Source organism: Odocoileus virginianus, chromosome 4, assembly GCF_023699985.2.
Source record: "Odocoileus virginianus isolate 20LAN1187 ecotype Illinois chromosome 4, Ovbor_1.2, whole genome shotgun sequence".
NCBI classification, from domain to species: Eukaryota; Metazoa; Chordata; class Mammalia; order Artiodactyla; family Cervidae; genus Odocoileus; species Odocoileus virginianus.
Window position 1 is genome coordinate 89,885,782 of NC_069677.1, and position 288,358 is coordinate 90,174,139.

At 49.2% G+C, this 288,358-nt stretch overlaps 1 protein-coding gene across 8 annotated transcripts; it reads right to left on the bottom strand.

The window, feature by feature from the left end:
- Positions 1-9,374: 9,374 nt before the first annotated feature.
- Positions 9,375-218,659, bottom strand: RFTN1 (raftlin, lipid raft linker 1). 8 transcript variants are annotated; one of them, XR_011487442.1, is made up of 11 exons: positions 218,419-218,503; positions 199,718-199,870; positions 135,347-135,533; positions 104,076-104,184; positions 73,340-73,664; positions 64,527-64,730; positions 52,918-53,033; positions 42,407-42,563; positions 40,661-40,844; positions 20,824-20,927; positions 19,789-19,870 (listed from the first exon to the last, which is right to left on the bottom strand). XR_011487442.1 is itself a non-coding variant. In XM_070467017.1 (10 exons), the coding sequence occupies exons 2-10, from the start codon at positions 199,860-199,862 to the stop codon at positions 10,283-10,285; spliced, it is 1,692 nt and encodes a 563-aa protein (XP_070323118.1). In that variant the 5' UTR covers positions 199,863-199,870; positions 218,419-218,659; the 3' UTR covers positions 9,375-10,282. The 8 variants fall into 8 exon arrangements, 7 of the variants coding, with proteins under 7 accessions (XP_070323118.1, XP_070323116.1, XP_070323114.1 ...); XM_070467017.1 differs by lacking the exons at positions 40,661-40,844; positions 42,407-42,563 and adding an exon at positions 9,375-10,702 and having other exon boundaries at positions 218,419-218,659; XM_070467015.1 differs by lacking the exons at positions 40,661-40,844; positions 42,407-42,563; positions 218,419-218,503 and adding exons at positions 9,375-10,702; positions 218,067-218,088.
- Positions 218,660-288,358: the final 69,699 nt, after the last annotated feature.

Sequence of the window (288,358 nt, forward strand, 5' to 3'; positions counted from 1 at the left end):
TGCTTCTGGCCCGCTGCTCAAGGATATCCGTTTGCCCTTGCCGGCCAGGGCAGTCAGGATCCCTCTGGGAGCTCCTAGCTCCGTCTCGGGGAAGTCCAGCCCGCGTGGCTTGGAACTGATGGCGTGGTGGCTGAGAACGGCGGCTGGGGAGAGCCCTGAGCCAGACTGCTGGGGTTCGCATCTCAGCTCCGCCCTGCGCCGGGTGGGTGACCCAGAGCTCGTTGCTGACCTGTGTGATGCCCCGGGTTGTGATTACACAGGTGCGGGCACGGAATTGTGCCGCCTCCCTCGCGGGGCCTTCACGGGACTGAAGATGATGGTCCACAGGGAGGGCTCGGCCGGGCAGCGCGTGAACCCAGCCCGCTGTATCCTCGTGTGGCGTGACTCTGCGTTTCCTTTTCCTGTTCAGGATGTGAGATGTGAGAGGCTGGACAGCTCGGGGATCGTCCGCTGGCCTGGAGCCTGCCTGTGAGGAGGGCTCTGCCTTGCTCAGAGCTCTCCTGAGCGTGAGATAGGCACTTAGTAGATACTTCTTACATGGGTGAGACGGCCTTCCCAGAGCTGGTGAACTGGGCCCTGTTTTGTCTTGTTTTAATTATTTATTGGCTACACCCAGAGAAGGCAGTGGCCACCCGCCTCAGTGTTCCTGCCTGGAGAGTCCCACGGGCAGCAGAACCTGGCGAGCTACCATCCCTGGGGTCGCACGGAGTCGGCCACGACCCAGCCACTACCCCCCCCACACACACATTGGCGCCACCAGGTCTTATCTGGGCTCCCCTGGAGCCTCAGCGGTAAAGAATCCGCCCCCCTCAGTGCAGGAGACGTGAGCTTGATCCCTGGGTTGGAAAGATCCCCTGGAGAAGGAAATGGCAGAGACAGCAAAGTAGAGAAGGCAGTAGAATTAACTCAGATCCATCACCCACGTCCTTGATACCAGCATGCTCTGGTCTGTTTTTGTCTGTCCTCAATTTCTTGGGTTTTGATGTTTCAGGAGTACCTTGAAGCAAACCCTAGAAATCATAGCTGTAAATTCTTGAGCAGGTAACAGCCGTATCACCTCAGCACGACCATAGAGCTGTCGTCATACCAGCACAAATAACAAGGACCGCTTACTGTCGCCTGAGACGTCACTGTTTTCCCTACATTGTCCTCCCCACATTGCCTCGAAGTCCACATCTCGCAATTCGGTTGGTGTCTCTTGTGAACATCTTTCAATCCAGTCCCCTCTCCCCTCCCCACACTCATGTCCAGACACTTTGCTGAAGAAGCCGGGTCATCTGTCCTGCGGACTTGCCCACGTTGTGAACCCAGCCCGCGGTGTCCTTAGGTGCGGTTGAACATGGCCCTCTCTGCTGTATATCACATAAACTGGGAAGTAGATCTGGAGCTTATTTACATTCAGACTCAAGATTTTTTTTCTCTTTTGCAAGGCCACATCATGAGTGGTGTTATTTCTGTTGCATCCTGAGGTGGTACCTAATGTCTGTCCTGCTTTCAGTGTTAAGATTGGTCGGTGGGTTCAGCTTTTGTCAGCCTGATTCCCCCCATAAAGTTCCCTATCAGCCTTTCACCCAAGTTATCTTAGTAGCCGTTGGTCTTTGTGTGCTATTTCATTAAGAACTAGCTGCCCATTTCTATCATCTGGCCTGCATTTACTGCCCGTGATTCTTCTACAAAGAACTTGCCCTCATCGACTGCCCTGAAATGAGTCTGAATTGGAAAGGCGGGATCAGCGCTCCATTCTTTCTCTTCGTTTACCAACTAACCTGTTATGAGTTGGTGTCCAAGCAACCTCCAAAGTGACTGATGAGGTTTTTTTAAGTCTCCCTGTGAACTCTTGGCTTTTTGTACATTGGATTGTTTGCATCCACTGTGCTCAAATTTTCAATGTTCAGCTTGCTTGGGGCTGCCTGGGCTGAGTTAGTGGCCCTCAGTAAGCTGTGGAGGGTTGATGAGGTTTGGTGCTTCTAGAGTTGCAGAAAGTGCTCCATAGACAAGAAGAGAATGGTGTCAACCCCATGTGAGCAAAGTGTTTCCAGCAGGACGGACCGGTCGGCTATACCATGCTTGACGTAACAGGAGAGAGGTTCTAATGAGCAGCCACTGACGCAGCAACTGGAAGGTCACCAGTGGTCGTGATAAGAGGGCCGTTACAAGGGAAACACTGGAGTGGGTTTGGGGAGGAAATTACAGCGAGTGAGTATTGATTATAATTGTGAAGAATTTCACTGTTAAGGGAAGGAAAGAGATAGGATGGCAGCTGGAAAGGGAAATAGGGTCAAAGAGCTCCTTTTTACAAAGTTTACTCATCACAAACACTTTTTTGCAGTATAGTGATTGTCCATGGGGCTGCAAAGAGTGGGACCCAACTGAGTGATGGAACTGAACTGATAGTTGATTTACAATGTATTTATTTTTGCTGTACAGCAAAGTGACTTGGTTATACATCTGCATGTTCTTTTTCATATTCTTTTCCATGATGGGCTATGACGGGATGTTGAGTACAGTTCCCTGTGCTGTCCAGTAGGACCCTGTTGTTTATCCTTCCTATACGAGTTTGTATCTGCTCAGCCCGGACTCCCAATCCATCCCCCCACCCACCTGGCAACCGCAAGCTGTGAGTCCGTCTCGTTCATAGTGTTCGCGCCTGTAGTATTTTATATTCCACACGTGACTGCACGGTGATATATGGTATTTGTCTTTCTCTCTCTGACTTACTCTTTTTCATGAATGAGTAACGCGCCATTCTGTCTGTGTGCACAGCACCTCCTTCATCCACTCATCTGCTGATGGACATTCAGGTCGTTTTCATGTCTTGGCTATTGTAAATAGTGCTGCAGTGGACACTAGGATGCACGGATCTTTCTGAATTATGGTTTTCTCTGGATACATGCCCAGCAGTGGGGCTGCTGGGTCACATGGTAGTTCTAGTTTTAGTTTTTTGAGAAACCTCCACACTGTTCTCCACAGTGGCTGCACCAGCTTACATTCCCACCAACAGTGCAGGAGGGTTCCGTTTTCTCCAAACCTCCAGCATTTATTATTTGCAGACTTGAGCCATTTTGACCAGTGTGATGGCATCCCGCTGGGTGAGGTTTTTAAATCCCACTGGCTTCTCTGTTGTCAGGCGCCTAGAGAGGAGTGTAGAGTGAGTGTGTGGTCTGATGGCAAGGGCGTGGTGCCAGGCATCCAGAGACCTGCCCGGCTTACCCGGCTCTCTGACCTGCTGTCATCTGTCAAGCAGGTAGGACTGTCAACTGAAATCCCTTTCCGCTTTACCGTCCTACGGTTTCATGATGGAAAGCGGGCCTTAGGGGCCACGGGGAGTTGCGATTGGCCATTCTGATGAGCGATGACCAAAGACTGTCTTAACTGTCTTCAGGTGCTTGATTAATTGTCACAGTGACTGTAGTTTGCATCTCCAGCATAAGACAAAATTGCCTTGGACTGAAGCAAGGGAAAAGTTTGGTTTGATGAAGAGGACTCTTGCACTCTGCCACTGATTAAATTCTGGAGTTGGGGCTCAAGAGAAATGTGGGATCACCATTAATAAGAGAGAAGGCTGACAAACATTTGCCTACTGGGGCTTTAGGTGGGCTGGACTGAGACAGGGCTGAATTGATAGTTCCCCAGCTTCAAGAAAGGGAGGCTGTAGACTGCAACTTCGGCATTTCTTGGACCCAGAAACCAGCAAGCTTGCTGGTTGTCCTTTCTTCCAGGATGACTTCCTTGTTGTTTTTGTTGAAGAATTCATAAGACAGGCCTGAACAGTCTCAGACACAGGGGTCCATTACACGGAGCGTTTTAATACTCACTCTGATAAGTGAAGGCTGTTCCTTATCATAACTGAGACTTTTATATTGTTTAGAGGCAGCAGAAAAATCCAAAGGCATATTGGGTTTAATGACTAGTGAGCAACATGTTTAACTACGGATGTGTAGGTTTTACTGCATTAGTTATAGGGTGAAAAACCTCTTTCACCAGTCAGCCAACATGGGGTCTGCGTTTTAAACCGTCTCTGGATTGAACGAATCCCTTTGCCCCGTTTCTGAGATACCGTGGCCAGCGTGGCTGTGATTGCCAGCATCCCTGTTGAATCATTTGGGAGAAAGAAGTTAGGCTCTGCCCCCAGACACAGGGTAAACAAGTCATACAAACACGTGCCTCACCTGGAGTCTCCCCGCCAACTGCCTCCCTGACGCCCCGAAATGTCCTGACTCCCTCCCCGCAAGTTAAAAAGACATATTCCCTGGGTCTTAAGGAAAGGCTCGAGACTTGCATTTTAGTGACTTTGTGGAATAATGCTGGATGAGTGGTTCAAATCCTGCACATGAACCCTCGAGAGAGGTTCTAGGGAAGTCCTCGACAACAGTATTGGTTCCTCTGAGGAAATGTCTGATGAGGACAGTGTTCCTGGGGCTTCCTGGTCCACTGGTTAAAACTCTGCCTCCCAGCGCAGGGGGTGCAGGTTTCATCCTTGGGTGGGGATCCGGGCTCCCACACAGCCAAAAGAGTCAGAACAGAAAACAGAAGTAACTTGTAACAAATTCAATAAAGACTTTAAAAATGGTCCACAATGGAAAAAAAAAATCTGGAAAAAAGACGGTATTCTTGTTTCTGGTGTGACAGGCAGTTTCAGCGCCTCTTCATTCTCCGGTCAGTTGCAGAATCTTCAGAGCCCGCTCTCAGATTCCTCCTCCTCACGGACATTTATGCAGCACCTGCTGTGTGCCAGCCGTTCTCCAAAAGTTCCACATGTATTCACTTAACTCTCACACTGTCGTACCCACATTACCCAGACCCCGCGCCTGGGAAGTGGCCGTCAGGCGTCTATCCAGCAACACAGCCCCAGCATCCACACCCCTCGTCTGGACCACCAGGCACACGGCCTCCCCGCAGACCACTCACCCGACCTCAGGGCTCACCTTCTCCACAGCCTGTCCAGCGCTCGCCTTCACGCCCTGCCGAGCTCCGCAGCCCACGATAGCACAGTCCCCGCCTCTGTGCAGCAGTTCGGGGTGTGCCGTGGGGCCCAGGGAAGCGGGTTGGCTCCGTCTCCCCAGCACCCAGTGCAGGGGGTAGGCGTTAAAGCTGTAAGTCTGGAAGAGAGAGTGGTCTGAGCCCGTGCCCGGGTGAATGCGCAGGGGCTGGTCTTGCAGGGCTGGGGGCAGCCAGCACCCGCCAGGCGCGGGGCCGCAGCTTGGGGACCGTTCGCTGTGGTCTGGCCGCAGAAGTGACGTTTGGCAACAGAAACCTGTGGGGAACACCATTTTCGGAAAGCCAGTCTATGGCTTGGTGGGTCCTGTTGTTGATCTGACGGGATGCCATCACTCTGGGGGCAGGTACAGGAAACCCAGACTCCCCTTGTGGTGCCAGCCTCTCCGCAGCCTCTTCCAGGCCACCTATGTCCCCAGCCCCCTCCTCGCCCCCACACAGCCCCCCACAACGTCATCTTTAACCCTGACTGCGGCTCTCGGCCTGCTCTGGTGAGCCCAGCAGGACGGCCCCCAGGGCTGGCGTGACCCTGCCCTGGATGTGGGTGGTGAGCTTCACGACAACATTCCTGCCAGTGATGTCCCACTCTTCCCTTTGAGAGCTCATCCTCAACTAGGATGATCTGTGGTTTAGCGGGGCTGTGATTAACACGTTTAGCTTACTGATCAAACATGCTTCCTAAGAAGTGAATTAGAACGTCTCCTGCTGATGTCCTCTTGAAGCCGGTCCTCTCAAGCGTGACTCTGAAGTGTAATCCATTTAGAGGTTTGAAAAACCTCGACCACAACTGAGCTGATGTTCACTGTCTGGTTACTTACAGACCAGTAACAAACACACGGGAGGAGGAAATGGCAGCCCACTCCAGTGTTCTTCCCTGGGAATCCCACGGACCAAGGAACCTGATGGGCTACGTTCGCATGGACACGACTAATGAACAACAAATACATTAGGACTGTGAGCGCTGTCACAGAGCTTCTGTTGGGATGAGCTGGCTGAGCGTCAGGAACAACCCGCGAGGCTGCACAGTGCTGACATCAGGACCCACGCTGGTTACTTGGGGCCCCCCTCTTCGCCACTTGATCACCTCAAACACCCCGCTCCTTCCAGGCCTGCTGTGACAGCTGCAGCCCTGGAGACTGATCTCCACGCACACAAGCCTCTCACCAAATCCCCCAAGTTTCACTGGTATCCTGGGGCCTTGGCAATGCCAAAGATGGCCTTGTCCCCCACTGGCAACCTTGGCAACGTAAAATTCCCTTCAGAAATCCCCATATTTACCAGGCGCATGCAGGAGGAAGGGAGTGGGATTTAGGGGTTTATTCACCTTTCATCAGAAATGGCTCGTTCCACAAGGAACAAGCTGGGAGTCAGCTCATGGCCATCCTGTGACCACACGTCTCACCCTCAGCTGCACCAGAGAATTTGCAGGGGTGGGGGGGAGGTGGTTTGCAAATCCTAAGGCCTGGCCACTCCCCAGGTGCAACCCCCCAGTCTCTGGGGAGGGCCCCAGGTGTCAGAGATCTTTTATTTTTTTTTGCTATACCACTTGTGGGATCTCAGTTCCCCAATCAGGGAATGAACCCGTGCCCCCTGCATCAGAATCACAGCGTCAACCACCAGGCCTCCAGGAAGTCCTGAGATTTTTAAGCTCGCCCATTGACTAAGGTGCTGCCAATCTGGGCCCTGCCCGAGGTAGACCAAATGGCAGCAGGAATGTGGCGCAGCCTGCTGAAACAAGACCTCCTTGTTCCCTGTGCTGGGGCCACATTCCCCGAGGAGTTCCAATTAGCTACATTCACCTGTGACTATTTTTCCACAACAAATTCTGCCTGCAGAGATGTCATTTAATTATCAAAAAACACACCCTGATGTGTGATCTAAGGCATCCATCTGAGGATGCAGCCAGCATCCTGTGCTTTTTCAGAGCTGTAAGAATCGGTGTGGCTTTTGTCCCCGCCTGCTACTTTGGGAGTTTATTTTTCAAGCGTTGCAATCCTCTAAGATATGAGCTAAGAGGTGATATTCTTACTAAATCAAAATACTGTGTAGGTATTTGTGAGTATAAATGTGGAAAATGTCATTAAAAAATAATTTTTAAAAAACATCTTCTTTAAAACTGTCTTTTGTTTTAAAAACAATCTTAATAAAATACCTAGAAATAAACCTACATAAGGAGGCAAAAGATCTGTACTTGGAAACCTATAAGATACTGATGAAAGAAATTGAAGACGACACAGATGAAAAATGTGTTCTTGGATTGGAAGAATGAATATTGTCAAAATGACCATACGACCCAAGATAATCTACAGATTGAATGCAATTCCAGCAAATTACCAATGGCATTTTTCACAAAACTAGAAAAAAAGATTTTAAATTTGTATGGAAGCTTGTACACATATTCTTTTACTCTGTAGAGTCAAAGCAGCCTTGAGAAAGAAAAGCAGAGCTGGACAAACCAGGCTCTCTGACTTCAGACTATACTACAAAGCCACAGTCACCAAAACAGTGTGGTACTGGCACAAAAGCAATTATCAGTGGGATGGGAAGGAAATAAACCCATACACCTGTGGTCAATTAATCTATGTGAAAGGAGGCAAGAATATACAATGTAGAAAAGACAAGCTCGTCAATAAGTAGTGCTGGGAAAACTGGACAGCTTCGTTTAAAAGAATGAAATTAGAACCTTCTCTAACACCATACACAGAAGTAAACTCAAAATGGATTAAAGACCTAAACATATAACTAGATACTACTAATATAAAACTAGAGGAAAATATAGGCTGGACACTCTGACATAAATCACAGCAAGACCTTTTTGGATCCATCTCCTAGTCAGAGATAGATGAAAATAAGAAATGGGACCTAATGTGATGAAAACGCTTTGCACAGCACAGGAAACCGTAGGTAAAACAAAGAGACAGCCTACAGAATGGGCGAAGGTACTTGCAAATGATGCTGCCAACAAGGGATTAATTTCCAAAACACACACACAGCTCAATTAAAAAAACAAACAAACAGACCAGCTTAAAAAACAAACAAAAAAATGGGTTCAAGACCTAAATAGACAATTCTCCAACAAAGACATAAAGATGGTTAAGAGGCACACGAAAAGATGCTCAACACTGCTAATTATTAGAGAAATGCAAATCAAAACTACAATGAGGTATCACCTCACACCTGTCAGAATGGCCATCATCAAAGTCAAGAAATAATAAATGCCAGAGAGGGTGTGGGACATCCTACACCGTCGGTGGGAATGTAAATTGGTGAAGCCACGACAGAGAACAGCAGGGAGGGCCCTTAAGAAACTAAGAACAGAGCTACCGTTCAATTCTGGAGTTCCATTCCTCGGCTCATATCCAGAGAAAACCAAACTCAAAATGATACATGTACCCGTGTTCACTGCAGCACTATTCACAACAGGCAAGACAGGAAGCAACCCAAATGTCCACTGGCAGATAAACGGACAAAGAAGATGTGGTACATATACACGATGGAATATCACTCAGCATAAGAAAGGATGAAATAATGCCATTCACAGCAACGTGGATGGACCTAGAGATTATCATACTGAGTGAAGTAAGTCAGAGAAAAACAAGCATCATGTGGTACTGCTCATATGTGGAATCTTAAACAAAAATGATACAAATGATCTTACGTATGAGACAGTACAAATTAGGAGTTTGGGATTAACATATACACACCACTGTACATAAAAGAGATAACCAACAAGGATCTACTGTTTAGCACAAGGAGCTCTACTCAGTACTTTGTAATCACCTATAAAAGAAAAGAATCTGATTGTGTGTGTGGGGGGGGGTGTATAACTGAAATACAGACTATCTTCTCTTTGAACAGTCTTCATCCTTTATCGTAAGCTCTGGGGCTTAGGCTCGGAAGTTTGCTCATAAAAGGAAAATGTGCAATGTGACTGTGTTAGGATTTTCCGTTCTGCCCTATTAAATTATATTTAAAATGTGTTTTATTTTAGCAAATTTGCACACAGATAAAAAGATAAATAAAAATAAATAAAAATGTATCTGCACACAGATCAATTATTTGCACACTGAATAATTTACTTAAAAAGCTTGGAGGCATGCTGAGTAATCGATGTGGGGCTTTTTGCTTGAAAAAGGTACTGTCTCCCCCACCCTGGGGCGACGGGGGTGCCCTGACTGACCTGGTGGCCCTTGAATCCCGCTTTCATCTTCTTTGTACAAATGACACGAAAGCAGAGCGAGCTCAGCTGGCTCCTCCTGCTGCTGCCAGGAGTTAAGGGACTCAGGAAACAGGACCAGGGGACCAGGGGTCGGGGTGTCCGGGCACCAGGCTAGGACTCTTCAGCGTGACGTCAAGAAAGACTGGTACTCACAATGCACTGAACTCATAGGTGATTTATTGCTTTAAGTAACTAAACAAGAAAGAGGAGAGACAGGCTGCTGGGCACGTCAGTCGGCACTCTCTCTCCAGGCTTTGCAGCTGCACCTACTTAGAGCCTCCGCAGTATTTTCTACGACATAAACACATCATAACACGCGTGGGAAGCGACCTGGCCAAGGACACGCTGATTACAGTGACACGCAACAGAGGCTCCCCGCCAGTCAGCTGGCCCTGAAACAACAGAACGAAGGTGTGTTCCTAGGGTGTGCTGAAGACAAAACCTTCAATGTTTTTTTGGCATTAATACGAACACAGAATACTTTCATGGACATTCTGCCGAAGTGGGTACACGCGCAGAATTCCCTCTGCGTTTCCAGATCACCAGTATCTATGGGAACACTTAGAGAAAAGCGAGGAGGCGAGGCACCTCCCCTCCCAATGTCGCGTTCTTTGCCAAAGCAGCAGGGTCCGGGGGTGAGACAGAGGAAAGCAGTGGCCGGGCTCCAGGGCGTGTTACAAGCACCCAGCAGCTGCAGCGCCAGTAGGGGCTGGACCCCCATCTCTGGGCGGGGGCTGGGGCGGCGACCACGTCCGCCTTGACTGGCAGCCAGGCAGGCCCCGGGGTTTGGCCTGAGGCTCCCTGGAGACCGTGGGTGGTGCAGCCCCTCCAGGAGCGCTAAGAGTCAGGGCTGGACTCCCAGCCCCGAGGTCTAGAAGCGACCTGCCCTCCTGGGTTCTAGCACTGGAGCCCAGGACACATTTCAAAAGGATGTGCAGAAACCAACGCTGCCGGGGACCCGGCCCTCCTCGGAGGGCTCATTAAGCTCACCACGAGGGGTCACACCAAGCCAAAGGTAACGCGCCATGCCAGGGCGCACGAGCCCCCAGCCCGCCGGCCCAGCAAGACTCAGGGTCGCTCGGCTGCCGCGGACCCCGAAGCCACCCCCGCGGAAACTCCCGCGCCGGCATCCTCTCCAGGCTCAGCATCCTCTCCAGGCTCGGAGCTGGGGCGCCCCGCGCTGCCCCCCACCGGGGCCGGGCTGGGGCCCGCGGGCCCGTTCTGCACAGCCTCGCCCTCTACACGCGGCCGTCCGTCGGGACACGGCTTCTCCGCGGGGCCCTCCGCCCAGCCGGGGGCCGCCCCTTCAGCGGAGGCCCAGTCCTCCCGCCCGGGCGCGCGGCTCCCCAGGTCTCCCGCTCTGGGAAGCTGCTCTTCTGGGTTCTTCTCGCTTTCTTCAGCTTGCCGCTTGCCCCTGGCACGGAGTTTCCCTCTGGATTTCCTCGTCTGCCTGTTACGCATCTCGTCTCGGGAGAATCGCCACTGAAACTAGAGATCGGGGGAGAAGGGAGATAAATACATGCAGCTTCCGTGACCCCGGAGCATCCCTGGACATGAACTCTGCATTCACACCCACGTCTGGCAGCCAGACACACAAGGCCTGCTATTCCCCAACCACGGCCCAAACCTCGCACCCACTGGGAGCTGGCAGTTCCTGCCACAGCATGGACTCTAGGGGTGAATTTCCGGGGAGAGGGCCCCATACCAAAGGCCTGGGAAGGGAGGTGCTGAAACCCTGTCATCTGGAGAAGCAGGAGGGTGCAGGCACACGGGCCTGCTCTTCCTGGGTATCACCCAGCTCAGAACCTGGGCACTCAGGTCCCCCTGCAGGACTGGCAGGCAGTGCCAGCCTCCAGCCGCACCCCGCTCTGCTAGAGAGCCCCCCCAAAGCCTTCACTCCCTTCCGGGCCAAGCAACGCCCAATGACCAGGCCACGTGGGGCAACGGCCCATCCTCCTGGTCCCCCCAGCACTGGTCAGGTCAGTGCGGTCGCCGTGAGGGAGCCCAGCCCGCCCTCAGCCACGCCCCCTTCCCCACGGGCGTTCCCACAGCACTCCCCCTGAAACCCCAGCCAAACCCACCCCAGCTGCCGCTTCCCAGGGAGCCCCACGCTGCGCTCGCTGTGGGCAGGGGCGTCCGCGGAGCGGAGAGGCCCCAGGGCACAGCGCCAGGGCTGGACAAGGACGGGGTCACAGGGACGCCGCGGAGGGGGACTGCCCAGGGCGGAGCCCACGCAGCTCGGCCGCGTGCTCATCTATACGACGGGGGAGCTCCTCTAACTAAATCGGGGCGGGGCCTCTATCTGCACCCAGTCAGACAGTAAGGACTTCAGGTTTTTCAGGCCACGTGTCCCCTGTTGCAGCCTCTCCGCTCTGCTATTGTAGCGCAAAAGCAGTCACAGGTAATAATACATGAACGGACGTCACCGTGTTCCAATAAAACTTTATCGACAACATCAGGCATGGGCCAGCCCCTTTGGACCGAGAGCCGCAGTGAGCCAAGCTCTGCCGTAGAAGGTGTTCACGTCCATTAGATGATGCGACAATCCACGTGTCAGGCTTAGCGCTCCATCCAGCACATGATGCACCAGGTGTGTTCACCGCAACTGACGCTGCATGTCAGTTCAGAGCGCCAGGGACGCCACCTGTCTTCGGCACCGGCATCCCAGGGATACAGCAGGGAGCCTGACGCGGAGAAGATGCTCAGAGCCCTTTGTGAGACACATGACGGGGAGGACGCAGCGCCGGCTAAGCTGGCTGCCCTGCGCATCAGGGGAAGCCGGTCCTGTAATTTTAAGTCAAAACACAGCCTGGGCTTTAGCAAGGAGGCGCGGGTGCATCCCCACATCAGGTCTGGCGGAGCTCCAGAAAAAGAGATTAATCTGGGAAGAAAACAGGAGTAAAACGTCCAAGTCCTGCTGAGCCTGCTGACAAGAGGAGCCGCTCTGGAGGGAGGCGGTTTGGGAGCCTGTGCACTAGGGAGAAATCCGGCGCAGAGCTGGGGCAGACACAGAGGCGTGAGGGGCGTGAAGGAAGGCAGAGACATGGGTCCCTGTGTTCACAAGAGAGGCGCTGTGCAAACAGCTCAGCGGGGACCGTGGCCTGCCCCTGCGCCCCGGAGCTCCGCCGGCGGGGTGGGGAGCTGTGTCCCCTCCGGAGACTCAGCTTTACAGGGAAGGGAACCGGGGGGCCTCGACCCCAGGGGAGGGCATCGGCCTCCCCACCCCTGGACATGTGGCTCCACTTGAAGTTGCACGTCTTTCTTTTGCTTCATTTCTCTCCACGTGAGTCGAAGCACACTGGTGTCACCAAACACGGACTTGGAGCTAAGCCCTTCTGCGACTTAAAGAGAAGCGAAAGGAGCCTTCCGTCTGAATGACTTCTGGTGAGGCTCCACGCGGGCAGCTGTACCATCCAGGGAAAACCATTTCCTAAGGCTCTACCACGTTGCAGATAAACCTGTGTGCTTTCCCAGGAAGAAGCAAAAATGTACCGCATAAATTCTTTAAAAATCTGCCACCTCCATGGCATTCTCAGCGGGAGAGGTCTACTTCCCCAAATAAGACATCTGCCTGGACACACTCAGGGCTCCAAGATGGAACACATCCTGGGGTGAGTGCGCTGACCCCTTTAGAACAAGACCGGCAAATCTGGATATTCCATCAACCAACAGGAAAAGCAGCGAAGTGTGTATGCTGAGGTTGTGTGTGTTAGGCGCTCAGTCATGTCCAACTCTTTGCAACTCCATGGACTGTAGCCTGCCAGGCTCCTCGGTCCATGGGATTCTCCAGGCAAGAAGATTCTTCAGCCAAGACTGCAGCAGGCATCTTGGGGCCCCACGATCACCAGTGGGGGACTAGGATCTCAGCACGGACACAGCGGCCTCCAGGGCCAGCCCTGCATGGCTCTTGGGTACCATGCGGTCATCCTTCATTACCGCTGCCTTCTCGTGTGCTGCTGCTGCGTTTTAATTCCAGCCCACATGAAGTTTTTTTTTTAAATGGGTGTCTCCAAATAGTCAAACTCTCTTCATCTGCATGGTTTTACAAAAAGGCCAGTTAAGCTGGTCAATATACAGCGAGCTGAGAGCCAGCCAGCTCTCAGAGAAGTTGGAGGAAGTTGTACTTTTGTTAAAAAAAAACCTGGTGAGACTGCTTCGGCTGAAAGGCCCAAAGTAAGACAACACAGTGCTACAGGTAGTGTGGTGGCTAAGACCCCGGTTCAAACCCCGGTTCTGGCATTTGGGAGCTGTCTGTCGGCAAAGTAATAGAGGAAAACAACAGAATGGGAAAGACTAGAGACCTCTTCGAGAAAATTAAGAGATACCAAGGGAACATTTCATGCAGAGATGGGCTCAATAAAGGACAGAAATGGGATGGACCTAACAGAAGCAGAAGATATTAAGAATAGGTGGCAAGAATACACAGAAGAACTGTACAAAAAAGATCTTCACGACCCAGATAATCACAATGGTGTGATCACGCACCTAGAGCCAGACATCCTGGAATGCGAAGTCAAGTGGGCCTTAGGAAGCATCGCTATGAACAAAGCTAGTGGAGGTGATAGAATTTCAGTTGAGCTATTTCAAATCCTGAAAGATGACGCTGTGAAAGTGCTGAACTCAATATGCCAGCAAATTTGGAAAACTCAGCAGTGGTCACAGGACTGGAAAAGGTCAGTTTTCATTCCAATTCCAAAGAAAGGCAATGCAAAGAATGCTCAAACTACCACACAATTGCACTCATCTCACATGCTAGTAATGCAGAAAAGTCTCCAAGCCAGGCTTCAGCAATACGTGAACCGTGAACTTCCAGATGTTCAAGCTGGTTTTAGAAAAGGCAGAGGAAAAAAAGAAAAGGCAGAGGAACCAGAGATCAAATTGCCAACATCCGATGGATCATCGAAAAAGAGAGCTCCAGAAAAAACATTTATTTCTGCTTTACTGACAATGCCAAAGCCTTTGACTGTGTGGATCACAATAGACTGTGGAAATTTCTGAAAGAGATGGGAATAACCAGACCACCTGACCTGCCTCTTGAGAAAGCTGTATGCAGGTCAGGAAGCAACAGTTAGAACTGGACATGGAACAACAGACTGGTTCCAAATAGGAAAAGGAGTACGTCAAGGCTGTATATTGTCACCCTGCTTATTTAACTTATACGCAGAGTACATCATGAGAAACGTTGGGCTGGAGGAAGCACAAGCTGGAATCAAGATTGCTGGGAGAAATATCAATAACCTCAGATATGCAGATGACACCACCCTTATGGCAGAAAGTGAAGAGGAACTAAAAAGCCTCTTGATGAAAGTGAAAGAGGAGAATGAAAAAGTTGGCTTAAAGCTCAACATTCAGAAAACTAAGATCATGGCATCTGGTCCCATCACTTCATGGCAGATAGATGGGGAAACAGTGGAAACAGTGACTGACTTTATTTTTCTGGGTTCCACAGTCACTGCAAATGGTGATTGCGACAATGAACTTACAAGACGCTTACTCCTTGGAAGGAAGGTTATGACCAACCTAGACAGCATATTAAAAAGCAGAGATATTACTTTGCCAACAAAGGTCCATCTAGTCAAGGTTATGGTTTTTCCAGTGGTCATGTATGCATGTGAGAGTTGTACTGTGAAGAAACCTGAGCACTGAAGAATTGATGCTTTTGAACTGTGGTGTTGGAGAAGACTTGAGAGTCCCTTGGACTGCAAGGAGATCCACCCAGTCCATCCTAAAGATCAGTCCTGGGTGTTCATTGGAAGGACTGATGTTGAAACTGGAACTCCGATACTTTGGCCACCTGATGTGAAGAGCTGACGCATTTGAAAAGACCCTTGTGCTGGGAAAGATTGAGGGCAGGAACAGAAGGGGACGACAGAGGATGAGATGGCTGGATGGCATCACTGACTCAATGGACATGGGTTTGGGTGGACTCTGGCAGTTGGTGATGGACAGGGAGGCTTGGCGTGTTGCCGTTCATGGGGTTGCAAAAGAGTCGGACACGACTGAGCAACTGAACTGAACTGACTGTCCTTAGGCAAGAGAGTAATCTCCAGAAGAGCTGCCCTCGCCCCCGGTGCTGGGTGAACACCCCTGGGGACCCACTCACCCGCAGTGGATGTGAGTCACTCCCGGGGATCCCCCTCACCCCGCGGTGGGGTGCAGGGGGCCCGCTGGCCCACTCACAGCGCCCCCTGCAGGCGGCTGGTGCACACGACCGTGCCCATCCCCCCGGGCCCAGAGTCCACCCGGACTCTGGCTTTTTCTTTCCTTTTTAAAATATTTATGCATTTATCTGGCTGTGCCGGGTCTCAGCCGTGGCACGCAGGATCTCTTAGCTGTGGCAGACCCTGGCGAGTCTCCAATGCGAACCCGATGTCCTCGCAGAGGCTGCTCTTGCTAAGTGAACAGCAGACGCGTGGTTCCCCATGCGCCCGGCTGCGTCCGGATTCCCGCAGAGGATCACGCTGCACAGCCCTCCTGATGCACCACCACGGAGGACACGGCCGGGCCGGGCCTGCGGGGGGCGCTCTGCTCACTCCTTCCAGGCCCCCACCCGGGCTGCCGGGCGGATGAGGATTTGGGGCTGCCCACGCCGAGCTGGATGGGACTACTCCTACCCGTGTTTTTCTGTCCTTCGGGAAACTCTGCCAAGCCAAACGCCTTCAAGGACGGCACCATTCTGTCTGTCCTTAGATGGAGGGTGGTGATGTCACCGACTCCCCGAGCTCCTGGGGGACCCCAGCCACCGCAGCTCTTCCGGGGCGCAGCCGGATCACCCGGAGGCTGCGGCTGGAGTCCTCCCCTCCCCCCTCTCCTTTGCAGGGCGCACTCTCACAAGGCAGGGAAGTAGACCTGGCTGAACCTCAGGCTCTCTAGAATCTAAAAGCTAAATGTTCTGAGTGTCCCACGCTGTGACAAGGTTTCCCGTCTCCCTGAATCCCCGAAGCAGTGCTCTCACTAGGAACTGTTGGCACCATTTTATGATGAGTCTGTAGTGGTTCAGAGAGGTGAAGTAACTCTACCAAAGGTCACACAGCTAGAAAACAGCAGAGCTGAAACTGAAACACAGCTTTCTGTGACCCCACACTAATCTTCCATCTGCTCCTTCTTGGTGGGTAAAAGGTTTCAGACTCACATTCTGGAAGGAAGGGAGGACACGAAGACAGGGGAGACGCCACATGCCTTTGGAATAGCTCAGCCCACCCCTAAGTGCCTCAGCTTTCAGACTTCACGGCATCAGGACAGAATCTGCTAGGTCAAGGCCTGATGCATGAAATCAAGTGGTCAGCTAATGGAAGGACAGATTTAACTGCCATGAAAGATGCTTCGGTTTGTCTGATTAAAAATATATATATATATATCTACATTAAACATACCCTGACAGGCCTATTTTTAAAAAATCAATAATGATAAATTTTGAATGGAGATCCACATGGTGAGCCTGGAAAGGGGCCCTAAACTATTCAGCTGAGACACTGGCTCTCAGACTTGCACGGGCGTTCAGGATCACCTGGGGGATGCCTTCAGACACAGGGCCCCCACCTTATCCCGGGGTTTCTGATTGGGGGGCCTGGGGAGGGCACAGAGACTGGCACTTCACACAAGCTCCTTGGTGATGCCGATTCTGCAGGTTCATGGGCCACAGTGTGAGAAGCGCACAGAGAAGACCACCACCAGTTCACTGCGGGAAACGGCCTCCCCCCACCCCCCCCCCCACCAGCCCCAGCCCGGAATCCGTGGGAGGGCCTCCTCCACCAGCCTCACCCGCAGGCTCCCCTCACTGCTGTGCTCGGGACAGTCACAGTCTTGAAGGAACAACAAAAGGACACTTGACCCTGGGACCACATGGGTCCCCTTAACGCAGGTGGCTTTCAGCAGTAAAAATTACAGAGCTACGAGGTCAGTGGTTGCTTGCATCCTTGGATTCAGGTAACTTCAGATATGGGAGGCTCACTCTGAATTACACTCAGATTAACCTCCACACTGTCCAAGGGTGGGTGGTCTGTATCTCAGACCCCGAGGCGGGAGAGCTTGCCGTGGGGCGGCTCTGAGCAGAGGTCATTGGCATCACACGCAGAGGCAGGCCGCCAGGCTGGAGTACGCGTAGCGTCCTGAGCGGTTCCAAGGCGAGTCTCTGAACACGACCAGCTGCTGCAGACGGAGCGGGGTGGACAGGCCTTCCCAGGCCAGGGCATGAGTGGGGTGAGGGTGTGCGGCCAGGACGGAAACCGAGAAAACCCCGACTAGCCGTCTGTGCCCGAAATAAGTGCAGGAAAGGGAACGTTCTCTTTACAGCAGTGCGTGCGTGTCCAGAGTTCCACGTCAGCAGGGCTGGTGGATTTAATTCACACGTTTTAAAACCTGTCTGTATCTGCCTCCACTTCGGTAGTTTAGCTGAAGACAGATGTCTCCTGGGTTGCAGAAAGCATGTCTTACCTTCAAAGGAAGTTAATATTTGCTTTTAAAGCCACACTCACAGGTGAACAAAGAAGTTTCTTTCAAATACTGGAGAGTCCTGTTTGGAGAATTTTATCCACTTGGTTGATTAAAAGAGGACTAAATATGCCACATCCTTGACGTCTGAACTTTGCACTCTTTTTCCTCAAACGTCAGTGCTACACACACCACGCACGTCCTGGGTCCAGCAGTTTGTTCATTTGCTGGTTCAACAGGTGTTTGCTGAGTACGAACTAAAAGCCAGGGGCCGGGCATACAGCAGTGCGGACAGAAAGGGTGTGATCTCACAGAGGGAATGTCCGATTCTCCTGGCAGAGGATAAGCTATTGATCACAAATAACTAGGAACAGAGAGGAGAGGAACATGGCTCTTCCCAGGGAATCGCAGAAGAGCCTGTCTTGGTCTAAAGGGAGAGGATGCTGTTCTGAGACGATGCAAAGGAAGAGAGCATCCCAGGGGCAGGGACCCAAAGGCCCTGTGGCAGCGAGGAGCCCAAGAGAGCCTGCAGGCCGGCGCGCTGGGATGCAGAAGACGGGCGGGATGCAGAAGACGGGCGGGATGCAGAAGACGGGCGGGATGCAGAAGACGGGTGGGATGCAGAAGACGGGCGGGATGCAGAAGACGGGTGGGATGGGGGGGCAGGGTGCGGGGAGACCCCACAGGGCCATGTGGACCCCAGCAAAAGCTCCCACCTTCATCCTGAAAAACACGAAGCTTTAGAAGAATTATAAGTAGCTGGGCGACACGACTCTGCTTTTTTAGAAGATCACTTTGGTTCTGAGTGGAGAACACACTTGAAAGGGAGGCCTGTCCTCAGGAGATGAGGGTAGTCCAGGCAGGTGATGATGGGAGAGGGGGTTCCAGAGGGTCAAGGGCCTAAAACTAGACATGCCTTCAGGACAGACTGGTGGTGGGGGAGGAGACGGAGGGCCCACGTGAGCTCAGGGGGGCGGGAGCCTGGGGCATCGGAAGGGCCGGCGCTCTCGGTGGGGAAGGCTCAGGGGTAGGCACGGGGCACCTAAGTCTGGGGGTGCAGGAGATTCTCTAAGGAGGAGAAAGTGGGGAGATGCAGAGCTCCCAAAGAGGCAGTGGGTGGGGCAGAGAGAGAACAAGGAGCCTCCCGGGCTGGAAGGCGAGGCCGGTGTGAGGGCGCCCGGCGTCTCCCGGGAGCTGAACAGCGAACCCTGGGCTTAGGAGCGGGCCTGGGGGCCGGGGCCGGTACAGGCCGCCCTCCGGGGGCCGACCCGCGTCACAGCGAGGGCAGTGCCCACTGCCTGCCACCCCCGCGAGGCGCAGGGCTGAGCGAGCCTCCTTGAGGACGCGGGCCTTGAGGCGCGGGGCGCGGTGGACGCTTCTCCCGACCCGGCAGAGCCGGCGCCGCCCTCCGGACCCTCCCTGCCGAACGTTCACAGCGGCCCGGCGCCCCGTCCTGAACCCCGCCGCCCAGGTTCCACCCGCCCTTCCCTCGGTGACGGTCCAGCGCGCACCAGAACTGGCCCCAGGCCGCCCTCAGGGTCCCTCCCACCACGCGCACCGCCCCCGACGCGCTGCCTGCGGAGGGGCGGCCCCAACCTGTTCACGGCCTGGCGCGCCTGCCCGGGACCCCGGGCCCCAGCACGCGAGGAGGCCCGGTGGCGGTGCCCGGGGAAGGGTGGGGGCGTCCAGCCGGCTCTGCCCCATGGCGCGGCCGTGCCCATCACAGGGACAGACTCGCTCCCGAGGGGCGCCGCCCTGCACCCACACCAGCCACGGCCACTCAGCCCTACGGCGCAAGCCCTTTGGGGAAGGCGTTCTGGCACGTTCTCTCTGCCAGGATCTCCAAACTTCCGACGGCTGGAGGGATGGGGGCCAGGCCCGAGCTCTGGCCAGCTCGCATGGTGACGAAGACAGAGGAGCCAGGCATGGGCCCCCCGCCCAGGCTGCAGCCGCCTCCCCGCGCCCCCCACTTAAGCCTCGGGAAGGCGAATCCTGCCCGCCCAAGCATCCTCGCAGGACGCGGCCGACCACGCGGACCCCAGCGCCCCCACCTGCAGGTGACGTGGCTCATTTTTGCCGAGGGGGTCTCAGGGGTCCGCCCGGGTTCCGCGGAGCTAGGCCCAGGGGGCGGCAAGGTCGCTCACCTTCGATTCCTTCTTCTTGACCTTCTGAGGTAGACACGGCCTCTGGAGAAAGACGACCTGCTTGGTGGACACGGTCCCCTCCCTGCAACACACACACGGGAGGCGAGGATGAGTCTGCTACACCCGGGGGCCCGGACCTCACACGGAGGCCGCCACCTCCAACTTCATCCACGCCAGCCGCCCAGGGAGGGAAGGGGGCTGCCCCGAGGGACAGGTCAGAGGTCATGAAGCCCCCCAACAGCATGCACCTTTGCTTCTGGGGGGCTGTCTCGTGGGCCCAACAGAAGCGGGCACCCCCTGAAAGACAGTTCTGTGTCTGAAAACCACCCTTCCCATGGTGTGAAATGACAGCTGGCATCTTGGCCAAATGACGACTAAGTGGCCTCGTGAACACCAGACCAGGGTTGGGAGGGGCAGGGGGGTGGGGGACTCTTCCAAGTCTGTCTTTGGGGATGAGGCTGGGGGAGGGGTGGCCTGGTTGGCCCGGAATGGGTGGCCAGTGAGGACCTGGGCGCAGGCTGAGGCTCCTGCTGGCTGTGTGTCCTCGGGTTTGTGATGGAGCCTCCCTAAGCCTCAGTTTCTTCATCTATAAAATGGGCACGATATCTGTGCTTACCAAACTACAGGTAGTTAGGAGGACTAGTTTGACAGCAAGCCTAGAAGACGGAGAGAAGGCCTTTGAGGGTTGGTAAGACTGGGATAAATCCCCAAAACAACGAACAATCCCCCCTCCTGAGATGCTCTGAGGACTCAATGAGACTGTACATCTAGATAAGACTGTGCCCGGCCCAGAGCACACACTAGGTGCTAAGTTCCTCTTGCAAATGAGAGGCCTGGGCCTCCTCCGCCCCGCGACAGGCTGGGCTGCCCACGTGGGGAGGGGGTGCTCGGGGCAGGGGTGGTTAAGAATCTGAGATGCTGGGCCTGCCTTTCCTCAGGTGGAGAGCTGATGCCATAGGATTCCACGAGTCACGCACACGAAGAGCTAGTCGGAATGGTGCAAGCGTTCGGTAAGGTAATGCTGGTTATCGGTACCTGGTCGTCCTGACAACGGGAGTCGGCAGCACACAGGTGAGCTGCCAGCCGTAGGCGGCCAGTGAGTTCAGCAGGGGCACGTAGTCCGTCTGTACCTCCACACCCTGGGGAGAAAGGCCAGGTCAGGGCTGGGGCCGCCTCCGCTGACCACGGCTCAGGGACGGGAGGGACCACCCAGCCACCAACCCAACAGAGCGGAAGGGGGCCTGCGCTCCGGAACAAAGATGCTGCAAGAGCCTGGGCCCAACAGCCAGCATGGGTTCTCCCCTGGCCCGGGTCTGTGCCATCGGGGGTCTCCCCCCGCCCCGTCTCCCCCCACCCACCCAACCCCCGTCCAGGTCTGCGCCATCGAGGGTCTCCCTCCGCCCCCCCCCAACCCGTCCAGGTCTGCGCCGTCGTGGGGTCTCCCTCCGCCCAGGTCTGCGCCGTCGTGGGGTCTCCCTCTCGCCCGGGTCTGTGCTGTCTGAGCCGAGGAGTTAACGCGTTTGTTTTCCTCTCATTTGGACAAATCGCCTCCTCCGTGAGTCACTGGAGAAGCACAGTCACTTCGCCGCCAGGACAGACCCAGGGCCCGTGACCACGCGCTGCTCAGGCGGGTTCAGAGGTCTTGTGGGGGTTAAAGTACATCTGAGCGAACATCGAGTCACTGCATCCAGCCAGCGCGGTCACACACACACACACACACACGTGGGCACACAGGCGGGGACCTTCACCGCGTCACACATCCTGCCCCAAAGGTGTAGACGAAACCTGCTTCACTTCCAGTCAGGGAGGGGGGAGAGGAGGGGACTGACGCTTGTCTTTCAATTTAAAACCCAGTCCTGCTCCCACGGGGAGAGGACCCCACCGTGACGCCCCCGCCTGGGACCCCCCACCCCTGACCCTGTACCCTGCTTTCTCAAGAGGCAGGCGGACTTCCGGGGGCAGCCCCACCCGGCCCTGCACCCTGACAGGCGTCCAGAGTCCCTGCGGCCGGGACAACCGCAGGACCCGCTCAGGAGGACCGCAGGCTGGCGGAGGGGCGGACGGGAGGGGTCAGCCCTGCCGCTGGGTTCCCGTCCCGCAGACTCCAGGGTGCGTGCCCGGAGAAAGAAGCCGGGGGGGGGGGGGGGGGGCAGCCCTGCTTCCCCAGGGGCCTCTAGAGCTGCCGTCGCAGGCACCTGTCCCAGCGCGGCCACTGCAGCCAGCGTCCCCGGGAGCCCCCACTGCACACCGGGCGTCGTGGCTCATGCCAGCGGCTCTCCCAGTGCGGTCCATGAGCAGCCTCCCCCTGGAACCTGTTGCAGACAGAGTCTCGGGACCCACCCAGACCTGCACATCGGAAACTCTGGGGGTGGGCCCAGGGGGCTGCTTTTTCCTTCTTTTCTCAATGAAAGTGCTGCATGGGACCAGGACATGCCCAGCAGTCTAGTGGTTCAGACCCCGCACGTATCCCTGGTCAGGGAGCCAAAATCTCACATGCCGCGTGCTGCTGTGGCCAAAGGAAATTACAGAAGTGCTGCCGACTCACAGTATTCTGTTGTTTTCAGGTGTACACCACAGTGATCCCGTACTTTTACAGATTTTATTCCACATAAGCCGTGCCCGGCACACGCGTGCTCAGTTGTGTCTGACTCTTCGCCACCCCACTGGCTGCAGCCCGCCAGGCTCCTCTGTTCATGGGATTTCCCAGCAAGAATACTGGACTGGGGTGCCATTTCCTCCTCCAGAGGATCTTCCCGACCCAGGGATTGAACCTGTGCCTCTGGCATTGGCAGCTGGATTCGTTATAGCTGAGTCATTGGGGAAACTCCGTATAAAGTGATCCTAAAACGCATATTCCGTGTGCTGCACATTATACCCCTGCATCTTGCTTATTTTATACATAGTGCGTTGTACCTCTTGATCCCCTCTACCTGCCTTGCCCCCCGCTTCATTCTCTCCACTGGTAAGCACTAGCATGTCCTCGATGTCTGTGAGGCTGTTTCTGCTTTGCTACATTCATTCATTTTATTTCTTAGACTTCACATGTAACTGGAATCATAAAGCATCTCTTTCTCTGCCTTGCTTCACTGATAAGCGTAATACTTCCTAGGTCCATCCGTGTTGCTGCAAATGATATTATTTCATCCTTTTCTATGGCTGAGTAATATTCCACTGTGTGTATAGACATATAGTGCATATGTGTGTGTACACAAATACACCACTCTTTTTAATCCATTTATCTATTGACTTGCGTTTCTTCTGTATTTTAGCAATTGTAAATATTGCTGCTATGAACACTGAGGTACATGCATCTTTTCTAATTAGCGTTTTCATTTCCTTTGGAAACACACCCAGGAGTGAATCATATGGCAGCTCTATTTTTTTTTTTAAGAACACTTCTAATAGTTGAGATGCAACTTAGTCTGAAGAAGACTGCCTAGAGAATCAATTAGGTTTCTTCTGATGACAGAAAAGAGTCTGCAGTTTTGTGGACAGAATCTGTCTGCTGTTAGCTGGAAGCTAAGCCCTCCCCTCATTCTCCACGAGGGGAGGAGAGGTCAGGGGCTCTGAAAGGCTCAGCCCTGCACTGACGCGGTGCGGGGGCAGCTGGACGGGGGAGGGAGGGCGGGCCGTGTAAACACCAACCGCGGAGGGGACGGGAGGGGACGGGAAGGTCCGTTCTGGCCCCGACCCTGAAGCCCCCACGCAGGCCCCACCCCGTTTCTGCCCCACCCCCGGGCACACGGGGGCCCTCCCTGCCAGGCCCGCCTGGCCAGTACATCCCCAGCGCTGGGCAGGGCCCTCCCCGCCTGCTGGGGCCGCTTTACCCTGAGAAGCCGGGCCCCCGTCCCTGCATCCCGGATTGAAGCAGAAGGAAGAAAACGTGAAATCCCCACACTCGGACTTTGAGAGGTTGTGATTACTCGGGTCTATCAAGAATAGCCTTCCCACTTTATCAAGGGCCGTGACAGGCCCGCCACAATCAAGACAGTCGCCATGGCAACCAGGACCAGGACCAGCGGTGCTCACAAAGCCCGAGCGGCAGGATGGAGCCCTTGCATCGGCGCTGGGCTGGGTTCTCTCCTCCGCGCCCAGCGCGGCCGGACAACGGGCACCCCGGGGGCAGCCTGGCCCGCCTGCCCAGATGGGGTTCCCGAGCTGCTCGGCTTTGCTCTGTGCTCTTCTCCTCCTTCATCATCTTCAAGAGGAAGACGGCAGGATTCCTCCCCAGCAGCTTTCCCCCTCAAGGTGGGGGATGCCAGCCAGAGGGCCTAGAACCATGAAGACAGAAAGGAAAACAAAAAACACAGCAAAACATGGCCCTGCTGAGGCAGCCGAGGGTTCCGTCCCGGGTGCTGCCAGCCGGCGGTCACAGGACGGGTGGAAAAGGGAAATACGAACGGTCCGGGGGTGAGGGGGCTCATCCTGCCAGTCTCTGCCACGCCCAGCCCTCTGGGCTGGCATTGATTTAATTAACAGTTCATGCGGTTTTCCACAGGCACCTGTATCAAAGTCGGTTTGCATATTATCAATAGTCAGAAGATGACATTTCTAAAAACACGACACGGGCCCCATGCAGTCAGTGGAAGCGGCTTTCAAGTCCGTGCGCTAGGAAAGGGGGTCGGGCAGGCGTCGGATGGAAGGCTCTCTCTGATCTGCTTTTCCGTGACACTCCAGTGAGGAGGGACGCACACGCAGCACTCCAAAGCCAGCCCGCTGATCAAACGGAAAGACATTTCTGGGAACAGGAGCAAAAACTTTAATTAACTCCCCACTCTCCTGTGTGGATTCGGCATCTCCGATCACACCTGGAGTGTTAAAAAAAAACGGGGCATGTCCTGTGGTTCTTCAACTTGCACAAAAGGGATTCATTTGTATTTATGGCTCTTTTTCCTTTGTTCCCAAGGATGCCTCCGGTGGCCGCGAATCCACTAAAGAAAGGGACATCCAATGCAACCTTCCTTTGCCCTCTAAAACCAGGACAACATGCGCAGGGTTTACTAACAAACATTTGTGTCTTCTGATCCTTCCCAAGATCCCCTGCAGCAGGGAATATTAGGAGGGAACGCCTTGGCCCAGTGAGAAAGTTTCTATACTGGTATCATCACCACACACCTCTCTTTTTCTTCTTGTGTCCGTTCTAGAAGGATCTGGGACAAAAGCAGCTTAAAAGACGACACTTTGCTCCTGACTGGACTGGAGATGAAGAATGGAATTCAGTTTCCATGTCTGAAAAGTACGCAGGGCCTCTGGGCTGGTCTCCTAGCAGCCTTGGGGGGTCCTTCCCCTCCACTCCCCGAGAGGACACGTGAAGTAACAGTCTGGGTGAGGCTTTTGTAAACGGCTGCCAAAGCACTAATGCCCAACACTAATTGGCAATGCACATTTATATACGATTTCCGTATGTATCAACTTTAGGCATCTTGATTTCCTACCATGGGACATGAAGGCTTAGTGTTCCCGTTCACATTTCTTACTTTCTCTTTCTTGGTGCCCCCAATGGTGATAATGTAATTAAATCAAAAGTCTATGTCACTACAGCATTGCAAATATTGCTCGGTCAAGTAATGAACTGTGACACCTTTTTAAAAAATATAGTCCTTTATTTTTTCTGCGGCCTCAATTCTTTTCACCTGTCTGGTCATATAGGAACTCACCGCTAAAATTCACTCCACATGTTCCAACACCTCTTCTTCGTACCCATCAGTAAACATCCCGTGTGCCTAAATATTAATATATTAGCTCAGGGAGGCCTGGCGTGCTGCAGTCCATGGGGTTGCAAAGAGTCGGACACGACTGAGCGACTGAACTGAACTGAACTGAGAGAATCACTTCCTAAGCAGGTTGATAAGAAGTCCAGGATCCCCAAGGAGAGAGGGGTCTGGGGCTTCTGAGGAGGAGAAAGGGGTCTGGAATTCTCAAGGAGGAGGAAAGGACAAACATATGTTTTTTTTTTTTTCTCTGCATTCTTTAGTCACATAAAATGCTTTCTTTAAGCCCGGAACTGATGATTACACAACAAACAGCTCAGTGTAAACTCTGTACCAAGGATTATGTAACAACATGTCTAGTCTTGAGGGCAGTTTCTCCTTCCTGAGCCCTTCTGACTAATCCTGGGGTCTTAAAATGTGTATTATGGGAGTGGGTCTGGTAGGATCTTTCTATTGTTGAGTTCCAATCCTGTTATCCTAAAATGTAAACTGTGGGAGTGGGTCTGGTAACATTTTCACAAACTTGAGACACTCTTTTGATTTACTGTAATAACTAGTTAAAAAAGTATACAGCTCCCTTGCTAACACTAGCGAGGGGGCACTCTCCGCCCCCTTCTGATGTCTGTGTCAGAAGCTTCCTCTGTCCCTTTCTTACTTTAATAAAACTGCTACACAAAAGCTCTTGAGTGATCACGCCTGGTCCCTGGTCCCGAAGCTAAATCTTCTTTGGAGGTCACGAATCCGACATCGCTCACCATAAGCTATCAGTTCTATTTTTCCCCATTTGGAGGCCTCATTTCTAGAACGTTCTGTGCCCTTGCTCCAACAGGCGCGGACGCTTCTCTGGCCCGGGTTCTCCCTCTGCTCTGTCTGGGCCGATGTCTTCTCCTGGGTTTCCCCCTCGTTTTGCTGGAGCACACCCTCCGGTGGCTCCCTAGGGAGCAGTGACCTGGAAGTTATTTGCGTTCCTGCATTCCTACAAGTGTCTTTCTCGTCACCTTTAACTAACCGTTTGGGTCCAGCAGTCTAGGCTGTGATCACTTTCCATCAATAACTTTCCAAACATCGCTCCACTAGCTTCTCTGTGTCAGCACTGCTATTGTGATACCTATGTGATTACTCAGGCTTGGAGTGTACCCTGCTGTGCTGCGTTGCAAAAGATCTTAGGATGTTTTTCCCCATGAAGTTCCGGAATTCACAATATGCCTTCATGTGGGTGTTTTTTTTTTTTTTACTCAAAGGGCTGTACACTCAGTAGCTTTGCCCTCAAACGATTCCTGCCCTTCAGCTCTGAAAAGTATTCTTTTTTTCTTCTCTTTGATAATTTTGTTCTCTTCCATTTCTGTCTTTTTTTCTTTTCGGACTTCCTGTTAGTCAAAATGTAGGACTGATGTTGTAATTTTATGACCTTCCCCCGTTGTTTTCTTACTCGCTTCCCGGCTCAGATGGTAAAGAATCCGCCTGCAATACGGGAGACCCTGGGTTCAATCCCTGGGTTGGGAAGATCCCCTGGAGAAGGAAATGGCAACCCACTCCAGTATTCTGGCCTGGATAATTTCATGGATAGAGGAGCCTGGTGGGCTGCAGTCCGTGGGGTCACAAAGAGTCGGACTCGACTGAGCGACTTCACTTTCACTTTCTCTTTAATTTTACCTTCTTAAAGATGTCCTTTATTTCATTTTCCAGGCCTTCTGTTATGTTTTAAAGTGTCCTGCTGTCCAGTTTTCAGGCCCTGAAGCTCCTTCCTTTCTTTTGAGCATTTCTTTTTTTATAGCATCTTGGTTTTCTTTCACGGATATGCATACTCTGTCTCTTGAAGTGGTTTCGTCCGACCCTTGGATTGTGTCTATGAGGCAGAGGTGGGAGCCAGGAATTTCACCACACCGTGTGCGGACTTCACACCGATGCCCACCTCCAGCTCACCAGCTCATCCCACCATCCTGCAGGGACTTAAGCTTCCAAGGCCAGAGATGTCCTCACACTCCCTTCCTCTTCCAGGTGCCGCTCCCACCACTGTGCTGAATCAGTCAGCTTTTCTCCATGCACCTGCCATCTTCTAAAAATCTGTTCAAACCACACAGATTCCTCTTTCTCTTCTTCAGTATTTTTGTTCTTATGGGCATCCATCCATCCATCCATCCATCCATCCATCCACCCACCTACCTATGTATCTATGTCTCTGTTTATCCATCTCTCTATGTATCTATCCATCCACCTGTCTACATCTCTATGTATGTATGTATCTATCCATCCATCCATCCACTCACCCACCTACCTACATATCGGTTTATCCGTCTATGTATCTGTCCATCCACCTGTCTGCATCTCTATGTATGTATGTACCTATCTATCTATCTATCCATCCATCCACCTACCTACATATCTGTGTTTCTGTTTATCTGTCTCTCTGTGTATCTGTCCATCCACCTGTCTGCATCTCTATGTGTATGTACCTATCTATCCGTCCATCCACCTGTCTGCATCTCTATGTATGTATGTACCTATCTATCTATCTATCCATCCATCCACCTACCTACCTGCCTGTGTCTCTATCCATCTAGCTACTTACCCTCTATAGTCAGTTTTCATTATTTGTGGGAACTATGTACAATGGTGTCACAAACACCAAACTAGCAGATACTGAATCAGTGTACCTGGGGAAACACAGGGTTGGCATCCTGTGAGTCTTTGGTCAGATTTTTTCTACCTGATCAGTACATAACTTTGTGTAATGAGAGTTTCTGTTTAAAGACACCTTGGCATTAGTATATATCGTGGATTCATTACTATTGAACCTCCCGCCAGCAGCACCGTAACTCACTCATGAGCAGAGCTCCTAACACGTGCATCCGCTCTGTGGGGCCCCCGTCAGCTTTCCTGCGCTTGGGAACGCAGGCGGCACCGCAGCAGGCCGAAGCAGTGAGGTCACCAACGAAGAGCAGGAGCCTGCGAGAGACGCGGTCCTAAGTGGGCTGCGAGCAGGACACTAGTGTGCAGCGTGAAAGCTGCTCAGCTGGGAACACGCTCGTCTGCAACATGGTTGTGGTGCTGCAGGAGACTCGTGAGAGTCCCTCAGGCTGCAAGGAGATCCAGCCAGGCCATCCTAAAGGAGGTCAACCCTGAATAGTCACTGGAAGGACTGATGCTGAAGCTGGAGCTCCAGTGCCTCTGCTACCTGCTGCGAAGAGCTGACTCATTGGAAAAGACCCTGATGCTGGGAACGATTGAAGGCAGGACGAGAAGGGGACGACAGAGGATGAGAGGGTTGGATCGCATCACTGACTCAATGGACATGAGTTTGGGTAAACTTGGTGAAGGACAGGGAGGCCTGGCGTGCTGCGGTTCATGGGATCGCAAAGAGTCGGACCCGACTGAGCGACTGATCAACAACACAGCGGACATCTGCAAGTGGGAGCAGCGAGGGTGCTGGTCAGGGGTCACGAGTAAGGGCTGGCAGACAGGGTTTGCAGAAACGGAATCCACGAACAAGCAGGAGTGGCTCTCACACACGTCCATCTCTCCAACACTCTCTTAGCATCAGTTCACGGGGACTTTTCAGAAGAGACAGATGCTGGTGGCCAATCCCCCACATTCAACACAATTTTATTATTTAAAATTTTAAAGGTCTACTGGAAGCCATTTCTAAGTAGGTTAGAATCCAGAAACCATAAAGTAAAAATAATAAATCCGGTGACATAAAAACTCCTTCACCATGACAAAAGGTAAGCTATGCAAAGTCAAAAGACAAATGACAAGATGGGATAAGACTTGTAGCTCAAATTACAGTCAAAATAGAGCTCCTAAAACTGATGAGAAAAAAAATCCAGTCATCCAAATTTTAAGATGGGATGAAGGTGCAAAAAGAGTCAGAGAAAAGGAAATTCAAATGGTCGTGAAGCAAAGGAAACTGCCAAATTCACAGTAAGACAAGTCCAAACCAAAACTGCCCTGAGATATCACAGTTCCACCTCTCATGTTGGAAAAATCCAGAAGTTTAACAACTATTTAGCTGGCAAGGCTTGGGGGAGGCAGGTATCCTCACATAGGCTGGCAGGAGGGTGAATTCAACCTCAGGGAGAACAATCTGATGGCATCTCTCTAAATTACGAATAACATTTGCCCTTTGACCTATCAATCTCACCTCTGGTAATGGATCCTATATATAAAAAATCACAGACGGACAAAGGTGTTCGCTGGAGAACTGTTTGCAACAGCAGAACCCTGAGTTACACCTGTGTCTATGCATGTTGGGCTTGTTAAATAAATTATACTGTATCACGTGATGGCTTGGGGGGTGCGGTAATGGTTGCTTGTGTGTTGAACCAATGCAAGGACCACAGCGAGAGGGGATGATTCCCGTGGCAGAAAGACTAACACCCACACACTCCCTCCCCGCATCTCCACATCCTAAACCCTGGGGCCTGGGAAGAGGCTACGTTCTATGGCGCAGTCAAAGGGATCTGGCAGAGTGATGAAGTTGTGAATCACCTGATCGGGAGATTTACAAGCGGGGTTCAGGGTAATCAAACGGGGCCTCAGGGACTTCCCTCGTGGTCTGGGGTTAAGACTTTGCGCTTCCACTTCAGGGGTTGCTAGTTCAATCCCTGGTTGGAGAACTAAGATCCCACATGATGCCAAAAAATCAAAAAAGGAGGCAGGAGGCGGGTCAGAGTCAGGGAAAGAGAGGTGGGCAGGGAGCAGAGCGCTTGGCCATGAGTAAGTTGGCCTCTAGAAGTCGAAAGTGAGGAACAGACGGTCCCAGAAAGCTGCTCTGCCCACCCCTCGATTATAATCCCTTACAATCCGCTTTGGATTTCTGGCCTCCAGAACTGTTAAGAGACTAAATCTGTGTTGTCTTAAGTCTGCAGTCACTTGTCACAGAAGCACCGATACACAGTCTAAAGCCAGGGAGAGGTCAGGGTGAAAATGAAGACTTGCAGGCTTTGGCCAACACCAGGCAGATGGCAACTCAGGAGGGATGAGGGTGACTGAGGACTGGGTCTCCTGGGGCGGGCAGAGCAGAAGCTGATAAAAAAGCACTGAACTGGGAGGAACCGGGCCAGATGGCCGTCCAGGGTGGAAAATGCGTAATCCAGGAAGTCCTCCGGCAGTTGCGTGGTGGAGACTCCGCGCTTGCACCGCAGCGGGGACGGGTTTCACCCCTGGTCGGGAACTAAGATCTCATGCCATGCCGTGCAGGCAGAGGAAGAGAAGGGAGATCCCCAGCCTCTACTGCCTTGAGAAAGGAAGCACCGTGGAGGCTGAAAAACCAGCTCGGGATAGACAGTGAGGTCTCGGGGGCCCGCGGCCAGGGTGCTTCAGGGGGCAGGAGGCAGCGGCCAGTGTGTGAACACGTTCTTGGGAAATCTGGGCGTCCCTGTGATGTGGCCTGGGCTGAGCAGAGACCCTGGCCTCGAAGGCAGGTGGGGAAGGAAAAATCATGCCCTCAGGCGATGGAAAGCAGAGCTCCAAGGACGGGGCAGGAGGGAAAGCCAAAGAGGCAACATTGCACCTCTCTTTATCAAATAGATGCATGCATGCATGCTAAGTCACTTCAGTTGTGTCTGACTGTGCAACCCCATGGACAGCAGCCCACCATGCTCCTCTGTCCATGGGATTCTCCAGGCAAGAATACTGGAGTGGGCTGCCATTTCCTTCTCCCTATCAAATAGAAAGCGGGCACTAGTTAACCCTGGGGCGGTCCTGCGGGAAACTCCTCGTGTCCTTTAGCATCCCCAGGGGCAAGGCTCTCCTGGGTACCACTGTTCCCCGAGGAAGCTCTGCATCCAGTCCATCTGGCTCTGTGCCAGGCATCAGGGAAGCGAAGCTGCATCAGCCTCTTCCGCTGCTGCAGGCAATCTTGGTCCAGGGGGTGGGGAGGCCAGACACACGGCCCCTCCCCAGAGGCGAGCCGACGGGGCGTGCTGAGGAAGGAGGGCGGGAGGCCCCCCTCTCTGGGGAAGGCCTGACCCCTCTGAGCCAGCGGCAGCTGCAGCGGGCCTGCCTCCCTGGCCCCCGTCCCTCCCGAGGCCTCTCCTGGGACCACGGCTGGCAAGGACCACTGCTTCTGCCAGCCGATGCTGGGGCTGGCTGGAGACGCTGTTTCCCTCTTTGTTTTACACACAATGCCCCAGAAACAACATTTTGCTGATATGTAATTAGGCCAACATAATAGAGTCTAAGAAAGCCGTCGGTCTCATTTTCAACAACTTTGGCTTTCATAATGTTCAAAGAGAATACGTTAAGAAAAAAAAAAGAAAGAAAGCCTAGTTCTCAGATGCGGAAAAGGGGGCAGATGAAATAAATGCATGCGATGTGCGGAAGGCTTCCTTCCTGGGACTCCTTACCCACCCCTGCCTGTTCGCTCACATCTTACCCTGATTTTCTCTACCATGCAAGAAAAACCGCAAACTCTGTAGCCCTCTCAGAGCCCAACAGAATAGCAATGATGACTGTCATTATTATTTGAGACACATTGTTTGCAAAGAATGGCCTCAATGATTACTTGCCCGCCTCGAGGCCTCTTGACAAGGTAAGTGAGCAGCAACTCCCATAGAGTCCACTTCACCCCTTGAATCCAGGCCGGGCTTGGGACGTGCTCTGACCAACAGCAGATGGTAGGCGTGACCGCACGCTGCTCTCGGCCTGGGCTGCGAGGGAGCTTGCTGCTCCTACCTGCTCTCAGGGGACCGGGGACAAGCCCAGGCTGGCCTGTGGGAGGACAGGAGCCCCGCGGCCCAGGCGACCGGCGGACGGGAGGGATGCCACCCTGAGCCAGCGGAGCCGCCGGTGGACCCTCCAGCGACGCAGAAGCAGACTGAGGTTAGAGAAGCTCAGGGCAGGTGAGCAGAAACCCCCGGCGGACCTGCGCGCTCATGGCAACAGCAAATGCTGCTCATCTCAGTTCGCCAAGCTTTGGGACGCCTCATCCCACGGCAGAAGCCAACACAGATCAAGATCATTTGAGAAAAGGCCAATTGCCCGGGGCAGATCTCTGGGAGGAACATCAGAGGGAAAGTCACCTCATCGAACAACGTGCACGAGAGGAGAGACGGTGACTGCTACCGCTGAGCGGAGCCGGGCTGGCTAACATCTCACCTCCCTCAGAGCCGGCAGCACCTCGCCCTCATCTCCTCCGTGGCAGACGCAGGGGGACCCGGCCTGGCACGGCGGCCCCCCAGTCTCACTGGTGACAAGTGACCGTGAGGCTGGGCACCGCCGCCAGTGAGCTCTGGGAGGGAGAGATAAACACATACGTAGGCAGGCGCGCCAGCTCGAGATGTTGTCGGCCGCCTCCCAAAGCACCACGCGCGCCAGGCTGGCAGGCAGCCTAAACCTGCCCAGCAAGATAGTCCTCTCCTGGATTCCGGGCCGGACAGGCGATGTGGTCCTGGGGCGGGCGGCATGGGGAGAGGGGCTGGGGGCTGCACACGCCCACCAGAGCTGCCTGCCAGGCAGAGTGAGAACCAGGTCAGGTGTGTGACGACCAGGCCTCCCCGATTACACTGGAGATCCACCCAGTCCATCCTGAAGGGAATCAGTCCTGAATATCCATTGCAAGGACTGATGCTGAATCTACAATACTTTGGCCACCGGATGCGAAGAGCTAACTCATTGGAAAAGACCCTGATGCTGGGAAAGATTGAAGGCAGGAGGAGAAGGGGACGACAGAGGATGAGATGGTTGGATGGCATCACTGACTCAATGGACATGGGTCTGGGTGGACTCCGGGAGTTGGTGATGGACAGGGAGGCCTGGCATGCTGCGGATCACGGGGTCACAAAGAGTCGGACACGACTGAATGACCAAACTGAACTGAATGAACCTGGACGGGTCAAGGCTGAGGGGGCACGGCTGGGGCAGACCCTGACCGTCAGTGGGCAGGTGCTCCTGGCTGTCCGAGGGCAAACACGCAGCTCAAAGCCATCACACCCTGCGGGCAGCTCTGCAGGGCCCGCGTCCTCCAGGACTGGACATATTACACACACAAACACACACACAGAATGCATCAGGGGTGAGTGCGTCCTCTCCGGCAGGCAGACTTGTAAACAGCTTTGTTTGATAACAATGACACAAGAAATGTTTTCTCCACACGGGGACTCGCAAAGTCCCTTCCACTTGCTGGGAGGAGCTAGAGGAAACTGGGCTTTCTGGCAGTAACTGGGATTTATCACTTTGTCTTTAGACAAGACGTGAACAGGGGATCGCGTTTTAAATCCTGCTTATTTTTCCACCGTATCTACAACCCAGAAAAGAGAGGATTTGAAAACAGCTTTCCCAAAGTATACAATGAAAAAGGATTTACTTTGGAGCTGGCGGGGGTGGGGGTGGGGGGGAAGTGTGTCAGCTAAAATGCTCAAAAACTACATCCAAGTTATCACCAGTTCTCATTCCTGACTGCTTCCCAATAATCACAAAATGCCGGCCCAGAGGATGTCCCTGAGCAAAGGCTGGTTCAAAACCCGAGCAGAGGAGGAGATGGAAGTTAAGGGCTACACAACTGTCGCCGGGCGGCCAGCAGCATCAGAGCTGAAAAGCACAGAGAGTCACTCCGAAAAGAAGTCTCACCGTGCAACATTCAACACAATACATTTCTCTCCCTGACTTTCTCCATCTGGGAAATTCAAGGGCCCACTTCGACATTCAGTCAATGGCCTCCCTGGTCAATAGTTTCTCGGTGGTGACCCAACTGTCAGTCTTGTTGCCATGGTTACCAGGATGCTAACTGGACCCTGTCTTCTTATCGTCCCTTCTCCCTTACGCCTAATTGTGTTGCACAGATCCTCAGCGTGTCCTCTGAGGACCCCGCTCCTGCTAGGAGGGCATCTTCTAGGGCTTCCAAGGGGTTGGGAGACGCTGGTGGGAATATCCAGCCTTCAGGACATGTCGGAGCCCTGACTGGCAGCTCCCCGGTCTCCGGAGTTCTTCAGTTCCCTCTGGTTTCCTGCTCCACTGCAGCCTGCAGACACGTGCAGCGGAGGCTGTCACAGGTGCCCCGCTGGGTTTCCACCAGCATCTGGGCTGTGACCCATCGGGGAGGAGCTGACTGAGAGAACCAAGGTCAAGAAAATAAACATGGTGTCAGAGAGACTGGCCAACTCTGCCTGGGGTCCTGGAGGAAATCCCCCACTATCCTCTGTCTCCTAACACTTCATCATGTTGACCAGTACTTAACACCAATGAGTTTATCGACATATCACTATCTCCTTTCCTGGAACGCATTCTCTACAAAGGCAAGGGGTTTATCTTATTCCTGATGGATCCCAAGCAACTAGGGAATTGTCTGTCACAGAATGGGTGAGTGAATGAACGAATGCACCTTTCCTAGCATTTCTGAGGTAGATTCTGCCACCACTGTCCTATATGCTCAAAATCTTGTCAAAATTGCTGTAAATCACATCCAACACTAACGAGACAGGAATTTGCCTTTAAAAATGGGAGTTAATCTGCCAGGGTGTTGTGATACCAACCTTCTGACCTTTTTGTACACGGAAGCTGGAAGTATATTCATGCATGAAAATTAAATGCAAAATCACGCTGGTCACCAACCACTAAGGCCACTGGATGCTTTAGCAAAGACTGGTAAATTATTAAACTGACCACACACAGATCCACCCTGCCCAGCCTCTGTACCACTCACTGCACTGTTGCAGATGGTCCTACCAGGAGATAAGAGTCTAAGGGTCTATGACTCTGTCTCTTGAATCTGAGTTGAGTTTTGAGACTTTCTTTGGAAATGAATAGGATATTAACAAATGAAAGAAGTAAGCTAGCACCCTGGGGCTCTTGGGGACCCTGTGACTGCCCTCTTGGGAAGAAGCCCAGGCTAGCCTACTAGACGTTAAGACCCACAGGGCCCCGCTGCCCCAGCCAACAGCCAGCCAACTGTCAGACACAGGAGTGAGGCCACCTGGATCCTCCCATCACCTGATTCAGAGCCCAGGACAGGTTCGCTAAGCTGCTCCAGAGCAGAGGAACTGCTCAGAGGACCCAGAGAGTCTTGAGTTGAATAAAAGGTTATCTGAAGAACACTCCATGGCACACATTTTACTTATTTGTTAATTGATGGGCATTTGGAGTGTCTATACTTTTTGGATATTGTGAATAATGCTGCCATGAAGATTCATGTATAGGGTTTTATGCAGACCTACATTTTCAATTTCTCTTGAATATACGTCTTGGAGTAAAATCACAGGTCGGTCATATGGTAACGATGCTGAACATTTTAAGGAACTCTCCATGCATCACTTTTGCAATAAGAAAAAAGCTATAAAACGTGGCCTCATTAGACTAGCTTCTGAGCCTTCTTGTCTAATTTACCAAATGAGCCAAATGATCCCCCTTTCCACTGAGTTGAAGAGGATATTTAAGAATTTTTCCTCAAAGAGGCCACTGACTTAAAAGCAGTAGTTGACACATGCATCCTAGTTTATTAAAGCTGGAAGGGACCAGGGTGGTTCTCTGTCCAGTGGTTCCTGGTTGGATTTTTAACATGCAGACCCCTAATCTCCACCCCCAGACCTCCCGACTCTGAGCTTCCAGGGCTGGCTCTTGGGAATGTGCATTTGTATCAAGTCCCCAGGTGATTCAGGAAGGCCACCTCCATCACCCCTAAGAGTTGGTACCTGGGTCGGCAGCGGCATGCCCCAGCCACCTCCTCTGGCAGGTGGCTCCACCAGAGTTCCCCAAGGAGACCCAGCTTTCCCCTTGCAGGCAAGGAAAACAGCCTGACCCCTTATCAGAGGTTTGCCCTTCAAAGACGTGGAATCAGCTTCCTGACTCCCTGTGTTTCTTCCTCCTCCAACATAAACACGCCCACATGTTTTCAACCATTTCCAGGCATGTCCCCCATCTCTACCCACACCACTCCCCCTCCCCCGGTCTGTCTGTGGTTCTTGTCAAACACAGCAGTGTGGTGGGCATAACCCTCCCAGTCAGCCAAGATCACAATGCAGACCAGAGGATAAGAACCTCCCGTGTGCATTTCACAACATGGTCAGTTATCCTTTAAACACAGCAGTAACCTCAGGTTGTTCCGTATCCATCCAACCAGTGTTGGATGAGAGGCTGTAACACAAAAGGAGTTAATTTGGATCCAGGGAACATGAACATTAGAAACAGCTAGTTCCTGACTCGAGGAGTTTGCAGAGCAATTAAAAAATAACTCTATGCCATACGATCCATCAATCCCACTCCTGGGCATACATCCGGACAAAACTATAATTTGAAAAGATACACGCATCCCAGTGTTCACACATAACTATTTACAATAACCAAGACATGCAAGCAACTTAAATGTCCACCCACAGATGAATGGAAAAGGAAGATATGGCATCTATGCATATACATATATGCCACATCTTCATATATATAGATAGATAGATACAGTGGAATACTACTCAGTCATAAAAAAGAATGAAATAATGCCATTTTCAGCTCACAATTTATCTGGGAAACTTAGGCAAAGCAAATGAAAAATTAGAAAATGGATGGATCTAGAAATTACCATACCAAGGGAAGTAAGGCTTCTGAGAAAGAAACATGTATGGTATCACTTATATGTGGAATCTAAGATAAGACAGAAATGAACTTATCTATGAAGCAGAAACAGACTCACAGACACAGAGACCAGATTTGTGGTTCCAATCCAGGGCAAGATGGAGGTGGGATCAGGGGCGGAATGGATGAGGAGCTGGAATTAGCAGATGCAAACTATTACATACAGAGAACAGATACACAACAAGGTCCCACTGTATGCCACAGAGAACTATGATAAACATCCTGTGATAAAACATAATGGGAGAGAGTAATTTAAATGAATGCATATATACACGTAACTGAATCACTCTGCTGCACATGTGAAACCAATGCAATATTATAAATCAGCTACACTTCAAAGAAACACAGATTTTAAAAAAATTACATAACTCTAAAGGAAGGTGGAACACGGTAAGTGCCAAAAGGAAGGGAACGCAAATCCAGCCCAGGACATCACAGGTGACATCACAAAGAGGAGCAGCTGGAAGGGCGAAGATCACAGAGGCGGAGACTGGGGTGCAGACGGGACTCGGCAGAGGGCAGGAGATGATACAGATGGAGGGACAGGTAAGCAGGTGTGATCTGGAGAGCCCCGCTGGGTCCCAGTTCAGAGCCCTGGAGTACTGGCGGGGAGCGGCGGGCAGACTCTTCACCTGCTTTAACTTAGTCACTAGGACTGCTTTCAAATCAGGTATTCTCCATTCTGTATTATTGATTTTTTTTTTGCTCTTAAATACAATTGATTTTTTTCATACTTAAATGTATCCTATTGCGTTTTATTGAACTGGTTTTGACCTAACATTGATAAACTAGTAGATGATGAGACTGGAAGGTGTTTAAGAAGTCAGGAAACCCTACTCAAAAAAAGAAGCTGGACTAGAGAAGTAGTTCTCAAGGTTTTTGCTTTTGTTTGTTTTTCTTTTTTTTTAAGAAGTAGTGAAAGAGTTTCCACAAAGACCAATGAAATCTAATTAGGAAGCCCAATATGGAGAAGCAGATAAATGCAGAAAAAGCAGCTCTGGGTCCCACTGCTATGGGTAGGTTACCCAGAATCATGCCTACCCCTCACTCTCAACGATTCCCTCAATTCTTCCCCCCAACTCCATACGCAACTGAAATTTTTTTTGTGGAGTCCAAGAGCATCTCATTTGAAAAGACCCTGATGTGGGAAAGATTGAGGGCAGGAGGAGAAGGGGATGACAGCGGATGAGATGGTTGGATGGCATCACTGACTCAATGGACATGAGTTTGAGTGAACTCCGGGAGTTGGTGATGGACAGGGAGGCCTGGCATGCTGTGGTTCATGGGGTCGCAGAGTCCGACACGACTGAGTGACTGAACTGAAGAACACCTCAGTTCTTTGGATGCTGACGGCCACCCTGTATGCCCCACGGCCTCCCAGAGGTCCCCACCTTCTACACAAGACCCGGACCAAGATGTGGAACAGGGCAGGAGGCACAGGAGGGCAACACAGGGCCCAGGAAGGAAACCCTCCACCCAGTTACAGGTGTTCTTACAGAGGGCAGCCCCTCACCCAGTTCGCTCCCCTCATAGACCCTTCCTTTTTATTTGGGTTTCCTAAAATTCTCGGCCAACTGGACTTAAAAAGAACAAATTTCGAGGAGTAGCAATTAATGGTCACTTGGAAGAATACTTGCCTACCTTCTATTCTCATTAACTTCATGTACTAAATTCTTAGAGAAGCATTTGTCCTGTCCTCACCTGTGGCTCTCAGGCTGTCTGTGCATTTAAAACGTTCTCAGAGGGGCCACGTGGAGTGTGTGAGAAAGACTGCAGGCAGTCCTCAGAGCAAAGACCAACCCTCAGCTGGCAGCCGGCAAGGAAGCAAGGCCCCCAGTCCTATAACCACCAGGAGCTGGATTTGGCCAACAACCTGGATGAGCCTGGGAGCAGATCCTGCCACCAGATCCTCCGGTAAGAACCACAGCAAGGATCACAGCCCTGCCACCCCGATTTCAAACTTACGAGACCCGAAGGAGCAGACCAGTTGAGTTCACCTGGACTTCTGACCTCCAGAAGCTATACGACAATAAAGTGCGTGTGCGTGTGTGTGTTTAAAGATCTTCTAGAATCATCTCCCACCCTTCTAATTGCAAACACATCAAGAAAGCCTGAAGATAAAGCCTTTCTTTATTTTCACATTAAGGGTCTCCTCCTTTTTGTCATTCTGTGGAACGCATGGATGGTTTAAAGCATACCACTTTCAAACAATGCGCTTGTCCTATGATTCTGAAAATGGGGATAATTTCTTTCCCTCTCCTTTCCGCTGCACCCAGGTTCTAAATTTGCTGTGTCCTGGGATCCTCACCAGACCACACACTTGCCCCTCCACTCTCATCAGCCTTCAAAGGTTTCTGGTGATTTAGGGCCTCTCACCACCCCTCAGGAAGCTTGACAAGGAAGAGAAGTTATTTACGGGCATGGAAAGGGGGTGGCATTCATTTTTAATGACTGCACTTCTTTCCCTCGGTTAAAGAAATCAATCCTTCTGCTTGGATTTCCTCCATTCATCACATTTTGCAGTGGCTGACACACAGTAGGAACTCAATATTTATTTGTTGAATACATTTTTTAAAAAGTCTAACTGAGTGTATAACTAAATTTTGAGCAGGAAGTGAAGTATGGGAATCGGAGAGTCAGGGCCATCTAGTTTATGGAAGAAAAAAGTGCAGACAGAGAGTAAAAATCAAATTCTTCCTTTCATCTCCCCGGTCTGCGAGCCGTCACCAAGTCCAAGATTAACTGTCTTCTTTAAAATACTCCTGGGGCGTCCCTGCCTTCTGCTCCCATTCAGCGGAAACTACTGGCTTCCAAACCCAATAGCCCAGGTCCCCAGCCCCTCCCAGCCCCAGCTCATCACGGTCTTGAGAGCGACATGCATCTGGGCCCCAACCCTGGCCGACAAGACCCAAGGGAAACTCTGCTTGGGAGTTCCTGGGAAAGGTCCTGCTTGCTAATAAAAAAGGGCGCATGGCAGGAAACGCCCTGTTCTTCCCCGTCGTCGTCATGTTCCCATGAGACGCCGGGATCTGCTGCAGCTGCCTGGGGGTCGGGGTCGTGAGAGGAGACTTGGCAGACACGTCAAGGACCAGGACGCAGGAGGTGACGGTACCCGTGTCCCTGGTCATGTCCCCAAGCTGCCGAAAAAGCTGACTCTGCAGCCAGCGCCTTGCTCCAGACTTCCTGCCCAGGCAAACGCGCTGACAGACCCCGACAGTCCCGGCCACGGCCAGGCGGACATTCGGCGCAGACCGTGGGAAGCATCCTGAGTGATGCTTGCAAACAACACCCCTGCTCTCTCACCTGGGGACCTCTCCCCCAGGCTCCTGTCTGCCTTCCCCTTTCCAGTCCGTTTCTCCAAACACGCATCACTTCGAGGCCAGCAGGCTGGATGCGGGGCTCTCTGATGAGAGATTCCCTCCTTGTCCCCTTCAGCCCACAAGCCCAGCACTTGCCTGGACCACAAGCCGCCGGCAGACTCCCTTCCCACACAGACCCGCCGTCAAGCACACATCCCAGGGCTCCTTTGGAGGTATGTCTGTGGATGCTGTACCCGTTTCCCAGGGCTGTGCTAACAAGTGCCCACAGCCTCGGTGGCTTACAGCAACAGATACGGATCGTCTCCCAGTTTTGGAGGCCAGACGTTCACGGTCAGCATCAGCGCTCCGACGCAAGGGGTCAGCGGGGCAACGCCCCCTCTGGAGGCTCCACCTGGGAACTGTTTTCTGTTTCTCCTCTCTGCCGGTGGCCGGCTCCTTCCTGGGCCTGCGGCTGCGTTCCTGCGAGCTTCAAGGCCAGCATTTTCACATCCCCTGACCCTCCTTCCCAATAAGAACCGTGAGATTGCTCTTACAACCCAGCATATAATCTGGAATCACCCCCCACCCCAAGATCCTTAACTCTGATCACATCGGCAAAGACGCTTTTTCCAAATGAGGTTAATTCCTCCCCCTTGCGGATGGACCACCCCGGGTTTCATACCCCTCCCCCTTGGGGATGGACCACCCCGGGTTTCAGACCCCTCCCCCTTGGGGATGGACCACTCCGGGTTTCAGACCCCTCCCCCTTGGGGATGGACCACCTCGGGTTTCAGACCCCTCCCCCTTGGGGATGGACCACCCCGGGTTTCAGACCCCTCCCCCTTGGGGATGGACCACCCCGGGTTTCAGACCCCTCCCCCTTGGGGATGGACCACCCCGGGTTTCAGACCCCTCCCCCTTGGGGATGGACCACCCCGGGTTTCAGACCCCTCCCCTTGGGGATGGACCACCCCGGGTTTCAGACCCCTCCCCCTTGGGGATGGACCACCCCGGGTTTCAGACTCCTCCCCCTTGGGGATGGACCACCCCGGGTTTCAGACTCCTCCCCCTTGGGGATGGACCACCCCGGGTTTCAGACCCCTCCCCCTTGGGGATGGACCACCCCGGGTTTCAGACCCCTCCCCCTTGGGGATGGACCACCCCGGGTTTCAGACCCCTCCCCCTTGGGGATGGACCACCCCGGGTTTCAGACCCCTCCCCCTTGGGGATGGACCACCCCGGGTTTCAGACCCCTCCCCCTTGGGGATGGACCACCCCGGGTTTCAGACCCCTCCCCCTTGGGGATGGACCACCCCGGGTTTCAGACCCCTCCCCCTTGGGGATGGACCACCCCGGGTTTCAGACCCCTCCCCCTTGGGGATGGACCACCCCGGGTTTCAGACCCCTCCCCCTTGGGGATGGACCACCCCGGGTTTCAGACCCCTCCCCCTTGGGGATGGACCACCCCGGGTTTCAGACTCCTCCCCCGTTGGGATGGACCACCTCAGGGGCATCTGAAGCTCCAGGCACTTATAGTTCCCCCTGCCCGAGCCCCAGGCTCGGTACCCAGTGGCAGGTGGCAGCGAAGACACAGGGGAAGTGAAAGAAGCAAGCGAGAAGGGATCCAAAGGATGGGAGGCAGCGTCCGCTGCGTCTCCGAACGGTGACCAGAACGAGCAGACGCGCCTCTCCTCCGCTCCGCCCCGCGTCCCAGTGGCAGGAAGCCCCCCTAATGCCCCCGGCTCATCCACGTCCTAACCATGGCCACCTCGCCGGAGCCCACGGGGCCCAGGGGCCTTGGTCAGTCTCGGCCCTGCCTGCGAACGTCTCGTCCACAGGCCACCCACCAGCACGGATCGCCCTGCTGCGTATTGCAGGAAGTCTGCGTCCAGCCTGGAGGCTCCCCACAGGCCCGGGCCTCTGCATTCCCGTCCCAGCACAGCAAACAGCCGGCCACTCACTCTGACCCTCTGGGGCTTCCCGATTCCCTGAGGGCTCTCTGTTTTGTGCCCACGAATCCCCTTCACCCTAAAGTATTTTTACTCCTACATAATCCTCCACCGAGGGCCAGCCGCATCTCGGGGAACTGGAGGGCTGGCGTTAATCCAAGACCCCATCGTCTCTGCGTGCTGTCGCTGCTACGATCCACGTGACACTCATGACCTCCCAGCCAGGTTGCTGCTGACCAGGAGGCAGAGGAAAACATCTGTGAAAAGAAGTAAAGAGGATCACAAGGCCATGCTGGGCTCTGCCCTCCCAGCACAGGGTCAGAGTCAGGGCAGGACTCAGGACTCAGGCCTTGGGACCTGCCTGCTGGCCCAGTAGTTAGGACTCTGTGCTTGCATTGCCAAGGGCCTGGGTTTGATCCCTGGTCGGGAAGGTGAGATGTCACAAGCCTCTCGGCGCAGGCGAAAAAAAAAGTCAGGACTCAATGACCTAAGAGTGGCCTTTCTAAGTCACTGTTTTAAAATATGATCTCCATCATTTGGGAAGGAGAACAGCTAACCTAGAGAACACACACTGTTCAGACTAAGCTGTCTTCCACCAAGTCTTTTACAGCCAGAGAGCACTGTAAGCCCTTTCCAGAGACAGGAGGAGGATTTCAAAAGTCCGGGGAAGTTCAACATGGCCCCACGGCTAGAAGTGCTCCATGGGAGGCTGGCTCCAGGTGGACATGTGACTCCCGAGCAAAAGCTGGAAGCAGCTAAGAAAACGGTGAGTCTGTGGAGATGGATAATGTGATTCACAGGGGTGGAAGGGATGTACCCGGCCCCCCAGAGAGGCAGAGTGAGGCAACGCCAACATAGGAGGAAGAAGGTCAAGTCTTGAATGAGATCGGGTACATTCGACTACCTACATATATACACACTGTTCAGTCGCCGAGTCGTGTTTGCCTCTTTGCAACCCCGTGGCCCGCAGTACACCAGGCTGCCCTGTCCTTCACTAGCTCCCGGAGCTTGCTCAAACTCATGTCCATTGAGTCGGTGATGCCATGCAACCATCTCGTCCTCTGTCGTCCCCTTCTCTTCCTGCCTTCAATCTTTCCCAGCATCAGGGTCTTTTCCAATGAGTTAGCTCTTTGCATCAGGTGGCCCAAGAACTGGAGCTTCAGCTTTAGCATCATATTCAGGTATATACCCTGAATACAGCAGGATATTCAGGGTTGATTTCCTTTAGGTTTGACTGGTTTGATCTCCTTGCAGTCCAAGGGACTCTCAAAAAGTCTCCTCCAGCACCACAGTTCAAAAGCATCAATTCTTTGGCGCTCAGCTCTTTTTATGGTCCATCTCTTACATGACTACTGGAAAAACCACAGTTTTGACTACTCAGACCTTTGTTAGCAAAATGATGTCTCTGCTTTTTAATGTGCTCTCTAGGTTTGTCATAGCTAATATATACATACACATGCACACACCTTTCAAAACTATGTTCAACCCCATCGTTTACACTAGCACAATTTACACTGGGCAAGACATGGAAGCAACTTAAAGGTCCACAGACAGAAGAACGGATAAAGAAGACGTGGGACATATGTACAACGGGATACCCGCTGTTTAGTCACTAACTGTGTCAGACTCTTTTGCGACCCCATGGACTGTATCTGCCAGGCTCCTCTGTCCATGGGATTTGCCAGAGAAGGACACTGGAGTGGGTTGGCGTGTCCTTCTCCAGGAGATCTTCCCGACCTAGGGACTGAACTCGCATCTCCTGCATTGTCAGGTGTATTCTCTACCACTGAGTCATCACAGAAGCCCAATGGAATACTACTCAGCCATAAAAAAGAATGAAATCATGCTGTTTGCAGTTACATAAATGGACACAAAAATTATTATACCAAGTGAAGTCAGACAGTGACAAGTATCATATGATATCACTTATATGTGGAACCTAAAAAATGGCACAAATGAAGCCATTTACAAAACAGAAATATATTCACAGACATAGAAAACAAACTTATGGCTACCATACGGAAGAGGGAGAGAGAAAAGTTAGGAGTTTGGAATCAGCAGATGCACATTACTGTATATAAAACAGATAGGCAACAAGGTCCTACTCTATAGCACAGGGAACTATATTCAGTATCTTGTAGTGACTTACAATGGAAAAGAATCTGAAAAAGAACATAACATATATAATTGAACCACTTTGCTATATACCTGAAACCCTGTAAATTTACTTGAATAAAAAATTCTGTTCAAAACAAGAAGCTGTACAAGAAAAAATACAAGTAAGACAATGGAAAGTGGAATTACTCAATTCCTATTTTACTTTCTTTTCCACAAGGAGAAAATACACCTAATACAATAAATACACCTAAATACATCTTAGCCACTTCCCTGGTGGCTGAGACGGTAAGGAGTCTGCCTGCAATACAGGAGACCCAAGTTCAATCTCTGGGTTGGGAAGATCCCCTGGAGAAGGAAATGACAACCCACTCCAGGATTCTTGCCTGGAAAACCCCATGGACAGAGGAGCCTGGTGGGCTACAGTCCATGGGGTTGCGAAGAGTCAGACACGACTGAGAGACTTCCCTCTCTCTCTCAAAGCCTCAGAGAAGAAAGGCTACAGGGATATGGAACTAGCTATCTTCTAAAAACAAGTTTTTTGTTTCCTTAAGTGAATGAGTAATTCTATACATAAAAATGAAACCATTACGGGTAAAGCTGCCTTCTGCCCTTCCATTCCAAGTCATATGTAACCACGCTCACCAGCTTGATGGCGGTCCTTCCAGGCCTTTCTCTGCACTTGCATACTCCCACAGAATATGCATCACATTATTTTGTGAAGCTTTTTCCCCCGTTAAAGTTATCACATTGGTGAGGGTATCTCTGTACTGGTCAGGGTTCTCCTGAGAGACAGAACCGACGGAACAGGTAGAGAACACAGACAGACTTTAGGACAGACAGACAGATGAGACAGAGAGAGATAGATTGATTTAGAGGAACTGGCTTGTGCAACTGGGAGGCTGGCAAGTCCAGCTCTGCAGGGCAGGCCCGCTCCTGAGGTCCTCAACTGACTGGGTGAGGTTTACTCACAGTATGGAGGGTTCATCAGCTACTTGGAGTCTACTCCTCCAAACATTAACCGTACACCTCCACTCCAACATCTGCACTGGTGTTTGACAGAACCACTGGGTAGCCCACCCTGACCAGGGTGTCACATAAAAGTAACCATCACAGTTAACCTGCAACTTGTCTCCCCAATGAACATATCCTGGAGTTCCTTCCGTGTCAGTTTGTACAGAACGACTGCACAGGCAGCAAGGAGGCACCATCCACTATTTAACCATTCCCCTACGGATGGACACGCACCTCACTTCCTTTTTCCCATTACTAGTAAAGATGCTGAAACCGTGTCCTGGTATCAATCTGCCTTCTGCTAAACAAATGCCTGTGTTTTTCCAAAAGAGATGGACGGGATGTGTGGATGTCACAAATCATGGGTAGGGGTGGGCGCTGAAAACTTTTCAGAGAGGTTGGCAACCTGCCTTCCAAAGCAACCTCAGTTTTTTACATGATGAATTTACAATTCATCAAGCCAAGAAGAATTCCACTTTAAGGAAACAGTGCTGAGCACACTGGCAAGTCACTATCAAAGGTGGAAGTGAGGAACTTGATCAAAGGGAAAGCCTGGAGGCTAGACGTCTCATTTACCCAGCCACTGGCAGACTCCGCTGAGCTGCGGTTTGCTCTGGGTGGGACGCACTGGAACTGCCACGCAGGCCTGGTCCTTCCTCAGCAGTGATCATCCACGTGAAAATCTCCCGTATCACAGAAACAAGGCCGATATCTGCTGTTGTTGGCACTAAAGGCTATGATCTCAGAACCAAAATAATTATCTTGGAGAAACTGTGGCAGTGAAGAAAAAAAAAAAGGCCAGATGGTTTTAAAAGGACAAATATTGGCGTCTTTGTTGAAGCAGAAGGTGGTGAATTCTAGATACTGCAGACACTGCTGCTACTGCCTGGAAAATCCCAGTGGGGACCGTTAGAGGGATGGTTGGGAGCCCAGGGAATCAGGAGGTGGGCCCCCAGGAGCCCGCAGAAGTCCATGAAGAACAGGGGGACGTACGGGGAGGGGTGGGGGGTAGCCCAGAGTGGTCCCAGTTGTAGAAATGCCTCGTATAAGCCTCTCCTGGGTCCTTTAGGGACAAGATGGGGACTGCTGGGTGGAGTGACAGGGCCATCTTAAACCTCTGCAGAGGGGGCTGGGGTCGCCTGAGGGTCTGGAGAGGTTCCCGCAGCACGCCAAAGGGCTGAGGCCCCCACCCAGCCTGCCCGAGCCCAGGCAGCGGGGAGCAACCTGACACAGGAAAGGCTCAGAGAAGCCAGAGCTGGGAAGATCCCCCAGATGTAGGATGATACGATCCTGATCACAAAGGTCTCAGCAGGCTGGAAAAAAGGGCAGAAACCAAAGAGAGGAGATGCTATGGAGGCAATTCAACAGGAAATAGAACCTACAGGTAGCGGGGGAGAGACCCCTGACGACAGCACTTCCCGGAATGAAACCTATGGGGGTTCAGAGACTCTAATAGGGGAGTTCCAGTGGTCATGGACAGATGTGAGAGCTGGACCATAAAGAAAGCTAAGCACTGAAGAACTGATGCTTTTGAACTGTGGTGTTGGAGAAGACTCTTGCGAGTCCCTTGGACTGTAAGGAGATCCAAGCAGTCCATCCTAAAGGAGATCAGTCCTGAGTGTTCATTGGAAGGACTGATGCTGAAGCTGAAACTCCAATACTTTGGCCACCTCATGCGAAGAGCTGACTCATTGGAAAAGACCCTGATGCTGGGAAAGATTGAGGGCAGAAGGAGAAGGGGACGACAGAGGATGAGATGGCTGGATGGTGTCACCAACTCAATGGACATGAGTTTGAGTAAACTCCGGGAGTTGGTGATGGACAGGGAGGCCTGGCGTGCTGCAATTCATGGGGTCACAAAGAGTCGGACACGACTGAGCAACTGAACTGAACTGACCCGAACGGGGGACCCAGAAACCCATCCTGTCTCCAGCTGCACGAGAAGCCCAGGAGGCAGGCTGCTCTCCATGAGGCCCTTCAGATCCCAGGACGCTGCACAGGTGAGCACCTCCAGGTGAGTCTTCTGTGTTCCCACACCCGTTCAGGTCAGTCAGACCCGTTACCACAGATCCATGTCTTAATTTAAATTATTTAAAGTGGATAGGAAGTGCAACGGAAGTTGTTTCTAGGAAAACTAGGTAGAACGCTTTGAAGAGATCTGACAAAGGACAGTTGCTTAAAAAATAACAACTGTGGCCACTGTCCGGGGGGGGGTGGGGCGGGTAGGTGGGAAGGCAGGGGTGGAGCTGGAAAAGACCAGGAAAAAATCATGGACACAGAAGGATTCTGCAGTCAGAGCCCTTTGCTGTACTTTAAAGACCGTGTCACTGGCCCTGGGGTACAGCACGCTTTGGTTTATAAAACAAGGATGAAGCAGAATTCTAACCAGCAGACCCAAAACTCAAAAAGACTGGCACATGGATGTGTACTTACATATTTCATATTAAACTGTATAACGTGAATATGATTCTTTCTTTTTTAAAAATTGCGTTAAAGTAGAGCTGATTTACAATGTTGTGCTAATTTCTGCTGTCTGGCAAAGTGACTGAGTTATACATATATATATTCCTTTTCATATTCTTTTCCCTTGTGGTTTATCACAGGATATTGAATATAATTCCCTGTGCTATACATAGGATCTTGCTGCTTATCCATCCTACATATACTAGTTTGCGTCTGCAATCCCAAACTCCCAATCCTTCCCTCTGAATGTGATATTCTCTGGCTCCTTTGCATTGATTTTTTCAATTAACCCCCCAGCTCCCATAGCAACTGCGTCAGCTCAAGGTGTTCTCCCTACTGTGTTATATTTAGTTCTGATGGCAAGTTTCACAAGAAGCTCGAAGACACTGCAGGGGAGAGGGCCGTGCCTGGAGGAGGCGCCACGGCTCCCTAGTGCCGGATCCCGCGGCTCTGAGGGGCGGGCAGGCTGAAGGACGCGACACAGGGACGACCACCCTCGTCTCTGCCTCTCACCTGTTTGTCTGTGCACCGTCTCCCTTTCCTTTCGAACAGTTACCCTCTCTGCCCACACTCCAGACTGTAAATTAAGTAGGCTCAAAGAACATAAACAAAACACTCGTTATAAATGCCCTATGGATGGACTTTCATCCCATTCACAAGTGCCTTTAATCTTAGGCCGTAGGAGACAAACGCAATCATTATATTGGCCTTTGACTCCACGTGTTCCCTAGTCCAGCCTCCTCTGGGATATTAGGACAAGGTTAACACAACAGGCGGAGGATCTTTCTAACTGATGGTCCCAGGTGACTGAAGAAAGCAAGCCCTGTTTACTCACTACAGACATTCACCACTTTTAAATCCATTATCTCTTTTCATTCTCATCGACTTGGAGAGGTGGTTACTGGTGTCCTCATTTGCACAAGTGAAAAATGGAAAAGCAGACGGGGTGGTTTCCTTTTCACACTCAGTCGGCGGGAAGTAAGCAGGATGCCTACCCGGCGAGATTCCAGAACCACATTCTCTTTGCAACCTACTACACGGAGCTTCCCTGGTGGCTCAGACGGTAAAGTGTCTGCCTGCAATGCGGGAGACCTGGGTTCAATCCCTGGGTCGGGAAGATCTCCTGGAGAAGGAAATGGCAACCCACTCCAGTGTTCGTGCCTGGAGAATCCCATGCATGGAGGAGCCTGGTGGGCTGCAGTCCTTGGGGTCGCAAAGAGTCGGACACGACTGAGCGACTTCACTCACTCACTCACACTGTCTGCAGAGCTGTGAAGAGCCAGGTAGGTTTTCTTATGAAAGTGTGCGTGTGTGCGTGCGCGCGTGCGCGCGTGCGTGTGTGTGTGTGTGCGTGTGTGTGTGTGTGTGTGTATGTAGCAGGAGAGAGACAGGATGGCCAGGAAGACGTGGCAGAATTAGAAAGGCGTGTCTGCACCCAGAGTTTGCGGAATCAGCATGTCCAGGAGTAAAGGGCCGGATGAGGACAAGCCAGTCCCAGCTCCGAGAGGAGAAAGAGCTGCTCAGGGTGTTGTGCGGTTAGAGTCCTGGGAGGTTCCCCAGGACAGCGGCTGCCGGAGAAGCAGGGCCAGCCATGAGCCAAGAGGGCCCTGCCCAGGCTTGAATGGAAGGGTCCTCCCCAGAGGCCGAAAGGGTGGGGAGGAGAGGAAGGGGCCGGGACTGGAGGACCCGGTGCACACGTGTGCAGGGCAGGAGCCATCTGGCGGCTGCGGCGAGGGTCTGACGGAGCTCTTCTGGCTGCTGGGTCGGAGGCAAGTCCACCCGGACTGCACCCTGCTGGGCTGCGACGTGACACCTGCACACGCGTGGCTCCTGCAAGCGGGGGCTGATGCTCACAGTGGGCGGAAGCGGGGAGCTCGGGGCGAGAGTCTGGATGTCTGTCTTAAAAAGCTCTCCAGGGGATTCCGATACAAGCTGTTTTGAGAAACACTGGTCTACCCTTTGGCGCAATTCAAGAAGCAACTCCTGGGTGCCTTGGAAAACAAAGGTGAACATCCACTGACAGATGAATGGATAAAGAAGATGTGGCACGTACATACAGCAGAATGTTACCCAGCCATAAAAAACATGAAATAATGCCATTTGCAGCAACGTGGGTGGACCTACAGATCATGGTACTAACTAAAGTAAGCCGAAGACAAATGTGGTATCACTTACATGTGGAACCTTTAGAAAGCTAGGAATAAATTTATATACAAAACAAAAATAGACCCACAGACATAGAAAACAAACATGGTCACCAAAGGGGAGACGAGAGGGTTAATGAGGGGTTTCAGACTAACAAGGACCAACGGTGAGGAACATATATTCTGTACACCTATAAAGGAAAAGAATATGAAAAATATATATAAAGGATACAGAATATATACGTACATAAAACTTAATCACTTTGCTATACACCTGAAACTAACATGACATTGTAAATCAACTATACTTCAATAAAAAAAATAGTAATAATTTTAAAAATTGACAAGGGGGAAGAAAAGACAACTGTGTCCTTACTTGAGTTTATAACCATATCCCCCTCCCACAGATATTTCAGACTGTAGGCGTTCCCTCCAGTTACACGTCAAGGTCACATTTTGAAATTTCAGTACTGCAAACGCTGAAGAAGGATGAATCCTTGGAGTGCTTTTCCCATCACCCGTTGCATCAAATACCACATTACCACAGACGTCTGGAGAAAGGAGCGTCTGTACCGTTCTTTCAGACATTGATTCTTTAGAACTGAGTGAACTTCAGAATCACTTTGAGGGCTTGTTAAAACTCTAATGGCGGGACGTCCCTGATGGTCCAGTAGCTAAGACTCCATGCTCCCAAAGCAGGGGACTGCATTCAATCCCTGGTCAGGGAACTAGATCCCACATCCCACAGCTAAGACCCGGTGTGCATGCACGCTAAGTCACTTCACGTGTGCCCGATTCTGTGTGACCCCATGGACTGTAGCCCACCAGGCTCCTCTGTCCATGGCATTCTCCAGGCAAGAAGCCTGGAGTGGCTTGCCATGCTCTCCTCCAGGGGATCTCCCCAGACCTTGAACCCAGGTCTCCTGCATTGTAGGCAGATTCTTTACCATCTAAGCCACCAGGGAAGCCCAAGAATACTGGTAGCCTATCCCTTCTCCAGCGGATCTTCCCGACCTAGGAATCGAACCAGAGTGTCCTGCATTGCAGGTGGATTCTTTACCTGCTGAGCTACCAGGGAAGCCCACTCCACCCTATGCAAAAAAAGAAAAAAAAAACCACCACCAACAAAACACAATTGGGCCCACCCCCAGGGCTTCAGATTCACTGGGTCCAGGGTAGGCCCAAGCATCTGCGTTTCTAACACCTCATCAAGGGCTGCTGCCGCTGCTGACCCCGGGACCACACTCTGAGAACCACTTTCGTAGACAGTTCTGGATCACTGCCATCTAGACATCTTTCCTGAGGAAACCGCAAAGTCCGCCTTTAATAGCCACTTTAATGTGCGGAGAACAAGGGATTTGACTCGGGTCCCCATGGCCCTGGTGCCAATCGCGCACATGCAAAATCATGCACATGTTTCTGGGGTAGCCACGCCTCACTCGCTAACACAGTCCCCGTGTCCCATTGCTATAGCCCGTGGGGGTGGGTGGCCAGCTTGGGCCCGTCTGGGTGGTCCCGCTCTGTCCCACAGCCTGCACCCACCCCCGGAGGCGGGCTGGGTGAACGGACTGCCGTCTCACAGCTGAGGAAGTCTAGGTTCCCCACGGAGGGGTGGGGACATGAACTGCCCACACTGGACTCTGCAGTCTCAAGAGTCTCACTTCCTTGGCACCCCGTTTGCAGTCAGGCGCATGGAGGCACACAGGGGCCCAGGTCAGGTGGGGGTCCCTGGTGGAGCTGGGCGGCAGACCAGGTGGCCACCCACTTCCTCACCTCCCTCTCTACCTACGTCCACGGGACTCCTGGTCCCCAACCTGACTGGCCTGGTTGCTGCAATGCTGGAATTCCCGTTTCTGATCATCACAGCTTTTCCGTGGACTCTTGTTCTGCCACGCCTGCAAGCGGTTACTGCCCACCCTGGCTCAGAGGCAGGCTGCCCCCGGCAGCTCTGCTCAGAACGGCCGCAGGCCTCAAGGCTGGGCGCAGTGGTGCCCGGGGCTCGCTGCCGGCTGGCGCAGGGGTGGCAGATGCCCCTGCCTTCACTCTGCACAGAGAGCCGCTTCCTCATCCATATTACTCTGGCACAGGCCGTCCTGTCTGGTGGGGCCCCCTGACCCCACTGACCCTGCGCTCCCAAGGTGACTTGAGAGCATGCATACAGCAGTCCACTAGCTTCAATCATCCCAGATGCTGTGTGCACAAGAGACGGGTCTAAAAAGTCCACGGTTTCGCAGCTTTAAAATCCACAGCAGTAAACCTCAGAAATGTACCAACTCTTCCCAAATCCCAGCAGAACACAGCTTGGGGAATTCCTCTGCCCAAAGCCCAGATCTGGTGGCCTTTCGGGTCAATATGCCAAAGCCATCCTGCAGCACTTCATGGGCCAGGGACCTAACCGCCCGGTGCCTTGGCTTCTCATCTGTAAAGTGGAAGCATCACAGCACTCACCCATAGACTCACCGTGAAGGTTAAGAGCACAGGCGCATGTACACTTGTTCTGGTGTATAAATTTCTGCGGCCCCCTGTCCGAGCGGGGCCAGAGGGTCGTGCTCAATGCTGACGACGCTCTCATTATCACGGGGCCCACAAACCATGCGTCCACCTCACTTATGTCACTTGGACTTTTCAGATGAGTGAAGAAGAATCTGTTCTACCCAGTGGTCGGGTACACACGATGTGTGTTTTCTACCGAAGGGGAAAAGTGGGGGCCTCTCTCCCACCTTGGGGGGCACAGGAGGGTCCCCACGGACAACAGGGGTCCTAGGGGTGTCCAGAGGTCCACCTGCTGTCTAGCGGCAGCCTCGCTCAGAGGAGCAAGTGGATAAAACCACCACGGCCCAAACAAAAAAGCATCGTGGCCAAACCCCACACTTACGTCCAGAACCGTCCACTGTTCGACTACAATAGCATCGTAGCCCTGCGTGTTTCTGCTGTCTTCTGTGGAAACGGCTTCAAAGATGAAGACTCCATCTGTCAAGTCGTGCAAGGAATCTGTGGAGAAAGAAAAAGCGGGGCGGGGGTGGGTGGTGGTTGCTGTAAACCGTCTGTGGCAGAAGCCTCACAAGCAGTGAAAATGTTCACTGCATTCATTAATAATCCCAATCAGAACATCTTTTCAGCATGTTAATTAAAGAAGGCACACACAGTCGTAGAGTCTAGCCCCATCAGAATGAATGAGACTCATTTACCTTGCGGTTTTGAATAATATCCTTGATTTTATGAGCCCAAACCTCATTGTTAGCAATCACCATTTGATTTCATGCGCTCACCTTCCTTTTCACGCTCTAGCGTCAGGAAGCACTGGGGAGAATGGATTCGGGGGGAAAACGCAGGCATTCAGGGACAGTTTTTAGGAGAAAACTATACGGAGGGGAGAGAGATTGTCTGGAAGGGGGGCTGGGTGTAACACAGCAGCTCTGGGCTCGCAGGCCAGATCCACCGGTGCTGGTTCCTCGACAACTGTGTGACGTGCGTGCCGAACACAGGACGCTCATGTCAGGAGGTGAGATTTGGGGAAAGGGGGACTTTTTCCAAATGATTTGCCACGGAAAACGTTTCCTTGGGCGTATCAATGGTAAGATTCTGAGTTCTGTACAATTCATCAAACCTACGTCACGCGTGGCTCCTAGATGCCCTGGATCCACTTAGATGAAGAGCTGTGTGAATAGAGAAATGGACTCAGAAGCAGGTGGTTGGGCCCGTGCTGTGGTGGAAAAGGAAAATGACCCTTCCAGGGGCCTGTCCTCTTATCTGTGAAGGGGGAGTAGGGACACAGAGTTCCTGCCGGTCAGTACTGTACAAATCTGCTCTGTCACACCCTCCTGGACTGAACTCCGTCCCCAACCCCACTCCTAACTCAGATGCTGACGCTCTGACCTCTAAAGGGACTATATTTGGAGACAGATCTTTTCGGGGGGTAGTTAAGGTTCAGTGGTGTCATAAGGGTGGGCCCTAGTCCAACAGGACTGGAGTCCTCAGAAGACGAGGAAGAGACACCAGAGCGCCCCCCAGCCCCCCAGCCTTGTGAGAGGAAGGGCTATAGGAGGACACAGAGGTTGCTGCCTGCAAGTCAGGAAAGGAGACCTCGCCGGAAACACAACGCGCCAGCCCCCTGACCACGGGTGTGCAGCTCCTGATCCATGAGAAAATAAACGTCTATTGCTTAAGCCCCGCAGTCCATGGAGTTCAGTTACAGCAACAGACATCAAAAATGTTTAATGGTATAAAGGGCAGTTCACACAAGAATGTGATCTTGTCTTCATCCAGAAGGGAAGGGGGACAGACACAGAAAGCCCCAGGCACAGTGGAGTTCAGGAACTGCCTGCACTGTCCAGCAGTCACAAGCGGACAGACAGACGGACACACACAGGGACCTTCAGCGCCTGACTTCCAACAGATCTCTCAAGCAAAACCAAAAAAGCCATCAGGATGAGAAACATGCGTTTTATTTGCACCAACAAAATAAGGAACAAATAGATGGCTCTGCTTACCACTCTTTATTGTACAGAAAAAGCTTCCAGCACTGAAGGGAATTTTAACTGCACAACCTTTCCAGAGAACAACTTAGCAAGGTCTCAAAAGCCCAAAAAACAAAAGTCCATCCTCTTTCACTCCAGAGACCCTGCCTCCTTCAGTCTATTCTGAGCACCTACTACGTGCCAGGTGCCCTTGAGGTTATGGGTGATAAATGAAGACCCTGCCCTCATGAAGCTTTCCCCCGCCCTGGGGCAGGGAGATGATGACATAGCGTGCAAGAAGGTAAATGCTATGAGAATATAAAGTGGGTTAGGGGAGGAGGTGTGTGGAGTTGGAGGTAACTGTGCGGCTCTTTCTGACCAAAATGCTCAGAGTAGAGATGTGAGCTAACTTCAAGCAAGCCGCATGGGAACACAGGCTTTGAGAGTTCAAGGGAGAAGACACAGCTGAACAGGACTGCAGAGTGACTGAGGGGCCACCAAGGGCCAGATGAGCAGCAAAATCGTGAGAAGAAAGTCAAGATCAAGTCAGCTTAGGGCTGGGGAGGAGACCAGCCCACCAGGGGCTGACCCAGGTGACTTGCTTGGCCAGTGGGATTTCAACAGATGGGATGCAAGCGGGGGCTTGCGAAACATGGGCAGGGCTGAACGTGATCTCACGTCTCTGCCACCACTTTGAGAGGACGTGCCCCAGCCGCTTGCCCCAGTGGAGAACAGCCTAGATCCGCTGACCCTCAGACCTGAGAGTGGGCCCAGGTCTCAATGAAGCTGCTCCAGCCAACATGCAAATACGGAAGCTTTGCAGTGGTTCGTTACACAGCATTACCGTGGCAATAACTGACCGTTACAAGGCTCGATCAAAACTTAAGACATTCGAGGCCAGGAATACCTGGGGGATATTCCTGATTATTCCAGAGTGAGAGAGGGGCCCGATCAACTCAGCAAACCACGGCTCTCAGGGGAATTCCTGGAGCATGGTAGCCTCATATTATTCCTACCTGACAAAACAATACTCCATTTCCCGTAAGATCCCTGTGGGTTAATCAGTACCACTCTCTGCTTTTACTTTTATTTCCTAAACCAATAGTTTGTTATCAACTAGCCTTAGCAAAAGCACTAACCTTGTTTCTCTCATTTGCTCTGCTGAAAAGTTCCTCCCAAGTCCAATGCCCTTCTAAGACACCTTTTACTAAGGTAAGCAAGGAAGAATAGAACTACTCTTCGGCTGAACCAAACTGTAAGTCTTTTGAGGTCCAGGACAAGCATGGGAAATAGTCTAGCTCACTTTTTAAGTTTTGGGCAACACAGGTCCAGCGGAAGACCCTGCCACTGGAGGGACACCCTATGGAACCCTTGTGAATAAAGCCCTGACCTGGGGATGCTAGGACCGGAAGACACTCACTGATCCTGCAGCACCATATCAACATAGCACACACACAAGGCTTCTACAAAATATATTACACCCCATTTTCAAAGTCTCCACCTACAGATCTCCTCACCGGTAAGCCTGCAAGTCCTTTAAATGTGCCCAGCTCCCTCTGAGTATTAGAATGCCCAGCGTGACACAGCTGAGGTCCCCAGGGGGACGGGGACTTGCTCTCCTAACCCCTGCCTGGCCTCCCCTCCTCCGCCCACAGGGAGGAGGGCTGTGTGGTCCAGGCTTGGGGGCGGGAAGCAGGAACCAATCGGGTCCTTGTTCACCATCCTCCTCATTCAGTGCCACCTCCAGCCTCTCAGCCCACTGCTCTGCTCTGAATCCAGAGTGCTGATTCACCCACTTAACTACCCAGCACGTTCAGAGCGGCTGTCACAATCTGGTCATCTGTAACAGCAAAAAAGTCAATGAACCACAGAGAGCAGACAGTTGGGCTTTTAAAGAGCCCCTTGTTTTGATGGCCTCATCCACCGCCCGTCTCTCTATCACCATCTCAGCTCAGCCTCGCTGTCGTGCGCTCCGAGCTGGGATTAAAAGGTCGCTCTCAGAGCGAGGCTCCCCCTGAAAAAAGGTTAACTCACCCTCCATCGATGGAAAACATTCCATTATCACTGCATTTTTTATTAAAGTAAAGATGCTCCCCTACTGTGCACAGGAAGCTGTTTGCCCTGGCATTGTATAAATATTTGATGCTGGCCTTTGGGCAAAAGGCCGCCTCGTGGGAAAAGGAGACTCGCCCTGTTCCCCCAAGAGGTAAATGCTGTGAGAAAACTGCTCACCCTCTGCAGCCTCTGGGACATGAAGACCCTGTCAAGCAAGCGATCCTTCAGTCCACCCTGGGCGCTGGTCCTCTGCCAAGGCCAGCCTGAAATACACACGTCGTGACAACTGGCCGATATATGGTCTACTAGAAGATGTCACTGTTCTCCTTTTATTGGGTTGGCCCAAAAGTTCATTTGCTCTGTCTGAAACATCTTATGGAAAAACCTGAATGAACTTTAGAGCCAACCCAATAATACACTAAGATGGTGTAAATTACCCATACTGGCGTAGTTGGCATCCCAGATGTACTTGGCCCCCTGGCATCCCTTCTCCCTACCAGCATGGCAGTCATGGCACCACTCTGGTTCCAGGAGTGGCTTATACCAACCGCCCAGCCCTACCTGCCTGGGTTATACGGATACGCAACCCCACTGCAAATGGAATCAACCCATCTGGGCAATGGTGCGTGCCACTCCTGATTCACACCACAGGGTTTCTGCCTCTCCTGCTTCTCCAGCCCTCACTGCTGCTCTCAACCTGCCTGCCTTCCTGCCCTGCAGTCCCTGCTGGAAGCGGTGAAGAAGCCAGAGGAGGTGGAGCACCGCTTCAGTGCCGGTAAGGGTCAGACTCAAAGTTGTGTCATTTACCTAACTGGATGACCGGATGGGAAGGAAGTGCCCTGATTTGGTGCATGCCGAGTAGGAGGCCCTCTGCCAGGTGCATTCATGGCTTCTTGGTGAATCTTCTCCCCAGTTCTGCAAGGCTTATATTTCCCTCTAAGTGGTGAGAACATGGAAGGAAGCTACAGGACTGAAGTCATATGTCCACGTTCAAGTGCACACAAGGGCCAATCTTGACCTGAAAGTAGTTTGTTTGATTCCAAAGCCTTTGTTCTTTCAAGAGCTGACAGACACTTAATTTTGCTACCACGAGGATGTGCCAGGGCTGTGGTCCAGCCGGTGGTGGGCGATGGACAGCCGCAGAGCCTGGTCTCATGGAGCAGGCGTGCTCTGACCATGAGGCTGTGCTCCCGCCTTCGTATTTTGGGTGCATCCCAGGGGAGTTGCAGTGAGATGGCCTGACAACTTCTGCTGGGGACCAAATCTGTGCAGGGGCCATCCTTTCCCGCAGCGGGCAAAGAAAGACCAAGAACATGCTTGTAAATGGATAAGCTGTAACTATCAACACAAGGGATAGCACACAGCAGTGAGAAAAAATGATCCAAATGATGTGTAAAAATGGGGATGAATCTCACAAACAGGATGATGGAAAGAAGCCAAACACAAGAAGGGCAGGCTCCACCCATACAAAGTTCACGCCCATCCGCAATGCTTCCAGCCAGCACTGCCTTCACCCTTGGGGAGAGGCCTCAGAGCCTCTGATGGGTTGGGATGCTCTGTTTGTTGATCTGGGGCTGGTCACACAGGTGCACTCACCTTGGGAAAACCCGCTGAGCTCAGGATCTGTGTAGGTGTCTGTATGTGGGTTATACTGCAGGAAAACGTTTACTTAAAGACATGCCATGGATAGAGGAGAAAATGCACTCATGGCCTAAGTGAAACCTTAGTGAAACCCTACGCTTTATTAAGCAGCTCTTCTGAAATAGAAGCCACGCCTGCAAACACGGAGCCAACATGCCTGGGGCCTGTGGCCGGCCCAGGGAGTGGCCGTGAACGCGCTGCAACCTCACCCGCCCTGCTCTCCCAGCCTGCAGGGCCCTGGGGAGGCACCCAACACCGGCTCTCCTCAGCACCCAGAATCACCGAGCAGCATCTGAAAACTTTTACTGGTTGCTTTCTGCATACAGAGCACAGATTATAGACACTGGGACGCTAAGAAGCATAGGAAGCAGGCCCTGCCCAAGGACTTGCAAACACGTCTGCCTCCAGCCTGGACGGGAGAGGGGTTTGGGGGAGAATGGCTCCTGTCTATGTATGGCTGAGTCCCTTCGCTGTTCACCTGAACCTATCACAGCACTGTTCATCAGCTGTACTCCAATGCAAAATAAAAAGGTAAAAAAATACGTCTGCCTACAATATGTGTCCCCATGTATGTTTTACTTGGAATATGCACATGTTTTTTACATATGTATTTTGCAAATATAAGGCAATCTGGCTTATTCTAGGCATCAAAAATGTGGTCTAAATACCAAATGTTATTTGGATGACATGAAGTTGGGGCATGAGTCTTAAGGAAAACCTACACTCTGAAGAGGCAGGGAAGGCGGGGCGTCCAGGTACCACACGTCACCTGATGTGACACAGCTCATCAAACACGACAGCATCCAGAATGTATCCGAGTCCTAAGTGCTTAATCTACCAAGGTCTTAGAACTACATTCCAGTTTATAGGCGATAAAGGCAGGAGAAATAAGATACCACCATGAGGCACTGGCTGGACACATCCAGAATGCAGGACACTCTAAGAGGCTAGGTTAATCTGAAGCAGGCAGGGTCCTGAAGAACAACCCTTTCAGGTCAAAGAGAACTGAGGATGTGGTCACCATATGTGGTGCTTGCGGCTGGACTGGAATCTGGTTTGGACAACGTGCTGCAAAGGGCATTTTAGAAATGATGGAAGATAAAAGTACAAATAGGCTACACAGAGATGCTGCTGCCAGAGGCAGAAGTCCAGGTGGGGGTGAGGGTGGGGAGAGGAGGCCGAGGGCCAGAGAGGAGAAAGGGGAGGGCCGGGATACGGCCACGGACAAGGCCAAGGGGAGTGCAAGGCGGGCAAAGGAGGGGAAGCCAAGGAGGGATGCAGAGCAAGCCCAGGCAGCGGGGACAAAGGGAGGCGACTGCGGGGCAAGGACAGCGGTGCAGTCCCGCCCCCAGCGAGGGCGGCCCCTCCCCGTCATGGCGGCCCCGCCCCCAGCGAGGGCGGCCCCTCCCCGTCATGGCGGCCCCGCCCCCAGCGAGGGTGGCCCCGCCCCGTCATGGCGGCTCCGACCCCAGAGAGAGCGGCCCCTCCCCGTCATGGCGGCCCCGCACCCAGCGAGGGCGGCCCCGCCCCGTCATGGCGGCCCCGCCCCCAGCGAGAGCAGCCCCGCCCCCAGCGAGAGCGGCCCCTCCCCGTCATGGCGGCCCCGCCCCCAGCGAGAGCGGCCCCTCCCCGTCATGGCGGCCCCGCCCCCACTGATGGCGGCAGGGACTCCGCAGGCCTGGGAGCCCTTGGTGGGAAACAAGTTCTGAGTGGGTCTCCGTACCCCAGACTTCTGGTGTGGATCACAACAAACTGGAAAATTCTTAAAGAGATGGGAATACCAGACCACCTGACCTGCCTCTTGAGAAACCTGTATGCAGATCAGGAAGCAACAGTTGGAACTGGACATGGAACAATGGACTGGTTCCAAAGAGGAAAAGGAGTACATCAAGGCTGTATATTGTCACCCTGCTTATTTAACTTATATGCAGAGTGCATCATGAGAAACACTGGGCTGGAAGACGCACAAGCTGGAATCAAGATTGCCAGGAGAAATATCAATAACCTCAGATATGTAGACGACACCACCCTTATGGCAGAAAGTGAAGAAGAACTAAAGAGCCTCTTGATGAAAGTGAAAGAGGAGAGTGAAAAAGTTGGCTTAAAGCTCAACATTCAGAAAACTAAGATCATGGCATCTGGTCCCATCACTTCATGGCAAATAGATGGGGAAGCAGTGGAAACTGTGGCTGACTTTATTTTTGGGGGCTCCAAAATCACTGCAGATGGTGACTGCAGCCATGAAATTAAAAGATGCTTACTCCTTGGAAGAAAAGTTATGGCCAACCTAGACAGCATATTAAAAAGCAGAGACATTACTTTGCCAACAAAGGTCCGTCTAGTCAAGGCTATGGTTTTTCCAGTGGTCATGTATGGATGTGAGAGATGGACTATAAAGAAAGCTGAGCGCCGAAGAATTGATGCTTCTGAACTGTGGTGTTGGAGAAGACTCTTGAGAGTCCCTTGGACTGCAAGGAGATCCAACCAGTCCATCCTGAAGGAGATCAGTCCTGGGTGTTTTTTGGAAGGACTGATGTTGAAGCTGAAACTCCAATACTTTGGCCACCTAATGCGAAGAACTGACTCACTTGAAAAGACCCTGATGCTGGGAAAGATTGAGGGCAGGAGGAGAAGGGGACAACAGAGGAGGAGATGGTTGGATGGCATCACCGACTTCATGGACATGAGTTTGAGTAAAGTCCGGGAGTTGCTGATGGGCAGGGAGGCCTGGTGTGCTGCGGGTCCATGGGGTTGCAAAGAGTCTGACACGACTGAGTGAGTGAACTGAACTGAGCTGGGTTCTTTAAGCTGAACATTACCTAATTTATGGGACAAAGTTCTCAGGCATTTTATGACTTTGTGTAAAATATTTTGAAGCACAAATATCCAGTTCAGAAGACTGGGGCTTTTTTTCCCAGATGGCGAACAGCTTAAAGATGTGCTCCTGGCTCTGCCTTATTAGTGCCTTATTTGTAAGGACACTAATTATCCTACCAGAAACAGGTTCCTTTTATAATGATGATTAGCTTGCTTTTTTTTTCTTTTTTTTTTTTTTCAAATTCTGGGAAAAGAATGTATTTCTTCCCTGGCCAACGGAAAGCCTTGGCTTTTCCAGGGCAGAAACTCCCTCACCCAGTTAAGTTCTGCTCCCAGGTCACCCCTCACCCACCGCATCAGAAACATCAGGAAGAAAGCCTGTTGGAATGCTGAGTGGGTTTAGATTCATTTTGATGTGAGGAGTCTGCAGGCGTTCCCGGGACAAGGATACGCAGCCAGGGGAGCCGGACTTGAGGAGGGCAGTCGGACTTGAGGAGGGCAGCCCTGCTGTGGAGCGTGCCAGAGGAAATGTCATGTTCTGTCTTCAAGGTGGGAAGGCTGGATTTCATGCAGCTGAAGCCAAGGGAAGCTAAAACGGCGTTTCCAACGCTCAAGTCAGATGCGAAGAAAGACTGCATGCGTTGTCTGTGTTTCTCGGCTCAAGGTTGGAGAATGAGGGGAGGAGAGGAGTGGAGGTGAGAACGCAGCCTAGTCGGCTGAAGCGCGACAGCCAGACGGACACTGAAGGGCTGGAGAGACTTTCGTGTTCACGGTGTCTTCTCTCAGGGCTTGGCTCGGCCCTGATAGGCAAAGGGCCAAAGAGAGAACTTCCGCTCTGAAGCCCCAGTTCCCTCAAGGGTAGAGCAGGACCAGCGGTGGCCTGGGCATCTCCTGGCTCCCACGCCTCCCTGCCCATCTTTAAGATGCTAGTACAACTAACCGTCGGTTTCCCAGGCGGAGACTTAAAACCACGCGTAGCCGCAGAGCGCCTCTCTGGGCCCAGGAGGAGCTAAAAAGGAGCCGTCACTGCATGCCCAGAGAGGCGTGACGGGCTGTCCCTGAGGAAGCAGGAGGAAAAGGGTTCCCACGGGGCCCTCCAACGCCGGTGAGCTAGGTGGTAACCGTCTGCTCTGAGCACGTGGCCTGGGGTCGGGTGGTGCGTCTCCAACCAGCCAGCACGGCCCCCAGCTTGCAGGAACTCTGCCGGCGCCCAGGAAAGGGCTCCTGGCGCTCAGGCAGTTTACTGAACTTGTCGACAGGGAACGGAACTGGCTCTTCCTTAGCTGTATTAATGAAAAATACTCTAGGGCTTCCCTGGTGGCCCAGCAGTTAAGAATCCACCCTGCCAAGGCGGGGGTACAGGTTCGATCCCTGGTCTGGGGAGATTCCACATGCTGTGGGGCAACTAAGCCTGTGAAGCACGACTGAAGCCCGCGTGCCACAACGACCGAGGCCCGCGTGCCAAAACCGAGGCCCATGTGCCAAAACCGAGGCCCGTGTGCCAAAACCGAGGCCCGCGTGCCACAATGACCGAGGCCCGCGTGCCACAACGACCGAGGCCCGCGTGCCACAACGACTGAGGCCCATGTGCCACAACGACCAAGGCCCATGTGCCACAACGACCGAGGCCCGTGTGCCACAACGACCGAGGCCCGCGGCGACTGAGGCCCGCATGTCACAACGACTGAGGCCCGCATGCCACAACGACTGAGGCCTGCGTGCCACAACGATTGAGGCCCACATGTCACAACGACCGAGGCCCGCGTGTCACAACCGAGGCCCGCGTGCCACAATGACCGAGGCCCGCAGTGACTGAGGCCCGCGTGTCACAACGACCGAGGCCCGCATGTCACAACGACCGAGGCCCGCGTGTCACAACCGAGGCCCGCGTGCCACAATGACCGAGGCCCGCAGTGACTGAGGCCCACGTGCCACAATGACTGAGGCCCGCATGTCACAACGACTGAGGCCCGCATGTCACAACGACTGAGGCCCACGTGCCACAACGACTGAGGCCCGCGTGTCACAACGACTGAGGCCCACGACGACTGAGGCCCGCGCACCCTGGAGCCCATGCTCTAACAAGAGAAGCCCACACACCCAGAGAAGCCCAACTAGAGAGGAGCCCCCGCCTGTTGCAACTAGAGAAAGCCTGCATGCGGCAACGAAGACCCCGCACAGCGAAAACAAATAAATACAGTTATTTAAAAAGGAAAATACGCTTTAGGATTGCACTGTCCAATACACTAGCTGAGAGCCGCTTATGGCAACTGAAATGGAAATTAATAAAAAATTAAGTAAATTAAAAATTGAGCTTCTCAGTCTTACTTGCCACATCTCCAGTGGTCAGGGGCCACTCGTGGCTGGTGGCACAGAGCATCTTCACCCACACGGCAAGCCCCACTGGGCCATTCATCTCCTATCCTGTGTCCTGCTTCCATCCACAAGTGGGCGTGGCCCACGATGCTATGCAGTGCCTGCTGCTCCTACGTGGACTCGTTACCATTAGATATTGCCATTTAGATAGTGACAAAGGACTTGCACTGGACAAGACTGGCTTGTACTCTACAACGTTCTTAAGGTTTTGGATGACTGCACCCATGAACACTCAGAATTAAGACTGATGCCTCTTCCAAGGATGTTTGCTAGCAGCTCAAGACTGCCAGTAATACAGAATCCAATCTCTGTTCCTGACTCTGCTACTTTTTAGAGAGAAAACTGCTCAGCGTCAGTGCCCCCTGCCAGGTTTCACTGGGATCAACGGATATGTGTTACTTTACGTTTCACTTGCTCAAGAACCCTGCTGACTGGCAGCCCTCAGGATCCACATGTGCCTGTGGGTTGGCCCCACGCCCCAAATGGTCTCTGGCTTTCGATGCACGCTAGCGACGCAACCCACCTTCGCGTTAGCTTGAAAACTCCTTCTTTGCTTGACACATTTACCCATCTGGGGCAAGCTTTCTCTCCACCTCGGAGGAGCTAACACCAATAGTGCTGCCTGAGCAGCAAACCCCCAGAGAGAACCCATTACCGGCAGGGCCGCCGGGTGCTGTGAGGCCCGGGAGCAGCGCGCATCCCGACGGAGTTTAAGAAACCCAGCTGTTCCGTTCACGCCTCTGCTGCTAACTCCAAGGTGCTGCTACTGTTACTTCAAGCTGCAATGGTGTCTACAAACAATTTGCACTTTCAGAGCGGCAGGATCCTAGGGGGTAATTAACGAACCCCAGGAATAATCTCTTTAAAAGCCTTTAAAAGCAACCTCGATGGAGGCCACCATGATGAAACAAAACTGCCCTTCCCCTTCTCCGTGGTGGTAGCATAGACCTGGCTGCCTCCTGGAGGGGCTGGGCGAACGTGGGTGTGGGCTTTGCAGCGACTCCAGATGTGTGAACTGAAATCAAACCCGCGGAACTTTCTGATTGGGGGGCGGCTCTGAAGGCTGGCTGAGATAACAGGTGTGAGAAGCAGGGTTCAGGAGGGCCATTTGATGGTGGGGTGGGGGATGTGTCCTTACCATGGACCAAGCCAAGCCAGGAGACCGCGTTCACCAGGACGCCGCCCTTCCGGAAGTGGTCGCTCATGTGCTCCAGCCAGTTGGCGTCCAGACCGCTGACCGTCGGGCCGTTCTTGGAGACCCGGAGAGGAATGCTGACGGGGTAGTACTGCCGGCACTTCTGATGGCTCTTCGGTTTGTTGAAAAGGGCGAAGATCTCCATTTCTGCGGGGATTCGCAAAGAGAACGGGGAGACAGGAGGTCAAACGGTGACAAACTGCCTTATGGGGCCGGATACGATCTAACAGGAACCTGCAGACATGGCGTCAAAGGCCAGCGTTCTCCGAGGCTGCATGTTGCCCAACAAGAAAACCCAGGCAGCATGTCAGGGAGCCTCGAAAGCAACACGGGCCTCGAAGGCCGAGTCCTACGGGGACTACCAACAGAAAACCGGCACTTGTCATCCGCGCCCACGAGGATGAAGTCCTCGGCCACTGCAGCCATGGACCTTCAACACCCCCTGAGAGGCATCCAGAGCGGAGATCAGGAAAGGGGTATTCTGTGCTCTGCGAAAAACTGGCAGGTTAAGCCTTTAGAGAGATATCTTTAAGAGAACATTTTATGAGCCGAATTCTTGCATCTCCTCCAATTGAGAAAAGGACTAAAATCATTACTGGTGACATCTGCTCCTTGTGGCTAGCAGTAAGCCTCCACCAAAATGTGTGCCTGACCACACATATCCCCTTCACTGAAACCATATGTAACACTGACCTCTCCCCCTACCTCTCTGGAGCCGTTTTTCAGGGCTGCCGGAAATGTTGTCTCCCAGGCTTAGTCCCCAGTAAAACTTAACTCGCAACTCTCACGCTGTGCATTTTTTAGTCAACAGGACTTAGTCCTGAGTATGACACATGGTGAACAGCTGTTAGCTAGGATTAGTTGGTATGGTTTAGGTGTTTGAAAGGACATAGTAGACATTTCTAGAAATCCATACAAAGGTGTATTTTAGAAGAAAAAGCAGACATGTTTTGGGGTAAGAGCTGATCTTTTTTTTTTTTTTAAAAAGGAAATGCACAGAGGCACGAAAAAACAAAAATACTGCCGTAATTCCAGGAACTCTGCACCTCCCTGAATTCACTATTTATAAACTGCAGTGGTGTTTCCTGGGGCTGAGTGCATAATACTTAATCAAGTGCATCAAAAATACATGATTGAAATGTAAAAATAAATACGTTCCAGTAAGTGAGGGTTCCTGCCTGGAGTGGTAAGGCCCCTCCAACAGCCACATAGGCCCTGACAGTGAGGCGCAGCTTCCTGGGCCTTCCTTTATGGCTGGGCTCTTTACAAACTGATGCTCCCTGCCACCCGGCAGCTGACCCTTGCCTCCCGCCCTACGTGCAGCCGGCCACGAGCGAGCAGCCTCAGCTTCCGGAAGCAAATACCTGGAGTTTCAATCGAAGGCTGAAGGTCTATTTTTGTGTTACTCGTTTAGTCGGGCAATCAAGAGTTCACCCCGCTTGAGAAGCTTTGCTTACACAGGCTACTCAGGAACATGCTTTGGTTTCCAAAAATATCTACGCAGATAATAACAAAATCCCCACCCTTCTTCCAAAGAAATATTCTAAAGGTCATAAACAATGGCTGACATTAGCAGAAAAGACAAGAGACACCCACACACTCCCTGTAGGAGACACCTTGCCTGGAGCCCACATTCTGGGACACTGCACCCTCTATTTATTTCCGTTTTCCAGTCTCCAAATACATTACCTTTGAAAATGGACCCACTTTCCTTTATCTAGAAAAGTGTGCTTAAACAGGAAATGATGCTTCACAACCATAAGGGAAACCATCACCATTTGCCACAAACAGGAGCAAGTGGTGAGGCACTTTCACACCAAGAACGTTTCTCCACGTAGCATCTCAAGTTATCTCACAGGACAACTGTATTTTGGGACAAAGGGAGTCTTTCCACAGCCCCACCTGAGTGAGCGCCAGCAGGGACCCCAGGGAGCAATTCCGGGCCAAAGACTTTGCTGTCAGCAACAGTGAAGCCGTCAGGCAGGCCGTTTCGAGCAATCCAGGGGCTAGAATCAATGAGGAAGGAGGGGACCCTGTCTTCACAAACGGCTGCCCGGCTCTCCAACAACCAATGCTGGCCTGTCCCTCATCCCCACCCCAAATTATTTCCTCGGTCCACTTCCCTGACTCAGGAAGCCATGGAAAAGGCAGCCGGCATTTGCTTTCAGGGGAGAAATTAGCTCTTGGTATATGGAGCTAGCAATCCCCCGACTATTTTGTGAGTTTCAAATACAAGCGTCAGCCATGGAATCATGCCGTGAAAGGTTTGTAAAGGAAGAGAATCAAGCAAGGGGGTTAGGGCTGGGGGGTGGGAGAGGAAGTGCCCTTTCCAGTCCGAGGAGTCGGGGGTTCATGTAAGAGCTGCGGCTGCTGAAAGGGAAGAGTGGAAGGCAGGCTTTAGGGAGGGCTTGACTACGTCTCTTCAAAAGCAGACCCTGTAAGTTTCGGGGTGCAAGCTGTTTCTCTGGGGAGTCATCCCAGAAAATAAGAGTGGGGGAGCAGGGATAAGAAACAAGGGGGAGACGAAAGCCAAGGCAGGTTACTGGGGACTGGAGATGCCGCGTGTTGCCCTATGAGGGACAAAGAAGGCGGGCATCCGTCCTCAGGGATTGAGGCCATTCCTGGGGCTTTAATGCCTGGGGCACCTGCCCATTCCAGAGAACACCGCAGGCAGAGGCTAGGGAAGCTGTCCTCAGGTGACCCCCACGGTGGGGGTCACCGCACTCAGTGACGATCAAGCAAGCCCAAGGGCACGCAAACTAAGAAGAAAAAGAAACCACAGCCTCCACAAGGGGAACTGAGAAGCGGCCCAACACCTGATCACACAGAAGGACTCCCAGTCACACGGCAAGACAGAAGCATGACTTTCCCACACGCATAACGAAACAGAAAAGGGGAAGGCCGAAGGAGAAGGCGGGTGCAGGCCCGGGGCTGCGAAGACAGCCTGCAGACCCGGCCAGCGGCGGGGTGCTGCCAGCGCGCCCAGCTCTCCATCTGGGTCCTCCCCGGGGAGCGGGGTCAGAGCCAGAGACAGAAATAAAACTTTTCGGGAAGAAAGGGGGAAGGCTATTGGAATCAAGAGCCTCCAAAGCATGAGAAGAAACCTGCTTGCAGATGCCCAGCCCCGCAGTAAACTCTGTCCCGCCGGCTCCCCGGTCACGGTCTTCGCCCGGAAACCAGCCAAGAGAAACTGTCCCCAGACGACACCCTTTGATGCTTTAATGTTCTGGCTCTCCAGCACACATCCTCACGGGAGCGGCCACCAGGCATTCCACAAAGAAGACCAAGTGTGTTTACATTTTCTCAGCTGCTCCGTTGACTCTGCCCTGACCCCAGCTGGAAGATTTTTGCAGACACGGGACAGAGTCCCCAAGGAGGGGGAAGGCGTTGTTGCTGAGAATGTTCCGAGGATGGCTGCGGGCCGGGCCTGGCAGGGCACCCAAGCAGCTTCCAGACGGTTCTGTCTTGTATTTCTATTTCTGTCTCGTCTCCTCTGACCCCCGTGCACACAGGGGCAGGGAGCCTGGTCTGGTGCCACCTAGACCCTCGGTGTCCAGAAAAAGTGGCAATCTAGAAAACACGTCCGGGGCTGCATGTGCGTTCGCTGGACTGACCTCAGCCAGAAAAGCGCAAGCAGCCGGGGTGGGGGGCACGGGGTGCCTGCAGCTAGGGTCAGCCAGCCAGGCCTTGTCAGGCTCCCTGGGAACGAGCAGGAAGAAGGCAGACGCCCAGGTCCGAGGCGGGTGCTGGGCAGTAGGGACATAGGCACGGGACGGACGCCTGCAGTCTGTCTGCAGCTGGGGCCCCCGGAAGATGGTGACCCGCAGGTTGAGCTGCCGCGGTCCTAGCATCCCGGGGGACCTCCAGGCAGCAGGAGGGAGGGGGGGCTCAGAGTCAGGCTGAAAGCACGAGCTCCCCGGGCTGGACGGGGAGAAGGAGCCGGCTGGCACGTCGGCCTGGGTGGAGGGACCAGACTTGGCCTGGGAGCCAGGCTGGGCGGGGGCCCTGGTCAGCTGAGGTCACCGCAGGAGGGCTGGGGCCAAAGGTTACGCTGCGAGGACGGGGTGGTGGGCACCACAGCGCGAGAGGGAGGAGGGGCCTCGGGCCCAGCCAGGTGCTGGGGGCGGGGAGACGCCGCTTCTGGTGTGGGTGCAGCGTGGGGCACCTCCGGGCCTGGGGGAGGTCGGCTCGCCAGGCAGAGTGTGGGATCCACCGTCTGGACAGCAGTTGCGGGACGCGAGTATATCAGTGAGGGTCGTCATTGCCACCATCTCCTGCGATGCCCACCTCCACGGGGAAACTGTGTCCCTTCTACGCCCCGGAAGCCTTAAATGGATTCCTCAGAATCACAAGCCGGCAAGTGGCAAAGCCAATTCAGTTGAGTCGCTCAGTTGTGTCCGACTCTTTGTGGCCCCATGGACTGCAGCATGCCAGGTCTCCCTGTCCATCACCAACTCCCAGAGTCCACCCAAACCCATGTTCATCGAGTCGGTGATGCCATCCAACCAGTTCATCCTCTTTCGTCCCCTTCTCCTCCTGCCCTCAATCTTTCCCAGCATCAGGGTCTTCTCCAATGAGTCAGCTCTTCACATCAGGTGGCCAAAGGATTGTAGTTTCAGCTTCAACATGTCAAGACTCTTCCAAAAATCTCCCAACCCCGGGCTGTTTCCCAAACCTCACGAGAGGCCGGTTTCCTCAGCAGAAAGAGCCGGAGCTGACGCTCGTAGGCAGGCGGGGAGGTGCTCAGCGGCTGCTGTAAACAGACTGAGTGCAAACGGCCAAGCCAATGGCGGCAGGCGGGGGAGCACACGGACCCCAGGGCAGAGCTGTCCGGGGGCTCCGGGAGGGGAGGACCAGGTCCGGTGAGGGAGGGCAGACTCGGGGGCCGTCCTCCCATAAGGAGCTGCCTGCCAGGAGGCTTGCTCATAGAAGGCCCTGGAGAAGGACACGGCGATCCGGCTCAGGCTTCTGCATTCTGGACATTTCAAGTGAGCCGGTGCAGGTAAGAAGGGCAACTCGGGGACAACGCTGTGTTATTACTCGGGTGACAGAACAAGCTGAATCTGCATGAACCAGGGTGGCCCCCTCGTTTCTCCTACTGATGCCGCAGCGCCTGAGACCAGACAGGGATGCCGGAGGCCAGACGAGAAGGCCGGGGAACACCTATCCAGCGATGCCGCTCTAAGCTTCCCGAGCCCAGGCCTTGCACCCTGGCCTGCTTACGGTCAATGAAGGAAGCTGCCCCCCTCCACCCTGGCACAGAAATGGACCGAGAACCCAGCCCCAGGGTGGGCCGGCTCTTCCCGGGGGCCCTGCGTCCACCCGCAGCCGGGAATGAGGCAGGTGTGGAGGGAGGCCCGCCCGGCGGACGTCAAGCCGACAGAACGCTCCCTAGACAAGGGTAGCCCGGGTGGATGTGGGGAGCGAACCCTGGACCCAAGTGTCCCCACGGCCCGGGGGTGGGGGGCCGCCCGGACAGACGGAGGCCCCCCGGCGCTTATACAGCGGAAGAATTAAAGGCAGAGCGGCGGCGGGAGCAGGGAGACGCCCACCAGGTCTTTTTTTAATTGCTTTGCTGTGATTGCCTATTTAAACCCACCGGGCAGGAAGCGGAGTTAAAGCACTTGGCCCTCCTTAGGGGTTCCTGAGAGGAGGGGGGCTGAGAGCGGGGAGGGGGCGCTGGGGGACGCCCCGGGATGGGAAAACAACCAGGACGGAAGCTGGGCTGAGCTGAGGGGCCGGGCCAGCTGACCAGCAGGGAGAGCGTCCCTGGCCAGCCTTCGAGGGGGCGGAAACTATGCTCAACTGATGCTCAACGCAAAGTCGCTCAGTCGTGTCCAACTCTGCAACACCACGGACTATATAGTACATGAGATTCTCCAGGCCAGAATACTGGAGTGGGTAGCCTCGCCCTCCTCCAGGGAATCTTCCCGACTCAGGGACTGAACCCAGGTCTCCCGCATTGCAGCCGGATTCTTTACCAGCTGAGCCCCCGGGGAAGCACCAACGCTCAGACTACGAGATAAAGTGTAACTCTACGAGGGCGCACAGGCCACTTCCTGTATCTGCGACACAGGCGTAGTAAGAGCATCTTCTGTCAAAGCTCCTGTGACGCATGGTCACCCAGGCAAGCGGAGAACCAGCCACTGGAGGGCTGTCACCATGATGACCGTCCTCTGTCTGTCCCCTGGAGGCCAAACCTGGGCACCAGGACCCCCTGCGTGTTCACAGGCTGATGAGAAAGAGCCAAAGATTCATTTATTCCACCAGAAGAGACAGAAGGGCCACAGTGAGCCACCTAAGTCTCAGAGAGCTGTGGCCTCCTACGAGGAGAGCTGAGAGCCAGGCTCACGAGCAGACGACAGACAGACAGACAGACAGCCGCCTACCAAGCAGGACTGGGGGTCAGGGGCACCATCACCCCCCATAGCTGCAGTTTTCACACGCGCTCGGGCTGACCGCCTCCAGATGCGCCTGAACCGTGCATCCCTCAGAAGGTTCTGGTTTTCCGGTAGAGAGCAGGGGCGTGAGGAAATGAGGTGCAGGCCAAGACACTTGGGTGTTGGGGGGCATCTCTGGGGTGTCCCCCAGTGATGGGGGAAGGGCCTGAGGGAAGGAACAGTCACTTACAGCAGGGGGCCCCTGGGGGGGAAGTCCTGGGACAAGTCTCCCCAGTTACTGAACCCCAGGGGGCAGGCGGTCTGGAGGGAGTCTTGGAGGAAGGTGCACTCCGGAACAGGGAACGTCTGAAACTCCTGACGGGCCCTTCAGTATCGACAGCCTCCTTTCTCAAAGCCAGGGCTCCGTGCAGAGCTGGGGGCAGTGGTCGGGATGACGGGGCCTGCACCCCAGTGCTAAGGGCGCCTACTTCGGAGTGCTTTAAGTGGACATCTCATCTGGCATGCATGCTCTGTCGCTCAGTCATGCCCAGCTCTCTGCAACCCCATGGACTGCAGCCTGCCAGGCTCCTCAGTCCCTGGGATTCTCCTGGCAAGGGTACTGGAGTGGGTTGCCATGCCCTCCTCCAGGGGATCTTCGTGACGCAGGGATCAAGCCCGCGTCTCCTGCATTGTATGCAGATTCTTTACCCTCTGAGCCACCACTAATCAAGGCCCGGATGAAACACTAGTCCTAATCTCCCCGAGAAGTGAGGTGGCTGCCATCTCCCCTTCTAAGTCATCTTTGCAGACAAGCCCCAGGATTAACCATCCCACAATTTTCTTTTCGAGATCTACAACATAACAAGAAAAGCTATTTTACCCTCTCTTTTTTTTTGGCTGCACCATGTGGCATGTGGCATCTTAGTTCCCTGACCGAGGATTGAACCTGTGTGCCCTGCAGTGGAAGTGCAGAGTCTTAACCACTGGACCTCTAGGGAAGTCCCTCACCCTTTTCTATTCTCAAAGCATAAGCAGTTTCTCGTCATTTATAAGAAGCTAACCTCAAGAATTAGTATATAAATAATAACATTAACCAGGGGATTCCCTCATAGCTCAGTTGGTAAAGAATCTGCCTGCAATGCAGGAGACCCGGGTTCGATTTCTGGGTGGGGAAGATCCCCTGGAGCAGGGCATGGCAAGCCACAGCAGTATTCTTGCCTGGAGAATCTCATGGACGGAGGGCCAGTCCCTGGGACTGCAAGAGTCAGACACAACTTGGCAACTAAACCACCACCAGCAATAACATTAACCAGGGAGGTGATCCAGAAAGGCCTAAAGAGAAAGTCTTCCTAAGACCTGGGCCTCCTTCCATCAGTCTTGTCACTCGTCACCTTCCAAAGGGTAGACAGCTCACATAAGGGCCTGGCTTCCAGAAAACGGCGGGACGTGAGATTTCTTGGAGCAGGAAAGTGAAAGAGAATCACACGGAAACGAAGAGAAACGTCACTCTCTGCAGTCTGAGGGCCTCAGTAAACCCTGATCGGCTGTCTGAGCATCACACAGGAAGGACCAGGTGGGGACCCGGCCTGGGCTCACCCAGCAGATCTGTTTCCAGCCTGGGCGACGGATGGACTCTCTGAACCTCAGTCTGCTCAGCTGTAAAGGGGGCGATGATACAAAGCGGCCATCCACATCACAGGAAGAAGGAAGCCGTCGTTAACACTGGCTGCCAGCCTCCTTCCTGAATCGTTATTTGAAATCTCCAACCTAAAGTCCATGCCCCAGCGGCCGTTAAACACCACGACTCAGAACAGTCGCTTCCCGGCGGCCTCTCCCTGGTCACGTGTGTTCCACGGTGCTGGTCTGTCCACGAGACAGACTCCCCGAAGCCTGGCTGTTTACAGCTGCGAGGGCTGAATCACCAGCTTCCTGCACACCTCGTCCTCAGCTGGTGCTCTGGATTTCCTTCTTTAGGCAGAAATTCAAAACAAGAGGACCAGACGTGGAAGGTGCTTTCTGCACCAGTGCCCAGCCATCACCACGTTTCCTGGGGTCACACGGGGTCATGTGGGGGCAGCGCGTGGGCGTGGGGGAGAAAACACCTTGCATTCTAGAACCTGCTGCACATGTGACATTCTGGAGCCGCGACAAGTCAGAGTCACGTGGTCTGCCCACCCTCCACCCCCCAGAAGGCACAGCCTCAGGAAGGAAGAGCGTCAGGAGGCCCGGAAAACTGCCTGACAGCTTCTCCCGTTTGATGGACTGCCATCTCTACGCTCAGATTCCATTCATTTTTCCTAAAAGGCCCCTGGCGATTACTGGAAAGCTAGCAGCCGCACTCCAAGCGGCTCAGAGTCCCGGCGCTGACATACTTACTGGCCGCGGGCGGCTCTCCAGACCCTTCCGACGGCAGATCAGCATCTGGTCCCTCCCGAGTCCCTCGAGCAGGAGACTCTGCACCATCCCCCTCTCCTGGGAGCAAGCTGGGCTGCTGGGCGGCGGGCGTCTCCCCTCGGGGGTCCTGGCCAGGCTCCGGGCTTCCGTCTGTCCCCGCTGCAGCGTCTGCAGCCCCACGACCGCCAGGCTCCTGTGTCGCGTCCTGGGCACCTGTTGGGGCGCAGCCACCCGCCGGGCTCCCAGGGCAGCGGTACTGAGGCACGACCCCGACGAACTTCAGGCCACGACTCGCAGCCTCCTGGATCTGCGAGGCAAACCAAACCAAGGGAAACGGGTAAACTGGATGTTCCACCAGAGCAGGGGCACACACGGCACCTCAGGGAGGCCTCGGGGGTGTTTCTGTGTGTGTGTGTGTGTGTGTGTGTGTGTGTGTGTGTGTGTGTATGTGTGTGTGGCTGCAGCACACAGAAAACGGGATCTTAGTTCTCTGACGCTGAAGCTGAAACTCCAATTCTTTGGCCACCTGATGTGAAGAGCTGACTCATTTGAAAAGACCCTGATGCTGGGAAGGACTGAAGGCAGGAGGAGAAGGGGACGACAGATGAGATGGTTGGATGGCATCACTGACTCGACAGACATGAGTTTGAGTAAACTCCGGGAGCTGGTGTTGGGCAGGGAGGCCTGGCGTGCTGCGGTCCATGGGGTCACAGAGAGTCAGACACGACTGAGCGACTGAACTGAGTTCTCCAAGCAGGGATCGAACCCACGCCCAATTGCACTGGGTCTTAACCAGTGGAGCACCGGGGAAGTCTGGATGTTCCTGTTTGAACGTGAAATCTTTCAAGCTGGCCAAGGCTCCACCTCCTCAAGGCGGTGCCCACACCCCAATTCTGGCCTGACTGGGAACAGAGAGCATGGGACTTGTTTTCTTAAACTGTAAAAAAAATAAAGCATTTGACTGTGAAGGGCCGGGATGGCCTCTCTGTGAAACGCTATGTTAGTCCCAATTAGTAAGTTTTTTTTCCTAAGAAGCTGAAAAAAGTTTCTATAAAGGCTGAGCTGGAACAAAAAGAGGCTGAAAGAGGAAGCTCATTTTGGTAAGAGTTTATTTTTTGTGTGATTTTTTTTTTTTTTCTGATGAATCACCTACTTCCTGCTAATCAGGCTACTGTATAACTCAATACATCTATATAACCACATACTAACTACCAGATGACATTTTATGACCCAAAGAGCTTCCTCTCTGAAACAATTGCTCTGGCAGAGAAGAGCAAAGGTGGCAGGAATCACCCGTGTGCAAAAGCTGATGGCACTCCCCGAGAGAGGGGACCTCTGAGAACAGCTGCCCAGGGGGGAGCAAGGATGCCCGAAGGCCATGCCCAGCCCGTGGGCACTGCACAGGCTGACCCACGGCTCTCCACCCCCATCCAGTCCAGGTAACAGGTGGCACCTTCTCACCTCTTGAGCCTCAAGACGGGGGACACACGGCTGCAAGAGTTTTGGGCCGCGTGAACCCTCCCCTCCCTAAAAAAGCAAACCCGTCCCCGCCGCAGGCAACTGAATGTAACTGTCATAAGTGAAAGACAAACAGAAAGTCAAAGCTAAACAAAAGCAGAGCCGGCCAAAATTTGAAGACAGGCTCTAGGGGACTTGTTGGGCAAGGGTGCTCAAGTCTCTTTACAAATGCAGCAGGACGGGGAGACCTCGGAGCCCTGGGAGGCTCAGTCACCAACCCCCGAGTGGATGACCTCAGAAAGCCGGCAGGCGTCAGTCAGCAGCCACCCGCTCCTGTCTTTTGAGAAGGAGTAAGAAACACCAGCATGAGCACCTCTCCAAAGGAGTAGCGAGCATCAGCCGCCCTCTGCGGATGACCCACCCGAACTTAAGGCAGAAGGTCGTTTTAGTTCAGCCCTGGCCGTTCTGGAACATGATCTGGAGCAGTGATACAAAAGTACAGCCCAGTTCAGTTCAGTTCAGTCGCTCAGTCATGTCCGACTCTTTGTGACCCCATGGACTGCAGCACGCCAGGCTTCCCTGTCCATCACCAACTCCCGGAGTTTACTCAAACTCATGTCTGTCGAGTCAGTGATGCCATCCAACCATCTCATCCTCTGTCGTCCCCTTCTCCTCCCACCTTCAGTCTTTCCCAGCATCAGGGTCTTTTCAAATGAGTCAGTTCTTCGTATCAGGTGGCCAAAGGATTGGAGCTTCAGCTTCAGCATCAGTCCTTCCAAAGTCTAGCCTGTGCTAGATGTAATGATTACCAAGGGTCTGCTATGTGTCAGACCCTGCACCGTGCACTTTATATCAACGGTTTGGTTGGAGGATTAACTCCAACAACCCTACATGGTATCATGACCTTCACTTCAGATGAGGACACTGAAGCCCAGAGACATTAAAGTCACAAAGCGAGCTGTGGGCAGCCAGGTTCCAAGTCAGGTTTGGCTCAGGTCCAAGTTCATCCTCTTAAGTACAAGGCCAAGTGGACATATGTCAAAGCGTCAAGTTCTCGGGTATGCACGTGTCCACACAAGTGCCCGCGGCTGGCGCAATGAACACTTCAAACGTGTTTTTAAAAAAACCTTGAAGTCATCATTTCCATTCTGAAAATTCATTTTTTACCCTTTAATCTGTGATATCTACCTATTTTTTAGAAACTGTGTTAGAAAGCTTCTAAAAGAAGACACAGGCCACAAACTTTTTAAAAACAGAACAATGAGGAAGTAACTACCAAACAGCCTGAGGCTGAAGGAGGCTAAGTGCCGAAGTTCTAGCAGCACAGGCAAAAGAGACACGCGGTGGATTAACTCACGGTCAGTAAGAGAGAAGCGTAATTTGCTAGTGATCTGTCTAACATACAGTAGGTGATCGATAAGGATCTGTTGAATGAACGAGTCAATGAACACATTAAATACCGAGTGGGTCTGTGTCTCTTCTTCCAGAATGTCTCCTGGAAGGTAGGGATGGAGACTGATCTTTCAGCTCTAGAATCCAACAAACCAACAAACATTTATTAAGTTCCTACACTGGCTCAAAACAGCATCACACTTAGGTGCTGGGGCTACAAAATAGGAGTCTTAACTGTCAAAAGATTCAGCTGATTACGGTAAACATATTTTAAAAATAATTATACTACTGTGGCACAATAATGTTTATGTTATGATGATAAAAAAATAAAGGTTCTAAACTTTTAAAACAGCATTATGATAGCTATATGTGTAATTTTTCAAAATTTATCTAACAAGCATACATATTACCTTTACAACCGAAAATAAGTACACATTTCAGAAAATTTTCATAGAGAAGCTCAGCGCAGTAATGGATATAAAGGTATAGAAAGTGATTATTTCCGCCTGAAGGGGACACTGAGACCTTTCTCACAGAAGGTCAGGGCTATTACAAATGAAATCGGGTGACACAGCTGGAGGAGGCGAAGGCCACAGCAGAGCTGGAGTGTGTCAGCCGCCCCTACAACACTCAGATTCAAATTTTTCCCCAAATATCATGCTAAGCAAAACCTATTTGGGGACTCAACCTGCAGGAGGCTTTGAAGGATGAATAGGAGTTCACCAGACAGATGAAAGAAAGGGATAGGGCAGTGCAGGTAAGATGGATCATCGTGGTCAAAGGCCTGATGGCGTGCGACAGTCTGGGTATTGAAGAAATCTCTAGGAATATTTCTGGAACATGACATGAGAAGCCAGGAGCGCCCAGAAATGAGGCTGGACCAGAAATCACAAGGGCCATACCATGGGTGTCACCAAATGACAAGACAACAAAGGCTCAGACTTCACTCAGTAGCAACAGGTCCCTAACTTACCCAACACAGCAACTCTGGAGAGCAGATGGGCCCGGGGGTGTGGGTAGGGGTGGGTAGTGTCCAAGGGCAAAGCTCAGATTTCTCTGAATGCTCATCTTTTATCTAAGCATTAATGAAAGTGTTGTATCCTACACTTGGCATTGTTTAATAATCAAAACTCTTAAAAAGATGCTCAGGGTAAATGGTAAAGACACTCCCTCTCCCCGTGGCAAACCTTCCAGGGAACGTGTATCTCAAGAATATGAAACATCCTTGTGCACACATCTTTGCAGCTCTGTTTACCTCCTTGGGGTGGATTCCTGGAAGTGGAATGGATGGGCCAAGGGATATCAGCTCTTCAAAGGCTGGGTGCAGGCTGCCAAATTGTTTCCCAGAAAGGGTGAGCAGTCTTTTTTTAACCAGAAAACCCACATTTAGATTTTATAAAGATCAACATTAGGCCAGACCTTAGGGGCTGTGACACCTTTGATTTCTCTAGAGGTGTCAAACCAAACTCCATTTGTTACTCATTCACTCATTCCTTCATTTATAACCTTTGTTAAGCAAGTCTCACAAACCTCAGAAAGGCAGGCATGAGACGGTGTTCATCAGGGTTCGCTTCTGACCACCAGCTCTCCTCACCCCCATGGGACCTCCTCAGATTTAGGAGATACTCACTCAGATTTAGGGACTAGTCATGTGTTCATTACTCCCAAGTTTGGACTCCCCAGCCCTGCCTTTCCTCTGGGGCTCAGAGCTCCATGGCCAATGATCACAGCTGGTGGGTCCACCATGGGTCTCAAACTGGGGTCAAGGTGCTTCTTCTTCAGCTCCTTCCTTTTTGTAACCTGTGTATCCACTCACCAGGTCCTGCCAGACCATCCTGCGATGTTTCTGGAGTCCCACCCCCGTCCTCCAGACATCCAGGTCACTTTACTTTCAGGGACTCGCCAGCTGCTACTGGACACCACCATGATGTCAAGCTGTGGCAGGTCTTCAAGAGCATGGAATCGAATCCACACAAAAGATCAAACCCTGAACATTCAAGCCACCTTGGGGAAGGAGTTCCCCACAGACTGTCACACACAAGCCCAAGTAATTTCTCTAACAACTGCAATCAGATCATGGCAAAGTTTGATCCGACTCTGAGTATCTTAACACACATCAGTGCTGCTAAATGATGGCACTCCTTCACATTACACAACCCGAACTGTCCCAAGATGGGCACTCAATACAAGATTTAACTGAAATACACCCTCATCCACCTTCTTATCACATCGGCTGCATTTAAGAACAATCCCACCCCCAACACTTAAACTCCTGGTTTAAGCACCAAAAATTAAACAAGACGGTTTTCAACTGACCCAAGACTTCGTTCAGCTCTGATGAGTAAGAACAAATGGCGATAATTACATTCTCCTGATGTAAAACCAGACATAATAATGTGAAAAAGGTTTCTTATTTCTTTGGTTTCTTTTTTCTATTGAAAAAAATTTGTTTCTATAAAAAGTCTCAATGCATCAGAAAATGATGTCATCTTTGGTTATATATTTCAAGAATTATTTTCATTAAACGTAACACCATGATGTTGGGATAGTCCCTGAAAATCTAGGACATACTGTCTGTTATTCTACTTTCAAAATGAATGCCATGCAGCTGCCGCTGAGTGTAAATACATACTATCTTGTCTTAAACACACACTTGTTTAGAGTACATTTAGCAATGAGGGTAAAACCAGTAAGGGGGAAATGGGGTCCTGATTGGGTTTGGTAAAAATGGAAGCCATACGTAATAGAGGAAAGGCAGCAGAAAAGACTCCTGCTAACAGGTCAGCAGGACTTGAGTATCCACTGGCCACACGAGATGGCACAGGCGAAGGGCCAGAGACAGTCTAGGACCGTTCGGTCTGAATCTAATGAAGACGGTATCACGGTTGATTGTATGTGTCACCCTGCAAAAAACTACAGCGACTAACTGTCAACACTAGCCCAGATTCCGCTGCAAAGATACTTTTAGATGCAGTTGACATCTACAGTCCACTTGGCATTCAGTAAAGCAAGTCACCCTCTCTAATGGGGACAGGCCTCTGGCAATCAGGTGAAGGCCTTAAAAGTGAAGAGCAAGGTTTTCCAAAGAAGACGTGTTGGAGCCGGCGAGAGAAACCCCACCCGTGACAAGGTCTGGGTTCAACGAACTGGCACGCAAAGGCGTCCGGACCTCCGGGGGTTGCTCGGGATCACCCCACCATCTACTCCCAGGCCTTTGTCCTTTCATCTTCTGATGCTTGGCGTTCTTCTATGTTCCCTAAAAACTATTCTGACTCTTAACTAAAATCCCTCCTTGAAACCTTTGCATGGCAGCAACACAGTCCCTGGGGGCACATGGGCCCCAATAAACAGGCCCATCCATCCCATAAGCAAAAGTAGATAGAGTCCATTACGAGACTGAGAAGATTCCTTAGGGTGTGATCAGGAGGGAATTATGAGACCTCTGACCCTTAGGATCACATACCACAGCTAAGACCTTGGGGGCTGAGCTTCCCAAGATAAGGTTTGTAGATGGCTTTTCACAGTTGACTAGCTGCTACCATTGAATTGTTTAAAAGTTATGTGTAGGTATTGACTGTTCTGGAAAGTTATTTATGATGTAGCCCATGATTATGAACCTGGTACAATCTTATCATTCCTCCCTCCTTAAACCTCTTTAAAGGATTATTGGTTTTAGGGTGTATAAGCACTGATGTAAAAGAATAAGCAGTCTTGATCCTGCACTCAAACAAGACTCTTCTTCGCCAACACTGCTCATCCGAAGGGAACCCCTGGACTCCGCCGGGGCTGGACCCCGGCAAAGAAGGAATTCTGCCTCCAGACAAGCTGCCTGAGTTTTCAGCCTTCAGAGTTGAGGCTGCAACATCACTCTTACCCAAAACCTCTAGTCTACCACATGGCCCTGGAGGTTTGGGACTGCCCAGCTCCCACAATCACTTGGGCCAGTAATGAAAGTCAATCTCAATCTCAGTCTCCTACTGCAGACAGACAGACAGATAACACTATGAGCTGTTTCTCTTGGAGAAACGTCAGACAGGAGAAGGGCAGATGAAGTGAATGAGGGGAAGAGGACTGCAGCAGCAGGTGATGGATCATCTCCAAACCTGAAGCAGGCCGAGCGGGAAAGGAAGGACTTCCTAAGAGGTTCCCAAAGGCAGGGACAGAAGTGGGCCCTGAACAGAAGCAAAGAGAAGGACTCAATCTGGTGATGATCAAAGATCCCAGAGGACAGGCTGGGGTGGACAAGAAGGTGGACCGCACTTCCTGTTGCCCAGGTGAAAGAAGTCTCCCGGCCACGTTTGACGGTAAAGGAATTCAGTCTTTAACTGGCAGATTTAATGTCTATACGCAATTTCTAACTTTCAGATGAACTTAGTGGAATCCCTATAACTAACATGCTAACTGAGGCTGGGAATCAGAAACGTACTGACTTTTTGAAAATACAAAGATGCGTCATCCAATCTGACAGTAGCCACTAGCTAAGTGTGACTATTAATATTTAAATTTAAATTACTTCAAATAAAATAAAATTAAAAATTCAATTCCTCAGTCACACCAGCCACATTGCAAGCGTTTGATGGCCCCAGTGGCTGGTGACTGCCCTACTGAATGGAAATACAGAACGTCTGGTGCAAATACAGAATACTTCCGTCATCACAGAGAGTTCTACTGGCCACTACCCACACAGAACATAATAAGCCATATAAAATACCAGGCAACAGAAACAGGGTTTTCAACAGTGCCTGCACAGGCATATATATAACACAGGGTAAAGCCCAAGACTTACACATAAAGACATCCCAAATGGACCCTAAACTGGACCACTGACCACTCTGACCCCCCTCTGTAACTCAGCGGCCACCATTCTGTGGGAGCTGACATTTTTAAAGTCTCTGGGGACCCGTGACATACAAAGGGAACCTGCAGACAGAGGCATGAGCCATATGTCAAGAACAGACACAAAAATGCCGTTCTGGTTGCACAGTTACACGTGACTCTTTACGGTGAATATTTTATCACACACACACACACACACACACACACACACAGCCCTTCTCATCTTCTGTCGCCTGAGCTCTGGTACAGCTTTCCGAAAATGGAGGTTCAAAAATAACACAGGTTTTAGCTCAAGTCTGAAGCGGCCTTTAGCTCTGACGTGTTAACACGGAGCTTCAGGAACTGAAACTTTTACCAAGTGCTGCTGTGTATTCAGCTCCGTTATGAGGCCACACGGAAAGATCGCACAGCCCTTCTGGGGTTGTGGTTTTCTCCTTCAATGACTGAGAGGTCTCAGAATGAGCCTGAGACGAGGAGTCTGAGGCTTAAAGCTCTGGACTCAGCCCTGCCACTCCCTTGGCTATGTCACTGATCGACCCACTTGATTTATCTGAGCCTCAGTTTCCTAATCTGTAAAATGGGGATAATGCTAACGATTAATTCACTCACTTACACCACTGCTTACTAACTCTTAAGTCCCTGGCAGGGCTGGAGTTGGGACAAGAGGTTTGATTCTCCTCAGCTACTAGCAGTGATCTGGTGGGATGCTTCAGAAATGATGGAATAATCTAGAAAACTGTAAACTCCCTTAAAGACAAAAGGAAGAGATAGAGTCCAGCGCTGGGACAGAAGCAGAGAAAAGATTCATCCTCTGGTGGCACTGTTCAGGGCAAGTATTTCTAACAAAAGGAGTTTTATTGGCCTTCATTATCTTTATTAACTGGCTGGGTGCTTTCACTTACATTGTGCCTATAATTTCACTGTTCACTGAAAATGTCATTCCTGGGAAATCAGTAGACCCAAGAGGGAGTATGCTGTTAAACTCTCAACTCTCAAAAATCTTCAACTAGCTCTTTTATAAAAAATTATTTATTTACTTATTTGGCTGTGCTGGGTCTTGCAGCATGTGGGATATAGTTCCCTGACTGAGGATCAAACCTGGGCCCCCTGCACTGGGACTGTGGAGTCTTAGCCACTGGACCACCAGGGAAGTCTCTTTAACTAGCTCTAAATGCCCTGTGAAAACCAACCCACCAGAAGATCCCAACCTGATGTCAAAAGTCTAAATCAGAGATGGAAAGGGACCGAGGAAAGGCCTATTTCTGGGGAAGGATCTAACAGTGACCCAAGTGGCCAGCAAGGTACAGCCAGAGTAGAATCTTAGGACCAGCATGTCCACCACCATCAGGAAAACGGTTCCAGGTTTTCTCCCTGTGTCTTTTAAAAAAATTTGTTAGCATTCTTCTTCTTTCTCTGGTAGGACCAATTTTCTCCATGGGGCAGAAAATATGGCCATTCCCAACTTCTGAGTTTCTCTGCTCGTGGCTTAGCCATTGGAGATAGACTATCTAAATGTCCCGGGTCCACACAAGTGAAAGATCTCAGGGAAGGGCTCTGATTGGCTCAGCTTGGGTCAGGTGTTCATTTCGGGGCCAATCAGCTCTGGCCAGCGTTAGGGTGGCTCCTGTGGAAATCACACAGCTGGACTGTGGGAACAAAGCCGCTTTCAGAAGAAAAGGAATCTCAGGGCAGAAAAAATAGGCAATGTCTGTCATGTAGATACATCATCTCATGGGAAATAAAATTTGAAATTTATTTAGTACCCACCATTACTTCATGGCAAACAGATGGGGAAAGAGTGGAAACAGTGACAGACTTTATTTTTTGGGCTCCAAAATCACTGCAGATGGTGACTGCAACCATGAAATTAAAAGATGCTTACTCCTTGGAAGGAAAGTTATGACCAACCTAGATAGCATATTAAAAAGCAGAGGCATTACTTTGCCAACAAAGGTCCGTAGTCAAGGCTATGGTTTTTCCATTGGTCATGTATGGATGTGAGAGTTGGACTATAAAGAAAGCTGAGTGCAGAGAATTGATGCTTTTGAACTGTGGTGCTGGAGAAGACTCTTGAGAGTCCCTTGGACTGCAAGGAGACCCAACCAGTCCATTCTAAAGGAGATCAGTCCTAGGTTCTCATTGGAAGGACTGATGTTGAAGCTGAAACTCCAATCCCTTGTCCACCTGATGTGAAGGGCTGAGTCATTGGAAAAGACCCTGATGCTGGGAAAGATTGAGGGAAGGAGGAGAAGGGGATGACAGAGGATGAGGTGGCTGGATGGCATCAGTGACTCAACGGGCATGAGTTTGAGTAAACTCCGGGAGTTGGTGATGGACAGGGAGGCCTGGCATGCTGCGATTCATGGGGTCGCAAAGAGTCAGACACAACTGAGCAACTGAACTGAACTGACTGACTGACCCACATGTATGAAAGTGAAGAAGAGAGTATAAGGCAACTGATATTTAAACCAGACAAAACTGAGCAAGTTAAGACCATACCGATCACAATAATGTTGATACGTTTTGATCAAAGTGGACCCCGGGCCATTACTCTAGGTTATTTTGTCTGTGTGGACACAGCATTTGTCTCCTTGTCTTGGGCTATATTCTTCTCAGCTCTGTTCTAGATTTCTTTTCTCAGCTTTATTGCAGAATAACTGAAGATTGTTTTCTAGGAGTACTTTCTGAAGTCAGTGTCCAAACCTGAGCTCTCCCCTTCCCAGAGTAGTCTGCCACGGCAGGGGCACCCAGATCAGGAGGGCAGGGACTGGGGCGGACAGGGTCCCCTCTGGCAGAGCTGCACGGGCCCTGCAAAGCCCTGATCTCCCCCGACATCTGCTCATAAGTAGCACTTTGCATGGATGAGCTCAGACCAGGATCTCAGAGCAAAAGCAAAGATCTTGGCATCATCCAGGCAGGAACACTGAGGGACCTCCACGTCACAGGACCTCAGGAGGGTCTGCATCTCCTGCCTCGGCTACAAGACCCCCAACTCAGGCTTCCACAGGCATGGGCACGCCCACAAAGACAATGGAGCCATCAGATCCCCAGAGTCTCACATTAGCAAGCATTTAAATAGACTTTCATCAGAGTCGCATGGGAAAGTCAAAGGATGTGCACCAGACTTTGCCGCTTGCCAGTTCCGTGGCTGCCAGAGTCCACGGCTGGTAAAAACGACCTGACCCGCAGGTGGAATGTGTGCACACAGGCATGGTCTGGGGGACGGAATCCAAGAAGGAAGAAGGCCAGCAAAGTGAAGAGGTAAGAAAGGGCGCTCAGTGAGGCAGAGCAGGACAAGCATCCTGCACCAAAAAGCCGTCATCACGGTAGCTTCCGTTTATGGAGCGCTCACTCTGCGCCAAAAGCTGTTCCAAGGGCTTTACGGGGATTACCTCCTTTCATCCTTAGGTAACAATGACGCGTGCACACAGCCACGAGTAAAGCAGACGGCTAGTGGGAGGTGAGCACAGGGACTCAGCTCAGTACTCTGCGACCGCCTAAAGGGGAGGGAAGGGGGTGGGGTGGGAAGGTCCCAGAGGGAGTGGAAATGTGCGTGTGTGTGCGGTGCGTGCTGTCGCTTCCGTCGGTCCGACTCTGCATCCTATACACTGCAGCCCATCAGGCTCCTCTGTCCATGGGATTCTCCAGTCAAGAATATTGGAGCGGGTTGCCATGCCATCCTCCATCTTCCTGACCCAGGGATCGAACCTGAGTCTCCTGTATTACAGGTGGATCCTTTATCACTGAGTCCCCAGGGAAGCCCTATATATACTAACACAACATTGTAAAGCAATTGTACGCCAATAAAATTTTTTAAAAAACAGATTTAAAAAAAAATATTCTCATTTTAGAGATTAGGAAACAGACACAGACAGGCTGCTCAGCTTGCCGAAGGGCACACAGCTAGAAAATCGCAGGGAGGATGCAAACCTAGTCAACCTGGCTTCAGGCTCCATATTCCCACCTCTTACACTGCTCAGCATGTGTCTGCAACAGAACGTCCTACCCTTTAAGCCATACTGTGAAAATCAGGGCGAGATCTTCAAGAGTACTGAGTCTCTAGAGTCTGGGTTTTTATGCTGTAGGCAATGGGATGCCATCACCGTTTCTGGCCCAGGGACGTAATCAGGCCTTTCCCAAGGAGGACCGATGTTTCCGCAGGATGTGGTACGGATGGGGAGGGGGCTGGGGGGGAGAGGCAGAGAGAGGGGTGCAGCCCAGGCGTCACTGCAGAGCTCGTGGGAGAGGTCAGAAGAGGCCACACTTGCCGTGGGAAAGGACGGACAAGGGAGATGGAGACCCAGAGCAGAGACGGCAGTACTGACTACGAGGTGACATACCACGAGATGTGATGGGATGCGATGTGTCAAATCATCGGTGACCTACTGTCCAAACTTCTGAACAGTCTGACACTTTTGAAAGCAAAAGGTATGCTGTGACAAGAGGCATGAGCCAGAACTGTCCAAGCAAACCCAGACAGACACAGGGTCACCTGTGTCTCAGTAATTCTCATCTAGGTTAAAAAAAACAAAACAAAAAAATGCCTCCGAGCTGGGCGTTCCACTGGGCCTTCTTTCCCCAGGCACTGCCCGAGATTTCTGCATTTCCAGAAAAGCAAAGAAAGAACCAGCTGGAATCTAGAATCCTGGATCGGCTGACACTGATCACCCCAAGTTTATTCTTTGGTAACAGCAGTGGCCCTGGAATTATTAGCTTGGGACAAAAAACCTCAAGGCCTTATCAACCCTCCTGGGAATGTTCTGGAAAACCAGTTTGAGAGTCTTCATGGAACTCAAATCTCAGCACCACAGCTAAGCGAGTGAGGCAAAAGAACCTGAGTCTAAAGACGTTTAACCAGGAGCAGATGTTTTCCTTCACAGTACGCTGCTGTTTTAACATCCAGAATTCGTGACTTTTCCCCACCATTCCCTGATTTACACAGGCTTCCAAAGCATTAATGAAGGGCCCTTGAACAAAATATTGAGATGGTGTGGTTGGACCGATGCTGTCCCAGTTTTAACCCTTGGTTAAAAACCCTTTTTGGTCCCCATGACTCCAGACCAACAAAAATATAACTCAGTCTGAATGGCATTTGAAACTCCCATGGTTAACAGAACAGTGAAACTAAGTACTGGGGGATGGTTTTCATTACAATGCTAAAGAAATGAATGTTTTGTTGTTCTTTTCGTAAATACCCTGAAGAACCCTGGGATGGCTTTTCTAGAAGATGAAAATGATCTGAGAGTTTCAGATCTCATGAAGATATGTGATCTCTTTGAGTAACAAATAGGGTTTTTTTAGTTGTGTTTTTTTTAAGGGGCTGATTTTCCATTTACAACTGTTGAGGATTACACTTAAAGATGATTTCCAACACCCAATAACCTTCATATTCAATACTCAACTCCTTATTTCCACTTCCTGCCTTCATATTTTTTAATTCTATGGGCCCTAAATGATCTCAAAGTTCTCTCCTAGTAGAATGAACTGTAAATGAACACAAATGTCTGAATTCACGTCTGTGCAGGCTATATGTTCCAAAGATATCTCTCACCTCTCGATGACCTGCTAGAACCTTGTCACTCCCCCGTCAAGAGGCAGAGTCTATCTCCATCTCTTTGGATCAGTATAAAGTTAAAAGGACGCTATGTGACTTTTGAGGCCTGGTCATAAAATTTCCAAGAACTTCCACCTTGTTTTTTGGGAAGAACTCACCCATATGTTTTGAGGAAACCCAAGTCGTCTATGGAGAGGCCTGTAGCCTAGCAACTACTTGCCAATGGTGTGAGTGCACCATCTTGAAAGTGGATTCCCCAGCCACTGACCAGTGGGTACCACGCAGAGTAGAGATTAGCAGCCTGGCCAAGTCCTGCCCAAGGTGCACATTTGCGAGCAAAACGAATGAATGTGGCTGTAAGCCACTAGGTCTTGAGGTGGTGGTTACACAGCAATAGACATCCTCTTAAAACACAGTAATCCTCACTAATTCATACCCGCGGGAGGAGAGCAGACTGCAGTAATTTCTTAAAGTGAAATCCACAGTCCTTTATAAAGCAGGAGGTGAGGAGCATTTGCAAACATGCAGAAATGTAAACAAGGATAACACAAACTCGTCCAAGGCGTGGGCCTCCAGGGATCCGCTTTAATAAAGAGGTAAGAGCCGTTTGTAATTGGCCTCTCCGTTTGTGATGATCCATCTGAGTGGCCGGCACAAGCAGGTTGGGGGGTGGGGGGTGGGGGGCGGGGGGGTGCTGGGGAGGCAAGCATGGCCCCTGCAGCATGCCTTACATTATTAACGGGCTGAGCAAAACTGCAGGCACAGGAAGGCCTGGTTCCTGTTTATTACAAGACACAAACGCGCAGCCCATGAATTAGTGATGATGCTTCCCTACTTAGGAACCACAGAGAACGCTGCCCACATTCCCAGGCCCCATCAGACTCGGAAAAAGTCACAGGGAAACCCTGTGCTTGAGGCTTTGGGAAAAAATCCATCTGTATTCTTAAGGCATCCTAAAGAGACTCCTTCCTTGCCCCCTGGGGAGTGTCTCAGAAGTTAGAGTGGCAACTGCATCTCGCATTTAAACCGCGAAGTCTTTGAAATGAAGTTTATATGCCAACTGAACAATGAAAAGTTCCATCAAAAGCTAACTTTACTTTTCACCAGCAATATATTTAAACAGTTGCTTTTAATGCTTTTCCATCTCTTCAGGTATATTCCTTTTGATGTCTACTCCTTGTATCCACCACATCCCAATCTTTCTCTCTTGGAAAGAGTTTTCTTCATAAAACTTGTTTTACCTCCTTCAGTTCAGTAACATCCTTATCACCCTACCAGTAACATGCTTACTATCCCCATCGATAACGTGTACACTGCCACCAATAATGCCCCTACTTAAAGGAAAAGTGTTACGTGTGTACATGGAAAACGATCCAACAATTAGAAGAACAAACCTGCCATTCGTAGCAACCTGGATGAACCTGGAGGGCATCACGCTAAGTGAAATAAGCCAGACAAAGAAAAGCAAATATCCCTGACATGTGGAATCTGAAAAAGTCAGACTCACAGAAACACAGAGTAGAATGCTGGTCACAAGGGACTGGGTTGGGGGGGGCAGGGGAAACGTTTATCTCCATTAGATAGAGAAGAAAACCAAGAATCTGAGAAAATACTGTGTGCCACCAACATGTCCCTGATTCATTCAGCAACACGTTTGCTTTACTGGAGTCGGGAGAAAATTCTGGAACCGGGCTTTTAAGTTCCTGATTTCTCCTGGAGGTGGCTCATCAGGTTCAGAAACTGGGTACTTGGCATGCAAAGTGCCTCCTCTTCCCCAAGCCAGCCTCAGCACCGCTGACCGGTCCTAAGGGGACCCAGCTCTCTGAGGGGGAATTCTCCCAAAGGCAGAGGAGGAGAAAAACGTACATGGGCTATAAAGCTGTCACGCCGGCTCTCGAAGCCCTCCGAAAAGATTCCACACAATCTCGAGCAATAAAACTGAAACCTTCCAGCTGGGGGGGGGAAGAAATCGCCTGCCGGGATAAAGTCCCAGCCCTCAGATGAGACGCTCCACCCTCCACGTGCCTCGAGGTTTGTCCAAATTCCCACACTTGTGATCCGTGCTAGATGGCACACAAATCCGGCAGACAGGAGGTCGCGCTGTGCAAGGCGGCTCGGCACCTCCCAGCAACCCAGATGGGGAAGTTCAGCCCGCCGGCGACCACGTGTGTCACTGACACTGCATAATCAGTGCTCACACCAGGGCCCCTCCCAGAAAACAGATTTCTTTGCATGCCACGCGTGTCACTTTAGAGACTTCTCTGGCAAGAAGAGCCAATTTTATATTTGTAAACAGGCCCGGCAGGAAGAAAGCTGGCAAGTCGGTGACACTGTAACCCTCCCAAGTCACTTTGAGGGAGGGCTGGCTCAACACGCTTCAAGCACCCCCAAAGTGAGGGATAGGAAGCCGAAAACACGCGCACGTTCATTTCCTCGGCGCCCTGCCTCACGTCCAAAACCACCTGCTCGAGCTCCTGCTTCGTCGCTCACTCATGTCCAACTCTTTGCAACTTAAAGACTAAAGCCTGCCAGGCTCCTCTGTCCACGGGAGTGTCCAGGCAAGAGTACTGGAGTAGGTTGCCATGACCTCCTCCAGGGGATCTTCCCAATCCCGGGATCGAACCTGCGTCTCCTGTGTTACAGGCAGATTATTTACGACTGAGCCACCAAGAAAGCTCTGGAAAGCATCTCTCTATATACAATTCTAACACCTTTCAAAGCCTCGGGAATCCAAGGCTCTGTCATTCCATAAATATCCGTTGAGCATCTATTCTATGACCCATACTCTTCATGGCATGGAAAAAAGAGAGACAGGAAGTAATACAATAATTCAGTAAAAATGGCAAAGTATCTTAGGAGGTGAAAGAGATACCAGAGACATAGAGTAGAATGAAGGGAATCCCTCCGGTGGGGAGGGAGGCGCTATGGTCCTCTTCTAACAGATGCACACTCGAAAGTGAAAGCGAAAGCCGCTCAGTCGGGTCTGACTCTTTGCGAACCCATGGACTATGCACTCCATGGAGTTCTCCAGGCCACATTACTGGAGTGAGCAGCCTTTCCCTTCTCCAGGAGATCTTCCCAACCCAGGGATTGAACACAGGTCTCCTGCATTGCAGGTGAATTCTTTACCAGCTGAGCCACAAGGGCAGCCCAAGAATACTGGAGTGGGCAGCCTATCCCTTCTCCAGCGGATCTTCCCGACCCAGGAATCGAACCAGGGTCTCCTGCAGTGCAGGCAGATTCTTTACCAACTGAGCTATCAGGGATACACACTACTCTAAAGAAAATACATATAGTATGTGAACTGAAAATTTCCAAATGTTCAAGTTGGATTTAGAAAAGGCAGAGGAACCAGAGATCAAACTGCCAACATCCCTTGGGTCATCAAAAAAGCAAGCGAGTTCCAGAAAAACATCTATTTCTGCTTTATTGACTACGCCAAAGCCTTTGACTGTGTGGATCACAGAAAACTGTGGAAAATTCTTCAAGAGATGGGAATACCAGACCACCTGACCTGCCTCATGAGAAATCTGTATTCAGGTCAAGAAGCAACAGTTAGAACTGGACATGGAACAACAGACTGGTTCCAAATCGGAAAAGGAGTACATCAAGGCTGTATCTTGTCACCCTGCTTATTTAACTTATATGCAGAGTACATCATGAGAAACGCTGGGCTGGAAGAAGCACAAGCTGGAATCAAGATTGCTGGAAGAAATATCAATAACCTCAGATACGCAGATGACACCACCCTTATGGCAGAAAGTGAGGAGGAACTGAAAAGCCTCTTGATGAAAGTGAAAGAGGAGAGTGAGAAATTTGGCTTAAAACTTAACATTCAAAAAACTAAGATCATGGCATTGGGTCCCATCACTTCATGGCAAATGGATGAGGACACAATGGAAACAGTGAGAGACTTTATTTTTTGGGGCTCCACAATCACTACAGATGGTGACTGCAGCCATGAAATTAAAAGACGCTTGCTCCTTGGAAGAAAAGTTATGACCAACCTAGACAGCATATTAAAAAACAGAGACATTTCTTTGCCAACAAAGGTCCATCTACTCAAAGCTATAGTTTTTCCAGTAGTCATGTATTGATGTGAGAGTTGAACTATAAAGAAAGCTGAGCGCCGAAAAATGGATGCTTCTGAACTGTGGTGTTGGAGAAGACTCTTGAGAGTCCCTTGGACAGCAAAGAGACCAAAGCAGTCAATACTAAAGGAAATCAGTCCTGAATATTCATTGGAAGGCCTGATGCTGAAGTTGAAACTCCAATACTTTGGCCACCTGATACGAAGAGCCGACTGCTTGGAAAAGATCCTGATGCTGGGAAAGATTGAGGGCAGGAGGAAAAGGGGACGACAGTGGATGAGATAGTTGGATGGCATCACTGACTCAATGGACATGAGTTTGGGTAAACTCCAGGAGTTGGTGATGGACAGGGAGGCCGAGTGTGCTGCAGTCCATGGGTCGCAGAGAGTCGGAAACAACTGTGTGACTGAACTGAACTGACCTTAAGGATCTATTATAGAGCACATGAAGCTCTACTCAATGTCTCGTATAAGCTATAGGGAAAAGAACCTGAAAAGCACGTGCATGTGAGTGTAACTGAATCACTTTGTTGTACACATGAAAGTAACAAAATACTGTAAATCAACTATACTTCAATTAACAACAAATAAAATGATGGTTAGGGGGCTGAGAAGGTGAACTTGAACAGAGATTTGAAGGAAAGGAAGGAGTCAGCCAAGCAGATATCTAGTAGGAAAAGAGGTCCATAAAAGCAACGTCCCTTTCCAAGAATTAGACCAGATTCAATAACCACAACTCGATGGTCCAATTCACAACGAGCCAAAAGGAAAAATACACAGTCCACAGTGAGTCACACGCTGCATCTCCTGGATGCAACTTGGGGAGCCCCTGGGTTTTACTCCCCAAGAGTCACTTCTCAGAAAAGAGGGAATTACTTATACATTCACAGACTTTTACAAAGTCTCTCACAACACAAGGATTCTGTCACTTTATTTTGAACAACAAATACTGACTGGGGAGTAGCACAATAGTTCAAGCTGGTTGGGGGCATTTACTGAAGTCATCTGATGGACTTGACTTTAAAAAGAGGGAAATATGTTCAACAACAACTTTAAATAATTCCTACAGCATTAAAAAAAAATGTGAGGAGCTGTGCTAAGCATGCTTCTTAAAGATCACTTTTCAAAGCAATGCAAAGAATTCTATGCACAAGTGCAAATGAACTATTGGGACGTGGACAAATCTCACAGAGTGTTGAGCAAAAGATGTGATTTATAAAGGCTACTCTTATATCAAGTCCAAAACCAAGCAAGCTAAGCTTCGGTGTTAAAAGCTAGACAGAGTGACCTTTGGGGAGGAGAGGGAGGGGAAGGATGGGAGTTCCCACGGGAGGACCCTGAGCTGTTCGCTCTCTTGACCTGCGTGCTGGTTGCCCAGGTACGTACATTTTGCGTACATTCACTGAGCTGTCCACTTACCATTTATGCATCCTCCTATATTTGTTCTTATTTCTTATATTTGTTATTTTTAATAAAGAGACTTACAACAGAGAAACCCAGATTAAACAGCTGCATTCCAGAGATTTCTCATTCATTTATGAGCTAGATAAGAAAAAGCAACCATCCTCACGTTAAATGGATGGGCTCTTAGGACTTAGATTGTTGTTGAATTTGAAAAGGGCTGAATTCCACGTGATTTGGATGAAGGTAAAAATGATGAGCTTGAAACTTGTGTGAGAAGCTCCCAGAAGTCCCTCTGGCGGTGACAGAGACGCCGAGAGCAAAGATGCACGAAAAGTGTATGAAAAATACTGTCTCACAAAACGTAAAGATGGGGAAACTGGAAGTGTTAGTCACTCCGTCGTGTCCCACCCTTCGCAACCCCATGGACTACAGCCCTCCAGGCTCCTCTGTGCACAGGATTCTCCAAGCAAGAACGTTGGAGTGGCTTGCCATGCCCTTCTCCAGGGGATCTTCCTGACCCACGGATCATATCCAAGTCTCCTGCATTGCAGGCGGATTCTTTACCATCCAAGCTATGGACCAGTTCAGACACGACACTTTCCTAAAACACGGGGGTGGGGGAGTATTATTTCCAAATTTATGTATTTTTAGATAATATAAAATATGCATGGAAACTAAATTAATAATTAATATTCTAAAAGGAAATTTAACTATTTCAAATATATTCCTCAAACGTTATATAGTAATGACCCAACTTACTTTCCTTGGATCTTTCCATGAGCAAAATTTTCCTCAGTTATCTAATAAACACTTCTTCTCCTTGGGGCTGATGAGACTCATGATTGCAAATATTATGTGTCAATTGAAAAAACACGGAGAACAGAAAGCTGTTTAAATAAATGAGCCCTTCAAACGATGCTGTCCTAGATAGTACCCACCAGCTGCACCTGGCCTTCGAACATGGGCAATGTGGTTGATGTGACTAAGGAGCCGAATTCTTAATTTTATTGAATTTTAATGATCTTAAATTTAAAAAACTTTACTATATAAACTACTTTTCTGTTAAACACAACTTTATTTTGTAGGCCATTTCACTTCACTGAAAATTTAGCATCCAAATTGAGACATGATATAAGTGTAAAATATATACCACATTCCAGTTGTTTTTTTTTTTTAAAGAACATAAAGCACCCCATTGGATGCTGAAAACATAGTATTACGGATATACTGAGCTAAACTCAATATATTACTAAAATTAATTTCACCTTTGTTTTTACTTTTTTAACAGGGCTACTAGAAAATTCAAAAGTGAAAGTGCTATTTGCTCAGTTGTGTCCGACTCTTTGCGATGCCATGCAATAGCCCACCAAGCTCCTCTGTCCATGGGATTCTCCAGGCGAGAGTACTGGAAAGTGAAAGTGAAGTCGCTCAGTTCTGTCTGACTCCTTTCAACCACATGGACTGTAGCCTACCAGGCTTCTCTGTCCATGGGATTTTCCAGGCAAGAGTATCAGAATGGGTTGCCATTTCCTTCAGTAGGTAGCTATTCCCTTCTCCAGGGGATCTTCCTGACCCAGGGATCGAACCCACATCTCCCGCATTGTGGGCAGATTCTTTACCATCTGAGTCACCAGGGAAGCCCAAACGATGCAGGGGGCTCACATTATATTTCTATATATATATAAAGCTTCTATATATAAAAACTTGAAAATGCCACTTTTGATAAGCACTATAGGGGAGAGATAAAAGAATGAAAATCAAAGCTGGAAAAACCAATATACTTGAAGATCTGATGCACAATTATGACAGAAGGAGTCCAGAGGGGTGGGGTGAGGGCAGGGAGCAGGCAGAAAAGGGAGGAAGAAGTCCAAAGACCAAAGTCAGATAAGCGGGGACCAACCCAAAGGGCAGAGCAAACATCATCTACAATCCCACAGCTGTCAGCAGACCCCAGGACCCAGTGTGTGCTGATCGGGTGTTAGAAGGTTGCTGTGTCTGTTATTAAAGAAAGAGAAGGATGACAGAGGCACCAAGCGCGTGTCTTTCTCGGGGGACAGAAGAGAGAAGGGGAGTGTTTCGTTGCCCAGCTTCAAATCTCCCCTCCGCTGGAGGTCTGGATGGGGATTAGCAAAAAGTTCCACCAAGAGTCTAGGAGGAAAGACTTGTTTTAGTGGAACCAAAAAAATACTTGGAGTCATGTACTCCACTCTTGTGGCCTTCAGAGAACTGAAGTTCAGTTCAGTTGCTCAGTCGTGTCCGACTCTCTGCGACCCCATGAACTGCAGCACGCCAGGCCTCCCTGTCCATCATCAACTCCCGGAATCCACCCAAACCCATGTCCATTGAGTCAGTGATGCCATCCAACCATCTCATCCTCTGCTGTCCCCTTCTCCTCTCGCCTTCAATCTTTCCCAGCATCAGGGTCTTTTCCAATGACTCGGCTCTTCACATCAGGTGGACAAAGGATTGGAGTTTCAGCTTCAACATCAGTCCTTCCAATGGACGCCCAGGACTGATCTCCTTTAGGATGGACTGGTTGGATCTGCTTGCAGTCCAAGGGACTCTCTCAAGAGTCTTCTCCAATACCACAGTTCAAAGGCACCAATTCTTCAGTGCTCAGCTTTCTTCACAGTCCAGCTCTCACATCCATACATGACCATTGGAAAAACCATAGCCTTGACTAGACGGACCCTGGTTAGCAAAGTAATGTCTCTGCTTTTTAATATGCTATCTAGGTTGATCATAACTTTTCTTCCAAGGAGCAAGCGTCTTTTAATCTCATGGCTGCAATCACCATCTGCAGTGATTTTGGAGCCCAGAAAAATGAAGTCAGCCACTGTTTCCCCATCTAGTTGGCCATGAAGTGATGGGACCCAATGCCATGATCTTAGTTTTCTGAATGTTGAGCTTTAAGCCAACTTTTTCACTCTCCTCTTTCACTTTCATCAAGAGGCTCTTTAGTTCTTCTTCACTTTCTGCTATAAGGGTGGTATCATCTGCCTATCTGAGGTTATTGATATTTCTCCCAGCAATCTTGATTCCAGCTTGTGCTTCCTCCAGCCCAGCATTTCTCATGATGTACTCTGCATAGAAGTTAAATAAGCAGGGTGACAACATACAGCCTTGACATACTCCTTTTCCTATTTGGAACCAGTCTGTTGTTCCATGTCCAGGTCTAACTGTTGCTTCCTGACCTGCATACAGGTTTCTCAAGAGGCAGGTCAGGTGGTCTGGTATTCCCATCTCTTTCAGAATCTTCTACAGTGGGCTTAGGACAGTTCTATGCAGAGGAGACAATTAGCATTAGCAGTTAATGTAAAAACAGAGGAGACCGCCCCTGCCACCTGCTGACCGCCTATGACCGTCCATTCCATAGTCTGTGAGTGCTCCATGAGTTCCTTGTCGACTTGGAACAGCTTCGCCAGCATGCACCATGATATGAGGAGGTATTTGGGGAGAAAGAGAAGCAAGGGTAAAGTTCTTAAATGACCTTTGAGAAATACCCAATTAAGCTAAGTAAGCAGGTTAAGCTAAGTATTGCAGACCTTGCCCGAGCCTTGACTCTTCCTAAGGAGCATCAGAACCCTTGGGAGGGCTTACACCAGGCCTGTTTCCCAAACATTCTGGACTGAAGAACCTCTTTTACCGATGGATGTTGCAGGAGGAGCATGCATCAAGAAGCGATGGCCCAGCAGGAAGTTGCTCAGATCTTCAGTGTTTTTGGTCCCCCCACCAGCCCAGAGGAACAGGGCCGTCTGTTGTAAGCATGGTTCAGAGGCCGTGGAAGCCCACACCTGGTGGTCATCCCAACCTGTCTATCGCAGACTCTCTCTGGGACCTGTTCCGGCAGCTACGGGAGCCAAGCCTCACCTGCAGGAGCCCCCGGGCTGGCCTCCCGCCCACCTAACACCTAACACAGGGTGTCCCATGTGCTGCTCAGCCCACCTCGGACCTGCCTTCCCTTTATCACCTGCGACTTCATCAACTTTTCTCTACCTCTCAGCTTTTACAGACACTCAAACCACCTATTAGAAACAACCTAACAAGAACATCTTAGACCTGGGCCCTATCTTGACCACTCTTTCTCTCCTTCCAAACTTACTCTTTTTGGCTGTGTGCTTAGTCGCTCAGGCATGTCCGATTCTTTGCAACCCCATGGACTGTAGCCTTCCAGGCTCCTCTGTCCATGGGATCCTCCAGGCCAGAATACTGGAGTGGGTCACCATGCCCTCCTCCAGGGGAGCTTCCCGACCCAGGGACTGAACCCAAGTCTCCCGCTTAGCAGGCAGATTCTTTACCTGAGCCACGAGGGAAGCCCCCCTTTTGGTGGGGGGGGGGGTGTTATTTTATTTTTATGTAGCTCCATCCTTCAGAAGTGCTCGTGTACGATTTAGGAGTGGCCTCCAGCGGCCGGAGCCCGTGAGCCGGCCCCTGGAGTGAGTTCCAGCGGGACACCTCTCCTGCTGCTGCGGTGCCCCCGTCCCTTCCCTTCCTGCCCCTGCTCCTTCTAAAAGTTCCTTTCCCTCCTCCTCTGGCTCCTCCCCGGAGCTCTCCCCTCCCTCTGCCAAGACGAGCGAACTCGCACCGCACAACTGTCTGCTACCAGCCTGGGACGAGGCAGGAACAGGAAACCAGAGGGAGCGTCAAGGCCCTTCTCCAGCTCCTCACCGCCGCTGCGTCTCCCAGAGGCGCCGCTCCTCAACAGGCTGGAGAAAACCGAAGACAGAAAAAAAACCCGGCCCTCCACCGCAGAGGATCCGAGAAATCCTGGGCCAGGATCTCCTTGTAGTTCTTTGACGGATCTACCTCCTCACGTGGAGAAACCAAGAGACTTCCTGATCAGAAAATCAAAAGCCTCACCCACGTCTCTAAAATAAAGCCAACCCACCAGCCAGCCACGCCACAGGAAACCTCAGGAGATCCTGGCTCTGTCTCCTCCACGAGGCAGCTGTGTGCTGAGGTGGCATGGTGCCTGCCCACGGGAGGGGGGCATGTGCCCCCGGACGACCCCCCGAACCGCTTCCCCCGAGACTCACCTGCCCTTGGTTGGCCAGATCCCCGTTTGCCACCTTTTCCCGAGCTCCAGCTGCCTTCTGGGACGTTCCCACGAGGGTCCCGGGCTCCCCGGCCCCTCGGCGACCGCATGCCCATCGCCAACCTCGTTGCCTCCTGTCCCGAACGGCTCCTCGGGGCCGCGTGGCCCTCGTTGTCATGGAAGACCCCCCAACACCTCTCCAGTCACCGAGCGTCACGTCGGCCTCCACGCCTTCTACGACACAGAGTCTCGATGATACAGCTCTGCTGCACGCTTCACATGGGTTCGATCGCGCGACAAATGCGCACTACCTTCCGGAGACACAGCAGCGAACAGGACACCCCGTCCCGGCCAACCTCCCTCCACGCCTCGTGGCTCAAACCACACACCCCATCCTGCCAAGGCAGCCTTCGAAAAACGTCATGATTCCCTAGGTTTCAGAGCAGGTCGGGGAACGGTGAGGACACGGCAGCTTTTTAACATGATTTCCCTTTCACTCTGGGTCGGCGTCTCCCGCTAACTGAAATTAGGCCCCGCGCAGCACCTGGAGAAATGAAGCCTGGAATACTCAACAATCACTCAGAAGAAATGGTGAGTCACTTAGATACCACAGGCGAAGTTTCACAGTCCCGGGGATCTGGCACACCACGCTTCATTAAAAGGAACCACTGAGATCTGAAGCGTCTGTCGACTGCTCTAGAACAAGGCGGAAGTAGCACATTCGCCAAAGGACAACGCCTGCAGCTTGATCCAGGTCCCTGGTTTCCCACCCCGAGATGCCCCCCACTCCCTGGGTTCTGGCCCCGAGGTGCCCCCCGCTCCGGTTTCCGACCTTGAGGTGTGCCCCCCCAGGACCCGGCAGGGCCCGCCTCCCTTCCCCTCGTGTCGAGGTTCTAAAGGCTTCGTGGTTCAGTGAGAACCAACACCCTGTTCTAAGCATCAATCACTAGATCCTGCAGGTTCATCATAAAAGGAGTGAATCTGGGGAAGAGAGGCGGAAGCTGAGGCCTGGGGGTGAGGCCCTGACGTCCGGTGGGGGTCAAGGGCAGGGGTGAGACTGTCTCCCCAAGGTAGCCAAGCACAGAGGCCCAGCTTCCCCGAGGAGACACCCTCAAGTTGCTCCAAAGTCTATCCCCATGTACCAGACACAGGGACACCCAGCTGCCCCCAAGTCCACCCCCGCTCGGGGCTCAGACGGCACCCTCTCGGGCCCCGAGGGCTCCCCAGAGGAGGCGGCAGGGCCTAGGGCTCGCAGCGCGGCCCCTGGACCAGACAGAGTCCCAGCCCACTCCTCCTTTTCGGGGTAACCCCGAGCAAACCATGCCTTCGTTTCTTTCCCGTAAGGTGGGGACAGGCCTTCAGACGGCTGAGAGGGGGGCTGAGAGCGTGCTGGTCACAGCCCTTCAGCATGGGGTCTGCATCTGGGGGCTTCCCTCTGCGGAGTCAAGCCTCAGGTAAAACTCAATCAACCTACAAACACACAGGTAGACGCCAGCAGCCCCGAATGCAGAGACTGTTTCCTCTTTCTGCCTTATTTCCTCCCCAGGGGAGTCCCTCCTCCTGGGCCGAGCCTCCAGGCCCCTTCCTGCACCTTCAGAGCAAGGACCGCCCTCCCCGCCCCACCCCGCACTGGGCACTGAGCAGGGTCCCTTCCCTGTAACCAAGAGCACCGCGCACAGGACAGGCTTCTTCCCGCCTCTGTCCACCCTACACTCCGGCCAGGCCGGTCGTGGCCCGTTTTCAGCCTTGAGCCTTCCTTCCACACCTCCGTCCACACCAGCAACAGCGTTGTCCACCTGGCCGCTCCCCTCTGCAAGCGTCCCTCACTCACCGCTCAGAGCCGTCGTCAATCCCAGCCCCCGGCTGGAGCCCCGCACCCCCCGCACCCCCCACCACGGACGACAGCCAGGCTCATCACTCTGCAGTCCCAGCCTGAGATGAAGCCTCGCCCTCTCCAGCTCCATCAAGAAACGAGACATCCCTGCCAGTGTAGCCCCTGGGATGCAAATACCGTGCAACGCAAGCTAGAAACTGTGCACGACTCTGCAACGTTTCAAGCGCTTTCCAAACACCCAGGAACTTTCCCAGGAAGCCCCGAAGAATGCAAAGTCCTCTGCAGATGAGGCCGTGGGCGCCTCGTTCTACATCACCCCATCTGTTCTACAATCCTCGGGGAACTCAACGACAGGGAATTCCCAAAGGGCCCCGCAGACCTGCCCGCCACACAGAACAGGCCCCGGGACGACCTGGTGAGCTGAGCCCTAGTTTCAAAGGAAGGAGGCGGCGCTGATGCTCTCCCAGCTCCGCAGCCCCGTCTCTCGAGCACTCGGTTCTAGGGCTTGGAAAACACATTTTCTCCAAGTCTGCCCATAAATCTGCATCTTAAATGCTCTGCGGTCCATAATAAATAATTCACATAAGGGGCCAGTTGCATGGAGCACAGCGGGATACGAGAGGAAGAACACGACCCTGTAGCCCAGATTTAATTCCATCAGCCAAAGTGCCCAGAACGCCATCAGGCCACATAGAAAGGAAGAGTCATCTTTACACCCGCTCGCTTCACCCCCTATGCAGAACCGTGACGAGAGGGGCTGTGGATCCTGGCACCCTCAGCTCATTTCACACGGCCAGGTACAAATGGCTTTATTTGCCCTAATTGTGGAAAATAATGAGCTGTCCTTCACCTCCCTCTATGTCCTCTATCCGAAGGTGCTGCTCATTTACAATGGAAAACAACACTGAGGCATTGTTCTTAAGGAAAAAATTCGAGTCCTTCTGAGTTGAATCCTACTGTGCGGAGAAGGAGATGAGCTTCTCCTGGGTGATGGCACAGCGACAAAATGAGTTAATTACCATCTCATCGCAAGATGGATCTACTTGTCATGAGAACAGGAGCCATTATTTCACACAAAATAATGACCCAGATAAAAAGGGACGGCTGTAGGCAGCAGCCACCAGAGACACAGCTTCATCTTGGCCTAAGTGAATGGCAATTAATAAGTGTCTTCACTGTGTGTGTGTGTGTGCGCGCGTGTGTGTGCGTGTGTGTGTGTGCGTGTGTGAATGGCAATTAACAAGTGTCTTCACCGTGTGTGTGCGCGTGTATGTGCGCGTGTGCGTGCGTGTGTGCGTGTGTGTGTGCGTGTGTGCGCGCGCGTGTGTGTGTGTGTGTGTGTGTGTGTAGGGACCAAGCCATTCATCAAATATTTACTGAAAACACACAAATATTTTTTTTTTACTACCTTTCTTCCCAGGGAACTCCTCTCCTGTGTGATGACAGACAACTTTCACGCCCGTGTGAAATCCTGCCATCGGACGGAATCGCGGCTGGCCCCGCAGAGAGCCCCCACGCCCGTCTCTTTGCTGCACCAGAGGCGGTGTTTTCCTGAGAAATCACGTCCAGCAACAGGAAACAGGAGCAGAAGGCGGGGCCCGGTCCCATCGTTTCGTCCTGCTCCTCCTGGTTGCCGTGGTCACAGGCCTACAAACCAGAGCCGCAGCCGCCACTGAGAGCAAGACGGGCCGGACCCTCCCGGGGAGCTCCCAGCCGCAGATGGGGCAGGGACGGTCGGCAAGGCCACCTCCACACCTGGGCAATCCCAGGTGGGCTGCGGGCTTCCCCCACTGTGCTGCCCGTGACTCCGAACTGCATCTCCACTGAGAGGACCAGGGGCCAGGGACTCCGGGATACAGCTGGAGACCAGTTATGGGAAACCGCTTGCCTCCCGAGCGTGCAGGTTGGTCCAGTCTGCCTGAACCCGGGCAGGTTTATTTGAAAAACCAGGGGTACTGGGAAGGCAGGGGCATGACGGCCCGGTGGGCTTCGAGAGTGTATCATCTGCAAAGTGTTAATAAAGAAGAGTATGGAGGTTGTCACACTAGGTGAGGTCAGACAGACAGAAAGACAAACATCATGCGACATCACTTACATGCAGAATCTAGAGAAAGATACAGACGAGCTTATTTCCAACACAGAAAGAGACCCTCAGACACAGAAAACAAACTTAGGGCTTCCAGAGGGGAAAGCGGGGAGAAGGGGAGGGATAACTTAGGATTTTGGGATTAACATATACACACGACTATATATAAAATACCTAAACAGTAAGGCCCTACTGTGTAGCACAGGGAACTATACTGAGTTTTTTGTAAAAACCTATAAGGGAAAAGAATCTGAAAAAGAATATATAGACATATACATACACGCATATATGTAAGTATATATATGTATAACCGAATCACTGCATTGTACACCTGAAACTAACATGATATGGCAAATCAACTATATTTCATTAAAAAAATAAATTAAACAATTTTTACATGCTAATAACAGAATTCTTATGCAAACACAGAAGGAGCAGGAGTCAATGACTGATCTAACTGAATACTGATCAAACCAGGAGATGCTGTTGCCCACACACAGCCAGTTCGAGGGGAAAGAACGGTGGGACGAAAGTAAAAATTAACCATGAGTAGCCGACATCTTCCGGGGCATACCAGTCATAACTCTGATGTTCTATCCTGTTGGACAGATGCCCACCTGCAGGCACTATAGACACACAGCAGCTGGGTGCCCGCCCGCCACGATGCTCAGGAGCTGGTATGGCCATGAGGCAGAGGGTCCGTCCTGCAAGGGTCTGGTTGGGTTAAGACAAAAGTGCCAAACCACACGTTTTAAAAAGAGCCTGTTGTATGGTACGGCCAGAACCTATGCCCCATCCTACCAACTTGCCCTCAAATACTCTTAAGCATCTGAGTCCTCATTACAAAACCATTTCCACAACCATTTTTCCCCAGGACTCAGATGATGGGGAAATTCCACCTCTAGAAGGTCCCTGCCAAGTTTATGAGGACAAGTCATTCACAGCAAATCCAAAGAGGATGGCTCTATTTATACAGACAGCTCCCAGAGTTACGAAGCACCCGTGTTCTCAGGCTTAAGCACGTGTCAACAAAAACTGCTCTTCCTCCCATTTCTTAAGTAATGATCCAAATTCTAAGCAGAGTAGAAAGAATCTTCCATCGTCCGAGTAAAATTACCCAAATGTCTGACCAAAGAGGTCATCGGATTCCTGGGCTGCGGATCTTGGCTCCCACCACACCTGAGTGATGATTCCCTGGGCTTGAAGAGCCTGAACACTCAACAAGGCTGAAGGCAGGGAGACAGGGAGTGACCCTCCACCCCCAATAAAAAACCCAGAGTTACTGGCTGTGGAAAGGAACCACCCAATCCTTTCAGTCTTCTGCCAAACTCTCCACGACTCTTGCTGCTTTCGCAGCTGAGTCCGAGCCTGTCCTCCCACCTCTCACGGCCCCTGTCTTGCAGAAGGCCCTGATCTTCCTTTCATTCTGCTGTCCTTCACACCAGCTGGGAGGCCCCCCTGCCAGCCTCGCCCGCCCCGGCCCTCCGCAGCCCCATCAGACCTCCTCCTGCCCTCTCCGCCTGACGCACCGCCCTGACCCCACACCACTCCGGGTCTCCGCCGCGTCCCTGCTGCTCAGGCTCATCACTCGTATTCAGAAGAGCTTCCCCCCTTGTGAGGACATGAGGGCAGAGACCATGACAATTTTATCCTCTGCGTCCCAGCACACCGTACCATTTCTGGCCCAATGCTGACCACCTATGATATTTACTAATGAACTCACCAGCTGACTAATTCACTAATTCACCAATCAACTGGCAAACAGATGGGGAAATGAGGGAAACAATGACAGACTTTATTTTTCTGGGCTCCAAAATCACTGCAGATGGCGACTGCAGCCATGAAATGAAAAGACGCTTGCTCCTGGACAGCGTATTACAAAGCAGACACATTACTTGGCCGACAAAGGTCCATCTAGTCAAAGCGATGGTTTTTCAAGTAGTCATGTATGGATGTGAGACCACAAAGAAGGCTGAACCCCGAAGAAATGATGTTTTTGATTGAACTGTGGTGTTGGAGAAGACTTTTGCGAGTCCCTTGCACTACAAGGAGATCCAACCAGTCCATCCTAAAGGAGATCAGTCCTGAATATTCATTGGAAGGACTGATGCTGAAGTTGCAATACTTTGGCCACCTGATGTGAAGAGCTGACTCATTGGAAAAGACCCTGATGCTGGGAAAGATTGAAGGCAGGAGGAGAAGGGGACGACAGAGGATGAGATGGTTGGATGGCATCACCGACTCAATGGACATGAGTCTGAGGGAACTCCAGCAGGGAGTTGGACAGGGAGGCCTGGCGTGCTGCAGTCCATGGGGCCGCAGAGTCAGACACGACTGAGCGACTGAACATCAACAACAACTGACTGACTGTATCTCAAACAAATCCTAATCCCCTCAACAGGATGGGGAGCTGCCAATCATCTTGGAAGACTGGGTAGGGAGGAGAAGGTGAGCATTAAGCGACGAACTTTACCCGTTTGGGCAAGGACATCCCTGCCACCGTAGATGTCAGCGTACGGAAACAGTGCACCCAGCAATTAAGCAGGAAACCTCACTCGGCCCAAACAGAAGTGCAAAACCAGACTCAGTTCTGGGCAGGAAGTGAAGCCCCTGCAACGAGGCAGTTTCCCCAGGATGATCGCACGCCCATGGTCGCTGGACGGTGGCATGCTCCCGCTCGCTCTAGGGACAGAAGGAGGCTCGTGGCAGTGAAGACCCACAGGGCAAGTGGGAGCTGGGAGCTGGGGGCTCACACCGCCTTGAGGATTTGAAGGGCTTCCTGGCCGTGGGGCCAGCAGGCCTGCCAGCTATTAACGCCACTCCAGCCTTAAAAAGGTGGGGTCTGGCATCCTGGGAGGCAGGAAGCCACCTTGCTCCAGGGTCAGGGGCAGCCTGAGCAGGAAGGGGCGGCCCCCGCGAGGCCTCCCGAAGCCCCTGGTTAGAGCAGGCCCGGACCGAGGCCCACCCGCAGTTCACCCGGGCAAACGTCCAGCCAACCCACCCCACGGTCCATCGACCGCAGCACTGACCTTCTTAATGAACTCTGGGAGGATTTTCTGGTCTGTCAGGTGGTCTAGGGAAGAACAGCAATCTAATTCCAAGATGTAGCCTTCATTGTGAAGATCAGCGTTCTGAGATCTGAAAAGAGAAATACATACACACATCAAGATTTTGCACTCTCTCTCTCTCTCTCTCTCTCTATATATATATATATATATATTTTAAAAAATCACTGGGATGTTCAATGAAATCCTAATTTTTTCCCTTAAACGAATCACCCAAAAGGCAGTTTTCAAAAAATAACTGATGGTAAAAAACTCAAATAGTATAGAGGGAGAGGGGTCTACGTCATGGAAAAACCTCTATGATGAAAACGCATCATTATGGAACGACGAGTTCAGTACAGCCTGGCTTGTCTGTTAAACAAGCACACATGCACTCATGCGCACACGCATTCACATGCACTCACACACACATACTCACACACACTCACGCACTCGTACTCACATGCACTCACACACTCACACACACGCCTTCACGCCTTCACACTCACTCACCCGCTCATGCACTCACAAGTACACACACTCACATGCACTCACGCACGCACTCACACACACTCATGCACTCACACACACTCACACGCACTCACACGCACGTACTCACACGCATTCATGCACTCGCACTCACACACTTACGCACTCACATGCACACACACTCACATGCACTCGCACTCACGCAGTCACATGCATTCACACACTCACGCACACTCACATGTACTCACGCACACTCATGCACTCACACGCACTCATATGCACACACGCACTCACGCACACTCATGCACTCACACTCACATGCACTCACACACTCACACACACACTCTCACACTCACACACATTCACACACTCACACACACGCACTCACATGTACTCACATGCACTCAGGCACACTCATGCACTCACATGCACTCACACACACTCACATGCACTCACACACACACACTCACACACACACACTCACACACACTCACACACACATTCACACACTCACGCACTCACACACTCATGCACTCACACACACGCATTCACACACTCATGCACTCACACACTCATGCACTCACACACACGCACTCACACGCACTCTCACTCACGTGCACTCCAGTCACATTTGTTTCCCACTGCTGGCTTCTTCCCGCAGGGCACAGAAACAGAACCACTAAGACGCAGGCGAACCCACATCCGCGGACAGCAGTGACCCTGGAGGACGCAGACGGCCTGGGAGGGAGCTGGGTGTGGACGCTGCCAGCGACCCAAAGGGACTCTGGCTGGATCGCTAATTTTTTCACTTTTTTTTTGGAAGAGAAAATATTCATGTGTCACTCAGAAATTTTAAAAATAATTTGGAAAAGATTTTTTAAAGAGTTCAACCCCTCCAGAGGGCAATCTGGCAAAATCTATCAAAACTAAAAATGCATTAAAGAAAGACTATAAGGCATGGGGGGAGGGTTGTAAATTAGTAAATTAGGAGTTTGGGATTAACATAGACACATCTATATAACAGAATACCAACAAGGACCTACTGCACAGCACAGAGAACTCGACTCAATATCTTGTAATAATCTACAGACAAAAAGAATCTGAAAAAGAACATGCATGTATGTATACACACATACACATGTCTGACTCTCTGTGACCCTATGGACCATAGCCTGCCAGGCTCCTCTGTCTATGGGGATTCTCCAGGCAAGAATACTGGAGGCGGTTGCCAGGCCCTCCTCCAGGGGATCTTCTCAACCCAGGGATTGAACCCAGGTCTCCCACATTGCAGGCAGATCCTCTATGCCTGAGCCACCAGGAAGCCCATACTATGCACACACACACACATATGCACACACACACATATATGCACACACATGTGTGTAACGGGCTGTCAGGGCGGCAGTGTGGGGCACATGGGCCGCCTGGTCTCTGCCACCGGGGCTGAGCTTGCTCTGTGCAGGGTTCCAGGCGATGGGGCCGGCAGGTCTGCATGACTTTGCTTTTCTTCCAGGAAACGTCCCGGCTTCGTGTTCTTTCCTGGTTCTCTCCTCCCAAAGCCTTCTCACTGAGAACACTCTTGGCTCTCCATGGCTCTGACAGGTGGAGGGCCAGGCACCGGGGCTTCAGACTGGCCTCCCTGGGTGTGGTGGCTGTGGGGGAGCTGCAGCCAGCCTCCTCCCAGAGCGGGCCTTCTCCGGAAGCCCCCCGTATCCTCAGCGGAAGGGCCCTGAGAAGTCCTCAGCTTAGGACGCCAGGGTGACGCGTGGGGCCACCTCACAGAAAAGAAAAAGGCACTTTGTACACTCATGACACATACATGTACGGCTGTGTACCACAAATGAGTTTCCCATGTGCACGCATGTGCAATAAAGAATATATACATATATATAGCTGAATCACCTTGCTATACACCTGAAACCAATGTGATGCTGTAAATCAACCACACTTCAATTCAGAAAAACAGAGTGACTCCAAGGCGACTGAAGCAGGCATCTGAGGGCAAGAGCGGGCGTGAAGGGCTGCCTGTGGCAAACACCTTCAGCCCTGCGTCAAGACAGAGGCGCCCACGTGCCCTGCGGACGGCAGGTTGCGTCCCCGTCCCCACCACTCACTCACACACGTGACCCAATGCTGGGCACACTCAGCAGCAAGCGGCCACCAGAGGGAAAGCCCATCACTCACGCCACTCCTTTGAGGGACCCCAGGATGACACTCGGGGGCGAGGGACTCCTGGGAGCCACGTGGTCAGAAACGGAAGCAGACTGGCGGGCCCAGCGGGACAGCAGACCACAGGAAGTGGACAGCAGCCATGGGTCCATGGACTGGGCCCTCTCCTTGGGGGGAGCAGGACTGCGAGACCAGGGCCAGGCTCCCCAGGGCTCACGCCACGTGCATAGCGCCTCTCCAAGGCCAAGGGCAGGGCAGGGCCCTCCTCGCCCACGCAGGAGGGTCCCTACCACGGAGGGGCTGCAGCCGCCCCGTGAGAGCTGGGGTACCCCGACAGGCACCTCCACGCTGAACCCCTGAGACACGCACATCCCACAAGGCATGATTTCTGCATGCCTACTGGCCACGCTATTTTAAGACGTGTTTCTAGGAGTCTTACATATCATTCGGAGCGATGTGTATGCTGCCATGAACAATTAAACTCAGGGCCTCCCTCGTGGCTGAGTGGTAACGATTCTGCCTGCCAACGCAGGAGACACGGGATCGATCCCCAGTCTGGGAAGATCCCACATGCCTCAGAGCAACTAAACCGATGAGTTACAACTACTGAGTCCATGCCCCAGAGCTTGGGAGCCTCAAGTCCTGAGCCCACGTGTGGCAACTACTGAAGTCCGCGAGCCCTAGAAGCCACGCTCCACAAGAGGAGCCCCTGCACCGTGTCTGGAGAGCAGCCCCGCCCTCCACAGCCAGAGAAACGCAACCCCAGAGAAGCCCATGCAGCGACGAAGACCCAGCATGGCCACAAATAGATAAATGATTTAAAAAAATAAAACTAAAATTAAAAAAAATCTAAATTCAGAAGTGGAAAAGTTAAAGAGGATTTGGATTTCCCCACATGTGCAACTGTGATTAGGTAAGCAAGTGTCAATAACTTATTTTGATTTTAATTTCCCCATTAACAAATCCTTTCAGGGGAGAGACTGAGATTCGTACTTCTGATATGTAAAAGAATCAGCTGATTCCAAACTGGATACGCTGGAATAAACTAATTATGAAAGAATCAACCAATTCTGAACCCCCTCCCTTTTTGCCTTAAAATTTCATCAGAGGTTAGATTCATGTTCCTTTTTTGCCCTGTGTTCTTCTCCCCAGGGTTATTCTCACCGTGCTCTGAACAAAAGACATGCTAAGAGGAACTAAAGCAGAAGATTCCAGACTTTTAAAAGAGAAGACTTAGTCAACACACAGTCATGTGCATCCTGAGGGGGTCTCAGACAACAAAGACAGGAATCAGAGAAGGAAAGTCCTTGGATGAGAGATCCCAGTTGCTGTCACATGGGGACATCAGCTGGTACAAGAATATTTACAAATACCCACTGACATTTTAATGACTAGAGTGGAAAACAGTGATCACTGAACATAAGTCAAATAGGCGTTTCTCTAAAGGTGACATCCATATGGCCAAGAGGTACATGAAAAGATACTCAACATCACTAATTATTAGTTAGTTTAGTTGCTCAGTCGTGTCCGACTCTTTGTGACCCCATTGACTGCAGCACACCAGGCCTCCCTGTCCATCACCAACTGCCAGAGTTTACCCAAACCCATGTCCACTGAGTCGGTGATGCCATCCAGCCATCTCATCCTCTGTTGTCCCCTTCTCCTCCTGCCCTCAACCTTTCCCAGCATCAGGGTCTTTTCAAATGACTCAGCTCTTCGCATCAGGTGGCCAAAATACTGGAGTTTCAGCTTCAGCATCAGTCCTTCCAATGAACACCCAGGACTGATCTCCTTCAGGATGGACTGGTTGGATCTCCTTGCAGTCCAAGGGACTCTCAAGAGTCTTCTCCAACACCACAGTTCAAAAGCATCAATTCTTTGGCGGTCAGCTTTCTTTATAGTCCAACTCTCACATCCATACATGACTATAGGAAAAACCATAGCCTTGACCAGATGGACCTTTGTTGGCAAAGTAATGTCTCTGCTTTTTAATATGCTATCTAGGTTGGTCATAACTTTCCTTCCAAGGAGTAAGCGTCTTTTAGTTTCATGGCTGCAATCACCATCTGCAGTGACTTTGGAGCCCAAAAAAATAAAGTCAGCCACTGTTTCCACTGTTTCCCCATCTATTTGCCATGAAGTGATGGGACCAGATGCCATGATCTTAGTTTTCTGAATGTTGAGGTTTAAGCCAACTTTTTCATTCTCCTCTTTCACTTTGATCAAGAGGCTCTTTAGTTCTGCTTCACTTTCTGCCATAAGGGTGGTGTCACAGGGATTATCATATTTGGTAAAGTAAATTAGACAAAGACAAATATTGTTACTATCGCTCATGTGTGGAATATTAAAAAATCATACAAATGATCTTCCTTAGAAAACAGAGACAGCCTCACAAACAAGGAACTATAGTTACCAAAGGGGAAAGCAAGGGATAGAATGAGGAGGGATAAACTAGGAGTTTGTGATTAACAGACACATACTACTGTATATAAAATTTAAATATTCAATATTTTGTTCTAATCTATGAGGGAAAAGAATCTAAGGAAATAACTAAATCACTTTGGTGCTGTTGGAACCAACACAACATTGTAAATCAACTACAATAAAAAAGAGTCTTCCAGTGAGAAAGCAAAAAAACAAGAAAGTCAACATTGTTTCCAGTTTGTAGAACAGCCACAGAATGAAAGGAGGGAAGCTGGGTCCCTCTTTTCAGCAACTCAGGGCCCAGTCCCAGAGGATATTCATTCCTACAGGCTCTACTAGCTACCAGTTTTTGTTCTGGAACAAGACGTACTCTGAGGAGGAAGGCAGCTCTGGTTCATTTCATCAGAGCATTAACTCAGTTACATCTGAACTGAAAGAAGCACAGAAGAGGGACGAAATTCAGCACTGTTACAAATACCCTAGATGAAAGATGAAAACTCCCATCTTGGTCTTTGGTCACTTGAAGCAAATCCATGCATTTCAGAGGAGCAGGGGAGTAGCTCAGAGGCCCCCCCCCCCCAGCCTTGAGGAATAACCCCGCAGTTTAAACGAAAGGGTCGGAACTCTGAAGCGTGGCTGCGGGGCAGGGGAGGTGGCAAGGGCCCGTGAGGGCTCTGAGGACCGATGCTGGCTACCCTGGCCCTCAAGTCACACTTGGGGAGGTGCCGGCCCGAGACGGGTGTGCGCTCAGTCATGCCCGACTCTCTGCGACCCCAGGGACTGCAGCTCGCCAGGCCCCTCTGTCCCTGGGGTTCTCCAGGCAAGGATACTGGAGTGGGGTGCCATGCCCTCCTCCAGGGCATCTTCCTGACCCAGGGATGGAACCTGCATCTCTTGCGTCTCCTGCATTGGCAGGCAGACTCTTTGCTGCCATGCCACCTGGGAAGCCCGGGTGGGCAGCGGAGTCCCCCTCCTTGCCACCAGTCCTACGGAAAACAGCATCAAATCCACAGAAGTGTGACGTTTGCCTACAGCGCTGTCAGCGGGTGCTTCTGGGCTCCTTCTGGGGGTCAGGCAGGAGTAGGGGCAGTGACCTGGCTGTCTGAGTGAATGTGCCCTAAGCTGACCCCAGTGACCCCCCCTTCTGGTGTTCATGCCTTCCTACAATCCCTCCGAGTGGGCAGGACCTGTGGCTTGCTTCTAATAAACAGAGCCAGGCAAAGGGACGGAAGTTCCCTCCCGTGACGACGTGACACTGGACGACTCCATCTTAGCAGCGGTGAGCCACACGCTGCCCGTGCTGGCTGCTGGGCAGTGAGAGTGCCGTGTGGGCAACAAACAGCCAGCACGAAGCAGGCATCTTGGCCCTAGGAGATGAAATTCTGCCCAACACCAGAGGGAGCCTGGCCACAGAGCCTTCCCCAGCCAAGTCCCTGATGAGACCGCAGCCCCAGCCCACACCTCTGCGGCAACCCCACGAGGCCCACGGCCAAGAACCCAGAACAGCTGGAGAAACTGAGGTCAGCAACGCATGCTGTCTGAGCCACTAGGCTGGTGGTGACTTATCACAGAGCAAAGAAAACTCATGCAGTGGACGAGCAGGAAGACACAGCAGCTTCGTGCTCAGACCAGGCCTCCTCCTAGGGGGCCAAGTCTAGGCCCCAAGATCCAGCCAGACACCTGAGAACAGCCTCTGCCAGGTGATGAGGGCTTCAAGTCCCAGAGGACAAGGACCACCCTGGCATCAAGAAGCAGACATGCCCTAGAAGTGGGTCAAGGAACCATGGGCTGGCCCCCAAGGGACCCCAGCACGGCGGAGGGGGTGTCCTGCATTCAGCTGAGTTGCTAAGAATCCCAAAGACGCATCACTGGCTCAGCAGCATCTGCCTCCCTCCCGTGTGGGAGGGGAACTCCACCTACGCTTCCCCAAAGGCCACGTCCCTGTGTTGTCCTGGAAAAGGCTACTGGAAACCACCAAACTTCCCCCTAGACTGACGCCCCGATTCAGGCTTCCACTTCCCGAAGGGACAGAAAGATCTGGGTCTAAACAGTAAGAAAAAAGCGGGACTCAGCTGCATTTCTGGAGATGCAGGATTAACTACCAGCCAAAGCCTCTCTGGGGCTTCCCTGGCGGTTCAGCTGGTAAAGGATCCGTCTGCAATGCGGGAGACCTGAGTTCGATCTGTGGGTTGGGGAGATCCCGTGGAGAAGGGAAAGGCAACCCACTCCAGTATTCTGGAGGATCCCATGGACCCTATAGGCCATGGCGTCGCAAACAGTTGGACATGACTGAGCGACTTTCACTTCACTTCCTTTCAAAGCCTTTCTTATCTGGAAATTACCACCAAATACACTGAGATTAAACGCGGACACTCACAGAAGAGCATTGCTAACAAAGAAATATACTTCCCCACCTCCCTCCACCCCTCCCCTCCACAATTTCCTCTAGGTTTATTAGAGGCTACAGTACTTAAAGCTAACTGGAGGTGGGTCATCTCCCAGAGGTGTGCCTTTGGAGAATTGATTTAAACGTTTTATGGTTACTCTCTATCACTGTTCAACAAGTGGCATCCCTGTAAAGATTAAATAAGACAAAAACACGTCCAGCCCTGAGCACAAGGCAAAGCAAGAAGCCTGGACTCCCCACACACGAGCAGCTGCCGGTCTATTCCTATCATCTGCATTCCTGGCCTTTACCACGGTTCCTGATTACTCCTGCACACAATGAATACCGACCACGCTACGACCGTGTGGCAGACACTCTTCCTTAGCACAGACCAGCAGGCAAGAGAGACGGAACCTCTGCCCTCACTGAGCTCACAGTCGGGTGGAAGGGGACAGGCAGTTAATAAGAAATACACAAGAGCACCCACAGTACATCCCGCAGTGGCAAGCACTGGAGAATAAAGAAACAGCAAGCTAAGGAGAATCGGGGGTGGGTTGGGTTATGCAGTTTCTATGAGGGGCTCTGGGCAGTCTCCTTGAGAAGGTGGCACCTGGATGAAGGTCTCTGGGAGGTGAGGCAGTTGACTGTGCTGACAGCTGGGAAACAAGCTTCCAGGCAGAGGACCAGCCAGTGCAAAGGCCCTGGGGTGAGATGGTACGAAAAGGCCACGCAGCTCAGCGGACAAGGGGCAGGAGAGGAAGAAGAGATGAGATCAGACAGCCGGTGAGGAGCCTGAGAGCACAGACTCACAGGCCACAGTGACGACAGCGGCGTTTACTCAGAACGGCAGGGGAAGTCCTTGGAGGATGTTGAACAGAGAAGTGATGTGACCTGATTTATTCTAAAAGGATCCTTCTGGGGACTTCCCCACGGGTTTAGCGACTGACACTCCACCTCCCCATGCAGAGGGCCTGGGTTCAATCCCTGGTTAAGGAACTAGGGCCCGTATGCCACAACTAAGAGTTTGCATGCTGCAAGTAAATATCCCGAGTGCCTTAACTAGGACCCGGCTCAGCCAAATAAATGAGTGAATAAAAATAAATATTACAAAAAAGGATCCTTCTGGCTTCAGGGGGCAGCTAAGAGACTAACGCAGTGGTCCAGGTGGGAGGTGATGGTGGCCCAAAGTGGACTGGTAGCAGTGTGACAATGGTGGGAAGTGTTGGATTCTGGATAAATTTTCAAGGCAGAATCTTCAAGACTTCCTTATGAACAGCTTGTGTGAAAGCAAGCAAGCACGTGAGGATGACTCCAAGGGTTTCTGCCCCAGCAGCAGAGAATGGATGATGCAGCCAGGACTATGGTGAGGAAGGAAGGCTGCGGGAGCAGTGTCCCGGGAAGAATTTGGTTTGCCACGTCCTGAACTTGACACATCCAGCAGACAGCCAAGCAGAGATGTCTAGGAGAGAACTGAACTCATGTTCGAGTTTGGACTTCATCAATTTGCGAGTTAGCCACTTGCGGATGCTAGTCAAAGCACAAGACTGGATGAGATCTTAATTAAGAGAGGGAAGGGAGTCAGGACTGAGCCTGGGCACCCTGCACCCTGAAGAAGTTGGGAAGGAAAGAAGAGAAAGCGGCCAAGGAGACAAAGAAAGAGCAACCACAGAGGAAGAGAGAGAACCGAGAGAACGCACTGCCCAGGATCAAGCCAAGCAGGCACATCCAGGGGAGGGGAGGAGCCGCCGGGTTCACGGTTTCATTAACATATTTACCACATCCTCTTCCATTGACTTATCCTCTTGAAAGCCCAAGAGAGAAACTAGATTTGATACACCCTATGGAAAAAAGGCTTTGCAAAGAAATCTGTTCACATTTAACATATGACTATCCTGTTAAATGGGCTGATGGTGAAATTAATCTAAGACAGGGGTTCCAAATATCTTGGCTTTTTGAAAAAAAACACCATTCTTGTGCCGTTGGGTCATTTCTCAGAACCAGCCTGGAGGGAATATTAACTAAACAGGGCCTCTGATCCATCTCGTGTCCCGGGGCCCCAACTAAACACACTGCAGAGTTGGGAGGGGGTTATTTCCAGCCACTCCAAAGGGAGTTTCTGAAAGGAAGAGGGAATAAAAACATATAGAGCACAGAGGGCTTCCTGGTGGCTCAGATGGGAAAGCATTTGCCCGAAATGCAGGAGACCCGGGTTCAATCCCTGGGTCGGGAAGATCCCCTGCAGAAGAAAATGGCAAACTGCTCTGGTATTCTTGCCTGGAAAATCCCATGGACCGAGGAGCCTGGCGGGCTACATTCCAGGGGGTCAGAGGTAGTCGGATTCAACTGAGCGCGTGCGTGCGCGCGCACACACAGCACAGATGTAAGGTCCTGAAAGCCAAGAATGAATGAGACAAGACGAGTTCAGATTCCCAGAGCACAGCAGGGAAGCGTCAACAAGGCACATAAATTGAGCACCCCCAACCACTTGAGACACTGGAGAAGCGACTAAGACTTCACAGTCCTGCTGAGTTTTGTTTTTTAAATCCTTAACATCACAACTAAATGCTGTGGTATCCTGGACAGGGGCCCACAACCAGAAAAGGACATTAACAGAAAAACCGATGAAATCCAAATAAAATCCACGCTTTAGTTACCAGCAGCGTACCGATGTCAATTTCCTAGTTTTGACAAATGTACCTCAGTGATGTAAGATATGAATGATGGTGGAAACTCAGTGAAGGGTATAAAGGAATTCTCTTTAATTTCTTTGAAACTGTTCTGTTAAGCTTGAAATTATTCCAAATAATAATTTACTTTTTTTTTCAAAAAAGAAAGAAAGCCATCAACTATGCTGGGGGTGAGGATGCTTGTTTGTTTTAATTCTGTTTATTCTTAAAGTCAGTGTTTCTTGTCCTAAATTGCACCGATGCCCCTGCCTGACCATCCTTTCCATAGAAGAAGCTCCTCGAGGGACTTCCCTGAGGTTAAGAGGCTAAGACTCTACTCCCAACATGAGGGCCCAGGTTTGATCCCCGGTCGAGGAACAAGACCCCACAGGCCACCACGAAAAGAATCTGATCCCGCAAGTGAGGCCCAGCACAGCCAACTAAATACATAAATTTTTTTTAAGATGCTCCTCAAATCACAAGAAGACAATGAGTGAAACAACTGGGTCTGAGGGAAAAGGAGGAATAATCTTCCTTGATGTGCTCCGACTTTAGACACAGGAGCAAGTCAGCAGGCAAACCCCGGGCTCAGCGACTCAGACGGCGTGTCCCCTCGGGCAGGTGTTCCCCGCCGGCCGCACCCAACCTCGGGCTCACCTCGGGAGCTCACCCAGACTGTGGTTTATCTGGTGTGAGGTGCGGCCTGGGTCACGGGGCTCTGCAAACACCCTGGTGATCCTGGCGGGCAGCCAGCGCGGGAACCGACGGCTTGTGTTCCAGCCGCCCCTTTCCTGGAGGCTTTCCTTGGTGACAATGGAGCGAGTCCGTAAGAAAGAGGAAACGCAGAAAGAGGGACCTGGAGAGACCAGCCGTGTCCACTCCAGTCTGCTCAGAAGACCAAGCTCCCAGAAAAAGGACCAGACCTTGAGGAAATATATGAATGCATAACGCTATCTGTGCCTCTTTCCATTAGAAAAACTCAAAAATACTTCCCACTCGTTGCTGTCTGCACTCTTCTTATTTTTTACTGCGGCAGAACACACATAAAACACTGACCATTTCAGCCATTTCTCAGGAACATTCAGTGTCAGTAAGTTCGTTCACAATGCTGGGCAGCTAGCACCACGATCATTTCCAGAACTTTCTCATCACCCCAAACTGCATAAACGGGACTTGGGCCAACACTGAACATGGCCATGTAAGAAAATTCGGATAAATGCTAGTCAAACAAACACGTGAAACCAGATTCGGACGCTGAGCGTGTGTGCGCAGACCTTTCTGGAAGGTAAGGCAGGGCGGCGAAGAGTCATCTACATGCTGATGGAGCCCCTGAGAGGTGAACCCAGCAGCGCTGTTTCAAACCATGTAAATGATCACTCGCTCCGCGGGACGCTGCCCTCACGCTCAGACGCAGGCTCACGCACAGCACCGCCGTCACAACTGCTGTGGCCGTTCCCCGGGGAGGGTCAGAAGGTCACACCACGGGGAGCGACCTCAGAGGGCCCACGGACAATGAGTGCAAGACGGTATTTTTCTGACCAGAGTACATAATCTAATTGCTTTCTTCTCACATAAAGGACAGAGAATCGGTCTTCATGTCCACCGAGAAACAAGCTCCCTCCTGCCTTTCTGCACACACAGGGTCCAGCCTGGCTCCCTTCCACATCACCATTTCTGGGAGCAACGTGGCCGCAGACAAACTTGACTGGCCAGGGAAAGCCCCAGTGCCCGGATGAGGTCAGCGGCCAGGCCGAGCCACCACGGTCCCACTGAGGAGCCGGCCAGGACGGCGGAAAAGCTCCGTGAGGCGGGCAGCTCAAGCCAAGCCATCACTCGAAACTCCAGGCCAGCGCTGCCAGACCTCCTAATTCTTTTAAAGAGGCTACTATGCTGTGTTTTTATGTTGGCCACAAACGTCCAATTTTGGCTCTAAGCAATGTTTATGAATAGCACGTAAGCCAACGTCCTTGGGATTGACTCTGACCTCTTGGCCACCAGGCCCTGGCTCCTGGGATCCATACACAGGGCCCACCGTGAGTCACAGAGGCTGGAGGCCAGGCAGGAGATAAGAGGGAACAGACTGTCTCATGGGCTCAGCATTGGGACCGCTGACCCAGAAACCCGAGCCCGGGGTTTCACCCCTAGGGATGACCCAGCCAACTCTTCCCCGCCCCGCTCCCTGCGACTGGGATCAGGACTTGACTCCGAGCTGCCTGATCTCACGGCGGCTGGGACAGAACCCTTTTTTGTCCATCATTGCAACACTTCTGAGTGCTTTAAACATCCAACGTGATCACGGGCAAAAGGGTTAATCCTCAAGTTGTTCCCATGAAATGCCAAGCAGTAAGTTGAATACCTATTTTGGTCTCACGGAAAGATCTGAAATCAGGCCACTAAAAAGCAGATGCCCGTCAAAAAACTACTATAAACTATCCACTTCAACAATAAACATGTTAATAAAATGTATCATACACACATCTTTTAAATAATAAACATGTAATAGATCTCACTCCAACTCATTAGTCCCTTAGACAGCTTCCAAGACCATGAGCTGAAGCATCATCTTCTTTTTCCCAGGACAGAAAGCACAGTTTGAACTTGAGTTATGAAAAGAAATGAGGGAGAATGTACAGTTCATCAATAGGGCTATTTTTGCCTCTTTTAGGAACAGTCATAAAGAAATGGTGACAAACACAAACTTAGATCACTAGGCACTTCTCCAATGAGGAAAAAAAAAAAAATCACTAAATGTCAGTTGACAGAAACAAATTCTCTATCTCTGGGAACAGGAAGGAATTTTAAACTATTTCCCTCAAGGCAATGCCAGGTTCAAGTAAAATGATCAGAATGGTGTTCTCGTGTGTGTGTGTGTGTGTGTGTGTGTGTGTGTGTGTGTGTGTTTAAGGAGTAATAGGGAGGAAAATGAACTACAGATCTGAGAAAGATCTATGAGTGAAAGAAAAAGAAAGCTTCTTCTAGCTTCATGAGCTTATGTAAAATTAATGCCAATAAAGACATCTGCTCATTTATCATCTCTTTCTTCATCATCTGCTTGACCACTGACCACATGTAGGGCTGGAGTTAGGTCCCACTCTCGGGAAACTTACAGTCCAGCATTTTGCCTAGTGAAATGTCAGACAGGGAAAGACAAATACTGCATGTTATCACTTAAATGTGGAATCTAAAAAACAAAACAAATTAGTCAATATGACAAAGTAGAAACAGACTCAGAGGGAGAAGAAACTAGTGGTTAACAGTGGGGAGAGGGGAACGGGGAGGGGTGACTTAGGGGCAGGGGTTTCAGAGACAAATTATTGTGCATAAATAAGCTATAAGAATAAACTGTACAACGGGGGGAACATAGTCAACATTTTACAATAACTATAAACAGAGTGTAATCCTTAAAAATTGTGAGTCACTATGTTGTACACTGGAACTTATATAATTCTGTAAATCAATCACACTTCAATCATTAAAAAAGGAAACTTAGCATCTACAGGCATCTACCTACCCAATACTGCTGTTCATTCTAACCACAGAGAAAAGTACAGTCGCTCAGTCGTGTCCGACTCTTTGTGACCCCATGGACTGTAGCCCACCAGGCTTCTCTGTCCATGGGATTTTCCAGGCAAGAATACTGGAGTGGGTTGCCATTTCCTTCTCCAACCACAGAGAAGAGCTATGAAAGTTCAGTTGCTTCTAGAGTCAGGGATCAGGGAAAGTTTTAAAAAGCCAGGAGCATGTCAGCTGAGTCTCTGAAGCTGTGTGAACATCAGTCATGAGACCATGGGTAAAAAGACATTCCAGGCACTGAGAACGGAAGTCAGTGAGGATCCAGATGAAAAAGAAGCATGCATTACATGATGGATATAATAAATAGGTCAATCTGGTAGAAGATACAGGAAGGCAAGGTTTGTTTACTGTAATTCAGCTGGATCAGTAAACAGAAGCCTGACAAATGAACGGGTGAATCTGCGGTTGGAGCGGATGACATGAGGGCTGGGCAGTGCTGGCTGGAGCAGAAAGGGAGAAAGGCGGATGGAAAGAACCGGAGGGGGTTGCAACAGGACAGGCCTAGCCTTCAGTTTGAGGTAAAGAGGAGTCATGAATCATCTTAGATAAAAGAAGATAGGAAAGTACAGATTCTAAGAAGATCAAGCAAGCATCACTGGGTACGATGGAGGAGGAGGTGAAAGAATATTTCAGGAGAGCAGAAATGGGAGCTAAGATTTTTTTGCAGAAGGAGTGACTGGATGGGAGAGAGATGCGAGGTATTTCTTATCTCTGCAGTTGGTGGTGGTTGGGGTCGGAGGAGGGGGACAGACTGCCGCTCCCCAAAGATGCTCTAGTTCAACAGGGAAAAGAGTACTGACAAAGAGTTCATCTCTTTGCAAAATGAACCAAATCTACCAAAAATAATAAAAAAAAAAAAAGGCTGCTGGAGCCCACAGTTTTCTCTAACAGGGATGCTTGAGAAACGCTTGCAGGGGCTTCCCTGCCACCCAGCGCTTGAGTCCTGTGCTTCCACCGCGGCGGTGCCAGTCCCATCCCTGCTCGGGGAGCGACGGTCCTGCCTGCCGCAGGCTGGGGGGGGGGGGCAGGAAACACGTAAGCAAACAAATAAATTTAAACCTACCTTACTGAAAAACAAGAAATACTCGAGGAAGAAAAAAGCCAAGTGAACAAACCCAAGTGAATTTTTCAATAAAGCACCTAATTATGGAGTTTATCAGGGGGAGTGCTGAAGTAGAAGGGAAAGAAAGAACTCCTCAGGGGGTCACTGCCCTGTCTTCTCCCTTCTTTTTTCACCAGCAGACATGCACCCCAGCTGCGGATACGGGTTTGGTATCCCCAAGAAGATTTCAGAAAGGATGGGGGAGGGGTGCAAGTGGTACCCTAACCACACACTCTCCCAGGGAGCTGTGCGCTGCCAGTGGGTGCAAGGCATCATGGGTGCCTAGCCAGCCACGCCTGCTATTTATTTTACAGAAACCTTGCCACATCCTGCCTTGCTCTGCATGTTCTCTGGTTGATAAGCCATCAGCGAGCGCAAGACATAAAGAGTTTACCTTTAACCTTAAAGGCAAGTGAGAAAGCTAACAAACAAGCTTTACCCCAGGCATCCCTGTATAACACTGCTGCGAAAGAAATTCAATTTCCACCACACTGGATGACAGCTAAGAGAACCCCCACCGCACGAAATGGGACTCGGGGCAGAGTCCTACTTTCTCACGAATTCTGCAAGGCTCCTCCCTGGCTTTGAAAGATATGGAAATGATGAACAGTAGTACTGATGCATCAATATTATTTTTATAATGCATATTTATTACTTAACATAACACTGAATAAAGGCAGGCAGGTCTGCTCGGTACTGATTGGCTCAGAAAAATCACAATATCTGCAAACAAAAATAACAGCCGCAGCTCCACACATGAACGCCCTTCCTAAGACTCTCACAGGCCACGTCTGGTGAAGCAACAGGAAGTCTCTTTTTCATTTACAGATAATGCACACATCCCAGATCAAGTTTGCTTATGGTTTCCTTCTTTTCTGGGTCTTCCTGCTGGCACCCTTTAACCTGCTGAGTTACACAAGGCATGTGCTCCATCTCTGAGCTACCAGTAGCAACCCACACGCTGCTACTGAGCATCTAAAATGTGGCCAGTGCCACTGAGGAAATGAGCGCTTAGTTTTATTTAACTTTAGTTGATACACGTGGCTGTGCGTGCGTGCATGCGTGGGTGCTAGTGGCTCCCTAAGAGGAAAGTACAGTTTATCACCTTTCTCAGACTTTGATGTGCATAGAGACCCCGGGATTCTGTTAAAATGCAGATTCGGAGTCAGCCGCTCTGGGTCGGGCTGGATCCGCATTTCTAAGGAGCTCCCAGGAGATACTGTGCATGGAACACCACGCAGACTCAAAACTGCTTCTGGAACCACAGGTGTGACCCGGCAACTTCACGAATCGGCGGTCTCCAAAGCTTTTTAATCACACAATCCATCAGTAACAGTCTCCCGAGTATTACAGTACCCGCATCTTATGTATGTTAGAAAACAATACACACAGCACTCAACATTTAGAAGATGAGACACAGATGAAATGAGCAGTATGTAAAAAGTATAATCACGATACATGTGAAGTCACTCAATCATGTCTTATTCTTTGTTACCCCTCGGCTCCTCCGTCCATGGGGTTCTCCAAGCCAGAACACTGGAGTGAGCTGCCATTTCCTTCTCCCATCTTCCCACCCAGGGATTGAACCCAGGTCTCCCGCATTGCAGGCAGACTCTTTACTGTTTGAGCCCACCAGGAAATCGTATAATCACAATAGGTTACTGTTTATTAATAATTAATATTCCAAGGCATAATATACACTGGAAATGAGATTCACTGCTAACAATAGTGGAAGTAAATCCACATTGCAAAATGTCATCTTGAAGTTAAAATTTCTTTGGCCACCTTCTGTCAGATAGAAATAGGTGGCATTGGCTTTTTTTATGTCACTAAGAAAGCTCTCACATACAGTGAAGAGAAGGCTCAATGTGGCCATTTCGTGTGTCTGTGTGTGTGAAAGAGAATTTCACATTTACATGACTGGTATTCTGTATTCTCCTCAATCTGCAATCACTTAACAGGAGTTTTTTAACCATGTGTATATGTCATGAGAGCTAACTTAGTTAAAACAACAAAAAAGAATCCACAAATCCACTTTTCTGGGTTCTCAACTGAAACAGCTCCCTGAACCCAGGCCCCTCCAGGAACCCACAACCTGCTTTGTGAGGACAGGGCTCCTCTGAGATCTGCACCCAGCCAGGCCACTACCTTCAACCTGAATGCTAAACATCGATGTTACTAATGCATAATGTCTCTCCTCATTTTCAATATAGACAGGCATAAGTCTCAGTGATCTTTTAACATGGGTGCCCACCTTTGGTAACGACTGGTCTAAACTGTGTAGAATTTTCAGAACAATCAGAAAGCTCTAAAATAAAAAATTAACTTCTGACAATAATACTGAATGCCATGGTCTTAAAGTGGGCTTCCCTTGTAGCTCAGACAGTAAAGAATCTGCCTGTAGTGTGGGAGACCCAGGTTCGATCCTTAGGATGGGAAGATCCCCTGGAGAAGGGAATGGCAACCCACTCCAGTATTCTTGCCTGGAGAATTCCATGGACAGAGGAGCCTGGTTCGCTATAGTCCACGGGGTTGCAAAGAGCTGCACACAACTGAGCAACTATGCTTACATTTATGGTCTTTAAAACACAAGGGAGAAATTCTTCTCAGGTTAGTATGTAAACGAAATTACAATTTCAACAGGGTTTACTAGGGACTGAAGGAAACAACCATGGACTATATATGGAAAAATCAATATGCAAAAGTGGCTAAGACCCTGCAGAAGAAGAGTGTCTGACTAGACATTAATACACACCACAAAGTTATTGTGATCCAAAGAGCAAAAATCAATCAACAGGTCAAAGGAACAGTAGAGAATCAGGAGATTAGGGTATACGCAGAAATCCAACCTATGATAAAGGCGGCATTTCATTCCCTGGCTAAGTTAGGTTAGCACAATCGATGCTGTTGACAAAAGGACAAGGAAATACAGTTAAGACTCCCCACCTCACGCCCTTACACTAATCCAGGGGTTCTCAACGGGGGCAGTTTTGCGGGTCAGGGACATTTGGTAACGTCTGGAAACATTTCTGATCGTCGTAACTGCAAGGGCAGGAAGGGGGGGTGTTTGCTACTGATGCCCAGTGGGTAGAGGTGGGCACGATGCCATATCCCCTACATCTCACAGGATGGCTTCTGGCCCAGAAGGTCAACGGCTGAAAAGCTATGAACGTGGAAAAATCCTACCCTAACCCTAATGGTTATAAAGTCAAAGTATTAGATGCAGAAATATCCTGGGGGGAATCTCGGCTCCTCTGTGCCATCAGAAGGGTGACTGCCACAGTCACCATTCTGAGCACTGTTTTCTTGGATTCCCAGAGGAAAGACAAGGTATATCACAAAGCAAAGAGAAAGGACTCTGGCTCCGGCAATAAATACATGATCAGTGTCATGGCCAATAAATAGTAAATCACGTTAAGAAGTGCCTTTGAATCTAAGATATGACACAAGGGAACTTCTCTACGAAACAGAACAGGCTCACAGACACAGGGAACAGACCTGTGGTTGCCAGGGGGATGGGGCAGCAGAAGGATAAGTCGGGAGCCTGGGATTATCAGAGGCAAACATATTATACACAGGATGGATAAACAACAAGATCCTGCTTACAACACAGGGAACTATACTCAATATCCTGGGATAAAACCACCATGGCAAAGAATATGAAAAAGAATGTATATATATAAAATACATATATGTATAACTGAATCACTTTACTGTGTAGCAAAATTTAATACAACATGTGAATCAATGACATTTGAATAAAATAATTTTTTTTTTAAAAAGTGCCTGCAAACATATATGGGAGAAGGCAATGGCACCCCACTCCAGTACTCTTGCCTGGAAAGTCCCATGGACGGAGGAGCCTGGTAGGCTGCAGTCCATGGGGTTTCGAAGAGTCGGACACGACTGAGCGACTTCACTTTCACTTTTCACTTTCAAGCATTGAAGAAGGAAATGGCAACCCACTCCAGTGTTCCTGCCTGGAGAATCCCAGGGATGGAGGAGCCTGGTGGGCTGCCGCCTATGGGGTCGCACAGAGTTGGACTCTACTGAAGCGACTTAGCAGCAGCAGCAAACATATATAAACATTCTTCACAATAAAAGCAGGCTTTTTGTTCCTGTTTGTTAAGATCGAGGTTGCCTAGAAGAGCAACTCTGGGGACTTAACCTGTAGAGCTGAGGATGAAAATCATGAAAACTTCGACAAATCGGGTCTGTTATAAATCCCCCCAGAAGACTGCGTTCACTTCATTCTCTCTTACCTTACAAGGGTCACTGCCTTAGAAACACAGACACGTAGATTCATGCTGCTTTTGCTTTTAGGGCACAGAGGGAAACAAGGTACTGGTGGTCTTAGACCCATCCCCGGTACAGCACCGTTCAATGCAGAAACTGACAAGGCCCGGGCAGTCTGCTGAACGGAGGCGTCTGGGGGTCTCCCGATGGTTCGCAGCAGCAGCCTGTGTCCTCAAACCAGCGTGGGGGTGACCAGGCTCGTCCCACCGCCTGGACAGGTACTGTACAGCCCAGAGGAATCTGGGGATTCTCAGAGGACCCTCCTATAAGCTCTGGGCCCTTAAACCAAACAGGATGTGTTTCTGAGCCATGAGCCCCAAGACGGGCCGTGAGCCCCACCTCCACCAACCCTCCCGCTCACCCAGCCTGCACTCCGGTCCTCAGAGGTCATCAGTGACTTCTCCAGCCTCATCTTCTTAGGACATAAAATAGAAGTGAGGGATAACGCAAGACTTCCTCTATTTTTTAGCTATAAAATAGAGTCTAAAACCTCTGCTGAATGCATGAGTGTTTTCCACAAACAAGGACAATAAAAACAACTCTCATGAGGACGTGGTGAGACTAGATTGTAACACTTAACACACACAGGAATGAAGGGAAAGCACTCCCAGGCCCTCGGAAACAGGTGTGATGTGAATACCAGTTACTAATTTGGTTTTTAAAGTCTTTGTAGCCATTTGAAGTTCCATCTCATGATGGCTGAATAGGAAGCAAATGACATGATGTACTCCACTAAATCGCATTACAGCATTTACCTCTTTGTAAAATGGCTCCGTTTTCCCACCATTTAAAACATTACAGAAAACAGCTTGGATAGATCATAGAGATAATCATTACATCACAATCTCAAGAACGTTGCCATCACTAATAATGCACTTATGTGGACCTGGGAGTTATTTCTCACCTGCTGCTGCGTTCATGGCTAAAAATGCAAAACTAAACGAGCACTAGCCTTTTCCAAGGCCCAACACGTGTAATGCCCATGGTATCCTTCTTAGCTGGAGCAATACACACCATCTAAGTTACTACTAACTGACAAGCAAGACTAAGGACAAAAGAAAGACTTTGCCAGGAAGACACTCTGAGTTCCTAAATTTAATATGGACTAAGCATACAATGCCACAGAACACAGCTTCCTAGAGTCCACTGTAATTTAAAGGTTGTGTGCGCATGTGGGAGGGGAGGGCTTCTCTTTACTTTATTCTAAAACAAACACAGGCATGTCACAGTACTGCCGAATTGGCACAGGGTATACGATCAACAGGAAATTTCAAAGAAACAGAGTTGCTTGCGCTATTTGTGTTCTGGGTACCTTGCTTGCTATTCTCCGCCATTCCAAACGACTTCTGAGAAACACGGGAAACCACTAGTATGCTGTCTCTCAGAGGAGGCAAAAAAATAAATAACATAGAACACGTGGGGAAAGACAGGCAATCCAGGACAGCGATCAGACAGTTTTATCCCAACCTGGGATAAAATCCGACACGTGAAGAGAAAGAAGAATAAGCAGGCAAGCCATTTAGGAGTGTGGATTGGGGGGGGGGGGCTCTCTTTCCCCAAGAGAGTGTGGCTATATGCCGACATATTAGATTGGAAAGTGCAAACACAGTAATTAACAGTGAATCCTGAAACTTCCACACGCAGGAGAAGGGTGTCAGCCTGGAGTGAGAGGAGGAAATAGGAGGAATACATTAAGGAGGTCTGCAGAACGGCCGGACAGCTCTGTGGGGAGCAAGGCAGCAGCCCCTGAGAACTAATCAAGTTCCCGACACCTCAGGAAGCTAGAGAAAGCTGATGAGGATGCTCCCACGCCAGCAATGGGGGGCCGGGGGGGAGCACAGTGAGCAAAGATCGGGGTCCTTCCCAAATCGGAGCCCCAAACGATGACCTCCGCACCAAACAAAGACCTCCTCCCCGCACCAGAGTTAGGAAAAGAACTCCGATCCCCCTTCCTGCATTTCTGCTCTCTGGGAATAAACCAGCAGCTGTGCCCACCCCCCCCCAACAGCAGCACGTGTCAATCACCCCAAGAACAGCGCTACGCGCCCTCCCCACGTGTGATTCTGACAGTCAGACGCTCCAGGCTGAAGCCCAGCTCGCGTGTGAGCGTTTTCTAGGGCGCCTCCCAGAAGGCACCCCTCCCTCCTGTGTATTCCATTTCATTATGAAACCTCTTCCTAGAAGCCCTGTAATTCTCCCAAGAGTCAGAGTAATTGGTAGAAATTAGACACGAAGAGACGCAGGGCCACTTACAGAGGACACTGTCGGCTGTAATTTTTAAAAGAATTTTCTGTTCTGTCCCAACAGGATTCTGTACTTTCCCAATTCTGCCCTTTTCAAACGCCAACGAAAACGTTCACGTTATCTCGTGGGCTATGAACAAAGGCCACCACTGGGCTGCAGCCTGCAGGCCGACAAGGCCAGTGCTTGCCTGCCTTTAAGACCTTACAGCCAAAGACAGACCACAGAGGGGGTCACGGAGACAGAAATGGCTTCATGGGTGGGGGGGGCTCATCTGTCTGCAGCAAAGTCCTGGAGGAAACCCCACCACGTGCGGCTGAAGGCAGGCAGCACGTGGGGTCAGGCTCTGCACCCGGGGCCGGGGAGGGGGCGGCCAGTCAGGGGGCATCACGGCAGACGGCCTGAACTTGGTTACCAGGGGAACCGGCAGCGGGGCAGGCGCCTCGCTGCCCCTCTGAGGGAGACCATCACGGGCCCGGCAGAGGCTAGGGTGTGGGAAGGTCAGTCCCATGAGGCAGGCACGGGTCAGGAAGGGGAGAACTGCATCTTGAGGGCCTGCTCCTATAGTGACGGAAGGCATCTGTACTCCACTTAAGGTCTGCAAAGACTGCCCTTCTTTGAAGGCCACGCTTCGGTTGTTTTTTAAAAACAAACAAAAAAAGTGTGAAAAATAACATATACATACCTTTGTGACAAACCACTGCTATTTGGGCAATAAAAGGATCTTGTGTGTGTGTGTCTGTGTGTGGTTCCATTATTTGGGGTCCACGCTGTGTGGCTATGTTAACAAGATGCACCTCTGGTACCGGTTAAATATGTAAACCAAAGACAAATTCATCTTTCAGTGAACTTATGGTTGTTCAGTGAAAGATACAAACATGGTTTTATTCCACTTGATTCAGAAAAATTCTACTGGGGCCAAACCTACTCAGCACCTGGCACTCTAGTAAGTAAACAAAGGGAATCCAAAGACGAAAGAAGACAGCCAGGAGGAGGGGCGGCGGGCAGACATATGAAAAAGAGTAATAAAGGACTTGGAGGGGTGATGACTGCTGAGTGTGAAAGAACACGCAACTCCAAGGGTGAGTGATGAGCCCTCCCCCACACAGAAATCTTCAAGGCGGCGACAAGGCAGCCGGTGCGGTGGGTCAGGGACACACGATGTTATTTAGAAAGAGACAGGCAACAGTTTAAAAGGAGTTTTCACATAAGAATCCAGACTTCTGGCTTTCCTGCAGAAAGCTGCAAGATCTGGAACTCTGGGCAACAACGGAGCAGAGTTAGGCTCCGGCTCACCCAGGGGTCCCCATGCAGGGAGCCAGGCCCCTGTAGGCACCGGCAATTTTAAGCCCTGTCTTGGAACAAAGGCAGAGTCGTCAAGATTTCAGCGTCCTGACCCAAGAAGGGGAAGCAAGTGGGAAAGCTGAACGCTCTTGAGGCTTGCTTTCCTAGAAACGAAATAGCAAAAAGCCCAAAGGACTGTCTCTATGTGCAACTCCTGACACTCGGCAGCCAGAGCTGGCTCTGTCCCGCTTGTCTGCTGCTCCTAAGTACTTGGGAGAACGGCCTGCTGGTGGGGTTGGACAGGAGAGCCTCCCCAGGCTCCACGCACATGGGCGGTGTGGAAGACAGCAGCTCCGCACGGCTCTCGGCGTGCACTCAGGATCCACTCAGTCATGTTCAACTCTTTCGGGACCCCATGGACTGTACAGTCCATGGAATTCTCCGGGCCAGAATACTGGAGTGGGTAGCCTTTCCCTTCCCCAGGGGGTCTTCCCAACCCAGGGATCAAACTCAGGTCTGCTGCATTGCAGGCGGATTCTTTACCAGCTGAGCCACAAGGGAAGTCCTGGCAAGTCACCAAGTCCCTCCTAAGTACCGCTGGAAGCCTCTGGTCAGACGGTCAGCAGCAGGGGCTCCGTGAGCATCCCAGCAGTGGGCAGGTCCTCACCCCAGCCTCCGAGCTCCCCCGCAGACTCCCCCCAGCTCGGACTTCTCTCCCGGCTCCTGGCTGCCCAGGGGACACCTCCCAGCGGGTGTGTGTGCGGCAACAGCCACAAAGAGGATGCAACCAACTGATGTGTTCGTCTCCTCCCGGGAAGGATGCGCTCCATTTCCCAACCAGGTCCCCTCCACCCCTCCCCCCCCGGTTCTGGGTGTCCCCCAGCTTCTGCAGGCTTCGCTACTGTCTCTGCTTCGGCTGGCTGCGCCCCAGGCCTGCAAGTATCCCGAGGAGCTCCCGGACAATAGCTCCCAGATGCAGGGGCAGGAGAACCAGCGCCCCCACCTCCCGTGGACTCGCCGCTCCCCAGAGGCCCAGCCACGCTCACCAGCTCCCTTCCCTTCCCTGCCTGGGTCCCCATCCCAGAGGGACTCCTCCTGGAAGCACTGACTTAATCACCACTTGCCCCCTCTGGGGTCTGCGGCTGGGAAACCCCACCAGACACGGCCCCTCCCCTGCCCACTGCGCCTTGCCAGTTCCTCCTCCAGCCACCCGCAGCCAAGGGCGCGCTCAGAGGAAGCAGGCGCTCAGAGCCAAGGGCGCACTCAGAGGAAGTGGACGCTCACGGCCAAGGGCGCACTCAGATGAAGCAGGCACTCAGGGCTGGTGCTCTGGGACCACCAGAGGGATGGGGTGGGGAGGGAGGTGGGTGGGGGTTCGGGATGGGGGACACGTGTGCACCCATGGCTGATCCACGTCGATGGATGGCCAAAACGACCACAATATTGTAAAGGAATCGGCCTCTGATTAAAATACATTAATTAATTACAAAGAAAGCAAGCTCACTCAGACTTCGATTCTTCCTCTCCCTCCAGGCTGTCCCTTTCTCCCTAAATGTTAAACCCAGTATTTCCTCCTACAGGACACGAACCCTCACCTCCTTAGCACGACCGACTTTAACCACCCATCACCTCCCACCATCGTGGGCGCTCTGCTCTCTCAGCCCCGGTTTTATTCCCCTTCCAGGCTTCCCCTGCTTTAGACTTTTGAAACCGCAGCAGTTCTAGTAGCTGTGCCTCTAAAACAAAACAAAGACACTTCAGTGGATCTCCACTGACTGCAGTATGAAGTTTGAATTCCTTAGCCCGGCCTCCAGAGGCCCCTGCCCAGGCCCCGCGTTTCCGTGCAGACCTCGTGTTCCAGTCACCCCACGTCATCGCCCCCCCGGGGTCCGCTTCTCCAGGCTCCCCCAGACCCCCGAAGGCCCTTCCCAGCACTGGGGCCCCTGCTCCAATCTGCCCATCCGTCCAGACCCAGAGCACACGGGAGCCACGGGGCCTCCTTGGCTGAAGCCCTTGCGTTAACAAATTCCAGGGCAGAGGTAAGAAATCAAGGCCCACAGATGGAGCTGGGCACCCACACAACGGGCATGGAGACTTTCATCCTCCTAGCGGAGAAGATTCTTGAGAGCTGGGAGCTCTGTTAGAGTTTTCCCTGCACATTCACCTTAGGAAAATCTAACCGAAAGGGCAGAAACATTTACCGCTTAAAACAGTGCCAATTATTCCAGCCAACAGGCGGGTGTGCTCCAGAGTGGACCTGAGTGGGGGTGGGGGCGGGGAGAGGCGGCTCCCCCATCTCAGTTCCCACAAACGCCCCTCTGGGTGTGAGCATCTCACCACCCCGGGTGTGACCCAACGCTCACCATAAACCCAAACCAACTGATTTCCTCCCCACGGGCCTCACTGCTGGAAACACCAATCCGACCTAGTCCTGAAGGAAAGCTTGCCTCGTTGGGCAGAGAGATGCTACAGGATTACATTTCATGGGCAATTAAAGAGATTTTCAAGGGCAGCTTTGATTATATGCGTTTTTCACCCTCCGCCGAGGCTTCAGAATCCCACCCCCGCATTAGCTGCGGCTCCGCTGCGTGCCCCGCTCCGTGGCCCGAAGCCAGAAGGCAGCTGATTAAAGTCAAGAGGGTACATGTGTCCCGCTTCCCCGCACCATATAAGGCATTATTCCAGGGGACCCGGACCCAAGTGCTTCAACCCATTAGCGATGAAAAAAGCACATGGATGACACCCTGAACTGGTTCCGCGTGTGAAAAACGACAGTTCAACGGCTGAAAGACGGCGCAGCGCAAGGCAATTCTGTACTTAACGTCCACAGCCATGAAACGACCTAGAATTAAACCCACACGCACAAAACCTCAGGGTGACATTTTAATAACTGACTGCCCTCGGCCATCAAGTTTTGAGATCTTTGGCAACTTGTTCAGAGGAAAGCTGCCCGGGAAAACATGAAGGACAACTTAAAATGTACTTCGAAATCAAACTGAATGCAACTATATTGTCTGTTACAAACCACCCACTGTTCCCAAGAGCTGAAAGAAGGAAGTGCAGACACTCACTTATCAGGGATCTCATAGTCAGCGACTCCTCCTCAAGTCACTTTCCAAAGTCACCGACTGACTCAATTCAACACACTCAAGATCAGAACAACTGAGTCAGATGTGTGGTTTGACCCGTCATCTTCAAATGAAATGGCAGTTATCAAAATCTTCAGAAGAAACGATCATACAGTTTTTCATGGATTGAAGTTATACTTGTTAAAGTGGCAGAGGGCTTAGAGGAACATTACCACACTATGCTTTGGGAGCAACTAATAATACAGTTCATGGGGTTCTAAAAGACGCTTGCTCCTAGGAAGAAAAGCTATGACCAACCTAGACAGCATATTAAAAAGCAGAGACATTACTTTGCCAACAAAGGTCCATCTAGTCAAAGCTATGGCTTTTCCAGTGGTCATGTATGGATGTGAGAGTTGGATTATAAAGAAAGCTGAGCACTGAAGAATTGATGCTTTTGAACTGTGGTGTTGGAGAAGACTCTTGAGAGTCCCTTGGACTGCATGGAGATCCAACCAGTCCATCCTAAAGGAGATCAGTCCTGGGTGTTCACTGGAAGGACTGATGCTGAAGCTGAAACTCCAATACTTTGGCCACATGGTGTGAATAGCCGACTCACTGGAACAGACTCTGAAGCGGGGAAAGATTGAAGGCAAGAGGAGAAGGGGATGACAGAAGATGAGATGGTTGGATGGCATCACTGACTCAATAGACATGAGTTTGGGTAAATTCGTGGAGTTGGTGATGGACAGGGAGGCCTGGCGTGCTGCAGTCCATGGGGTCGCAAAGAGTTGGACACGACTAGGCGACTGAACTGAATAATACAATTAGGCTGTCAATGATGTCTCGATTTGCTCAAGCCTCACTCGAAAACATTTCATTGTAAGACTTAAATAAACTCTTCCCTCTTCATTCATATTACTATCCAAAAGAAATATTTCCTTCTGAAACATTTCTGCAGTTTTCTTTCTAGCAGGAGGTGAGTTCCCCCTTTTCCAAACTCCCTTGTATGAGGGGCATCTTATTTTCTCAGTTAAACTGCAGGCACCTGGAAGGCTTCCCTGGTGGCTCAGATGATAAAGAATCCACCTGCAATGAGGGAGACCTGGGTTCGATCCCTGGGTTGGGAAGATCCCCTGGAGAAGGGAAAGGACACCCACTCCAGTATTCTTGCCTGGAGAATCCCATGGACAGAGGAGCCTGGTGGGCTACAGGCCATAGGATCTCAAAGAGTCAGACATGACTGAGCAAGTAGGCACACACATACCTGGCCAGCAGGTCTCACTGGCTGAATCCTGCATCCGCATCCTCCCCTTTCTCACCAGGCAGAGTCCCCACGATGATACTCTGCAGACAGCACAAGCTAAATGCTTGCAAATGAATCCATGAGGGAGTGAATGGGTGAATGCAAGCTTCAGTGGTTCTGGGTTTTTTTTCCCCCTGTCTTACTGCAGATTCCAAAGGCCAGTTATTTGCTACAAATTTTATGTTCACCTTTCAACACATTAGGGCTTCCCTTGTGGCTCAGCTGGTAAAGAATCTGCCTGCAATTTGGGAGACCTGGGTTCAATCCCTGAGTTCAGGAAGGTCCCCCAGAGAAGAGAAAGGCTTCCCATTCCACTATTCTAGCCTAGAGAATTCCATGCAGTCCATGGGGTCACAAAGAGTCAGACACGACTGAGCGACTTTCACTTCAACACATTAAGGTTGATATTCCAAGTAGTCACCTCATGATGATTCTTGCCAACAAAGTTGATTTAAGCAGAGAGTAATCTAGAAAGTTTACACACACTCTTTCAATGAAGTCCACTTGGAAAATACTAGTGAGGCATTCACCTGCTCTTTGAGAGCTTATCATTTCACTGATCTGCATCTATAGCCGTCAGGACTTTGGCAGACTTGGCGAAAAAATACCATTAACTGCCCATATTAAAAATTAATTACATAAGATCTCCTTTGCTTCATTTTTACTACTTAAACTTCCAACTGATATGGAAAACGTGCAGCTGGGTTTTGTTTATTTTTCATAGCATGGGGTCTTTTTCCTCATGATGCAAAAACACGGAGTTATTGCATTTGCTAGGGCAGAAAATGCCTAGCCTTTAAAATAGTATAATGACTGCTTCCCACCAATACAAAGTGGAAGTAGGAGAAATTCTCTGGGTCATGTTTTCCAGGAGAATGGCAAATTACCATGGCTGTTACCGAACCTGGCAAATTACCAAGCTTCTGCAACTTCCTTTACAGGGGGAGGAGCGCTTGCAAAGATCTGGCACCAAGATATCCAAGCAATTCTCTCTCTGTATCTGCTTATTAAGGAGCTGAAGTGTTCATTAAAGTCACCCAGGCAGGTGGTCCAGACACTCCGGACTGGAGTGAACTCACACCAAGGAGCACACCATCTCTTTCTTGAAAATCCTCCGTGTCTCCTTCTTAATAGCTTGACCCATTTTCTCTTCTGAAAAGTAAGCGCATTAGCTCAGGGCCTGCCCTCAGGAGGAGGAAAGAACTCCTACCGAACGCCCAGCTTCACCACTGGCTGGTAACAAACTGCTCACAAAGAGGGATCACTTCTTTCTTATTCCTACAGAGCAGCCTTCTCGCCCACCTCATCCAGTCGCACTGAAATTTAGAGTTGGCTCCGGTTTCGCAAATCATTTAGTACAAACCCCACATCGTACCCGCTAGAAAAAGGGGGCTCAGAAAAATCTACTGATGTGTCCTGCACATGTGTCCTGCTCCTCCTACGAGGAGCCAAGTGCAGCGCAGAACACAGTTGCTCCGACCAGGAACCCAGGACTCTTTCTCCCCTTTTCTGGGGCCCAATACTCTCCAGGGAGTCAGGAGGTGCTGGCGAGTGTCAGGTATGAAGTCAGGTGAGGAGGAGTCAGGTCCTCAGGCCCTGGCTATTCTAAGTGTGGTCCATGGACCAAGAGCATCTGCACCACCTGGGAGCGTGTTAGAGATGGGTCCCAGGCCCCACCCCAGACCTTCTGACTCACACTCTGCATCTGAGCAGTATCTGCGGGAGACTCACGGGAGAGACGCCCAAATTTGAGAGGTGCTGCTGCATAGCAGGGGGAAAAAAAAAGCAGACACCTTCACATTAGGATCAAGTTCATTTCTGATCTGCTGACTTCATGCCAAGTCCCGTGTGAGCAGTACCTGTGGCAGAATTACACAGAGGGGCAGTCCTGTGTCCTGACCGAAGTGGACTTGTCCCCTTCACACATCGAGACCAACGCAATGGCCTAAGGATCAGAAACCCTGGAGCCCAGCGAATGCCTTAGGTAACCAGGAAGGCACAAGATAAGCTGCTCTTATTTTGTCTCTTTTCTGAAACTCTGATACGGAGAAAAGGTAGAGCATTGAAATTACCATCATCTAAAAATCAAAGATGCCCCCTTCCGCTTTTTTCATGAAGAGGTCAGCCACAGGAATCCTGGGTCGGGGAAGCAGCAGGCGCCTCACGTCAGGGCTAAGAGCCTGGCAGGGTGCTGGCTGCCGTCTCTGCCTCCTTGATAGCTAGCGACCTCCAGGCCTGCGCCTCAGCTTCCGCATATGCAAACTGTTCCTGTCTCACTGGTAGCTGAGAACAGGTACTACTGTGAGGATGCTCGGATGCTCACAAAGCTGGCACAGAGTGAGCGCCCAATGAACGTGACCTACTGTTACCACGCACGCCTGTGTGTCAGAGGGCCTTAAAACCACTAGGGCTCCCAGAACAATTCCATCTTGTGACCGACCAGATATCGACCCACGGCCGTTCAACACGAAGCGAGCAACACGCAAAAAGAGCAGACGCTGAGACACATTTCGCTCTGCAGAAACCATGGTAATTCTGGGCAGGAGCAGAGGCGGACGCCCCCTTTCACTTCAAATTCTAACACACACTGACACGGGGCTTGATCAGCTGTGAAAAGCTGAAGAACTCTGCTGGCCAGGAAAGAGGGGTGGGTCTCTGTCACACAGCCTCTGGTCCCCCAGCTGGCCCTCCTGAGATCACCAGCCAAAAGTCTGCTCAGCAGGCAAAGCAAGAGAGAAAGACGGACAGCTGTCCTACTGGCTCTTTTTTAAAAACACAGCACAAGCTGTCACTGCCCGCCTAATAACTGGCCAAAAGTCAGATCCGATCTCCTTTGCCAAGCCTTCCATTTTTACTTTCACGAAAGCAGCAGAAATACAATGCGTTTTCGAGCCCATCTTCACTGTTTTGATTTATTCATTTTAAACTGGAGTAGAGTTGATTTACAATGTTGTATCAGTGTCAAGCCTACAGCAAAGTTTTACATATACACGTATATATAAATTCTTTGTATATTCTTTCTCAGATTTCTTCCTTTATAAGCAATTATAAAATCTTGAGTAAAGTTCCCTGTGCTGCCTGTCTATTTTATATGTGAAAGTGAATGTGCTAGTCGCTCAGTCGTGTCTGACTCTTTGTGACCCCATGGACTGTAGCCCACTGGGCTCCTCTATCCATGGAATTCTCCAGGCGAGAAGTCTGGAGTGGGTTGCCATGCCCGACCGAGGGATCAAACCCAGGCTCCTGCATTGCAGGCAGATTCTTTACTGTTAACAGCGACGCAGGAAGCCACATTTTATATACAGAAGTATGTACATGTTAACCCCAAACCCCTAACTTATCCCTCCGTGCCCCTTCATTATTTTTTTAAAAGCATTTAAAATTCATACAGCTCCTTTTGAAAAAAAAAATCTCCACCTCTCCATTTCCTAATTAGACCCAATAAAAGTATAAGAGTGGGCATTACTGGACAAGCCATATTGAAAAACATCAGTCCAAGTCTTGAAAATCCAAATCAAGACCAAATCAATCACAGCATTTAATTCAAGTGAATTTTGTGTTTCCTCCCAAGGGACTGATAGAATGTACTGACAGAATGTTCAAGTATTTTTAGAGTTTGGGGGAAGACATAAAATTTGCATACAGTCTTTAACCAAAATGAGTGTGTTCTCCAGCCATGCTTTTCAGATTAATAGTATTATACTTTTACTAGCTGCTTCATTTTAGGAGCACACATCCTCAAGGAGACACTTTTCTAGCTGAGTGTAATCCAGTCAATTAAAAGAAGAAAAGGCTGTAAAATGAATTCTCTACCTATGTCTCCTGGTGTGGACAGCTGCAGGACACTATGAAACTCTTCAGTTTTCTAATGTCTGGTCTTAACTCGTCAGAGGGCAGAGGCCCTGGAAACAGAGGTAAACTCCAAGCAGACACGTGTGGGGCTTAGTCACTTAGCTGTGTCTGACTCTTTGCAACCCCATGGACTGTAGCCCACCAGGCTTCTCCGTCCATGGGATTCTCCAGGCAAGAATACTAGAGTGGGCTGCCATGCCCTCCTCCAGGGGATCTTCCTGACCCAGACATTGACCTGGGTCTCCCGAATTGCAGGCGGATTCTTTACTGTCTCAGGCACCAGGGCAGCTGCCCAAACACACACGCCCCCACCCTAACCCTTTCCCATCCCCTCCTCCATCCAACGCACTCCCAAGCACCTGGTGATGCTATGGCGAGCACCCTCCCTCAGGGGGCTTACCTGTCGGTCTTCTTGATCAAGATGGCCCTGAAGATGTGCTCGAGGGGCGTCTTCTCCCTCTCGGGGGTCGGCTGCACGAAGGGGTGCAGGGCCGCCAGCGAGAAGCCCTGCTGGTACAGCTCCAGCAGCTGGGCGGGCAGGTCGAGGAGGGAGGCCAGCCTCACGGCGGAGGCTCTTGGGAGCTCAGCTGCAGGAGAGAGAGGGGGGAGGCCCGTCAGAGACCCACCGACCTGGCTACCCCGTCCCACCCACACCCCGCACCACTCAGCCCAGCAGAAAATCTCCAGGTCACCTCCCACTCAAGAGCCTGTCCCCTTCTCAACTACCGTCTTCAGGGAAACCTACAAACAGCTGGTTAATTTCAAACTCATCCATAGGCACTGACGACTGGATAGTTTCAATCTAGAGCCTCACTCCTTGGAAGAAAAGCTATGACCAACCTAGACAGCATGTTAAAAAGCAGAGACATTTCTTTGCCAACAAAGGTCCGTCTAGTCAAGACTATGGTTTTTCCAGTGGTCATGTGTGGATGCGAGAGTTGGACTGTGAGGAAAGCGGAGCTCCGAAGAATTGGTGCTTTTGAACTGTGTTGTTGGAGAAGACTCTTAAGAGTCCCTTGGACTGCAAGGAGATCCAGCCAGTCCATCCTAAAGGAGATCAGTCCTGAATATTCATTGGAAGGACTGATGTTGAAGCTGAAACTCCAATACTTTGGCCACCTGATGCGAAGAGCTGACTCACTGGAAAAGACCCTGATGCTGGGAAACATTGAAGGTGGGAGGAGAAGGGGACGACAGAGGATGAGATGGTTGGATGGCATCACCGACTCAGTGGGCATGAGTTTGAGTAAATTCCAGGAGTTGGTGATGGACAGGGAGGCCTGGCGTGCTGTAGTCCATGGGGTCGCAAAGAGTCGGACACGACTGAGTGACTGAACTGAACTGAATTTAGAGCCAAACTTCCCAGAGATCACACTGGAAAAGTCACTTCCACCCCCTCAAAACATAAGAAAGAAGGAAAAGAAGGAGGAGGAGGATCAGAAGACGATGACAGCTGCACACAAATATAAAACTGCTATGGAGCAAAAAGCAGGAGCAAAACAAAGTCCAAAGACAAACTGGAACATTGATAAGCCACTTAATATGAAGGGGTTATTTCCTTAATTTGAAAAACAATAAAAAAAAGAAAAAACATAGGCAAAGTATATGAACAGGTAATTGTCTAAAAAGCATAAAAGGGTAATCACTATTTGAAAGGACACTCAAATTAACTCAAGATTAGAGTTTTGCGTATCAAAATAAATGTTTTTCACCTACTGAATGATTTTAAAATCTTTTTGAGAAGAGCAGACAACATTCAAAAGCTAACAGATTCAAGTGAAAAGTGTACATCCCTGCCCAATCTCCATGTCTTAGATTTTTTTTTTTCTCTAGAGGCAATCAATACTATCCATTTTTTGGTATACATGTTAACAATCACTAAATTTGTACACAAGTAAATAAGTTTATGTATCTCATTTTTTTACACAAATGGTAGAATAATGTTTACAATCCAACTTTTTATCCACTTTTACCAACTGTGCTAGTCGCTCAGTCCTGCCTGACTCTTTGTGACCCCATGGACTGTGGCCTGCCAGGCTCCTCTGTCCATGGGGATTCTCCAGGAAAGAACACTGGAGTGGGCTGCCATGCCCTCCTCCAGGGGATCTTCCTGACCCAGGGATCAGAGCTGCATCTCTTAACATCTCCTGCTTTTGCAGGTGGGTCCCTGACCATTAGTGCCTGGGAAGCCCATTTCTTTCCCCATGCCCTGGGTATTGTCACAGTGAAGAAATGATTCCTAGAAGGTGGTAATTTATATTTCTCTTGTTATGTAATTTGTAATTTTTTCATACTAAACATTTCACGTTTAAATGCTATTTATGTTGTCTTTTCTGTTAATTCATAATTTTTGCCTAGTTGTCAACTGGGTTATTGACCTATTGGTTTGTAATTCTTAATATATTAGGAAATCCAGTTCTTATATGTGATAACAGTTGTAAATACCTCTCAATTCGTTTGTCTTTCGACTTTGCATAACATGAGTTTTGCCATGAAGAATTTTTTTTTTTTTTAATGAAGTTGAACTCGTCAATCTTGCCTTCAGGAGCTTCTAAGTTTTAGGTCATAGAACAAACCTGTATTATAAAACAATTCTCTGCTGAATTCCTACAGCCATATTTCATTTCTTACATGTGAATCTTTGCTCCATTAGGAATTTGTGAAATATGAATTCAACATTTCCCATCCACTCCCAGTTTATCTGTTTTTTCCTGATTTGAGATGTTGTCTTTATCATATATTATATTCCTAAGTATATTTAAGTCTATACCCACGATCCATTAATCTATTCTTATAATTTTTATATTATGTTTTATATAAATATTATATACGTTTTAAAAATTTTATATTATGTTTTAAACTCTGGTCACATTATTTTCTGAATTTTCCTATCTTCCTGTTTGTTTTCTGAATCTTTCTGTTTATTTGTTTTTCCAAGTGGTCTTTAAAATAAGCTCATCAAATTACCCCTCAAAAAAAATCTTGCTGCTATTTTTATCAGATCATGTTCAAATTACAGCTGAGAGAGAATGGACTTTCTTCTTTTTATTCATTTTTAATTGAAAAACAGTTAATTTACAACATTTTGTTAGTTTTAGGTGTATAGAAAAGTGATTCAGTTGTACATATCTCTATATATCTGTTCTTTTTCAAATTCTGTCTCATTACAGGTTATTACACGATCCTGAATACAGTTCCCCGTGCCGCACAGTAGGTCCCTGTTGATGTATTTTACATATAGCAGTTTGATATATTAATCTCAAATTCCTAACCTATCACTCTCCCCTCAGACAATTTGATTTTCTTTTTAATCCATAGGAACTGGAAATTGAAGCCAACCAATATTTTACAGAAAGTTAACAATGTCAACATGCCGAGAATGGATATTTTCATCATGCTACAAGTTTCTATCCAAGAACATGGCATGACTTTCATTTATTCAAGACTTTTTGGGGGTCCCTCAGATGCATATTACAATTTTTTTCACATAGATACCACATACTTATGAAGTCTCTTCTAGTTATTTTATATTTTATTGCTATTTGAATAGATTTGTTTCTCCTTTTCATTCTGTGATATTCATCATGGGCAAGGATGTTGGGGAAACAGTCTCGCTCATCGTGGCCGAAAGGGGAGAACCTGTGTGGAGGGTCGTGTGGTGTCTGCCTTCAATCTTAAAAATGCATTCACCGTTCGTCCAACAACCTCACCACTGGGTATTATGCCTATGGTGGACACATAAATGTGTCTCGAGAAACATGGGCAAAGATGCTCACCACAGGATTACTGCAAAAACTAAGAGTCAAAGCGCTCTTCATTGTAGGGCGAGCTCAACACTGGGGACACCCCAGTGATGAATCCTATGAGCCGTTAAGAAGATTACATGCTAATGAAAATGTGTCTGAGATCCACGACTAAGTTAAGAGACAAGGGGTCTAGCAGTATTTATCATAGGATACTAACATATAAAAAAAATGAGAGAATAGATAGAGATGAATAAAAATGTCTTTTTCTGGAAGAAATCACAAAAACATCAATACTGGAGAGACTGAAGTAGGGAGGGGAGGATGGAAAGGTAGATTTTACTTTATTTTGTACGTTCAACACTATTACCATCCACAGCAATCGTTTGGGTGGAGGGCTTAGCAGACATTTTAATTTTCTTTTTTATACACAAAAATATTATTTAAAATTTTTATGTATTTTAAAATATAACCTGTTACTTTAAAAAACAAACTAAAGATGAAATCTAAGGCTACTTAAGAATGCACTTAAAGTCAGACACTATAGTTCTCATTCCACACATCACACACGAAATTTATAGGAAAAGAAAATCTATAGCAATGGTTTGCTAAGTCACTTCAGTCGTGTCCGACTCTGTGTGACCCCATCCCTGGGATTCTCCAGGCAAGAACACGGGATTGGGTTGCCACTTCCTTCTCCAATGCATAAAAGTGAAAAGTGAAAGTGAAGTCGGTCAGTCGTGTCCGACTCTTCGAGACCCCATGGACTGCAGCCCACTAGGCTCCTCCGTCCATGGGATTTTCCAGGCAAGGATACTGGAGTGGGCTGCCATTTCCTCCTCCAAAGGGATCTTCTCAACCCAGGAATTGAATCGGGGTCTCCTACATTGCAGGCAGATTCTTCACCTTCTGAGCCACCTTTCTGGAGGGTAATTTTATTATATCCATCAAACCTAAAAATACCATACAGCAAGGAGACCACCCTCCTCTTTGAAGAAACTGTACATAAAGAGTATCTGTGAGTCATCAAAGATGAGACCTTAACGTCAGTCTCTACAGGTTGGTATTTGGTAAATGTTTCAAGTATCTCAGACTCTTTCTGCAATGATAAAGTAAGCCTGAACCAAAATGTTGATAATTTGTATGTGTCTCCTCTTACACATCATCCTATAATTAAAAAATAAATAAATAAGAGCAGTCGATGCACTTAGACGCCTTGGGATTCTAGGATCAGCTACGCTCCTCACTGGCCTCAACCCCAGACGTGTGAATGGTCAGTTTCTGCTTATAAAACGGAGATTACTTCTATCACAGAATCAATGTAAGAATCACATGGGATGATGCACATGTAATTGGTGAAGCTCAAGACAGCCGAGCCCAGTGGTGCGGGGAGCGATGAACAGACAGCTGGCCACGGGGCCGGGTTGGCTGCAGACGTTGACGGTTCAGCCCTGGGACCCCGAACCTCCCCAACACCCCCACACCCCTTCACCTCCACCCTCCAAACCAGGGCACTAAAAGTATTAGATAATCAACCACTTTACAGCTAAATGCTTCCTGAATAAAACATAACACCTTTTAAATTTTTATCTCCAAATCTAAAGATGCATCTGCTGTCAAAACTCAGGATTTTATGGTTTTAATTTTTGGTATGCATGCTGTCAAAGTAAGTTGATCTTCATGGTTAAAAAACAAATAAAAATGAATCTAAACCATCTTATAGCAATAAAAAAAGGCCCCTATTTTAAACAGGATTAAACGCCTTAATTCTGTGTTTCTTTTTGAACCTTAACCTTAAAAAAAAAAAAAAAAAGCCCTGTTCCTATAAAGTGACCAATTCCCCATTATTATTACTGGGAAAACAAATGAAAGATTGACTTATGTGTTTGGATGAACATACCAAACGTGGCCTCTTGGTCTATTTTTCTCACCCCTCCCACCAGAATAACCTCTCCACTATTTTTCTTTTGTAATATTTGCCTGATTTCGTTTACAAATTACATAACCTCAGGCGACTCATGTAATTCCCACCCTGTCTCTTGGGTTCCTCCTTTTGAAAATAAAGATCCCTGACAGGCCATTCCTTTCAGAGTGTCCAACTTTCAAATGCAACGATATCATTATTTCAAGCTGGAGACTACGCTGTAAGTTTCTAACTAGAAAGTGACATTGGAGAATAGAATAAATATTTCCAACGTGAACTGAAAGGGTCCTCCTAACCAGAGCCAAAATGAGAACAACCACACGGGCGGGCGGGTGGAGAGACAGAAAGATGGGGGAAAAGAACCTGTTGCTGGCGTGGCCGGGTGAAACTCACCACCGAAGGCCTTCCCTGGTGGCCTGGTGGTTATGGGTCCGTGGGCCCACGCAGGGGACACGGGTTCCATCCCTGCTCCAGGAAGATCCCGCATGCGTCGGAGCAACTAAGTCCACATGTCCCAACTACCGAGCCTGCGCCCTCCAGCCAGGGAGCTGTGACCACCGAAACCCAAGCACCCCAGAGCCGGCGCTCCGCAACACGCCGAGTCACCGCAACGAGAAGCCGCGCACCACAACGCCAGAGGAGCCCTGCTCGCCATCCCTGGAGGAGGCCCACGCACAGCCACGGAGACTCAGTGCAGCCTGAGATATCCAAAAACCTCACTGCTGAAGGGAAGAGCCCCGATGGGACTGTCTTGGCCAGTGTGACTCTCCGGGCTAGGACCCACTCGAAGGTCAGACTTTCCTCTCCGCTTTCTAAACAGCCCTGTTTCATAGACTTCACCAACAGCGATCGGTCTGCAAGCCGGGGTCCCGTGCTCGGGAAGCCGACTCCATGCCACATGGGGCCTCGTCCCTCCGCCGTGCAGAAGCCCAGTTCTCCAGCCCGGGCAGGGGCTGGGTCTCATCCCGTGACTTGCAGAGGGCCTGGGACAGACCCAAGGCCAGGATCTGAGGCCCCCGGGGTCTGATGGATAGGGTAAGCAGAGACAGAGCCAGGAATGACAAGGAGGTGGAAGTCCCACCTCACCAGGAGAGGGAATCCCACCTGTCCTTCCAGTCAGATTGTTACCAAGGGGTTTGGGGGGTCCAATGGTGCCAGAACTTCTCTAATTCTTACCCCCAAGAACTCAAAATTCTTGACCTTTGTAGAAGCTCTCCTAATCCCAAAGCTTTGGCAAGTAAGTCCCATTTCATCTTCAACCCCACATGGCCTGCCTGGTCGCTCAGAGGGTAAAGGATCTCCATGCAAGGCAGGAGACCCAGGTTCAATCCCTGGGTTGGGAGCATATTCCGGAGAAGGAAATGGTCACCCACTCCAGTATTCTTGCCTGGAGATTTCCAGGGATAGAGGAGCCTGGCGAGCTACAGGCCATGGGGTCACACAGAGTCAGACAAGACTGAGCGACTAACACACACGGTCCAAAGCCAAGACCTGGTAGGTTGTGGAGTCTGGCTGGGGCATTTGATGAACACAGGAGGACGGATGCCCCCTACCTCCTTCTCATCCCAGACGGTGACACTGCCAAGGGGTGACCGCGGGTTCGATCCCTGGGTCAGGAAGATCCCCTGGAGAAGGAAATGGCAGTCCACTCCAGTACTCTTGCCTGGAAAATCCCATGGACGGAGGATCCTGGTAGGCTACAGTCCATGGGGTCGCAAAGAGTCGGACACGACTGAGCAACTTCACTTTTCTCTTATAGGTTATTACAAAGTATTGAGTATACTTCCCTGTGCTATATAGTAGGTCCTTGTAGGTAAGCTATTTTGTATGTAGTAGTGTGTATATGTTAATCCCCAATTCCTCCCTTTTCTATACTGATGTAGATATGAACAAAGAGGTGAGGAACATATAACTACATTTCAAATCCCTTGGAAACCTTTGCTTTGTCCTCATTCAATTACCAATAAGAGGCTTTTTTAAAAATCAAAACTGCTGGAAAGGTATTTTGGGTAACATGAGAGTCCAAAGGTCTTTTGAAATACTGTTTTGCTCTTCAGTGTTTAGAACATAATTCCGTATGAATAAATACACCATTATTCCAGGAGTTTTTTTCTTTTTTTTTAAAAGAAAGGAATGAAACAGGGGGAAAAGCATAATCCACAAAACCACATATTTCTTAACACTCCTGGGATAAAGTAGATTGCTTTTGCTATGACTATGTTTGTTTAACAAAAACATTCTGCAGCCCCACTGGCTCCCTGGAAACGAGGCCTTTCAGACGTCTGCAGAAGAGCCAAAGCGATGCTGCTGCTGCTTCAAATTTCCTTATGGGGAAGGAAGGATCCTCTGGAGGAGGATGGCCACCCACTCCAGTGTTCTTGCCTGGAGAATCCCATGGACAGAGGAGCCTGGCGGGCTACAGTCCATGGGGTCGCAAAGAGTCGGACACGACTGAAGTGACTCAGCACACACACACACACACACACCAGCTTCCAACACAAGAAAGAAAGCGTGTGCACAATGACCAATGACCTCACATCTCACTTAAGTCTCTGCAGCAGGCCAGCCACACCCAGCTGCAACAGCCCCCACGACTGTGCCCAGCGATCGTTGTGCTTTAACCCGATTACTCAAAGTCTGACTTTGCTTTTCTAATTACATCCACTAATGGATCTGTCAGTACCAGGAGCCCAACACGAGAGACAGACACCATCTCCCGAGGGTCAGTGCCGCTCAGGTGAGGCTGATAACGATGCTGTTCAACCAAATCCTTTTTTCCCTCTAAGTTCCTTGAAGGCCACCATTTCTGTAATATCAATCTGCCTCGCTTTGCAGTAGAACCAATTCAACAAAACACAAAAGTCAATCACCGCTCGATGTGGGGTTTTTCACACATTCGAGTTTTAAGACAAGGTTTGCAGTCCATGTCTTTGGTATCATTTCTAAATCTGGGGCATAAAACATCCATCTTAGGGTCTTCAAATTCAAAGTTTTGTCAACTTTTTATCCACAAATTCCTGTTTCTGAAACAAAGCAAAACAAAAAGAAATAACACACTCCAGACTCAGAAGACCACACCATCAAAACACTATTTATTCTTTTATGTTCTGTTAATTGGACTGAAATTCACTTAACATAAAGTCACTCATTTAAAGTGAAAGAGTCGGGGCATTTAAATATATTTACAATGTTCTAGGACCATCGCCTGTATCTAGTTCTGAAATGAGGCAACTGAAAGTCCATTAAGCACTTATCCACCATTCCTCTCTCCCCTGGCCCCAGGCAATCAGCAACATGCTTTGTAAAACACAATTCTTAACACCTTAACTGTATCACAGATAAACTCAAGAGGGAAATCTCAGTAGGACTAAAAGCACTTCTTCAAGCTTTCAGGAACCTAGGATTCTACAGGTCAACCAGCAATAACTGACAAACAGATGCACACCAAAGGGTTCTGAGATGGGGTCACCAGTCCACAAATGGTTACGAATCCCCCATGCAGGAGACAGGGGTTCGACCCCTGGTCCGGGAGCATCCCACAGACCACGGAGCAGCTTGGATGGGAGGGGAGTTTGGGGGAGAATGGATACATGTTTATGTATGGCTGAGTCCCTTTGCTCTCCACCTAAACATTGCTAATCACCTATACTCCAATATAAAACAAATAATTAAAAACAAAACAATACCAGGCACGGCGCAGCTTAGGTCTCACAGTGGGGGTACTCAAATATCAAAAGCAACCAGCTAGACACTGAACCCACAGTATTAATAAAATATTTCACACACTTAAATGTACTTTGTATAGAGAAGACACAAAGGATTACCAAAGTCTTCAAACTTTTAACCAAACTCATTCACACCAGACCCAAAAACAGCTTAGCATGAGTCAGAAGGAAACCTAATTATCAGTAATTATGCCCTTTTTCCTAATTGAGCGTGAGAGCTCTATAGCTGACAGTCCTGGAAGTCCTCTTTTGATTCTGAGACTACAATAAACTGATTGCATCAAAGACCAGCCTCTAATGAATATGTACAAACAATATGGAAATGAAACTATTTAGAATGTAAATGAGACCCTATATGGATTTCTATGATAGAAGTCTCAAGACCTGGTATAAAAGTAATCAGCACAGAAAATCTTCAAGGCTGAAAACGTGGCTGGTCTGAATTGAATGTGCCACACGTGTAAAATGTCCATGAGATTTCAATGACTTAGCATGAAAATAAGAATGCAAGACACCTAGGCTAAGAAGTTGTTTTTTATTGCTAACATACTGAAATGACAATATTTGGAATATATGAGGATTAAATAAAATATATTAAAGTGAATCTCACCTGTTTCTACCTGTTTTAAATGTGGCTACTGGAAAATGTAAACATACATATTGAGCTGACATATGAGCGGGATAGCACTGCCCTTATAATTACTTATTAAGCATTTGCTTAACATTTATCACTGTTTTTAATTATACAAATTATTCATTTAATCTTTTTCTGTCCTTCCCAACAAATAAGTTCTGCCAGGCAAGAGTTCTGCCAGGCAAGGCTGGGTTTGTTTGCCAACAAGCTGGCCAACCCAGCGTGCCTGGAGAAGGCTCATTAACAATCATCACTAAATGAAGAATTCCTCCATTGACTTATCTGGTCACCACCCACGTCATGACCACACCAGACTTTTTCTACCAAAGGAAGGCCAATGCAAACTGCCCCCGGCAGCCACTCGGAGGAGCCGCACACTCTAGGCTCCAAGTAAATGAGCCAAGATGATACCAAGATGACATGAGTTTGAGCAAACTCCAGGAGACAGTGAAGGACAGAGAAAGCTGGTGTGCTGCAGCTCATGGGATCCCAAAGAGTCGGACACGACTGCTCAACTGAACAACCACAAACATGATGAAAGAAACCAGAATAAGTCCTAAAAAACCATCACCCAGGGTAAAACCCAGAGGGAGTTTATTTTTTCTTAATTATGGTAAAACATACATAAAAATTTACCACTGTAACCCTATTTCAGTGTACAGTTCAACAGTTCCAAGTACACTAACGCTGCAGTGTAACCATCACCACCGGCCTCTCCAGGAAACCTTCCCTCAGCCAAGGGTGCCGGCTGCAGCCGCCCCGCAGCCGCCCAGGCAGAGAGGACCGCGCCTCCATCCCCCAGCCCTGCTTCCTCTGCCTGCTCCGGCAGGAGCAGGAGACGCAAGAGCAGCAGGGAGAAGAAAAGAAACTGCTCTGACTCACAGGAATTCCCAAATGTGAAAAATCCGCCACCGGGAAAGAACCAAAGGTTGAGGCGACAACAGAAGCAAAGGAAGAATGCAAGAATCTCACTTTGCAGACGCGGCCGAAAGACAGCACCGAGACTCAGCATCCTAGTCATAAGCAGGATAAAATGGGGGGGGGGGGAATTTCCCAAAAAGTGTGGTGCCCCAGGGGCATAAGTGCACTTCAGTTTGGCATTTCCAAGGGACATAAGAGCATATTACTATTTCTTTTTATCCTGAGTCATTACCATAACGGGACTCCACTCTACAACAGGGCTTCACATTAATATGTCAATGAAGTCTTTACTTAGGAGAGTTTTTTTTCTTACATTTCAGCATATAATAATATAAAATGATACACTATGGAGACTGTCAAAAAGCATAAAAATGCACCAGGCACACAGACTAGTTTTAAGAGTTTATGACAGTTAGGGACCTCCCTGGTGGCCCAGAGGTTAAGGCTTCACACTTTCAGTACAGGGGACATGTGTCTGATCCCTGGTTGGGGAACTAAGATCCCACACGCCACGGGGCAAAAAATAAATAAAAATCAATATGCTAAAGGTAAACTTTCCTACAAACGGTGCCACAACAACAGACGCTCCGTACAGAAATGTCTAAAATTCAGTCACTACACAAATAAAGTTGTAGAGTCATTCCTGGAATAGATTCATAAAGACAGGAAGTAAATGATGGTTTCCAGGGTTTGGGGAAGGGAAGAATGGGGAACTGGCATTTAACAGATATAGGATTTCAGTTGAGGAAGATAAGATCTGGAGATGGATGGTGGTGATGGTTGCCCAACAATTCGAATGTATTTAATGACACTGTACACAGAAAAATAGATCAAAGGGTTAAGTTTCATGTTAGGTGTGTGCGTTACTAAAACTTTCCTGGTGGCTCAGACGGTAAAGTGTCTTCTTGCAACGTGGGTTCGACCCCTGGGTCGGGAAGATCCCCTGCAGGAAATGGCAACCCGCTGCAGTACCCTTGCCTGGAGAACCCCATGGACCCAGGGGCAAGGAGGGCTGCAGTCCATGGGGTCGCAAAGAGTCAGACAACAATGAGCAACTTCACTTTCACTTTACCAAAATTTGAAAAAAATAGGATGTCAGTACTTCAGTCATGAAAAAAAGAAGAGTTTATGACAGAATAAACCCCATTCTCTCTCTGCAGGCTTAGTGCCACGTCTACCCTCAAAGGAAGCCCACTTGTGGTTTCAGAGACACTGTTCCCAGACACATTAGCGATGCACCCCAGTGGGTCCCCCCTCTTGCGGCAGTGGAGACACGCAGTCAGCAGCACAGTCAACAAACCACTTGCAAGACTTACCAAAGTTCCATACATTCGAACGCCTTTTAATAAACAAAATTCTTATGTATATGACATCACAAAAGATTCAATAGCACTCAGATGAGGATAGGACCAGGCAGCTCCCAAGCTCTAAAAAAGGCGTCACACCTGCATTTTCAGCTTTGCATGAACAATTACCGCATTCACGTGCAAACTCCCAAATTGGTGCATAGAAATAGAAAGTCGTACACATGGGCCCCACTCACCAATTTGCATGCAAAATTGTCATCAGCATTCTCTGGTTTATTTTTTGCCATGTAAGATATGGGCTGGGGGCGGTCAATGATGCCTCAGGAGACTGATTTTTAGGAGGCATTTTGGTTCCCACTATTAAAAAGGGGGGTCCCTGATGATGTCTGGGTCTACACACGCATATAAAATCCTTCCCAGCTGCCTTCTCACGCATTTCAGTGGAAGAGCGGAAAAGCCTGAGAATGAGATTAAGTAGAATAACGGGTAACGGATATAGAACAAGTAATAGAACAAAGAAGAAACATGGCAAAAAATCGTGCTTTCACCCAGAAAAATGCCATCTATCAATGACAGTTTGCATAAGAAGAGAAAGATGGATGTTAACCAGGCAGGAAAAGGACTTCCCTGATTCAGCCAATGATATTTATTGAAATGGACCAGGAAGCATGGCCTTTGAGACTGCCAGTGAGGCCCTGACAGGCATCTCCATGCTCATAATGCATCTTAAAAGTTTTCTCTAACATTCCTTCCCTCCCTTGCCACTTTCCTTTTTCACTTGACATGCAGCTAGTGTGAACTGAGATACACTGAAAGTGTGAGAAATACACATGATTTCAAAGACTTTGTGGAAAAAAGAAAAAGAATGTAAAATATCTCAGAGTATTTTACTGATCACATGTTGAATTGATAATATTCCGAATATACTGGGTTAAATAAAATACAACGTTGAAATTGATTTACCTATTTTAATTTTACTGTCGCTACTAGAAAATTTTAAAATAGATTCATGGCTCACCTTATATTTCTATCAGAGAAGGTCTGTTCTAGAACCTTTTGTTTTAAATTTAGTTACTTAAATTTTTTATTTTAAACTTATTTCAATCCAAAAAACATTATCTCTACTCTACTTTTATTTTAAATTAGATCCATGGTTCACATTATATTTCTATTGGATAGATTTGTTCTAGAACCTTTTGTTTTAAATTAATTATTTAAGCTGATTTCAGTCAAAAAAAAGAAAAAACATGATCCCCTCTCTACTTTTATTAAGCTGCCAATTTAGCTCCTTACTAAGCATCCGTTAGCTACAGGCATCAGTACAGTCACTTCTCTTCCAAAAATAAACCTGTAACACAGAGAAATGGGGCAAAGCTGCTGAAATATTTACAGTGTGGGATCAGTGAGTCATCTGTCTTCAAGTATATTAAATCTTTTCTTCTTACTCGTCACTACTCCAAATTGGAGCGGAAAAGCAAAACTTCTCACAGTCTTCACATCTGATAGTGAAAGTAGCTCAGTCGTGTCCAACTCTGTGATTCCGTGGAACTCTTCAGGCCAGAATACTGGAGTGGGTAGCCTTTCCCTTCTCCAGGGGATCTTCCCAACCCAGGGATCGAACCCAGGTCTCCCGCATTGCAGGGGGATTCTTTATCAGCTGAGCCACAAGGGAAGCCCCAGAATACTGGAGTGGATAGCCTATCCCTTCTCCAGCAGATCTTCCTGATCCAGGAATCAAACCAGGGTCTCCTGCATCGCAGGCAGATTCTTCACCAACTGAGCTATCAGGGAAGCCCTCACATCTGATGTTTGGTCCCTGAGCCCTTAAATATCCGCTCTTGGGGAATTCCTAGTAACACTATCACACCAGCTCCTAAGGTGTTCACCTCTCTGGAGTAGGTGGGTTCGCAACCTTTTTCTGTCCTTACTCTGTCTGCAGCCCACACACCCTCCTGAGTCTCACCCCGCCGGGCAGCAAACCTCAAAGTGAGAATCTCTCCTGCAAAGCACCGCTCTGGCAAAACTGGAAATAGCCTCAGAGGGCACCAGCCAGCCAGCATCGCGGCTGAGATTATTCACATCAGAAATACCAATAGATCCCTACAGTCTGTTTTGTTAAGTCCGTGCAAGTGCTCTGGATTGGATTTTTCTGGGTGATTTATGTTACATTCCAGAAACGCGAATTCTCCCTCACGCACTTAACACATCGCTGCGGTCACACTCCTATTTAACAGAGCCGGCTCCCTTCCTGGGCTTCCGTCTGGCTCCTTTGGGAGTGGGATGAGAACTTCATGATGTTCAGTTCCCACATACCAGTAAGAAGGGAGTATCATTAGTATTTGGTTATCACTACAGATCAGTGTCTTAACTCTAAACAAGGTAGGCAGAAAGAGAACAGAAACCTGCAACTGAATTACAGGGTGGAAAGCTGGTGATGTCTCCAAGCCGGCGAAGGCAGAGATGGGTGGTGCAGTGACCGAGGACGCACTTGTGTGGTACCGTGAAAAGACCCGTGGTGTGTATGCAGTCCAGGGGTCTTTTAGAGTCCCGACTCTGCTGTTAGCTCTGTGTCCTCAGCCAGATCCCTGAGGACATCACGTAACGATCTGTAAAGCAAGGGGACTGTGGTTTGGGCAATTAGGGAGACTTCACGGCGGTGCTTCATGGTAAAGAACCTGTCTGCCAATGCAAGAAATTAACAGCCCCCCGGAGGAGGGCATGGCAACCCACTCCAGTATTCCTGCCTGGAAAATCCCGCGGACAGAGGAGGGCTACGGTCCACGGGGTCGCCAAAGAGTCGGACACAACTTAGCGACTAACCAACAACAGCAGGTATATACACTTGAGAGATGAGTCCCTGGACAAACCAACTTTCTTGATTTAGTGACCAATTATGGACTCAACAGTGATAATGAGTGAGTGGCCAAGCCATTCAGTAAGACGGCAACAGAAAACACCCTGGGGGAGACAGACAGCTGTGAGTGAGGAACTCAGCTGAAGTCAGGCGGTGGACAAGTCAGGGGTCATCTGGCCAGCCTGCGGCTTGTCCTTCCCCAGCTATCAAAACCTTTCCCACTGGGTGTTTTACAATTCAAACACTACTTCTAACCTGCTTTTCTGAGAACAGTTTCAAAGGATTTTTTTTAGCTGAAAGAGCCCTTAAAGATGATGATGATGACGAGACAATGACAGAAGTTATTTCAGAAATAAGGCTAACAGCGATGATAACAATAATACTAACCTCCTCTGACCATACATTTCATGCCAGGCATTGTCTCATGTGTTCCACACGAATCCTCATTTAATTACCAAACCACCCGAGGGATGCATTATTACTATCTCCACTTTAAAAATGAGAAGACTCTGGATCAGAGAGGTTGAGTAACTTTCCCAAGGTTGTACAGCTGGTAAGAGGTGGCCTGAGATCCAAACTCAGGCATTCAGAGCCAAAGCCTTTAACCTCGATACTATGAAGTTTCTCTAACTGCCCAAGCCACCCCTCATTTTACAGATCGTAACGTGATGCCCCCAAGGTATTAAACAACTGGCTTATAGACACAGCTAGCAGCAGATCAAGACTCTGCGAGACCCCTGGACCACAGCCACAGCTCCCCCACTACACCGCAGAAGTGTGGCGGGCGCAGCAGGATTAGAACAAAAGGCTCCAGGAAACCGACGGGCACTGTCTCCCGCTTCTGCACAACTGTGGCTCCCTTCCCAGGCTCCGCAGTTTGTTTCTGATCCAGCAATAGCCAACTGCTTGGATCTCTGTTTTCCTTGAAAGGCTGAGCATAACAAAGCCTTTCCTTGAAATGCAACATTGATTTCTTCAATGAATTTGGCAGTGTAATCATGATAGAAAAAAAAAGTGCAGCGTGGATGTGTGCACCATGTTCAGAGCCAGGAAATCTACAATTTGGGAACCAGAAAAATAAGAATAGCTACCTAGTGCTTATAAATAACCATCAGAAACCAGACTTGCCTCATTTCAGGGTATGGCAAGCAAAAATAAAGCAACTGTTTAAAAAAGCAAATCCAGTCGTCAAAGTTAAATTTTCACAGTGACATTCAAAGATATTTATAAAGTGAGGACTGATGGAATTCAGGTGAGCAAACGCAAATAACACGGTGCTGACCTTCTCCATGTCCCTGGACTCCTGCCCACAGTGCAGAAGGGGAGGCACAGGGCAAAGGTCAAGGCCGGGGAATGACAGGTGCCTTGGTGGACCTCTACAGAGTCTGACCCGTAACTGGTTTGAGCATCCCCTGGTACTTGGGGGACAGGACAGGTGTCGCTGTAACAGTTTCTTCATTCACCTCTACTCCCCTTGTGTCATTAACAACACATTCCCAAACACTCATGTTCACGTATCTTTACAGGTTCAGGATCTGAGAGGAATTCCCAACTTGCCCTATGCATCAGTCTGACCACTCACAGTCCAATCTATGCCTGTTTCCCTATGTTACTCATCCAATAGGTGAAAATTGATCGTGTTGCTTCATTCTGAATTTCTATAATTGACAGTAAGCTTAGAATCTTTATATATAGTGTATAGTTATATATGTCTGATTCTTCAGTTAACAATCCTGCTGCCCATTTTTCTATAACTCAGCTTATCTTTTTCTTACCAATTGTAGTAAGATTTTCTCTATGATGTTGTTGTTATTGTTGCTAAGTTGTATCTGACTCTTTGTGACCCCATGGACTGTAGCGCACCAGGCTCCTCTTTCCTCCACTATCTCCCAGAGTTTGCTCAAATTTATGTCCACTGAGTCAGTGATTCTATCTAACCATCTCATCCTCTGTCATCCCCTTCTTCTCCTGCCCTCAATCTTTCCCAGCATCAGGGTCTTTTTCAATGAATCAGCTCTTTGCATCGGGTGGCCAAAGTACTGGAGCTTCAGCTTCAGCATCAGTCCTTCCAATGAATATTCAGGGTTGATTTCTTTAGGATGGACTGGTTGGATCTCCTTGAAGTCCAAGGGACTCTCAAGAGTCTTTAGCACCACAATTTAAAAGCATCAATTCTTCGGTGCTCAGCCTTCTTTATGATCCAACCTCTCACATCCGTACATGACTACTGGGAAAACCATAGCTTTGACTAGATGGACCTTAGTTGGCAAAGTGATGTCTCTGCTTTTTAAGATGGATACTAGTCCTTCTTCTGATATGCAAATGGGCATACCTCATTTTACTGTGCTTCGCAGACACTACGTTTTTTACAAACTGAAGGTTTGTGGCAACCGCATATTGTCAGATGATCGTTAGCCCTTTTCTGACAGTAAAGTTTGTTTTTGGTTTTGTTTTGTTTTTGCTTCACTCTCCAGCTTGCAGGATCTTAGTTCCCCAACCAGGGATCTAACCAGGGCATACAGCAGTGAAAACTCTAAGTCTTAACCACTGTACTGCCAGGGGATTCTCAGCAATAAAGTACTTTTTAATTAAGAAATGTATATTGTTTTTAAATACAATGCTTTCTGCACAATTAACAGACTCAGTTCAGTTCAGTTCAGTCGCTCAGTCGTGTCCGACTCTTTGCAACCCCATGAATTGCAGCACCCCAGGCCTCCCGGAGGAGTTTACTCAAACTCATGTCCATCGAGTCGGTGATGCCATCCAGCCATCTCATCCTCTGTCGTCCCCTTCTCCTCCTGTCCCCAATCCCTCCCAGCATCAGGGTCTTTTCCAATGAGTCAGCTCTTCACATGAGGTGGCCAAACTATTGGAGTTTCAGCTTCCGCATCAGTCCTTCCAATGAACACCCAGGACTGATCTCCTTTAGGATGGACTGGTTGGATCTCCTTGCAGTCCAAGGGACTCTCAAGAGTCTTCTCCAACACCACAGTTCAAAAGCATCAATTCTCCAGTGCTCAGCTTTCTTTACCATCCAACTCTCACATCCATACATGACCACTGGAAAAACCATAGCCTTGACTAGATGGACCTTTTGTTGGCAGAGTAATGTCTCTGCTTTTTAATACCCTATCTAGGTTGGTCATAACTTTCCTTCCAAGGAGTAAGCATTTTTTAATTTCATGGCTGCAATCACTATCTGCAGTGATTTTGCAGCCCCCCAAAATAAAGTCAGCCACTGTTTCCACTGTCTCCCCATCTATTTCCCATGAAGTGATGGGACCAGATGCCATGATCTTAGTTTTCTGAATGTTGAGCTTTAAGCCAACATTTTTACTCTCCTCTTTCACTTTCATCAAGAGGCTTTTTAGTTCCTCTTCACTCTCTGCCATACGGGTGGTGTCATCTGCATATCTGAGGTTACTGATATTTCTCCCGGCAATCTCGATTCCAGCTTGTGCTTCTTCAATGATAACTTTTATACACACTGGGAAACAAAACACTTGTGTGACTCGCTTCACTGTGGTGTCTGGGACTGAACTGCAATTTCTCTGAGGTATGTTCGTACTGCAATTTTGTCTTTTTTTTAACACTGAAGTTTTAAAAGTGTATGTGATAAAAACTTCTGAAACTCTGAGGATTCTGGGTTACATGGCATCCTTTCTAAATGCAAAGCCTGGGCTCCTATAAAGCCCCACTTATAGCTAAAAGTGGCACCACTAACCCCTAAGATAAGTGAGTGCTTTGAACTGGGTTTCCGCTATGGTGCCAGGTAGCACGTGGCCCCCAGAACAGTCCTGCACTCGTGTGCCGAGGGCCAGGAATAGAGGGTGTCTGAGCAGGGTCGAGAGCCCCAAAAGAGGATGAATTAAACATCCAGGAGCCCTCTTTCTTGTAAAGCTACTGAGATAATCTTTCTTATCTGCCAGGTCAACTCTATATACCTTGACATTGCAGATTCCTTGTGTTAATGCCTAATAAAATATTTTTCTTGACAATTCAAAAAACACACATGCTTTTGGAACTTTATAGGGTTCTAACTCTAACAGAAAAAGACCGGTTTTGCAAAAAGGGAAACTGAGGCTTCTCCCCTCAGAGCCCCCCTACTCGGGGACTGCTGGAGAGAGTTACAGTACCGGAGGGCCAGCACTGCCAGGGTCCCTGTGACCCCCGCCCCCAGCTGGCCCGGAGCATTCACACACCGAAGCACGCCTCGTGCGTGCCGCGGCTGCAGGCACCACCACCTTCCTGACGATTCCACGCAGCCCCCACTCCTCAGTCTCCATCTGAAGCTGGCTCAGAAGAATCCCCCTGGCAAGTCCCACAGGCGATCGAAACTCACCGTGTTCAAAACAAACCCGTTCACGGCCCCCGCCCCTGCCCTGCCTCGCGCGCCCCCGCACGCTTTGCAACATCACAGCCCAGGGAGACAACGGCCGAAACCGGAAACGCACGGACGCTTCCTGCGCCTCTCGCTCTTCTCGGCATCCAAGCGGCCCGTCTCCTGCCAAGCCTCCCGTGACCTCTCCCTTAGGAGGGTCCCTCCTTTGCACGGCCACCGCCTCAGCTTTCCTGCTCTCCAGGCTGCCTGCAGGCTGCCTGCCGTCTACACTGACAATCCGGCTAAAGCATAGGCTGGCACACTTTCCCCCCGCCCCAAACCCAGGGCCCCACCCTTCGGTCCAGTGGTTCTCAGGAGGGATGGTTGTCTCCCAGAGAACATTTTAGAGATGGGGGTACTCTTAGTTATCACAGGGATGGGGGGCTCATCACCACTTCGGGGGGAGCCCAGGCCAGCTGGACGGCTAGGATGCACAGGGTCGACACTAAGGACTCCCGACCGCCACACAGTTTTTGAAAATCCTACTGGACAGTCTTCTTTTATTTGTTTTTTAAATAATAGAATAACCCGGAGTATGTGCTTTATTCTTTCGTACGTCAAAAAATATACATTTATAAAATTTTACTTCTATTTAATTTTTATTGGAGTATAGTTGCTTTTCAATGTTGTGCTGGTTTCTGCTATCCAGGAAAGTGCCTCAGTTACATGTGCACATACAGCCCCTCCTTTTGGGGTGTCCTTCCCACTTCGGTCACCCCAGAGCACGGAGGAGAGCTCCCCGAGCCTACAACAGGTTCTCGCTACTTACCTGTTCTATCCACAGAGTGTGCACGTCAATCCCGGTCTCCCAGCTCACCGCACCTCTTCTCCCCCTTTGGTGTTCCTACCTTTCTTTTCTATGTCTGTGTCTCTATTTCTGTTTTGCAAATAAGATCATCTGTACTATTGGACATTCTTTGTAGAGGAAAAGCCTGGCTCTAATTATCGAAGCCGAGAATTTCACTCCGCTTAGAAACAAAAGTAAGTGCACGCAGTTTACGGTACACTGAACTTTCCAGGAACGTGGTCCTGAGTACCTCAAGGGTGAAAGTGAAAGTCACTCAGTCGTGTCCAACTCTGCAACCCCATGGACTGTCCATGGAATTCTCCAGACCAGAATACTGCAGTGGGTAGCCTTTCCCTTCTCCAGGGGATCTTCCCAGCCCAGGGATCGAACCCAGGTCTCCCACGTTGCAGGCAAATTCTTTAGCACCTGAGGCACCAGGGAAGCCCCAGAATAATGGAGTGGGTGGCCTATCCCTTCTCCAGCGGATCTTCCACACCCAGGGATCCAACTCAGGTCTCCCGCACTGCAGGCAGATTCTTTACCAGCTGAGCTGTCAGGGTCGCTGCCTCCTGGGTGGTCAAGGCCTATTTCCCGGCCCGGGGGCTGGGGTAGATCCCCAGACCCCTCCCCATGCACCGGGTCAGACCTGCATCGCAACAGCGAGGGCCACCGGCTTCCCTGGCTCCCTCTGTTAGAGGAGGATTCTGTATGAGGCTTCAGGAGTCGTGTTCTGGAAAGGCCTGTGGGGCCAAGGCTGAGCTCACAGGAAACAGTTACCAGTCGATGGGGATGGGTGACGTCTGCGGTGGCAGAACTGGAACCCATGCAGGCGGACAAGGCCCAGCCTCCCGCCCTTCCCCTCCCCCGTCCGGTCTGCCCGGAGAATCCGCCCTCACCTCACGACTCTTCCTCAGCCTCCCCCCACGGCGCGTCCCCCTCCAGACCCCACCTGGCGCCCCCACAGCTGCGAGGGCATCTCCCAAGAGGCCTGGACCTCATCCTGCCCATTCGGTCCCCTCAACCGGCTCCCGTCTGCCCAGCTACCAAGCAGAACTCAACAGTACTCAGCAGACAGATTCGCGATGAACAGGAGGCAGCGAACACATCCCTCACTGCGAGGGACACATGGCTGAGCCCGCGTCTTCCCCGGCACCACGCCGCCTCCCAAGACCCGGGGCCTCCGGAGATGAGGTGAGCCTGGCTGACAGACTGAGGCAGGCGGGCACAGCCCCGCTCCAGGACCAGCCTCGTCGGGGCGTGTGATGGAGCCTCCAGGCTGGGACCGGGTACCCCCGGGCTTGGGGAGCAGGCGCAGACGCGCCCACGGGGGCCACTCCTGTGGCTTGGTTCGGTTCGGTTCGGTTCGGCTCCGTTTGGTCACCCAGGTTTGTTCCGCTGCTGAGAGGCTGTGAGGCGAACTTGCCCTGTGATGATTTCCTGCCACTGTCACTTGGAGGAATGATGCTGTTTTTAGCGGGCGGGGGACTCCGAAGAGGCTTATTTGGCAAACCAACACCATTTGTTCGCCTGGGCTCTGCGTGCGGGTGTGAAGGTGGTGATTCTCAAATCCACCGGGAAGAGTCTCCACACACAGGTCAGGGGCGGGAAAATAAACACCCCAGGATGACAAGCGTGCAAATTAACCCTGGAACCAGGCGAGGAGCCAGGAATGGCGGACAGGAAACAATGAAGCTGACAGCACGTCAGGGCGAGGAAAATTTTGAGCAAGGGAGCATTCCGCCCCAAAGTTTTATTAGGAGACGGCATTCGCACCAAGCATTCATGGTCCCCAAAGTCCAATCTGTTAGCACCGGGGCAGGAGCTGTCCACTGTGTTCAAAGGCCCAGTGACACTGAAAATTCAGGACCCCGAGAGGTCTTCTCGCCTCTGAGTTCACTCCCCAGCTCTCAGATAATCAGCTAATAGAGCCCAAATAATCTAATCACGAAGTAATAAATGCACATGGCAAAAACACAACGGATAGTCCTACTCAACAGAATTAGACATCAGCTGTTCTGTCGAGATGCTAATGAAACATCAATCTGTGAGAATGCCATGCCAAGGAGAAGAAAGACAAATTGGGCTCCTCCACTCCTCATGGAAATTAGAAGATTCTAAACTAATCAATTAGCTCCACATCCCCACTATCTCCACCTCGTCTCTGCATTATTATTCCTCTTCATGAAATTTCCTGGGAATCCACTTACTATTCTTACGATCGCAGATATCAAATGAAAATCAAGCCCTCTGCGGAACAGGAGAGAAACTTCCCATTGTAATGTAAGATGAGCTGATTAAGGGCACTTAATCTACGAGCAGCTAATTCTCAAAGCCTCCAAGTGGAGTGGAGGAGAGGTCAGGAAGAAGGGATGCTGCTTAGTTTTGATCACGCAGAAAAATGGGTTCTGGCGCTCAGCAGGCTGCCCTGTTAACAATTACAGTAACGAGGGTCATGCGCACTGCAAGTTAGAAAGAGGGCCCAGTCTTCAGAGAACCAAGAGAGAAAGAACACCCTTCCTTTTAGGAAATACATTGCTCAGGGCTTAGGGATTCTCCTAAAAGATGCAAGCAGCTCAAAGGGAAGAATGGTTTTGTCTTCCAAAGAGAAATTTCACTTTGCCGAACTGCTTACACCCTGGAAAAGGATTGCAAACCCAGATTTGGAATAAGTTTATTATAAGAAGCAATAACCACCCTCCACTGAGAAAAAAGGAAATCTAAGAAAAAAGGAATCTTTTCCAGTCTTAAAAATTCTGGGAGGGACTTCCCAGGTGTTCCAGTGGTTAAGAATTTGCCTTCCAATGCAGGGGACCCAGGTTTGATCCCTGGTCAGGGAACTAAAATCTCCCACACGTGGCAGGGCAGCTAAACCCATGCAGTGCAAGAAACCAGTGCACCTCAGAACAAACCCAGCATAGCCAGAAAATACATGTGTGTTTAAATTCTGGGGGATTCCCTAAGAGTTTTTGTTTATATGAATTATATCTAGTGAGATTTATAATATTAGAAAAATTCAAAAACAAGAGTATCTGAGCACACATGAATTAGTGATGATGTCATCACACATCACATAACCTATGGAAAATTCCACCATGGGCTCGTAAAAGAGTAAGAGTGGAAAAGAAGGCAAAAGTGGGGGGGGTGGTGGAAATAGTATTATTTTGAAAACAGCTCTGTCCTCAGGGACTCCCAGGGACCACACTCTGAGATCTGCTGGGCTCTGGCTGATGCAGAGATGACAACTGCTTCGAGAGTCACTTCTGCCATAAAATCTAAACACCCCGTGTTCAACGCGTCCATAAAATGCTTACAAGCTAACAGATGCCAGCACTAGAACTTCAGAAAGTATGTGTGCAACTTTCGATGACAAGAGAACGGGCCCTTGAGTCTCCTACAGCTCACCACGTTTGATTCATGGCCTGTGCTGATGCAGACGGCTTGCTGCTTCTACACGGGGCTGTGCAGCGCCTTCACTAAGGGATGGGCCTGCCTGGGCAAATGCGGTCCCGTCAACAAATACCTTATTCAAGCCAGTCATTCCCAGAGGCGGGCGCCCCCAGTGGTGAGAGGTGCGGCCTCCACAGTGGGATGTCCCGGGTTCGAATCCTGGCTCGGCCACTCGCTGCCTGGTGTTGGCTGAGTTACTTAACTGCTCAATGCCTTTGCTTCCCCAAATATAAAAAGGGCCAATAACAGTATTTACCTCTCAGGATATTTACAGAAATCAAGAGGGTTAGCCACCGAAGACATAGTAAGTACTTCATAAACATCAGCTGTTAGTGTGCCTTCTTTGACAATACACAAGGTACCCCAAAAGTCTCAATGCAGTTTTAAGCTCAAACTTTAGAAGTACAAGCAACACAAACTTACCAAACAAGTTGTTGAATTCTGTGAATTTTAAATAATAAAATTTCCATTTTTTGTTCAGTTTGTTTCAGTTCCTCTGATTGAAAATGGAGAATGCTACCTGAAACAAAAATTTAACTACAACTGTCATCGTGAGGTGGGGAATAAGATGAATATATAAATGATCCTTACAAAAAGATTTTTTTTTTAACCATTAAGACATGTTAATTTAATAGACATTTGTCGACCACCTACAATAGAACAGGAAAGACTATAGAGATTTCTTCAAGAGAATTAGAGATACCAAGGGAACATTTCATGCAAAGATGGGCACAATAAAGGACAAAATGGTATGGACCTAACAGAAGCAGAAGATATTAAGAAGAGGTGGCAAGAATACATAGAAGAACTGTACAAAAAAGATCTTCACAACCCAGATAATCATGATGGTGTGATCGCTCACCTAGAGCCAGACATCCTGGAATGCGAAGTCAAGGGAGTCTTAGGAAGCATGAACAAAGCTAGTGGAGGTGAAGGAATTCCAGTTGAGCTGTTTCAAATCCTAAAAGATGATGCTGTGAAAGTGCTGCACTCAATATGCCAGCAAATTTGGAAAACTCAGCAGTGGCCACAGGACTGGAAAAGGTCAGTTTTTCACTCCAGGCCCAAAGAAAGGCAATGCCAAAAAATGCTCAAACTACTGCACAATTGCACTCATCTCACATGCTAACAAAGTAATGCTCAAAATTCTCCAAGCCAGGCTTCAGCAATACATGAACCATGAACTTCCAGATGTTCAAGCTGGATTTAGAAAAGGCAGAGGAACCAGAGATCAAACTGCCAACATCCCTTGGATCATCAAAAAAGAAAGAGAGTTCCAGAAAAACATCTACTTCTGCTTTATTGACTATGCCAAAGCCTTTGACTGTGTGGATCACAGCAAACTGTGGAAAATTCTTCAAGGGCTGGGAATACCAGACCACCTGACCTGCCTCCTGAGAAATCTATATGCAGGTCAGGAAGCAACAGTTAGAACTGGACATGGAACAGCAGACTGGTTCCAAATAGGAAAAGGAGTACATCAAGGCTGTATCTTGTTGCCCTGCTTATTTAACTTATATGCAGAGTACATCATGAGAAACACTGAGCTGGATGAACCACAAGCTGGAATCAAGATTGCCAGGAGAAAAATCAATAACCTCAGATATGCAGATGACACCACCCTTATGGCAGAAAGTGAAGAAGAACTAAAAAGCCTCTTGATGAAAGTGAAAGAGGAGAGTGAAAAAGTTGGCTTACAGCTCAACATTCAGAAAACTAAGATCATGGCATCTGGTCCCATCACTTCACAGCAAATAGCTGGGGAACAGTGAAAACAGTGACAGACTTTATTTTGGGGGGCTCCAAAATCACTGCAGATGGTGATTGCAGCTATGAAATTAAAAGATGCTTGCTCCTTCGAAGAAAAGTTATGACCAACCTAGACAGCATGTTAAAAAGCAGAGACATTACTTTGCCAACTAAGGTCCATCTAGTCAAAGCTATGGTTTTTCCAGTGGTCATGTATGGATGTGAGAGTTGGACTATAAAGAAAGCTGAGCGCCAAAGAATTGATGCTTTTGAACTGTGGTGTTGGAGAAGATAAGAGTCCCTTGGACTGCAAGGAGATCCAACCAGTCCATCCTAAAGGAGATCAGTCCTGGGTGCTCATTGAAGGACTGATGCTGAAGCTGAAACTCCAATACTTTAGCCACCTGATGTGAAGAGCTGACTCATTGGAAAAGACCCTGATGCTGGGAGGGATTGGGGGCAGGGGCAGGAGGAGAAGGGGACGACAGAGGATGAGATGGTTGGATGGCATCACTGACTCAATGGACATGAGTTTGAGTAAACTCCGGGAGTTGGTGATGGACAGGGAGGCCTGGCGACTGAGTGACTGAACTGAACTGAACTGAGCACTTTACCATGCATCAGGTTTGTACTAGGTGCCAAGGAGATAAAAAGAAACCAGACAAGGTGTCTAGCCAATGCAGTCTAGCAGGCTAGAAATGGATCAACAGGGCATGTCTATGGTACTACCACGGTCCAGTCAAGCTCAGGCTGGGTCCTGGGGCCTCAGGTAGTAGTGTCCTTAGCCTCTTGAGGGCAGAGGAAAGGCGACAATATTGTCCTTGCTGACATTTGGAAAACATCTTCCTACCAAAGAAGTCAATTCTTCCCCTCATGCAAGAAGCCTGTCTATCTATAGCTTTCTATTGCACCAGCTCTTCAATACAGATCTTTATTGAGCTTTTCTGTCTTTGTAAATCATAAATTGTCCTTTCAACATCCACAATGACAAGCATTCGACCCATATGTTCTATTTACATAGCACAGTAACAGCCTCTTATTTAGATGTCAAATTTCAGCAACTAAAAACTCAAATGCATACAAAACAAACCCAAAGCACAAAGAAGTCAAAATAATTCTCAAAACCATAGTCACTTTCCATAAACTTCAGCCCCTTTTGAAGAGTGTCTCAAGCTATAGTTACTCTTATTTTATACATATAGAGAGCTTATTCATCTTTTTTTGCTACCAGATTAAAAGTATAAAAATCTGAAGAGTAAATAAAAAATATGATACTCGCCTTTAGGAATTCTCTAAAGTTACAAACCAGTACACCCTGGTTTTTGCTGAATGAAATTAGTCTTAATAGAACCAAAAAGGACTAAGTGATGTTCACAAAGTATTTCAGACATCTAAACTCAGACATGAAAAGTCCTTTGCCATAGTGAAAGACAATTTTTCATTTCCCATATGTCAAAAGACTGAAAACTAAAAACCAAACTCAAATCTACACTCAAAATTTTCTTAAAAATTCTAGTTTTACTAGAATTCACTCGCTTAACTAGCTATCACTCATATCTTTAAGGACCTAGTTAGTATTATCATGATATAGAAAAAGATTAAAAATGAACATGTTATTATAGAATGTTGACCATGACTATTTGTTTAAATGTTAGAAAAAAATAAACTCTCATATTTATACACATTGTTTATCTTTTTTGTGTCTATAACTTGGAGCTATTTGACATTTGCAGACTAAAACAAAAAGTTAAGAAAATTAAATGTGATATTTTCTTCTCAGATAACCAAAACCAAGATGCTTTTGAAAGCATGAATTTTTCAGGTGATTGGCTGATTTCAACAATGCATGTGCACAAAGCTTTGGTTTGAATTTTTCTGAGGCTTAACAGTGATCCAGATCCACATGAATATCAGACACAATCTGATAAGTAGTACGCAAAATATACACTGGGCTTCCCAGGTGGCTCAGTGGTAAAGAAACCCCCTACCAATGCAGGAGACCCAGGTTCCATCCCTGGGTCAGGAAGATCTTCTGGAGGAGGAAATGGCAACGAAGTCCAGTATTCTTGCCTGGGAAATCCCATGGACAGAGAAGCAAGCCTGACAGACTACAGTCCATGGGGTCTCAAAGAGTGGGATACGACTGACCACACATACAACGCAAAATAATACACTGCAGAAGGCAAAAATTATGTGGAATTTTCTCACCCAGTAAAATACCAAAACTGTCTCAATTCCCCTTTTGCAATGTGATTTTTTTTCTATTATGTGTATTTTTATATTTGCAGGTTTATTGGAGGCTAGTGGTGAGTTGCAAGTGGACAGATTTAAGTAACCATATTTGGTTTTCTAGAAACCATCTTCTCCTTTCTCCTTCCCCCAAGGCCCATCACGTTATAAATAAACCCACAGCCCAGAGAGAAGACCTCAGGAAGCCCAGGTGGACATCGCGTCAGAATGTGCTGAGCCCATTTTGTCTGAAAAGCCCTCTTAACCGCCTGACCACACCTGGAGAAGCAAATCGAAGCAGGAAACAGAATATTCGGATCAGCAGGGTCAACCACCCACACCACCAGCCAGGACCGGAGCCACACATTTCAATCAGAGGTGGGGTGGGGAATATTTCATCTTAACTGACTTCCCAGTTCTCATCTTTCCCAGTTTTCATCTTCCCAGTTTTCTCCTTTTTTGCTAAGGTAGAAGTATCACATCAGAGACCTGTTACGCAAACGAGAGACAGGAACCGTGAGCCTCGTTTTCCAAGCCAAAGTTCAGAGTGGAAGGTCTGAAACCAGGAAGAATCTTTTAGACCCTGATGACGTCAGAACCTGAGCGCCGTCTCTGCGGCTGTGACGTGATCCACTCACTCCCCCTCCACCTGCTCCCCCACCCCCAGAAATTCACCCTTCGTAAGGCAGCCGCTACCCTCGGTTGGCCAGACTTCTGAAACGAAACGACAGGCAAAGGAGGATCAGCCCCAGAGTCAAATGGAGAGATCTCAGAAGACAGCAGGCATCCTGGAAAGGGAGACGGAAAAGCCACGGAGGCCCCTGAGGCAGGGGCCGGTCCAGGCTCAGGAAGGGTGGAGAGAAACGTACGTGCCTCAAGAGCCAGGGGCTTCCCTGGTGGCTCAGTGAAGGGGCTGCCTGCGATGCAGGAGACCTGGGTTCAATCCCTGGGGCAGGAAGACCCCCTGGACGAAGGTATGGCAACCCACTCCCGCACTGTTGCCTGGAGAATCCCATGGACAGAGGAGCCTGGCGGGCTACAGTCCCTGGGATTGCAGAGAGTCAGACATGACCGAGCGACTAACACTTTACTTCCACTTTTTCTTTCAACATCAAAACCACAACACAGACCTCGTTAGGCAAAGATTAGGTCGCAGCTAACACACCTAACCGGATTTTCCTCTGACCATCTTTGACAAGGAATACTCTCTGCTACTTTCAAATACACACTTTCTGGTGGGGTGGGTGGGGTTCAGTGAAAGTCCTCTCATAAAGAGGGGGTCAATCTCAAATAGACTCGAACGTGGCTTGCCTTGGAGGCAAATAATTCTTTAAAACTCTTACACAAATTATGAGCAATAATCAAACTTTAAAATACCCCTCTATATTTTCATTTTTAATTAAAACATATACATGCAGCTCCACACCTGTATATAAACACGTACACATATATGTATGTATGTCTCACTAGGAAAGCCAAGCTAAGTGCTGGAGTTTGTCTGTAATAATCTAATGTGCTATAACCCAATGGCCAGACCAGAGACGGTAACAGACGATTCAAGAGAAAGAATAGGGCTCTTTCAGGCAATTACACAATTACACACGATGACCATGTTTACATTATCAAAGGGAGGCAGACCCAATTACCTAGCTACTTCAAATTAATAACCCCATTTTCCTCCATTATCTGGCAGGCAGGGTCTAAATAATGTGAGTCATTACCTCAAATTTACTCAGATGGTATAGGTTTGGCCAGTGAATCCAGAAGTAGTTTTTCCTTGCAGAACGCCTCCACCATCAGCAAATATTCAGCAAATATCACAGTGCACAGCAGTAAGCCCACGCCAGCCTTGTCTGTAAGCAGTGTAAGCAAATTGCCTCCATTGCCAGGCAGATTAACATGTTACTCTCATCACTGCTGTTGTTTTTTTTTTTTTTTTTCTTGAGTGCACCGTGCAGCTTGTGAGATCTTTGTTCCCCGAGCAGGGATCGAACCCACGCCCCCTGCATTAGGAGTGTGGCGGCGTAACCACTGGGCCACCAGGGAAGTCCCAGAGAGTCACATTCTTAATAATCCAGGCTTAAAACTCACAGGGCCATAGAACTTTAGGGCCCAAGGTCTAAAAGCCAGCTGCCGGCAGCAGTCCGACCAGAAACCAGGGCGGGCGCTCCAAAGCCCAGATGCTGGGATCCAGTCCTGGCTCTACCTCTCACGGGCTGCACCGTGACCTCGGCCAGCGCTGAGCTCTCCAGACCTAGGAGTTTTCATCCGGACGAAGGTGGGAATCATGGCACGTGTCTTAGAGAGGTGTTTGAGAAAAACGAGAGGACGCGTGTGACCCACTTACTGCAGCTCCGGGCACATCGTGCCTTTTGAAAGATGCATGGAGATTGTAGCATGGAAACATACACGACCATGTGTAAGATAGACAGCCAGTGGGAATCTGCTGTCTGACTCAGGGAACCCCGACCGGGATCGGAAACAACCTGGAGGGGTGGGGTGGAGAGGGAGGCGGGAGGGAGGTTCAAGAAGGAGGGGGCCTGTGAATACACACGGCTGGTTCATGCTGATGTTTGGTGGGAACCAGCACAATTCTGTAAAGCAGTTACCCTCCAATTAAAAGTTAATACATTTTTAAAAATTACTGAAGTATAGTTGATTTATCATGTTGGGGTAGTTCCCAGTGTCCAGGAATGTGATTCAGTTTTATATATATATACACACACACACATATACATGCATATACATATTTTTCATATTCTTTTCCATTATGATTTATCACAGGATGTTGAATATACTTCCCTCTGCCCTACAGAAGGACCCTGTTGTCTGTCCATCCTCCACATAATAGCCTGCATCTGCTCATCCCAAACTCCTGAGCCATCCCTCCCCACTCCCTCGGCAAACACAAATCCGTTCTCTACGTATGTGAATCTGTTTCTGGTCTGTAGGTAAGTTCACTTGTGTCACATTTTAGATTCCACATTAAGTGGTATCATACGGTGTGTGTCTTTCCCTTTCTGACTTACTTTGCTTAGTATGAAAATCTATAGGTCCAGCCACGTTGCTGCAAATGGCATTGGTTTGGTTTAGTCGCTCAGTCGTGTCCGACTCTCGCAACCCCAGGGACTGTATCCTGCCAGGCGCCTCTGTCCACGGGGTTTCCCAGGCAACAATACTTGAGTGGTAAATAGATAAATATGAGCTAAACACATGAACGTGAGGCTGCAATGGGTCTCACCCACTGGTAACAGAAATCTAAAGTGCCAACGTGCTGTGTGCTTTTAATAATATCTTCATCCATTCAGCACTCTGTGTTCTGTCTTTATTATGCTTGGAGTTGGCATAGCTTCTTGACTCTCTGGGCTGATACGGCTCACAAGTGTGGGGGAAATTCTTAGCCGTTCTCTCTTCAAATACGGCTTTTGTCCCATCTGTCCCTGTCTTCTCCCGAGACTCCAATTACACATATCTTAGACTTTCTCATTGTGACCCACTTATCTCTTTTCTGTTTGTTCCACTGTTAACTCTCTGCACTTCAGTTTGAACAATTTCCGTTAACCTTTCCCCAATCCACTCTTCCTTGTCTTCTGCCACATATGATCTTCTGTGATTCCGCATTCTGTCGAGAGCTTTTATTTCAGGTACTTTCCCACAGATAGATTCTTTATAGATTTTTTTGATCCTTTGATTCCACTTGATTCGTTACAGATTCCAATTCTCTTAAGAAATTTTCCATCTTTTCCCCTTTTCTCCATTAAAACCTTTTCTCTTGAGCATATGAATCATAGTTTTTTGTAATTTTTTTTTTCACTGAATCACATCAGTTAATTCTGGTTCACCTGTGAGTCTGTTTCTATTATCTGTTTTTTCAGTCACAAAGGCATGACAACAACTTCTGACTGATACCAGCATCAGGTACTAAAAGTTAAGGGGACTTGTGATGAGGGTGCCTCCTCGGGAGACGGCTGTCCTTCCCTCGCGCTGAGCAGATGGAGCAGGGGTGGGGGGCCCGGCGCCCTGATCTGGAGAGAGCTGGTCGCCCTCTCCTAGGACCCGGCTCTCAGCTGGACGGCTCCTGCATCCTCCAATCTCCCCAGACGGGCCCTGCGCCCCAGTCTTTACCTCCTCAGCACCCTCCCCCCTCCCAAGCCCTCACAGTCTCAACACCTCTCAGAGGCCTTTAAACAGAATGCCTTTTAAAAAGTACTTCATTTGGCTTTTCTTTGGTTGTCAGGATCATTAGCTTGCCCCAAACTACTCAATCTCACCCAGAAACAGAAAATCCTCCCTTAAATTTCTCAAAGTGCTTTCATTACAACATTTAACCTTCCCCTTGTAAACCTATCTTTCGGTGTCCTATCTTTTTGCCTTTTCATACTGTTCATGGGTTCTTGAGGCAAGAATACTGAAGTGGTTTGCCATTCCCTTCTCCAGTGGACCACATTTGGTCAGACCTCTTCCCCATGACCCGTCCATCTTGGGTGGCCCCGCACGGCATGGCTGAGTTTAATTGAGTTAGACAAGGCTGTGGTCAACATTACTCTGCCAACAAAGGTCCATCTGGTCAAGGCTATGGTTTTTCCAGTGGTCATGTATGGATGTGAGAGTTGGACCATAAAGAAAGCTGAGCACCGAAGAATTGATGCTTTTGAACTGTGGTGTTGGAGAAGACTCTTGAGAGTCCCTTGGACTGCAAGGAGATCCAACCAGTCCATCCTAAAGGAGATCAGTCCTGGGTGTTCATTGGAAGGACTGATGCTGAAGCTGAAACTCCAATACTTTGGCCACCTGATGCGAAGAGCTGACTGAACTGAACTTATAAACCCATAATAAAAAAAAGGGAGCAATGTTCGTTACATGGATATCTGAAACCAGAGGTTGGCGAACCACGGCCCACAGGTCAGGCCCAGCGTGTGGCCAGGTCTGCACACGGTCATGACTGTTCACATATTGCGGGGGGCTACTTTTGCATTTAGCAGCCCAGCAAGGGCAGAGTTGCAAAGCTGTGAGAGAGACCATACTGCCCCCCAAACCCAAACTACTTAATGTCTTCCCCTTCATAGAAAAAGTTTGTCAGCCTATTTTATACGGGTCCAGGGAACTTTGGAGAAGGAAATGGCAACCCACTCCAGCATTCTTGCCTGGGAAATGCCACGGAAAGAGGAGCGTGGCTGCCTACAGTCTAAAGAGTCACAAAGAGTTGGACGTGGCCGAGCACAGCATGGAGCACGCAGGGAACAGGCGTTGGTTTCATGACTTACAAGCCAGCTTCAGAGAGAAGACCACATCCAAGGGACCTGGTTTCTAGTCCAGCTGCATCCCCATTAGTCACAAGTTGCTTCCTATCACAGTGATTTATTATAATCATTTTTAAAGACAAACACAACAACGAGAGAGTGATGATTTTCAACCAGACAGTCCCAATATGGAAAAAGAAGGAGTCCCGGCAAACACAGGGAAGGACTCGTCTATCTTTGGAATATTTGGGGAATTTCAGCCATCACCTTGGAAATCTGCTGAAACAAATAACAGGTGGAAAGTAGTCAAGGATGCCACTCTGAGGTAGGAAAGTCTTTTTTTATTGTTGCTGTTCAGAAAATAAACATGTAAGGGAGAACAATGAAAGGAATCCTGATGAGTGTGTTCAATCCGTATCCATTTGATTGCTGGGAGCTTTCATCAAGGCACTCCCTGAGCAGGGGAAAAAATATCCCTAACAGAGGATGGTAACTCAGAAGGACACAAATACATGCATGCACCCAATATGTGACTAAACAAAACACAGCGGAAAAAATCTGATACCGTTTCATACTTAAGGCCTTAAAAGAAAGGCCATCTTCCTTTTCCCCTCCTTTGCTTAATACAAGTACATGGCAATTCACTTCTTGTTAATAAATTGTACAATCTAATGAGTGGTGCAATTTAGCACCTCACATCAATTATGGATGCTAAAAATTTCGGATCATAAGATCGCCAAAATTATCTCACACACACACAACACACACTACACACCTACATGCACATACACCTACACACACATACCTACATACCTACACGTATACACCTACACACACACACACACACACCTACACACATACCTACATACCTACACATGTACACACACATACACACACACCCCTACACATATGCACCTACACACACCCACACACACACCTATACACGTACACACACACACACACACACACACACACACACATGCCTATACACACACACCCTGACGGGCACAGTTAGCCTATTCTGTTTCACTGCATCTTGTGCAGAAGCCTGGGCTGAACTTGTCTCCATCCTGCCAACTACGAAGCCCGGTTTTCCCAGCAAGAACACACATAGGGCTCCAGAGTGCAAAGCCAAGGGTAAGCGGGGAGAAAGATACATCAAAGGAATGGAATCATGGCCTCACAAAGAAGCATCAACTCCTCCTCGTGGTGAGGAAGGAGGACACGGCGAAGGGAAGGGCCCTCGAGGCCACACTGACAGCACCCCAAATTCTCCCGGTGCTTCGACTGAGCCCGAGACACACAGACGAGGGCAGGACCCACCCGCGTTCCCCGGGCAAGCCCAGCGCCCCGCGACCCTCACACCCTGGGCCCTTCAGTGGCTGCCCTGCGCCAGGCCCGCAGGCCCAGCCCCGAGGGCAGTGTCCGCGGGGCTCCACGACCCCGGGTCTCCCCCAACGCACCTTCCAGCCTCTCCTCCTTGCCCCTCCACTTCTGCAATAAAGAGTCCCTTTAAAGCACACCATCCCACCTTCCCAACCTGCAAAGCAATGAAGCGCTACTCGAGGAACACATTCCTCCTTCTGACTTTGCCACAAAAAATTATTTTATTCTAAAGATGTACTTTGCCAACAAACATCCATCTAGTCAAGGCTATAGTTTTCCTAGCAGTCATGTATGTATGTGAGAGTTGGACCATAAAGAAAGCTGAGCGATGAAGAATTAATGCTTTTGAACTCTGGCATTGGAGAAGATGCTTGAGAGTCCCTTGGACAGCAAGGAGATCCAACCAGTCCATCCTAAAGGAGATCAGTCCTGGGTGTTCATTGGAAGGACTGATACTGAAGCTGAAGCTCCAATACTTGGGCCACCTGATGGGAAGAGCTGACTCATTGGAAAAGACCCTGATGCTGGGGAAGATTGAAGGCGAGAGGAGAAGGGGATGACAGAGGATGAAATGGTCGGATAGCATAACTGACTCGATGGATATGATTTGGAGCAAGCTCCAGGAGTTGGTGATGGACAGGGAGGCCTGGCGTGCTGCAGTCCATGGGGTCACAAAGAGTTGGACACAACTGAGCGACTGAACTGAACTGAACTGGAAGAGGTACTAGCAATAAAAAGCCCTACAGTCATTCCGTTAGGATAACAGAAGTACTGAATCACAAAATCTGAAGAGACCCCTGACATCATCGACTCTCATTTTCCCAGTCGGGGGTTCAGGAAGCCCATGGTAGAATGCAGTGGAATATCCCTCTCTCCCCACTGATAAACTCCATCAAGAGAGCAGTTACAGGACTTCCTGGCAGTCCAGTGGTGAAGACTCCGCATTCCCACTCCAGGAGCAGTATGTTCGATCCCTGGTTGGGGAAGGAAGATCCCACAGGCCGCATGGTGCAGCCAAAAAAAAACAAGAATTTTTTTTTTACAAGAAGGCAGCTTCTCGGGGACCAGTGGTCCCCTCGTGTCCTTCAGAGCCAGACCTCAAGGCCAGCTCTGATTTTCAACTAAACACCAACCTTCTCTCTAGAGGGGAGGATGCGTGCCGGTCACAGCAAAGAATGGGCCGGACGCGCAGGAAGAGGCTGTAAACCTCCTTGGCCCCGGTCCCCTCATCTCCTGAGGTCAGCAACGGCCGCCTGCAAACTGCCCTGTGGGGAAGGAGGCTGGGAGAAGCAGGCTCACTCCTAAAACCCCAAATTAATTCCTCAGCAGACTGTCTGCATGCATGATCACCATCTTTTCTTCATAAACCAGGCCCTTCATAAATCAAACCTCTTCATAAACTCAGAGACCAGAGCGTTCAGCAAGCACTCACTCAAAACACGGGGAAACGTCCATACGGAGACCCCAGGCCCTGGAAGGGCAGCTGGGTGAGACGTATTTCTCCCACCGCACTGGGCCATGCCTCAGCACGCTCCCCGCGTTCCAGAAATCCTGTCAGCGTAGTTTATGTGGCTCACACCTCATTCCCTTTCAGACGACAAGGCTTTTTATCTTTTTCATTTGGAAACTTATTTTTGGGACTTCCCAAACCTGCGCTGCTAACTTCTGAGGCACTAGGGTCTGTCCAGAATTCTCGTGGACGAGCAGGACTCCTTTTTCTACTGACTGTCTCCACCCACATGGCTGTGGAATGCAGCCCTCACCCCCCATCACAGTCTTTTCTCTGCCCCGTTAAGGCCTTTGCAGATGTTTTTCGTATGTTTACTATCCTTCAAATAGATGTTCAATGCCAGAGTCCACCAAGCAGAGCGATGGGGTGGAGAAAAAGGCTGAGGCATTGCTTCACTAAACCTAGCGCATGGAGCTGCAAAACAAAACTTAACTCGGAACAAAGATAAGGCTAAAATAAGACCTTGGATTGAAAATGGTAAGGAAACTGGGATGAGCTGAGGCCAATTCCGGCTGAGCCGATTTTTACCAGTCGTAAAAGATGACTTAGGCCCCAACGCCCCAGGACAATGGACCAATTAAATCTTTATAAGGGAGACAGTGAATGCCACAAAATCAGACCCAGCCAGAAAGGGGCACACACGCTTCCCCTTCCTGCAGCTGGCCCGCGAGGGCAGCATGTGGCCACCCCTCTCAGGAAGGAGGCCGGCCCGTCCTCCCCCACACGGGCGGCCTGAACCAGATCCAACAGCAGGCCCCCCAGGGGGGCGGTTTCCTTTGGCCACAGGCCCCTCACGGTCCTTGAGTTCCTTGCCTACTCCAGGTCCAAGTAAGTAAAACAGTAACAGGGTCCCTACGCCACAGGTGCCCACCCGGCTGCATGTAAAAAAATAAAAGCTGTTCAGCAAAGTGGCCAAGGGCACAGCTCCCGGAGTTAGGTACCGGGGCCCAAGTCCCTAGCAGTTTTCTCATCTGTAAAATGGGCATGATCATAGTACAAGCCTGCTGGAGTGTTATGAGGATTAAAGCAGTCAATATATGTGAAAGGCTTCAACCGGGGTCTGGCATGTAGTAAAATGCCGACCGAGCTGCCGGTGGCTGCTGGTATGCTGTTGGTAAGTATTCCACAACAGTGTCTATCACCTAGACAGCATATCAAAAAGCAGAGACATTACTTTGCCAACAAAGGTCCGTCCAGTTAAGGCTATGGTTTTTCCAGTGGTCATGTATGGATGTGAGAGTTGGACTATAAAGAAAGCTGAGCACTGAAGAATTGATGCTTTTGAACTGTGGTGTTAGAGAAGACTCCTGAGAGTCCCTTGGACTGCAAGGAGATCCAACCAGTCCATCCTAAAGGAGATCAGTCCTGGGTGTTCACTGCAAGGACTGATGCTGAAACTCCAATACTTTGGTCACCTGATTCAAAGAGCTGACTCATTGGAAAAGACCCTGATGCTGGGAAAGATTGAGGGCAGGAGGAGAAGGGGACAACAGAGGATGAGATGGTTGGATGGCATCACTGACTCGATGGACATGGGTTTGGGTGGACTCCGGGAGTTGGTGATGGACAGGGAGGCCTGGCGTGCTGCGGTTCATGGGGTCGCAAAGAGTTGGACACAACTGAGCGACTGAGCTGAGCTGAACTGATGGTTTTTATTAGGCTTTCTCAATGGCGGGAGCTGCCAGCAGCAGCCGGGTGCAGTTATTGGGGCAGGATAAACACTGGGCACCAGTCATGGGAACAGCAGGACACGCCAGAGCTGAGAGGCCTTAGAACGCCAGGTCTACAGCCCTCAGCACGAGCCTGGGCCAGGGACGGAGAGTGGGGCGACAGGGGAACAGAGAGGAGCTCAGCGCAGACACCCGGGTCCAGGCCCCCGAAGACTTCCAGGGAGAAAGACCCTGGGCCCGGCAGATGCCTGCTCACCTTGAATAGGACATTTCCCTTCTCCCCGCCTCCCACATCAGCTTCCCCGGTGGCTCAGAGGGTAAAGCGTCTGCCTGCAATGCAGGAGATCTGGGTTCAATCCCTGGGCCGGAAGACCCCTTGGAGAAGGAAATGGCAACCCACTCCAGTATTACTGTCTGGAGAATCCCCATGGACAGGAGAGCCTGGTGGGCTACAGTCCATGGGGTCACAAGAGTCAGACACGACTGAGCGACTTTCTTTCTTTTTCTTTCCTCCCATAATACCAACGCCTGGACGCAGAGCCAAGGCCAGCCCCACGGGAGATGGGGAGATGAACCACAGAAAAGACAGCCCAAGGACCCCTCCTGTCCACTCAGAGATCCCTCCTGAAGGTCTGCTCTGTACTAGGCCCTCCGGCTACGGCATCTCATTTCACCCTGGCAGAGACCCCTTGTCGCTGCGGGCTCAGAGAGGTGAGGTCATGGAGGTAGCAGCAAGGAGCATGAACTGGATCAATCAGAGACCCTAAAGCACGCCCCAACCAGCACACACCGGAGTTCCGGCCCTCCGCAGATGATCGATTTATCAGAATCAGCAGGAAGCCCTCGTGTGTCTTTCCAATGGCACTGAAGCAGGAAGGGAAATTTCCCCTGGACAACTGCTGAGCCAGTCCTCGTGAGGAGAGAGGTGGGTGAGACCGGTCCACAGCCCCAGAAACTTGTATTCAGTCCTTACTAACAAGCTCCGAGGTGGATTCCTCAGTGCTTCATCTGTCCAGCTGTAAAATGTGAATATTGATATTTGTCCTTCCAGCTCTACTTCTGTATACAGGCTGAGGAAGCCCCTAGCGGAACAAGTTTCCCACAAAGGATAACTAAACACAGGACAAAACCAAAAAAAAGAAAGAAAATCTGAGGGCTCTGGAGAGTGAGCCAAGGCAGGTAGGTACTGAAGCGGAGTTGATACTTGGAGGAGCTGGTACACGGAGTTCGTTATTTACAGCTCTTGGCCAAGGTCAAGTCCCAGTCTATGCCACAGGGGCAACTAAAACCCAGAAACCCACGGTTTTACTGGCTTGGAGAAACTAAAGACAGAATCCTGGGGTGCTTCTGCTGCTGGAATATGAAGGGGAAATCCCAGAAAGGAGGGAGCCAGAGAGAGGACGTCTCAAACTCTGAGTATAAACTGTGTCCACATCTCCGACTGACTCTTGGACTACGCGTGCACGAAGCACTCTCCAAACAGCCCCGTCAAGTCTGGAAGAACAGAGCCCTGAAAGGCCCCACCTCAGAAGCAGAGTTCACAGCTGGAGTCCAATCAAGTAAACCGCAGGCTGAAACAAAGAGAAAAACCAATCCTCACCAGACGAACATAGCAGAATCTAGAGTCTCCGTGATGTAACAGGTACAATGTCCAGGACACCATCCAGAATTATTCCAAAATCAAGTGAATATGTGGCTCATGCTCAAGAAACAAAAAGACACTCAGAGAAGACCCACCCCACATTCACCCGGAAGTTAGACAAGAATTTTAAAGCAGCTCCTTTAGAACTATACTCAGTACCCATCCAACCAACGTCAAAAGGTGTTCAAAGCTGAAGTAAGGTCAGGCAAGAAAAGGAGCTTTGAAAAGTTTCACATATGCTCTACCTGACGTAAGAATTTAGGTGACCTCTGCTTCTCACATGTTTCCAGAAACCATACATTAAAAGAAACCATTTTAATATACATGACTTTTTTTCAAGGAACAAGTTATACTCAAGGACTGAATTTATGGTCAAAATCTTGTTATACTCCCAAGTTTGCTCCCAAGTTATACTCAAAGACTGAATTTATGATCAAAATCTTGTTTTTAAATAAATCACAAAGACAAATAATAATCAGTTCAGTTCAGTCGCTCAGTCGCATCTGATTCTTTGCGACCTCATGGACTGCAGCACGCCAGGCCTCCCTATCCATCACCAACTCCCGAAGTATACTCAGACTCAGGTACATCAAGTCGGTGATGCCATCCAATCATCTCATCCTCTGTCGTCCCCTTCTCCTGCCTCCAATCTTTCCCAGCATCAGGGTCTTTTCCAATGAGTCAGTTCTTCGCATCAGTTCAGTTCAGCCGCTCAATCTTGTCCGACTCTCTGCAACCCCATGGACTGCAGCACACCAGGCTTCCCTGTCCATCACCAATTCCCAGAGCTTGCTGAAACTCATGTCCATCGAGTCGGTGTTGGAGTTTCAGCTTCAGCATCAGCCCTTCCAATGAATATTCAGGAGTGATTTCTTTTAGGATTGGTTGGTTTGATTTCTTTGCAGTCCAAGGGACTCTCAAGAGTCTTGAGACTCTTCAGAACATAAATAATAATGTGTTATGATAAATCAAAGCCTGTAACACCCAGATACCACCAACAATCTTTTTTTTTTCACACATCTTTTTAGAAAACAAAATTGAGCCAGGTGGCAGAGCCTGTTTTGTGCAGAAGGAAGGGGCAGTGTGCACAGGGTTATCACTGTGGGCTTAAGAAGCCACACAGCCTGGACTCAAATGTCAGCCTCACGACATAGAAGCTGGGTCTCCCTCCACGAGTCACGGAGCCTCTTTGCACCTCAGTTTCCTACTGGAAACTGTTGATCATCATAGTATCAACCTCACAGGATTCGGGTGATAATTCACATTCAGGGCCTACGTGGCTCAGGGTCGAGTGCTCAGTAAACAGGAGTTGCGAGAGGGGAGGTGACCTGACAAGTCTGCCCAGGAGCTGGGAGTAACTCCTGGATCCGAGCTCCTGTTTCCAACCACTTCTTCACAGATGTTCTTCAAACGGGCACAAACACACAGTAAATGGGTTATTCCAAGTTCCTGAAGAACTCTAAAATGTGAAAAATACACAGAAAGCCAACCCTCCATGTCACATATTTGATCCAAAAATTAAATCTAAAAGTAGAATGTTTGACTTTTAAGCATCCTCTTTTTCTTCCTTTGAATTTCAAAGGTCTTCAGATGTGGTTTAGGAGGAAACCATCCTTTCAAAAAGGTGATTCTGGGGAATCTGGATGAATGTCTTTTAAATTTTTCATTAAGATAGAGTGGATTTACAATGTTGTGGTAGTTTCTGATGCTAGTGATTCAGCTATACCTATACCCATCCTTTTTCGTATTCTTTCCCTTCATGGTTTATTGTTGCTGTTGTTGTTCAGTCTCTAAATAAGTCAGGTCCAATGATTCTGCAACCACATGGACTGTAGCCCACCAGGCTCCTCTGTCCATGGGATTTCCCAGGTAGGAATACTGGGGTGGGCTGCCATTTCCTCCTCCAGGGGATCTTCCCGACCCAGGGATCGAACTCACATCTCTTGCACTGGCAGGCCATTCTTTACCGCTGAGCCAGCAGGGAAACCCTCATGGTTTATTACAGGATACTGAAGAGAGTTCCCTGTGCCATCCAGCACAACCTTACTGCTTCTCTGCTTCACATACGGCAGTTTGAGAGTGCCTTCCTCCCAGCTTTCTTCTCCAGGGCCACCCAGAGCCTCAGAACTCATCTCACGCGCGACAGCCCAGCACGTTTCTGCAGGGACCCAGCCTCAGGGAGTCTGCCCAGCACATCTCGGCAGGGACCCCACCTCAGAGAGTCCGCCCAGCACGTCTCTGCCAGGACCCCAGCCTCAGAGAGTCCGCCCAGCACGTCTCTGCCAGGACCCCAGCCTCAGAGAATCAGCCCAGCACATGTCTGCAGGGACCCCAGCCTCAGAGAGTCCGCCCAGCACATCTCTGCCAGGACCCCAGCCTCAGAGAGTCGGCCCAGCACATCTCGGCAGGGACTCCAGCCTCAGAGAGTCCGCCCAGCACGTCTCTGCCAGGACCCCAGCCTCAGAGAGTCGGCCCAGCACATCTCGGCAGGGACCCCACCTCAGAGAGTCGGCCCAGAACGTCTCTGCAGGGACCCCAGCCTGAGAGTTCGCCCAGCACATCTCTGCTGGGACCCCAGCCTCAGGGAGTCTGCCCAGCACATGTCTGCAGGGACCCCAGCCTCAGAGAGTCCGCCCAGCGCGTCTCTGCCAGGACCCCAGCCTCAGAGAGTCCACCCAGCACGTCTCTGCCAGGGCCCCAGCCTCAGAGAGTCGGCCCAGCACATCTCGGCAGGGACCCCAGCCTCAGAACTCGCCTCACGGGTGACAGCCCAGCATATCTCTGCTAGGACCCCACTGCAGACTCTGGTCTGAGCAGAGCAAGGACTGCCTGCTCATAGTCCCCGCACTCACTGTTTTTCTCTTCTTTTCCTTCCCGTTTTCCTAACAGCTGACACAGCATTAAGAAGTTTAAGCTGTAAAAAAAAAAAAAAAAAAACCGCCTAGGAATTGAGGAGGGAAAGTCACTTTTTTTTTTTTGCCTGCCATAACCAATATTATCACTGTTTATGAAACTCAAGATTTTGCCTTAAAAAAAGAGAAAACCAACAAATGTTGGGACAGGGAGCCACAGAGAAAAGCGATATCCTTCCCCACAGAGCCCTCCGTCTCCCTGTGAGCAAGAAATGAAAACCAAGAATTCACTACACACTGGCCGCAAGGAAGCAGTGGAGAAGGCCTACATGGGCGGGTTCAAGCCAGAGCCAGGAGCCTACTCTTCACCCTCATCTCGTGAGGAGAAGTCACAGCCTTAAAAATTCCTCAGCGCAAGAGTGCAGGCAACTGACGCCAGAAAGAGGAGGGGGAGAACCCAGAGGAACCCAAAGCTTCCAGGAACTCCTGACAAGGCTAGAGGAACCCAAAGTTCCAGGAACTTCTGATGAGGCTACGGCGGGAGGCGCATAGGGGACTCGGCTGGAAGGTTCTGGAACTGCAAGGACCTCAGAGGCCTCCCTCCCTCCTAAATGTCCTAAATGGCCGAAATCACCATCGGCCACGAACATCTTCATCTGTAACACCCGCTTCCCATCACCTGCGTGCACACATACACATAATAACTCAAACACAGTCCCCCAGTCAGACCCTTCAGCCGAGCTAGTTCAACACTGCTGGCCAGAGTCAAAGACCTCAGCTCCCAAACTGGCCACGAGCCGTGATGCTGAGGCACCCAGCGTCCCGCGGGGCACCAGACTTCCAAAGGTCGGCCACCTGCGTATCACACCTGCTGATAAAGACTCAAGCGGCTAAGGACCCAACAGCCGCCTGAGATGAGGTCCACAGAGGCGCTCCGTTTTCCTTCAAGGTCTCCACTCAGTCAGGCATCACGCGTCTCTCCCGCCCAGAGGCTTCTCCCTCAGAGGAGGCGGTTCTCGTCAGACACCTGCGGTCCTCGAGGCCTGGGCTGGACCACTCGCCCGCGGCTCTGCCTCGCAGAGTCCCACCCCAGGTGGCCAACCCCCGCCTGCCGCCATCCTACAGGCGAAGGGGACCCTGGACAGGGGTCAGCAAGGACAGCCAGCCTCGTTCTGCAGAGAAGGGAAGCAAGGTCAAACAATCATTTCAATCACTTCCATTCCTGGGCAGCAACCCCTGCTGGGCTCTCCTGGACACTATTCTTAAGGGACTCTGCACTGATGTGATGAACATGGCCACCGTCTCCCGAGCCTTGACCATGGTGCTACCCAAGGCCTATTCAGCTTTAACAGCCCTGGGGAATACGCTGGCATTTTACAGATACGAAACCAAGACACAGGGGCTAAGAACCTCACTCAGGTCACAGAGCAAATGAGAGACAGCTCTCCACCAGCTCCGCAGCCTCGCGCCCAGATCTGCGCTCCCCCCAAAGCCCACGCTTTTAAATCACTCCACCAGGGTGACTCCCCGACGTCCAGGCTGATGGACTGATAAACAGCCTCTGATTAATCAGTTAATGCTGCTGCTATTTGCCCCCTTGTCTCCCAGATAAACACAGGCTGATCCTGGGGCCGTGAGAAAGAGGCCAGCACACCCTCAGAAAGGCAGCCAGCCCTGCGGCGCTGAGCGACGCCGGTCTGGACACCGACGGGTGTCTGATGGCCCCATCAAAGCACTCAGTGAGAAGTGAGGGAAAAAACAGGCTTCCATCTAATGCCATTTTTAAACCACCAATTCACCATGCAGGGCCGTGTTATCAAAAGAGCCTCAGCCACACTGTGTTTGCAAAATCGTATACATTGTTAAAACACACACACACACCATGTATTGGTCCAGCATTCCCTGCGGAGCCAGGCGGGAGACATCCAGGCAGGCTGGAGTTCTTTCCTGCAGGACAAGGACTGGAAACTGAATTGGCTCTATTTCTAGCAACCACCGGTGGAGCCAGTATGGCGCCTCGCCTCTTTTAAACCCAGTATATACAGACGGGGAATTGGTGCTTCCTGGTCCCACAGCTTCGATCTGCTGGTGTTGAGGTCGGGGTTCCCAAGAGAGAAAAACTGCCAGCAGACCACACAGCCCTGGCGTCACTGAGCCGGAAGTTGACAGCACCCCTTGGCTGTTCTGGATGACCGACGCCGCAGAAACCAGAGGCCAAGAAGTGGCCCCTGCCGTGACTGGGGTGAGCGATCCTGATTTTCAAGGGGAAACTGGATGTCATCAAAAATGGAACCAGGGGAGTCCCGGGAGCTTCTCTTGTCTAGGAGTACATATTAACGGAAAACTAAAGCAGTTGGGCAGATGGGGGGAGGGGAGAAGCAGTAAGAATTCCGATTCCTAGATCACCCCAGCAGGCAAAGAACCCCAGCCAGGCGAGGTGTTGGCCGAACACAAAGCCAAGCCCCCGCAGTCATGGCAGCAATGCTGACTTCTCCCCCGGTTCCCCCGATCCCAGCTGAATATGCCCTATCCTGCAGACTGAACCAGAAAAATAATCCCCATCACCCAGAGGAGGACACGTGCCCCTGGGGCCTTGTGGCTCCCCTTTCAGACGAAAGAGCAAGCTGGATCACTTGTGTGAAGCGTAGCTGTCACTTCTTAGGTAGAAACGGAGCTGTTCTATCATTACGTTGAGTTAAAAGTGGAGAAGGATGTGTGGACGTGGAAAACGCGAAGGGGTGGACTGTGTTGGTCATTTCATCGCTGTCTCTCGGTTCCCAAACTCCCTTCAAGACCCCGATCTTTGCTGTGAACTAGAAGTCTGCAAGCAGCATTCCTCCTCTGCCTGCCGACATCCTATCAAAGTCTGCCGGGGAGGCTCTAGGTGGAGACTGGACGGCAGGCGAGGGGAGAAGGGGCCTCTGTCTTCTGCTCGTGACGCCTCATTCTGGGGGCAGCAGCCAGCTCCAGTCTCCCACCGGCGTCTCTCCCTACTCCCCGAAGCAGCCTCATGGAGCTCAGCAGTAGGTGCTGAAGACGGCGCAGCTAATGAGATACTATCAGCCACGATCCTCCAGGCGCTTAAAACCCAGCAAAGAGAAGCCACTGAACAAAGCAGGCACTGTGATCGCTGCCGCCAGGACGTCCAGGCTCCTCGGAGAGCACATCACAGGCGGTCTGGGGACGGATGTCGGTGGCGTGGCTACACCCTGGGACTGCTGGCTACCCGCTCAGATACACATGAATATCGGCACCAGAGCACACTCAGAGCCACAGCTCCGACTGTGTTACCTGCCCGGAGCCAACACGCCCTTCGGGAAGGCTGCTGTGCATTCAAGAGACTTAAATGATTCTGCAACCCTGGAATTCTTACATTAATCATTCATTCATTCATTCATTCAACAAGTGCACTCATCAGGAAAGCTTAGCAGCAAGTAAGTAAAATCATGCTATTGGGGAGCCTACATTATTGGGGGGCCCCCACAAGTAACAACAAACATATAAGAATATGACTTCAGATGACGGCAAGTTCCTCGGAGGAGGTAAGTGGGTGGTGGGGGCTGCAAGTGAATGGGGTGAACGGAGGGACCATTTCAGGCAGGAAGGTGAGAGAAGGTCCCCCTGAGGAGAAGGCATTTAGCAGAGACTGGGATGAAGAGAAGCGATGAGCCCCAAGACGTGCAAGCGAGCCTTCCAGCAGAAAGCTCCAGAACACCGCCAGCATACGGGAGCCGTGAACCGAGACGGTCCATCATGGGGGAAGCAGTCCTCTCCTCTCAGCAAACCCCCCAAAGTCAGGCCCAGTTCAGTGGCTGCGTCCACATGCCCACATCAGCCTGTGGTTATTCCTCCTTCCTTTCAATTTACATCGCAAGCTGCAGAGAAATGAATTACATCCCCGTGGGCTTCTCCGTTCCATACAATTAAGAAAAGCTATTTCTTAGTCACAAGGCGGATGACGACACCAAGATTTCCCATTTTCTCTCTGCAGGGAGGCTGTCATCACTCAATATTAATTGATCCTACTTTCATCCATAAAGCCAGAGTTGAAACAAATTTTTGGTCACAAAAATGGCAACTATTACATTATAAAAGTAAATTATTAATGGCGTCTCCATTAAAGCACACTCGTCTTCCGAAGGCATCAGCTGCTGCTCTTCTGGTGTTTCTTTAATGGGGTAAAAATGAGCAAATTATTATATTCCTTCCTGAGAGTGGATAAACTGCCAGTGCTGATTTTGTCTAAGGTTGCCAGAGATTTCCCCCATTTCATCACAACCAGGAGCTCACAGAAAGGGCGTGAGAGAACCCTGGGTTCCCCGCAGGAGAGCGCGTCCGTCGAATGCAATTTCATTTTCCTGCTAGAGAGCAGAGAAAGTGAAAACAGCAAGAAGGCACGATCGACCCAGACACTGAGGAGGGCGAGTCTCATTTATCTATTTGTCTGTCTTTTCCGAGGTGAAAATTTGGTATTTATTTTTAGAGCAGGGATGAAGGAAGGAGAGAAGAAAGGAAAGGAGGGAGGCATGAAGGAGGAAGCAGGGAAGGGGGGAAGAAGAGAGGAAAGAGAAGAGGAAGGAGGGAAAGTCACGCTGGAGCCACGATTAAACAGCCCGCCCTGCACCGGGGACCTGCGGGAACAGTGATGCTCATTGCGACTGACCGGCAGGCGTGGCCACTGGGGGCCAGATGCCGGTATGAGTGAGGAACAGTTCTCAAGCTCACGGCTCTAGAAACCCAAGTCTTCCAGCTCCTCTTGGTCACGAATTTCTGCAGGTGCTAGGGCCCTGTGGAAGGGTAAACACAGGGCATCTGCATTTCATCAACAGGCTAAGATGTCACAAATCCTGACTTTCACAGCTGGAAGCCAGGCTTAGCGACTGATTTACATACAGGCCGAAGAAGAACCGTGGCAAAGCAGAAAGCTTTTCTAAAACACAGAATTTAGTCTCGAGAAGAGACGCACTCCACTCAGTAAGGCCTATGACATGAAATTAGAGATGCTGTGGACACAGCTCACGGCATCAAAGACAAGACAAGGATGGAAAAGCAAGTGGTAGTCCTCTGCTTCTGGACTGGAAGATCACCCAGGGTAGGGATCGTCCCTGCTGACGGCTGTTATTTAAGGGACTCGAGCACCCCTCCCCCAGGGGCTAGGTGTCGGCTGCCCTCCCCCTGGAAAACTGCCCTGAGTCCAAGGATAGGCACCTAAGAGGCTGGAAGAGTCACGAAAGCTCTTCAAGTGGACACTCTTTCTACTCATCAGGGCAGAAAGAGTGGACTGTATCTGTTAAAACCCACCCACCGTCTTCAAGCTAGTTTTCCTAGAATACAGAAGCTAGAAGCCCAAAAATACATGCCCCCTTTACAGATGATGACCCTGTAACATAGAGGTTAAATGACTTTCTCAAAGTCACATAGCTAATTGGTGGCAGAATCAGAATTTGAAGTCTGGCTCAAGAGTCTGCACTCTCAACTACTCACAACACTGCCTCTCATAGAGAAGCAAGACCTCTTTAAAAAAAAAAAAACTATCTGTTTCTTTATTTATTTTTGGCCGTGCTGAGTCTGCAACGCTGCATACGGACTTTCTCCAGTTGCTCTGAGTGGGGTCTACTCTTCGTTGTGGTGGGTGGGCTACCCATTGCAGTGGCTTCTCTTGTTTCAGAGCACAGGCTCTGGAGCACACAGGCTTAGCTGTCTGACTCTGGGACCCCATGGACTGCAGCCCTCCAGGCTCCTCGGTCCACGGAATTTGGAGTGCAAATTCCAAGGCAAGAATATTGGACTGGGTGGCCATTCCCTCCTCCAGGGGATCTTCTTGACTCAGGAATTGAACCTGGATCTCTCTCACTGCAGGCGGATTCTCTACCTTCTGAGGCACCAGGGAAGCCCAATACGCAGAAAAGTTGAGTTTAAAGTTGTTTGCACCTTCATTAACTTGGCTGTCAACCCCAAGCTCTGCCCAGAATTCTACGCTTTCGCCCCAGTTCCCAGCACACAACCTTGGCTAGTCCACCTCTCTGGGGGCACTGGCCCCCATCACCTGACTAAGCCACCTCTGGCTTCTCACTTACAGAAAAGAAAGTTAAGGCTCTTGGACAAAAGCTGTCTTGGATTTTAGCTATTTTAGTCTAAGCCATTTATTTGTATGAAGTTCATGGTAATAAATCATCAGGTAGAAAAAAAAAAGAGCAAGTTTCTGCTCTAATTTACAGTTTCCAGATTGGCAGAAAACAGTGGTTTTAGACAAGCAAAGCTGGGCCACTGGCCTAGAGGATAAAGCACAGATCCGGCAAACCCGGGTGCCCTCCTCCCGCCCGCCAGCTCTCCAGCACCATCTCGGCCCAGGCTGTTGGAGGAACCAGCAGTGCCGCTTCTCCAAGGGTTATCTCACTCTAGACCGACACACCGTGTCTCATCGGGAGAGCCAGGGCGGGCTGGAAGCCTGCAGCATGCGCCCAGAGCATGCTGGGTGCTAAGAGCCCCCCAAAGTTCAGTCTGCGGGCACAAACAGCCCTGATGAGTCCTCCAGCCCCGGGAAGCTGGTATGACTCGAGCCACTAATCCAGGGTTTTTTCCCAAGCGGCAGGGCGGGGGGGCAGGGGGCAGGGGGCAGGGGGCAGGGGGCAGGGGGCAGGGGGCCGGGGGGCGAGACAAGGGATCCACCTGGTCTGAGATTTCCACGGCTTTCCTGCTCCCACCCAAGAGGAGACAAGTCTCCAGCCATGCAGGGCCCACCAGGTCAAAGACATGTCACGGGAAATCAAGGACGATGCTTTCCCGGGATAAAACAGACTCTGTTAAGGCTGTGGCCCCAGGGGACTGGTTTCCAGATACGGGAACATGGGCACCAGGCTGGGGCACCGATAAGGTTGGACTGGACAGGGAGGGTTCAGACGCTGGTTCCTATGATAGGAGGCCTCGCCATCTTGTTCATTCATGCAGGCCCAGCCTGGAGCCAGAGAAAGGGCAGGGAATCAATAAATATCCAATGAATTCATGTTGTTGAATAACCCTGTCAGACAGGGCTGCCTTCTCCATTAAAGAAAGTCCACCCACCAAGTATGCCAGCTCCCTTAGGAACAGATCACCATCAAAGGCAACACACATTCTATATGGCTCCATACCGTCCTCACGCTTAACAAGCAACTCAGAATCTACACCTGAGATGCCCAACTGAAACAACCCCCTTCCTCTTTTAGGAGGGCCCAATGAGGCTGTCAAAAGAAGGTATCCTCCTCCGTGTGAATCATGTATATGCACCTGAAAAGCATGTTTATGCAACAGAACAGAAATAAACCCCAGCTGCTGATGACTCCAGCAAGTACCAACTGCCTACCTCATTTTTATTTATCAGGAGATCTGACCTATAAACAAAGAACAGCTTAAGGCATGTCTGAAACACAGAACTGAAAAAATGACTCTCCAGAATTAATGACAGTGACAAGTGACCTGAAGGCAGAATCTCCTACACTTTCACACTATTTGAAAATACTTCATAGATATAATTCAACAGGCCACCTTTCTTCCGAAGCATGCGTGAAATCTGGTCCAAGCATTGTCTAAAGCATTTCTATAAAAATTATTTGAAGCAATATAGCTAATAATCATAATTAACAGGATGCATAGCACATAAACTTGTTTTCTGTTCTGTTTTAACCAAAGGAGATAAAAATTATTATCATGACCACAGTGCCATTTTTATGACTCCCTACAGAAAAAGAATTTGATTTTGCTTTGACACATCACAGTCATCACCAAGGAATTTCATTTTACTGAAAGGCAGGCTTAAGTTGCTGGAATTTACTGCTTGTACACACACACACACGCACAGACCTCTGAGCCCATTTTCACACAAGACTGAGTGCTAATTCCTGGTATGGATACAGAGACACTGGGGAAACAGCAAGAAGAGTTTTTACATTAAGAAAGGAATTCAAAGAATGCCGTCTTCCCTCTTAAATCTTACTACCTCCATTAGTGAATATCTAACAATAACATTAATACTAATAGCAGGCTTGGTTGCATTCTCAAAAGCAACAACCATACAGAAGATGAATGTAGTAGCTATGCTCAGAGAAGCTTGAAGCCACGTCACACATATTATCTCATTTATCTTTAAAGATCCCTGAAGACTCCGTACAAGTGTATTCATCTGCGGTGAGACATGTTTTATGGGAGCCGATTTCCTTACCAATGCTTCGTATCTTCTGTTTAAAAACAGGATCTGTGTTTAGCGCGCCTCCCCACCAGAACCTCAGCTCCTAACTCATGCAACTGACTTCCTTTCATGAGTCTCAAAAACAACATCAACAACAACAAAACGCAACCAACTCTGAGCAATTATAGAAACTAAAAACAAAAATGAAACACATGTAGGAAATCAAAGAAATCCACAGGCCCCAACAATTGCCACTGCCCAAGCGGAAATTAAGTAAATATAGACACGCCACCCCCACCCCCTCGCCATGAAAACTCCGCCATGCAATTTATTAATGAACAGTGAAAGGAAGCAGAAGCTGAAAAGTGGGACAGGAGAAACTGTTTAATCTAATAGTCTGGAAATTACATCGGAAGGAACAGATGGTTTCACAGAAGTCAAAGCAACCCAGAGGCGCAGGGAGCGATTTTCTAGGAAAGAAAAATGTTTCCCTACCTACTGCCCGTACTATTTTCAGCAAAGGAGGAGTCTATATTCAGCACAGGACAAGCTCCGAGCCTGGCACGCTGACAAAACCAGGACTGCATGGCAGCCTTCCACACGCACCCGCTTCACACTTGGCCTCCAAAGCCGAGCTGGAGGTCAAACAGACCGATTTAACACCAGCAACATACGGAAGGCCACACTCCGCTGCAGCGGGTTAGGCACTGACATTCGCGATCTTGGCAAACGTGAACACTGGTGGTTCTCAGCAGGTCATGGGCAGCGTGATCTTGACGTGGTTGCCCATCCCCAGGTCTTGAGGGCCCCGGGCAGCAGGGAGACCGGCGCGTTGGCACGGAATCGCCCGGGGCCTGAGCCTCCCTGCCCATACCAGGACTGAAAGGCACCACCAGGGCTGTTACCTGTTACCTGAGACTAAGACGATGAAGTCCCACGTGGTGTCACACTCAGCGGCTATTTTCACCCCCACTGCCTATGAGTCACCTATGAGCACGCTCTCCCTAGAGCAGGACCCGCCCGGCACAGGCAGAGCCCTGGCTGCTGGGGTCTTGGGGTCACAGATCGGGGCCTGCCGAGCCTCAGGGCTGGGCCCAGGAGGCCTGCCCAACAGCCAGCTCTGCTTACAAGCAAAGCATTCGTCTGAGTTCCGATGCCTGCCCCCGCCACGTATGTGCTGTGTGACGGTGGGCATGCTGGATAACCTCTCTGAGCCCCATTTCCTCATCTCCCAAGTCAGGATGCCCTGAGGATGAACTCATCCCAGGCATGGTGCGTGACTCACTGGCAGTCGTCACCGCTGTTGCTGCTACCAACAGTAATAATACCCTTATCATCACAGGAAGCTCCTGTCCACACCTCATCACCTACGGACAACCTCAGCCAACCACGGAAGGCACAGACGCAGACAGGCCTTCTGACACGGAGATTCAGGGCTGCGGCAGGAGGACCCTCCCCTCAGGGATGCGCTTCACGACTGGGAGATGCGAAAAGCCGTCCCCCCAACAGACAGGGGACCCCTGCCTTATGCCACAGCCTCAAGAGCAGCCTCTCTTCACCCTCCTTCCTGGCTTCTGACATTTTACTTCAACGTCTGTTTGTTTGTTTTCCCTAAAAAAAAACACACCATCAACATCAGAGCCTCCATGTTCGGTTCAGCGGAAGAGCAGCAAATGTTACAGACGAATTTGTCATGTTCCAAAGCTGCAGGTATCATATTTAGAGCGGCAATAAATACCTCGTTATGGATGGCAAAACAAACACTTCAGGGCACTCGAGGCTCCAGGAAAGGAACCCCATGGCGAAAGCCACTTTAAACCGAGACTCCTCCTGTAATGCAAATAATCCCCCTTCCCCCCGGGGCTCTTTCTTCCCTTCCTTCCCTGAGCTGAAGGCTTCCCTGAAAAGGGGGGCTCACGCGTGCAGCGCAGACAACCGCAGTCAGGGTCAGACGGCCAGGCGTCCCGGGCAGCGCCCGGACCCACTCCACGCAAGCTCAGTCCATCCACTCCGGTCTGTGCTGTCGCCTCTGGGTCATTTCTCGTTTTATTTTTCTATTGATGTATAGCTGATGTACAGTGTCATGTTAGTTTTAGGTATTCAGCATAGTGATTCAGTTCTATATACATACATGCATATGTATGTATGTGTGTGTATATACATACATATACTTTTTCAGATTCTCTCCCCTTACAGGTTATGACAAAATATTGAGTATAGTCCCCTGTCTACACAAGTAGGTCTTTGTTGTTATTTGTTCTACACACAGTAGTGTGGACATGTTCATCCCGAATTACCAATTCATCCCCCACCCCCACCCCCGCCACGCTCTTTCACCTTTGATGACCGGACGTTTGTCTTCTTTGTCTGTGAGACTCTTTGTTTTGTAAGTAAGTTTATTTGTGTCCTTTTCTTTCTTAAGATTCCACATACCAGTGATATCATATGACATTTGTCTTTGGCTGGCTTACTTCACTTGGTATGGTCATTTCAGGGTCCATCCACATTGCTGCAAATAGCATTATTTCATTCTTTCCATGGCTGAGTAGTATTCCTCTGTGTGTGTGTGTGTGTGTGTGTGTGTGTGTGTGAGAGAGAGACATCCTTATCCATTCATCTGTCGACAGACACCTTAAGTTGCTCTCCCATCTTGATTACTGTAAATAGTGCTGCCACGAACAAAGAGGTGCACGTATCTTTCAGAATTAAAGCTTTCTCTGAATATATGCCCAGGATCGAGGTTATCTCTACGGGTCTGGTCACACTGGCGAGGGTGGGAAAGGAGTAGAAATGGGGTGCAGGGGACAGAGATAGTAGAGACCCAACCAAAGCAAAGGCTTCTAGAAAAAGACCGGGAGGAGGCCGGACCACGTGACCCCTGAGGCCCAAGTACATCTTACAGACCTGCTAAGGTCCAGTGTTTCCAGCTAGACGTGATGAGCTGTGTAAATGAAGACCAAGGTCTGCTTAGATGTTGTGGGTGTAACTGGGCCCCTAATATGCCCAGCATGTTCTGGCCAAGCCACAGTACACTGACTGTCCCCCCGCTGGCCTACGCTCCCCCTCCACCCTGGATAAGACGGAAGGGCACAGACACTCAGGAATCAAGGCCCCTGGTCCAAGAACAGTCTTCCGCAGACCCCAGACCACTGGCGACACACCTGTTAGCCAGCACAAAATTGTTCCCTAGACCCCCACCTCTAGCTTCTTGGAAGAAAAGTTATGACCAACCTAGATAGGTTATTAAAAAGCAGAGACATTACTTTGCCAACAAACGTCCATCTAGTCAAAGCTATGGTTTTTCCAGTGGTCATGTATGGATGTGAGAGTTGGACCGTAAAGAAAGCTGAGCACCAAAGAATTGATGCTTTTGAACTGTGGTGCTGGAGAAGACTCTTGAGAGTCCCTTGGACTGCAAGGAGATCCAATCAGTCCATCCTGAAGGAAATCAGTCCTGGGTGTTCATTGGAAAAACTGATGCTGAAGCTGAAACTCCAGTACTTTGGCCACTTCATGCGAAGAGTTGACTCATTGGAAAAGACCCTGATGCTGGGAAAGATTGAAGGCAGGAGGAGAAGGGGACAACAGAGGATGAGATGATTGGATGGCATGACCGACTCGATGGGCATGAGTTTGAGTAAACTCCGGGAGTTGGTGATGGACAGGGAGGCCTGGCATGCTGTGGTTCATGGGGTCGCAAAGAGTCGAACACGACTGAGCGACTGGACTGAGACCCACCTCTCACTCCTCGGCCTTCAGCTGAGCCCAGCAACCTCCCTGCAAACACTCATTTCCAACCACACAGCCTCTCATCCCCAAACCCACGCCTCCCATCCGCCTGCACAGCGGCCGGTCACCCCCGAGGGCTGAGCTCTCAGGAACAGGTGGAGCTTTTCCAGGACCGTGAAGGAGGGCCGGGACCCCGGGGGGCCTTGGGGTTGTGTGGGGGCGGGTAGGAGTGCTCCACGGGTGAATGGTTCACGCCGAGGCAGAGGGAGGAGATGTAAGGTCCACCTCAGGACCAGCGAGGCGGTGCCCGGAGTCTGCTCGGAGAGGAGGAAGCCAGGTTAGAAGCACTGGCTTTCATGACGGCCAACCCCTGAAGTCTGCAGGGGCCCCAGGGAGGGCTGGGTTTCGGTGACAATGGAGATGTGGGGACTCAGGCCAGCAGAACGACTGCGGCTGCTGGGGGGAACTGACTGCCCATGGGCCAGTCCAGTGGGTTCTGAGGTGGTCCCCGCGGCAGCAACGGCAAAAGGCAGCATTGCCCGGGAACTTGCGAGTAGTGCAAAATCCTGGGCCTCTCCCCAGACGTCCAGATGACAAACGCCACGGACTGGGGCTCAGTAATCTGAACCCACAAGCCCACCCGCTGATTCTGTCGTTGCTGAAGTTGGAGAACAACTGTTTGTGCCATGTTTCCAAGCTACACCACGTCTCCTGCTCGGTACTCTGGGGAAAGAACCCAGGCTTCAGGGAACTGGAGGTGATCTGCAGGAATTACAAACCTCTCCGAGGGCTGAAGGGAAACAAAATCTCAGGACAGGTGGCCCACCTGATGGTGACCAGCTGGGATACCCAGGCTGGGAAAGACAGCTTGGCACTTTACCAGTGCCACCCACTCACCCTCCACCACGGCTGCCCACGGCTTCACCCACAGTCTCAAAAAGCACCAAGGCCTGGCTGCCTCTCCCAAGACAGACTTCAGGGGCCCAGGGTGCAGCCTGGCATGGGAACCTTTTAACCAAAGTTGGAGAATCACTGAGTTCCACTGGCAGCATTTTTATTTGAGGAGTATGGCCTGTCCTTCCAAATATATGGCAAGCTACTTCAAGGAAATAAAATCTGAACTGGTCATAACATATAGTTATGTATGCAAACATTTACTAAAGTTTATTTCATACTTTAAAAAGTCACACCAGTATCATTTCTCTCGTCCTTCTCCACTCAGATCAAAGAAACTCGCAGCCCACTTGGTCTTGGAAGGTTCTCAGCATGGTCCCCAGATGAGGCGTATCAGCGTCACCTGGGAACTTGTGACAATACCATTCCCAGGCTCGGCCCCAGACCTAATGAATCAGAAATTCTGAGGCCCAGGAGTCTGGGTGTCAAAGGGCTTTTCAGGTGACTGACTCACTATCAAGTTAGAGAGCCATGCCTTTAGTGAAATGATTCGTTCTTAAGGCCTGGAGTCTTTCTCTGGAGGTTAACATCATTTTGATGACATTTTAGAATTTTCTTATCACGTCCCTTGACAACCCATGAAATCCGACAGGCTAGCAGCACCAAGATTTATGACAAGTCACTCAGTACCCAGGCTCTTGGCCCCAAAACACTTTAACCTGTTAGTTTTTAGACTTTAAAGTAAACTGTGATCCATCTTTTTAGGCGAATCTCTATCCCAGTTGGGAGGAGAGATTAAAAGAACAACTTAAAGAGACAATGATTATCAACTGCTTCTGCCGTCGTGCTTAGGGTAAGGTTACCCAGACTGGAAGTGAAATAAAAATTGGGCCCTTATATGATTCATTGCATAATACACATGTTTTGAATAATGAATGTGACCCTGTGTTATTCTCATGACCACCCAAAATTTATCCACAGGACTTAAGGCTGAAATGCTGGCAGTCAAAACGCAAGTATGAGCCTGGTCAGCATAAATGTTGAAGCAAAAAACCCCAAAGGTCAGCTCTTCAAGACCTCTTGAGGCCGGAAAACCACAGAGAAGGGAATTTTAGAAATGTGGCAATGTGAACTGATCCTAGAAACTGTAACATGTGCCATGGGAATGTTTTACAAGCAGGAATTTAAGCGGAGAAACAGGAGACGAGCTTGAAGAAGACGTGAGGTGTAGCACGAGGTGCTTCCCAGCGTTTTCAGGGTGAAGCCCTGCAGTTCAGCCGAAACTCACCACAGCGTGCAGGCGATGCAGGAGCCAAAAGCAGACCAAAGCGAAGGCTCTGCTGCTCATTAAGACGATGGAAATGGCTACAAACACCCAGCAGCTTGGTGGCCTAGGGCAACGTCCCCAAGCTTGAGACCTCAATTTGTCCTCCTATACCCTGGAGGTAACTTCACCTACCTTGTAAGACTGTTGTTACTTAGTTTAAAGTTGATTAACACACACTAGGTGTTAACTGGGCTTCCCAGGTGGCACAGAGGTAAAAGGATCAGGCTGCCAATTCAGGAGACACTGGTTCCATCTCAGGGTCGGGAAGATCCCCCTGGAGGAGGAAATGGCAACCCACTCCAGGATTCTTGCCTGGAAAATCCCCTGGACAGAGGAGCCTGGCGGGCTACAGTCCATGGGGTTGCAAAGAGTCGGATGAGACTGGGCACACACACACAGGTACTGAATACACAGCATCTGTCATTATCACACGTAAAAAAGTGAATCTGCTGCTGCTGCTGCTGCTAAGTCGCTTCAGTCGTGTCCGACTCTGTGCAACCCCATGGACTGTATCTGCCAGGCTCCTCCGTCCATGAGATCTCCCAGGCAAGAATACTGGAGCAGGCTGCCATTTCCTCCTCCAGGGGATCTTCCCGACTCAAGGATCAAACCCACATCTCCTGCGTCTCCCCCTCTGGCAGGTGGATTTTTACCACTGAGCTGGGAAAGCCCCACCACCCCTCATGTATCGTTTGAAATGTCAAATGGTACAGCTACTCTGGAGAGCAGTTGCGCAGTTTCTCATAAAGGTAAATGATACATTTACCACACCACCCGGAAATCCCACCCCTCACATTTACACAACAGGAAAGAAAACAGGTCCACACAAGGCTTGTCCACAAACGTTCACAGCAGCTTATTTGAGACTAGCCCCAAAGTGGCAACAGCCCAAGTATTCAACAGGAAATGACTAAAAACACTAGGCACATCCAAACAACGGAATACTACCCAGAAACAGAACGGAATGAGCTCTGGATTCGTACAACGGCATGGATGAATCCCCGAAACATCACACCGAGTTAAGGAAGTCAGACACCAAAGCCTGCACGCTGTATGACGACAGTGCTATACTATTCTAGAAGGAGCAAGTGAATCTACAGTGACCCAAGGCCAATCAGTGGTGGTCCGGGGCAGGGAATCCTCGGGGGCGGTGTGATTATGTGGTGGTAATCACAAGGGTGTGTCAGCTACCAAAACTCAGCAAGCCATGCACCTCACATGGGTGCATTTTACTGCAGGTAAGTTAGACCCCAGTGAAGTTCTTTTTTAGACTGAGCCATCATTCAAGAGGTCTGAGTGCCCTCTTTCACGCAGTATAAAGGTCGTATGTGAAGGGAGTTCGAATACTGGATTCTGGTCCCACTTAGTACTACTACCTGTCGAGGCAATCTCCTCGTCTGAAGAAGACAGAGAGAGAGAGAGGGCCTTCCCTCCGGCTCTCAGGCTCCTTGCGGGCATTATCTGAAAACGCTTTAGATGCCGAGCAGCACGGGTGTCTCGAGTTGCGGTGCATGGGCCCGGGTGAGGTATGTAGGATCTGAGTTCCCGATCAGAGTTAGAACCTGGGCCCCCCGGCGTTGAGAGCATGGAGTCTGCTCCAATAGATCACCAGGGACGCCCACATGCTGCAACAAAGACCCAGCCCACGCAAAATAAATAATAGACAAAATGCTTTTAAAAAAGGAAACGCTGCGTTGACGTGCACACCGTCATGTGTGAAATAGACGGCTGGTGGGCAGCCGCTGTGTGCACAGGGGACTCAGCTCAGTCCTCTGTGATGACCCGGGGGGCGGGATGGTGGGAGGGAGGCGCAAGAGGAAGGGAGATGTGTAAGAATACGGCGGATTCACGCGGCTCTACAGCTGAAGCTAACGCAGCATTGTAAAGCAACTCTATTCGAATTTTTTAAAAAGTCAGTGCTTTAAAGCAGAATCAGAGCATCGCGCTGTGCCCCCATGCCAGACGTCCAGGTGCCCAGCTGAGCCACCTCCGCTCCCCTACCCCCGCCCGCTCACCGGCCAGTCAGGCCCCGGGGCCACCCGCTGCCTTCTCTCAACCCACCCGCCCTCCCGTCCGGACGGCCACTCCATTCGCTGAGGTCCCCTTCACTCCCTCCTCATGCTTCAAGATGTTCTCCTCTCCCCCGGTTTTACCCCTTCCAGCCCTTCTTTCTAAACCCAGAGCCAGCTTTCCAGGACATAAATCTGATGTCACCTACCCAAGCCCCATCTTAAGAACCTTGAGAACTCTTGAGAGAGCCTAGACTCCTCAGTCCAAGACCTAAGACCTTCAGTCATCTGGCCCCAAAAAGGCCACACGCCAATCAACTTGAACCACCCACAGCTTCTCAAATATGCGGTGTTGTCTGTATGCTCTGTCCCCTTTGTCTGAAAAGATCACCTGTTCCCAGCCTCATTCCCCACCTTATTATTCAGTCGCTCAGTCATGTCCAACTCTTTGTGACCCCATGGACCGCAGCACACCAGGTCTCCCTGTCCATCACCAACTCCCGGAGCTTACTCAAACTCATGTCCATCGAGTCGGTGATACCATCCAACCACCTCATCCTCTGTCATCCCCTTCTCCTCCTGCCCTCAATCTTTCCCAGCATCAGGGTCTTTTCAAATGAGTCAGTTCTTCACATCAGGTGGCCAAAGTATTGGAGTTTCAGCTTCAGCATCAGTCCTTCCAATGAACACCCAGGATTGATTTCCTTTAGGATGGACTGGTTGATCTTCTTACAGTCCAAGGGACTCTCAAGAGCCTTCTCCAGCACCACAGCATTCTCCACCTGGCTAACTTAATCCCCCTGCAGGCCTCAAGCCTTCCTTGACACACACATCCTCCAACAAGGGAACCTTTCACCACATCCCCTCCATCACCAGCACTCTAGTCATGTGGTTCTTCATCTGTAAGATGCTGAAGCAATACAGACCAGTAGGCTAGACCTGTGGTATGGACTGAATGGTGTCCCTCTGAAATCCAAATGCTGAAGCCCCAGCTCCCAGGGCAAGAGCATTGAGGGTAAGGCAGTAACTAAGGTGACATGTACTGGGGCTTCCCGGGCGGCTCAACAGTGAAGAATCCACCTGTTAACGCATGGGCCACGGGAGACATGGGTTCAATCCCTGGGTCAGGAAGTTCCCCTGGAGAAAAACAAATGGCAACCTACTCCAGTATTCTTGCCTGGAAAACTCCATGGACAGAGGAGCCTGGTGAGCCACAGTCCTTGAGGTTGCAAAGAATCAGACACGGCTGAGCCGGCCAGGACACAAGTAACTAAGGAAATGAGGTCAAAAGCGTGGACTCTATTCCCATAAGACCAACGTCCTTCTAAGAAGAGACAGGAAGGGGTCGCTCTGCCTCACTCAGGTGTGAAGACGTGGCAGGAAGGCGGCGGTCCACAGGCCAGGAAGACAGCTCCCACCAGGACGCCCCATTATGGGCCCCCCCCCATCGTGGACTTTCAGCCTCTAGATCCGCGATTAAAAATAAACATCACCTGGAGCACTTTGCTGCAGCAGCCCAGCTGACTGCGACCCGGGTTGGGCACCTCCTGTCCGGTTCACCCTCACATGCTCCGGACAGAACACCTGGGTCTGGTCCACACTCGGTAAATGTGTGTGACATCGATGAACTGTCATCCTGCGGCCCCTAGTGAAGCCAGGAGCAAGCCTTCATAACACCAACGGTATGTTAACCGGATTAGGGATGCAGAGTCAGACCTGGAATCGAGTCTTCCCCCCTCGAAAACCGACCGGGAGAGCAGTGCCCATGGGCCCGGCCACTCTGGTGGGCACATCCTCTGCCTACAACGCCCAGTATGGTGGCCACGAGCCACACGCGTCTGCCGAGCATGTGACGGGTGCCCGGGATGGCAGAGCAACAGATTTTTACTTCGGTTCATGTTTTCTCGTATCTTTCATTCATCTGTATTCATACATTTATTTCATTCAATGTTAATTATGTTTTCTCGTATCTTTCATTCATCTGTATTCATACATTTATTTCATTCAATGTTAATTATTATACCAAACAGCCGCGTGGCTGGCGGCTCCTGTCCTGGACAGCGCAGGGCCAGACAGTCAGGCGAGGGTCATGCCTGAGGCATCACTGTCGTCCTATGGGCCGCAGACTGTGCCAACTGCTCCTGTGACAAACACCACGGATTACCACAGGTAGCTTTCGAGTGGTGTCAGTGGCCTGGCATCGAGAAGCTGGCAAGCCACACGCGTAAAAGGGTTAACGAGGCACTGTGTTGCAGGAATTGTGATGCTTCATGGGCCTCCACCTGTGAGGAGACCCGTCCAAGGGCAGGTTCAGCCCTCGGTGACCAGAGTTAATTGAAAATTGAAGGCCCAATCAAATCACCCAGAACTGAGATTTTTGGCAGCCTATATGTGCTTTGCGGTGAGTTTCCTGCTGCTTTTCGCCTCCATCAGCGCTACAAGTGAGGTTGCAAGTTCCACAATCATCCACAGAAGCACCAGCCTCTGAGTGAGGGGCAGAAAAACCAGGGTGGACTCTGATCTTGAAAGTGCGTGTTCTCCGGTTGTTTAAAGGGTGTGGGGTCCCCTTCCTAAGGCAGCAGGTGGAAGTGGACAACACCCTATCCCCAACTTGGAATATGTGAGTCGGACGAGCATCTTCTCTATGAAAAAATAAGCACATCAAGTGCTCCTCAAAAACCTCCTATGGCAACCCCACACAGAAGAGGAGCAGCTTAGACCTCTGCTTGGCCACACAAGCTTTACGGCAAGAACGTGCCGACTGCCGTTCAGGCCTGTTCATCTGGGACCTTGCAGCTTATACGGCACAAGAGCTAGGATGCCCAAGAGACCCACATTCAGTTTCTGCCCTGATCACTTCCCGGCACCGCATCGTTAGAAAACGTACTTAACCTCTCTGAACGTCCATTTCCTCTCCTGCCAAAAATAAAAAATAAAAACAAGTGTACCCATACACCTCCCTAGGTTACAGTAGCTATAAAACCACCACAGAAGCCCACAAAGACAACTGTTCATAGCAACTTAATTCGTAAGAGCGCCAAACTGAAAATGACCCAGATGTCCATCAACAGGTGAAGAGAAAAATACGCTGTGGTCAATCCACACGCTGGAAGATCAGTCAGCGACGGAACAGGAATGGACCACTGGCACACCAGACGACATAAATGATCTCAAAACAAGGAAATGCAGTGGAAAAATCCAATTTCACAATTTCGTTTATAGAAAATTCTAGAAAAATGAAATCAGTGACAGAAAGCATATGGTCAGGGGACAGAGGGCTGGACTAAAGGAGGAGGAGGACACTTGGGGGGCAATGAAGACGCCCCACGTCTGGATGAGGTGACGGTTTCCTGGGTCTGGACATTTTAAAGACGTGCAGTGTGGTGTGCTGAAGTTACACGTCAGCAAAGTTGAAAAGGGTTTAAAACATGAGGTCAGGGGTCGAAGGCCCCATCGTAGGACCTGGCACATAGAAGGGTCCATTACAGAGCAGTGGCAGACGACCCCATGGGACTTTCTGGAAAAGGACCTTGACAGGCGGCCTGGAAAGGCATCAGCACATGTAAGCCCGGCCCTGCAGGCTTCCTGGAGCCCAACTATCCAGAATGACTGTCTGTTCTCGGCCAGAAGGCGCAAACCAGAACAATGAACAGAAAGGTGGGCAAGGCTTAGTCTCTGCCCTGAAGGAAACACACAAGAGTTTAACATACGATGGAAAAAAAGGATCATAAAGACAGTGGGGACGAGCAACCGCTATGCAGAAAAGTGTGATTCTGACGGGACAGGTGTCCGGAAGGAAGGATTTCAGGAAGGACTTCAGGGTGGGATGTTGGCAACAGGGGGGGCGGGGCAGGCCTTGTGCAGAGGGTGGTCTGACTGCACTAGAATACGGAAGCCGGAGGGGGGTCCTGGGGGGGACACCAGGCAAGGCTGAGGGCCCCGGCATGTGGTCCTGCAGAGACGAGGGAGGGGGCCCGCACGGTCTGAGCAGCAACAGGAGTCCCCGTCATCACCCAGGGAACCAGCCAAAGGGCTCAGCGTGGCAGGATTTGAGCTGCACACCCACAGGTCCCACCCAGGGGGCAAGGTGCCAATCTACTAAGGGTCCCAACACCCACATCTCTCATCTCAGCCATTCCTGAGGAAATAGTCAGAAACGCACACGGAGATGTACGTACAATGCTGCTGATCACAACATTATTTATAAGAGCCCAAAGCCCAAAATAACTTAAGCATCCATAAAGGGGAGCCCAAAATAAATTATGGCACCTTGATTGATTCAAGCACTTAGGGTCACTGAATCGTATTTTAGGAATACGTGGGACCACAGCGGGTGCCTCACTGTAAGCTACAGAAAAGCAGAACACAAAAATATACACTGAGGATTCATTCAACATGATTACTATGTGCCGGGCACTGCTCTAAATACTGACAATACAGCAGAAGAGAAACAGAGACGCAGTCCCGCTCCCATTAGAAGGGATTCCACTTGCTAATGAAGGAAGGCAGACGACAAGCAAGGAAACGGATTACAACGAGTGAAATGTAGAGCACGTGGGTGGCAGGGTTCCCCAGGAGGATGACCAAGAGAGGAAGGGGGTGGGGAGTCAGGGGAGGCAGACATTTTAAACAGGGGGTCAGGGAGGTTTCACAGAGAAGGGGGTTGAGGGTTTGAGCCCAGAGTGTATCTGGGAGGACTTTTAGGCAGAGACAACAGGCAGTGCAAAGGCCCTGAGGAAGCCGGGGCGGGGGAGGGTTGCTGAGAAACAGCAAGGCCGAAGCAGCAGAACACGCAGGACACACAGCGGGAGGATGAGGCGGAGGGAAGCTGGTGCCCTGAGGCTGGGAGCCACGGCAGGGACGTGATCCAAGGGCAGGGGGAAAGGAGAGAAGCAGGGAGACCAGCAAAGGTCGCTCTGGGGTTTTCCTAACTTTTTCAGTGGACACATGCCCACTTTATAATCAGACAACAAAACGTGATCCAACCGCAGACAGCCGTGTAGGTGCTGTGCCTGGGGCACAGGGCGGCCTGAAAACAGGCCAGCAGGTCGGGAAGGTAGTTCAGGCGATGAGCCAAGAATCAGGGGGTGCAGGGGTCGGGGGTGGGGAGGCACCTGGTATGTTCCTGGAAGTGATCACCATGAAAAGCAAAACGTCACTCCTCTTGGTGATGAAAGGAATAAAACCACGATGCACAAAACTATGAAAAAGAGGATAAGAACTGCCCCCTCGTCTCAGCACCCTAACGATCTGCATTTAACACCTTGCTATGTTTCCTTCTGGTCTTTTCTCCTGCACACACCCTGGCCTTTCCTTCACCCCTCTACCAGGCTCAGCACGTCGAAAGCGCTCAAGTGCTCACTGAGCAAATACTGGTTGATGAAATACTCCGAACGCTTTCGGGTTCAGATTTGTTCACGTTGCGTCAGCGACATCACAAGCATTTTCGGAAGACGCTTTAAGAGGCTTGGAAACTGAGGAAGGGAAGGCGTGGTTCGCAGTGAGTGAGGTGTCGGGTCTGGCCACTGAGGACGGGGGCGGCTGTATTCATCAGAGGCGCTGGCAGGAAGCAGTGGGCTGGGGAACAGCCAGGGGTCGGTTTGGGGGGCTGTGAGGGGTGCTTAGGACGGCCCTAGAGAGGCCCAGCCGCCCGCCGCCCACCCCGCTCGGGGCTCAGGGAGCGGCGTTAGCCTCGGATGGAGGTGGTCAGGCAGCGGCGGGGAGGAGGGGAGTGGGCAGTGGGGCCAGCCGCCCACCTGGGGCCAGACGCGTGCCCCCTGCTGCCCCCCAGGGCTGCCCTGCCAGCCCCCGCTGCTCAGACGCAGGTCCACAGTGGAGCCAGGACTCAAACCTGCCCCTAGGAGGGCTCTAGCCACAAATTCTCCTCTCTTATCATGGTCACAGGGAGGAGAAAGTCAGTCTTCAGAGGCCCGTGTCAGAAAGTGCCCTCTGGGGGTTCCCCACTTCAAGGGACACCCCCCACCGCACACAAGGAAGAAAGCCCTGGTCCCTCTTCCAAAAGCCTAATTTACATGCTTCCACCTCGCGGGCACGCCTGTCGAGTTCCTCCGTGGGGACGAGACACCAGGAAGGGCCACGCGATTTCCCCACAGCACCACCCGCGTCTCCACATTCAGCTGGTGCTCGGCAAATGCTCCAGATGGGAACGCTGAGCCTCACTCATCAGTCTCCCCGGGGCCTCTGGGACGCAGGGCCAAGCGTGATGGACAAGGGGCGGGGGGAGCTGGGAGGACGGACAGACGGCCACGAGCAGACACGGCCGCCGCCTCCCTCGCCCGGCCTGCCGTGAAAACGCTCTGCGAGCGGGTAGACCCTTGGTAGGGCCATTCAACGCTGCCCCGGGTACCAGCTGGCTCACCTGGTTTTAATTCGTTACTATTTAAATCAGTTGCTAGTTTGCAGAAAGTGAGAGATTTCACCTAGACCTCTGGCTTCCTAAGAGTAGTCCCTTCTTGACAAAACCCCCTGTCAGTCGGCCCCCACCCTGGCCCCCAGACTCCCACCCCCAGCCCATCCCCCCAGGCCCCCCCAAGCCCCTCAGCCTGTCCCCCCAAGACCCCCCCCCCCGGCCCCCAAGCCTGTCCCCAGGCCCCCAGAGCCCGCCAGGGCCGAGCGCCCGGGCTCACCGGCACTCAGTGTGGTGAAATCCAGGAAGCGGTACTCGTAGGACACATCTATCTTGGTCTCCACCTGGGGCCTCTTCAATGTCGAGTAGATATTTCCAGGCCGTCGGTCATCACGTTTCTCCAGCTTGTTCAACCCGCACCCCATCTCAGCAGCTGCCGGCAGAAAGGGAGAAAGAGAATGATCTTTGTTCTGAGATGCTGTCCTTACACACCGTAGTGTGCAAGACCATCACGTCGCGGAAGCCGGCATAAAGGACCCCAGGCTGGCTGAAATCCATGACCTGCACCCCGGAGGCTCTCTGCTCAGGCTGGCTTCTCTGGCTGGTAAGCCTGGGGTTCTGAACTGACACCCCAAACATGCCTGTTTTATATCATTTCTCTCCCCTATCTGAGGAAAACAACGCCGTGGAGTGCCTCAGTCCCGCTATACTCTGTATGCGTGATCTTAAAAAAGGAGATCTAAAAAGCAACACCCTGCGTGACGGTGTCGGCCCATCTGAAAAAGAGACAGGATGGTCCGTCACTTCGCGGCGGTCTCTAAAAGGGGATAAGTTGTTACAATTTCCAAAGTCCTTTCCACCTTCAACGGTAACTATTTAGACAGATTTCACATTCAGAAAACGTCTCTCAAGGTAGACGGTGGCATTTTTACAGACCTTGTCTAAAAGTCATTTATTCTCTCTGAGACCAAACCACAAGAACCCAGGGGTTCTTCCAGACTCTGCGAGTCATTTCAGACCAAAATGAAAACTGGCTGAACACGAACGGCAGGGCAGGAGAATCTGGAAGCAGAAACCCACGTGTGTCACAGCAAAGATCCACGGCCATGGTTTGGATGCAAAAGGAGGAGATGCTGAAATGGAGCGCATACGAGGATGGACTGGGCATCCAGTCTCCCGGGGGCTGAAAAACAGTGACCGTTCTGTTTCTTTAGGCAGAACAGCAACCACAAAACGGCTCTGCGCCCACTCCCCAGACTTCAGCGGGGACTTCAGTACCCGTGGTGACCAAGCCTGGCCAATCTGTCCCTCCTCCCTGGAGCACCACTGCTGTCATCAGGACACGTTTCACAAAAACACGAACTGGTCACGACTATCACAAACACAAATGTGGCAGCCGCTTCCTCTCAGAGATAAGGGTCTCCCTGGGCTCAGGCCATTCGCAAGGTACTCAGCTTCCTACGGCAACTTGGGCAGCTCCAGAAAAACAAGACGAACCTCACAAAAGCAACTTAGCCGGGGAGGGACGATGGGGCTGGCAAAGCAACCAGCAGGCGATACTTGTCAGTAATTAAAAAAAGTCTGGGAGGATGGATGAGAACAGGAAGGCTTACTTATGCCTTAATAAGGGAACATTAGTGTCCAAAGGGCCAGAGCAGACATGATTTATGTGCCATCTGCATGAACTGATTACTTGTAAAATACTCTGCAGTGCTGCTGATAGAATAGCTGATATGCACCGAGGCTGTATATTTAACTGCTAGAAAGCAAGTCGATGGGCATCTGCTGGGGCAACGCAGAAGTGGACAGGGAGGCCCCTAAGTGTTGGGGAACAGGTAAGCTGGGCAGATAAGCACTTTCACCCCCAGAACAGAGTTGGAAACACCCGAAGGCTTACCAGTCACTCACTCACCTTCCTCCCTACAAAGAAAGGCCTGAATGTTTGGGGGCCTCCAAAAAAGTAAAAAAACAAAAAACACAAAGGCGCTTCCCAACTGGTGCTAATGGTAATAACCTGCCTGCCAATGGAAAGACGTAAGAGACGTGGGTTCGATCCCTGGGTCGGGAAGAATCCATGGAGGAGGACATGGCAGCCCACGCCAGTTTTCTTGCCTGGAGAATCCCATGGACAGAGGAGCCTGGTGAGCTATGATCCACAGGGTTGCAAAGAGTCAGACACGACTGAAGCGACTTAACACGTGGGCAAGAGACAAAGAAACCTTTCCTCAAAAGTCTTTCCATTCTTGCTATCCTACTAGGTAAATTCTAGCACTAGAGATTCCTTCCTTTGAGAACACTCTGCCTCAGCAGCCTCTGAAACCACCATCACGTTCTCCCTGGGAAGGACATCAAACCAAGCTCCTGGTAGACCCTAACACTTCAGTATGATTTAATTTCTTTTCTCCAGGACAGGTTCCTGACAGCAGGAAAAAAAAGGAGGAGGGGATTATCAGGATGAGTCAAGATAGACAAATCTGACATTGAGGGGAGGGGGGTGCCAGAAACTATTAGAAAAAGTCCCATTTCACAAGCTGTGAATTTTCAGCTTCAATCACACCGTCCAAACTTAAGCCCCCAAGTCCCCCCTGGAAGGGCATTGTGCTGGACTCACAGGATGCAATGAGCCTCTGGGCAAGCGAAGCGCCTATGTGATCAGACACTGGACCAGCCAGGAGCAGAACTGTAGCTTCAGTGAATCCTCGAGGTTGCAAATCCTAGGCATTCGTTTCTTTGGGGGCACAGGCAGCCCCAGTTAAGCAACTGCTTCTAAAGCACAGTTCTCTCTGGGAAGGGAGGCCCCGCCGAGCCTCCGCCATCAAAAGTGCGCAGTGTGAATTTGCTCCTCTGCCGCGGTCGTGTTAGAGCCCTTCCGTGCCGGCTCCTGGCGCGGCTGCTTTCCTCCCAGCTCCTTCCTGCGTCACTCACCCGACCCCTGTCAAAATAGGAAAGGCTTGGACAGCGCCCCACAAGTGGCCACTACAGTCCCTGCTGTGCTGAAGCAAGTCACGAAACCCAGCTTACGGAAAGAAAGAGAACTAAGACGTGGCAGCACCTTACGTGATCATCCACGTTTGGTAGATTTCACTGTTTACCATGCGGGGTCCCCTCGCACTAGAACCCCACGGGGGGCTGGGCCAAGGCTGGCTCTGGGCCTCGCGGGGCAGTGAGGCTGTGGGAGGACGGAGGAGAAGGGCAGAGCCCTGCCGGATTCGGGCGGACGGGGTCCGCGGGGCTGCACGCAAGGGTCTCGGCCAAAGCCTGTCTCCCTCGGGGCTCAAGGTCTCCGGCAGGACAGAAGGTAAATGGGGTGACTCTTTTCACATCTGGCCCTTCCAACATTCCTGCCATCGAGAGATGGGGCTTCCGTCACCTCCCCTGAATCCAGGCTCGTGACTGCTGGCCACTGGTGCTGTCCGTCAGTCGCCCAGTCGTGTCCGACTCTTTGTGACCCCACAGACTGCAGCACACCAGGCTTCCCTGTCCATCATTACCTCTTGGAGTTTGCTCAGATTCACGTCCATTCAGTCCGTGATGCCATCCAACCATCTCATCCTCTGTCATCCCCTTCTCCTCCTGCCTTCAATCTTTCCCAGCATGAGTCTCTTTTCCAATGAGTTGGTTCTTTGCATCCGGTGGCCAAAGTACTGAAGCTTCAGCATCATTCGTTTCAGTGAACATTCAGGGTTGCTTTCCTTTAGGATGGACTGGTTGGATCTCCTTGCAGTCAGCTTGCCATTTGTTGTTGTTGTACAGGCGCCAAGTCAAGTCCAACTCTTTGGGACCCCATGGACTGCAGCACACCCAGATTCCCTGTCCCTCACCATCTCCTGGAGTTTGCCCAAGTTCATGTCCATTGAATTGGTGATGCCATCCAGCCATCTCCTCCTCTGACGTCCTCTTCTCCTCCTGCCTTCAATCTTTCCCAGCATCAGGGTCTTTCCCAATGAGTCAACTGTTTGTATCAGGAGGCCAAAGTATTGGAGCCTCAGCATCAGTCCTTCCAATGGACACTCAGGACTGATTTCCTTTGGGATAGACTGGTTGGCTCTCCTTGCAGTCTGCTTGCCATAGAAAGTATCAAATGATGCAGTACCAGCTTCTGGACCTGAATTGTAAGAAACTGGGAGCATCCGTTGCCCGACTCTCGGGAAACTTGCTCTTGGAACCCAGTCACCATGCCAGGAGGAAGCTCAAGCAGCCTCGAAGAAAGGCCCACCTGGGGAGGAACCCATAGCCAGCGCCAAATTGCAGGCCAGGGAGCCACCCTGGAAGGCAAGCCTCTGCCTCAGTCAAGCTGCTGAAACCACTAGCAGAAGTGAGCTGTTTCCCCCAAGGCCTGTCAGATCAGCAGGTTCCTGGGCAAAACATGCCACCGTGGCTGTCTCAGGCCTCTCCGTTTGGGTATGATGCGCCAGGCCGGAGGTAACCTATACATGAGTCTGGGCCAAACGATCCTGGCCAGCCGCCTCCAGGGCCGAGCACTGGTCTGCAGTCACAAGCCTGCTTCAGTCACTCATGCCAGGAGGATATCTAGAGTCTCTCCAGTCTGGGTCGATGCCAAACAAAGTGGCTGCAGACATGCATGGAGAAGTTCTTCTGTGGACAGAAGCTTCCATTTCTCTAGGGTGACATCTAGGTGAGTGACCACACCATCGTGGGTACCCAGGTCATCGAGGCCTGTTTTGTTTAGTCCCTCTGTGTATCCCTGCCACCTCTTCTTAATCTCTTCTGCTTCTTTTAGGTCCTTACAGTTTCTGTCCTTTATCACACCCATCCTTGCATGAAATGTTCCCTTGATACCTCCACTTTTCTTGAAGAGATCTCCAGTCTTTCCCATTCTGTTGTTTTCCTCTATTTCTTTTTCATTTAAGAAGGCCTTCTTATCTCTCCTTGTTATTCTCTGAAACTTTGCATTCAGTTGGGTATACCATCCCCTTCCTCTTTTGCCTTCCCTTTCTCTTCTTTCCCCAGCTATGTGTAAAGCCTCCTCAGACAACCATTTTGCCTTCTTGTGTGATGGTGTGGTCACTCACCTACAGCTAGACACCCTGGGATGTGAAGCAAAGCGGGCCTTGGGAAGCATTGCTACAAACAAAGCTAGTGGAGGTGATGGAATTCCAGCTGAGCTATTTCAAATCCTAAAAGATGATGCTGTTAAAATGTTGCACTCAATATACCAGCACATTTGGAAAACTCAGCAGTGGCCATAGGACTGTAAAAGGTCGGTTTTCATTCCAATCCCAAAGAAAGGCAATCCCAAAGAATGTTCCAACTACTGTAAAATTTGCGCTCATTTCACACGCTGCTCAGTCACTTCAGTCATGTCAAACTCTGTGCAATCCCAGGGACTGTAGCCCACCAGGCTCCTCTGTCCATGGGGATTTTCCAGACAAGAATACTAGAGTGGGTTGCCATGCCCTCCTCTAAGGTATCTTCCCAACCCAGGGATCAAACCCAGGTCTCTTGCATTGCAGGTGGATTCTTTACCAGCTGAGCCACCAGGGAAGGCCTCACACACTAGCAAGGTAACACTCAAAATCCTTCAAGCTAGGCTTTGACAGCACGTGAACAGAGAACCTCTAGATGCACAAGCTGGGTTTTGAAGAGACAGAGGAACCAGAGATCAAATTGACAACATTCAGTGGATCATGCAGAATGCAAGAGAGTTCCAGAAAAACATCTACTTCTGCTTCACTGACTATGCTAAAGCCTTTGGCTGTGTAGGTAATAATCAACTATGGAAAATTACTAAAGAGATGGGAGTACCAAACCACCTTACCTGTATGTGGGTCAAGAAGCAGAAGTTAGAACTAGACATGGGACAATGGACTGGTTCACAGCTGGGAAAGGAGTATGTCAAAGCTGTATATTGTCACCCTGCTTATTTAACTTCTACGCAGAGTACATCATGTGAGATGCTGGGCTGGATGAATCACAAGCTGGAATCAAGATTGCTGGGAGAAATATCAACAACCTCATGTATGCAGATGATACCATTCTAATGGCACCAAGAAAGCCCATCCAAGAGGTCTTCAAAGGCAGAAGAAAGAGGAAGCCTTTCCCCACTCCTATGGTTATACAGCGAGGAAAGAGACAAAATATCCTTCCAGTTCTCTACTAGAAACTGGCTGAGCGTCATTAGGAACTGGATGCTGACTGGCAAGGAGAGTAAGATAATCACTGGGGGTTCTGAGACCCAACTGCAAGGACAGGACGTTAGACACTGCGAATGACCCAGAAGCAAAGACTCTCCAACTGGTGACATTCTGGAAAAGCGACTCTTTCTGAATCAAGCCCAGAAAGAAGTGTGTCTTTGGTGTTTATGGGGACCAGCTTCATCCAGGAATTGTCAGCTCCATGAGGGAGAGAATTTATGTTCCAAGTTCACCCATTCATTCATTGAATGCAAACTTATTATAACCCACTTTGAGTCCTGCCATGAATTAGGAAACATAAAAATGGGAAGATCAGGTCATAGGCTCAAGGGGACCAGAGGTAAAGGAGGAGACAGAAAATGAAGGGATACACATGATATAGGGAGGCTGGTTGTTCTAGAAGTCTGGCTGGGGTGCAGGGCTTTCAGAGAAAACCACTGTGAAATCAAACAGATGGCACATCCCCAGAGACCTGCTTCCAGAAAAAACGCATCAGCAACAGGACACAATATCCTGTGCCATTTTACTCCTTTATTTGTTGAGTTTTTTTTTTTTTAATGTGAACCACTTCCAAAGCCCTCATCAAATTTGCTACAACACTGATTCCATTTCTATGCCCTGGCTTCTTGGTGACAAGTCATGCAGGATCCCAGCTTCCCAACTAGGGACTGAACTTGCACTGACCTCACTGGAAGGTGAAGTCTCAACCGCGGAACCGCCCCAGAAGTTCCACTGTGTCATTTCAAATGTTTGAAATTTTTATTTTTGAAGTATTCTAATTTGTTTTTTAAATGTCTCCCCAGATGCCCATGAAAGCTGCTCAGTTGTGTCCGACTCTTGGAGACCCCATAGATGATACAGTCCATGGAATTTTCTAGGCCAGAGTACTGGAGTGGGTAGCCTTTCCCTTCTCCAGGGGATCTTCCCAACTCAGGGATCGAACCAGGGTCTCCTAAACTGCAGGCGGATTCTTTACCAACTGAGCTATCAGAGAAGCCCAGATGCCCATACAACACTGGAAAATCACTTCGAAAAGGATCACCTTCCGAAAAGATTATTTTTCAGCTGGGATTAAAAAAAAAAACAAAAAACCTCAGTTTAAAGTTCATTTTTACTACCAACTAGCATGCATGTATTTCAATAATGGGGGCAATAAATGTAGTTATATTTTCAAATACAAATTAGTTTCATTAAGAGTGAGCTCTCATTTACCACATTTGCTGCTAATCTGAGGCAGACTGTAAAACTAATTTTAACAACTGCCAACAGCTCATGACAAGCGACCAGAGATGGTGCAATTATATGCAATGATGCCGGATCAGCTGGCAAACTCATTCTTTATTTCTTCACTCAAATCCTATATTTGAAGACTCGAGCGTGTTTATTACATCATTCAGGCACCCAAAGCAAGAACTGATGATCCAAATTAAGAAGTTTTTACATGATGAGAACATTTCTCTTCACTCAAAAATGTATGAAAATTTGAAAACCCAACCAGCTACTTGGATGGTGTCAAATCTTGATATCCTACAAACTGTCTATGAGAGAAACCCAAGCATAACTGAAACGGACCCACTGACAAGTGTGCCTGACTTGATGCCAAGGAAAAGAACAATCTGTTTGAAAGGGACTATTTTATGGTGATGTTTTTAAGTGTCTATGTGTGCATCTGCATATGAAAATCCATGTGTTGTTTGTTTTTTTTTTCCTTAACTGACAGGACAGGGACCACAGCATTCACAGAACTTTCCTCTGGGTCTGAGGTGATAGCTTTTCATATTTTTCAAGTTTTCCGTGCTGGACGGGCATTCCTGTTCTAGTTGAAGACATCAAGGTGCATCACAGCCAGCCTCCAAGATGGGCCTCAGTAGTCCTCCTGCTCACCAGGGGACACTCCCTCACTCAACGGGGCTGGCCGGCACGGCCGGCGGGATGCAGCAGAAGGGCGCGCGTGCCTGGGGGAAGCCCGCTGCCATCCCGGGTGCTTGCGCTCAGCTGCCGAGTCACGTCCGACTCTGCAACCCCACGGACTGTAGCCCGCCAGGCTCCTCTGTCCACGGGACATCCAGGCAAGAGTACTGGAGTGGGGTGCCATGTCCTCCTCCAGGGCATCTTCCCCACCCAGGGATCGAACCCACATCTCCTGCAGTGGAGGTGAGTTCTTTACCACTGAGCCCCCGGGGAAGCCCCGCCGTATTGGGAAGACACGCTATTAACCGCATGGAGAAGCCCCCAGGCGGGCACTGAGGCCACCACCCAACAGCCACGACAAACCCAATACCCAAGTGCCAGCATCGCTCAGCAGCCTTCGGGCCAGCCGGCGTCCTGGCCAGAACCTCAGGAGAGGCCCCCGGTCAGAACCACCCAGCTCAGCTGCCTCTGGATTCCTGACTCACAGGAGCCCCGAGAAACGAGAAACGTTCACTGCTGTTTCCAGTTGCCAAGTTAGGGGGTAAAATGTTACACGGCAAAAGATAAGGGGGAAGAAAAAGATGAAAAAAAAAAAGAAAGAAAGATAAGAGGGGTATTTATCAAAAGAAAACACCCGGCGGAGACGGATCCAGACTTCCTTTCTGCTCTCCAACAAGCGTCCATCACAGCCACCCTTAGCTGAAAACAGCCCCCCTCCCAAGAGGCCGCCACTCAAAGTGCGATCCTCAGACCAGCAGCGCCGCCACCCGTGGTAACGGCCCACCCAGGCCCGCCCGTCCGAATCCACACTGCCACGTGTGGTTCAGCAACGTCTAAACCACAGGAAAGCTCCAGAGAGCCTGGACCTCGGAGGTGGCTCTCCATCTCGGCTGCCCACCGGATCACCGACAGCTGTTGCGAGGTCCAGACGCCCGGGCCCTGAGTCTGAAGCGCATAGCTGGGGGCTGGGGACCACAGTCTAGAGGAGGGGGTCTTGCAGACCTCCTTGGTTTCACCCCCGTTTCTTCCGAACCTCTTGGGACCTCATGTCCTACCTCTCCAGCCTGTCTGCTTTCCTCCCGCACAAGTGCACCCCAAATTTCTACCCTGGTCTTCTGTCCTTCTCTCTCTTCAAACTGCTTTCACTATTAACCCCTGCAAACACACGGATCAGGATGAAAAAATGAGACATCTCTGCACCCACTATCGTGATTTAACAAATGCTTGCATTTTATTTGCTCTCAGCTCTTATTTTTGCAGAAATACTTTTGGGGTGCAGCCTTCATGCCAGTCCCTTTTTCCCGTATCTTGCAGTCCCTGCTCCTCACGCCTGAGCATGTTACATATAATACCCAGAACAATACAGGGCAAAGGCCCTGACGCTTTTCAGGTCATGGTGTGTACGACCCCCAGTGTCCATGTATGTTTTTTCACAGCACCCCCAGGCTTCAACATTTGATTAAGTAGTTGGGTCCAAACAAATTGATAATTACGTCCAAACAACTTAGCAGTCTTTGGAAAGAACAAACTACATAAACTGAAAGAAAAAAATCCTTCTCTGCATCTTTCGGTCACCATTACTGCTTACTTCTGGGACATGTGCACTGGGCAACTTCTCAAACCTCAGACACACTAGCCAGCCCCACCCCCCGCCATCTCCTGTTCCGCAACGATTGTAGCAACCACCCCAAATCCAGCTTCGCAAAGAGACGACATCATCAAAAGGAAGCGGTGCCCTTTGATGCTGGTACTGTGAACCACCTCCGGCTGGCAGTGAAAGACACCCAACAAGCTTGCTGCAGTTCTCAGCACAGAGTCTGGAGCCCTCCAATATAGGACTGGACGTGTCGCTCGAGAAAGTTCCCTAACTATCTCCTCTCCCCTTAGCTGTCAGACCCCCTCTCAATCTGACTGCTTTTCAACTCCAGCTCACAGGCCCACCTATCCATCCCAACATCTCCCCCTAGAACTTTCTTTCCCGGCACTTCCAGAAGGATATGCCCCCAACAGAGCTCAACGTCCTGCCCCCAAAGCCAGCTCTTCCTCCTGGGTTTCTTGTGTGTGTACATGTGTTTCCATATATAGACATCTACAGACAGAAGTGGGGGCAGAGTTGTTTTAGCGGACTTGTCTTTGGACTTGGAGGCTGGCAAGTCTGAAACCTACAGAGTGGACCAGGAGGCCAAAGACCCAGGAAGAGGGGATGGAGCAGCCCTGAGCCCCAGAGGCTCAAGGCCCGTCCTCGGAGATCTCGGTCTTTTAAGTCCCTGAACTGGCCGGACGATGCCCATTCATACTGTGGAGACTGGTCTGCTTTTACTGATTCAAATGTCAATCACATCTTTAAAAAATACTGCAGGGCAACACCCAGACTGCTACTTGACCAAAAACCGGGGAGCACTGTGTAGCCAACTTGATACATAAAATAACCATCACGCCCTTCTTCACTGAGCACTTATTACATGCAAGGCACTATCCCTGTAGCTCAGATGGTAAAGAATCTGCCTGCAATGCAGGAGACCCGGCTTGATCCTGGGTCGGGAAGATCCTCTGGAGAAGGGAATGGCAACCCAGTCCAGTATTCCGGCCTGGAGAATCCCATGGACAGAGGAGCCTGGTGGACTATAGTCCGTGGGGTCGCAAAGAGTCAGACACGACTCACGACTCAGCGACTAACGGTACAACCCAATACGCGGTTCCTAACGCTGGGGATACCGAGCGGAAACAGGGACAAAAAAACCAAATAAGAACCACGCCAGCCTTATGGACCTTACTTTCAGGAGCAGAGAAACAGACGTCAGATGCATAAAAATAATGAAGTTCAAGCTTGAAAGAATGTCACATAAAGACAAGGAAAGCAGGGATTTTTTTTTTTTTTTAAACAAGGTGATGAGGGCAGGCCTCCCGCAGAAGGTGACAATGAGCAGAACTCGAGGAAGGGGAGCCCCGGGGAGCAGTGGGCGGACGCAGCTTTCAGGGCGGCCTCACGTGCAAACAGGCTGGGGCTTCAGGGACAGACCAGGAGGAGGGCGGGGCTTGGGCGGCAGTGGACTCCGGAGGCGCGAGCTGGCGGTCGTGGGCAAGACGCCCCCGGCTGCCTCAAGGCAGGTGGGAACCAGCGGAGGGTTCTGAGCCCAGGGGAAGGCAGGACCCCTCTGACCCTGGGAAGGGGGAGACCCGGTGGTGACCAGGGGTGAGGAGCAGTCAAACTCTGGATATGTCTGGGAGGCAGCCAGTGGGACTTCTCGTGGGTCTGGAGACGGGGCATCCAAGACGCCTCCAGGGCGTGCACTCTCAGCATCTTGCAGCGGCACCTCCCATGCTGGATGGAGCCAAAGGAGGTGGGAGTCTGTTCTGGCTGTGCTAACTCCAGCCAAGGGCAGCAGGGTGAGCAGCGGGATGGATTTGTCCGGGGCTGAGCCCCGACGCTCCTGGGACTGCCCCGTCTTCCCACGGGAGCGCCAACCTCTCGAGGGCAGCCGCTGCCTCGTCCTGATAACGGCTGCCCCAGGGCCCTGCCCCAACAGGTGCACGAGAAACACGACTCTCAGCCTTCAGGAGCAGCGAGGATGCCTGCCGTCTGGGAAAGGAGGGAGAGCGGGCTTGGGAGCACCTGCCCATCGCTGCCAAGTCCATCTTTCTGAAAGCACAGCACAGGCGTTGGGCGAGGCTCTGGAGCCAGACCGCCTGGATTCAGGTCCCAGGGCCCAACTTCTTAGTTGAGGGGGCTCAAGGAAGCTGTTTAACCTCAGGGATCTCAATCGTAAAGTGGGGGAGGGCTGCAGAATCCACTGGCATGGTGAGGATTAAATACGTTAACAACTGTGAGGCCCTAGGCGGCAAGAGTGCTGCGATTCATGGGGTCGCAAAGAGTCGGACACGACTGAGCGACTGAACTGAACTGAGGTGGCAAGAATACACAGGAGAACTGTACAAAAAAGATCTTTACGACCCAGATAACCACGATGGTGTGATCACTCCCTAGAGCCAGACATCCTGGAATGTGAAATCAAGTGGGCCTTAGAAAGCTTCACTACAGACAAAGCTAGCGGAGGTGATAGAATTCCAGTTGAGCTATTGTAAATCCTGAAAGATGATGCTGTGAAAGTGCTGCACTCATTATGCCAGCAAATTTGGAAGACTCAGCAGTGGCCACGGGACTGGAAAAGGTCAGTTTTCATTTCAATCCCAAAGAAAGGCAGTGCCAAAGAATATCCAAACTGCAGCACAACTGCACTCATCTCACACGCTGGCGAAGTAATGCTCAAAATTCTCCAAGCCAGGCTTCAGCAATAAGTGCACAAGCTGGAATCAAGATTGCCGGGAAAAATATCAATAACCTCAGATATGCAGATGACACCACCCTTATGGCAGAGAGTGAAGAGGAACTAAAAAGCCTCTTGATGAAAGTGAAAGAGGAAAGTGAAAAAGTAGGCTTAAAGCTCAACATTCAGAAAACTAAGATCATGGCATCTGGTCCCATCACTTCATGGGAAATAGATGGGGAAACAGTGGAAACAATGTCAGACTTTATTTTGGGGGGCTCCAAAATCACTGCAGATGGTGACTGCAGTCACGAAATTAAAAGACACTTACTCCTTGGAAGGAAAATTATGACCAACCTAGATAGCATATTAAAAAGCAGAGACATTACTTTGCCAACAAAGGTCCATCTAGTCAAGGCTATGGTTTTTCCAGTGGTCATGTATGGATGTGAGAGTTGGACTGTGAAGAAAGCTGAGCACTGAAGAATTGATGCTTTTGAACTGTGGTGTTGGAGAAGACTCTTTAGAGTCCCTTGAACTGCAGGGAGATTCAACCAGTCTGTCCTAAAGGAGATCACTCCTGGGTGTTCATTGGAAGGACTGATGCTGAAGCTGAAACTCCAATACTTTGGCCACCTGATGCGAAGAGCTGACTCATTGGAAAAGACCCTGATGCTGGGAGGGATTGGGGGCAGGAGGAGAAGGGGACGACAGAGGATGATATGGTTGGATGGCATCACCAACTTGATGGACATGAGTTTGAGTAAACTCTGGGAGTTGGTGATGGACAGGGAGGCCTGGCATGCTGTGATTCATGGGGTTGCAAAGAGTCGGACACGACTGAGCAACTGAATTGAACTGAACTGAGGCATCTAGAAACAACTGTCTGAATGTTAATCGTTATAAGTTGTTATCTAATAATTAGTTGCTACTAGTTGTTATCATGGATATTACTTGTTATCCATGATAAAGATCCCTGTTAACCTGACATAATTAAACCACACTGAAAGGGTGCTTATAAAGTGTCCCGAGACAAAGACCTCTCCAAATTAAAGAAGTATTTAAATGGATATTCTGATTCCCTGTACTCTGCCTTCTCAAAATTTTATAAGACACGATATGATCACGTTCTCTTAACCAGAGTCTGCGATTAACCTAATTTCTTCTCATTCACCTTTACAGATAAGGTCTATTACAAAAATTTCTCCAAATCTGAGGAATTTGGGAGTTACTCCATAAAACTTGAAGGCTTCCACAGGAGAATTTCCTTGGGGGTGAAATACAAAGTAGGGAATTTCAACACACACACAAACACACACACATACACAAATGAAAGCTGATAATCCTTTGCAAAGAATAACGCTGCCCATTTGCGGGGTCCACCTAGGGAACAACACAGTTTAGGGACAGTTTAGTTTTAAAAGCCCAAGAACCACAGTCAGTGAGGTGTCTCTGGCTTCCTGGTTGAACAGTGTGAAAACAACCAACGCAGCTTCATAAAGCAGCATGGGACTTGGGGAACATCAGACAAGATGGGCACTCATAGCTGATGGCCCAGCCCTGGAGGGTCCGGGTTTCCCACCGACACCCGGGGGCTGGTGCCCACTCCTCTGAACCCAGACGGAGTGGTGGACGCCCCTAAGGGGGACAGCCAGGCCCCCTGCCCGTCACCCCACGCCACCAGCTACAGCCTGCGGCCCCTCCAGCACCCACCACCCCACGGGGGCGGGCCTGACCCAGGAGGACCCCCACCCAGAGCCCTCAGGTGCCGCAGAGGGCATCTCCTCCACCTCAGGCCTGGCAGGCAGCCGTCACACGTAGAATGCGACCTGATTTTCCAGCTCTTTGGTCCTGGCCCTGCTGAGAACGCTTTTTCTTCGTGAATTCAGCCCAGGTAGGGAGTAAGTAACACAAATGCATATTTAAAAGTGGAACAGAATTCTTCTTTGGAGAGCAAGGAATTAACAGGGCTTCAAGCAGTGGCCATCACTTGCCTGCTATACTGATCTTTTCAGAGAAAGTCTCTTAGTAAAATACACAATGATAATAACGTCAGCCCCTCTGGCTAACCCCTCTGGGGGCCCAGAAGAAAAGGGAAACTCAAAATTTATGTCAAAAACTGAATGTGAATGGGAGGAAAGATCACACACTCACTCACACTCACACACACACACACACACACACACACAAACCTTTAAAAGGTAAACATAAAAGAAATGTCTGGCTAAATTTATCTCTTTGTCAGTGAAAAATAGCCTAAGCTTTAGCCAAGAGTGTTGCCAATTCTTACCCAAGGGACAAAAGGGAACCGCTCATTCCAGAGCAGCGCCATCAAACCAAACTTTCAGCAAGGCTGGAAATATTCCACATCTCCTCTGTCCACTATGGAAGCAAATAACCACATGTGGCTCCAGAGCCCTTGAAAGGTGGCCGGTGAGACTGTGGAACTGCACTTTTCATTTTATTCCATTGTTATTCCTTGATATTCAGATGTAAATAGCCGCCTGTAGACGTGGCTACAACACTGGGTGGCTCAGTGACAGACACTCCAACGAAACATCTGGCAATGTCTTTCTTTTCCCACAATAAAATTATAATCAGATAACTAATAATACCTTAAACCGGCATCAAAACAAGTAACTCCAACCAGGCCCCAGGTGCGACAAGAGAAACAGACAAAAGACTTGAGGAAGCGGGTTCAGGGTGTCGTTTCTTGCAATGTCGTCCCCACTCCAGTTTACATTCTATTCTACAAGGGCTTCCTGCGTTTGGAAACCTATGTGTGTAGATGGAATCTGCATCTGTGAAACCAGAACATCAGAGTCCCTTTCCTCAATGTCCAGGAAAAATGAAAATGTGAACTTGGGACAAGTTCTTTAACCTCACTGAGTTTCAGTTTCCTCAGAGCCGAAGTGCAGATAAGATTAGCGCCCACCTCTCATGAGAGTTGGATTCGAAGTGGGCATCTGGCCAGGGGGAGCTGTAATTAGTATTCTGTTAATAACAACAGTAAAATCTATAATAAAATAAGGACTGTGCTACTTAGAATGGAAGTTTACAGTTGGCAAAGTTTTCCTAATAGTCTGAACCTGTTTCCCAAGCGGTAGGAAAGTGGCTTCCAGTCAAAACACATCTTGGGGTCCTGACATCTTGGCGATCCCTGTCAACCTGCAGAGAGGTGATCACCCAGATGGGTACCATGAAGGTTATTCACGGCCTCTGCCCTGTGGCAGGCACTGTACTAGGCTAGCAGACGAGGGCAACGGTCCCCAAACATAGTCCAATGTCTCACGGTCTCTTACACGCCCCCTGACCCCACTGACGCACCTTGGCGAGATGTAAAGGCTTCCTCCTGGGGCCCACGCCAGCAGGACGCCACACTGCTGGATCTGCGAAGACCAAGTTTTGTTAAGGGCTCAATTCGAGAGGAGGCCTGAGAGGGAACGGCCCGTTCTCTCAGCCAGGACAAGAAGAACAGCGCTGACAGGCCACGTTTCTCACTGACAGGCCGAATCACTCCAACAGAAAAGCGGTGTTCTCGGAGCCTTCAAAAAGTCAAATCTGACCTGTCTCACAGAGCAAACAAAACATCTTTCAACAGCCAGCTGCCCCAGTCAGAGAAATCCAGCGGGAATCTCCACCAGATTCCCAGCAACCAGACCAACGCACCAGAAATCCCCCAGGAGTTTCAAAGCAGAAGTTTAGTGGAATTCTGCGAGGTTGGCGGGGGGTGGGGGAGTATTTTCCTTTATTTAGAAAGTACTCAATCTTCTTTCACAACCAAGGGGACGTTCCCCTACAGAAAGCCCTTCTCTGAAGACCTCTAAAATTAAAATATGTGTCTGATCATCCACAATAACTTAAGGATAAACCCATTTACCTGCAGAGTCAGGGATTTCCCTTAGCTCCTTCGTCTACGAAAACAACACGCCCCAGACTGTCTCTAGTGGTCCCGATTTTTGGCACCTTTTGACCCCAGAACAACACTGGTCAACCATGTTCTTGACCCTGAGCTAGGGAAATGAGCTGTGGTATCTAGAATCTCCCATGTGTATTCCTTGCTGATGGGAGTGTAAAATGGTCTAATCACATTGGGAGAAAGTTTGGCAGTTTCTTACAAAGTTCACATACATCTCTTTTATGACCCAGCAATTTCACTCCATTTACCCATGAAACATGAAGCACATGTCCCTAGGAAGACTTATAAACAAATATTCACAGCAGCTTCATTCCCCAAACCTGGGGATAACTCTTGCGTCCATTGACAGGGGAATACATAAACCGTGGTACAAACTGATCCTGGACTATAACCCAGCAATTTAAAAAAAAAGACCAAATTACTGATACATAAAACATGAGTGAATCTCGAAAACATGCTGAGTTTAAGAAGCTTTACACAGTATCGTGGATTTCTACAATAACCGAAGTTCAAGAACAGGCTAAACTAGCTTTGAGTGATTGTTAAAAAAAAAGGTTGGGGCCACAGACTGACTGGGAATGGGGATGCGGGAACTTCCTGGGGGCGAGGGCAATATTTTCTACCTTGATTACAGGTGAGGGTTATACAGGTGTAGGCATCTGTCAAAACATGATGCAAATGCTACCCTCAAGATCTGTGCATTTCACTATATGTAGATAGGTATGTATGTATAAATTCACCATATGTATAAATTTCACCTTAAGAAAGTCATGAACATATATTGAACTCTAACAAAACTTTTAGAGGTGACCCGTACCAATGTTTGAAATTTAATTTAAAATGCATAAAACAGTAAGTAGAACTGATGGATGGACAGAGGATGAATGGATGGACAGACGTATAATAAAGCCAATAAGGTATTGCAAAATTACAGCCTCTAGATATGGCTGTTTGGGTGGTACCTGTTCTTGCAACTTTCCTGTATTTTTTAGGAGGAGACAGACATTGGATGAGCCCCAGGACCATCTCCCTAGCCCACCAACTCAGAAATCTAGCAAGACACCCATGCCCACCAAACCAGGGGCCTACATAATTTCAGTTCTGCTGAAAAGTTAAGGTTGGAAGAATGCAACTAGCTTTACAGGAACTCACATCACTCATGCCAAAGATTTTCTGCCTGTTTCCCTACAGACAAAGCAATTATTTGAATGGAAGCCAAAAATTCCTGCTCCAGAGGGAGAAAAAGAACTCACTGACTTGTATTCCCAATTTACTCTCTTCTGCTTCCTGCACCAGATCAATTAGCTAACTGCACAACACCCCCCTTTCCATTTGCCCCACGGTCCAAGCAGCCGAAAGACAAACAAAGAAAAACCAACCCAGCGACAGAGGGATGAGGGGCTGCCTCTCAGACCAGAAAGCCCACTGCAGGCAAAAGAGGAAGCAGAGCTCTCTGAGGTTAAAGTGATTTCACTGAGGTTAGCACACACAGGCACGGAGGAGTCCCAAACAGCTTGCTGCTTTAACCCCTCCGCGGGGTTTGGTGACATCAGGGGTCACTTGAACTTGGTAGGGAATTCAGCCTTCATAGGTACCCGGGGTTGAGGACACGTGGGGTGCAGCGCACACCCTCCCTACAGGCGCAGAGGTCGCTGACACCACACCCGCCTTCCTTCCTGGCCGGGGCCTCACTTATCCTGAGATGACACCCCATGGCCCGACTGTGCCCAGCATCTGAAAACAGCTGTACCACCAGTTACAAGAAGGGACTGTTGCTGGAAGCCAGGGCAGTCACTCAAACACAGGGACCCGAGCCAGACTGTTGGGGTTTTTTTTTTTTTAACTTTTTGTTTTGAAAACCCCTAACAAACTCGGTGACACCACCCAGCGTCCCCGGGGACCACCCGCAGCCACACAGGGGAGCCAGGAGGCAGCAGCGCCCCCGGTTACAGACCGGTGGCCTCCACGCGGCCCTCGCTGCCAAAGCAGCGACCGTGCAGGTGAAGGGCACCCGGCCGGGGAGGGGGGTGGGCATGCCCGCCCGCGGGGCTTCCTGAAATAAACGCCGCCGCCGCCACCCTGCCCTGACCCGGGTCCACCCTGGGGCCTAAGAAAGCGGCTAGGACGAGGGAAGAAACCTCCTTACGGAAGACGGAAGACGAGACACCAGTTTTCGGTGCCGGGAATTCCTGGAGCCCCGAGTCTCAGCGCCTCCGGGGGCCGAGCGGCCGGCAGCCCCGCCCGGGGACGGACACGCCTCGGGGGCGCACGCACCCCGCCCCAGCTCCCCGCCGCCTCGCGCTCCCCTGAACCCGGATTCCGGGGCCAGCGCCCGCCCGCCCTTCGCAGAGGGCGCCGTGCAGAGTGTCCCAGACCCACCTGTAGCCTCGCAGCCTCTCCTCCGCTTCCTCCCCGGGCGCCCCGGGGCCGGCGGAGCCCACTGCCCCCCACAGACCGTTCTGGGGGTGCCTCTCCCCCTAGCGCTCCAGGGCTGATTTCTTTCTTTTTCAGAAAAGTTGGCCCAAGATCTCCGCGTCCCACGGAGCCGGCCCCCGGCCCCATCCAACCCGAGCCCGGGCGCAGAGGACAAGGGGGCCCCAGCGCGCCCGAGCAGCACGCCCAGGCCCCCGCAACCTGCAGGGAGGCGCCACGCGCGGGGCTCTCCCCGCCCGCCGGGGTCCCCGCGCCGCTGCACCCACCTCCGCCCCGAGTCCCGCAGGCGCCCACCTACCGCTTGGGGCCAGCCGGCGAGAGGGCGCGCGCGGGGGCTCCCGGAGACAGCGTGTTCCGTCCCGGGAGGAAAGTTTGTGCCATGCAGAGGGGGCGGCGCGGGGGAAGGCGTGGGCGACAGGGGGTGGGCGCGGGGCGGGCGGCGAGGCGGGCCCGCGCGTCCGTCCCCCCCGCGAGCGGTGCGTGCCTCCTGCCCGAGAGCCCGCGGCCGCCGCGCTCCCGCTCGCGGCGCCCAGAGCCCGGCGCGCTCCGCCCGCAGCCCCGACGCGCCCCCGTCGCCGCCGCGCGTCCGCCGCCTATACTTCCTCTTCCTCTGAACTCACGGGCAACAGACGCCGAGCGGCATCTTCGGGGGAGCCGCCGGCGCGCCCCGTGCCCACCGCGCGCTCCCAGCCCGCGCCCCAGCGCCGGTGCCCCCACCACGCCCCGCAACCCCCACCGCGCCCCCACGATCCGCGCCCCGCGCCAACCGCGGCCCCGCGACCCGCGCTCTCCCCGCGCCCGCCCCGCGCCCCCGCGATCCGCGCGCTGCCCATGGGCGCCGGAGCCACAGACCCTCGCCGCGCCTCCGCAGAGAGCCCAGTGGCTCCCCCGCCCCCCTTCTCGACCCCTGGTAACCGAGGTCACGAGGTCAGGAGCACGCGTGGGGGGCGCGGAGCCCGCCCGCCTCCTCGCTCCGGACCGGGTGTTGGAGGGCGCTGGGCGCCGAGGTGCCGCGGGGCGGGGAGGAAGGTTGAGACCCTCCTGCCTGCCCATGCCGCAGGTGGGCCCCTCCCCGGGCGCTCGAGTTATTTGCTGGGCATTTAGTGCCTAGGGAGCTGGCTGGTGCCACTGTCCGCCTGCCACCCCTCGCCCACGTACTGCAGGTGCGCAGAAGGTGTGGGAAAATCTAGGGAACCAACTTCAGGCCGCCCGAGGAGGCGGTTGGATGCATAAAACGTCAGGCTGCGTTAGTGAAGCCGAGATGGGAGGCAGTGAGCCTGTTGTCTTTGTTCCTGGAGCGTTTTAAACAAAGCGGAATTAAAAACGCCAGGGTTACTACCCGGGCTCTAGAGCCAGGGTGCAGGTGGGCCTTGGGCCTCCATCTGTATTTGCCTTCTGTGTGATGTGGGTAAGTGACTCACCGGCTCTGAGCGTGTTTTCTCCTTTGTTAGGTAGCACTTTCTCGTGGGTTTTAGAAATAAAGTGTTTAGGAAAGCACCCTATAACTTAGCTGTTACCCTCTTGTTATACGGGGTTGCAGTAAGACAGCCCTTCAGTTCAGTTCTGTCGCTCAATCGCGTCCAACTCTTCGCAACCGGGTGGACTGCAGCAGGCCAGGCCTCCTTGTCCATCACCAACTGACATCATCTGATTGTCTAATTTTCTGATTGGGCAAAGAGGGGGCTTTAAGCGTTGGAGCCCACAGGATGGAGGGCTAGTGTAGGCCCCAGAGTGTTCCTTCTGGTACTAATAACACCCCCAGGGTAAGGAAGCCCTGTTTTGTTTTCAGGGACTCCTGTGAACAGTTTCTCACAGCCTTTCTCTCTCGTTTGCTTTTCCCTAGCCACCCCAGTTCTGTGTTCCCGCCACCCCCCACTTGGCGTGTTTTTTTGCCCCTTTCCATTTCCTCGCCCCCCTGGTTGTTGTGCTCACCACCACCCGCTCCAGGCCCTCCCACTCTCCCCCGCCTGGCTTGCCGTCGGGGAGAAAACGGGATCAGACGACAGCCCAGGTCCAGATTCAAGCAGTGTCATGTGGGAAAGCGTGTCCTCTGGCCGCAGTGATGGTTTTTGAACACCCACCTTCGAGGCCAAAATGAGGAATCTTTGTTATTTATATGCCCGAGGCCTAGAGTATTGCAAGGCAGGGTCCGGCTGAAATCTTTCTGGTCCTTACATGGGAGAAAGAAGACAACATTTCTAGGTGTTAACCAGTAGTTCAGAGCCAACACGGAGTATTTAAAAGATAAAGGGGAAAAGGGGAATGCAGCATAACTTGATGTGTTTGGCGGAGAAGGTTGATTTCTTTTAAGCAAATCATTTCCACTCTGTACAATTTTTGCATGTATTTTTTTTTTAACACTAGGTCCTTGGGGTTAATAAATTACTCTATTTTTCATTTTCTTCCACTCAACCTTTTCCTGACTACTGACAAGTGTGTAAATGTCTTAAATGATCTTATTTCCCTGATTGGACCTGCATTTTTTTCGGGGTTTTCTAGAACTCACCTTTCCCCCTAGATATTCTGACGCCTCCTCTTTGGTACACAGCAGGTGTTTAATCCACATACATGGAGTGAATGGGTGAGTCATTCATATCCAGACCTTTTTCAGCCCTGTGTAACATACACTGATCAGGGGACCTGGAGTATGATGCTTCTCTTTTCACCTGGAATAGCCAATGAGGGGACGAGGTTGAGTTCGTTTGTGTTGTGTAGAGGTCAGCCTTGATTTTCCTCTTGACTGCCATGGACTGGCCAGCCAAGGGGTGTACCCTGGGCAGCTGGGCCTCACCTCTGACTGACCTCATCCACCCAGCATCAACCCCAAAGATGCTGGAGCTGTATCCTGGTGGGTTACCTTGGCAACCTCACAGTGTCATCTGTTAGAATGTCCTAGGGCGGCAGCTTTTAATTCTCTCACAGCGGTCTCATCGGGGGTCATGTAATGGTGCTGTTTTTCCTCTGCTCACACTTCCTTCCCCTATGATTTAACACTAAGTATTCAAGGAGGGAGCCGAACACGGGAAAACCGAGCTATTACAGCCCTACAGGTCGCAGATGGCCCCAGCGCTGGGATCCTGAGCGTGTGCAGTCGATGAAGCGCAGGCCCCAAGTTAATGGGGAAACTGGTTCTGCTCACACCCGCTGTGGAAAGGAGAGGAGTTAAGCGAGCCTAGGCAAGCGTAAGAAGCAGTCGTGGCCAGACTGTGCAATTCCAGTAAAAGCTTGGTTCTCGGAGCCCCCCCGCTGGAGCAATTCTCTCCCTCAGCCTCAGCAGTATCGCCCCACTCTGGAGATGATTAAGGCCATGGGTACCAGCCGCCGGAGCACTTGTGATGCATTGCAGCTCCGCTGAGCCTTGCTGAGAGGGAAAATCCCAGCTAACCTTCAGTCCTGCCCACCTCCTTCCCTCCCCTGCCCCACCCCCAGCCCGTGATTTCTCCCCCACCCCCCACTGCACGCATCCCCTCTCAACCAACTTCGCTTAAAAACCCTCGGTTCCCGTCCTTCCGTGGAGAGCAACAGCAATTTCTGCAAAAACAGAGCCATCAGAAGCTACAGAGCCTGAAGAGTTACTGACCTAATTGTTTCTTTGCAGGACCACCAAAGCCAGATCTTCTCCAGGGCCGCTGCGCAGCAACCTTCCAGGGCTGACGGAGAGATAAGCATAAACTCATGTATGCCTGGAGGTGCAGGGATTATCCATCTTGATCATCACTGTTAGTATTTTAAGTGGGTTTGCAGCCACGGTGAGATCACAGTTTGGTGGGCTGCTCCATATACTGAATGGCTGCAGAAAGCTGGCCCCGCCTAGGGCAATACGCCTTCGTATAAGGAGTTTCTCTACGGCGCACCAGCGCCAGTGGTTTTCACAGGAGCCCCCTCCCCTGTGTTCACTGCGCTGGGCACATGCTTGCAGACACACCCCAGCCAGTCCATGGCGCCCCTGGCCCCTTCAGGCCGGCATCCAGACGTGCCCTGCAGCGGCTTAGCCGCGTGGGAGTGTGCACTGGGGCGGGGCGGGGAGCCTGTTGGGATGTTTTGTATGTTTGCATTGATGGCCAAGGCCGGGGACTTTTGTCCAAAGTGTAGTCAAACTAATACTTTGCAAATGCCACCCGCAGACACCACCAGTTTCAGGAAATGTTTGAATGATTGCCAAATGTTCCATTCACCCCAGTATTAAAAAAAAAAAGATTGTTATTCTGCTCCTGCCTCCACTCCTTTTATCTCTGAATTCCCAATCTGTCAGACAGGCAGTTCGGGGAAGCCGGGGCCCTCCTGTGGCTGAGACAGAACTTGCTCTCTGGAGCAAGGAGCAGTGCGCGACTCAATGCAGGAATGTAGTGTGAGGCGCACTGCTGCCGCTGGCCCTTACCAAGAGCCACACCTCTGCACTAGTCATTCCACTAGTGGGACACACCTACTTACTTGCATTTGGGAACAAACTTCATTACCAGAGACAGAAATATATCAGTTCAGTTGCTCAGTCGTGTCCGACTCTTTGCGACCCCATGGACTGTGGCACATCAGGCCTCCTTGTCCATCACCAACTCCCGGAGCTTCTCAAACTCACGTCCATCAGGTTGGTGATGCCATCCAATCATTTCATCCTCTGTTGAAATGTATATACATACATTTCACATATATATAATATATATTTCATATATGTGTATATATATATGGAAATATGTAGGAAGTCTGTATGCTCCATAGATGTAAGAAAATAAAGGAGATTGTGGAAATAGCTCATTAAATAAATGATGTAATATTTTGATGTATTAATTGACTTGATTTCCCTTTCCCCACTGTATTTCTTTTTTAAAAACCTTTCCCCCTTTTTCTTTTTTTTTTTTTTAATTGAAGTATAGTTGCTTTATAATGTCATGTTAGTTTCAAATGTATGGCAGTAATTCCGTTATATATATATGTGTGTGTTTATATTCCTTTTCAGGCTTTTTTCCCCTTAGGTTATAATAAGACACTGAATATAGCTATTTATCTAGTTTACATATGGTAGTGTGTACATGTTCATCCCAACCCCCTGATTTTATCCCTTCCCATCCTCTCTCCCCCTTGATGGCCATAAATCTGTTCTTCGTGTCTGTGAGCCTGTTTCTGTTTTGTAGGTAAGTTCCTTGTATCTTGTTTCTAGATTCCATGTGTAAGCGATATCATATGATATTTGTCTTTCTCTGTCTGACTTACTTCACTTAGTATGATAATCTCTAGGCCCATCCATATTGCTGAAAATGCCAACATTTCATTCTTTTTATGGCTGGGTAATACTGCATTGGGCTGCACTGTATCTCTTGTTATGCTTTACCAACCTTATTCTTACTGATTTAGACAGCTAGAAAGACAGTGTTAGTCACTCACCCGCGTCCGACTCTTTGTGACCCCATGAACTGTAGCCCACCAGGCTCCTCTGTCCATGGAATTCTTAAGGCAAGAATACTGGAGTGGGTAGCCATTCCCTCCTCCAGGGGATCTTCTCAACCCAGGGATTGAACCTGGGTCTCCTGCATTGCAGGTGGATTCTTCACTGTCTCAGCCACCAGAGAAGCTCAGAGAAAGCATCACTGGCCACCAAGGAAAGTTATCATGAAAACACCAGGGAAAAAAAGCCAGAGTATTGGGTTTGGGGTTTCCAAAGTCAAGGTCCAAACATGAAATGAAAAACTCTGCAAAAATATGAAACCAGATAGAACCATTGTCCCCATCATATTTCCTTTCCTTCCCCACTACCCACCACCATTCCCCACCCCCCATGTACACACACACACACACACGCCTTCCAGCAGCAGATCGAAGTTGTCAGGCTGGGGCACAGGGAGCAGAAATCGAAGGGCTGTGTCCATAGGGTGCAAAGGACTCATGGACCGATCGGAGTCAGAAATCAGAAACCCATCTCCTCCACTCAAAGGAGAATCATCCATACACAACCACTTGAGAACCCTGTATACAACTGGACAACAACCCCTAGAATTGGACATTTGGCAGTGAACTTCCATCAACAGCCAGGGCGCAACCTGTCAGTCATCTGGAAAGACATAACTCTTATTCCTTGAGTTCAGTTCAATCCTCGCCTGAAGGCCTATGATGCCGTGAAGCCCTTGAGATGGAGAGTGGGGCTCCTCCCGCCCCAGCCCTGCGGGGAGTTAGGAGATCCAAGAGTGTGAAAACGTGCCCGCTAGCTTCCCATCAGACTTGTACTTCGATGGACGAGGGTGGACCAGCTCAGGGTCTCCCTTACAAGCAGGACTATGATCACCATGAGTGCGGTTCCCCAGACAGCTCTGGTGGAATTGCTTTTCCCGGCTCCTTGAGGCTGCGAGAGGCTATGTGGCTAGTTCTGGCCGATGAGTTGTGAGCAGAGGTGACGTGTGTCACCCCGTGGCAATTATTTAATTGTTAGGACGAGACTTTCCAGAGCTCTCGCCTGCCTTCCTCTCACCGGCCACTGGCAACGTTCCATATGGTGGCTGCTCCTCAGTCTAGTCCACAAATGCACTACAAGTCCTTTGTTTCTATAGCACAGTATCCTAATTATTACCTATTAGAATCCATCAGATGCTCTGGAAGCCATCAGGAGTGTATCTGGGAGCTAAAAGAACAAAGGAGGAATCCAATTAGAGGACTGTTTCCTACATTAACCTGGAATCCTGGTAGTTCTCAAGATTTCCAGCTGGAGAAGTCCATGTTGAAAAAGCAATAAGAGCTCTTCTTTGCTTGTTCATTGAATGTTAAAGCACTTATTGAGAACCTAGTATGTGCCAACACTAGGCTAGGATACAGTGGGGAAGGAACAGGGCCTGTGCTCAGAAAGCTTTCCATCTAGCAACATTCAACAGTTAATTGAAAATGCAAGTAGAGCCCAGAGCAGTTGAGAGATTGGCCCAAGGCAGTAGTTTAAATAAGCGGTGAACTGGGACTTAAACTTGGGCTTTTTTAATCCAAATTTTGTGCTATCTTCATTATCCCAAATGACTTTAAAATAACAGCATCTGTATTGCTTCATGTCTGCTTGATAGAGCAGGTGAGATTTAATTCTAGGCTGCCTTACCTTATGCCTCCCTCCTAATGTTTGCTGAGATCTGAATTTTTTAAAATAAATACCACTTTTTATTGCATAATTAGTACCTAGCACAAAGCCTAACAAATAATAGGCACTCTCAAATGGTTTTTGTGCATGTGTGTGAAGCATGTTTAAATGAATAAATAAACTAAGAAGGCTTAAATACTTAAAACTATTGATTTAAATATCAGATACACTCAGTCTCACATGTACTAAACCACCACCAAGCATAGGTGTCATTCCTGATATGGAGGAATAATGTTTTTTGAAATATTGATGCTCTTTTCAATCCCAACACTTCCTGTTATCTCTTCCCTATTTATGCATATTTGTATTTTTATATATTTATATATAGATGCTGTATAATATGGGCTTCCCAGGTGTCTCAGTGGTAAAGAATTCCCCTGCCAAGCAGCAGACACAGGAGACATGGATTTGATCCCTGGGTTGGGGAGATCCCTTGGAGAAGGAAACTGCAACCCAATCCAGTATTCCTGCCTGAAAAATCCCATGCAGAGAGGAGCCTGGCAGATACAGTCCATAGGATCACAAAGAGCTGGACATGACTCAGCAACTGAGGACACACACTGTATAATGTATATATTATAAGGTATCTATAGCCAGGGAATGGTGGTTTTACCAAAGTGGCAAAAGCTTTTGAGGTCTTGAAAATTTTGACTTTTAAGTTTCAGTTATCCAAAGGGACTCAAAATTTAGGGGAAAAAAAATTAGGCAGAAAAAAATCTTCCCAGCTTCTCAAACTATATAGCATAACCCTAGGCTGCAGGCAGGGACAAAAATGTGAGGAGGAGTGGGAATGAATGGACACTGTAAATCCCTGAGAAAGGGAGACGAAATGTCCTGCCCCTGCCATTTACTCAGGGTCCCTGGTGGTTCAGACAGTAAAGAATCTGCTTATAATTCAGGAGACCAGGTTTGATCCCTGGGTTGAGAAGATCCCCAGGAGAAGGGAATGGCTACCAACCCCAGTATTCTTCATGGGAATTTCATGGTCAGAGGAGCTTGACGGGCTACAGTCATGGGGTCACAAAGAGTCAGACAGGACTTAGCAATTTTCACTTTCACTTTTCACAGTTTATTCAAAAGGAAGGCAGCAAATCCTACTCCAGCATGGTACAGTAGCTTGTACTGAACCAACTCTCCTATAGAAACTCCAAATAAACTCAAAAAGTAACTCTGCGGAGGCAATAGAAAGAAACTGAAAATAGGCAGAAACACCCATGGGTGGGTTTCCATTCTTTTCTTGCTTTTCACCGGAGGCCAGGCCCCCGCTACAAGGCAGCCAAAACTTGGACAGACACCCACTCTTAACCAGCTAAGGAATCAGAGGACAGAGTTCAGAGTGATCAGAGTAGCTGGAATATGAGAGGCAGAATCGCAGAAGTAAGAGAGCAACAGGTTCAGTTCAGTTCAGTCGCTCAGTCATGTCTGACTCTTAGAGACCCCATGGACTGCAGCATGCCAGGCCTCCCTGTCCATCTCCAACTCCCGGAGATGACTCAAACCCATGTCCATCGAGTCAGTGATGCCATCCAACCATCTCATCCTCTGTCATCCCCTTCTCCTCCTGCCCCCAATCCCTCCCAGCATCAGGGTCTTTTCCAATGAGTCAGTTCTTAGCATCAAGTGGCCAAACTGTTGGAGTTTCAGCTTCAACATCAGTCCTTCCAATGAACACTCAGGATTGATCTCCTTTAGGATGGACTGATTGGATCTCCTTGCAATCCAAGGAACTCTCAAGAGTCTTCTCCAACACCACAGTTCAAAAGTATCAACTCTTCAGCACTCAACTTTCTTTATAGTCCAACTGTCACATCCATACATGACCACTGGAAAAACCATAGCCTTGACTAGATGGACCTTTGTTGGCAAAGTAATGTCTCTGCTTTTTAATATGCTGTCTATGTTGGTCATAACTTTCCTTCCAAGCAGCAAGCATCTTTTAATTTCATGGCTGCAATCACCGTCTGCAGTGATTTTGGCGCCCCCCCAAAATAAAGTCTCTCACTGTTTCCACTATTTCCCCATCTATTTGCCATGAAGTGATGGGACCAGATGCCATGATCTTAGTTTTCTGGATGCTGAGTTTTAAGCCAACTTTTTCATCTTCTCTTTCACTTTCATCAAGAGGCTCTTTAGGTCTTCTTTGCTTTCTGCCATAAGGGTGGTGTCATCTGCATATCTGAGGTTATTGATATTTTTCCCGGCAATCTTGATTCCAGCTTGTGCTTCATCCAGCCCAGCGTTTCTCATGATGTACTCTGCCACAGATTGGGGAGCAGCAAACTGTTCATAACCCCTGAACAAGACTCCAAGCAGTACTCATTGCAAAGGTGACTGAGTTTGGAATTTCAGTTCAGCAAAGTTAACTGCTTGCTAACATTTAAAAAAAATATATATTCTTGAGAGTAATATAGCAGAATCCAGAGTCTTGACAATGTATCATTCACAAAGGTCCACAATACAATCCAAAATTACTGGACATTTTTGGAAAAGGAAAACGTATCCATATCCAAGAAAAAAGTTAATCAATGAAGACCAACCTGAAGATGAGCCCCATGTTGAAATAAGATGTGAAAGCAGCTATTATAACTATCAGTGTGGGTGTGGCATGCTCCGGCACACAGTCATGTCCAACTCTTTGCAAACCATGGACCATAGCCCACCAGGCCCCTCTGTCCTTGCAATTTCCCAGTCAAGACTACTGAACTGGGTTGCCATTTCCTACTCCAGGGGATCTTCCTTACCCAGGGATCAAACCTGTGTCTCCTGCATTGGCTGGTAGATTCTTCATCACTGTGCCACCCGGGAAACCCCATTACAAGTATACCACAGCTATTATAACTATATAAAGGAAAATATGGTTGTAATGAAGGAATGGATAGGAACTCTCAGCAAAGAAACAGAAACTACAAAAAGGAACCAAATGAAAACTCTAAAACTGAGTATCTGAAATAAAAATGGTGGGTGGCGTAATAGAAACCTGAGTTGCACTTGGCAGAACTCCAGTACAGAAGGGTCTCATGGCTCTGAGCTCAGGATGGTGGCCCACATGGTATGTCTGGGCAGATGGATCTGAGGAAAACCATGAACATACCATTCTGTGAAAGAAACAGAATGACTCTGAGACCCAAGGGAAGCACCGAAGTGATTAAAAAGCCCCACAAAGATTGCTTCAGTGAGTGAAGGCACAGAAGCAGCAAAAATGCTTCCATGTACTGAAAGAATTTGAGAGACCTGGGCCAACAGAAGCTTTGTGACAAATCTTAGGTATGATACAGCAGTTGTGCTAAGTTGCTGCAGTCGTGTCCGACTCTTTTCAACACTATGGACTGTAGCCTGCCAGGCTCCTCTGTCCATGGGGTTCTCCAGGCAAGAATACTGGAGTGAGTTGCCGTGTCCTCCTCCAGGGGATCTTCCTGATCCATGGATTGAACCCAAGCCTCTTAGGTCTCCTGTATTGGCAGGTGGGTTCTTTACCACTAGCACCACCTGGGAAGCCCTAATACATCAGAGAGCAGTACAAAACAATAGGCGACTGGCGGATGTGAAAACATCCCAACAGAAGCCATTCTGGAAGTAAATGACCCGGACCAGGTGTACTAACCCTGCCCAGGCTTTGGTGCAATGTGAGCCCCCCAGAACCCCTGTGCAAGTCTAGGGAGCTGAGCCCATTCTGAAACTGACTGGGAATAAATTTCCACCACATCTGCCCCCAGAAATGTTGTTACAGAGGCTCAAGTTTTATTTTAGCATATCTGAATGCCCACTATGATAGCAGAAGTATGTGTGATATGGAGGGGGGATTAGACACTTGAAGGCTGACACTGATGATTAGCAAACAAACATAAGGTCCTCCTCTGACTTCTCCCTCTGCTGTATAGAGAGAAACTCTCAACCATTAGCATATGGCTCAGGCTGTATGCTGTGAAGCATACAAGATGTATGCTTTTTAAAAAACATTTCCAAATAGGATTTCTTTTAAAGGGATTTCCTTCAAGAGGTTTTGTTAACAGAAATGTAAGTGCCTTGCCTGATATGTAGCCATTTATTCCTCTCCCATTTCCCCAACTGCACAAGAGGTCTCCTGGTTCTTAACTAGTCATTTCTCCATTTCCTGGCATTCTCTGGCTTATGAAATCATATGATGAGTGAATAACTGAATGAATAGGATAAACAGATGAATACCATTTGTCTGAGTCTATCTAGGCTGCTGTAATTAAATACCATGGACCTGGTAGCTTATAAACAACACTGGTTTCTCATGGTTCAGGAGTCCTTGATCATTCCCCACCCCCCACAAAATTCACTGTCTGATGAGGGGCCACTTTCTAAAAACCCACCTTCTTAATATATCCTCACATGGTGGAAATGATCAGGGAGCTCCCTGGGGCCTCTTATATAAGGGCATTAATCCCATTCATGAGGGCTCCACCTTCATGACCTAATCACCTCCCAAAGTCCCCACCTCCTATTACCATCATCTTGGGGGTTAGGGTTTCAGCATAGGAATTTTGAGTGGATGCACAGCTTCAGACCACAGCTCCATTCATTCCAGGAGCTAGCATGTACTTCTATGTTAGATTAACAATGTTTCTTGAAAAGCCCTTGTTTTTACTCCTGCTAATTCATTCTGTTTCACTGTCCCTTTTGGAAACACATGTAGAGGGTTTAAATGCCCAGTCTCCTGCTTCTTACTGTCTGTTGTCTCTGTACTAAGCTGAGATGGGAGTTTTGGAACAGAGCTCTCTATTAGTCACCACTGAACCTATTTTCTCAGCCCTAGCACTTCCAGGACCAAGTATCGGAAGTCACGTTGACAGCCCTGGCAGTTTGGGCTGAGAGCATGAGAGGCTTTTCAACAGATAAATCCTGGTTTTGGTCTGCAGCCTCAATTAAGCAACAGCTGGCCAGCAATAGGCCAGCATCAGACATCTGCCTTCTTGTCCAAGCATTAGTTTCTGTGCTAATGCTATTATTAAGAAATTATCAAAGTTTACAGGTGTTATCACTTCCTAAAACCACAGCTAGTAAAGTCATGCAGACAAGGCCTCAGTGGTCAAGACACAACAGGCCAGGTCTTGTTCTCACCTGTCCACTCCTCTCAAGACCATTATGGAGATCTGCTCATCTTAAGGAGGGAAACTGGCTCCTACAGCTCCCTCTGCTCGATCTGTGCTCTAAATGCCAGTTGGAGGTTCTAGCCAAGAATCTTTAAGTAAACTTCATTGTACATCATTGCAAGGGTGCCAGGCAGGGTTCCTATTGCACGCCAGAGACCTGGGCTCTGATGACCTTCGAGTGAAAAGAAAATTAGGAAAAGGCTTTGGGTCAGCTCACAGAGCCCATCGGAGCCCCCAGGAACCAGGCCTGAGCAGTGTAGCTAGTCATATTTCCCCAAGGCGGCCTGCAACAATACCTCCTGCCTCTTGTTCTCTTCCAGAACCTTGCCATTCCCCCATCAAATGAGAGGTCTAATTTCCCTCCGCTTACTCTGAGCAACTGATGACACGTTAATAGCCAGTCGAGTGTGGCGTAGGTGAAGCCCTGTGACTTCGGTAGCTAGAAGCTCAGTCCCCTCACAAACCACGAGGCCCCCGGGCAAGTCGCGCAATCGCAGAGAGGCTCTGAGAGCACAGAAAGTGAGGAGGGGGCGCCCAGCCGGGCCCAGGCCGCTCCAGCCCTCACTGCACACCCCCAGGACCACCCGCCGTGACTGTGCCTCCTCAGTCACAGAAGTCATGGTGAAGACTGAGCGCTATTTTGTCACAGGTTCGGGGGTTATTTGTTATGTAGCAGTAGCTAACCAAAACAGTCAGGGCAAAGGGGTATAAGAAAAGGATCAGAAGCGAGACCCTCTCACCAGATTTTTCCTCCACCTTCTTCCAGACTTTATCTGCCGAGTTCCTGGTGCTGTAGAGATATATGAGAAAATGGGCAATGAGTGAATGGAAATCTTAGAATTTCAATGGCATATGGATTGTTTTCTTAAGTGTAACGTTATTAACCTGAAGGAAACCACGTCCCCCCACCACAGTTTCCTCGTCACCCTCATGCCTTCCCGCGTCTTTCCCTACTACAAACACAACTCAGCCAAAGATGTCAGGTGGTGTTTTGTCTGGGGAGGCACTCATTTTTTTGTGACTCTACATTCTTTTTAAAGTGAAAGTCACTCAGTCGTGTCCAACTCTTTGTGACCCCATGGACCATACAATCCATGGAATTCCCCTGGCTAGAATACTGGAGTGGGTAGCCTTTCCCTTCTCCAGGGGATCTTCCCAATCCAGGGATTGAACCCAGGTCTCCTGCATTCCAGGCAGATTCTTTACCAGCTGAGCCACAAGGAAAGCCCATTTTCTTTTTAAAACTGGAGCTACATTTTTTAGATGCTCATTTTCTTATTTTAAAAACATTGGTTAGAATATGCAAGGAAAAGATCACTAAGCTTTTAAAACACACACATGCATACCTTGTGAGACTTGCATATTGTTTCATTCAATCTGCAGATCATTTGAATAGACAGCCCTTTGGCTCACAAAGGAACAATGACAATAAGCACTCTTGTTACTTTTTGAGAACTTCTAGCTTACCTCACCGGGTTCTTATTTTTAGTTCTTATTATAACACTCGAAAGAAACTTTCATTAGCATTTTTACTTAAGCAAAACCGAGACAGAATGAACAGCTGTTTCAGGATGTTCAAATCTTGACGTCTGGGAGTTTCCCAGAAAAAGCATTATTAATATTACAAGTGAAATGTGTTCAGAAGGGAAAATACAGCCCCTGACTCATCTGCCTGACCACACAATGAGTAGCGCATCATCTATTCCTGAAACATAAACCCTCCTGGGTGTTGGAATGACAACGATAACCCACAAATGACAGCGTTGTCCCATTTCCAGATGGTAGAATCCTGGAGAGCCACAGCTTTTCCAGGCATGCTTGCCAGGGGGACTACCAACAGATGTTGCCAGAACTTGGTTTGTCTGGACTGCCAAACAAGACCAGGGAGGGTCAGGCCATCACGCACACTTGGATAAAGGCTAAGGACTGAGATGTCTCAGGGCTCCCGACTCTGTCACCGAACAACGAACCACACCAAAGTGCTAATGCTCCACTGGGAATCACAGGGTAATATTTTCACCATACTCTGTCACTCAAAACGATCGCACATGCACTCAGATTCAAGAGGAGGGACACAGACCACCCACTGCCCCCCCCCCCCCCCCCCCCCACAATGAGGTGAGTTGAGTTGTAAGAAGAACATGTGAAGTGAGGGATATTGTGATCGTCATCTTTGGAAATTACAGGTTGCCAGAGGGCTCCAAAATCACGGCAGATGGTGACAGCAGCCATGAAATTAAAAGACGCTTGCTCCTTGGAAGGAAAGTTATGACCAACCTAGACAGCATATTAAAAAGCAGAGACATTACTTTGCCAACAAAGGTCCATCTAGTCAAAGCTATGGTTTTTCCAGTAGTCATGTATGGATGTGAGAGTTGGACTATAAAGAAAGCTGAGCACTGGAGAATTGATGCTTTTGAACTGTGGTGTTGGAGAAGACTCTTGAGAGTCCCTTGGACTGCAAGGAGATCCAACCAGTCCATCCTAAAGGAGATCAGTCCTGGGTGCTCATTGAAGGACTGATGCTGAAGCTGAAGCTCTGATACTAGGGCCACCTGATGTGACAAACTGACTCAGTGGAAAAGACCCTGATGCTGGGAAAGATTGAAGGCGGGAGGAGAAGGGGATGACAGAGGATGAGATGGTTGGATGGCATTACAGACTCAATGGACATGGGTTTGGGTGGACTCCGGGAGTTGGTGATAGACAGGGAGGCCTGGTGTGCTGTGGTTCATGGGGTCAAAAGAGTCGGACTCGACTGAGCGACTGAACTGAACTGGACTGAGAGACCAGGTTCTCTAAAAGCAGAGCTGGAAATAAGGATTCTTGTGCAATCACTTATGAAGGAACAGGCAAGGAGACACCAGGTGAGACGTGGTTTTGCGTGAGCTCTAGCCTCTGCCCCGTCTCAGGAGGAGCTCTGGAGCCGACATTGCCCTGTACCGTCTGGCCCACACTGAAGCGAAGAAGCACACCTACTCCAGTCACCTGCTAGCTCAAAGAAGTCGCGGCCGTGGGATTGTAACTCCCAGGAACCTCGGCAAGAATCGGCTCCAGCTGCCCAAGAGCACTTCTCAGGTAAGGATTGCCATGGGAGACGTTAGTAGAAGAATCACTAGGAATCTGAATAAGGTGTAAGGGCCTCTGAAGGCATATTCAGGAGCTAATGCCTATCGGGACCAGCAGGACAAGCCTGAGTCTCAAGTAAGTCCAGGAGGTCCACCCTTAGGATGGGAGATGCTAAAAGGTTGAGTGGGAGGTGCTTTCATGCCACATTCATGGTGTGGAATCAGGTCCACTCAGAAGACACGCAGATTTCAGGGTAGGAAATCTACTTAAGTTGGCTTAAGCTAAAAAGAAAAGGTTTTGGATGATGAAATGAGAAAGTCAGTAGAAAGTGCCAATCCAGGCTGGATCTGGGACTCCAAGATATTTTCAAGATGTGGCTCTCTGTCTTTCCGTCCTTCCTGCCTTTTTTGGGTTGTCTTCTCAAGAGATGTGTCCTATCTGGTGACATGATGGCTGCCAATAATGCCAGGCCCATAGCCTCTCCTCTCAGTAACCCTCGTGGGGAAAGGGCTTTTCTTTATCAATCATTCTTACAACAAAATTCATTAGCTTTGAGGAGCCCGATTTGGTTCATTGGATATCCTGAACTGATTACCGTGGCCAAGGTGATATGATGCTCTGACTGCTCAGCCTGAGTCACATGCTCGCCCTTGAGCAAAAGATGGTGTTAATTTCCCTGGAAGCACAAGGATAAGAAATAAAGGAGGGGCAGTGCTACAGGAAGACCAGGGGACGGGTGGTAGAAGAAGAGGGAGAAGACAAAACTGGGAGATGCCCTCCACAGAGGAAATTAAAGGGCACGTGGAGAGCCCAGGCGGTGCAGTTGGTAAAGAATCCACCTGCCAGTGCAGGAGATGCAAGAGACTAGTTTAATCCCTGGGTCGGGAAGATCCCCTGGAGAAGGAAATGGCAACCCACTCCAGTATTCTTGCCGGCAGAATTCCGTGGACAGAGGAGCCTGGTGGGCTACAGTCCGTGGGGTAGCAAGGAGTCAGACAAGACTGACCACAATTGGAGAATCCAGTCACTGGTGAGCTAGGACCAGGTTAAATGATCAGGAGAGGTCCTTAGACCTCATTTAGAGTCAGATGTCCTTCAGCCTAGGTTGCATATGATTCCTCTCTCCAGGGACAATCTTGATTACAGGATTTGGAGGCAGAGTCATGAACATGAAGGTTTAATCACCCGGGAGAGGCTTTGTGGCTCCAGCTTCAGGATTGAAGGAACTTGAAAGCAGGAGGCCAAAAAGTCTTATAATTTTTTCAGAGAAACCAGAGATTCTAAGTGACCATACTAACTTTTAAAAACTGTTAACTGTAGCTTTTGTTTGATCAAATATCGCATAAAGATTAGAGGTTTGAAAAATAAAATCTGTGAAGAAAGTAAAAAAAAAATTGGTGTTAATTAACCAGGGAAAACAAAGGAAATACATGCATGCACACACACACCACACACACACCACATCACAGAGATTGAAGTGTATTTTTAATTAAGTTGTCTTCCTTATTTAAAAAGATGGTAACTAGCCATTCTTGAGCTCTACTGAGGATGAGATAAAAAGCAAATGGGCTTAATTGCAGCATTGGGGAATTAAGCATGATAAGGAATTCTTTGTTCAACACTGGCCTAAATTTTAAGCTCTATTTAATTGTAAGCTTCCTCTGGGTAAAAGAACTGTGTCTTCTTTATCTCCCCCAAAGTTTGAAAGGGTGAATAACTGAAAAAAAAGAGTAAAACAAAGAGATATATACACCTATACCAGATTCTACAACTTCTAAGATTTTATTTATGGCTACCAAGGAATGTCATTTATCCATTTTATCAGTTAAGAATATTTTGGCTGCAAGTATCCAAAAAACTGACTTTAGTGTCTTAAACAAATAGGGGATTGCTTCTCTTACTTAACAAAAAGTCTCAAGGCAACAGCTTGCTGGCTCTGGTTTGCAGCTTATAATTCTTTTGGCCTTTACCTCATATTTCCAAGAAGGCTGCCACAACTCCAAGTATTACACCCATCTTCCATAAGAAAAAAGAGGGATGGAGGAAGAAACAACACCTATCTGGGGAAAGTGTGTGCTTTTCCAAGACTCACAGAGTAAACACAAACTTGTGTCTTATTGGTCAGAATTACATACTTGGCCATCTCCAGCTAAAAAGTAGCTATAGGTAAAGGATTGAGAATGGGAGTTAGATCAACCTGATCCATTGTGTTGCATTATTTTTACAAATACATAACCTGTGAACATGGTGTGGACAAGTAAATATTCATTCCAAGCAAGGAGTTCATTCCTGCAATTTAGGCAGACCACTTGTCTCTCATACACCATCTCAACTTTCTAAGTCAACTAGCAATTCACATATGGCTGTTTATCTTAGTGAGTGCCCAGGAGAAAGATATCCTGGCCACAGGTGTGTAGGCACATGACCTGGGCCCAGTCATTTATCATAACCCTACCACCTGGCCCCAGTGATTGGTCTACAGTTTAGAGGGGTCATGTGACCCAAGCAGGACCAATCAGACGTATTCCCTAGGATTGTTTATTTAGAGGTAGAGAAAAAGAAGTCATCATTTTTGGTGAAAGAGCTGGAAACAGGCTGCTGGCAAACGTCTTCCCCAAAAGGAGAAAGTATATCTTTAGAAGGAGAAAAGGATGCCTCAACCATACAGCGATGTGCGCAGAGTTTGGAACTCCTATGAGAGCAAGACCACAACTGTCAGTCTCTGACTCTAATTGAGTGGGTTTCCACTTACGTTAGTCATAGATCCTCTTTTTCTTAAAACTATTTTAGTTGGATTTCCCTCCACTGTACCCGAGATTCTTGATTAAGAGGTTAGACAAACACCCAACAAGGTAAATGCCATTTATTTGGAATTAAGAAGTTTGCCAAAGGGAAATGAGAGAAATCTTCATTTACTTATATTGAGCTTAGGAGATTTTTAAAAGCACTTAGAAATATCATGTATGCAAATATACTGCTATTAAACAATTATGGTTTCTGTAACTATCTCCTCAGTTTTCTTTAGAGGCCGTTTAAAGACCTCTCAGGTGAGCTGTGTGTACTATCTGCCCCTCTTCTCTGATTACTTTATATGTTGGAAAATACTTGGAAGGGACCTTAGGATAACAGCATGGTCAGATAGGAATGGAATGAAACAGGATTTGGACGTCTGAGTTCCCACCTGTGCCGTGTGGTCTAGTAAAATTCCTTGGCCTCTCTGAGCTTGTTTGTCTGTTCAACCCAAGACACGAACTAAGGCCTTCTGAGGCCCACTGTGCCTCTCCTGCTCTGTAGGTGTGACCACTGAGCCTGACGCCTGATTTTACCCATAGGGCCCAGGGGCTTGCCCAGGCCCTACAGCAAAGGCATAGTCTAGAGCCGGGACCTCCCGACTCCCAGACTGTCCTCAAAGTCAGACCAGCCTTCTTGCCAGCTATGGAAGGGTGGCAGGGGCCAATGGGCGATGGGCATGACTTTCATTTGTTGGAGAGTACCTGACTGTTGAACTCCGCCTCGCCAAGCATGCGGAATGAGGTGCAGGTCACAGCTGGGTCCCCGGGTGAGCCATGGCCCAGGGGCCACACCAGTGACAGGCCACTGTCCTGCAAATGCATGCACTTCACACAGAAAAGCCTAAATACATCCTGGGGGCATTTGGGAGAATAACGGGAAAAGCCTGTAGGTGCTCACCACTCCTGAGTGGGTCTCTGAGTGCAAGAAGCAGCTGCATACAAAATTATTATCCGAGTGGGAGGTCAGAGGCCAAGGGGTGGGACTCAGCCCCCCTCCCTCTCCCCTCATCCCACCAACAAGGACAGCGTGGTGAGGAATCCTCGGAGCAGACGTGAGCTGGGTCAGTCTCTCTCCATGGTCATGTCTAGGGAGCGAAATATAGATGCTCCAGGGTGATTGAAAATATAAGAGGAAGGAGGCATTTAGAGGTCAGACAGGTTTGGAAAGTCCTACAAATTCAGTGACATTGATGATGCAGATGCAGTCTTTAACATCCTTAACTCCTGTGAGCCTGCACGCGGGCTGAGACCACCCTGGGAGATTTTCTTCCAGTGAGTCAGCTGTCGGTTCTGAGCTGTCGTATCAGTTTGCCTAGGAAATTCCTTTAGAAAGGAGCACTTTGGAGGAGAAATGTGTCCTGGAGCAATGCTGAACGAGACGATGCCAGGAGATCAGAGTTTTCTAAACATTTTGGACCACGACTCACCACCGTTAAGAAACACATTTCACCCCCAACCTGCTATAAACACACCTGTCTGTAAAAACAACATTCAGGACACAAAACTGGCCCCTTCTTTCTGTGATGGATCCTGATTCTTACACCTTGCTCTGTTCTATCTGTTTAATAGGTTTCTTTTTTTTCTTAGGGCTTCCCTGATAGTTCAGTTGGTAGAGAATCCGCCTGCAATGCGGGAGACCCTGGTTCAATTCCTGGATTGGGAAGGTCTGCTGGAGAAGGGAGAAGCTACCCACTCCAGTATTCTTGGGCTTCCCTTGTGGCTCAGCTGGTAAAGAATCCGCCCGCGATGTGGAAAACCTGAGTTCAACCCCTGGGTTGGGAAGATCCCCTGGAGAAGGGAAAGGCTACCCACTCCAGTATTTTGGAGAATTCCATGGTATAATCCATGGGATCGCAAAAAGACAGACTGAGTGACTTTCAATTTTTTTCCTTAAATGGTGGTTGAGACTCACTCAGCTGACTTGCAGTGGGTCACAAGCCATTTACAAAATGGCTTAGTTTAGAAAACGGTGCTTCTCATTCTTTGCATGGCTAAAGTTGAGGGTCTAGAACTTTGCTTCCTCCGTGTACTGCTTTCCTATTCTGGAAAAGGCAAAAACTACAGGAAGCACACCGGCCAATCCTCCCCACTTCAGGAAGCTGATCGTGGAGGCGAGGCACGGAGGTCAGGAAACTGACCTGCAACACAGAGCAACGTAAGTCGGCCCAGGCCCCCGTCCCGGCCCCGGCGGTCAGCGCGGGGCCCCGTCCTATCCCCCGGCGGTCAGCCCGAGCTGCCTCCCTTCGTCACATGTGCATTCCCTCCCGCTCCGTGAGCTTGGACCTTCTAGGAAGCAGACGCCACGACAGGGTGCGCTTTGCACAGGTTTTTATCAGAGGAAATTCCCGCAGGAGATGGACTGGGAAGGACTTGGAGAGCGGCCCGTGGGGAGCCGGTCAGACCAGGGGGCAGGAGGCAGGGAAGGAATACTGGGTGGGGGCGTGCGAGGCTGCTCTGGGGTCCAGCGGCGGTCTGGCTGCCTCTGTGAGAGGGTCCTTGAGAAGCGGGCCACGCGGAGGCCCCATGCTCCCCCAGGAGCAGGACTGACTCAGGGTCCTGCTGTGCTCCGTTCCGGGCCGCGGGGCCTCCACACTGACCTGGAGCTGGGCCTCCAGCTCGGGGCAGAGCGAGGGGCCCTGGGCATCCCTGCTCCTGGGTACACCCTCGCAGCTGCCGCCCCCTCCTTCTCCTTCCTTCAGTGAACGGTAAGTGGTCTCTGCTCCCAGCCAGCTACTGTGCTGGGGTCTGGAGAGACCGTGGTGAGCCAAACCTCCTGCCCCTGGCTCCTGGAACCCACAGTCTGATGGAGCCACAGATGTGAGGAAAGAATTCCGCCAGACATGCAGAATAACCACCGTCAGAAATGCTCCCGAGTGCAGGGCCCTGGAACATTCCAGAACATTCGCTCAGATCCTGTCTCAGTCACTCCCTGCTGCCACCTCCCCCCCCTCCCCGCCGCCCCAGAGGCAACCACTGTTCTGTTTTTCTTTTCTGCCACAGATTAATTTTGCCACAAATATGTGGAATCATACATTATGTACTTTTTGGGGGCTGGCTTCTTTTCACTCAGCACAATGGTTTGGGATTCATCTCTGTGGCTATGGACGTGAGTTGCTCCTTCCTTTTGATTTCTGAGCTGTGTGCCTTTGTAAGAACAGGCAGACTTTGTTTATCCACTCTTTTGTTGAAGGACTGGGCTATCTCCAGTTTGGGGCTATCCTGAAGAAATTGTTAAGTACTCGCTTTTTACTATTACAGAAAATAAAGTGTCCTGAACTTGAAACCTCAATAAAAATCTCCAACTAAGCCTGACAGTCTTCTGGATAGAAAAATAAAAGAGCTATCCCTTGAGGTGGGTGTGCCAGATGCCAAGGAGTGTGTGGAGAGATTTTCCTTCCATCAGTCCTTCCAGTACACCCTCACAGTCTTGTCTTCTGGAGGAGAACTGAGGCCTGGAGTGGGAACTGATTCGCTCAAGTCCTAGTAGCTCATACAGGGCAGACCTTACTCACCTTTTGGAATACAGCATGAATATCAATAATGACTTCAAGGCTGAGAAAAGATGACTGTGGTGCTTTACTTTTTCAGTGATCACACTTATTGTGACACTGACATCATTTTTATTTGCCTTCTATGATGGGCCTTAATTACCTTAAGGGGAAGCAGAAAGCCAAGGATCACAGCATTAGGAAGAAAGAGGATTCCTTACTAGCAAATCTTCAAGAACAACAGGGAATTTAAAAAATCACAAGATTAAAAAATGAATCTTTCCTACAACAAAATTACAAAATTTATAAAAGAATAAGAGCTCCAAAAGATATGTGTTTGATTGGCCCTTTGTTCATAATAAGCTGATATGACCACGTTGGAATGTTTTAAAGGGATGTTTAATAGGGAACCTGTGAAGGAAGGAAAGAAAGATTTACAACTGGTGTTTGTCTAGTGTACCCTGAGTGCTAGGAAGATCTGCTGCTGGATAACTTACCTACGTTTAACCCATTTCATCCTCCCAGTGACCCCAATACCCATTCTCACCTTCTTTCTTAGTAATGGAACTCCTGACTTTTAGCTAGATAAGTAGCCTCACAGGAGGAAAACATTTCTCAGCTTCCTTTGCAACTAGATTTGGCATTTGCTGAGTTCTGACCAGTGGGATATAAATGGAAAGGGCATGTGTAACTTCCAGGAAGAGAGTGACCTTAAAGGGAGTGACCTTTGCTCCTTCCTCCTTCCAGATGAATGGAAGCAGACATAATGGCTGGAGATGGAGAAGCCATTTAGAATTATGAGGTGGAAGAAATGTGGGGATGGCAGAACAAATATGAAGAAAGCCTGGGTATTTGATTACCAGGGACCCAGCATATGAGTCCTGGACTGTACATCTCTAGAGTTGGTTTATATGAGAGAAACACGGACTTCTTTTGCTTAAGCTACTGTTAGTCTGTGTTTTCTAGCATTCTAACTGAATATAATTCTAAAATAGGAAATGTTGCTCTCCCCATTTTACAGATGAACAGACTGAGTCTCCAGTTTACACAGCTGAGATTCACGCTGGTTCCTTGCGAATGATACCTCACTCTTGAGGTTGGTTGATTCCCTGACTCCCAAAGTTGATAACATAGAGGTGCCAAAAATATCCTCTTTGGGTTTCACTCACTGGAGCCAGGACCTGTGCCCACAAATACACACACCAGGCCACACCTTCCTTAATGGTTAGCCCTGGAGAAGCTTCCAATCACTGTGGGGGTGAGGCCGGGTCTCTAAGAGCAACAGACCTGGGCATGTGATTCTGAGAAGGTCCCTTAATATCACAAAGCTCATTTCTTCTAAGATGGAGATGATGGTAACTGTTTCTGTGACAGAGTCACTGGGAGGGCTAAGTGAGTGGATATGCTGTCTGCCACTAACTAAGCTATCAATAAATTCTGGCTTTTATTATTAGTTCCTGGGGCTAGGCTGAAATCACATGCTAAGTATTTCTTTTTCCATATCTCCCTTTCTTCCATTTTGGGGCTGTCAATTCAAATACTATCAGCTCAGTTCAGTTGCTCAGTCGTGTCTGACTCATTGCGACCCCTTGGACTGCAGCACACCAGGCCTCCCTTTCCATCACCAACTCCTGAAGCTTGCTCAACCTCATGTCCATCAAGTCGGTGATGCCATCCAGCCATCTCATCTCCTGCCCTCAATCTTTCCTAGCATCAGAGTCTTTTCCAATGAGTCAGCTCTTCCCATCAGGTGGTCAAAGTATTGGAGTTTCAGCTTCAGCATCAGTTCTTCCAGTGAGTGTTCAGGACTGATTTCCTTTAGGACTGACTGGTTGGATCTCCTTGCTGTATAAGGGACTCTGAAGAGTTTTCTCTAGCACCACAGTTCAAAAGCATCAATTCTTTGGTGCTCAGCTTTCTTTATGGTCCAACTCTCACATCCATACATGACTACTAGAAAAACCATAGCTTTGACTAGATGGACCTTTGTTGGTATTGTCTCTGCTTTTTAATATGCTATCTAGATTGGTCATAGCTTTTCTTCCAAGCAGCAAACATCTTTTAATTTCATGGCTACAGTCACCATCTGCAGTGATTTGGGAGCTCCAAAAAAAAGTCTGTCATTGTTTTCATTGTTACCCCATCTATTTGCCATTAAGTGATGGGACCAAACGCCACAATCTTAGTTTTCTGAATGTTGAATTTTAAACCAACTTTTTCATTCTCCTCTTTCACTTTCATCAAGAGGCTCTTTAGTTCCTTTTCACTTTCTGCCATAAGGGTGGTGTCATCTGTGTATCTGAGGTTATTGATATTTCTCCTGGCAATCTTGATTCCAGCTTGTGCTTCATCCAGCCCAGCATTTCAAATGATGTACTCTGCATTTAAGTTAAATACTATAATAGCTGTTAATATGTTACCAGAAAAAGTGAATTTATTATGGAATAGCCAGAGTAATTGCAATTCAGGATGGGAGAAATATGTCAGACCATAGGCAAATCTAGAAAACCAGGAACGGGAACCTGCTTTTGGGAGTTGGCAGAACTGTGATAACCAAAGAGCCCTTGGAAGAGCTGGGGTTCCAAAGTATGGAGACTTCTCCATTGGTTGAGCAGCTACAGTCTCCAATCGGCTGGAGTGCCCTGGGACAGAAGAAAGTTTTCTTCCTGCTGGATAGTAAGAAGTACCTTCCTGACGGAGTCCTAGATCTAAACCTCTTCCTGTTTGGAGTAATTGATGATGCATGGTGGGGCAGGAGAGCTCCCCTTATGGGCCTGGCTGACTCCAACTTTAGCTGAGTTTCTTTAATCAGTTCCACGGGGTCAATCCTCAAACAAGATTAAACAAACATGCCTTTTCTCCTTGCATACTGAGTTCCCTACCCTCCACTAACCCCCACCCACACAAATCTCTCATACAATCTATGCACCTTAGACTCAGCCAGCACTGAAACACACAGGTTGCCAAACCCCAGCTATGGACCCAAGTTATCAAGCACAAGGCAGTTTTAGCAAGAAATTTGGTGTTCCTAAAATCAGAGCTTGTACTTACTACATTTCCAGTGCTCAATCTCAAAGAAGTTGCCTCCAAGAAACCCAAACAAACCATAAGGCATCAAAACTTGTCTTTGGAACCACCCCGGAAGTCACACACACTCTCAGAGGTGCCTGCGGAATGCATATCCTCTAGCAGGGTGATACCAGCCTAACTTCTCTGTCTGGGTGCTGTTCCTCGTGACCCCTGCTCTCTGATGAGTGAATCCTTCTGATGTGATAATGAATACTGCAGGGATAATTACACTGGTTCCCCACCTGTAGGACATGAGGCTTTGGCGGTTAGGGGCACACAGTTTGTGTAAGGAGACCCTCAAATCCATCTGCCTGCTTTACTGTCCATAAACTCAATCTCTTAGGTGTCTCCCACAGGGTTATACCACTATTATTCAGATGTATACATGTCCTATTGTGATGAATAATATTTAACTTAAAAGAATTGTATAAGCATTAGGTAACCAATGCAAGGAAGAAAGGGAAAGATATACCCAACTGAATTCAGAGTTCCAGAGAATAGCAAGGAGAGATAAGAAGGCCTTTTTACAGGAACAATGCAAAGAAATAGAGGAAAACAATGCAAAAGACTAGCGATCTCTTCAAGAAAATTGGAGATATGCAAGGATGAGCAAAATAAAGGACAGAAGTGGTAAGGCTCTAACAGAAGCAGAAGAGATTAAGAAAAGGTGGCAAGAATATATAGAAGAACTATACAAAAAGGTCTTAATGATCCAGATTACCATGATGGTGTGGTCACTCACCTAGAGTTGTACATCACAGAGTATGAAGTCAAGTGGGCCTTAGAAGCATCACTACGAGTAAAGCTAGTGGAGGTGATGGAATTCCAACTGAGCTATTTAAAATCCTAAAAGATGATGCTGTGAAAGTGCTGCACTCAATATGCCAGTAAATTTGGAAAACAGCAGGGGCCACAGAACTAGAAAAGGCCAGTTTTCATTCCAATTCCAAAGAAGAGCAAAGCCAAAGAATGTTCCAGCTACTGTACAGTTGTACTCGTTTCACATGCTAGCAAGTTTATGCTGAGCCTTCAGCAGTACATGAATCAAGAACTTCCAGATGTAAAAGTGAGTTTAGAAAAGGCAGAGGAATCAGAGATCAAATTGCAGACATTCATTAGATCATGGAAGACAAGGGAATTCCAGAAAAACATTGACTTCTGCTTCATTGACTAGGATAAAGCCTTTGACTGTGTGGATCACAACAAACTGTGGAAAATTCTTAAAGTGATGGGAGTATCAGACCACCTAATCTGTTTCCTGAGAAGCCTGTATGTGGGTCAAGAAGCAACAGTTATTCTAAATTGGGAAAGGACTATGATAAGGCTGTATATTCAGGCTGCTTATTTAACTTATATTCAGAGTACATCATGTGAAATGCTGGGCTGGATGAATCACAAGCCAGAATCAAGACTGCTGGGAGAAATATCAACAACCTCAGATATTCAGATGATACCACTCTAATCACAGAAAATGAAGAGGAACTGAAGAGCCTCTTGATGAAGGTGAAAGAGGAGAGTGAAAAAAAGTCAATATTCAAAAAACCAAGATCATGGCATCCAGTCCCATCACTTCATGGCAAATAGGGAAAAAGTTTAAGCAGTGACAAACTTTCTTTTCTTGGGCTCCCATATCACTGCAGATGGTGACTGTAGCCATGAAATTAAAAGATGCTTGCTCCTTGGAAGGAAAGCTATGACAAACCTAGACAGCATATTAAAAAGCAAAGACATCACTTTGCCAACAAATATCCATCTAGTCAAAGCCATGGTTTTTCCAGTAGTCATGTATAGATGCGAGAGTTGGACCATAAAGAAGGGTGAGTGCCAAAGAATTGATACTTTAGAATTGTGGTTCTGGAGAAGATTCCTGAGAGTCCCTTGGACTTCAAGGAGATCAAACCATTCAATCCTAAAGGAATTCAATCCTGAATATTCATTGGAGGGACGGATGGTGGAACTGAAGCTCCAATACTTTGGCCACCTGATGCGAAGAAACGACTCATTGGAAAAGATTCTAATACTGGGAGAGATTGAAGGCAAAAGGAGAAGGGGGGCGACAGAGGATGAGATAAATATCTCAATGGACATAAATTTGAGCAAACTCCAACAGATAGTGAAGGACAGGGAAGCCTGGAGTGCTCTAGTCCATGGGGTCACAAAGAGTTGGACACCACTTAGTGACTGAACAACAACAATCAATCAATAGATGCTAAATACACACCTACTGTCACATGAGAACTGAACCCCTAGCTTAATGGTACTCAACAAAAACTTTCAGAAAGAGCCCCATAGCTAGTGATTCTCAAGGTGGAGTTTCAGACACAGAAGCAGCTCAGGAGACGAATAAGTGAAGGCTACCAGTCTATCTGGTCACCTCCAAATCACATTGAGATGGGAGCTCAGCTCATGTGCAGTGTGGCTTTACTGAGAAACACAAATCCATGGCCTTCAACTGGGGCAGCTGTGCCTAGGCAGCATAGTACACACCCCCTTCTTCACTCTCCTGATGTGGAAAAGAGGGTGAGATCCACATGCATCACACACCCAGTACATGGAAATCATAACCACAAGCAGTAAGGAAAGAAAGCAAAAGGACTGGGCCTAGCAGTGCGAAAGTGTGCAGGTGAGTTACTGACCATTGTCTCAGCCAAGGACATCTGATTGCAAGCAACAGACATTGACTCTGGACTAATGAGATCAGAAAGGAAGTATCAGATGAAAAGCTGAAGAATCCAGCTTTAGAAAGACTAGAAGGAAGCTCCTGGGAACTGATACTTTAGGAAAGCTCCAACCAGTTTCCATCCATGTGGTATTTTACCAAGATTGGGATTCTTTGGGAAGTGCACAGGCTAGGCTAGAAGACAGCAGGAGACCGTGAGTAGTAGCATCCCCCTAATCCCTACCAAGATTGAGGAAGGCACGACCCTCAAAACTAAAACCAGAGACAAAGCGGAAGGATGCTGAGCACAAAGGAAATGTCTACTTTCTTTCCAAGACTCCATCTCTTCCTCTTTGATGTGGGAGTAGATGGACTACACTGTGAAACACAGACCCTTGTGTGGTTCCCAGGAAGGGCGTAACCTGTGATAGTCTCCATATCTTTCCTCCAGAAAATAAAGGTGTTGTCACTGGCTCTCTAAAGAATGTACCCCCAGCTCAGATGGAAGAATTTTCATGGCCAATCCTGCCATTTTGGAGATTTCCTGAACCTCAAGTTACAGCAGACAGTGACGCACCTTGATCCATCACTTCTCGCCAGAGGAATAAAAAACAGTTTTACATGAGTCCTTTCTTGTAGGCCAACTGGGGCTGATATTGAGGAAGCCACTCAATGGCCGATGCATCTGAAGTCCCGGACTATGAGAGTTGTTCATTTCTGGCATTAAGTGTCTGCCTCTGGCTCCCTCATTATGAGCATTCTTATAATGTATGCTCACCTAGGAAGTTGCTAAACAATCTAATCCCCAAATCTTGTTTTATTTACATAAATATTGTTTTATTTCCCACTGATGTACACACGCACGTACACACACACACACACACACACACACACACACACACACAGATCCATTTCCCTTAAAAAAATAAGTGACGCTAGGTCAAAGATACATTTTGCCCACATATTTTGCAACTTTGGGGATTGCCTATTCCAGTTTGGATGTGGGCACTTCCCAGGCACTTCCTGATGGATGGGTTTTGGCTGTTTTCTCTACTTTTTCTTGGCTCTAATTTTTGCCAACTTAAACATTTTTGCTTAGTTTCAACATCTTTTTTCCATTGAACGAATTATTTCTATTGCTTCACCATTTCAGGGGTTTTTTCCCTTCTCAAAAGTATGAAATTTGACAGAAATAATTTACTGATAAAAAGTTATTGAAAAATGAAATCATTGCAAGTTATAAAATTTAAAAATCCAACTCTGGTGAATCTGTTTGCAATAATGACCCTTTCATCTTTCAGCACTTTTTAATGCTAAAAACAAAGTGATAATGTTGGCCTTCTCAGTCGATTAAGGATTTTTTCACCCTAAGAACAATGAGAAGACATTGAATGATATTTGACAGATGATAAAATGACCGGATTTGTGTGTTTAGCAGATTTTGCTAGCTATTGAAAATGGATTGGAAATTGGGAGTGAAAGGTGAGAAGAGAGGCAATGAAAGCAGATCAGTTCAGTTCAGTTCAGTCGCTAAGTTGTGTCCGACTCTTTGCGACCCCATGAATCGCAGCACACCAGGCCTCCCTGTCCATCACCAATTCCCGGAGTCTACCCAAACCCATATCCATTGTGTCGGTGATGCCATCCAACCATCTCATCCTCTGTCGTCCCCTTCTCCTCCGGCCCTCAATCTTTCCCAGCATCAGGGTCTTTTCCAATGAGTCAGCTCTTCACATCAGGTGGCCAAAGTACTGGAGTTTCAGCTTCAGCATCAGTCCTTCCGATGAACACCCAGGACCGATCTCCTTTATGATGGACTGGTTGGATCTCCTTGCAGTCCAAGGGACTCTCAAGAGTCTTCTCCAACAGATAAAAGGTGTTAATATGGGTGGAAGGCAGCAGCAGCCTGAACCAAATGGCAACAGTGGAGTTGGAGAGAAGCAGGTGACCAGGGAAGTGATCAAACTAGGTGATCAGCAGAGACAAAGCTGAATCAAACATTAAGAAGGTAAGGAAAATGGGAATTCCCTGGTGGTCCAGGGGTTAAGATTCTCTCTTCTAATACAAGGGGCGTGGGTTTAATCCCTGGTCTGGGAACCAAGATCCCACATGCCACCAGGTACAGCCAAAAAAGATTTTTTTTAAAGAGTAAGATAAAAAATTCCATACACAGAAAGGCAAGATTACATTCCTAATTACTGACTCTCCTTCAGAACAAATATCACAGACCAAACATAGTCATTGGTGTCACATCCATTTCCTTTGAAAATAAGAAGATCAACCTTCAAAGACCTAAATTCTAAATAATTTTACATGACAAAGGTAATTTAGAATAGACAGTGTTGAATAACTAGCCTCTCCAAAGTTTCAAGAAAAATCCATCCTCCCCCTTCTCCACTATAAACACACTTGAAATTGAACAGCAAGAATATTTAGAAAGAAACATTCTCTTTATGTTTTTTCTCCCAAGATGGATGGCGTTCTTACTCATAGTCTTAAGTGTCAGAATAAAGAACGCCCATGAGGTTTTAGTAAAGTGAGATAAACATTCTCAGAAGCATGATTGTGGCTTGAAAAAAAATCAACACTTTTCCATAAAGGAGTACTCCTTTGGGAAGAGAAAGTTTTCTTTATGATTTTTGCAGCCACACACAGATGAAGAATATGAAAAAGGTATAATATATCAATTATGGAAACATGGCTACATTTTAAGAGCCCACAGGCTTTTTCCAGATACATCTTAAATCTTCAACTCAGGAATTCCCAATCAAGACAGGATTGAGTGCTCTTGTTTCTAAAATCACTCTGATTTCCTTCTTGTTAAACACTTAGCATCAATAACACAGTCAATTGGCTTGGAAAGTGTTTGTGGATCAAAAACTCTTTAAAAGGGCATGGTAGCAGGCCATCTGTACTTTTTTTTTACAAATAAAAGAACTGACTCCTGGTCAGGTAACTAGATCCCACATGCCGCAGCTAAGGAGTTCACAGGCCATAAGGTACACCTCAAGACCCCGCATGACACAATGTAGACAGACGATCCCAGGTGTTGTAACTAAGAACCTGAGCAGCAAATAAATAAACAACAAAAAAACAAACCTGACTCTGGGTGTCTTGGACAGAGTAGTCTGTGATTGGAAGGATGCTGGGGCTGGCTGACATGACGGTAGGTTAGGGCCCCAGAACCAAGGGGGTTGTGAAAAGCACAGCGTCCCAAGAATGACCTGCACACCCCTCCTTAGCCTGTGAAGCACCAAGGCCACTGCTGCCCCATGGTTTTCAGGCTTCAGAGCCTGGAAGGGCCACTGAGCCCAAGTTCCTACCCGAAGGCCCCACAAGACGGAAGACCCCTCAAAGGGGGCAGTCCCAGAGGGGCGTGGATGCCAGACAGCCTCCGAATGACCAATGTCTGGTCCAGGCATTGGTCTAGGGTCTAGGGTCACCTCTCAGATCATTCTTTCCTGGGTTCCTTGGATCTGACGGATTTACCCCAAACTGTTTTAAAATCAGATCTTACTAATTTGTTATTATAAGAACCCATACGGGGCGGGGTGGGGGTGGTGCAGTGGAGATTAACAACGACATTGACGAAGACATGAAAGATTTCTAATAAATAAAACTATTAATAAAATGGAAGATTGCTTAACTACTTAGAGGCTTCCCTGGTGGCTCAGATGGTAAAGAGTCTGCCTGCAATGCAGGAGACCTGGGTTTGATCCCCAGGTCAGGAAAATCCCCTGGAGAAGGAAATTGCAACCCACTCCAGTATTCTTGGACTTCCCTGATAGCTCAGTTGGTAAAGAATCCGCCCTCAATGTGGGAGACCCAGGTTTGATCCCTGGGTTGGGAAGATCCCCTGGAGATGGGAAAGGCTACCCACTGCAGTATACTGGCCTGAAGAATTCCATGGGCTGTATAGTCCATAGGGTCTCCAACAGTCGGACACGACTGAGTGACTTTCACTTCACTTTCCAGTATTCTTGCCTGGGAAATCCTGAAAAGTCAGACACAACTGTGTTACTAACATTCTCAATTTGACACTAAGACTGTTTAACTATTTAAGAGAATTCAATGTTTTGGAACCCTGATGAATTTATTGGTAGTCATATCACATATCAATAACCTCAGACATGCAGACGATACCACCCTTATGGCAGAAAGTGAAGAGGAACTAAAAAGCCTCTTGATGAAAGTGAAAAAGGAGAGCGAAAAAGTTGGCTTAAAGTTCAACATTCAGAAAACTAAGATCATGGCATCTGGTCCCATCACTTCATGGGAAATAGATGGGGAAACAGTGGAAACAGAGTCAGACTTTATTTTTGGGGGCTCCAAAATCACTGCAGATGGTGACTGCAGCCATGAAATTAAAAGATGCTTACTCCTTGGAAGGAAAGTTATGACCAACCTAGATAGCGTATTAAAAAGCAGAGACATTACTTTGCCAACAAAGGTCTATCTAGTCAAGGCTATGGTTTTTCCAGTGGTCATGTATGGATGTGAGAGTTGGACTATAAAGAAAGCTGAGCTCAGAAGAATGATGCTTTTGAACTGTGGTGTTGGAGAAGACTCTTGAGAGTCCCTTGGACTGCAAGGAGATCCAACCAGTCCATCCTGAAGGAGATCAGTCCTGGGTGTTCATTGGAAGGACTGATGCTGAAGCTGAAACTCCAATACTTTGGCCACCTCATGCAAAGAGTTGACTCATTGGAAAAGACCCTAATGCTGGGAAGGATTGGGGACAGGAGGAGAAGGGGACGACAGAGGATGAGATGGCTGGATGGCATCACTGATTCGAAGGACCTGGGTTTGGGTGGATTCCGGGAGTTGGTGATGGACAGGGAGGCCTGGTGTGCTGCGATTCATGGGGTCGCAAGAAGTCGGACACGACTGAGCGACTGGACTGAACCGAACTGAACTGAACTGAACATACCACATAAGTAGATCAGCTACTGGGGCTGGAGTAACTGATTCTTTATATGTTAAAACCGAGCCTGTAAATGGCAGCAAGTACCTGCTTTCGAGCAAATAAAGCTTGGTTTAAAAAACAAAACAAAACAAAACGCTGGGCTTCTTGACCAGTATTTCCAGCTGAGGTGCTCCTCGGCACAGGTGGTTACCTGCTCCACACGGAGCGGCAGCCCGACACACTGCTTCCCCCAGCACCTCATGGCGGCGCTTTCCTCGCTGAAAGGCACGCCCTCTCCTGAGCCTGTCCACAAAGACTTCCACTCTGAGTCTGGAAACAGGACCACAGGGGAGATGGAGAACTATGAGCTGATCCCCTCAAGCCGCGTCAAGTTGCCGGAGCCCCGTGAGGAGGAGGTCAGGGACAGACGCTCACTGTGGCCCCGAGGAGGGCTGCGCCTGAGAAGGCGCCGGCGCTGGGCGTCCCGCTGAACGTGCAGGCCTGCAAGGTGGGCTCGCCGCAGCCAGGCATTATAGGGGCTTGCTGCGCCCCCAAGCGCTCCCTCCTGCTCCCTGGTGCCCAGATCCTCCTCCTGGAAGAAGACATGGTCCGCTACCCACTGTCCGAGCTCGCCTCGGAGCCGCCTCAGAGCCGCCTCAGAGGGGCTGGTACTGGCTACAAGATGGCCGCCGCTCCCGGGGCCTCGGCCGCGTGCTCCTGAGCTACCAGACGCATCCGCCGGCCGTCACCCCTGGTGTTTGACGGTGTGCAGGGCCACCACCCCGGGGGCCACGTCACCCGGGACCACTGCGGGGAGGCGCCGGGTGGCCCGGCCAGAAGCGGCCAGGGCCGTGAGCTCCGGTGTTTGTCCCCAGGGCCGAGAGCCCAGCGAGGCTCATCTCGCTGTTGGCCCATCAGTGCGAGGCCTTGCGCGGCCAGGAGCAGCCCGTGGGGCTCACCGCCGAGGCTCGCCCGGGTGGCAGCTGGTCCTTGCGCCCGCAGTGTCTGGCCCGGTGTCCGCCCGGGGCCGGGAAGCCTTTGCTGTTCTCAAAATGTTTTCTGTTTCAGTACCTTCTTTTGACTGTCCTCCCAGAGAATGTGAACACAACGTTCAGTTGGCTGTTTCTAATCTTGGGGGTGAAGGCGCGGCCCCGCAGACCTGTGGCCCAGCCCCTACCGCTGTGTGGCCGGCCGCACCAGTGTCCTGTCCTCTGTCGTGGGTCTGCTGTTAACGTGTGCGCCCTGGGTCTGCGTCACTCTTTCACGGGTCCTCTGCCGAGATGTCAAGTCTAGTCTTGTCATTGCTGTCACGGTGGGCACTGGCTGCTCATCACAAAGCTGGCAGCGAAATGCACATTGAAAGTGCCACCCCGCGCAGTTTTCCAGCGGGGAGGCCTCTCCTGGTCCAGACAAGTGGGAGAGCCCCCTGGGGGCAGGCAGCCCCCCAGGCCTCGGGGCTGAGAGGGCTGGGAGCAGGGGACCTAGAGCTGCCAGCATCCAGTGTGATTCCTGTTGTCTCTTTTCTCTATTTCAGTAAAGCCAGGTTTGACACACACACACACACACACACACACACACACACAGAAAAAAATCTATTATTTAACCAGTGAAGTTGCTGACTCATGTCCGACTCTTTGCGATCCCATGGACTGTAGCCCACCAAGCTCCTCCATCCATGGAATTTTCCAGGCAAGAGTACTGGAGTGGGCTGCCATTTCCTTCCCTGGGGATCTTCCCAACCCAGGGATCGAACCCGGGTCTCCCACATTGTAGGCAGACACCCTAGCATCTGAGCCACCAGGTAAGTCTGAGAAGTTCACACATTTCCCTCAAAAATCCAAACTGTCTGGTACTGTATGTGTGCACTGAGGTGCACAATTTGAGAACCGCTGCCTTAGAGACTTGTCCTTGTCCCCCTGGCCATATGCGTCCTGCACTGCACCTAGATATGGCTGCTTCTGGAGGGGCAACGCCCTCCACGCTCTCTGGCAGTCGCTTCCAGACTCCTCACGTTACACTTCATCCTAAGGGTCACACCAGGAGTGAGTGCTGGTGAGTTTCCCGGCACTGTACTTGCTGCCGTTCCTCTGCTGCGGGGACCAGGCTTCCCCACCTGCCTGCCTTCCCCTGGTAAGAAGCCTACAGCAAAACTGACCCCGTTTACAAATTCATAGTGCGATTTCTAGGGGCCTGCTTGCACTCTAAAATGACCTGCATCCTCCGCCCCGTCCTCATGTGTGACGCAGAGAAGATTGTCAGCCAGACTGAATTATAAGGAGAGGATGAGTCCTCTCCGCTTCGCCTGTGCTCCATCCAAAACAGGAAACAATGCATATGTCGGAAATGGCAGCTTGTGGAGGAGAATCCATTCTAATTAGAGCCGAATGTCTTGGAAAGACATCCCGGGCTCTCCCGGAGGAGATCGGAGCCACTGGGCATCCCAAGAACTGCTTGGTGTTGGTGTGAGCTGTGCAGCCCCTGAACAAGGCGGGGTATGGGGGTGCAAGTCCAGGTGTCTTTGTTTGACTGTGACTGAACTTGATTTCCCTTTCAATCCCCACCCCCTGCTGGGTGGTGGAAAGGAAATTGCAGCCAGTTCTGGGATTCCTATGACATCACACTGAACAAGATGAAATTACAGCTGTTTGATCATTTCTAAACAAAAAAATGGCGATTGTGTATGGTTCTAGTGTATTTTGGTTCCCAGGGCTGTCTCTACACTCCAGGGGCTCACACGGCGACAGAGCATGCGGGGAAGGGTCCCCGTCACTGTGGGGACCATAGGCAGGGGCCACCTGGTCCCCGGCCCGTGTGCACTCTGCCGGGCCCCTGAGATGGCCTCGCTGGCCTAGGCTGTCCGTCCCTGGTCCATGCAGAGCTCCATCTCCTTGCTCCGTCTCCAAGGCTGCTGTGAGGTTTGTGGTCCCCCATGCCCCTTGGGTACATGTGAAATATATGTGCCAAGCCCCCTTTCTCAGTGAGATGTATGAACACCCAGACTCTCCTGGACCCTAAGCCCTTCTCCTTGTCTTTCTCGATGGCTCAGTGGGTAAAGAATCTGCTTGCAACGCAGGAGATGCAGGTTCGATCCCTGGGTTGGAAGAGGAGGAAATGGCAACCCACTTCAGTATACTTGCCTGGAGAATCCCAAGGCCAGAGGAGCCTGGGGGGGCTCCAGGCTACACTATAGTCTTACAAAGACTAAAACATGACTGAGCATAAATGTGAGCAAGCCGCTCTCCTCCCTGATTTCTGCAATCTCAGTTATCCTTCCAAGCTTCTTGTTTCTGGCATAAACTTAGGGCTTTCATTCTTTAGAGCTCCAATTCAGTTTCCTGTCGGGGATGGTGCCCACACCCGCCGCACTGAAGCAGGGAGTATTAACCAGTGGACTGCCAGGAGGTCCCAGAGTTCTGCTTTTTAAGCTCCGATATCCCTAATGCCCTGGTGCGGGAGACAGAAAACATCTGTGTCTACTTTTATTTCTGAGCATCCCTCCTCTGAGCCAGCAGGTGCGCCCAGGGCAGTCTGAGCAAGAGGATGCCCTTCAGGGGGAAATAATCACATGTTTGTGCGGATGTATGTACCCTGCTGGGTGCCTAGCCCCCTCATACCTTGCCTTACCCGGGCGCACAGAAAAACCCCTGTCGGTGGGTCAGGAGACTTTGAGCAAGAGTCTGGCTTCACATTCCCAAGCTGTGCATCCCTGGGCAAGTCGCTCAGCCTCTCTCTGAACATCAGTTTCCTCAGGCCCTCGGAGTCAGAAAACCTACTGCCAGCAGACCCAGAGCTCATGCTCTGTCAAAGATATTTACTCAGAGGGAGAAAGTTCTTTGCAGATTCTTTGAAAATGGACCTCCTTCCTGGTGCATTAGGAGTTAACAAGACTGGAAGTAAATATACACACATAAATTATATCCAATGTAAATAGAATTTATATAAAATAAATTTATGTGTTTACGCCAGCACTGTTATATTTGAAACCATCTGTTTGTCTTTTTTCTCCCTCCTTCATCCCCACTGACCAACCCGAATGAAAGCAGACACGAAGCCCGTTTGTGGCTGGACTCCTGCCTGTTTGGATTGCAGGTGTGGTGGGACGCCTGCTTTCCCACTGGGCTGCATTCCTGTTTATTCCTGCGAACGCATGGTCTCTAAAACTGGCAACGACTTTCTCTTTGTTATGTTTACCTTCCTTTCGGAGGCCAGCCCATACTCCTGGGTGGATTCATTTCCCATTGAATTACCAAAATAGGGCAAAATCTGATAGGACAGCCAGCGTGGACGAAAGCCTGCTTCCCAGGCCCTCACACGAGGGGCCGTCCCCCAGCAGCGGGCCAGGGGCTGAGGGCTGGAAGCGGACGTCCTGCCCCCAGCACCGCCCCACCCCACCCCGGGGCCGAGGCATTGTCCTTTGTGCTCTCACGGCCGGACTAGGTGGGGCGGCCAGGGTAGTGTGGCTGGAAGGAGCTCCCGAGCAGAAATAGCCCGGCTTCCACGCCGAATGTCCACCTGATGCCCCCGTCTTAGGGCGCCTCTGCCCGTGGTCCTTTTAAAGAGGAAATACTCCAGGAATGGGCTGAAACACGGCGCAGGTTTAAACCACGGGCTCCGCACACCCCACCTCTGCGGAGACAGGAAGCGCTGAGCTCTAGTAACTGAGCACCCGTAAGGGGCCCTGAGGACACGCAGCTTCGCCCAGGCCCAGCCTGAGGACACGGGAGGGAGGGATGGCCGGAACAGACATTTCTCTGGGTCCAGAGAGGATGTCTCAGTGATGGGCCGGCTTCAGGCTGACCCCTCATCCTGAATGTGGCCCTGTTTCTGACCTCGATGTCCTAAGACCCTCCACTTCCCAAAGATGTGAGTCTGGAGAAATCCCTTCACCTCTATCTAAACCTTTCTCCATCTCTAAAATGAAAATAATAAACCCATCCACCCGAGAGTTGTTTTGAAGGTTCAGTGAGATAAAACGTGTGTCTAACAGTTTTATGATTTGTAAAACACCATGTGAATAAAGAGTGTTTTCTGATTCATCTTAGGATCCTTTGGAGGAGATCTTAAATTCTTTACCTTCAGCCTCTCTGAAATCAGGAATCCTGGACACAAGGTCAACTACCCTCTGCTTGAATCCTTCCTGTGTTGGGAAACTCCCTACCTTTCTCTAACAAGAAATTCACTCCCACAAGCTTTCTGACTAAAGCTGGTTTTTTGTGAAACCGCAGTCAGCTCACAGAAGTTCCAGAGTCACTGCAGGACGATCATCGTGTAGATTCAGTGACCAGTTCAGTTCAGTTCAGTCGCTCAGTCGTGTCCGACTCTGCGACCCCATGGACTGCAGGACGCCAGGCCTCCCTGTCCATCACCAGCTCCCGGAATCTGCCCAAACTCATGTCCATTGAGTCAGTGACGCCATCCAACCATCTCATCCTCTGTCATCCCCTTCTCCTGACTCAGTGACCAGGTGCTTACAGAGATGCATCTCAGATTCTGAAGTGAATGGCTCTCATCTGCCTTTTAGAAGGTTAAGTGTGTGCGTTTTTGTTTTCATTACCAGAAATACATTAAAATGGGTTGGGGGCAGGGTGTAGAAAGATGAAAGGAAAATTCACGAAGTCCCAGGCAGTAAACCCACCGTCTGAACATGGAGTAAAATGGTCTGTCCTGAGATTACTTCACTTTGGTCACTTGGAAAGCCTGCCTGAGACACTTTGGTAGAAAGCTATGTCCATTTCTCTTTAGCCAGGACAGTTCGATGGCACTTAGAAAATCAGGGAGAGCCCTAACATAAATCGCTGCTCTGAGGTGCTGCCCAGGACACCAGCATGTTCCCAAAGTCAAGAGCTTTGTTGAGCTAAGGTTTCAGCACAAAGGTAAATCAGCTTTTTCTTTGGGATTTAGGATTTGGCAAGCATGTGAAATTAAGCACCACTTTGGGGCATTTTTATGTAGGGAGACTAGGATTTTATGAGTATTGGGGCTTATAGTTTAAATCTGTAATCACTGTGAACACGCCAAGGTCAGGCTACAGGCACACTTGCCCCTGTGATCCACAGAGGGAAACAGAGGCAGGAAGAAGTTGGCAGACGGGGTTTTGCAAATAGCTGTGCAACAGAATTTCAAAATCTCCTGTATGCACTGCATGCGTGGCCTAAAAGAAATCAAAGAGAAGGCTTAGGAGAAATCTCAAGAGTGTGGGATCTCCAGGAAAGGAAATATCACTGACCTTAAGCTTCACAGAGGCTAACGGGAATTCTGCAGAAGCTGTTGGTCACCAACCCAGTAGCCATTTCCTAGTCCTTGGTTAACAGATAGGGACTTCCCTGGTGGTCCAGTGGTTATGACTTTGCCTTCCAATGCAGGAAGTGTGGGCTTGATCCCTGGTTGGGGAGCTGAGATCTCATATGTCTCGTGACCAAAAAACCAAAGGATAAAACAGAAGCAGCATTATAACAAATTCAATAAAGATGTTAAAAATGGTCCATATTAAAAAAGAAAGTCTTAAAAAGAAACCCCAGAAAACTGATTCTGTTCAGGAATTGAGCAGCAAGTGGTTCTGGGAGGGTGGCCCAGTGGGGGTGTCAGGGTGCAAATCTCGATTCGTCCCAGTCCCAAACTGTAGCTCTGTACACCTTGTCAGTGACTGGCTGAAGATGGGGCATGTGACACAATTCTGGCCAACGAGAAGTCGGCCAGAAAGACTGCTGGGAAGGTTTTCCTCATTTCTTAAAGAAGGATTAAATCCAAGAGTCCTTCTGTTTTTGGCATTTGGATGTTGCTGGGAAAGAATGTGATATTTGGAGCTGTTGTAGCCATTTTGTGACCATGAGGGAACAATCTGAAAGTACAAGCAGCAATCATAGGATGATTAGAAGATAGAAAAATAGATAGACAAACAAGATAGCAAAATCCTGATTCCTGAATACTGTTTCACTCCTAACCCAATCAATGCTGGTATCGCTCCCTAAAAACTTATTATTATACAAGAACTTATTATCATGCAACTTACTACTATGCAAGATTCAAATTCTTTTTTTACAATTTATTTTACTGAAGTATAGCTAATTTACAATGTGCTAATTTCTGCTGTATACAAAGTGATTCAGTTATACATACTCTATGTACAATATATTTTTTCTATTCTTCTCCACTATTTTATCACAAGATGCTGAATATAGTTCTCAGGTTCAAATTCTAACCTTACCAGTTGTGTGAATTTGAACTTCTCTGAACCACTTATTAATATTTCTGAATTGTGAAGTGGGGATACTGATTGGAGTACCTACCCTATCACTTCAGTTCAATCGCTCAGTCATGTCCGACTCTTTACGACCCCATGGACTGCAGCACACCAGGCCTCCCTGTCCATCACCAACTCCAGGAGCTTACTCAAACTCATGTCCATCAAGTCGGTGTTGCCATCCAACCATCTCATCCTCTGTCGACCCCTTCTCCTCCAGCTTTCAGTCTTTCCCAGCATCAGGGTCTTTTCTAGTGAGTCAGTTCTTCACATCAGGTGACCAAAGTATTGGAGCTTCAGCTTCAGCAGCAGTCCTTCCAATGAACACCCAGGACTGATTTCCTTTAGGATGAACTGGTTGGGTCTCCTTGCAGTCCAAGGGACTCTCAAGAGTCTTCTCCAACACCACAGTTTCTCACATCGGTACACGACTACTGGAAAAACCATAGCCTTGACTAGACGGGCCTTTGTTGGCAAAGTAATGTCTCTGCTTTTTAATATGCTGTCTAGGTTCATCATAGCTTTTCGTCTAAGCAGCAAGCAACTTTTCATTTCATGGCTGCAGTCACCACCTGCAGTGATTTTGGAGCCCAAGAAATTAAAATCTGTCACTGTTTCCATTGTTTCCCCATCTATTTGCCATGAAGTGATGGGACCGGATACCATGATCTTAGTGTTCTGAATGTTGAGTTTTAAGCCAGCTTTTTCATTTTCTTCTTTCACTTTCATCAAGGGGCTCTTCAGTTCCTCTTCACTTTCTGCCATAAGGGTGGTGTCATCTGCATATCTGAGGTTATTGATATTTCTTCTGTCAATCTTGATTCCAGCTTGTGCTTCATCCAGCCCAGCGTTTCTCATGATGTACTCTGCATATAAGTTAAATAAGCAGGGTGACAATATACAGCCTTGACATACTCCTTTTCCTATTTGGAACCAGTCTGTTGTTCCATGTCCAGTTTTAACTGTTGCTTCCTAACCTGCATACAGATTTCTCAGGAGGTAGGTAAGGTGGTCTGGTATTCCCATCTCTTGAAGAATTTTCCAGTTTGTTTTGATCCACACAAAGGCTTTGGCATAGTCAATAAAGCAGAAGTAGATGTTTTTCTGGAATTCTCTTACTTTTTTTTATGATCCAACAGAGATTGACAATTTGATCTCTGGTTCCTCTGCCTTTTCTAAATCCAGCTTGAACATCTGGAAGTTCTCAGTTTATGTACTGTTGAAGCCTGGCTTGGAGAATTTTGAGCATTATTTTGCTAGCATGTGAGATGAATACAATTGTGCAATAGTTTGAACATTATTTGGCATTACCCTTCTTTGGGATTGGAATGAAAACTGACCTCTCCAGTCCCGTGGTCAGCGCTGATTTTTCCAAATTTGCTGGCATATTGAGTGCAGTACTTTCACAGCATCATCTTTTAGGATTTGAAATAGCTCAACTGGAATTCCATCACCTCCACTAGCTTTGTTCGTAGTGATGTTTCCTAAGGCCCACTTGACTTCACGTTCCAGGATATATGGAATGTCTAGTTACCTAGAATGTGTCTAGGTGAGTGATCACACCATCATGGTTATCTGGGTCATTAAAATATTTTTTTAATAGTTCTATGTATTCTTGCCGCCTCTTCTTAATATCTTCTGCTTCTGTTATGTCCGTACCTTTCCTGTCCTTTATTGAGCCCGTCTTTGCATGAAATGTTCCCTTGGTATCTCTAATTTTCTTTAAGATATCTCTAGTCTTTCCCATTCTATTGTTTTCCTCTATTTCTTTGCATTGATTGCTGAGGAAGGCTTTTTTATCTCTCCTTGCTGTTCTTTGAAACTCTGCATTCAGATGGGTGTATCTTTCCTTTTCTCCTTTGCCTTTAGCTTTTTGACAGCTAATTGTAAGTCCTCCTCAGACAACCGTTTTGCCTTTTTGCACTTTTTTTCCCTTGGAGATGGTCTTGATCACTGTCTCCTGTATAATGTCACGAACCTCCATCATAGTTCTTCAGGCACTCTGTCTAACAGATCTAATCCCTTGAATCTGTTTGTCACTTCCATTGTATAATCATAAGGGATTTGATTTAGGTCATACCTGAATGATTTAGTGGTTTCCCCTACTTTCTTCAATTTAATTTTGCCCTCTGAATTTTGCAATAAGGAGTTCATGATCTGAGCCACAGTCAGCTTCCAGTCTTGTTTTTGTTGACTGTATAGCGTTTTTCCGTCTTTGGCTTCAAATAAGGAAATTAATCTGATTTTGGTGTTGACCATCTGGTGATGTCTATGTGTAGAGTCTTTTCTTGTGTTGTTGGAAGAGGGTGTTTGCTATGACCAGTGCGTTCTCTTGACAAAACTCTGTTAGTCTTTGCCTTGCTTCATTTTGTACTCCAAGGCCAAACTTGCCTGTTACTCCAGATATCTCTTAACTTTGTACTTTTGCATTCTAGTTCCTGATGATGAAAAAGACATGTTTTTTTTTTGGTGTTGCTTCTAGGAGGTCTTGTAGGTCCTCTTAGAACCGTTCAGCTTCAGCTTCTGCATTACTGGTCAGGACAAAGAGTGGAATTACTGTGATGTTGAATGGTTTGCCTTTGCATCGAACAGAAATCATTTTGTTGTTTTTGAGATTGCTCCCAAGTACTGCATTTCAGACTCTTCTGTTGACTATGAGGGCTACTCCATTTCTTCTAAGGGATTCTTGCCGACAGTAGTAGATATAATGGTCATCTGAATTAAATTCGCCCATTCCAGTCCATTTTAGCTCACTGATTCCTAAAATGTCGATGTTCACTCTTGCCATCTCCTGCTTGACCACTTCTAATTTGCCTTGATTCATGAACCTAACATTCCAGGTTCCTGTGCAATATTGTTCTTACAGCATCAGACTTTACAGTCACATCTAGACCTGGGCGTGTTTTTTCATTTTGGCTCCATCTCATTAGTGTTGTTAAAATTAAATAAATTAATACATGGAAAATGTTAAGAGCAATACCTGTCATATAGTAACTGCTCAAACATTTAAAATTTTTCTATCATTTAAGTCATTTTATGTTGAATCTTTCAGTTTTTGATTTTGAAAGTGTTTTGTATAAAATGGCCACTTTCAATTAGCTGTTTTTCCTGTCAAAAAGCTAGGAAACAACAAAAAGACAAACAAATCCTTACAAAATGGACAACGGATTTCAACAGACATTTCTCCAAGGAAGCTAGAGAATAGCCCAAAACACATGAAAAGACGTTCGGCGTCATCAGTCATTAAGGAAATACAAGCTAAAATGACGATGAGATAACCCTCAATACCCACTAAGATGGTCATTTAAAAATATGACCAACATTGGTGAGGATGTGGAGAAACCGGCGTTTGTACATTACTGGCGGGAGTGCAAAATGGCTCAGCTGCTGTGGAAGCCAGTTTCGAGATCCTCAAAGAGTGAATACAGACTGAGTGTGTGAGCAGCCGTCCACTCCCGGTGCTCACCCAGAGGAACTGAAGGCATGGTCCACACAAGCCCCGGGACACACACGCTCACAGCAGCACTTTTCACAAAAGGTGCGAACATCCAACTGTCCGCCAATAGTGAGTGGATAAACATGATGCATGCATACAGTGGAATAGTGTTCAGCCATGGAAAATAGGATAAGGCGAATATCACATTCACAGAAGCAATAAAAATGATACTATATGTGGGACCAAATACAACAGAAACATACAACCTGGACAGAAAGAAAGCTGAGTAGTGCAGAGAAACACTATGCATCTGAACAAGAAGGCTCAAGTCTGCTAAGATACAACCTATTTCCAAATCAACCCGCATATTTAATAGGACTTTACTTTTTTAACTTGCAAATTGACTTCTAAATTCCACTGGAGGAATCTGTTTGTGAGGAACTAACATAATATTTTAAAATTAAAGGGGACAAGCCCTACCATATGGTAAGACATATTTCCAAGCACTATAATTTAGGAAATTTATCAATGTAGGAATGAAGAAGTAGATTATGAGACCAGAAATCTAGAAATGAGAATTTGTCATATTCTAGATTGCTTCCCAGGTGGCACCAGTGGTAAAGAAACTGCCCGCCAATGCAGGAGATGCAGAAGACTCAGGCTCGATCCCTGGGTCAGGAAGATCCCCTGGAGGAAGAAATGACAAGCTACTGCAGTATTCTTGCCTGGAAAATCCCACAGACAAAGGGCCTGGCAGACTACAGTCCATGGGGTCGCAAAAGAGCCAGACACAACTGAGCAAATGAGCACACACCTGAGACAGCCAAAGGCAAAAAGTAGGAGGAAGATAGACTAATCGCATCATCCGGGAACACGTGGATGAAAACTAACATGCAGAAATAAATTCCTAGTGGATTAACTGTTCACATGGAGAGAGGAGACCACAACAGAACTAGGAGAAAATGCGAGCATGCATTTACACCATATCAGGATGGGGAAGGCCTAGCTAAGCATGACTCCAGGGCAGAGATTACAAAAAAAAAAAAAATTGCTAGATGCATTTGACTATAAATGAGAAAAGAAAAGACAAATGAAAAGTTGGGGAAATAATTGCAATATGCATGATAATAAGGAATTAATCTCTAAAATATGTAAAGAGCCTTTACAAGTCAATAACGAAATAGTAATACCTTAACAGAAAAATAGAACAAACACATGAACAAAAAATTATTAGAGTTTATTCGTGGGTACTGAAGTATTTCATATGATCTAAGGGAAGACTGTGCAAATGGGTCATGTGTTCAACAAGCATTTCTTGAGTCCTTGCCAAGTGTTCAGTTTCCAGTGAGCTAAGGTACAGTCCTACCTTCTTGGATGCAAGAGGTTATGCTGCCATAATGAGTTAATCTCAATGGCTTAACACACAAAGAAAGTATTTATCCGTCTTATTTCATGTCCAATACAGTCAATGATGCCTTCCCTGGTGGTAGAAAAGTCTTCCTGCAATGCAGGAGACCTGGGTTCGATCCCTGGGTCAGGAAGATCCCCTGGAGAAGGGAATGGCAACCCACTCCAGTATTCTTGCCTGGAGAATCCCATGGATGGAGGAGCCTGGTGGGCTACAGTCCATGGGGTCACAAAGAGTCGGACACGACTAAGCAACTAATATTTTCACTTTCACTCACAGCCAATGAAGGGGGCTTTGCTTCCTATTCCCCCATTAATCAAAAAATTCCGATACCCAAATACACCATTCAACAGCTCTAATATTTGGTTTTCTAGGCAAGGCCTCCCTTTCTCGTTTGATGATCCTGAGTGTGCTAAGTTGCTCAGTCATGTCCGACTGTTTGTGATCCCACGGGCTGAGCCCACCAGGCTCCTCTGTCCATGGGATTCTTCGGGCAAGAATACTGGAGTGGGTAGCCATTCCCTTCTTCAGGGTTGATGATCTTAGCACATCTTCAAAAGGCCCAGACTGTTAACAGATACTTAAGCTGCATATGGGAATTGTGTCTGCGCTCATTCTTTTTAATAATGAAGCTGCATAACAGGGAGGAAGAGCTAACTTTAGAGGTATTGATTCCAGCTTCCTTGCCAGGGTGAAATACAAAAGAACAAACGCTTATTGGTTTAAGAATAGCTTTCATCATCAAATATACTGGTGGTTAAAACTGATCTGGCTGCTCTGAAGTTCCTCACACTGTCTTACATTTTGCAAAAAAGAAAGAAAGGGGGGAGCAGGCGAGGAGGGGGAGGCCCTCTGGGCGGAAGCAGGTCATCCCTGCTGGGCCTGAACCCACGGGTTAGCGTCTCAGAGCCCAGCTCCAGCCATCCTCTGTCGCTCTCCTCTCCAGGGCTTTCAGCCACGCTTGCCAGGGAAGAAAAGATGCTTGTTTTCTTCCTCATTGTACAGAGCAGCTGAGCAGTGCCTGGATGACTTCTTGAACAAAGAATGTGGTTCAGACCTTCTTATTGCTTACTTACTTCATTTAAAATTTAACAGATGTCAATTGTGACACATAAACACTTTCTCCCCAGGCGATGGATTAAGGCAAATTTCATTTTACGCCTGGCACGAAAGACATGCTCTATTTTGTGCTGAAAGACCTTTTTTTAAAAAAAGAAAGAGGAAAAACCATTCTGGCTTAAAATTCGGTAATAATGGAAGAAAACCAATTTCCACAAAGGCATTGTCCTGGAAAGCTTTATTGGCTTCGGGCGCCACCTAATGGGCGCACGGAAGATTACACGGGGCTGTCCCTCCGGCTTGCGCCCACGGTGCGGGGAACACAAAGGCGTGTCGCGGCAAACACGGTTCATGCAGATTTCTGTGCCGGGTGAGACGCTGCCTTCAAGTTTTACGTCTGTCTCCAATTAGTTACAGAGCCTTGGGTGAGCCCCTCAACCTCTCTGAACCCCAGGTGTGTGCGCTAAGTCGCTTCAGTCGTGTTCCGCTCTTGGCGACCGCATGGACTGTAGCCCGCCAGGCTCCTCTGTCCGTGGGATTCTCCAGGCAGGAATCCTGCGGTGGGTTGCCATGCCTTCCCCCGGGGCATCTTCCTAATCCAGGGATGGAACCCTAGTCTCTGGCATCTGCTGCATCGGCAGGGGCAATCTTTATCACCAGCACCACCCGGGAAGCCCCGGAACCCCAGGATCATTACCTAAATGGAGGCTCTCCAAGCCTTCTTTGTTGGATTGTTGGGAGGGTGTGTTTGCAAGCAACTCTAAACCTAGCCTCTCAGACTCAGTTGACAACCTGTTGTGATGTCATAAAATCATTAGGCCCTACTTATTTTGTGTTCCTCCTTTTGATAGAGATACGGCTTCAGATGTATACTTCTCATCAACATGAAAAATAATAACGTGAGGGTGAACAGCAGGGGCTGGCTGCCCTTGAGGCTGGGGAAGTGACGGAAATTGTGGAGATGGTGGTGATCTGGATGCGTCTGGTCTCAGGGAGTGTCCAGAAGGGACTGCGGGACTCGGGGGCCAGATTTCCCTCTTTGCCGAAAGGAGTCAGCCACCTGCGTGGAGATGCCGCTCCGTAAACTGACCCACACTTTAAAACGGTGCAGGGGCTAAAGAAGTGGTACATAGGTGGATTCAGCCGGTGGATCTCCAATCACAATCTCTGCGGTTCATTTTCATAGATGTGTGAGAAGACAGGGATCCCGGGTCTGGGGGAGCGGGCAGTGAACATCCAGAGACAGGAGCGGGGTTGGGGGTCTGATGGCACCACCGCGCTGGCCGAGGTGAGAGGCACCGCCCGGCAGAGGCCCGGGTAAGCCTTGCCCGGATATAACTGCCCGTTCCTGCTCTCCCGCACGTCCTTCCTCTTCCCTGGGACGATTCTCCCTGGAGCCTCCTGCCTCCTTGATGGGACCCCTCAGAGTCGGGTGGTCACTGGAGGCCTCGGGAAGCGCCCCAGGCCCGAGTCAGACCTGAAGATAACGTCACTCGCAGTGTGACCCTGACGGGCACCTCCAGCTCTCGGGGTCTCTGTTTCCTGAGCTGTAACGTGTGGGAGGGGAACACCTTGCTTCTCAGGATGATGCCTGGGTCATGTGATACGACATGTGAGGCAGTGCTTTGCAAACTTGAAAGCGCTGAACATTATTTGGTTATTTTAAGACTACGCCATCTACACACCCGTGTTCACAGCGGCGTTATTTACAATTGCCAAGATACGGAAGCAACCTAAATGTCCATCAATGATGAATGGATAAAGAGGATGTGACTGACAGATATACATATCAATATATCTGAGCATTGTGGCTGAGACTGTAAAGAGTTTGCCTGCAATGCATGAGACCTGGGTTCGATCCCTGGGTCAGGAAGATCCCCTGGAGAAGGGAATGGCAACCCACTCCAGTGTTCTTGCCTGGAGAATTCCATGGACAGAGGAGCCTGGGGTCCATGTGGTCACAAAGAGTCGGACACAACAGAGCAACTCACAGTTTCACTTTTTTTGCCTATATATTTTGTAATAACTGTAAGTGGAAAGTAACATTTAAAAAATTTTGATGAAAAAATCATGCCACCGACTTTGTTCAGTTCTTAAATGCTGGACGTGCAGCATTAAAAATCATTCATTCATTCCCCAGATATTTATGGAGCAACTATTGTGTGTCTGGCATTTCTAAGCAATGACTAAGACAGACATTTGGATCTTCCCGTTGTGGAATGCAAATTTGGGAGAAGGAAGGGGGCAGAGAATGAGAAAATGGAGCAAGAAGGAAGGGGGAAAGAGGAAGGGAGAGGGGGAAAGGGGAATGAGAGAGGGATGGGGAAGAGAAGAAGGAAGTGAGAAGAGGCTTGAAATCAGCCAAAGTAAGAGTGCTCACACCACTTACAGACTGCAAGCGGGGTCCTTCCCAAGGGCAGATTGTTAAACATTTACATCAGGTATTGACAAAAGAGATAAAATAGAACAGGACAGAGGCCCCAAAAGAGACCCACACGTGTATGGACACTGATTTTTCCCCCACAGCTATGGAGAAACGATGGTTTATCCAACAAATGGTGCTGTAACAATTTGGATATTCAAATTAAACAATAATAATCCACACTTTACATCATTGATAAAAATGAACTGAAAATGGGTTAAGCATAAAACCTAAAATGTTAAAACTTCTAGAAGAACATCTTCATGACCTTGGGCAAGCAAAGATTTCTTAGCTATGACACCAAAACTACAATTTGAAAAAGGACAAATTGGATTTCATCAAAATTTAAAACTTCTGGTCTTCAGATGACACAATTAAGAAAATGAGAAAACAAGATAGAGATTGGAAAAAATATTTATTTGCACAGAATATATTTGATAAGAAACTTACACCCAGAGAAAAGAACTCTCAAAATTCAGTAACTAAAAAAACAAGTGATTCAATAAAACAACGACCAAGTGATTGGGGTACTTCTACAAAGAAGTCCTATGGATGACAGATAAACACAAGGAAAGATGTCCAAACTCATTAGCCGTGAGGGAAATGCAAGTTAAAACCACAACACATCTGTTTTAAAAGCAAAATCTAAAGGACTGACTATGCCAAGTGTCAGCAAGGATGTGCAGAAGCTGGAACTCTCCCGCACTGCTGGTGGGAATGCAAAATGGAGAACAGTTTGGCAGGGACAGTGTCAAAGATCCACCGAGCACATGATCCAGTCATGGATGCCCAGGTTTCCATATGAGAAATGAAAATGCATGTCCATACAAAGACTTACACAGAAATGTTTGTAAGAACAGTTAACACTGGGTTTAAAAGTCCTAAATTGGAAACAACCCAAATGTTGATCAATAGGTGAACAGAAGAAATTCTGATACATGATGAAATACTATTCAACAATAAAAAAGAATATACAACGTGGATGAATGTCAAAATAATTGTGTGATATCATTTTGAAAATAAATTTGCTTGAATGTATATTTTGGCAAGACTTTGAAAAGAAAAATAAGTAAATCCATGGACACCAAGAATCAATGCACTTAATTAAATGTGAAAGATAATACAAGAAAGATATTAAGATATTAAAAAGAAGTGGCAATAATACACAGAACTATACAAAAAAGATCTTCACGATGCACATAACCACAATGCTGTGGTCACTCACCTAGAGCCAGACATCCTGGAATGCGAAGTCAAATGGGCCTTAGGAAGCATCACTATGAACAAAGCTAGTGGAGGTGACAGAATTCCAGTTGAGCTATTTCAAATCCTGAAAGATGATGCTGTGAAAGTGCTGCACTCAATATGCCAGCAAATTTGGAAAACTCAGCAGTGGCCACAGGAATGGAAAAGGTCAGTTTTCATCCCAATCCCAAAGAAAGGCAATGCCAAAGAATGTTCAAACTACCACACAATTGCACTCATTTCACACACTAGCAAAGTAATGCTCAAAATTCTCCAAGTGAGGCTTCAATAGTACATGAACCGTGAACTTCCAGACATTCAGGCTGGATTTAGACAAGACAGAGAAACCAGAGATCAAATTGCCAACATCTGTTGGATCATAGAAAAAGCAAGAAAAACGTCTACTCCTGCTTTATTGAGTATGCCAAAACCTTTAGTCAAAGGCTGTTGTGGATCACAACAGATTGTAAAACTCTTAAAGAGATGAGAGTATCAGACCACCTTACCTGACTCCTGAGAAACCTGTATGTGGGTCAAGAAACAACAGCTAGAATCAGACATGGAACAAGGGACTGGTTCCAAATTAGGAAAGGAGTATGACAAGGCTGTATATTGTCACCCTGCTTATTTAACTTTTATGCGGAGTACATCATGCAAAATGCCAGGCTGGATGAAGCACAAGCTGGGATCAAGATTGCCAGGAGAAATACCAATAACCTCAGATGACACCTTTATGGCAGAAAGTGAAGAGGAACTAAAGAGCCTCCTGATGAAAGTGAAACAGGAGAGTGAAAAAGTTGGCTTAAAACTCAACATTCAAAAAACTAAGGTCATGGCATCCGTCCCATCACTTCATGGCAAATAGATGGGAAACAATGGAAACAGTGACAGACTTTATTTTCTTGGGCTCCAAAATCACTGCAGACAGTGACTGCAGCCATGGGAGAAAAGCTATGATGAACCTAGGCAGCATGTTAAAAAGCAGAGAGATTACTTTGCCAACAAAGGTCCGTCTAGTCAAAGCTATGGTTTTTCCAGTGGTCATGTAAGGATGTGAGAGTTGGACTATAAAGAAAGCTGAGTACAGAAGAACTGATGCTTTTGAGCTGTGTTGTTGGAGAAGACTCTTGAGAGTTCCTTGGACTGCAAGGAGATCCAACCAGTCCATCCTAAAGGAGATCAGTCCTAGGTGTTCATTGGAAGAACTGATGCTGAAGCTAAAACTCCAGTACTTTGGCCACCTGATGTGAAGAGCTGACTCATTGGAAAAGACCCTGATGCTGGGAAAGATTGAGGGCAGGAGGAAGGGGACGACAGAGGATGAGATGGCTGGATGGCATCACCGACTCGATGGACATGAGTTTGAGTAAACTCTGGGAGGTGGTGATGGACAGGGAGGCCTAGCATGCTGCAGTCCATGGGGTCACAAAGAGTCAGACACGACTGAGCAACTGAACTCAACTGAATTCAGGAAACCCCTGGGTGATTCCAAAGAAGGTAGGAAACAGTTTAATTTAAACAAAAAAATTAAAAATGCTTGAAAAATTCTTTATTTAAAGATGCATTAATTGAGAGTTAGTAACAAGGATCACGTGGATGCAGAAGTCTTGATTTACAATGATACATAAAATCCTCTGAAAATGTAGGTGTTCTTTAGTTCATTTGGGAGTGTAGTCTGAACTGATGGAAAGCAATATATTATAATCTGTATTGTGATAGTTTGCATGTGTAGCTGTATGTTTTAATAAACATTAATATTTAAATAGGAAGTTATCTTCCAAAAATTTTAATAATTATGCCGAATGAAAGAAGCCAGAAAAAAAGAGTACATAATATACTGTTCACTAATATAAAGCTCCGGAAAGCACAAACCACCTACAGGACAGCAGGCAGCTCAGCAGTTGCCTTGAGAGAGCATGTGCAGGGCGTGATCGCAGAGGCGCACGTGCAGACTTCTGGGGTGACAGACGTCCGCTGGGGTGACTGTGGCGATTGCTCCATAGGTTGATGCATATGCCACGAGTAATCGAGCTGTCCACGGAACAGGTCCTATTCATTTTGTGTCAGCTATACCTCCAAGTGCTGTTAAAAAACGAGATGAGGAGGGCACATTGATTCAATAATTAAGAGCCTGAAAGAAGGAAGGGGCCATAAGATTTTGCTCACAGCTGCAGAATAAAATAGAGTCAAATGGGCAAAGCCTTCCTTGTTCAACCCAATTAAAGGTCAGCAAAAACGAGTACCGGGTCACACATCTGCCATGTGGACAATGGATTTGTACAGTGCAGTGGCCTACGTGTTAAGCCACGATGCAGCTGTTATTTAAAACACCATTTTAATCAGTAAGGACTTGTTGCATATAGCACAGGGGACTCTACTGAGTAGTCTGTGATAACCTACATGGGAGAGGAATCTGAGGAAGAATGGACATATGTATATGTTTAACCGAATCACTTTGCTGTTTACCGAAACTAACCCAGCACTGTGAGCCAACTACAGTCTAATATAAAATAAAAATTACATTAAAAATCATCATGAGAATGTTTATTATCTAATCCAAAGTGAACAAAGAAGACTGAAAGATTGTGACTAACCCTTTGATTATGTGTGCATTTTTGTTAAGGACCGCAAAAAACATGGAAAAATAGAGTTTTGTGTTGGGGTGGTGGGACTATGGAGAACAAAAAGTAGGAGGAAAAATACATTTTTAAACCACTAATTTTAAATCCATGGCTTAAGGCCATCCCCTCCTAATTATTTTTCTAAAAAGATTAAAAACTAAACAGGATTTATAGAGCAAAACTCAGGACTTTTTTGGGAACTTGAATAATCAAGCAATTGGCCCCATCAGAAAGGAACACTTAGGTGCTGATTTTAAAAGAAGGTTTTCCTGGGGATTCCCTGGACTTGGCGCTTTCACTGCCAAGGGCCCAGGTTAGATACCTGGTCATAAAACTAAGATCCTGCAAGTCTTTTGGTGTGGGCAAATAAAAGTAAATAGATGAGAATGATGAGAATGATGTCATCTGACAGTGATGGCAACTGTCATTAAAACCAAAAGGCCAGACTGAAGTGTGATCAGAGTAAACCTCGCCACGTCACTGACTCATTACTAAAACTCTTCCATTGAAAAATGTATTTTTGTAGAGTATGGTGGGACCTGAGACCAGGCATCACAGATCTGTAAATCTACTGTTCAGTCTTCTTAAAAGGATTTCTGGCCTCCAAAGTGCTAGGGCAAGGCCCTTCAGGGAAGCAATGCAACTCCCCCCACGGGGAACCTGTGTTTATGTCATTCTTGAGCCCCAGGCCGCTCCCCGTGTCTACTGAAAATTATATGAACTACTGCTCACAGAGGCCCTTGGATTTATCCCACACGCCCTGTTGCATACCTATTTGTGGCAGGCTTTGCACACTAGGCATCCACTGTCAAGTAAAACAGTGCTGACCCTGGAATTTACAAGGGAACATGGGCAATTCAGGTGCTACAAAACTGCAAGCTGCATGCAACTCTGGGCTTAGTGCTATCTTTGTAACATCACTTTTTTATTTGAATTCTTCTGCTTTTACATTCTTCATGAAGTAAATTCAAACAATTTAGGAAACAACAAAGAAGAAATAAAAACTCCCTGAAATAAGCATCACTAGCGTTTGGTGAACATCCTTCCTGTGATGCTCTCACATATTAGATACATGCGACTTATACTTTAAATGTTTTTTTTAATCTGCCTTTTGTAAGTAGCCATGTACAGTGGATCTCCTAACAGGCTTGTGTATGTCATCTTTTGTTAATGTGACGTTAGCTGTTATCACGATCACTACATGAAGTCACAATGCCTTGGCTTTTCATAAAGGTCTGCAGAATTTAACTCAAGACTTCTTTTCACCAACTCCAGTGTATCTTGTAGTAAGGTCTGTCTTTGTCCCAAGTTGTTAGGAACTCTGACCTTGGACTCAAAAGACCTTGGTTCTGGTGCCAACCCTGTCTTGACTCTGGGCAATCACTTAAACTTCCTTAAGTTCCAATTTTTCCTTTCTGTAAAACAAGAGCAGTATTTGTCCCGTTGGCCTTTTCTCGTTCAGTAAAGAAGCCCCAGGGCCTTTGCACTAGCTTTGCCTCTACCAGAAGCTGTGCTGGAAAGAGGAGACCGCAAACCACTCCTTGACCCCAGGATTCTATAGGCCAGTGGGGAAGAGGCGTAGAGAAACGGAATTACAAAGCACCGTGTCAAGGGCCACTTCTACCCAGGTATGCTGACGGTTTGTTCTCAACCCGGCATCGGAGTGGCCCTCTAAACGCCTCGGTCAAATCGTATCGCTGCTCTACATTGCTGAAGAGCACTTCGGTGGCCCTGACCCCCAGGGGCCTCTGTGACCCGTCCCCCATCACCAGTGAGTCCTCACCCGACTGCTCCCGCGCCTGCCTCCACCCCAGCCACTCGGGTGCGCTTGCCGTGGCTCACACCTCCAGGCACGCTGACCCCCAGGCCTCTGCACTGACTGACCCTGCATCCCGAGTGCTCTCTCCAAGACAGCAACAGGGCTTCCTCTTTGACTTCTTGGAAGTCTGCTCAACTGTGACTTCCCGAGTAAGGTCTCTTCTGACCTTCCTATCGATAGATGAAAGCTTACAGTGTTCAGCCAGATTCGTGGTCCGCAAAGGAGAAGATTCAACTCCAGCACCAAAGACAGTCTCAGTCACTCAGAGCTTTGTGTAGTAGACATTTTACTAAAGCGATAGTGCAAAGAGAAAAGCTTCTGACATAGACATCAGAAAGGGGTAAAAAGATTACACACCTTGCTAGTTTTAGTTCAGTTCAGTCCCTCAGTCGTGTCCGACTCTTTGCGACCCCATGGACTGCAGCACACCAAGCCTCCCTGTCCGTCACCAACTCCCGGAGCTTATTCAAACTCATGTCCATTGAGTCGGTGATGCCATCCAACCATCTCATCCTCTGTCATCCCTTTCTCCTCCTGTCCTCAATCTTTCCCAGCATCAGGGTCTTTTCCAATGAGTCAGCTCTTTGCATCAGGTGGCCAAAGTATTGGAGTTTCAGCTTCAGCATCAGTCCTTCCAATGAACACCCAGGACTGATCTCCTTTAGGATAGACTGGTTGGATCTCCTTGCAGTCCAAGGGACTCTCAAGAGTCGTCTCCAACACCACAGTTCAAAAGCACCAATTCTTCTGCGCTCAGCTTTCTTTATAGTCCAACTCTAACATCCATACATGACTACTGGAAAAACCATAGCTTTGACTAGATGGATCTCTGTAAGCAAAGTAATGTCTCTGCTTTTTAATAAACTGTCTAGGTTTGTCACAGCTTTTCTTCCAAGGAGCAAGTATCTTTTAATTTCATGGCTGAAGTCACATCTGCAGTGACTTTGGAGCCCAAGAAAATGAAGTCTGTCACTGTTTCCATTGTTTCCCCATCTACTTGCCATGAAGTGATGGGACGAGATGCCATGATCTTAGTTTTTTGAATGTTGAGTTTTAAGCCAGCTTTTTCACTCTCCTCTTGCACTTTTATCAAGAGGATCTTTATTCTTCTTCATTTTTTGTGGCTTAGCTGGTAAAGAATCTGCCTGTGATGTGGGAGACCTGGGTTCAATCCCTGGGTTGGGAAGATGCCTGGAGAAGGGAAAGGCTATCCACTGTAGTATTCTGTCATAGACAATTTGCAAAGAGTCAGACACAACTGAGCAACTTTCAACTTCATCAAAGGCTCTTTAGTTCCTCTTCACTTTCTGCCATAAGTGTGGTGACATCTGAATATCTGAGGCTACTGGTATATCTCCTGGCAATCTTGATGTCAGCTTGAGCTTCATCTGGCCTGGCATTTCGCATGATGTACTCTGCATAGAAGTTATAGAGAGATCATTCTGCCATTTTTGAGGCTGCACCTAAGCACTGCACTTCAGGCTCTTTTGCTGACAATGAGGTCTACTCCATTTCTTTTAAAGGATTCTTACCCACAGTAGAGATATAATGGTCATCTGAATTAAATTTGCCCATTTCTGTCCATTTTAGTTCACGAATTCCTAAATGTCTATGCTCACTCTCACCATCTCGTGTTTGACCACTTCCAGTTTACCTGGATTCATGGGACTATCATTCCGGGTGCCTGTGGGGTACTGTCTCTTATAGCATCAGACCTTGCTTCCATCACCAGTCACATCCACAACTGGGTGTTGTTTTTGCTTTGGCTCCATCTCTTTATTCTTTCTGGAGTTATTTCTCCACTGATCTCCAGTAGGATATTGGGGACCTACCGACCTGGAGAGTTCATCTTTCAGTATCCTATCTTTTTGCCTTTTCACACTGTTCATGGGGTTCTCAAGGCAAGAATTCAAGGTTCTCAAACCACTGAAGTGGTTTGCCATTCCCTTCTCCGATGGGCCACGTTTTGTCAGAACTCTCCACCATGACCCGTCCGTCTTGGGTGGCCTCACACGGCATGGCTTAGTTTCATGGAGTTAGACAAGGCTGTGGTCCGTGTGATCAGACTGGCTGGTTTTCTGTGACCGAGGTTTCAGTCTGTCTGCCCTCCGATGGAGAAGGACAAGAGGCCTATCCTTTCTTCTGGCTCCTGGTGAGCACAAGGTTTCACTTGTGCCCTCCAAGAGTCTGTTTCCCAGTCCTGTGGAAGTTCTGTAATCAAATCTCACTGGCCTCCAAAGTCAAATTGCCTGAGGATCCTTAGTCCCTTTGCTGGACCCCCGGGTTGGGAAATCTGTCGTGGGCCCCAGAACTTCCTAACAGTGCGAGCATTTCTTTGGTGTAATTGTTCTGCTCAGCGGCTCTATGGTACAGCTAATGGTGACCTCCTCCAAGAGGGCTCATGCCACATGCTGTGTGTCCCAGGTCTGCTGCAGCCAGAGCCCCTGTCCCTGCAGCAGGCCCTTGCTGACCCGTGTCTCCTCAGGAGACACTCAGACACTTCAAAGGCAGTTCTGGTTCAGTGTCTGTGGCGTCTCTGGGTCCTGGTACGCAGAAGCTTTTGTTTGAGCCCTCCAAGCGTCTCTGGCGGGAATGGGGTTTGATTCTAAACTTGATTTTGCTCCTCCCATTGTCTTGTTGGGGCCTTTCCTTTGCCCTTGGACGTGGGTTATCTTTTTCTGGTGGGATCCAATATTCTTCTGTCAACGGTTGTTCAGCAGCGAGTTGCAATTTTGGAGACGTCACAGAAGATGGGTGCACGTCCTTCTACTCCGCCATCTTGAATGTTCTCTACGAGCTTTAAGCGCGGAATTACATAATTTTGTACTAGCTGCTGACAATAGAAAATATTACCTCAAGGCTGTGAACATTTTGCCCAGACCCTCACCCGTAACATGCATCCTGGGATGACATCAGCATGAGATCAGCCAGAAGGAACAGGTTAACCCAGAGCTCAAGGCTGTGGAAGTTTTACCCAGACCTTCTCCCATAACATACATTCTGAGCTCAAAAAAGGCATGTCCTTGAATAACAGATACTATTGCCTACGTGTCTAAGGCAAAAGAATGTGAAAAGGCAGAATGTTCACCGACTCCTTATCGACCTGCTTACGTTAAGTCTCTCACGACTGTGGATGAAGAATGTCGCCTGCCGTGTGCGTGCATGCTGTCGCCTCAGTCGTGTCTGACTCTTTGCAACCCTAGGGACCGTAGCCTGCCAGGCTCCTCTGTCCATGGGATTCTCTAGACGAGAAGACTGGAGTGGGTGGCCATCCCTTCTCCAGGGGATCTTCCCAACCCAAGGATCAAACCCCAGTCTCGACTGAACCCCACTGCAGACAGGTTCTTGACCACTAGCGCCACATCAGTAAACAAAGGATGTTGGGGCCGTTGAGCTGGCAGCCGCCCCTGCTGTGTGCCCTGAGAGGATTCAGGATGGAGAGAAACAGGCTACTGGCCCTCGATAACTGAGGTGCATAACAAAGGAATCATTTTAATCAGCTCAGACTCTGGCATCTTCCCACACACAGAAAAGAAAGCCCAATTCATTGACTTAAGACATCTGATTTCAATTAACAGTAATCTTGTGAGGTTCCAACTACCTGGGCTTTGTTACAAAAACTCCTGTATATCCTGGCTCCTTCCTCACCTCTTGAAACAGTCCCTCGGAGCTATCTGAGAGGTGTTCTTCTGGGCTTAGGTCCTCAGTTTTGTCTGTCAGATAAAACATAATTCTCAACTTCTAGGTTGTGCATTTTCTCAGCCAACACTGTTAAAGTTGAAACCCCATCTCTGCTGCTGCATCCTAGGTCCCCCTAATCACTCTGCTTCGTGACTGCTTCTAACATTCTTCAGTTTATCCTGCCTACTGCCTTCCTCCCTCCCTGGAATGTAATCACTGCGAGGGCAGAAAAATATTTGACATAGTAGATTCCAAGTAAATGTTTGTTGAAATACCTGGACATGGCTGAACAGAGAATTGGAGAGGAGAGAGCCGCTCCACAACACAAGTCCAGGGACACCCTTTACGCTGCAGTCGAGGTGAGTGACATCTTCAAAAACTGCAGGGCACGGGTTCCACAGCTGTTTGTAGCGACCCTAACAACAACCATGTTGTTATATTGCCAGAGTATATATTATCAAATAAAAATATTTTGCTGATAATAAAAACATATATATAAAACATAAAGAAGAAAAAAATCATCCCCAAACCTTCAACCTCAAGATATTATCATTTGTTGATCATCCTTCTACACCCTTCTCTATGCCAGTGTGGCTTGCTCAGTCGTGTCTGACTCTTTGCGACCCCATGAACTGTAGCCCACTGTCCATGGAATTCTCCAGGCAAGAACACTGGAGCAGGTTGCCATTTCCTTCTCCAGGAAATCTTCCCAACTCAGGGATTGAACCCGCGTCTCTTGTGTCTCCCGCACTGACAAACAGATTGTTTGCCACTGCGCCACCTGGAAATCTGTACCTATTTGCTCATACAACCCTTTGTCTTACATAAGTGGCATCACAATGACAAAATCTGTAGTTTTTTAAACCGCCAAGTATATTACGATGAACTCTCCATGTCAATAAATGCAAATCTGTATTGTCTCTTTAAGCCCGGAGTCTGTAAATTAAGACCCATAAGCCAAATCTACCCTTTTAAAAAAATTATAATTAGAGTTTAACAGGAACACAGCCACGTCCATCCCTTTACATATTTCCTCTGGCTGCTTTCAGGCGACAGTGGCAGAGTCGATTAATTGTGACAGAAACCACGCAGCCCACAAAGTCTGCAATATTTACTGTCCTTTTTTTTTGGCTGCACCATGCGGCATGCAGATCTTAGTTCCCCAGGAATTGAACCCAGGCCCCTTGCAGGGGAAGCACCAATCCTTAACCACTGGATCACCAGGGAAGTCCATTTACTATCTGTTCTTTAACAGAGGAGTGTTAATCTTTGCCTTGTGGCTGAGTATTAAACAGTATGAACATACCCTCAATGAATCACTGCCCTACGGGTACACATTTAGTCTGCGGCCAACTTTTGTTGACGAACAGGTTTCTATCTACGTCTTGGGACAGGGGTGCAGTGTTTCAGCTCAAGATCTCTCCCAGCAGTGGATGGGCTGTGTAAGGGGCCACGTGCACTTGGAAAGGGTGCACATAATTAAAAGGGGGAGAATGGCTCTGCTGTTTACACCCGCACTGAAACACGGGTCCTCTTAGCTCATCCACCTCTGCGCTGTTCTATGGTCTTCACGTAGCTTGGTCGTGTTTCGTTGACTCAAGTGAAATTGGTTCCTTTTTAAGAAGTTCAATGTGCATGAATTCAGGGGAATAGGAGTTTCTGTCCAATTCAGGCCAGTGGCTTGTGAGCCAGGAGAGCGCATGCCTAGGCAGCCCCGAAGAGAAGAGACCAGAGATCTGTTGGGGGGACGGAGAATGAAGGCTGACCTCAGAGAGAGTGGCCCAGAGCTGAAGCAGGGTGCTTGGGCTCTGGCCTTGGAGCTGCCCTTGTTGACCGTGATGTTTCCACTACGTATTTAAAAAGAATTTTTTTAATTGAAGTATAGTTGATTTATAATATTGTGTTAGTTTCAAATGTACAGTAAAGTGAATCAGTTATATATCTACGTTTTTAGATTTTTTTCCCATATAGGTCTTTACAAAGTATTGAGTACAGTTCCCTGAGCTATACAATAGGTTCTTAATAGTTATCTATTTTATATATAGTACTTCATATATGGGAGAAGGCAATGGCACCCACTCCAGTACTCTTGCCTGGAAAATCCCATGGACAGAGGAGCCTGGTAGGCTGCAGTCCACGGGGTCGGTAAGAGTCAGACACGATTGAGCGACTTCACTTTCACTCTTCACTTTCATGCATTGGAGAAGGAAATGGCAACCCACTCCAGTGTTCTTGCCTGGAGAATCCCATGGACAGAGGAGCCTGGTGGGCTGCAGTCCATGGGGTTGTGAAGAGTCGGACACGATTGAGTGACTTCACTTTCACTTTTCACTTTCATGCATTGGAGAAGGCAATGGCAGCCCACTCCAGTGTTCTTGCCTGGAGAGTCCCAGGGACGGGGGAGCCTGGTGGGCTGCCGTCTCTGGGGTCGCCCAGAGTCGGACACGACTGAAGCGACGCAGCAGCAGCAGCGGCAGTGCATATATATCAATTCCAATCTCCCGATTTCTCTCGCCCTCGTCTTTCCCTCCGGTAATCACAAGTTTGTTTTCTACATCTGTGGCTCTATTTCTGGTTTGTAAATAAGTTCAATTGTACCTTTCTAAGGTTCCACATGTAAGTGATATCATCTATTTGTCTTTCTCTGTCAGATTTACTTCACTCGGCATGATCATCTCAGGATCTATCCATGTTGCTGCAAATAGCATTACTTCAGTCTTTTTGTGGCTGGGCAATATTCCATTGTATATGTGTACCATATCTTTATCCATTCATCTGCTGACGGACATTTAGGTTGCTTCCATGTCTTGGCTAGTGTAAATAGTGCTGCAATGAATGTTGGGGTGCCTTACCTTTCTGAACTAAAGCTTCCTCTGAAAAAATAAAAAAACGTTTTGAATACCATATGACCCAGCAATTCCATTCCACCCTGTATTTTTGATCCAGTAACTGAGAGTTTAGTCATGCATGCAGAGCAATAGCCCTTCCTCTGCTTCTGTGCACCCATATCTCTGTCTTACTGAACGACCCCAAATTTTCTCAGTAATTATGTAGGAAATTAATACAATCAATTTTCATTTAATTTCTAATTGCCATCTGGTAGAAATAATCAACAGAATAAAACTGACAACAAATGAAACTGTACATGGCAAAAATATGCTATTGACTAAGACGGGGCAGAAGGCCTACATTTTCTTGATGAAATTCAGATACCCAAAACTTGACCTTGGGGAAATTTGGCTTTGGAAAAGTGAGACAAACATCACAATGGTTGAAACTAAATGAGGAAAGATCGATGTGGTTCAAGAAACTAATCTATTCTCAAAAACACAAGCGATAAGACAAGTTGGCAAGCTGCGGAGCAAAGGGAACCCTGGTGTGCTATTGGTGGGAATGCAAATTGGTGCATCCACTCGGGGGAATAGCACGGAGGTTTCTCAAAGAACTACGACCTTCCATGGGATCTCACGATCTCACTTTCTGAAATGAAATAGGTATCTTAAACATATCTGCACTCCCATGATCACAGCAGCCTTATTTATAATACAAGGTACGGAAACAAACTAAGTGTACACGGATAGATGAATGAATAAGAACCATGTGGGGCACATGTACATATACACACTCAACTGAATATTATTCAAGTATAAAAAAGGAGAAAATTCTACCATTTGCAACAATATGGACAAACCTAGAGGACATTATGCTAAGTGAAAGAAGCCAGACACGGGAAGACAAACACTATAATTTCAGATATGGAGTCTAGAAAAGCCAAACTCATAGTACCAGAGAGGAGACTGGTAGTTGCCAGGGGCTGGGGATCAGAGAAAATGGGGAGATTTTCAGTTTTAAGATGAGTAAGTTCTGGAGATCTAATGTATAGCATGATGACTAGTTAATCATACTGTACTATATGTCTGAAATATGCTAAGAGAATAGATCTTAACTGTTCTAACACACACACACACACACACACACACACAAAGTAACTATAATGGATGTGCTAATGAACTTGATTATGGTAATCACTTCACAATATTATGTATACTTAAAAAATCATGTTACACAACCCAAAAATATACAAATTTTTGTCAGTTGTACAATTTTGTCAGTTAATAAAGCTGGAAAATATTGATAATGTGTTCAATTTGTGTAAAAAAACAACACACATAGGAAAAGGAGCCCATAAGGACCTACTGCATAACACAGGGAACTATATTCAACACTTTGTGGTAACCTATCAATGGGAAAGAATTTTGAATAGATATATATATGCATAACTGAACCACTTTGCTATATACTTGAATCTAACAACATTGTGAATCAACTGTACTTCAATAAAAATATTTTAAAAAGAATGGCATTTTCCATGGCTGGAAAAGAAAAGAACAATTGTAATGAAAAGAAATTTCAATGAAATAAACAGAGCAAGTATTGAAAATGGTTTCATTCCATTGTATAGAATATCAATCAAGGGATGAAATTGGCTTAAGATTGTTCTGGAAAATATCTGCTTGATGAAAATTTATCCATGTTAGAGATGAGATTTCTTTAGATCCAAAGCTAGACTAATAAATTTCTATTTTTTGTCAGAATTTTTTCACTAGCTATTTTGCCACAAGGCTTCTGGGGTCTCTGGAACCACTTAGGCCACAAAGAAAAGGAAAATGGAATCTATTTTCTATTAGTTTCTCTGTGCAGAATCTGTTTTGCAAGTTATGGGCAATTTTACAATCCTGACACTGACCTTGACCCTAGAAGATAAAACAATTCTGCATTGACTCTGCTTTAGTTTTATAACTCATTCTAACAGTTCCAGGGAGGCAGACTTTGGTGCATCCCTTCAAAATCTTTTTATAGTCTAAGTTTAATATCAAATAAGACAATATTTTACTATTTAATGACACAGTTTTAACATGTGAGCTTTGCTCGGTCTATATGCCATCTTACCTTCACCCGCCTACTATATTTCTTTACCAGGTTTTTGGTGACAATTTTGTAATATTATGCCAATTTGTCTTATTTTTCTAGGAATATTCGGTTCATTGTTTTCTAATTAAATAAACAGGGAAAGAAATAAGATACAAAGATCAGAAGCCAGCCATGATGCTGTGTGTAGGCACCAGTGCGATTACCAGGATAAAATACGTCCATTTTATATTTATTGTTCAACCCCCTGCCACATCATATAAAGACATTGCTCCAGTGGTTGGGACTGCATGCTTCCACTGAGGGGTGCATGGGTTTGATCTCTGCTCATGGAACTAGGATCCCACATGCTGAGCAGTGCGGCAAAAAAAACCCCAAAAAACAAAAAACACGGTCCCCAAAGTTAAATATGTATGTAAGAAAGTACCAGTGTGTAAGGAGGCAGGGAAGGAAAATTACAAAACCAGAAAGCAGTATCTCAACACTACAAAACACCCCATTGCCTGCTCTTACCACCGTCAGGACTGAACGTAGGCCAGAGCTGCAAAATTCCAGGGTCAGTAAGAAACCAAACTCTGAAATGACTGTGGTCATAACATGTGAAATTGGTTTCCTTAGGAGAGGAAAAAAAAAAAAAAAAAAAACTTGACACCAAATATCTTGAGGGCAGGCAGGAGTGTTGTATTGTCTCTATATTTTTAATGCTCAGTAAAAAGCTGATACAGTTCTTTTGGGATAAATGAGGGGATGAATGGGGAAAAGAAAACCGTGAATGTGTAAGTAAAAATACCTGCCCTTATTTAAACATTTGGAATCTATCTAGTCTGGCTTGGCAGTTTTCAACCTTGGCTGCACATTCCAAACATTTAGGGAGTTGGTTTTTTTTAACTTTTTTTTTCATTTTTTTTTTTGCCACACTGAACAGCATGTGGGATCTTAGATCCCCAACGTGGGATCTTAGATCCCCAACTAGGGATCAAACCCATGTCCTCTGCACCAGAAGTGCAGAGTCTTAACCACTGGACCATGAGGGAAGTCCCTTTTTCTTATTTTTTTTTATTGATTTATTATATACAGAAAAGTATATGTATTTTGGGGGGCTTTTAAAAACTGCTATGCACAGTAGTGGTTAAAATCAAGAACACGGACAATACCTCGCATTGTGAACAAAACAGATCAAGTGAGCAGTCACAGATGTTGCTAGTGCGGATGCAAATAACACAACTATCTTGAGAAACAGCTTGGAAGTTTCTTATAAAATGTTACACAGATACTTAACATATGAACAGAAATTCCATTTCTAGGTGTTTCCCCAAGAGAATGAAAATACATATCTACACAAAGCATTTACATGAATGTTGACAGAAGCCTTATTCATAACCATCCATAAACTGGAAACAGCCCAGCTATCCATCAACAACAGGTGAGTAGACACACAAAGCGTGCTGCCTCTACACAATGAAATACTAATTAGCGGGGGAAAAAAAGAATGAACCGCTGAAACATGTAGCGACAAGATGACTCTCATAAACACGATGCCGTCCAAGAAAGCAGACTGCTCAATCCCTTTCACACGAAATTCTAGTGCTTACGGAGTCACAACCACAGTGACCAGTCAGGTCGGTGGTCACCTGGGGATGGGACAGGGGTGTTTGGGGATGACAGAAATGTTCTACACTTGATTAGTGCTTACAGGGGGACCTACATTTGCCAAAGCTCTATCTGTTCAGCTAAAATAGGTGCAGTTTACTGTATGCTAATTACACTGCAAAAAAGTTGATTTAAAAGAAAACTGCTGGGCTTCTCTGGTAGCTCAGTGGTAAAGAATATGCCTGCCAGTGTAGGAGACGTTCCATCCCTGATTAGAGAAGTTCCCACATGCTGTGGAGCACACTATTGAACTACTAAGCCCGTGGGTCACACTCCTGAACCGCTGAGCCCGTGGGTCTCACTCCTGAACCGCTGAGCCCTGTGGGCCACACTCCTGAACTGCTGAGCCCATGGGTCTCACTCCTGAACCACTTACCCCGTGCGTCACACTATTGAACTACTGAGCTCACGTGTCACACTCCTGAACCGCCGAGCCCGTGGGTCACACTTCTGAACTACTAAAGCTCACACCCCTTCGAGCCTGAGCTCCACAACAAGAGAAGCCTCCAGAAGGAGAAGCCTGCACACAGCAATGAGAGGATGGCCCCGCTCACCACGACTGGAGAAAAGCCTGTTCAGGGAAGAAGACCCAGCACAGCCAAAGCTAAATAAATAAAAAATTAAAAACAAGGAAACTATTGCAAGACAATAAAATGGTAAGCAAAAAAAGGGAAGACATTGTCTCCAGGCAGTCAGAAGCACAGCTGAAGCAGATGCCCACATTTAAGTTTATAAGAAACTTTAAACAATATAGTAGCACAAATGTGACAGGAGACATGATGATGCTACCTGACCCTTGTGTGTTTCTGGAAAACAGTCTCGAAGTTTCCTTACAAATTTTAAATGAACCTCTCAAGGCCCCAGCTGATCCCAGGTATTCACAGAAAAGAAAGAAAATCATATGTCCATACAAAGACTTGTATACAGATGTTCATAGCAGCTTTATTGTAACAACCCCAAACAGGAAACAATCCAAGCATCCATCAACAGAAGAATGGATAAACAAATTGTGGTAAATTTATATCATGGAATTGTTGTTTAGTCACCAAGTTGTGTCTTGGCTCTCTCATGACCCAATGAACTGTAGCCCACCAGGCTCCTCTGCCCATGAGAGTCTCCAGGCAAGAATACTGGAGTGCGTTTCCATGCCCTCCTCCAGGGGATCTTCCTGAGCCAGTGATCAAACCTCCATCTCCTACACTGGCAGGTGGATTCTTTACCACTAAGCCACCTGGGAAGCCTCATATTATGGAATACAACATAGCAACAAAAAGGAAGAAGCTACTGATACATGCAACACCAGGGTTGAATCTAAAAATAATCATGCTGAAAGAAGCCAGATGCAAAAGAATATTCTGTATAATTCCATTATATAGAATTCTAGAAAGTGTAAAACAAATCTATAGTGATAAAAAGCAAGCTAGTAGTTGGGGGCCAGTGGGGAATGAGTTACGAAGAGGTGATGGCAATGCTACTTGTCTTGATTGCTGTGATGGGGGGGGGGGGGGGGATGTACGTTTGTGCCTATGTCAAAACTCATCAAATTGTTCAACTTAAATATATGTAGTTTAATGCACACTAATTATACAACTTTAATACCGCTGTTGAAAGAAAGAAAGAGAAAGGAAGGAAGGAAGAGGGGAAGAATGGAAAGAAAGAAAAGGAAAAACAAAATCAATGGAACAAAATAGCACAGAAAAAGATAAAAAAAGTGTGGTCAACTAGGTTTTAACAAAGGTGGCAGAGGCAATGTAAAGGAGCAAAGCTGGTCTTTTCAACAAATGCTGCTGGAACAACTGGACATCCACATGTTTAAAAAAAAGAACCTATACACCCTCCACAAAAATTAACTCAAAATGGATCACATATCTAAATGTAGAATGCAAAACTAGAAAAACCCTAAAAGATGACATAGGAGAAAACCTAGATGGCCCTGGGTATGGTGACGACTTTTTATATGCAACGTCATGACCCATGAAAGAAATAATCGATAAGTTAGACTTCATTAAAATTAAAAGCATCTGCTCTGCAAAAGATACTTTCAAGGAAATGAGAAGACACGTCACAGACTTGTGGAGCCTATTCTCTAAAGGTACATCTGAAATATCCTAGAGGAGAAAGTAAAAATAAAAGGTAATTCTGATAAACAACTGTTTCCCAAAAATATGAACAACTCTTAAAACTCAATAATAAGAAAACAACTCAATTTTTTAAAATGTGCCAAAGACCTTAATAGACACTGTGAAATGTGAAACCCAAACGACTCCATTTTAGGATAGCACCGCCATTTTGAGTAAAACCCCCTCCCGAGGAGAGAAAACGAAATTTAAAGAGAAAGAAACTCAACGAGCCAATCAGGGGAGGACAGGAAAGTCCCTCCCCCCTTACTCTAACCCACCAATCAGTAGCTAACAAGACACCCTTAGTTGAAGAATTAACCAATCCCCTTAAGCTTCCCGTCTCGCGTCCCCTGCTGCACAGTATAAACACGATTCTCCGCTTTCAGGGGGGGCTCCTTCGCCGTGTGTGAAGAGAGTCCCTGCTCCAGCTTGTAATAAAGTTCCTCACTGTTTTTGCATCGATCCGCGGCTCCTGTGGTGTTTGGTGGGATTCCGCGATCCGGGTACAACATTTTGGGGGCTCGTCCGGGATCCCCAGACCCTCCAGGACCCGCGCTTCGGAGGACGAACGGCCGGTAGGCAGTAGCAGCAGCTGCATCTGTGTCTGTCGGGGGGCCCCGCTCTGTAGCTGGACTTAAACCTAGGCGGACGCGCCGATACGGTCTCCAGCAGGGAGCAGGAAGAGACGTCTTCCAGCTCCCACTCAGTAGTCCCGCGCGCGCGCGCGCGTGTGTGTGTGTGTGTGTGTGTGTATACATGTGATATACATCTGATAAACTCTGTACCTTTTGTTCTCGGAATTGCGTGCTCTGTTATTTGTCTGGTGTGTCGTCTTGTTTGTTCATTGTGTGGCTGACCGACGATGGGACAGACCCAATCGGGATGCTCTCCGCTTACCTTAATAACTGACCATTTCAAAGAAGTTAGAGCTCGAGCTCATAATCTGAGTGTAGAAATTAAAAAATCTCGGATGGTTATCTTTTGCAGTGCTGAATGGCCCAGCTTTAACGTAGGCTGGCCTCCTGAAGGGACTTTCGACTTAAGGACCGTCAGGAGAGTCCGAGAAATCATCCTCAGACCTCGAAGCGGACATCCAGACCAGGTTCCATATATCCTGGCTTGGGAAGATCTAATAGTCAGCCCAACCCCTTGGATCCAACCCTTTTTACCTCCACAGGCAGCAGCAGCCACGGAGATCCTAGTGGCTGAAGAAAAGAAAAAGCCTCCGGCTGCCCCCTCTGCCCCTGTTTTACAGGAAGATTCGACTCTTCTTGATCTCCTTATCACACCTCCACCATATTCTCTCCCTCCTCCTATTCAGCCCAAACCCCCACTTCCCCAACCTTCTCCAGAAGCGGCTGGGGGAGGACCTGCAATGAACACCTGAAATCGTAGGGCCGCCTCCCCCGGGGGGCCTGCTGACTCTACTTCAGCAGCTATTCTTCCTCTCAGGGCTCTGGGTCCCCCTGATGCTGATGGAAATCAGCCCCTTCAATATTGGCCCTTTTCTACTAGTGATTTATACAATTGGAGGACCCAGAACACCCCATTTTCAGAGAGACCTAAAGAGCTTATTAATTTGTTAGAAATTGTTCTGTTTACTCATCAACCTATGTGGGACGATTGTCAGCAGCTACTCCAGATATTATTCACCACAGAAGAAAGAGAAAGGATCCAGCGAGAGGCGCGGAAGCTGGTGCCAGGAGATAATCGCTAACCCTGCGATGATTAACTCTTCCTTCCCTTTGTCTAGGCCACAGTGGGACTATAACACGGCGGAAGGGAAGGAGCGGCTGCCGGTCTACCGCCAGACTCTGTTGGCGGATCTCAAAGCAGCCGCTCGCAGGCCCACTAACTTGGCTAAGGTAGGCAATGTACAACAAGGGAGAGAAGAGAGTCCAGTGGCGTTCCTGGAGAGACTGATGGACGCATTCCGTCAGTGCACTCCCATGGAGGCGGAGGATACTAGGTCAGCCTTAATGATGCATTTTATTAATCAGTCAGCCCCAGATATAAGGAAGAAGTTACAGAAGATAGATAGATTAGGTGAAAAATCTATTCAAGATCTGATGGCAGTAGCAGAGAAAGTTTATAATAACCGAGAGACACCTGAAGAGAAGCAGACTAGAGTCGCCGACCGGCAGACCCGAAACATGGCTCGCATTCTCCTGGCCGCCACCAGCGCCCAGCCAAACGAACGAGAGAAGAGATTGAGACAAGTGGCAGAAGGTGAGCCAAAACCTAACCCCCAAGGAAAACCAAAGTTAGGACAGAACCACTGTGCATATTGTAAAAAAGAAGGACATTGGGTTAGGTTAAGGATTGCCCTAAAAAGTTCAAGCAAGGAACCAACGTTTTGGCTCTGGGGGACCTGAGCGACTAGGGGAGATGGGGCCCAGAACCCCTCCCCGAGTCCAGGGTAACCTTAAAAGTGGAGGGGACCCCAGTTGAGTTTTTAGTGGACACTGGGGCCGAACATTCTGTCCTGCTTGACCCACGGGGAAAACTCTCTTCAAAGACTTCATGGGTGCAGGGGGCCACTGGTATGAAAAAATATTCATGGACTACCCGAAGAAATCTAGATCTGAGCATGGGCGGGGTATCCCGCTCTTTCATGGTCATACCAGACTGCCCTTACCCACTGCTTGGCCGAGACTTGCTAACCAAAATAGGAGCCCAGATCCATTTCTCACCTGAGGCAGTGAATGTTGCGGACCCGGCTGTAGGCCAGTACAGGTTCTAAGCATGCAAATAGAAGATGAGTACAGATTACACCAAGGCCCCTCCGAAGTAGCCCCTGAGGCTGATATGCAACAGTGGCCTAATGAATACCCACAAGCCTGGGCGGAAACCGGAGGTCCAGGCTTAGCCAAACATCGGCCCCCAATCTATACTGAATTAAAACCAGGAGCAGAGGCCGTCAGAGTCAAGCAATATCAGATGCCACAAGAGGCACAAAGGGGTATTCGCCCTCACATACGCAGGCTGTTGGCTCGGGGCATCCTACGCCCATGCCAATCCAACTGGAATACCCCCCTTCTCCCAGTCAGAAAGCCAGGGTCCAATGACTACAGGCCAGTGCACGATTTGAGACAAGTTAACCAACAGGTGATGGATATCCACCCCACAGTAGCAAACCCCTATACTCCTTTGAGCTCTTTGAACCCCAATCACCAGTGGTATATGGTACTGGACTTAAAAGATGCTTTTTTTAGCCTCCCCCTGGCACCCAAAAGCCAGAATATTTTCGCCTTCGAATGGTCCAGAGGAAGGCATTCATGGGCAACTAACTTGGACAAGACTACCACAAGGATTCAAGAACTCGCCCACGATCTTTGACGAAGCATTACATGAGGACCTGGGTGAGTACCGTATCCAACACCCACGGGTTACCTTGCTACAGTATGTGGACGACCTTTTGTTGGCCACAGAATCCCAACAAACCTGTCTGGACACAACCAGAGACTTGCTGTATACTTTAGGTGAGGTGGGATATCGGGCCTCCAAAAAGAAAGCACAAATTGGCAGACAAGAGGTTCATTACCTGGGATACATATTAAAAGAAGGACAGCAGTGGCTGTCCAAAGCTAGAAAAGAGACTGTGTTAAAGATCCCTAAGCCCCAGAGTCAACGTGGAATTAGAGAATTTCTGGGGTCCGCTGGATTCTGTAGATTATGGATCACAGGTTTTGCTGAAATGGCAAAACCACTATACCAGGCAACAAAAGAAACTATACCATTTTCCTGGACAGAGGAAATGGATAAAGCCTTCCAGGACATTAAGGCAGCCCTCCTGTCGGCCCCTGCCCTAGGTCTGCCTGACGTCACTAAGCCCTTCCTTCTCTATGTAGATGAGAGCAGAGGCGTAGCCAAAGGGGTGTTACTCCAGAAACTGGGACCTTGGAAAAGACCAGTGGCATATCTTTCAAAAAAACTGGACCCAGTGGCTAGTGGATGGCCTCCCTGCTTGCGTATGGTGGCTGCTGTGGCCTTGTTAGTAAAAGACGCTGGCAAATTAACCCTGGGACAAGAACTGCAAATAACAACCCCACATGCCATAGAGGGTATATTGAGACAACCTCCAGATCGATGGATCAGTAACGCTAGACTGACCCATTACCAGGGACTACTACTAAACCCTACCAAGATCATTTTTCAGCCGCCAACTACTTTGAACCCAGCCTCGCTCCTGCCGGATCCAGACCTGGACACTCCACTACATGACTGTGCTGACATCCTGGCTCAGGTATGTGGGATCTGAGCTGATCTGAAAGATGTCCCCCTTCCAGATGCTGAACTGACTTGGTACGCGGATGGGAGCAGCTTCGTACAAAATGGACAAAGGTATGCGGGTACAGCTGTGACCACTGAGACAGAAGTCATATGGGCTGCCCCTTTGGCTC

Excerpts from the sequence above, each read along its gene's own strand:
- RFTN1 (XM_070467017.1), bottom strand. The coding sequence starts at position 199,862 with ATGGGGTGCGGGTTGAACAAGCTGGAGAAACGTGATGACCGACGGCCT. Across the intron at positions 20,928-52,917 it reads AACAGTGGACGGTTCTGGAC|GGTGTGGAGGTACAGACGGA; the intron begins GTAAGTGTGGGG and ends CTTTCTCCCCAG. Across the intron at positions 19,871-20,823 it reads CCCGTTGTCAGGACGACCAG|GGAGGGGACCGTGTCCACCA; the intron begins GTACCGATAACC and ends TGTGTGTTGCAG.